Here is a 214590-nt window from a genome sequence, read left to right as displayed (position 1 = left end):
AACCTGGCCATTTGTTCAAGTCAATTTAAGGCATACAGTAAGCAACTTACAAAATTAGTCCACATAATTTGTAACAACTGTTTAGCTTGCTTGTATCACATCTTAAATTGAATGGGTGACAGGGTGGGGCTGGCCCATGACCCACTCTGATGCTTAGGATCCAGTGTCAGGGAGTGTCAGGATCCAGCATAGGGCAGCCCCAGGGTCTGGAACATAGCTGTTCCCTACTCATTTGGACTGAGGGCAAAACCAGTCCCTGGACAACGGGCCCCCTCTCAGCCCCTGAAGGCAGATGGGATGTGAAGTGAGCTTGACACTGGGAGCATTTGCCTGATCTCGGGTTAACTGCATCCCACACCTTTAAAAACTATAGGTGTCTTTACATGTTCTCGGGGGGGGGGGTACTGCCCAGCAAAATGTCCCCATGTTCCAGGACCTGTAAAACCCATGCATGCCCCACAGCTGGGACTGGGTTTGTAAAAATTGTGTGCGCTACCCAGCTAGGGCTTTGACAAGCAGCTGATTGTTGGCTAGGACCTGAACCAGACTGGGGCCAGTTCCAGGACCCAGTTCAGTTCTCAGCCCCAGTTGACAATTGGCTGATAGTGAGCACCCAACTTTCAGCTTACTGGTGCAGGGGGAGCCTGGGATCATGATCATGCAGGCTTCTCCTGCACTGGCAAGTAAAGCGAAATTGGGATCTAATCCCTAATCCCAAAATTGCATGTGTAGCATGGTAGGAAGCATGACTGTTGGGATTGCGAATCAGATCCTATCACACCTTTAAGTGAATGTCCATCAACAGTTTAAGTCACAAAACCAATTCTGACCAAACCCACTCTAGTGGCAACAAAAGTTAGGTGCCTAGAATGAGATATCCCAATTTTGGCCTGAAAAATTTCCTATGCATTTATACTTGACTTTTTGAGCATGCTCAGAAGGGATCCAGTTTGAGCAGCTGGGTGCTCTGTTTGGATCCAGATAGTACTGGGGAAGTGCCTAAAGTCCACACAAAGCACACTTACTCACAAATGTGCTCTGAAAATGCAGAACATTGGTAGTGCCCACATTTTCATTAGAGAACTTGCTCAGGAAGTAGGAGACAATTTCTAGGCACTTCACAACCTGAAGGACACACCTGTATCTCCCACTTTCTAGGAGAGTACCCTAACCATCAAGTTATAAAAGATTCTGGATGTGGACACCCTAGGTGGCCCAACTGAAGCTCAGTTGAAGCATGGTTCATGATGTATGCAGAGATTGAGTAAGAGAGATCATGATTCTGTAGCCTAGTGAGCAAGGCACTCTTCAGTGAGGCAGGGAAACCTATTTTCCTGTTCTTGCTGTTAAGAGTGCTCAAGTTTTGGCTTGTCTTTTTTTGCAGTTTCACCTCCAGGGCTATGCATATACCTATTAATATGTGTCCCCTACCCACGTCCTTGCCTGCTATACTGTTTCAAGTCTGGGAAATTTCTTGTGTGTATTTTTATTTTGTGTGCATGCTGTTTAATTTTTTAAGAAATTACAGATGATAACTAAACAAGAAACTCCAAAGAGAATACCGCTCCTCCTCCCCCACATTGTATCAAACTGAAATAGCAACAGCGTTTTTGTGGGCATTCTCTCTGTCAAATTATATGTAATAGAATGCTTAGCTCCTGCAAAATTAGGAAAAATATTTGGGACAGGGAGAAAGTGGAATTACCATTACATACCATTAAGCCTAAACATTTCTGCTTTGTAGCCTATGGATAAAATTTCAGCTGTGATACTGTCATCCATGATTTAACAGCAGCATAAAGGTGTTACATTCCCTAGAGGGTTCACTTGTTAAAATGTTTTCTCCTAAGCAAACTAAATTGCACGAAGAGTCTCAGAAAATCCATTCAGTGGTGTCAGTGCAGTAATTTGCGGAAATTTTTTTTTTGTTAAAGCAATGGAAGACAAATTATATTAATGCAAAACTCTATGTAATTTTGTTCATGGGGATGCAATGTATACCTCAATAATCTTCAATAATCACTTGTTTTTAGGGAATGCAGCACCATGTAGAACTATGCCTCTCAACTGCCATTGAAACCAGTGGGAATTGATTACCTAATCCTAAAGGATTAATCAGTTGTTTGGCTAATCAACATACTTGCTGTTTCCATGTAAGATCACTTACCTGTTGCAGCTGGATGGAGTGTGGCCACTCTGATAGATGCTATTGTTAAAATAGTCTGTCTTATGTCTTTGTATGTTTTGTCTTATGCCATAACTGCCTTCATGAGGGACTCAAAAGGATTGTGTAAGTTCCCTTTGAAGTTCACCTAAGTACAGAGGAGATCAAGACCTGTTTGCCATATCAGCCTTTGAAAAGAGTGCTGACCACTCATGTACAGGTGAATTTTACCATCTGTGGACGAAGTCTTTCAAATAAAGAGCTTAATATGTATATGCCAGGCATCAGATCCATACGTTATTAAAAAATCCTGATATCCTCAATACTGTTATGAAATTGTAACTTGCCCTTCATTCTATTTAAGCTAAAGTGTTTTTTGGTGTCTTCCCCTTTCCCTAATCTGACTCTAGATCAGACTCTAGGTCACATAAATAATTCCATTGTATGTTTCTAAAATAAAAGTCTTTCTTCAACAAAGGGTACTAGTGCCAAACCAATCTACTGTTCATGAGGTTGGAGATTATTTGATTCATGAAGAACCAGCTTATCCTAGTTTTCCCACATGCCTAAACATCCTTATAAATCAGCTAGAGTTTAAGGAATGCTGGCTTACAGTTTGTGCCCTACAGACTTTGTTTCCATTTATCTAATTTATTTTGGTTTCTATGGTAGTTTTATATATAGGTGCATCTCTTGTAGCTGAATTGAGCCCTTAAAACTTTCAGATTTAGAACGCTTCTCAAAATCTGAGGTCCTATTTTTAATTGACTGGGGCAAAAGTATGAATTCTAGACTGCTGTGGTGGTGGTTTCTTGCTTTGATTCCCCTATTAGGTATAATAGCAGGTCTTTCATGCTCTCAAATATCTCCTAATTTCTTTAAAGTAACAGTTCCTAGAGACACTGGATTATGGGAAAACCTCAGCTTTCATTTAAACAAAAAAAAGTTTCCCTCTGGTTATGGTGGAAGAAGCTTGAACCTTAATGGCTCAAAAATCAGATGTAAAAAGAGCCCAAGATTTTATTTATTATAAAACTAATTAAGTTTAAAATAATCTTGTGAGTGTTTTAGAGCTTAAGTCATGATAGGTGTGTGTACTTTATGTGCATGTCTGTAGCTGGCAAAACCGTATTGTTGAAGCATGGATATTTTGGGAGTGGTTCCAAGTTATGTATAATATTGAAAAGAAAAGGCAAGAAACTTCACAAAACGCATTAATTTTCTGGGAGGTAATGGAGAAACTCAGATGGAGGTATGGCATGCAGGGGTAGGGTAGGGATCAGTGGTGTGGGATCACCCCATTATTTGACCAGGCCACGGGAGCAGCAGCCAGGGACTTTTTTTAAGTCCCCAAAGCAGGCAAGAATCCCATTTGCTGCCTGCTCTCAGCACCTCCTCTGTTCCCTTCTGTCCTCAGTAGCATGTCCCCTTCCCTTCCCACTGGTGCTGCTGTCCCTGGCTGATTCAAGAGCTTGCAGGTGGCTAGGGAAGTGCTCCAGAGCAGCTCCTACTGCACTCCAGCTGGAAACAGTAGCAGCACAGGGGGTTCCTCTTCTCTGTCCAGTCCCCCCAGGTATTCCCTGTCAGCCCAACAGCAAACCACTGCCACCTCTGCTGTCCCCAGCTGCAGTAGCTCTGGAGACTGCCCCCCAACAACCCTCCCAATCCATTTCCCAGTGGAGGGGGGGCCTCCAAACCTGCTGCAGCCAACCTCAGCAGGGGGCAGCATCAGTGGCAGGCAGGTTGCCCAGCCCCATATTTGTTCCCAGGCTGGCAAGGAACACCCAGAGAGACCGGGCAGAGAAGAGAAACCTGCCTGCCACCATCACTGTTCCCATTGGATCCTCTCTGGAACACCTTCACCCCACACCTGGATTAGCTAAGGACAGCAGCAGCAAGGCAGGGGGGAATGGTAGGGGAGGGGTGGGTATGCTGAGACTGGGGGCAGGGGAGGGGACGACGACAGGATTTTTACCTGATTTGGGGACTTAAAAAAATTCCCCACTCTGCCCAACTCACGGAGGGGAGCTGGGAGTGGGGGTGCAGCCACCCGTTCAGAGCTGGTTGTTATTTCTGTATCCCACTTTACAAAATCCTGGATCTGCTTATGGTGATATGATTAGGGATAGGCCAGAAAGATAATTTTAGTAGCAGTGATTTGAATGGATCTGAGTCATAGGCAGTGCCTATATCATTAGAGAGGAAAAGATTGCAGTAGTCCAAGAAAGACTTAAGAACCCAAATCGGTTCCAGTCATGTGAATTCCAAAGAAAGATGAATTTTTAGGAATGTTGAAGGAAGCAGGCATGATCAGTCAGGACAACTGCCTGGATGCATAGGGCTCAGAGGTATGATGCAGGGGAGAGTTCCAAAACTGGGTTGCTTACATCAAGAATGCCTTGCTTTATATTCAAGTGAGCTTCATCCTGAATACTATCAGCTGCAATGTTCATGTCAAGTTCAGCATTCTTGGGCTGGTGGAGAGAAAGGGATGTAACACGCACCAATAGCTCAGTCATTTCCCAAAAGAAAGACCAAGTTTCAGGTGGAGTTTGTTTTAGCCTCTACAATAGCTACCTAGGTACAGGTTTTTCTCGCTTTATGTGGTACATGTGTTTCTGGAAAATGGTGCACAACTTGAATTTGCATAAAGGGAGCCCACTTTACAATGTAACAAATAGGGATACATTCCAAGACCTCAACTGTACTGACCCCCAGACCCATTTCTACCCCTTTTCCAAGACAATTTTGGTACTCACCAACAGTGAACAGTACACACAAGCACGCAGTGGTGGTGAATGTTACCATAATGGGGATGGCAACTACAGAAACACGTGTCACAGACAACGAGGGAGGAGCAGAGATCCATACAGGAGCCTATATTTTGGTGCATGTCACTCCCACAATGCGCTGCACAAAGCAGCTGACTGAGGGCTTCCATCACACTGATTACATAAGAGTGAATTTACCTTCCATATAACACATTTTTGGTTAAATAAAAGGGTCATTGCATAAGAGCGAATTTGCACATACAGAACCCACATAAAGTGAGGGAAACCTGTATTAACATTAGATACTAAAAATGTGGATGTAGTACAAACGCAAATATAAGCTGTTGTGATTACCAACCAAGGAAATCAACATGGATTTAATGAGAGAGAGACTTAAAATTTTATGAAACATGGTTGATAGTCTAAGAAGTGCAAAAGCACTTCACGTTTTCAAATATAACCAGAAAGGAAAAGTTTGAACACTAGGTAGCAGAGAGACATTATATGCTTCAGTTGGAGTACAGCATTGACAATGAGATTCAGTGCTTAGAAAAAGTTCTTTCAAATGTCAACTACTGAGAAATTAGATTGTAATTAATCCCTCCTTCAACTGGTTGAACCATACCTATACAATACTTAGCCTTCGCAAGAGAAGGCTGAGAGGGGATCTAGTGGCCATCTACAAATTTATCAGGGGGGGACAGCAAGGAATAGGAGATGTTCTATTTACCAGGGCACCCCTTGGAGTTACTAGAAACAATAGCCACAAACTGACAGAGAGCAGATTTAGATTAGACATCAGGAAGAACTTCCTTACTGTAAGGGTTACCAGAATCTGGAATGGGCTTCCAAGGGAGGTGGTGCTCTCCCCTACCTTGGAGGTCTTTAAGAGGAGAATGGACAAGCACCTGGCTGGGGTCACCTGACCCCAGCACTCTTTCCTGCCCAGGGCAGCAGGTGGACTTGATGATCTACTAAGGTCCCTTCTGACCCTAAACATCTATGAAATCTATTAAATCTATTTAAAGGTACAGGGATAAGCCATTCACCTCTATGGGTAATGATTTGATCCTATATTTGCATGTTTGCTAACCAGTGCAAACTCAGTGTATGGTTTCAAAGATGTTCAGTTTATACAATTATATAAAAACAAAGGGGATAGAAATGACTGAGACAACTATAGCGGTATCTCCCTGTTGAACACAGTCGAAAAAATGGTCACTCGCATCACACTCCCTAGGTTGAGTCTGTAGCTTACGGGTGGGCAAAATATGGCCCACAGGCCAGATCCGAGCCACCAACTGATTGTATCTGGCCTGTGGCTGCCCCAGTGCTCTGCATGGGGCCGAGCCCCCAGGGCAGCCTGTGCCGCGCTCCCACCAGATGGGTCCAGCCCTGGTCAGAACACACAATTTCCTGGTGGGGATGCTCCTGCAGTGCCCAGGTACTACTTAGCTCCCACCACCTCCAGAGGTTTCTCCTCTTCCTCCTCCAGGCACCACGTAAGGCCGGGAAGCGACAGCCAGACACAGGGAAGCTGCAGCTGGGCGACTTGTGCCCCAAGTGCATGGGGCTCCAGCTCCTGGCTGCCTTCCACTCACTCTGCCCACCCAGTGCAACGAGCAGCCACCTGCAAACAGGTGAGTGTGTGGAAGGCAGCCCTGCTGGGAAGCTGTGTATACTGGCTGGGGCCAGGATGGATGTGGGTAGGCCAGAGCAGGTGGATCTTGGCCCTATGCGGAGGGCTGCGGGGCAGCCATGGGCCAGATGCAGGGGAGCGAACTGCACCTGCACCACACTGCCTGTAAAAGGGGTACATCTTAGCCCCTGTGCATCTGACTAGACCTCTTATGTGTACACCATGATCCTGAAGATAGACAGTTTCCTATCCTACGTTCCGAGACTGCCCCACATCAGATTATTCCCTTCACACACGCCAAAAAACAAACTGTAGACAAGGCTCTTCCTTACAGTTTCATGGAGATAGGTAACATTCCCATTAGAGGGGAACAGCATGAACATTGTGGTAACAGATTTATCACTGGGCAACTTACACAGAGTAGCAGAATATGACTTAAAAACATATTTACTTTTACCTCTCCAATGTATGAGCACCAGATATAGCTTGATAAATTACACATTATTATTTGCAATTCTCTGGGCATCGTCCATCTCTGGGCATCGTCCATCTGAAGATTTCAAAGCACTTTATAAACATCAGTCATCACAATATCCATGCAAAACAGGCATTGGTACCCCTATTCTACTGTTATCATCAGATTAAAGTGGAAATGTGTCAGGTTGGACATCCAAAATATGAGACATTCAACTTCAGTGACAGTTTCTGAAAGCATTAGTTTAGTTTGGCAAAAGTTGCATAGAAAATTAATGGTAAAACAAGTAATGTGACATCTACTTAGTCCAAAAATTGCTGGATAGCTTTGCCCAAAACTAATTAGCTGAAGGTTGGAACTGGACTTTGGAAATCCTGAGCCAAAGGTCACCTGCAAAGAATGACTAGTAGTGCCATCTACTGGAGGCATAAAGAACCATTGGGTTTTTTTTGGATTGGATGTCAGAACAAAAAACCACAGGGTTATTAAAAACTAATGACTGAAGACACTAAAGATTAAAACCTATGACAGGAAGGTTAAAGACCCCACACGCAGAGAAAGAAATAGATGCAAAGTTCCCGAGAAACTTACAATTCTAAAGTAAAGGGTTCATGTAGGAGAGAGAAGGAGATCAGTGGAAATGTTTCTATGCAGTGAAACAAAAGGAAAATGGGGAATTGTGTTTGGGGGGGAAAAAAACAACACCACAAACATAAACTTCATCCGTGCACCTCTTTTTAACAGATAAGGTCCAATGGTAAGAAACTAAGTAGAAATAAATAGTAGAGTGGCTAGAGTGTTTTAAGTGTCTGAGCAGATCCCTGTGGTCTGCTCATAGTTGTCATCCATCAGTGTGTATCAGAAAGAAAATGAGAACTGATTTTTTTTTTATGTTCTAATAAGTAGGCAAGTTCAGCGGCTTCTGATTCCATTTGGCTTTTGGTCTGGTGTATTTGTTTGCAAGAAAGTAGAACCAATGCTAAGTAAAATCAGCTGAAATATTGTTAAGAGCCTTAACCATATAAGGACCTGTTACCAATCCAAAGGCTTGCTTTGCTGTTTTTTTTAAATAAGGAAGAATATGCTGATATCTCTTTCTTTGGCCCCCTCTACAGATAAATGCATGAGATCTAATGTGCAATTCACACAATTATGCCTCTTGCTATGCCACATGTGCACGGCAGGAGGCACAATCGTGGGATCTTAAATTAGATCCCACTGAACCTTATTGCAGGTGCAGAGGGAACCTGATCCCCATCTCCTCCTCAGGGCCGGAGTAACCCTTTAGTGGGTCCAAGGCAAGCAAACTCATGGGCTCCTGGCTGGTCGAGACCCCACTCCCTTCCTGGTGCTACTGCCCGTGGGGAGTGGGGCTCGGAGCTGCCACTGGGAAGCAGCTGCTGTGGGGGAGAGGCTTGCAGAGGGGAAGGGGAGGCAGGTGGGGCCATTCACGCCACTGCTGCAGAAGGAAGGACACAAGGCCCCCTGCAGCTCAGGGCCCTAGGCATGTGCCTAGTTTGCCTATGCATTAATCCGGTCCTGCTCCTCCTGCACCAGCAGGAAGCCAACTCCCATGGATGGGAGCCCCACACACGGCATCCCAGTTGAGGGGCTCCTCTCCATGGGAGGTTTCCCCACACTCTGGGGTAGGAGGATCACCCCTACGCCAACCCTCTGGCCCTGGGGGGTTTCCCTGCACTCTGGAGCCCTAGGGATTACAGCAGCCACGATCCCCAGCACTGGGGGGTTTCCCACACCCCAGAGCCCTAGGGATTGCAGCAGCTACAATCCCAACTGTTGGGGGGTTTCCTGCACCCCAGAGCCCTAGGGATTGCAGCAGCTACAATCCCAACTGTTGGGGGGTTTCCTGCACCTCAGAGCCCTAGGGATTGCAGCAGCTACAATCCCAATTGTTGGGGGGTTTCCTGCACCTCAGAGCCCTAGGGATTGCAGCAGCTACAATCCCAACTGTTGGGGGGTTTCCTGCACCTCAGAGCCCTAGGGATTGCAGCAGCTGAGGTCTCCAGCATTGTGGGGTTTCCCGCACCCCGGAAGCAGCCAAGATCCCCAGGCAGCACGCAGGGGGTTCTGCACCTCGCAGCCCTAAGGATCGTGGCTGCCACAGTCCCTAGGGCTCCGGAGTTTGATGCTGGGCCTGGCGCACCCCTCAGCTAACAGTGCTCCCACAGAGACACCCTGCTAGCCCTAAGAATTAAAGCTGGGGGAGATCCCGGGTGTTACGGTCAGACACTAACCAACTGATCAAGTTTACTTAATAGCTTCTTACTTTTACTTACTTCGTAGCAACTGCGGGTTCAGCCGTGGCCTGCGGCACCAGCCCCCCGCGCTCACGCAGCCGGGCGGGACGAACCCGCTTCCCCTGGCCCTGCCCGAGCCGTCCTGGGGGCGGCGCTGCTGCACCGGCCCGCTCCGCTCCGGGAAGGGACGAGCGCTGTGTGCTTCTGTGTGTCGATTTGCATAGCGGCCGCCCGGCTCGGATGTGACAGGCGGGCGCAGCCCCCTCCGGAGCCTCTGATTGGTGCCTCTCGCCGCAGGTCATTTGCATGGCCGGGGGAGCCGCGAGGCGGGAGTTGGCTGCGAGTTGCCTGCAGCGTCGCGGGCGGCCGGTGTCCCGCTCGGCTCTGCCCCGCCGCGCTCCGGGCAGCCCGGCTCCGCGCCCTCCGCCTCGCCCGTCCACCCGGCCGCTGCCCCGCGCTCGCCCTCGCCTGGCCGGGCATGGAGGCGGTGCCTCACGCCCCGCCCCGACATCCAGCCTGCCCCAGCTGAGCTTCCTCCTTGAAGGTGCCAGTGGCGGCAGGGACCTGCTCCTTCCCTCTCCTTCCCTCGTTGGTCTTGGCCGTGGCCGGGAGGATCACCGTTGTTTCCTATGGCTGGGACGTACAGCTCTACTCTGAAGACCCTGGAGGATCTCACCTTGGATTCTGGTTATGGGGCAGGGGATTCCTGCAGGTCCCTCAGCCTCTCTTCCTCCAAGTCCATCTCCCAAGCCCTCCCGTCGGCTCAGCACCGAGGCAACTGGTGGTGCTACTCCGGCTCCATGAACAGTAGGAATAACAGCTGGGATACCGTGAACACCGTCCTGCCCGAAGACCCCGAGGTGGCAGATCTCTTCGCCAAGTGTCCGAAGCTGCCGGATCTCGAGGAATACCCTTGGGCGGATGAAGACGTGGGGAAGATCCTCCGCAAGGGGAAGGGGGAAGGCAGCCCCAGGAGCTTTTCTCAGGAAGCAGTCAGGAGGCTGTCGCAGTTGCTGAGGAGGGCGCTGATCAGGGTGTCAAGGGAGGCCCAGCGCCTGAGCGTGATGCACTCCAAATGCACCAGGTTCGAGGTGCAAAGCGCCATCAAGCTCATCCAGAGCTGGTCGTTGTCCGAAAGTTGCGTCCTGGCGACCGTCAAGGCCCTTTCCCTCTACAGCATGAGCGCTGGAGACGGGCTGAGGAAAGGCAAGTCAGCCCGCTGCGGTCTCACCTTCTCTGTCGGGAGGTTTTTCAGGTGGATGGTGGACACTAGGATCTCGGTTAGGATCCATGAGTACGCCGCCATCTCCTTGACAGCCTGCATGGAGAACCTGGTGGAAGAGATCAAGGCCAGGGTGCTGGCAAGTCAGAGCCCAGACGGAGGAGGAGGAGGTGGTGAGATCTCGGCTGAAGTCCTAGAGATGGTCATCAACAATGATGCTGAGCTTTGGGGAGTACTGCAACCCTACGAGCATCTCATCTGTGGGAAAAATGCTAATGGTAAGGCCCAGTTATGGGTATGTTACCCTAAGGTTGGCTAAATGTGTTCTTTCCTTCAGAATAAATAGGTACCCCAGGCCCATTTCTTAGCTTGTGCTGTGGTGTAGCAGTTGATACCTGTGCAAAGCAGGTGTAAAACTCTGCCAAATCAGAATGGTGGACTATTACGGGCAGCACAGGTGTAAATTGTGACACGAGGTGTGAGGGCAGCGGACTACAAAGCTGTACGATATTAACAGATTTTAAAAAAATCAAATGTGAAACTGTAATTAAACTTCCTGCCAGCTGCCCTTTGAGAAAATTAACATTTCAGAGAAGGAGAGTGTGTGTGTATGCCTCCAAGTGCCCATAGGGGAAAGTTACATTAGCAAACTTTGAACTGTATTTTCATTTTAAAAAAAAATCCACATGCCACACACACAGCTCATTTTCATTTGAAGAAGAGCCTGCCAGTATCCTATAATGACTGATGTTGAGAGTTTTGTGGGGGTAGACTTAGTGATTTTAAGTAGGCTGTTCCTCACATAGTCTATTGAAGGAAAACAAATTTGAAGTGGATTTTCTAGCTAATAAAGAAGGCAACCCCCCCCCCCCCCCCCCCCCGAAACAATCAAATGTGTTATTTAGGCTCTGCTGCTGTGGAGGGCATGCTGTATAATGAGTAAATGTAAACTATAACAAACTGCACTTAACCCACCAAAATGAGGATTATAGGATAGTATTGGAATAATTGGAATAGCAGAGCATTAAGATGCTTACCTCTATAATCTGATTAAAAAAGGAGACAGTTTTTAAGCAGTTAAGCAAATAAGCAGCTAGCAGAGGAATCTCAGCATTTTCCCTCGAGACAGAGGTTTAAGATTTTGATAGCTCTGCGGGGAAGCTGCAGTGTTTCCATTTGTACCATAGGATGGCATACTTAAGAGCAACCAAAGTCTTCTAGAAAACTTTCAGTCATTTAGTTTAAAAAAAAAAAAAAAGAAGAATTGTTTACACTGCAAGGTTTTCTGTCATTTTTGCCTTACATGGGGGAAAAAAAGGTGAGGGTGGAGGGCCAAACCTGCCCTGCACTACACAGGTGCAGTAGGAAACAAGACTTATGCAGCTTCATGCCCATTACCCCATGCATTAGCAAATTGCCCATCAATGCATTTTCTTTGTACATCACCTGAGCTAGGCAGGAGATGCGAGCCAACATAGCTCCATGCCTTCTTCCCCTATAGGTGCCTCTATCAACTACCGGCAGGACTTTGTCTAATGTGTGGGAGAGGCATACAGCAAATACTCTGAAAACGTGGAATTGTCTGTAAAACATGATGGCTTTTTTGGAATGCTACTTTGGCACTGGCGAAATCCATTGCAGTAACTTGCATCAAGTGAATATGTGCACACACTTGCCTGTTTTTAAAACCCTTAACTCTTTGGTGAAGCAACTGCAGAGGTTTTAGGAAAGAGCCTAGCATATTTTGTTAGCTGCCAAAACAAAAACTGATAATCCTATGTGGATCATGAGGGGATTTGTAGTTACTCTTCCACTCCCTGTCCATGTTGTCTGGAGTGAAATATTTCATGTTGCGGTTCCACAGAGAAAAGCTTGTGCTCTAGCTGTCTATGATCTCTGCTCAGTACTTCTGTCATGCAGTTTCTGTGTTAGATAAAAAAGAGAGAGGGAAGCAGAAGGGAGTATTAATTCACACTATTGCTGATTTATAAAGTCCCTTTGCCTGAAGAGAAATCTGCTATTGGAAGACCAGCAATGAATGAATGAATGGAGCCTGGTGTTAGATGGAAACATAAACAGCTATGCAAGGAAATCGTTATAAATATTCAAAATGCCAAGTGGTCAGCTATGATAACACTCATGTACTTGAATACAAAGCAGTGATTGGCCATGGAAAAGGCTGATTTCTTTCTCCTTTTTGTTGCTTCTCTTGCTGATCACTCTTTAAACAACTATATTTATTTTTGTTATGCCTGAAGATTATAATGTGCTTTTGTGCGCATTTAATTCAATTTGACAGTGTGCTGTCTTAATACCTGACCTGAAATGTAAAAGTCAGGAAATCTTCTAAACTCCATCCCTTGCAGTTTCAGCACAAAGAGGTTTTGAGATAAATGGCTTAAAAAGATGTCTTCATCTGGGTAGATCAAGAGCTGAATGTTGGGTAGCGATACCATACTTTATTCAAATACCTCTCCGCATTCAAAGAATGCTTCTGTCCTCTTGGCTTTCCTTCTGTAACAAAAACATGTTAATGGAGAACTTCTGCAGACAAGGCTTGTTGAACATTTATCATGTATTATATCATGTTTTATATTTATTTGATATAATACATAATTCACGTTTCAGTCAGACTTTCCAATCTCCCAATGAAATCTTTGTTTATTATGCAGGAAGTTATATTGGATGATCCTAATAGTCCTTTTTGGCTTTATAATACAGTTTTACGTTTATGTCAGGATGTTTTCTAATTCCTCCTTGGAGTTTGAACGTTAAGCAAATCTCTAAGTCCCTGCAATTTCACAAGATACAATGGCCTGGTCATACATTCCTTATTCACATAAATCTCTCATTAAGAACACTGGGTACAGTCCAGCCTGTATTTTCCACAGAAATGAATCCAGAGTCTCAAAACTTTGTATTCTTTATTATGGAGAACACATTTCTAGTACCAACTTGCGTGCAGGGTGGAGGGTTTTGAAATCTGTGAATGCTTTAGAATGGCTTGCTACATATGTAAATACTTTGGGATAGAATTTTTGTGATAGGTTGTTGGTTGTAAATTGCTTTTTATTCACGTAACTACTCGCTGTCTCTCTGAATAGTATTTGGCTCAATGCAAAATGCTTGTAAAATGGTACCCTCTCTGTAGGGCTGCAAATGAATACAGTACTTGTCACACTATTAAAGATCATGTAATATTGTATACAAATTAAGAGGTAGCCAGATTCCCTGCTTTATGAATTTGGATAAAATAAACACTGGGAAAAATACATCTATAACTAATAGATCCCTTTGTTTTCAAGCAACTACAGTCAAATTTTCTTTCCCTAGGAGCAGCTTAGCCACTAAGCCATATTCTGCTTTTGGTCATGTTAGTATAAACTTGGAGAACATCCATTGAAAGCAAGAGGACTCCGTCATATTTACAATAATACCCCCCAAAAATTTGGCCCACTATGTTCAGCAGTCTGGAAGACTTCACTATAAAAGCACTGGTGTAGAAAAAGGGTCCTTTCAGGTAGCCAGTAATTCCCAATGGGGAAACATCAAGGAAGATAATCCATATGCTAAAGCAATTCACACCTATTGTGGTGTCAGTACAGGTTTAGTAAATTCCCTTTGTACACAAGGATGGTGAGGTTAGGGAGTAGTTATTCTGTCACAAAATTTACAGGGCACTTTCAGAATACATGCCTGGGAACAGAAATTCATAACTATAGTGGACAGTAAAAAATCTGGACTTAATATACACAGTGGTGTTATGTCTCGTTACAACCTTGCAAACACTGCTAATCATGTCCCTGTGCTTCCCAGGTAATAACTACCCCCATCTCAATGGTCTTGCTCTGCCACTAACTAGATTGCTTATTCTACTGAGCTTCTTTTGTCTTATAAGGGTCCCTGTTTTCATCTCTTCATTCATAGTTCACAGCCCCTCCTCCATCCCTCCAAGCAGACTGTTTATATTTACATTGCGTCTTTTCTGTAATATTTAGCTCAGCCTGCATCTGCTGCTCCTTCAGACCTGAGGAAGGGCACCAGATGCCCAAAGGTTTGTCTAATACCTCTCCCAACTATACAGTTAGTCCAATAAAAGATATCACAAAAAAGCCTTGCCTTTTGAACATTTCCTAGACCATTCTAACCTTGTGTCAATACAAGCGTCTGTAAGGCTCACCAGTGGAGGTATCTGCAGTTCAATGTGGCTAGTGGACAATTTTCAAAGATAAACTAAATATAAATGTAGAAGCTGGCTACAGAGAGACAAAAAGCATAGATGTAAATGATGAAATTAAATGATAAATATTTGAAAAAGCCATCAAGATGATAAAAGATCAAGAATGCTGTGCTTCGGTTTCTACTAATTGGATAAAGCCATCAGTCTTCTCTGTACAGTCTCTTAATTTAGCTGCAGTTTGCAGGATAGCTAATACATGCATCTCCTGTAGTCTGATTCTGGAATCCCTGCGCACTCATATTTCATACTGAAGCTTATGGGAAGTTTGTGCGTGCAAGATCATGGCCGCTTGTCAGGATCATGCTTAGTTAAAGCAGTGATTCTCAAACTTTTTAGACTCAAGGCAGCCCTCAGAAATTGCCAGCTCTTAGCTTTCACTTGTTTCTTGACTACCAAAAAAATAATAGAACAGTCTTTTGTTGGAAAGAACTCAGAAAGACCACAGCAGATCAGAATGGTTTTGACACTATATGACGCTATTTGAAATCCCTGGGTTTATTTTATGAAATGTGTCTAGGTTAAGTTTTTGCATGTCTAATAGTGCTGATATTTGCGTGATATGTCACATAACCCTTAAAAGGATCTTGTGATACTCCAGTGTGCAACTGTCCCTGGTTGAGAACTGTGGTAAAGAGATAAACCAGGGTGAACTCTTCAGTTATTTTCCACTTCTATTAGACTGGGATATGGGGACAAATTCTTGTTTTTCCAAAAAAACCCCAAAACTTATGCTAAGGCTGGTAATGTGCATGCTGAGCAAATTAGACCTTAATTTAAAATTGTTTCCAAAATTCTTGTACATATTAAGGGTCTGTTTTGATTTCTGGTTTCATATAATTTAAGTCTGAGGAAAATCAGACTCTAGGCTGCTTGGGGCTCAGTTTAACTTGGATATATGAAATTTGAGTGGGATTTGAACTCTTCGCTTCAAAGACAGTGTCAAAGCTGGCCAGTTAATCTAATCTCTCTAAAATCAGCATGTTTGCTGTATGAGGTCAGTATTCTTCAGGTGTGTCTAACTATGCAGCAAAGTCTCTGAGGTCAGTGGTTCTCAACCTTTTTTGTACCAGGACTCATTTGTAAACATCAGTGGTCAGCCCCAACCCCACAGTACATGGGGGTGGGCAGGGGAGGCCCCAAGCACTCCCTTGCAGGCTGCAAATCTGCCACCCTGCAAGAGAAAAGTACGGTTTCCCACATTTTTCTCTTTTAAAGGAGAATCTATTTTTAAAGTTTGTTTGTAACCCTTTCATATATTCTTGCGACCCACAGTTGAGAAAAACTGTCTTAGATGACATAATGGGAGCTATTCCTTTAAGGACTTAATTCCCAGATGGAGGCTGGGTGTGGCGGTATAAATTATGCATAACCAGTTAGAGCTGGCAAGATAAAGAAGATTGGCAAGCATCTTAAAACAGTGAGAAATCAGTAAACAATGCTAGGTTGTAACTTTTTTTTTAACTGCTATCATGTGGTTTGGAAAGATGTCATGAGTTTCAGCCAGAACTAAGTGCAGGGAATAGGAGCCTAGCTTGCCTATTTTAAATTTACACCGATATACTTTAAAATTTCACAATTTTAGAGGAGTTTTGGGGGCTTTTCTAACATTATATATTAGAGTGGTTTTATTTTGAATATACTTTAGGTGACTTACTAAGACAAAGAGAGAGATACTTAATTTGGAAACTGATTCATTTTTAGTGTGTGAATGCCACCTATTCTACTGTAAATTTCTTAATTAAAAATAAGAGTTTTAAAAGGCATAACAAAAAATTATGTTTCAGGACATAAAAGCAGTAGCTGTTGGAGATTAGAAGGAAACTTTCCATAATAACACCCACCAGGAGGACTTTTTGCACCTTACTTTGAAGTTTCTGGTACTGTTCATGGCTGGTAATGGGTATTAGACTATATGGATCTTCTAATGTGATTGTCAGTATTGCATTTCTTAGGCAGCTGTATTACAATTCTGGTGTAGATGAATTGGTTTATGCATTATTCATGCTGAGCTGTTTTAAAAAGTCCCAAAGGACTGCAAAAATGCTTTTAGTAGTACTACTTTGTAAAACACAACTGTCCTATACTTAACCATCTGGTTATTTTTAAGTAATTCTGAGACAACTAATGCACCTGCATGATGGACCAGGCAAACCCTAATATTCCACAGATTTTGGAGAGTTGGTAGTACTGCAGGTTCTATAGGACAGTATCACCCAAGCTTCTAGCCCTGCAGGCCAGATGAGTTGCACAGGGTTGGTCCATGGACTGGATTCCTGTGTAGGGTCAGTCCATGGACCTGATCCCATGTGCCCTAATTTGGCCACCTGCCATCCCAATTTGGCTACACACCATCCCCCCCTGGTTGGACTGTTTGCCAGTCTGATCCAACCACATGTTGCCCACCACCCTAATCCAGCCTTATGCTGGTCCAGCTGCATGCCATCTGCCTACTGAATCTAGCTGCAATTTTCCCGCTGCCTTGATCTGTCCCTTTGCTGCCAAAGATCAGGGCACTGGCCCAGTCTGGCTGTGTGCCCCCTGCCTACTTACAGGCATGATCTAATGTGCAGGACCACATTATCCAGCCCATGCGACTCCCCAAAGACCCAGAAATTTGGCAGCAGGGGAGCCATGGTAGCGTTAATTGCCACTCCCCTACTGCCAAATTCCCAGACCCATGGTTGAGCATCCGTGATGTAGGAAACTAAAACCTAAAAAATCACTACTAGCCTTGAGTGCTTCCGCATACACCCGTTGTGGGAGAGTTAGTTGAGGTGATGCTTTACATCATGGGTACATTCCTTTGAAGTACCAACTCATGAGCAACAAGGAATTAAGGTTCCAAAACAAGCTATTCTGGTTTCTCAACTTTTAAAAATTATAACCTTTCCTTACAAGATACTTTAGGAAGGCCAGAGTCAGTTTTAATGGAGTTAAACCAGAGATAAATTTGGTCTTCTCTGTTTTAGCACATGGTTAGCACATTAAATGCTGAAGCACAAAGCAAGAGAAGTCTGGAAATTCAAAGTCTACATCCTGTCGTTAACTTTAGTCCATTTTACTTGATATTTCTCCCCGCTTGCATATAAATTAAGAATGGCATAACAGCCTTCCTTTTAATTTCCTGGCGCTTGCTAGTCAAAGTTAGGTTTTTGAGTTTAATGTCAAATATTTTAAGATAAATTTTATACTTCAGTGGATAATCGTGGTACTCTGCTCAGATCCATTTGTAGCACCCATGCATTCAACAAAGAAATTACCTTGTAATGTGTGCTATTTATTCAAACTGCTTTCTGGTTATCTGAACCAAACAAATTGGAGGGTTCATACAGTGTCTCATTAATTTTAATAAGCTATTGGCTTCACAACGGCTCAAAAAGGCTGTCTGTTATCAAGAGATGTGTATTTTGGGGATAATAGCTGCAGTTTGCAGATCAGCAAATGTAATCAATAAGGTAAACAGAATGGAAAAGCATTAGGACTATTCTTACAGCTATACCATCAGTGGGCTGCTAATCAGTTTAAAAGGGAACTTGCTGTCCTCTCTGCTGCCTGGGGGCTGTCATCCTTGCACTCAGCCTGTACAATAGTCCTGGGCCACATGATTATAATTGCATACTGGCCATTCCTCATCTCTTCTTTGGCCTTCCCTCCCTTCAGATGTTTTCTAAGGCAGAGCGAGCACAGAGCCCAGTCTACAGTCTGTAAGATATTCAGATTCTTCCTGTACCCCAGCACAGGACTTGGGTGGTTTCACTGACCTAGGGATCTTGTCATGTCCATGTTATAGTAGGTAGGTTTTCCCCAGAGTGACACTTGCTGGCTTTTAGTTATGTATGTGCAACATTTGCATCCACTTGGACATTTGTAATATCTGCATATTCAAGTGTTAGAATTTATACCCACAACACCTGTTGAGACAAATATGCTAGGGCTCTGAATACCTACAGACCTCTTTTTTAAAGCATGCACCCAGATGTTTGCAACTTCAAAAGGTATGAGCCATGTGTATTTGCATAACATTGTACACCGTTGCTTACATGCAAGGGGAAGCAGGGTATAGGCCAGAGAAAACTTTGACCCTTAGATTTCCATTTCATTCTGTGAAACTGTCAGTGTGATGATGCTGGGCTGAAGTCATTAGTGTTAAAGTGGGTTTTATTGTCCTGGTGTAACAGGTTATCAAGGACTTCTCTGTTCAGTCACCCTAAAACAGAAAGGGAACTCCATAAATGTATACTAACGATACGTTTTGGCAGACAGTTTTTGTTAGAAGTAATCAGGATATAAGAGGGTTTGGCATATCCCTTTAAAGTAAAACAAATTGGTCCTGCACTAGAAGTAGCTCTTCAGGGAAAACCCTAAGAATAGTCAAGTTTTGGATGAAGTTTTATTGTTACTGTTAAGTTATCAATAAAGCCAAACTATGCAAGACAAGAAGTTAGAACTGTGTAGTTACTGTATGTACTGTTGACAACAGGATAGGAATTTAATCTGATTAAATCTAGCTAGTACTGTTTATTATGTGAAATACTGAGTGGCAAACCTAACAGGTTTCTGTATTTTCAGATGATATGGTAAACTTATTTTGTGCAAAATTGAACAGTGAGACATGACGCTGCTGCATTTTTTTCAAGACTGTGAAAATAACATGAAATGAGCCACTCTTTTTAACTATTCACATTCCAGGTCATGAAATGCTGTAGCAAAGCACATGTGTGTTTCTAATACTGGACTATATGAAGTAAAATAAAAGTCTCTCTGACATCTTTAATCCAGATGTTCTAGAACCTAAAAGGGTGTGAGCTGTCATCCAAAACCCCATGAAATGCTAATGAATTTGATTCATGGGTCAATTCTGATTTGTTTTCTTTTAATTCTATTTTTAACCACAGAAGCCCCCTATTAGCTGTCTCTTTAGTGCACAAAACAGCATGATGTTTTGGGCTTTCTGATATACCCATCTAATCCTACTGAATGTTAATAAATATTACAAGAAAATGTGTTTTATCATATTAATTTCAATTTTTTTCCATTTTAAGCTTTGTCCTCTAGTTACAGGAAAGATTAGCACTTGCCCTGTTCATAGATATATTGTTGGAAGTATAAATACAAAAGCCATGGTTCTCTCAGTTTCGTGACACTTCAGAAACAAATTGCAGCATATTTTACAAGGGACACTTGAATGGGTGTTCTTTTCTTTCGGGAGAGATGTTTTCAACATAGCACTCATTTAAAAACCAAATTCATATCAATTTGCTACTATCATCTTAAATTATTTTTAAGAAACTCCAAAGTATCTAATCTGTTGTGCTGTTTTTACTCTTCATATTTCACTTGGCTTTTGGCAATGAAAATAGATCAGTCTGTGTCATGTGTAAGTACTTTACTATGTATCAGTACACAGGCGTTTTAGTACTGTTTTAAAATAAATTAAAAAATCCCAATGTTTATTGAAATAAAAATGGTTATAATACTTTTTAATAGGTTCTGCAAAACTCCTTCCCTCCTTTTTATTAAACAAAGCCAGAGTTTTTGTAAGCGTTTCTGTTGTTCGGAAATACAGTTTCAGCTTTTAAATCACTTGGACATTATGCCCAAAGTCTAAATTTTGCACCCAAAGTTAGTTTGTATTGTTCCTTTAGGGTGCATACAGACATACAGGGAGGTTAGATCGCATTAAAAATGGCCACCTGATCTAACTTACGGCATGGACAGAAGTGACAATTTTCACCTGATCTGGTCTCAGAAAGCATCCTACAGTTGTGACCAAACAGAAGTGCATGGTTTCAGACCACTTTAAAAGGGCCTGATCCTGTGAAAATCTGAACTCTCATTGCATGACAATTCAGATGAAAATGCTTCAGAGCCGACCGTGTTCTGTAACTTGTGTCTGCATAGCTCCCAGCCTGTCACTGTTCTCCGAATGAGAGGTGGGGAAAGAAGCAGAGGGAGTTTGGTCTGGAAAAAATTTTCAGCTGGTGCTGGAGGGTGGGGCAGGTGGACTGGAAGCCCTCCCTGAGGTGGCGGGGGGACAAGCCAGTCTAACCACACCACCCTCCAGTGCTGACTGGGGAACCCAAGAATTATCTCTCTGCTCGCTTTCCCCCCTTCCATTCTGAAAATAACTGAGAGGGGGAGATAGTGTTGATCTGGGCTGAGAGGGGGAAGTGGCATTGCCATGAAGACCAGGTTGCAAACTCAAAGCAAGAAGCTGGAATCCCCAACTCCCAGACCCAACACTGACCCCACCCCCCCAGAAATGCACAAACCCCACCAACACCCTGTGGACCCCATCTGCCCCCCAATCCCTCCACTTGGCCCCCCCAATTCTCCCCACAGACCCTGCTTGCCCTCCCATGTAGAGGTCACCTGCTCGCTCACTCCCCCCCAATCCTGCCTCCCCCCCATCCCTCCTGTGAGTCCTGCTTGCTCCCTCATTTCCCCTGCAGACCTCACAAGCTCCCCCAATCCCTCCTGAAGACCCCTCTTGTCCCCTGCCGATCCCTTCTATCCGTCTTGCTGATCTTACATGACCCCCCCAACCCATGCTATAGGTTCTACCTGTTCCTCGAACCACCTGCGGACCCCTCCAGTCTGTCCCCCCCTCCCATCCTGACTTACCTTAGATCTGATAGCCATTTTTAACTCCATCTAATCTCTCCCTGACCTCCCCAAATGTCTGTACCCAGCCTTAAAGTGAGCTTTCCTAATGGACAGAAAGCAAGCGCAAGTATAAACATATTGGCCGAATCTTGCAATCTTTATTAGTGATCCTCACTTAGGATAAAATCCCAGTGAAATCCGTCAGAGTGTAACTAGCACACATAAAGACTTCAGGATTTAGCTATTAGGCCTGCAGAATTTAAAAAGAAAAAAGGTAGACAAAATCTTTATATAGCAAAGACAATAAAAGCCTTCTGGTATTTAAAAGTGGTCATCATGCACAGCTGCAACCATTTTTCTCCTGAGCCTGTTTGAAGATCAGGATTGTGTTACATTACACTTGTGCTGATTTTAGCTCCTCTCTCCTGGTGAATCTTGTCAATGGTAAGTTGTGCAGCACCCCTATGGCAATAAGGCTGTGCAGATTGTTTTTTATAAACAGAGCAAGGGAGGCACAGAAGATTTGTCCAAGACTGCCCTACAATCTATTTGCTTGTCTAAGAAGAGAACTCTTTCTCCTAGAGGTCAGAGCAGAAACACTCTTTGAAATCTCTTCTGTTGTAAGTAGTAAACAGAAGAACGTGCTGTGTGTTTGTACTAGCTGGAGGAAAAACAAAACAAACAGAGCTTTTCTTCTCCTCTTTCTGTTTAATGAGATGAATCTGAATGTTGTTTTCAACATCCGACTGTCTTAACACTTGACATCTGGCTAAACCTAAGCAGGACTGAGGCAGTGAGTAAAACCAGCTCAGTGGAGCTTTCATGCAAGCTCACTTTAAAAGTCAGTACTGCAAACTATCTCACCAGACTTCTGATGTCAATAGAACGAGCTAGAAAAATTGTAAAACATGCTGCACCCGTTTTAAAGCACTGATCAAAACAATGTGAGTGTCAAAACAATGATAACAACAAGAGGAAAGTTCATTAAGTTTTGTTGTTAGCAGTTCAGGCCTTTATCTAAGGGAAAGGAATAAAGGAGAGAGAAAGACTTGAGGTTGCTTGTTCATAGAAGTTAATGTCTGTACCTTTCACCTCTAGCAGTCTGAACTTGGGTTCTAACTTAGGTCACAAGTAAGAGTAGAGAGTTTCTAATCTAAATCTAGGCAGACAGGGTTCTCTGCGTAAATCCAATTATCTCTTAACTCAGAATTCATCTAATAAAAGACATTGGATTTACCCAAAGAACCTTGTCTTCCTATGTCCTTAGACCAACACGGCTACAACAGCCTACACCCCTGATCTAAATCTAGTCCCTAGTGAACTTCCATGAGGGTTAGGTGTGCTTGGCAAAGCCCTGATCAGGAAACCTAAGGCTGGAATAGCAGTGGCGGACAAGACAGGACAGGGTAGAGCAGAGGTATATGGCTGCCATGCCTAGCTGCAGAATGCTACTTTTTCTTCACTTTTGTGAAAGCTAAATTTTAGAGTAAGTATGGAAAAGTGGCTTATAATGAGGGGGGTTATACTGTAGTTACAAGCTTTTGTTTTGGTGAAGGCTAAGGTTCAACCTTTTAAAATTAAGGTATATTGAGTTTTAAAGTGTGAAATAGCTACTTATTAGAATATTTTTCTTGCCTGTTAAATATAATTTCCTTTCAGCCCTTTCAAACTGTGATCTTACTGTTCAAGGGTACAGTTACAATTCTGCTTTATGTCCTGGTTTTTGCTATTAGGCAGTCTGGCTTGGACTCTATGCTGATACTGTCTTAACAGACAAGTCTTCTCTAAATAGACAACCAGCAAAGACCATAAAATCTGTCCACTCCTCTAGTCATTGTAGAGGTTAATCAGATCATAGTATATTGACTGTTGTGACTGTACTGACACTTGTTGGTGCCTCTGTTTCCTCATTCATGCAATGGTGATGTAATAATACAAATTTCCAAAGGGGAATATAAGCCTTAAATTAATGAATGTTTGCAAAATGCTTTGAGGCGCTAGGATCAAAGAACCCATAGAAGGACAAAGTATATTCCTTATTGTCAATGGACAGTCTAAATGGTTATTAATTAGTTTCATGTGATGCTTTCTTCCCAAGCTAAGTACTGCACTGTTTTTTACACAGAGGGTTAGTGTTCCCATATATTGTGGTAATCTGATGGAGCAGGAACTCAGCATGATTATACAAATGGCACAAAACACTTTTTAGTCAGTGTATTCATTAGCGAATGAGAGAAATTAAATACCTTGAGTCCCAGCTTTGTTTGGCGTTGGGGAGTGCAGGGAGCAGGACAGTGATGTGTCTTGAGTGACCCAAAGGTAATAGAAATCTTACAGTCTTCCAGCACTCAAACAATAAGCTAGGGGAAATACATTTGGTCTTCACTGGCCAAAAGATGCAATAGAGCAAGCTGGAATAAAGAGATGCTCTTAGAGCACCTCCTAACCTCCGACATCTTTCAGTGGTCCATTAGATAGCTACAGCATCTCTACTGTAGTGATACCAGGTTGGTTTAGATAAGGAAGGCTAGCTCCTGGGATAGAGCCAGAAGATCGGGCTGAGCTAAATGCTTGGGATCAGATTCTCACTCTGTGAAAACTGACTTCTGCAGTGCTATATGCATTTATACCATCTCCAAATTGGATCCTTTAGTCATATTGCAGTGCAGGATCAAAGCAATTCAAAGGAAAGGTTCCTTGTAATATTTTAGGAGGAGGGAAAAGGAGGAATAATATAAACATTAGTGACCTTTTTCTCACTGTTTTCTCACTGTATATTACAGTCCATACTGGGCATTTTTGTCATCTTTCCTACCCTTTGCATTCCTACTTCTCTCTGCTGTCTCTGTACTGACCTGACTCTGAAGATAATGCATCTAGAATAAATCAGGATCCTGACTGCATGTTTAACTTGGGGCTTCTTAAATAAAATCTAACAAGCAGATGGTTATCTCCTGAAGTATTTGCTGGGCCCTTTACAGCTTTTGTTGGCTTTTGACTAATTCCAAGATGACAGCGGGTAGGATTCCTCTTACTTACATAGATTTTATAATTTGTGAATAAAACATTATACTCCTTCAACTGAAGGGGAAGAGTAGAACCTTACTTAAGGGTTAGAGCAGAGGCATCGGCTAGTTAGCTATTTATTTTTACAAGCCATTCTTGCATTTTAGAATCTCAATAACTTTTTATTAGGCATTCAAGGTGTTTCCTTTCAAATGGTGACTGCCTAATACTCCGGGCAGTCCAGGCTACCTGGACACCTTATGCGGTGGTTGCCTGAAATAAAAAGAGAATAGCTGATGGTCTAATCCAGTGATTTAAACTATCAAAAGAAGAACGATGTAGCTAAAAGTAGTTTAGAGACTGAAGCCCCTTGTTCTGCTCTTCTGTTTCCACAAACTAAGAGGCTAATCCTGAGAAGTGAGTAACTAGAACTCTTTTTCAAGTCAGCCTGGGTATTTCTCAGGCTTTAGCTTTATAACATTAGCTCATTCCTTTCCAAAGTACAAACAACAGTTAAGAGGTTTTCATTGCTATAGCATGAGTTGGTTCAGGTTTTTCCAGCTCTGGGTTGCCTGTCTGTAACTGTTGTCCTTTCTGTTTCAATCCTAATTCTCTATCTTATTTCACAAATTGCTTTTTACTCATTATACAGTTATAATTCTTGTAATAATAAAATTGTGTTCTGTGGGCACAGCTATACAAGATGCTGCTGTGATGTGGTTACTGTGCATTTATTTAGTACTTCTATAATCAAGTAGTAAATAAATGTGTGTTAAATAGAGTTACTGTGCAGTATTTACTGGCGAATGCCTTTTAAGTGATGCTTAGCCTGATATAATACTGCTCATTAGCGTAATAACACTGTTGGTGTTGTGACATGGTAATGTGCAGTATTATTGAGCTACTCTGCAGTTAGCATCTCGTGTGGATGTGACCTGTGTAGTGAGATCAACATGAAGTTTGGAGATGTGGAGGTTGTGAAGTTTTACGTAGCTGTAGGGTGACAGTCCTGAAGTTCTCTAGCTACGAACAGTGGCAATGCAGTCTTCCTAGGCACAATTTGTGTGCTTTACCTGTAAACCTGTAGGTGAGATGGTAACAATCAATGGGCAGTTCCTTTGACATTGCAAAACATTGTGCCAATCACTGTCCTCGATTTTTAATACCCGTACGTGTACATGAGGAATTAAAATAAGAAGGCTGATTTCTCATAATCCATTATTTCAACAGTCACTATTATCCTGTAGTGAAATTTTCAGAAGTAATTTGGGCACTTATAGGCACATACATCTCACTATCCTGAATGCGATCTCTTAGCCTGGACATTACCAGTACCTTGTGTTATATAGTCTGTTGTGCAATATATTAGTGCGGTGGTTATTTCATATATTGTACAGCCCTCCTAGAAAAAACTCCCAACTCTTCCTTTTACCATTATCATTATCACCTTTGAGCTGTCAGGCTATAACTCAATTTAGTTATGAGCAAAGAAAAATAAGTGGACTGTAAACAGGGCAGTTCAGACAGTGACCTGGAGAAAAGTTATTGTTACTCAGCACTTCAAATGCTACATGATACTGATTTACTTGTACATAGAAAAAACCCTTTCTTCTCTAGACTTCTAAGAAAGAGGTGAAAGAAGGAGCACACATGGCCCAACTGCTCATTTTATGCAACTGATGCTGGTATTCACAATATATGTATCACCACAGCAGATACTTTACGCCCTACTATACCATCCTTTTAGACCTAGCAAGTACTGTCAGGTAACTTGTGCCAAGTCATCTGTAAGACAACATGGATTGATTTACCGCTGTGTTCAGAGCAACAGCCAGAGTTACTAGATTACGGCCAAATCAAGGCTGCCTGGAACCACAATGCGTCATGTCATGATATAATCCTGTGATCCAAAAATTGACAGCTTGTTTGGTTGACAGGGCTTAAAGCTGTGAAATACTATAGCTAAATGTCAAAAATGGCAGGGTTATCATTTTTCTTCTGCTCATTGTTCCCCAAACAGAAGTGGTGGTATAGTTGGAGTCCTACCCAGACTCGGAGGCAAGAGAATACAGTAGGTCAGGGAAAATGACTTCACCTATAGTTAAATTTAACCTAAATACCATTATAATAGATATATGCTTGTGACATGTGCAAAGGTAGATTAAGGGATCATCTATGGATTAGACTCACTAGGGAACTGTTCTGTGGATCCCTAAAGCTTGTATCAAGAGATCCATGGCAAGTGATGGTATCTTAATGTAATGCAGGATAGCACTGTAGGCAGGACTCAAATAAGAGTACCACAATACTTCTGGAGGGTGGGAGTAGGGAAGGGTTTTGAGTAGTTGTCTAGTAGAGGACCTGCATGATTGTACTGGATCCTGACCCCATTTAATACCTCCTTTGTTCAACTGAGAGAGCATCATAGCATATACAAGTGTGTTGGTCTCTGCATGATTTAACTCAGCTTTTGCAATGCCTGAGCATTAAAATAGGTTCTTCTACAAGAGAGTTGTAAAGCACAAGACAGTAGACATTGTTACATATGCTGTATGCAGTCCTTCACCAAATAGTGTGTAACAGTATACTAATGTAAATGTTTTCAAAAGTTGTCTATCTCTTATATATAATATTGTGTGGCTAAAGAGAGATTTCCCATCATTCAGAGGGAAAAAACATATGTAATTCAATGCCTAGCAAAATAATAAGGTAAAGGACAATAGTAGTTTAATATCCAAATTTATATCCCCTCTGTGTATGGATATCATTTCTGATTATTTATGTACTGAATTTCTTCTTTTTGGTTTATATAGTAAAATGCTTGGGTGATGAATGCTTTAATAATTTTGTCCTCAACTTGTACTGTCAGTTTTGTTTAGTCTGGAGATCATAAAATCTCTATAGACTTGCACTGACATAGTTTTACTATGATCTGTTTCTTGAAGTATCATTCTTTTAAGCTTTTATACCATGTGTGTGACTTCCATGGATATTTTGCTTTGTGTGACTGGCTGATTTAAAGCAGGAAGCAAAAAAGCTGAATGTAATTTGTAGCCAATTAAAACTAAATAACTTTGTTGTTTTTATAAGTCACTTTCTTCCCCTTCAAAATACTAAGTGTTTTAAGGACGGCCTAAAAACACAGCATTTTTTAAGTGATGCCATGGGACTTCTCTCAGTACTGTGGCAACGTGCTTAGAAATTTTGGCTCTGAGTACGATGGATGGCATCAGAGTTCCTGTTTGAACTGCAAATGCCTGAGGGTGAAACTGGTTAAATTAGAAGGAACCAATGAAATTGGTTGCTCTGATCCTTAGTAAAAGCAAACTCAGTGTTTGATTGGGAATTGCAGCTGATCACAAGGCCTGATCCAAAACCTACAGAAGCCAATGAAAGTCTTTCCACTGACTTCAGTGGATACTGGATCCAGCTCCAGAATAGGAAATAGGATTGGGGGGGGTTGTACAGATTTGGCTGGCTTTGTCTATCTGTTATCTTGCCCTTCCTCTTCCCCCCTCTAAAGACATATGCATGTGCACCTCCAAATTCAGACTTGTTTCTGAAAATGAACCTGATCTCCCTTTGCTTTCCTATGGCAGCTTATCCACAGTGATGGAGATTCTGCACATCTTTTATTACAAGGTATCACAAGTGTAATCAGGTCTACAGTAAATATTTAAGTGTGTGATTCAAATGCATGACTCAAATGCATGCATAAAAATCTATCTGTTCAAATGCATAAGACGTGCTTTTTTGCATAGTCATTCGTTTGAGGAAAACCACATTTTAACAAGTCCAATTTCCACATTTCCTGCTCTATGTTGTAAAGAAGAAGTGTAGAGGAAGGAGACTTGGTTTGACTGCTGTTTTTATAAGTCCATCTCATACTGATACTCTGCTATGCAATAGGATACTGTCAGGTTAAAAATCCTATATCTTTCTGCTTTAGAATCACAAAAGACTTTCACTGGAGCTAAAGGAAAATCTTCCTTAGTAATTAACAGCATAGGGTGGTGATTCTCAACCAGGGTGTTGCAGCACCCTGAGATGTGTTGAGATCTTTTCAAAGATGCTGCTGGGTGCCACACATTTTAGTAGTGTTAGGCTTGCAAACATGATTCACAAAATAATTCCAGAGATTTTAAATAGAAGTCCATAGTGTTAAAAATGTTCTGACCCATTGTGGGGGGGGGGGGAGGGGAGGGTTCTCAGATCTTTGCAACAGAAGAACTGATATCTTATTTTTCTGTAGTCAAAGTGAAAACTAAGAGCTAGGGTTTTCTAAGAGGTGCCTTGAGTCTAATGAGGGTGAAAACCAGTAGTATATGACCTGCAATGCACACTAAGAGTAGGTCTGATTTAATGCATCTGAGAGCAGTTGTTCAAACTCTATACATTTCCTTCAGATTTTCTCATCTATTTGATCTCTGACCAGAAGAATAAAGTCTAATTTCTGGTAGTGAAAAAACATGATCCAGCAGTGTGCTGCAAACCCTGCACATTCTCAGAAAGTTGTTTTATGAAACTAGAATAATGCTTCCACCTTAATTATTTTGGATTTTGGGGTGTGTGAAGAGACAGTATTAAGGAAAGGGGCAGAAAAGCCAGTGACTGGCAGTCAGATGGCTCAGCCTCTGTAGAGAATAGTAGTTTAATGATGTATGAAAGCTGGAGCTTTCCAGTTTAGGTCTGTTTACCATTGCTCTGAAGGCAGAGCTTCTATCTCTGACTTTTTTTCATTGAGGAATGCAGCTGTGGCCAAGAGTCTTTTTATGGCCCGTGGTTTTATTGGAAAGGCTAAGAAATGGTTTTGCTAGTCAGAAAACTGAGCCAGAATCTACCCCGCCACAGTTGCATGGGACTTTAACTGAAATCATTAAAGCTCAAACCTACATGATCAAATGAGACAGATTTTCCTAGTATTCTTGTACAGTACTTAACATCATTTAGTGTGAAAGAGGCCTGGTTGATGATCACTCCATTGAAAAAACTGTTTCTTCTATTTTTGCAATGCCAGATGTGAAGGCTTTCAATAAGAATGCTTTAGGAAGATTCGTATTAATACTGGATTTCCCAGTGGAAAGAAATACTGGAGTTGTTTCTGGCACCTTTTGCCTGTGTATAATCTTGGGTCACATTTTTGTTGCTGACATGTGGAATTGTAGCTTTCGTCATAAGTTATTCTGCAGTGTGATGTATGTGTTGCACATCAATAAATGATATTTTTTTAAAAACTACATCCAGCAGGTGATATACTACTGAGACTACAAGTGATAAAACTTAAATTTCCTGGTTTTAATCACCAGCTCTAAATATCCCTCTTTCTCTTGTGTTCTTGTGTATTAGATATTTTTCTAACTACAAAAAGGTCAGAGCTCCCCTAAGGCAAGTGCAGTTTATAAATTAAGATAGATTGAATTTATTAGCAGGAGGGTAACTCTTGCCATTTAGCCAAGACTTAGATAATGCGTGTGTTATGGAAGAAGATACTAAATTGGCACAAGTTAGTTGGCCTAGCACCATCTGCAAAGCCTGCACTTCAATTTTCTGCTGTTGCCATGGGCTGCAGACTCAGACAGGAAATCATGGTAGGATGGGAAAGGGTCCAAGATATACACAACTAGTATAAGGTTTGCAGTTAAAAGAGAGCAAGAGAACAGGCTATCTGTTCTACTGAACAAGCAGTGCAAAGTAAAGCTGGCTTGTTTTTTTAGTCTCTTTATATTTTATATACCCATTTTTTAAAGCTTGAATTTTTTCCACATTAAGCAATATTTGTATAATTTCAAATGATCCATTTATATATCTGGGGCCTGATTCACCACTATAGTTCTCCAATTTTATGTTGGTATGGCTATTGAATCAGAGTGGCACTGGTGTAAAACAGGAGCAAATGTTATGAGGTATACCAAATATTCACATGGAGGAATTGGTCTCCTCTACCCATCCAAAGCATTGTGGTTGTCTTGGTTTGGTTTAGTATTTTCAAGATAAAAGTTTGGACCTGATAGGTCCTTGCATGGTATGCAGCAGACAACACAAAGCTCTTGTGCTTTAGCATGAGTGATCAGAGGCTGTGCATGGACACTCGAAAGTCAAGCCTTTTTAATGTCTTTTCATTCTTGCAAGTGTGCAGAGTAATATACAATATGAGAAGGGTAGACACTGGCTGTATCTGATGATGAACTGAGGACTTAAGTGCAATCTTCCTTAAGTTTTTGTGGCTTTACTTTTTAGCTTTCCAGCCGCGCAGCAACTGTGTTCCCAATACAGGATTAGATTTCTTTGCACACTTAGTCCATTTTATCATTGTTCAACTTGTCTGTTTAGCACTCAGCACCTGCACTGGGCAGAATTAATCCCACAAAACTGATTTACTTTATTTCACAAGGCAGCTCCTCTGAATGCACAGTGCTCCCTATTCATAGAGCCTTTGCTTCCAGGAAAAAAAAACAAAACCTACAGTGCTTCCTGAAAGCACAGCAGTCCTCAGTGCAAGTTCCTTGAAAATCTACAGCCAAGTATCCAAAATTTCCCATTCATAAAGAAGCACTTTTTTTTAAATCTTGCTTGAGAAATTATTACATGAAATATGGACTAACTTGTCAGCAGGGGAGGGGAGGGGATGCTGCTTGTGCTCAGCAGATGTAGCTTTGGAAATATATCAAGAGAAGCTTTCTTATGTGGGTAAGGTTTCCAGTTGGAGACTTTAACATTGTTCCATTAAATCTTTTAACTTGTGTTTCACAAATTCCTTGATACACTTGCAAATTAACAAGAAGCGTGCTATGCAAGCCAGGGTTTCCCAAACTCAGTTCCTCTTCTGTTCTTGACAAGAGGTTGTATGATGCTGAACTTCTGACCTCTTGTTATAGTAAGTTTGAGCCATTTATATTTTAGAGGTGAGCCTGGAAACCATAGGCCCACAGCTTTAACTTTAGCAACTTTGATGCAAATCCAAACTCTATAAACCAAACCTCTGGATGGAAACACCTGAGAAGATGATGAGGTTTCTGAATGGAGGCAGGGTATATAGTAAAGGCTACACTGTATTAACACTTTTTTTTTGTACTTGCCTTCAATTTTACAGACATTACCATCCTCTCCTATGGAATTCCGAATTAGTGGCTAGGAAGTGAGGGGGTTGTAATATATAAGGTGACCATTTTAGAGCCTTTTCCAAGATAATATTGACAGGTTTGCTGAGCACGAGGGGTCATCATTTTAATATTACTTTTGCTGTCAGTAGTGTTTCTTCTGCATTACTATATTGACCACTGGGACAGGAAGAAAAAAATAAACAGCTTCTTCAGTTACAATTTAATTTCTCAACATGGGGGAAAAAAGGACAGCTGGGAAGATTAGGGGAGGGGAGTTCAGGATGAGTGGTTGCTCCTCAAGGGATTGATCCTGAAAGCACAGGCAATGTCTATTCCATTTCAGAGGAAAGGGCACAGCAGCCCCCTTGGCTCTGCAGGGAACTTGTGGACCTCCTGTGTCTAAAAAGAAAGACCTATTAAGGAGGGGGAAGACTGAAATCACCTCAAAGAAGGAGTATTCTGCACTGGTCCAGACATGTAGGGAGCGAACCAGAAAAGCCAAGGCTGCGACCGAACTCCAAGTGGCTACACATATCAAAGACAATAAAAAATCCTTTTTTAGATATGTGGGGAGCCGGAAGAAAAGTAAGGGTGACATTGGACCCCTGCTAAACCAAATGGGACAACTGACGCCCAGGAAAAAACCAACCTGCTTAATGGGTATTTTGCATCAGTGTTTCACCAGCCCCAAGGGACCACCCTGCTCAATATGGTACGGGATGGCCAGGGTGAGGAAGAATTGTTACCCTACATCAATGTAGATTATGTATAGAACACCTTGAGAGGCTGGACACCTCCAAGTCAGCTGGCTTGGACAGTTTATACCCCAGGATACTTAAGGAGCTGGCAGGCATCATAGCTCAGCCACTGGTATGGATGTTCAAGAACTCGTGGTGCTCAGGTAAAGAGCCCAAAGATTGGAAGAAGGTCAGTGTGGTACCTATCTTCAAGAAAGGGAGGAAAGTAGATCTGGGGAACTACAGGCCTATCAGCCTGACCTCTATCCCGGGGAAGATCTTGGAAAAAATTAGCAAAGAAACCGTTCTTGACAAGCTGGCTGATGGCAATATCCTGAGGGATAATCAGCACGGGTTTGTTGCAGGTAGGTCTTGTCTGACCAATCTCATCTCCTTCTATGACCAGGTGACATATCACCTGAACAAGGGAGAAGAGATTGATGTCATATATCTTGATTTTAATAAAGCCTTTGATCTGGTCTTCTATGATCTCTTCATGAGAGCCACGCGCATGATCAGAGGGCAGGAGAACAGGCCCTATGATGAGAGGCTGAGAGCAATGGGACTCTTCCCCCTGGAAAAGCGCAGGCTCAGGGGGGACCTGTTAGCTGCCTATAGGTATATAAAGGTTGTACATCAGGATCTGGGGGAATGCCTGTTCACCAGAGCACGCCACGGGATGACAAGGTCTAATGGTCACAAACTCCTCCAAGACCGTTTCAGGCTAGACATAAGGAAAAACTTTTTTACTGTCCGAGCCCTCAAGGCCTGGAATAGGTTCCCTCCAGAGGTGGTGCCAAGTACCTACTCTGGGCTCTTTTAAGAAACTTTTGGACGCCTGTCTTGCTGGGATCCTTTGACCTTAGCTGAATTCTTGCCCCTGGGGCAGGGGACTGGACTTGATGATGTTCCGAGGTCCTTTCCAGCCCTAATGTCTATGAAATCTATGAATTAGAAAATAAAGAGTTTTGTCTAAAATCTATTTTAAATAAATGCATCACTACTCATGATATATGAAATTATTTGGATTTATTTAAAGCAATTCTGAAAAGACAAATAGGAGAGGATGGGAGGATCATAATTACGTGGTTCAGTTTGGTTTCCTTTTTTCACAGCAGTCAGTGTCTTGTAGATCTGTCACTGTAGGGTTTCTGAAAGAGGAGTACTCCGTTCAGATTTCTTGTCGAGAGAGAAACTGTACAATCTCCTTCATTGGAGGTTTTCAAGAGGAGGCTGTAGAAGTATGTGTTTGGGATAGTTTTGGAATAGCAAATCCTGCATCTGCATCAAGTATTGGACTAGATGACCCTTGAGGTCCCTTCCAGTTCTATGATGTGATGATTCTGATGGTCAGTAGATAAAATTGCTTTTCAAAGTTAGAATGAACCCTGAAAAAGGAATTTTCTGTCTTAAGTGTAACCACAGTTTTGAAAGATGGACTAAAATAGCATTTTAGCTTCTGCGGGCCATGCAGCACTGTTGTTTACTTTGATGTGAATGTGGAGTAATTCCACTATTGCCTTCATTGTGATTACTCTGATTTAAACAGTAAAACAGACTAGTGGTAGTTCAGATCTATATCTGGTGTAGTTCTTCAAACTAAAACTTCTCTGTGGTCCTTTTCACCATGCAATAAAAGTAGAAGTTGTAGCTCAGTGCCATTCAATTTTGTCAGTGATTCTTAAGTATAACAGACAGTTTGTTTTACTGCTTCCAAGCTGAATAGAATTGAAAATAATAACTACAAGTTAATATTGCTGAAGTCCTAAAATAGGTAGCCAGGTCGATATGTGGTCAGATATATGAATGGATGTTCTTGTAATCGAAGTGTGGAACAGCAAATGTTTACGCGATTTACTCTCTTAGTTATTGGCATTAGGGGGAACATGGCCATTCTCTTCAAATAACTAAGTAAATACTTTGCAAAGTTTCCAATGTGTCTAAAGAGAATAACATACAACTGTTGAATTAGATTCTTCACTTTAACAGTGTCCCCATGAAGGGGTACTTAAGTATTCATTTGGTGTCTTGGCCACAGAGAAAAAGTGAAATATTACTGTCAAAATTAGATGATAATGGTGGATTTAGTGTGGTGAAGCATTCTGGATTGACATTTCTGGTGACTGAAGGTCTTGGTCCACAATGCAGAATAAGTGAGAGGCAAAAAAATACTTGAAACAATTTTGCCCACATGAGCCTACAACACTGTGAGGGAGGGGACCCACGCCTAAGAATTAGAGCCATTTATTCTCTCTGTCCATTTTGAGTCCTTAACTACTCTTCTACTAGTAAGGACCAAATCCTGCTTGCTTTTTCTTATGTAAGTAGTTTGGCAGAAGCTAAAAGAACTACTCAGATTAATTAAGCAAGGACTCTTTGCTTATATGCCAAATAATGTCATATACACTGGCAGTTTCTGTAATTGGAATTTGCCAACTGGTCTTAAACTCATAATTTAGGCAGTCACACAAATGAACCTGGATATCATCCAGTGGCAGGTGTCCCATGGGCTAGTATTTTTCCTGATGACTGCCTCTTAGTTCTATAGCATAAGAGTGATATTGTAGCCTTCTATGGTCCAGAAATAATGTGAAAGGCAAGGATTTCTTAGAGTGATATCTTTCATTGGGCTGTACATAGTTGAGATAAAGTTAGGCAAGCTTTCAGATGCAAGACATTAGGAATAAGAATGTGTTGCTTTTGAAAGCTTGTCTAAATTTATCCCAACTACACAGTTGGGTCAATGAAAGATATCATCCTAGGAAATCCTTGCCTCAGTCTTAATTCCTTGAACTCTTTAAAAATATAGTATATTTCTCATCTTTATCTTTGAAAAATAAGTTGCATCATCAGTAATGAGGAAAACTAAGTTTGGAGGTTAAAATATTTCTGTTGGTTATCCTGGGCCAAATTCAACCCTGGGTAATTCCAGTGAGCTCAGTGAGGTGATGGATTGGATTTGGTCGCATGTCCAAATCCGAAAATGTCAGGGAAGTCCCAAAAGGAAGTTCTGATCTCAGTCACATGAGTGTAAATCATGAAATAACGCTATTAATTTATTCTGTTTTGTTGATTTTTGCTACATTTTCATTTCTCTCTCTCTCTCTCTCTCTTTTTAACATTGTTTCCCACTTAGTTCACTTGAATTGGTGCAACCATCCTTAAAAATGTGTATGATACAGATCATAAAACAATGGTTCACAATACTTCCCTATTAATCAGGTACGGAAGGGTATTTTTTACCTTGTTATCAGACACAGGAATAGCAACTTCATTGGAGAGTTTAAATGGGGGTATCTGGTTTGTCTTTTGTGGCTGCTGTCAAAGAGAGATGAACAAGTTTACATAAAGCAGCTCTTTTTTTTAGTAGTCAGCATAAGGTGTTAAAGAATGCATTAATCATATAATTTGACCTTCATCTTACAAAAATTTTAAGACCATTCATTTCAAATTACTTAAAATCTTTCCTATAACTTCTATGCAATGAAGAACATTGAGGATCTGTTAAATCTTTCTTGTAAATATTAAGTGCTGTTGGTTGAAAGTCAGTTTAAAGCGTGGGGGGGGGGGAACCCTCAAAAAGATTCATGTTGAGGAATTAGAACTTCTTCCATGCATTTTACAAGACTAACAAGGTCATATAAATATCTGCCCAAGCAAAAGACTGCTTTGAACTTTTTCAGTCATGCTGATTGATGCCATGTAAAATTCCCGTTTCATTCTTACTGATTGATCATCTACCCGTCATTCAGAAATCGCCTCTTCTTTAATGATTCCCTCAAGTAGCAAATGAAAAATATACAGTATGAGGCAAAAAAATCACCATCGTGTCTATCAAAGCATCTAGTCTTGTTTTTTCAGATTTTTAAGTTCCTTGCAGCAAATTGTCAGATGCATTCCCTATACAGTCCCAACCACATCGCAGTCACTTAATACCTTCTACTGCCTATTGCAGAGATTTCTATGTATAATGTGTGTTATTTTAAGTGTTGCCACAGCCATGAACATTTAAATTATTTTTTTGTTGGGGGAAGGAAGAGTGGGCATCCTGATTTAAAAAAAAAATAAAAAGAGGGTTTTTTTAAGGTTCTATGTAAGGAATATTACAATCAAATACAGGTATAACTTTACACACCATTTACCTAGAGGTTGAAGCTTTTACTTTGTTTATAAGGAAAGTACTGGACCAATGTTTCATTCCAGGGTATAGATACAGTCAAGCCTGTGGTCTCCTCCTGTTAGTCTCCCAGTACACAGTAGTCCACAAAACCAGTAGTTCTAAGTGGACATAATTATTAGTAAAAGTATGTGAGGGAAACCAAAATGAAATATCCTGGGGTGTGAATCACCTTTCTGCCTTTAGAGGGTATGTGCCTTGTACAGCCAACATACCTATCAGTAACTGTAGTCACTTAGTCTTGTATCATGATTTTTCTGTATCAACACTAATAATGAATTCTGTTTTGTTACCAGCTAAGGATTATGGGCCAGATTTATCTCATTTACCCCTAAAATGACCTGTGTTCACAGAAGAATTGGTGCTAGCTAGATTTGCACTAGTTTAACAGAGGTCAGAATCTCACCCCACTGTATTGTTCTGTCATAATTATTGTGCAGCCATTATTCTTTGGCCTCAACTGGCTTGAATGCTGGTAATCAGCCACTATTTGGAAACAACATTCATACTCAGCAAGCTTTAACACTGAAGGGATTAAACATTGCTTTTGTATTTGGATCTGCCCATAATGTTCAGGATTTCACTATACAGAAAGTTTATTTTGAGTTTTGTGCTTCTCTTTCCAAAGCTTGTCAAAAGGAAAGACAAATAGAGTTCTATGAGACTTAGGAGTACTGTGGAGTCCAGCGTGCTTGTTTTAGGTTTTCGAATGCCCTGAATACGTGGGTTAAATTCTGGTCTCTGTTCTACCCAGGGCTCCAGTGATGTCATTAAGGTTGTATGAATGTGAATGAAAGCAGAATTTGGTCAATGCTACTAACATGAGTTCCACTGTCTGCTCACTTCTATTTCAATTTATTCTGTGCCGCTTAAACTAACTTGCAAAGGCTGAATCGATTCAACCTGGGGTTTTTGACTGTCTGTACCTAGCCGTAGTGATGAAATCCTGCTGTTTGGCGATTCAATGTGCATGTACTCATATTATAATGTTGCCTAGAGACTGAGATCAGAGCTCTAATGTGTTGCAAATACATAGTAAAAGACCATCTTGATCTCCCAAAAACGGCAAGACAAAAGTATAAGAGGAGAAACTGATACACGGAAAGGGGAAGCAGCTTGTCCCAAGTCACATACTAATTCTGTGGCAGTCAAGAAGAGAACCTAGGCCTCCACAGTCTGTCCCTATGTTGCACTGCCTCCAGGGCACAGCAGTGTCACAACACTTACTAACATAGCTAAAACCCAAACTTTGAAAAAAACACATCCAGCATTTAGAAAGGGAGATACCCACCCTGGTTCATTGAGCCATATATTGTCAGGAGTAACCCCAGTGCATCTGTGGTATTGGTGACACCACAGGAACCACAAAAGGAAAGCTCTCTGGATTCTTTCCAATAGTTGGGTGCATCTGTACGTGCTAATGAAGTGTTCCTTTGGAAACAGGGAGTGAACTAAATGTTTGTACTAGTCTGGATTGTGGCTTTCTGCATAGTAAACAAATGTAGCAAAATACAGGATTCAAAATGTAGTTTCCCATCCCGCCAGAGCAAAGGGCTGAGACTTCAGCTGCTCTTGAGGGTGTTGTGAGAAACAGAATAATTACTAGAGGGTTGGTTTGTGCTGCCACAAGCAGTATTTCCCACACAGAAACTCTCTGACATTCTGCTGACTGTACAAAATGGTATCAATCACATTTAAAAATATATGCTGCATCTATCTCTGAAATCTAAGCACAGCTGAGCTACGGCTAAACACAACCACACATTTGTTCCTGCACACTTTTTAACTCTATCAGCTGAATTCCCTTCCAGTGGAATCTGTTGAATCTTACAACACTGGCATTCATGCAGCTATATTTAAAACGCTGTCAGCATTTTTATTACAAAGACACTTCTTACAACACAACAATCCTTTGAAATAGGCCATAAAGGCAACCTCTGGCTGAGATTGAGTCGCATCCCTTCAGTGAGTTTTATTTTTTTTACCAATCATAAGTAAAACTTGCTCAGTCATACCTTAGGGTGGAATCAGAGCAAAGTGCAGTCAGTTGGGTAGAACTTAGATGCCTAGGATCTGTTGTGATTTGGTTTTTGTCACTGTTTTCCTTTGCCTAAACCACATCTAGCTCAATCCAGCTCCCCCCAAACATGGGTGCAATGCCTGTCTTACTTTATTCGGACTTTCACCATGATCTACAAGGGCAGTATTGAGCTCTTAATTTTTCTGTGCACCTCAGTATTTCCACCTGTAAAAAATTATTTCTTCCCTACTTTACTGTTCTGGCTATGTGGGTTGGACTCGATGACCTCAAGAGGGCCCTTCCAGCTCTACCATCCTATGATATGCCATGCAGACTTTATGAATTAGCAGCTGAAGCACTTTGAGAGCCTCCTGTTTTACATAGCAAAATCAAATGGGATAAGTGGTGCTTGTAGTTCCAGAGGCCCTACATACCAGCATCACTTTCCTATTCCAAGCTGCCCTGACTCCTACTGGTCATTTAAACAGGGACTGATGTCATCATTGCCTCAAGTAACTCTTTGGAACACGCTCATGCTGATGCTGTATTGCCTGTAAAATATAAGGGATAATAAGGACTAGGTTGAGGGACAGTTAAGATAATGTATACAGAATTATATAACATTATATAATAATCTGGGAACTAACAAGATATAGCTAATCACCACTCTCCCAACTTTGCATTTCCCCCATTGTTTTTCTCTCATCCTTCTGGATTGTAAATTTTCTAAGCAAAGACTTATTCCCTATGAATATGTCTGTTGTTTGGTATACTTTTAGCTCTCCTGTAATTAAAATGAATGAGCTGTATTCAAGTGGCAGAAGATTAAAAAGAAAAAAAGAAACTAATTGGAGATTTATCCTTAAAGTTGCTGAGTGGCTTCTGCAAGTTGCTAACCTACCATCATGCCAAATGGTTGCACTGGGAACTGAGGGGCCAGAGAGAAGAGTGTAAAGATTTTTCCTTCAAAGACCCTTACAAACTATGCCAATATCAGCACAGATTATTCTGACTGATCCATTTTATTTAGAAGTGATTTATAGAAGTGATTTGTTTAGAAGTGATTTATACAGCTTTGTGTCCAGGAAAGTGACTCAGTCTCTAGTGTATTTTTTCCCATTTCAGTAGTGACCTATAACTCTCATGAGTCTTACCAAACTGAGTGCCGGTTAACATCAGGAGGAGACTTGCTCGCTACGTACCAATTTATGTCTATTTGTCTCTAATTGGAACAGCTCTCCGTGAAAACATTATCCAGAAATAACCTTGCTGAAAATATTCGCCCACAATCATAGCAAGTCATTGTAAATAGTACAGCCCTTTCCAGAAGTCAGAAAGCAATAATAAAATAATGACCCTGAAAATATATGACATATTATAGCATTATTCACTATGCCCAAGTGTTCTCTGATTTTTTTTTCCCCTGCTTTGAGTGGAAAGTTATTACTTTTAAAAATAGTATTTTATATAGCATGCATTAGTTATCCACTGGAACCTAAAATTCACAAAAATGGCTCCATGTGGAATGTTAAAAAGCTTGAAGGGTTAATCAGGCTTCAGTATTTAACATTAACCCAAGCAAGCCTAGTGGACTACTTAAACGCAAACATTATATATCCTGCATTATTCTATATCTGTTGCCAGCAGTCCTATAAGTTCAGGTAATTTCATGCATGTGGAGGTAGACTTTTTCCCTTCATCAGCTAAAATAACAATAAAGCTGAACTTAGTATATTTATTTAGTGAAACACAGGAACCCTGCCCTGGTGGTTTTAATCAGGCTCTCGCTATGTGGTAATTAGGGGTTCTCTCCTATGGTTCTGTTTTTACTTAAGCTTCAGAATGAGCAGCAAGTTAAGTTTCCAGAGATATGTGCAACTAATGCTGTCTCATTTACATACAGATTATCCAATGGGGACTCTTAAATGCACAGACTTGCATTACAGTAATGGAACCATTACACACTAAGCTTTTTCAGCACTTTTTTAAAGAAATAAAATTATTGAGTAATTTTTGGAGCAACTCTGTGTACGTGCATGTGCATACACAAAGAGGATGCAGAATCTGAAAGAGCCAGGATTGCTGTCCAGAATGTTACACTATGCTTATGTTAAGTTACAAAATCCATAGCTGGACCCAGGTTCAGATTCCAAATCCACACTGCCACAGAAACGCGCCATGACAGTATAACTGTAACCAAGGCAGGGGCATCTGTTGCAGTGTGGCTAAATGGTGCCATAATTTATTAGTTCTTATAGACAGTATACATTTTAACTATGCTATGATCTAGTTATCAATAAAATGTGTTGTGCATTAATCATCAGAACATCCTGCATGTAACTAACAAAGAAAAGGATCTAGTGATTTGTCCGAAGTCATACAGAAAACCTGTAGCAGAGCTACGAATAGAATGCAGATTTGTTGAATCACAATTTAGTTTCTAAAGCAAAAGCCCTTCCTCTTTCCCTAGTTGGAAATAACTATATGAATCAGTTCTTTGGGATGAAGAAAGGGGGTTGATCGGATTAGTCACTGGACATCATAAACATACACTTAGCGGTTGTGGGGGAAACTGGTGAGGTAACTAATCAGCTGAAAGAGTGATGGGGCTGTGTCAGGAAAGGGGCTGTCAGAAGAGTCTGACTTACAAGCAGGTTCCTCATTCATTCGTACTCTGTCCTAAAGTGTTTGGAGTTTATATTCTACAGTTTATTTTCTGTCTGTCTCTATAGATAGATTTGCATGGCATTGGCTTATGATAATCATAGCACAGGTGGGGGTATATGCAAGTAGAACAGATATAATTCCTTTAGAATTCACTAAAGTGGCTTTTAAGGACAATATATGGCATAAAAATAAGTAACGGTGCAGGCTGGTATAGAAGTGTTGTTAGTATGAGTTTTGGCTGTCCATGTTACTTATGAGCAAGAAAGTCACCAGCGATTTGAACAACTTATCCCAAAAGGGATTCCAGGAAAAATCTGTATATTGCATACTGGCACACAAGCTCTCTGCTATTTTATTATCATGCAAAATAACTGTGATTTAAGAGGTTCAGTTGCTTCTTTGCTTAGATGTGGCACATGAATGAGCAAGCTTTTTCCAGTTCTTTATAAACTCATTCCACAGGTGGAAGGCAAGGCAGGGTGGTATTTTATAGACTAACTAGTTCAGAGGGCATGAGCTTTCATAGGCTACTTCATCTGATAAAGCAGGCTGTAACCTATCTATGAAAGCTCATGCCTCTTTGAACAAGTTATTAGTCTAAAAGGTACCACCATGTCTTACCTTTTGCATGACTTCAGCTTCTCTCTACAAGTAGGAATAAGAAGAAACACCCTTCGTATTAACCAGGGCTGCTGGCAAGTTCCCTGTCAAAGGAGACCACTAATTTGTTTTTTCTGCAGTGGAATTAACACCAGGGAAGAATTGGGTCCTGTTTTTGATGTTGTTTTTGGGTTTTGTTTTGTTTTTTGTTTGGTTTTTTTTGGGGGGGAAGGGGGTGGTTATTCAGGGTATCACAAGTTTGCAACTGTCCTTAGATCAGAAATGACCTGTGGCTGTTAGCAGCAGCACTCTAAATTATTTTTTTGTACACAGAAGAAGGCCTGAAAGTGGTCATTGAAAGTGGAATAATGGTGCTCAAGAAAACACTATCATAATTGTACAGGCCTTTGAAACATAAAAAAAAAGTTCTCTTGTAGTGTTTGTTCTGGGAACAAATGTTCCTTTACACTCCAATTTTACTCTTTAGTGCTAGATAAAATACTTCATCTGAAACATTAACAACTTCCACTTTTAATTCTGCTGAGGAACATCTCTTTATTTACCAAAAGAGTTTGGCTTGGGCTGGAAGGTGAGCAGCCTGGGCAACTGAAGTTTGAGTTCACCTACACAATTATGTAAATTTAAGAAGGCTTTAAAATCCCACAGACAAGAACTGCAGCTATCAGGCATTCTTGTGACTTTCTATAGGGAGTCACAGTCTGATTTGATTGTTTTTTGGTTTTTTTTTAACTGTCAGGATAGCTGTAATCACTAGATTGTTCTCTCTGTAGAAATGCCCATGTGAAGATGAAAGTTTGCTACTGGCCTGAATTGGATGTTCTCTTTCTTATCTGAGAATCTGTTTAAATTCCAAGTTGTGCAGGGCTCTTCAGACTTTTCACTCACTTCTTCAATCTGGACTGGCTTTCCCATTCTTGTTTGCACATCATTCTGTCCTCTTTACAATTCAGCTGTTCTTGATCATAACAGCTCATGAATTCAGATAGTTGCTTGAGCAACAACTTTGAAAATGAGAGGTTTCGTGTTTACAGTTTTATTCTGAATAATGCAACCAAGACATCAGTGCTAAAATAGATTTTAAAGAGTTTTAAGAGGGAAAACATTGGACTGTATTGTAAGAGAGCTCTTTTCACTAGCACCTGTTAGAAGCATTTGAAGCTGACAAGTGGGTAAGCAAGCATAAAAAGGATCATGCAAACATAATTTTGTACAATGAATAAATCCATGGGGGGATGGTCTCTCTTAAAATAAGCTTTGTTCTGGCATGTGGAAAAGCTAATAAAGAGTTAGATGTAAATATTAATAAAGGAGCAAAGAAGAACCTTCTAGTATTCAGTAAATTATCCTGGCTTCCTCAGGATTGTACCCCCTCTCTGCCATCCATGTGAAGCACTGCACAAAAGCTTGAAGAAAGTAAGTCACAAATAAAGAGTGATGCCTAGGTCAGGGCTCTTCAACTGGTGGACTACAGGCCACATCTGGCTCATGAGCGGTTAACGTGCCACCTGCAAGCTCCTGCCTGGCTGCCAACTCCCCATTGTTCCTGCTGCTGCTGTGGCCATAGTCTCTAGGGCAAGGCAGCAGCGTGGGAAGGGACCCCATGAGGGGTCTTTATTGTGGGGGACAGGACATTCAGTTGCTCATGTGACAGAAGGAAGAGGAGGACTAGCCCCAGCTCTGCCAAATATGAAGCCTCCCAAAATTCACAGTCAGCTATTATTACTGATGTTGGCTAGCAAACAAATATTAGAGAACCTTCCACCCTTGTTGACTATTTCAGGTCCAGCCAGCTTGCTCATGTTGTCTTGATCCTAGGGAAAGAGTGTAGAGTGTGTGCCCTGCTGTAAGTATGACAAAACCCTACACAATATCTGGAAGTCCCAGACTCCCAAAAAGCTGCCTGTACACATGCTTAGGGCAGGGGTTAATTGGAGCGGTTCCCAGGGAGCTGCTGTAATTAAAACTCATGGTGTCATGTGTATTAAGCTCCTGTGCATTTAAAAATGGCCACAGGATGCTTTAACTAAAGCTCATTTGATGAGCTTTAGTTAAAGCACCCTAGCAGCCATTTTTAAACCTGAAGGGGCTTATACACGTGATGCTGCAGCAGAGCTAGAGAGATCTAATTAGAACGCATTAGAGCACATGTATAGGCACCCCCAGTCATTTCTAGTTCTGTGTGTTGGGGAAGGAGAGTTAGTATTTTGGAGTTTCTCCTTACCTTAGCCGTACCTCATTCATTTCAGTACCCCTGTTGCTGCATTGTTATTATACATAGTATACAGATATGCTTCCAGGAATGTAGATGACTTGAGCAAGGTTACATTTCAAGTCAGTGGGAAAATCACAAGTCCTAACTTCCAGACACTGATTGTAGTGCCTTTATAAGGTTTTCCTCTTAAAAGATCTGGAAGATAGCTAATAAGGAAAGATCGTATTTTGTCAGAAATAGTGAGTAAGGTAGAGTACCAACAGCAAGGGCAGATTTTCCTTGTAAACATCCTTCTTCTCTGAGATATTTAGACCTGGAATCCAATGTATACTCTTTTTATATCATATAAAGTATTCTGATTTCAGTATTGCCAATCCCTGGCATTCAGAAACAATGATGAGATTAACTTGAAAATCATCAGATAAGAATTAATTTTGGATTTGGTCTACTTATCTTTTGGCTTCTGTGCCTTAACTTCATGTTTTTAAGCTTCTAAATACAATGGTAAGAATTGCAAAAAGACATTTTTAAATCTTTTTAAAAATGGTGATTTTTATGTACTTATTTGTTTCCAGGATTATGGGGCTTTAGGAAAAATACCATATATTGTGCGATTTGTAATGAAATCACAAGAGTTGGCAACATTCCCTCATTTATAGTTTTGGGAGAGTCAACCCTAGCAGTAAAACAAATGCAACTAGCTAGTTTACTCAGTGGATTTCTATTCTGTTTGCTTCTGTGGAGCTCTATTACGGACAAATTTAGCACATGACTGGGAATATTTTAGGGATTATTTCTCACCACTGTCACCCACAGTTGAGCAACATTTCTGTGGTAGTATTATTACCAACCACTATGCATACTCATTACACAAAACATGTTCATTCAGCTCACTACATATCCCATCTAGCAGTGACCTATGCATAACCCATCCTGTGACAAATGATTTCTCACCCAATGGCAAATGGGCTTTTCTTACTTCTGTTTGATGGTAAACCAAGGTGGCTTCCTTATTGCAAATTATGGAAAATTCTTTTTTCTGTGTTTCTGATTCAGGGGCTATTCTTTATTTCTTTTAGGAATTGGTGGTTTGTATCACATTGCGATTTCACTGAATACTGTTCCTCCCAAGAAGCCCTCCACCCTTTTCTCATTCCTTGTTGCACAGCAAAGTAGAATGATGCCATGCTGCACCTTTCGGGAGGCCTCCACCCTTCACGCCCTTTCTGTTATACAGAATAATAAGATTTGAGCTACATTCGGTTTGCAAAGATCATTAAAGATTTGTGGGTGCATAATAAGAGGTGGGAATAATAAGACATAATAAGATATTCTGGGAATAAGATGACGCCCAGAGTTTCATTGTGCTGCTCATAACTTCACACCCTATCTGCAAAGTATTCCAGAAGGAACCCAACCCAGCAATGAGCTATAAGGATCATAATTATAACAACAATGCATTCACTGCAATTATAAGGCATCATCTGTCCATGGATATGACAGTGCTTTACAAATATTAATTAATGCCTAACAACACACCTGCAAGGCAGATAAATATTACTGCACCAAGTGAAGAGGGTGAAACCAAAGCACAAAGCAGTAAAGTAACCTTTTGAAGATTACTAGTACCTCAGGAACAGAATTGTAAGTAAAAACAAAATCCTTACTCTAGCTCTTTTGTAGCATTACTTAATTGGTGGCTGAGAATCCCCTAGTATCGTAGGGCACATCTACATGAGACGCTTCCTGCGCAGTAGCATGCCGGTCAAAAACCATGCTAATACGCTTACTGCACAGCGTTGTTAGGCTACTGTGCAATAAGCATCACAAAAAAAGTGTGCAGTGGCGCTACTGCACAGTAACTGTAGTTACTGTGCATTTAGTTAATACTTCATTAAGCAAGTACTAACTTAAGTGTGCAGTAACTACTGCACATTAATGAATGTGAAGATGAGCCCAGAGAATACTTGCTACTCTGGAGTTACAGTAGCTCTATACCACCTCCTTGCAAGGTTATTTCATGTAGAGGGCAGGAGAAAATATGGTCATAACATTCATACTCCAGCAATCTCTGACCATCATCATGGCTAGTAGGGGGCTATTACAAGCCAGCAGAACATAAAGCAGCTTTTAGGCTGTTACCAGTTACAGCTGGGATCAAAGCACCTTATAGCAGCCCTGGATATAGATCGGGGTGGGCAGAATACGGCCCATGGGCCGGATCTGGCCTGCCAAGCACTTTTTCCAGCCTGTAGCACCCACCAGCAAATTGTGCCCTGCCTAGCCCTTCCACCCACAAGGGTAGGCACCAATGATTGCACACACCCCAAACTTACTCTACTGCCTCACTCCCACCTTGTGCACGTAGGGGCCTGGCTGGCCAACGTGCAGCTTCCACACAGGGCTGCTGCTGCCACGGCTGCAGATCCCAGGGACCTGCTTTGCTTCCCCGGTCTCCTGCTGGCTCTCGACAGCAGGTAGGGAAGCAACGGGGGTAGGACTGCAGCTGGGCAGGAGCATGGGGCTGGTGGCAATGCAGAGCCCATGTCCAGGGTGGGCAGCAGCAGTGTGGAGCCCAGGTGGGCCATGTGTGGGTGTGAGGGAGGGTGGGGAGTGTGGGGACCTCCCCATACTCCCTCTCAATGGCATGCAGCCCCAGCAGGCGGTGGCAGCAGCAGCAGGCGGGGCACCCAAGGTGCAGGTCCAGCCAGTGCTGTACATCGCAGTGAAGAGTGCAGCCTTAATTGGGCTGTCTGTTGCTGGCACTCCCCGCCACACGCGTACAGCCCCTGCACTCGCACAGCAGGGAGGGAAACCTCATGTGCTGGAGTCGGCTGCCTTCCCCACTGGGGCTGCACAGCCCTGGAGAGAAGCCCTGGGCACTGGAGCTGGCTGCCTTCCCCTTCCGTCAGGGAAAGGCGCCTGGAGCTTCCCTCCCTTGCAGTGCAGCCCCAGCAGGGAAGGCAGCCAGGTCCAGCACGCCAGGCTTCCCTCCTGTGCTGTGCGAGTGCAGGGGCTGCATGTGCGTAGCGTGGAGCGCTGGCAATAGATGACCCAGCGCTTCTCACTGTGATATGCAGTGCTGGCTGGAGCTGTGGCCCTGAGTGCCCTCCTGCCTACTGTTGCACCATAGGGGAAGTGTGGGGAGAGGGGGCCTGTTTGCCATGGCAAAACACAGGCTTTCTCCTTTTAAAGGAGAAAAACACAGAAAACTGCAGGTTCCTCCTTGCAGGCTGGCAGAGTTCCAGGGGGTGTTTCACCTTGTTGGCATGTTTGGCATGGGGTTCCCAGTGGCAGCAGCACTGAGCCACCCCCGCCCCGCGCTGCCCTACCACACCGGGTGCTGCCCACTAATTTGCAGAGGCCTCTGGGGGAGGGCAGCAGGGCAGGGAGCCCAGAGCCTGCAGCAGGCAGTCTGCATCCTCCCCCCTCACATACTTCACTTGGCTTTGTTTAGGCTCTGATGCCCATGGCAGTGGGGAGGGTGCTCCACGCTCTGCTCTGGCTGCAGCAGTGGCTGGGTTGCATAGCCCTGAGAGCTGGGGACCCCCTCTAGCAGGGCAGGGGTGGGGCAGGGGCCTGTAGATCAGGAGTGAGGGGCACCAGTACAGCTGGAGGGGTGGGGGTACAGCACAGGTATTATACAGTCTGCATACCAGTACAGCTAGTATACATGTGCAGACCAGTATGGCTGCGGGTCAGGAGTTAGGGACACCAGGAGGGACACGAGGTTGCAGGTTGGGAGCGAGGGGCACCAGCTGGGGGCTGTGGTTTTGGAGTGAGGGGCAAAGGCAGGGCTTGGGGAGCTGTGGGTTGGGAGTGAAGGGCAGGGGCAGGGCACTGGCATATCAGAGCTGTTCAGCCCCACAAAGCAATGCTGGGTGGGGGACAGGTACAGCTGGACCAACGTCCCTTTGAGTGATGAGAGCAGGGGGAGCTCTGATTTTCCATAATAAAAAAACCCCAAAGCACTGGTAAGCTTCCAAATTGCTTTAAAACTGTAAATATATCAAGAAAACATTGTGTTCAGCTGATGGCAGACAAGGTTCTTTGGGTAAATCCAGTATCTTTTTTTCGAACAATTCAAATACTTGGAAAAATTTGTGTTCAACTGAAAAACAATTGTGTTTATAGTGGCATTTCATTGTAATCATGGAAAAGCATGGATTTGGGGGTTTTTTAATCAGAGAATTTGGGATTTTTTTTTAATATCAGAGACTTGGGATTTTTAAACCGAGAAAATCAGGATCCCTGTAAAGACTGTCCAGTTGTTGTACTGCACCCTTGAAATTCAGCTTTTCTTTTTAGTCCCATCCTGGAGGTGGGGCAGGGGGACATTTGTAAGTGAACCGTAATCTTGTTTTTCAAAGCCTGTTTAAGGAGCATAATTAACAAATGCTGACAGTTTTGAATATTTTCCTCCTGGCAGATTTACATGCTACTAAACTACTATATTACATTGTTCTACTAGTTTAACATTGTATGCGGCTCTACAAACATTTTATGCATGCATATTTACATATTATGTGGTGGTTGATTTGCATATCTTTTCATTTTCGATTGTAATATTTCGAGGCAATCTTCATTGTGCACAAGAGTGAGGTTAGTACTTTACTGAATGTGTAGGACAGTTCAAATGAGTATTCATGGGAGTTACTCTGCTCAGAGTCCTTGTCATGAGTTGTACAGGAGGACTTTCAGCATCAAGCAAGGGCAATGTCTGGATCAAGCAAGCCTTTAGTCCCAAGGATTTGTATGAATTGTTGGCAAAAATTCCACCCTTGTAACAAAAGCAAAATTTTCCTGACTTTCTGTTAAAATTTTCCCACAAAAAAAAAATCCTCCCAAGTTTTACTGCCCCAGTGGTGTACGCTGGAGCTGGTATCAAATGTGTATGGCTGGATCTGTTACCTACATTTTCTCCCCTCTGTGGAAAGCATATGAGAGAGCATAAAGACCTCACTGTTCTTGGTCTCTGTAAAAGTTTAGCTTTAAAAAAAAAGTGTCAATACATGGAGCTGAGTCTCTGCAGTGTTTATGGCTCCTCTTAGGATTGGAACAGTTTAGTATTTTGTTAAATTAGAACTATTTTAGTTGTCGTACATTGAGGTGAGGACAGACTCAGTCATTAATAGCTAAAACATGCATTTTATTATTATTATTTCAACCTAAATAAATGATTAAACTTGGCTGATTCTGGCTTTAAAAAAAACATCTAAAAGTACTGTCCTGCAGAACGGGGGCCCCTTCCAGACCATGGGTATGTGACAGACAATTGCTCTGCACCTCATTCAGATGACAGAAAGATTCTGGCTTTGTGAAATTAGCCAGATTTGATCTGAGTTCCAGCTTCAAATCTTGACCACCCTCTTGTTTTACTGTGAAACCTGCTCTAAGCAAGCACCCTTGAGACCAGTAAAAAAACAGTTGCCTAGTAAAGTTGGCTGTTTAACTAAAAGATCAAGCTACATGGCGCTGGAAACATTAAGGGCAAGGAAACAGGAGTGTAATATAAAAGATATTATAATATCTCATTGTGAAGAGAAGTAAAAGTGTCTGAAGTATAATTTTAAAAGTTTTAAACAAATAGATGGGAACTGCCATCCTTATAATCCCAGGAGACTGATGATGCAGGGCAAATTCAGTTCTTCTCCAGGTTGTATGAAGGGATATTCTGTTTGCTTGTTTAGCTATCTTAAATTCACAAAAATGTTAAAGACTAGAATTTACATTAAAAGCTCTGCAATTCTTTGAATTTTATTGTATTTTTTTGGAACCTGATTTTTTTTGTCTCCCTGTCTATTCTAATCTTCCTCTTGAGGATCCCCTGCGTGATGGGAAGTATGAGGCTTTGTGTATAGAAGTATGTGACTATGCTTACTAAGGACCAAACAGCTGTCATGATGGTGGGAGTTGGCCAAGGGGTACACACCACTTGCCATCTTGAGATAGATGCAGATCTTTTGAGCTTCACCTCTATAATTTAATTTAGCTTTGTAAGCAAATATGGCAGTTGGTCATACACAGTTGTCTTGGGCAAATGAGCTCTTGCAAAACAACCAGCAATGCACAGACCTGGATAAAAATAATCAGGTGTCTCTCTTTAGTTTCACATGCATTGTTGGAAATTCTTTATGAATAAGATGGGTTATTTGGGTTTTTCTAACTGCTAGCTCTGCAAACTCAGGCATGATTTTGAGTTCTTGCTTTCCTAGGCATCATCATCATGCCTACCATCATACATGTGGAACCTTATTTTCAAGCTGCCTTTGGACTGACACATGCAATTTAAGGACTGACAGTAGATTTGTTGAGGTGGAAGGAACCAATTGGATCTTGGTTAACTGCAGTCTTGTATGATGGCTGCATATGGAAAAGTAGACTCTCATTTTCTTAGGTCTGGCCTACATTTGAAACCTTTGTCAGAATAACTATTTTAGTCAGTGGTGTGATTTTTTTTTTTTTAATTTATTTGATACAATGCTAAATACCCTAGTGTGGATGTAATATTTTAGGGATAGGTGTGCTTTTACAGTTTTAGTTATAGGAATAAGCTATGCTGACATAAAACACTTTAATATAGGTATAACACAATTTACTGTCTGTTAGTATAGTTAAAGCAGCATAACTCTCTAATGAAGACAACCCCCTGATTTTGTTGGCTTCTGAAGTGTTATCAGGACTTAAAAACCAGGAACAAGTTAAATTTGTATCTATGCTCAACAAATACAACTCTAAAATCATTTGGCGCAACAAAGAGCACAGCTGTTAAATAGAGTCACCGTTTTCATCTAGTCGGTTTGGAAAACAGAAGCATGCTATTAAAAATGAATCTCAGAGTCAGAAAGCTGGCTAAAACATTTGCAAAAACCCATAAAAAAACTGCAACCATCAAATGGAAACTTATGTTGAAAGTAGTGAACAGTGTTTTAGTTCCTATACACTTGTAATTGCTTTTCCATAATGACGAAACGCTTATCAGAAGATAAAGAGAAACAAACTCATCTTTGCAGAGGGTTTGTCTACGCGGGGAGAATAATGCACAGTAAATTAGGGGGATACGTTTCTAGTACACTAGATATATTTTAGAAAGCATAAGCAGTGCTACTCTTAATACATGTTAAAAAAGTTAGCATGTAGAACTAATTTGTTTGAAATTCATACCCTGCTTCCCTGCGTACTAACTTCCCCATGTAGACAAGCCCTGAAGCTCTGTTGACTTCGGTGGATATATAACAGAAATAAATCTGACTCAGAAGTTTCTCAGGGAAGCCAAATTAAGTAAAATTCAAAACAAACCAGCCCACTACAGTTTTGATTGATTTATTCAATGGATTTCTAAAGGCACCTGTTGCCTCAGTAGACATTTTAATTACAACATTTGTAAAAACACATCAATTACACATGCTGCTGACACAATATATTGCCATAAATGCTAAAAAAGACTGCTACCATCAGTGCTGCCAGCAATGCTTAACAGACTACCCATTAGACGGGATTTGAAGAAACATTTGGGGACTGTTTTCTGACAGCTTAAATCCCAGGAAGTGGGTTTCCCTTTTGCTAAAAAATGGTGTGTTTTTTTTTTTTCCTGAAGAAGTAATTGTATTATGGCATTACAGTTGCCCCTCCCTTCCATGTATGCAGATGGTAGAACTTCGCCTTGTAAACCTGACACGTAATGACAGCATATTAGAATAGGGCAATAGCACAGTCATTAACAGCTTAAGGAAGCATTCACTAGTGGGAACACTGAGTGCCAGTGTGTGTTGCAGGTAGAGATCCTATCAAAGAAGAATCATTTACTGGTAATGAGCACTTCTCAAGTGGTAATTGAGACATTGTCCTTCTGTTATCATCGGATTTGTTTTCAAAATTAATTTATCTTCCAGACTTATTTTTAACGGGAGGGTAGTAAGAAGAAGGAGGATGGTTACCATCTGAGTAAACAGTATAGTCTCTTTACCTTGGAATACACCTTGGCCTATCTGACAGACCCTCTCTAGATGTGTGGGAGGACTTGTGTTTCCAAACCAGAAAGGGAGAAGCAGATAATAGGTGAGATTTCCATCAGAAGCATTTGCTTCCCTGAAAAATAAGATGATCATCTGAACACTGCTTTATTTGTAATTATCTGTAAGTAGTTCATGTGATTTTATGCCCTCTTCATGGTCTTCCTTCCATGAAAGCACTGCACACTTCCAGTTTCTCACATTGGATGACTTTAAAACACTTGTTGGACAGAGAATTTCCACACTGCAGGCTTACTTGGGGTCTTAACTGGGGTTTAGTCCAAAGTGTATGAGTGCCCTCACTCTAAACCTTTGTAGCAGTCTTATTGAGTCCAGACGAGCAGAGGCATGTGGTTTGTGGCACCACAAACTGCACACGGTGAATGTTAAAATGTGCGCCACGCTACAAATTTGCAGCACAGTGGCAACATTTGCTACCCCTGTCCCACTCCCTCCCTCACTGTGGGGACCTCAGTCTGCCCCCCCCCCCCCCCCCCCCCCCCCATACCTGCCTTATGTTCCTTCCTCCCCATAGATTTACCTGCAGGGGGCTGCTCTTTACACTGCCTAGCTGTATCCCCAGCCATGCACATGTGTGTGAGCACATGCACGTGGCACCCCCTGCCATCGTACTCCCAGCAGCCCCTTGCAGGCTGAAATGGTGCCTGCCTGCAAGGGGAAATGTGCCATTTCCCAATCCCTGCACAACACTGCGAATCCCGGACAAATGCTGTCCTGGAGTCATGCAGCCTGGGACCAGGACTTGATGTTCCCGTTCCAGGATAGTCCTGCCCAGCTAGGGATGGGTGGTCACCCTACATTTGCCCCAGGCAGGAAAGTGTGTCCCACAGCAAAGCACATGTGCAGGGGTGTGTGCACTGCGGCCCAAAGTAGTAGAACAGATTTGTGCTGCTACTATTTGTGCCACTGCTTGCCTGGTCACAGCCCAGGATTGTATGTCTGGGAGCCCAAAGCTGGGTAATCTCTGCTGTGAAGACATACCCTTAGGAATTAAGCTTCAAAACATGTTTGCGACATGGGAAAAATGAGGCACTCATTTTAGGTTAATGTGATGTATCTGAGGTCGCAAAGCAAATCTGTCATAGACCTTCAAACAAGCCAAGATCTGTTGCCCTCCTGCATGTGAACTTTAATTACAAACTTTATTTTCTGTCACATTGTTTGTGGCCCTCCTGGAACCACAATTGCAGGAAAACCAGAAAGTAGGTTTCTGGCAACTTCATCTCCTAAAACAACAGTAGAAACAAAACCAATGTTGTTATTTCTTCTGAGGGACTCTTTATTTAATTTTAATCTGCTCCTGCTACCACACTTCTATTTTGGCTGAACAATTCTTAGATCAAATGGAGAAGCTAGCTGTTTTACAAGACCTTCTAGATCATATTATGTGGTTTGCTTTTCTAAAGTAAGAAAGATTTCTCCCATAACAGCTCCTTGTTTGTTGCAGGGAAAAACTTGTCTCTTGTTTTTATGGCATTGGCAGGTCACAGAGGCCAGTGAAGAAAGTGAGAGGGTGCATACGATGGTGATGTATGATTTGTATTAAAGAGATTCTCTGACTGTTTATAAAGTGTAACATTGCAAGACTGGTAGCTCAACCAACGCTCATTGTTCACTTATACTTGGTATCACATTTTTAAAATGTATTTTCCTATTTACACTATTACTTATTACATTGTGGATTTGGGGCTGCTAGTTTTTAAGCTATGTTTACATATATTTACAGAATATTTACATCTAGAAGGAATTAGGGACAGGTTTTCTGATCCATCCTTGTATATGGTGATATCATTGTCATTAATACATCCATTTTTCCAGGATGGCTGTCTTGAGACAATGTTATATGTTTTAACCTGTGCTTGTAAAATGCTTTGCAGTCCTCAACTGAAAAGCACATTGTAAATGCAAAATTTTATTGTACCCACCATCAATTAAATGGGTTGCATTTTATGATATTGGGCAACCTGTTGGTGATTTCCTGCTGTTCCATTTCCATTCAAGATTCAAATACCAAACTATTTATTGGCTAAGCATTCTACAAGCAGTTCAGCTTTTGCTGCATCGCACATTTCAAAGGTTTAAAGAAGAGAAAATAAAAAATGTGCATACTGAACCTCATCCCACAGGCCACCAAAACACTTCTAAATTGGAACAACTTCATCTGTTCCTCTAGCATGGAACATGGCAGCTGTTTCACAGCAAAGGGAGGCAGTCCTGATTGGGGAAGATGATGAGAAAAGTTCTCTTTTTAGATGAATGGGTGGGAGGATTGTTGGTTGTAGCCATGTTGGTCAAAGGACGTAGGCAGACAAGGTTCTTTAGGTATTTCTGATATCTTTTATTAGACCAACTAAATAGTTGGAGAAAATGTTCTTTGCAAGCTTTCAGGTACAAATACCCTTCTTCAGGCACAAGGAGAGTTTGTTGTTTCTTCAAGTTTCTATCTAGGAGAGAAAACAAAGAAACAACAAACTCTCCATGTGCCTGAAGAAAGGGTGTTTGTACCCAAAAGCTTGCAAAGAAAACATTTTCCAACTATTTAGTTGGTCTAATAAAATATATCACATTTACGTAAAGAACCTTGTCTGTCTTTTTAGATGAAGCCATGTGAAGGATTTGTAGGTGGATTGAATGTAATTAACAACTTCATTTTTTAGCAGGATAGATGACTCTAACCTTGCAAAGATGTTGTGTCAGACCTTTAATGTCAACAGATGGTCAAGGCCTAGGTTTGAAACTTCATAAAAGAATCTTTTTCTCCATTATCTATTTCAGTCTCCCACAAGTGATTGGCTTTACAACGCTGTAAAGGAGTATAAGGTTTTAGAATTTATGTTTATTGTATATTAGTTCTATCTTATGTGAAGGTAACGTTCATTAGAGCACAAAGTAAGTTTACAGAACTAAACAGATATACTTTACATTTACTTGCCTATTCTATTCTCAGAGAGTAGGGATTTACAAGCCTAACTGCTCAAACCACAAAATGAGACCATACTGTTTGCTGCTTAGCTATTAAGCATTTTATCTGAGGGACAGAGAGTCAAAATCTAAACCATGAATTAAATGGGAAAAAATTCAGGGTTCTGTGGCTGTGACAATAGTAGTTTTAAGGAAAAGAAAAATTGATCATTCTCTAAAGTTTTGAATGGAAAATATCCTCATCGTATGCTATCAGGTTTTTGGTTTTTTTTCCCCAAGGAACATTCCTAACTGAATTTTTGTCCATCAGCTAGGGTCTAGTTTCTAAAAGACGCTGCTTGTGTGAATACACTAAAGCCCTTCTGTTTAATCTAGTGGCTATGTGGGAAGTAAGGCAGGTTTCAAAAAGCCCCCCAGAGTCAGACGATCATGTAAAAGCTTTATTGTTAACGGGTAGGCAAGTACTCCACCTCTGCCAGACTGTCAGGTGGTAATGATTAGCTTGGCTTTGCTACCACTTTAGGGTGTTGCTGTCATTGTGATGCTGTGAAAGAATTTGTCAGCACTATCCATGTTCAATGTATGTTCCCTCCCTCCCCCCCCATCACTTTTATTTACATCTTTTCTTATTTCTGTATAAAAAAAAGCAACTGAACAAACAGAACATACCCGCACATGACTAACAAAAGAGTTAACATCAGCTGGAATAATTTCAGACAGTGTAGGAAATATCTTGTCTCCTTTGAGGTATAAGTTGGGGGTAGATGTATCAAGATTTGGAAGATGTGGGACTAGTTTCTGCTTCACACTTAATTTGTGTAAATCCAGCACTACTTCATTGATATCATTATAAACTCCTGAAAGCAGCGGAGTTGCTCTAGACATCCACTTGGGTGCGGATTAACACATGGGCCTGCAGGGCCCCTGCCAGTCAGGGGCCTCCTAGAGTGCCAGTGGCATCCTAGCCGAGGCGGGCATTCGGGGCTGCCAGAGCGTGCCTTCTTTCCTCTGGCCGGGCCAGGAGCTAGGGGTGGGCATGGTGGCAGCTTCTCAGCACCATCTGCTGCCAGGAAGCCCCATGGGCATCCCTGCTTCCATTTCCTGATGTCTGCAGGCAGCCGCTGGCACCAGTTCCTCTGGGACAGTATGGGACAGCCCCACGCCAGCAGAGGGGCAGGCAGGCAGCTGGAGGTGGAGCTTGTACTCCCACCCCGAGCCGGCCCTAGCCCTAGTCTGTGCCACGGCGCTGGGGGTCTGCAGCGCCGTCTGTGCAACACGTGCTAGGCAGAGGGACCAGGGCTGCCTTCACTCCAGCGTTGCTTGTGCCCCTTGGCTCACCCAAGATGCACTGAGGAGGCTGGGCAGGCCCAGCCACAGCCCCCTGGCAGGTGTAGAGGGAACCTGTCCTTGCCTGGTGGGGGCCTCCAATTTTCTGTTTGCCCAGGGCCCAGTAAAATCTCTTACTCTGCCACTGCATCCACTACTGCAGTTATTTCTCAACCAGGGGGCTAGAACACTCTTGGGGTGCTGCAGGATCCTTTGAAGGGTACTGCAAGAAGTGTAAGGAGAAAAGCAAATACAGGTAGGCTCAGGCTCTCCCTGCCTGGCCACTCCCCCACCCACACTACCTGGCTTCCCCTGCAAGGAGTTAAGCATTGTAGTAAATCAGTTTTTGAAATCAGGTGCTGCTCATTTCACAAAAGTTATGGAGGAATGCCTTGAGTCTGATATGGGGTGCAATTAAGCTAAAAAGGTTTAGAATCATTGCACTACTGTAACAGGGAATAGAGTTTGAAAGAAATAGGGCTGTCCTGAGCAAGGCCCTGCTTGCTGTGTCAGAAATGTAATTAATTAAACTGTGAAAGATAAGAGATTCTGGCACAGATAAACCAGTTACCCGAATTCTAGATGGGACAGATCCAGAGGGGTGCAGGTGTGGTTGCATCCCCCTTTCAGATCACACTGTGGAAGTTGCAGCCAAGGACTTTAAATCTCCAAATTAGGTCAGAGTTAGTTTTCCCTTTTCCTTTCCTTCCATGCTCAGTAGCATGTCCCCTTCCTTCCCCTCTCATTCATTTCTTCCCCCACCCAGTACTATCACTGTCTCCAGCTGACTCAGTGGCAAAGGTAGCTCCAGAGTTGCTCTGCCTCCCTTCTTGCCAGCCTACATAGGGAGTCAGGTTGAGCCAAGGACAGTGGTAGTAGACTGGTTTCTCTTCCCTGCCATTAATAGCCATTACAGGCAGGCGGTCAGGGAGGCTACAGAAGCTTCTGTTACCCTACCGCAGTAGCTGTCAACCTTTTTAGGATCAAGGCACTCCTTGTTAGACTTGGAGAACCCCATGTTAGACTTAAAGCACCCCTCCATAAATTTTGTGAAATAAATTTTGTGAATTGAGCAGTACCCCATTTTAAAAAACAATTTATTTATTATAGTGCTTATCTCCTTGCAGAAGAGCCTGGCAAAGGAAGAAGAGTGGCTATAAGGGTAGGCTCAGGCCCTCCCTTCTCTGCTTAGCTCTTCTCCCCTTGCTTATCTCCTCACATTTCCTGCCCCAGCTTTTAAAGAATCTCAGGGCACCCCAGTTGAGAATCACTGCCCTATTGATAGGGTGTTGGCAAAAGATTAGGAGATTTGAGTTTGCTGGGATACTTTTGGCAAGTTACTTTGCCACCCTCTGTCAGTTTCCCCATCTAAAGAATGAGGCTAATGATACTAAACCCCACAGATAAAATGTGCTACAAAAGGTGCAGGTGTTACCTGAGTCTTGGAAATTGTATTATTTCTCTGAAAACGTTTGACAGGACAGCTCCATTGCGACTCTTGGCACATCAGTGAGATTTACTGGTGAAAAATGGATGCGAGAGAAGGCAAATATTAAACCCTCTCTGATACTGGTAATCCAAGCTAACAAGAGCAATACAAGCATTTCTCAGATTCTGCCCCCTTACCAGTAGCTGGTGCTGGTATTTCTTTTGTGAATGCCTGACTTCAAACATTCACATGTTCAAAATTACTATTATGATGCAATCCCCATCAAAACAGTAATTCAGTCAAGCTGCTAATGTGGCTAATGAGAGAACTTCATGAAGGTGCTTAAAAGAGCACTCTCACTGCAAATTTAGAGCAAGTAGTTGAACGTTAAGTCTAGCCTGCCTGACAACCTGCAAACCTATATATTTTGCAGAATCATGGAATTGTGTGATGAAAGAAAACCTGTTAAGCAGCAAAAAGGTGGGGGGGGGGGGAAGATATTAATGCTAACCTTTTGTAAATGGAAAAACCCAGTTCTTTAGCAGCATAGATTTAAAATCTCCCTTGGTGTAAATCAGGAAGAATTTCCTTGAAGTTTAATGGTGGCATACAAGTGTAAGGGCACTTTTCCCCCTTGAAAATTCATTCCAGTCATACTGAGGTGTGAGTTTGTAACACATGATAGCTATTCCTGAATTACTCCATGCATGGGCATGCGCATTCTGGAATACGAATATGGTAAGATGTGTTTCCTAAAAAAATAACTATTTTGGAATAACTCCTATGTTTAAATAAGCATTCTGTCAGAAGATAGATCTTTCCAATAGTCTTGGAAATACCAACTTTTTCTAATTATCTGCTCTTTGTTAACATGTATTGATAGGCTAAGGATTGAGAGAGAGAGAGACAGGAACTCTGTATAAACTTTTTTATAGGATGTCCACATTTCATAAGACAGCTGCGTTCTACTGAAATTTCATATGGATGGGATGGTTTGACAGTTGGGCAATATTGCCTAGAAGTGCTTTATGCTCTTGTGTAGCCTGGCTTTTAGTAAATGATTAATGAAAAGCTAATCCTTACCTGGCCGATTCTGGTTGTCACTTAGTTATAATGAAGATATATAGAAAAGTCCTTAATATGAACTTCAAGGGTAGAAACTTAATACAAGCTGTGCGGGCCGGGTGCAAACCCAGGCCCTTTGCCACGCTGCACGTGGGCTGTGGCCGGCAGCCCGGGCACGCCGGGTCGGAGAGGGCGGGCACCGAGCTAGAATTAGGCACAGACACTTAACGGTTGATTTTAAGATTGTTTACTTACACCGAGATGGTCACGGTGCAGCCTGGAAAACTTGCTTGAGTTGCGGTTACAAACAGAAAACACGAACAATCACGTGGAGTTTGCTAGGCTCCACGCAGACAGAACTCCGGATGTCCAGGACAAGCACGCCTCAAAATAGAAAACTCGTCGATATGTCTTATAGAAAGTTACCGCTCGAAGACGGGAAGAGGTGGGCGGTGGATCAGGCTGCCAAACTCCTCTGAATAACACACAGGGTATCTATGACCCTGCCGCGCACCCAGAGTCCCCACGAGATGGATGTGGAGTCCTCTTCGGCTTGGGCGGAAACTGCTCAAGACTCTTATACGGCTAGCAGGCCAATCGCTAGCCGCCACGTGGGAATAATTTAGCACTAGCGGGACACAAATTTTCATACAAAGAGCAGGAACTCTTTGCACCGTGCATTTCTGTGTTGCAAAGAAAATGCACCCTGCAAAGACAACTGCAAAGTGGCGGGAACTCCCTCCTTTGCACGCGGGTTCTCTGTGCAGCAAAACTCCACCGTGCAATGAAGCTGTAAACCCACGGGGATAATTCTAGTGCCGAAGCGCACACACACACACAAAAATCAGACCTTTGGGTCATGACACAAGCCTGGCATATCTTTGCTTCTATGCAGTACTTTTATGAGGTGTAAATCCATTTGAAAGCAAAAGGAATTTATAAACTTATCTCAGACTGCTCTACTCTTTGCAACTTTGCTGAGGGCCCATAATCCTGATCATTCCTGGCAGGAATTCCCAAAACTCCCACAGACTTTGGTAGGAGAAGGATCAGATCCAATTTGAGCAACCAAGATGAAAGACTTAAAATTGGAATAGCAAGGCCTGTGGAAATAAGCGAGAGAGAGAGGGAGGTCAGTGGAAACATTACCTTGCCCCAGTGAACAGCCACTGTTCACCGTGTTAAAATGGCATCTGGACACTTTCTGTAAAGGTTGATTCATCAAATGCCAGAGCTCTGGCTGGAAAAAAAGAAAATTAAAGGGAACATGGGGGGAAGCTACTGGAACTTGGTTTATGAGCCCCCATCATTCTCAATTACATTTGGCAATCAGCAGAATAAAATTAATGGTGCCAAATTATGCTTCCATGTGCTGTATGATATTGCCTAGTTTAACTATTTTAGCCATTTCAGTCCTGTAGATTAGGGAACAAGTTGATAGCAAAATAATGTACTCCTTTCATGTCTCTCATTTATATTAATGAGTTTTAGTCAACTAAGGCAAACTGATAACTAATGATTAATAGCTCAAGAACTTTCCTACTGGCATCAAAGGCTGTTTTTTGTCATTTTTTTTTTTTTTAACTCCTTGACAGGTTAAGACAGTTAACAATTAACTGTAGTCTTTATAATTGAAATCTAGATGTTAAATGCTTGATGCAAATTAACTTCATTTTAATCATGGCTTTGGCTTTTAGTGTTTCTCCCACTCCCAAAGGCTGAGTTTGGTTTGATGTTTTGAAAAAAAATTAGCTTTGAACCCACATGACAAGGGTGTGACTCGTTTCTTAATTCTGTTGGTATTCACAGTGTGTAAATAAATAAATAAATAAATAAATAAAGAGGGTCCAAACAAAGATTAATTATCACAGGAGCATAAATAGCTTCTAGGAAAAAAAGAATTAAAAAAGGTATTATTCTCCAAACTCAGAATGATCAGTAAAGACAACCTATTTCCAGACTCAGCAACCTGTTCTTTTTCTGTTAATTTGTGTTAAAAGGAGCCAAGCTTTAAACATGTTCTGCATGCGTGTCCAGTGGTGGAACTCTGGGTAGAAGTTGTAGACATTCAGGTTTGGAAATGGGAATCCTATTATTAAATTTGTTTAAGCAAGCAAGACAGAGAAAGTTGCATTTCTCCATAACAAGACAATCAAACCACCCTATGAAAAACCTCAAACTGTGTGTTGCATTTGGCCAACTCTTGATAAGTGAAATCACTGAATGTATATTTTGGGTCCAAATGTTTGATCATCAGGGATCTGAGTTTTTCATTTCTCGTGGAAAAATTCAGATTTCCTTGTTTAAAGGAGAAAAACCCAGGAAACTGCAGGTTTCTCCTTGCAGCCAGAAAAGTTCCAGCCTTGGAGCTGGGGAGAGTGGGGAGGAGAGTGATCAGAGGCAGGAGGCACCATGTGCACGCGCGCAGGTACACATAGACATGGTTGGCAATACAACCAGGCAGTGTGGGGTAGAGCGGTTCCCACAGCTCCCCACAGATAAGTCTGTGAAGGGAGAGCATATTTGACACAATGGAGGAAGAGGGGGACATAGTTGATGCATGGTGGGGGAGACAGTGGGCAGCGCAACTTGTGGGGAGATTGAGTTGATGATGGCGCAAACCAAGCCTACACAATGAAGGAGAGAGTGGGGTAGGGTTGGTTGGTAATTGGTGGCTTAAGCTGGAGCTGGAAGTGCTGCCCAGCCAGGGTGGTGCCCAGGGCAAGGGGCTAAGGCTGGGGCTGAAGTACATGGGAATGCATGGCCGTGGGTCCCAGCTGGGAAGTGGGAACGGAGCCACAGGTGGCTCATCCTGGGGTGGCTTTGGGGAGGGAGAAGTGGCTCCTTGTCACTGTAGGTACTTGCGGGGAGGCATCGGGCCCATAGGTGATGCATCAGGAGGGCATGGGGGGCAGGTGCCCCCCAGATTTCTGCACCCACAGTGGGACATGGGGCTGCAGCCTGGCTGGACCAGCACTGAGCAGAGGCTGCCTCCACAGCCCAGTGGGCAGGACCCAGCACAGAAAGGCAGAGTAGGGTAGAAAGGCTTTGTGTGGCCACTTCTAGGGGTGCTGTGCCACCATGGCTGCCAAGGTGAAGTGCTGCAGTGGTGGTATGGACTTGTGTCCCTCAGCTGCGGTGGTGGGCAAAGGACATCTCACCTTGGTAGCCATTGTGGAGCAGTGCTTCTGGTGGTGGTGGCAGCACCAAGCCTTCTCAACCTGCTGCACCCTCCTGTGCCTGGTCCTGCCCACTAGGCTGTGGAAGTGGCTCCTGGCCAGTGACAGTCCAGTCAGGCTGCAGCCCTGTGTCCTGCTGTGGGCAGAGAAATCTGGGGGGGGGGATATGTGCCTCCCCATACCCCTCCAATGGGTTGCCTATAGCTTTGCCTATGCCCACACACACCTCCCTCTCACCATACACTGAGGAGCTGGGGACTGAGGGTGGGGAGTAGTGGATCAGGAGTGAGGGGCACCAGCAGGGCTGCAGGTGTGGGGGGCTATGGGTTGGGAGTGAGGGCCAATGGCATGAGCAGAGACAGAGCACTGGCACATCAGGGCTACTCGGTGCTATAAAGCAGCATGAGGAACAGCCACAGCTGGACCCACGTCCTGGTGAGCAAAGGGGGCAGGGGGAGCTTTGATTTTTCATGATAAAAAGAGCCAAAATCAAACACCAAAATATATAGGTATTTAGTATTTATTTTATTATAATGATTGAGGTTTCCAAATTGCTTTAAAATGTAAATATATCAATAAAACATCGTGTTCAGTTGTTACCTTATATACATACACAGCAAGATCTTCAGCTAGATAGAGATATAGATAGGCTTTTCATTTTAATCATGGAAAAACATGGAGTTGAGGGCTTTTAAATCAGAGAACTTTGGATTTTTTTTAAATAAAAGAAAACCAGGATCCCTGTTGATCATGCAAAACCCTCAGTGGGAGCTTTACCATTGGCCTCAGTGAATGCAGGATCAGCCCCTAAATTACTGCAATAGGAATAGCAATGCAAATGAGTATGTTGTTAATATGGGCTGGACTATGCTACTGTATACCTACACTAAGCTTCTCAGCCCATCCAGTTTGAAGTAGAAGTTTCCCAGGATTGAACGGATGCCTACTCAGTTTAGCAGTCGTGTAATATCATGTACTAGTTATTGGACTTCTTACTAAATATTATGTTGAGCAGCTGAAGTCCTTGCTCTGACATATGGATAATCCAGGTCAGCTTCTGCTCTTCAAACAACTGCTTTTATTGTTTTCCAAGAGGAATATTGCTGCAGTTTCCTAAATAAGCAGTTCCTCCAAATAAGGAAACTCAATATATTAAGAAGTCTTGGCCTAGAGATCAGAGGGACTGTTCACAAATCAGCATTTCAGATTATACAGTAATGTCAACACTTCCGTCTTAGTGCCTCGCATTTGAATTTAAAGGGTGCCCTACAAACAGTTTCACATGTCTATATGTATAATAGTTCTGGTTAAATTTAAGAAAAATTAAATCATATACTCCTTTTCTCCTCCTTTCCTCAGGTTAAGTCTTCGTTTCTGTCTGTATGTTTTATAGTCACAAGATAGTCTAAACAATATCTGCTTGAATGCAATATACACATTTTAGTGGGGATTAAATGTGTATTTTAAATTTGGGCAGTTTTCTGCAGTAATGTCTTCCTTATATGGACAGCAATAAAGGTGAAGGCAATTCCAGAAGCAGACATGGGAGATGATTGTGTTAAAAGACACAGTCCATGTCTATGTGAGACTATGACTGCAGTAGCTCATCATGGGGCACAAACCATGATGGGACACTACAGGGCAGTAGTGTCAAGCTACTGTCCAGTCAGTGTCACCAGGAAGCAGTGCAGAGACACTACTGCATGGTAATGCCAGTTACTGTGCAGTCATTTAGTAACTGGGTATACAAGTACTAAATGATTGTGCAGTAACAGCTGTGCAGTCAGCGTCTTGTGTAGACGCAGCCACTGAAGTAGATTTAGGCCGTAAATCAGGATTAAAAAAAATGTTTCTATCATAGAAGTTTTGGATAATTGTCACAGCAGGGTCCTGCAGGAGGGCTGTAGTCTCCTCAAGGTCCCCTTCCTGTGCCAAGCTGGCCCACAGGGCACCCTCACTTCTCACCCACCACGTCTTTGATGGAGATAAAATGTATGGGAGGCTACCTTACGTCCTCTTGAACACAGGTTGCTGTAATATCTGCCCCGTGGACTCCTGGACCCCTTGTGGGTCCTGCTCTGCTATGGGTGCTTCAGGGGCACCCTAGCCTTATGGGCTATGCATGGCTCCAACCATCCCTTTACCATGCCCCAAGCCTCGCAGCTGGAATAGATGTTGTTCAGTCCAGGTCTACATCCTCTCTCTGGTGCTCAGGCTCCCCGCGGCCCTGTCTCTCTCCACACCCTCTCTCTGGGGCCCCTCAGTAATGCCACCCCCTTCTCTGGGGCTGGGGTCAGTGCACCCTGACTGCTGCACCCTCACTGGCACTGGGGTCCCCACACTGCTGTGGGTCCCCTATGAGGCCTCCTCCAACCCCTAGTAGCCTCACCCAAACCACCGGTGACAAACAGCGACACAAACGCAAGCCCTTCGGCTATAACTTAAACGAAAGCTGCTTGGCTATAACAACATTCAAGCCTACCGGGGATTCTTCGTCTCGCAGCCGTGTCAGATGCTGCTTCTGCATCAGGCTTCTTCTCTCTTCCAAAACAAAGAGCTCCTTCTTTCTTGGCTGCTGGCAGGGAACTGCCTCTGGCCTCGGCCCCTAAGGTTTATAAGGGAGCCAGGATCTGCCCCTTTCAGTCAGCTGACTGCTGGCAGGTGTGGGTCGCTTGCTGGCTCCAGTTGCCCCTGGTAACCAACAGCTGTGCTCTTCACTTACTGCTAGGGCTCTTTCCCTAGCAGTTTCCCCTCTTTAGGAGCAGGGTACCCAGGTACTCTGCGACAATAATAAAGCCTTGAAATATTCCCCAACAGAGTTGAGATCTGAACAAGGTTCTGCTATAGTTAAAGGGCCTTCAGCACAACATTCAGCTTGAGTTAGCAGGTTGGAAGGGAGGTGCTGAGGAAGTGCAGTGCCGTAGCAAGGGGGAGGCAAGTGGGGTGACCACCCTGGGTGCCAAAGTGAAGGGGTGTCAACAGGTGCTGCCCAGCCGGGAGGGGCGTGGGATGGAGCCGCAAGTGGCTTATTTGGAGGGGTGCGGAGACAGGGGGAAGGCGACTCCCGCTGCTGTGTGCAGTCCCAGGCAAGCATGGTGGTGGGGGGCATGTGCTCCCCGGATCTGTGTGCAGGGCAAGGGCAGGCTGCCACTGCGGGCTTTGCCCCACACACCAAACTTCCTTGCCGTGGTACTGAGGAAGGGGGGAGCCATTAGTTGAGCAGCTGCTGATTTGCTGGGACTCAGCAGGTCAGTTAATTCAAGTTCAAGGCACCACTGTTCAAGATATAGGTTTTTGTGTGTGGACAGAAGTTGAGTTAGAGCTTGAGTTATAGCTCAAATTGAAAATGTTAGCCATGAGAGGTCCTGAGGGAAGAAAGGTGAAACTGTCTTGAAAGCAAACACTGACCTGGCAAGTCTAGCATTCTTCTCTTAACTCACTGAAGTGCAGGAAATGAAACTGAACAACAACAAAAACAAATATGTAGGGAGAATGGTACAAAATAAATTTAAGATGTTTAGAATTCTTTCCATTTTTATAAACAGATGTTAATAGCAACAGAAAGGGTTTCTGGTACTGGGGAAAAGGAGGTTCATGTTCTTACTTATCTAATGATATGATAGCTTTTTCAGTGAGTGTTTTGGGGTCCAAAGGATAGACTGTTGGTACTAACAGACAATATAAAGCCTGGAACAAAGTTAACTTTGCTTAAAAGTTTTTACATTAGTTTTTTCTTTCAGCAAAACAAGAGGAATATTATCCTAAAATGTGTTTAAATATTTTAGAGCAGGGACTTTTATCTGTATTTCCAACCCTAAAATCATATTTCAGACTCCCTGGAGCTTGTTTTTTACATGTCGTGGTTTTTAAACCAATGACTTTTAGTGGGTATTTACCTCTGATTTTGTTTTTATTTGTTTGTATGTTGTAGAGGTTTTGCTTTCAAATTTCTTTCCCAGATTTTTTTTTTAATTTACTAATTAAAACAGAGACTCTCACTTAGTCCCAGGCCCAAGAGTCTTTGGTATAACAAAAGCATTGAGCTTAGTTGAATGATAACTTTGACCAAGTTGCTTTTTCTTCTTACAGAACCTAGAATAGGGATAGGCAATTATTTTGGGCAGAGCGCTGCTTACTGAGTTTTGGCAAGCCATTGAGGGCCACATGATAGGCAGCTCAGGGCAGATTAATATTAATTTTCTAAAATTTTGTGGGGCCCCATGGGCCAGATAGAATGACCTGTCGGGCCACATCAGCCCCAGGGCCGCATTTTGCCCACCCCTGACCTAGAGTAATAGAGCCCTGATTTTGCCTGGGGTCTTGGCAGTCCTGTAATGCAAACAGTAAATAATAAGAACACAACATACCTTTGGATGAGTCCTTTTTTTACCCAGTTAGAACATATGGCATAGGCTTCCCAAACCTTTACCATTGTATGGACTATATTTTACTCCAAAGGTTGTCTTGTAGACACCTTCCAGTTCCAACCTCCCAAGTCCCTCCCCTCTCCATTGCATGCATTTCCATATCAACTGCTGAAATTGCTTACATACAAAAAACAGTACTTGGTAAGTATTTAATGTATTTGCTGCCTTTAAGTGTGGTACAGCAGTGGAAATGAGGAGAAGGAAGCAGCATCCTGTGCTCAGCCACTTCTCTGTGGACCCCCATTAAGGACTTTGTGGGTCACAAACCACAACTGTAAAACTGTTGTTACAGAAGATTAAGAATCTCTGTGGTTCAGCCTGAGTTGATTAAAGTACTCAGATTGCTTAAAATAAAAGGGGGAAGAGGCAACCAGGTTCTGTAAATTTAAGACAATAATATAGTTGCTTTGTCAGCTGTATAATAAAATAATTTTTAATAGCACAGGAAGAGCCCTGTAAATGCTCAAAATGAGCGTAGCATCGCAAGTTGTGCTACTGAAACAGACTGTATTTGAATATCTTAATAACATCATTAGGATCTCGCTCACTCGTTGGCAATGCATAATAACCCTACAACCATGCACCAGCCTATCATGCTTCTGACCCACCCCATCCACCCCCTCCCTTTTTTTATAAAGAAAAAATAGAGCTTTCCCACAGCACAGGGCAGTTAACCATAGCTGTCCATCAGAGGGTGCAGATGAAATAATATAACATCTTTAAGGCCAACAAAAAAGATTGCTTCTGTCTACGTCAAGCAGAGCTGTCTGGGTATTAATTAAACTGGCTTTCTCAGTCTCTGGCTAATTACACCAGTGCCAAAGGTGGATAAGAACACTTTGTCCTCACAACTTCTTCACACTCTTCTAATGTACCTGAGCTAGAAGCTTTTTATAAGACCCCACCATGCTCTTATGGAAGTCAAGGTGACCTGGCTGGTGTCACTCCAGAGTAAATCGGAAGGAAATTTGTTGGAGTCCTGGTTTAAATTTATTGGCTTAAATTTAATCTGGTTTACAGGAAATCCACCTCATGTCACACAAGTCAAAATTATGCTGTTCTTTTGTTTTCCATTTCTTACTATACTTTCCTATTTTTCTCCTAGTATTATGCCTAAATAGAACTGGAAGGGAAAGTGTTATCTTATGAGAATTTTCTCGATTTTGAAAACTTTCCCCATCATGAATTAGATTAAAAGGTGAACTTTCACATTCCCCTGAATCCAATTTCTGAAAAGTTCAGATCAATTAAAATATTTTGTTTAAAAAAAATTCAAAACCTTTTCTTTCATTGTGGACCTTGTTTGTTTGTTTGTTTTTACTACTAATTAACTTAAATTTCAAGACACAGAGTTGATTTAACACCTGTAGAAGAACTTTTTTTCATTTTGGAAACATTTCATTTTTACAGTTGTGAAACTTTTTTTCTCATTCTTTTCCCAACACAGGAAATTCGTGGAATCCAACTCTTTCCCATGAACAGTTTCCATTTTGACTAATCAACATTTTCTGAAGAAAAACAATTTCTACAAATGCTACTATATAGATTTAAGTTCTTTTTTACAGAATTAAAATACAAATATTACTATAGTCTGATGGTGTCCTGTCAGCCAATTACTTGCCACTTCAGACCCAGAAAAGACTCTTCACATTTGTAAATTTGAGGTTACTGCTTGCAGAGTTCCATTGGTGAATTTAGTAATGTAATTATTGGATACAAATTTTTCCATCTGATAAACATGTAGTGCATGTCCCTTTTTCCCAGCTCAGGAATGTGCATGACTCCATTCCTTTCCCCAACGCAGTAACTATTAAATGTGCTGCACACACTAGGCTTAATCAGTCCAATGTGTGAGGTCAGTCACCAGCATGAAAGCTGGTCAGTTTGGAGTAAGAACATCAAAGGGTCTTCTGAGCTTGTATGGAAATGATATTATTGTTACCTTAATACACTGGGTTATCTAGATATTGTAAACACTAAAACTGTTTCCGTTGGGACCTGTGTGAGGTTGACTCAGATTTGAGGTTCATTAATATATAGTTATAATAAGAAATCCTTCTGAGCGCAGGAAGCACTGGATATATCAACAAAAGCTACATCTGATCTTCAGAATCAGTTTTCAGGGATTACCCTCATTGTAAATTGCTACTTTCTTTGTGCCCCTTTTAAAATGGATTTTGTTTTCTTGTGCTATGCAAAGGATGAAAACATTTTACTGGGAGAATTTTATGAGTTTTTCCACTTATGGCTGTTCATTGAGAGAACTTGGGCAATTTAAGGAAGGTAATTTTAGTCATTAGGTTTACTACTGTGCACTACATTGCATCAGGCTCTATTATGCTCCAGGACACCTAAAGTGTATCTGGATGTAATTGCCTAGTTTTTCTTCTTTTCCCACTTGCATCATCCTTTTTAGTGTCTTGTACTGGTCCTCCTTCCCTGTTGATGCTCATCCTTCAACCCAAATTCTTACTGCTAACAAGATTTTGCCACCCAATACTCAAGTACTGGCAACTCACACCCCATATACTACAATTACCAGCATTAGAGAGCAGGCTTTGGTACAATATAATTTCAAAACTTAATCTAAACTTTTCCTCTAACATCAGTGGAGTTATATTAGAGATAAATGTGGACCTTGTGTTCCTATGCCCTGCCATAAATGTGGACTTTTTTTTCCTATGCCCTGCCTCACAATTAGTAATTGTTGATGCGCTTTGTCTCTGTTGAAAGATTGTAGTTACTGAAAGACAGGTGTTTGCTTATCTTAGATGTGGTAAAGAGAGTATTTCCGTAGCTTTCATCCAGTGGCTAGGGACAGAAGTTGCACATAAACCAGCTGAAGTGATCAGAAACTGGTTTAAACCTGTAACAGAAAAGAAGCTCTCAGTACACATAAGCCAGTTTCAAAATGGCTGAAGCTGATTTAAGATAAACCTGATTGAATGCATTATCAAGGTCAACTGATTTGAGTCAAACCGGTTTATGAAACTTCTGTCCCAGACCCCTTCCTGGTTCAAATTAAATCACATTCCCCCAGCATCCCAGAATGCTTTGCAGCCCTGGGCTGGGTTAGGCTGTGCTGTCTGCCCTAGAGTAGGGCTGGCCCCACCCCTCTGCTCCCTATCTGGAGCAGTGAGGGCTGGCTGACAAGGGGGTGGGAGGAAACCCAGCTGGGGATGCAGCCCAGTTGGGGGGAGGGGGAAGAGGGGAGCCCTCCACTAGGCAAACTCCAGCTGGGGCCTGGGGTCAGGGAGGGGGGTTAAACACCCCTTCCCCTGCTCAAACTTACTGCTGGCTGCAGCTGTGGACTACAAATCCCAGAGGCATCTGGAAGCAGGAAGAAGAAGTGATAAGCAGCCCTGTGTAGTCCTGGTGCTGTGATTTTGGACTGCAAATCCCAGAGATGTTGGGGGCAGCAGGAAGAGGAACACACAGTCCATGCTGGTTACATGTCAGAGAGCTGTGCTCTAGTGTCCCCCAACTTCTGTCCTGAGCCACTGCTGGCATGTGGCTGCATTTCCTGAATCAGAGGTAAATGTCTGTTCACTTTTGTTTAAATTTCAATTTTTTGTACTTGCTGTGGGTTCCTTGTGTTGATCTCTGCTTGTGTAAGGAAGAGGTTCCCAACAACTGGGCCACAGCTTGGTACCAGACCGCAAAGGGTTGGCTGCTGTGTTGTGGCATGAGCCCCGCACTCAGCCCCTTGTCTGTCCACCCAGGCAAGTGACTTCTGCCGCCTGTGGTCATATGCAGCGTTAAAGCTGGGGAGCAGGACAACCCTGGGAGGGAGGCAGCCAGCTCCATGCACCCCATCCCGCTCCTGTGCCAGTCCACAGGATAAAAAAGATTGGGAGCCACTGGTGTAGGGTGTAGGAGAACACCCAAAGACACACCTTCTATTTGTATTGATAGTATAAACAGCACAGCTTTCTCTCTTTTTTTAATTCCATTTTTTTTACTGGCTTGATTCCTGCAGCCTTTGTTCCTGTCAGGAGCTCCCTTTGCTCCAGTGGGGCTGTTTACAAAAGTATAGCTTGCAGAATCAAACCCAAAGTCTCTCAGGTTTCACAGAGGTTAGTGTAACAGTTTATTGGCAGAAGCTATATTCAAGCTTTATGTTGGCAAGGGATACTGTAAGGAAGAGTGCAAGGGAGCAAGCATGTTAAACTACTTAAAAGCGTGGTCTCATTATAAATATTACTGGTATTAATCTTACCTTCTTTTTTGACATGCAGGCAGAACAGGGAAATGTGTTCTACTCATCACAGCAAAGAGCGTACTTGTGGGTTCAGTTAGTGCCTTTGCTAGCTAAACCAGCCCTCCTCATTACTTCTCAGTCAGACAGACTCTTATCACAGTGATGGATAAATCTTCACTTAAAATTTTAAAAAGACTGTGAGGAGGACTGATTCAAAACCCCATGCTGCTTTGTGCTGTAAGGAGCCAGCAAAAGATCAATGTTCTTTATTACTGTAACCACTAAACAGGGCTTTATCAAGTTACCCTGTGTTGTGGCTGTTTCTTACATTTGTCTTTATTAAATGTTCTCTCATTACTGCACTGAGGCCCCACACCTCCTAGGCCAAAGCACTTGCCCTAGCATATCATTAGCTGGGCGTACATTTGTGAACGGGTTCATCATGCTAGCACAGAAGTCACTATCAAACAAGAAATGACCATGCCCTGGAAACCAGAGGCTCCAGCATGTAACTCAACGTAAGCCATGAGAACCAGAATAATATTACTGTTTCTTACCAAATTCGCTGGACAAGTTCATGGCACCTGTGTGCCTTAGTTTCTCCACATTATGTTATTCCTTCCATTATTTTATAACTAGCATTGTGAATAAAAGTTTGCAAATTGTTTTGATGATCCCACTATAAAAGATGTCATACAAATGTGAAATCTTACTAGCTGAAGAGCAAGTGAAATAGAAAAGCCAGAATCCAATTTTATTTACACCAATATAAATGTAGAGAAACTTCAGTAAAATCAGTAGTGAAACATCAATGAGTGTGGAGACAATATGAAATTCAGATCATTACGATCTTTTATCTTTTGTTAGAAAATCATGGATGTTATTCACAGCTGTAATATGTTTCTGTCAGAGCATGAAAATCTTACATTATTTGTAAAACCTTGTTAATTACAGTATTGTGCCAAACTCTCATTTTCTTTGAACACCTACTGTCTTGTTTTTTGCCAGATTTTCTAATTTCACATTCTCATTTCTGCAGTAACTAGAACTTGAAATTGACAGTTTCTATTTCTCAAAATATAACCTATAGATTAAAAAATACATGATGCTGGAAAAATAAAATGTCTTGGAGAGAGGTGTGAAAGCTGTTACTGTCACAGAAGGTGCTCTCTCCTAAGAGTAGCTATGTTTCAGGTCTTTTATTTAAAGATGAACATTACAGTGTATGCTGCAGCCCTGACTTTACTGCAAAGGTGTTTCATTAACAAGCTGGGCCTTTAAGGTGATAGGAGAAAATTTGTCTTGACCCTTCACTGTAGCTTGGGAAAAGAAACAATGAAAGAAAAACAATCATATCTAAATAGTAGGGGTATAACTATAGAGATTTTGAGGGCTGATACAGATAACCGATTGTTAAAGAGGCATACTGGCTGATACCGATCCAATTTCTAATGCAGCTGTGTGCAGCTGGTAAGTCAGTTGTAGTGAAAGGGAAGGGATGGGGCACTGGGGGGGGCAGACCAATGCAAGGTGAGGGAGGGAGTGGGGCAGGGGAAGACTGCCCAGGCAGGGCATGGGATGGAGCCACGGCTCATTTGGGGCATGGGGGGAGAGGCTCCTGCCATTGCTTGTACTCTGGGAGGGCATGGGGGGTGGGGCGGGGCGAGGCGTGCCCCTGGATCTGCTCGGGGCTGGCGTGCTGCAGCTGCAGATTGGAGCTGGGGCTGGGCTCTTCTTGGTGAGGGCTGGGCTCAGGGCAGGGGGTGGCAGTGGTGCTGGCAGGGAGCTATAGGGGGCTATGGCAAAATTTGGGGTGGCTGCAGACCCCCCCACCCCCCCCCAGCATTGCTGCCGCCACCTGCCCCAAGCCCAGCCCAGCCCACCCCACCAAGAAGAGCCTGGCACAGCCCCAGCTCCAGCCCACAACTGCAGCCCACCTGCCCTGCCCCATGCAGATTTGGGGGCAGATACCACTCCCCCATCCCCCCGTGCCCTCCCAGGGTGCAAGCAGCAGCGGGAGCTGCATCTCCCCAGCTCCCCATAGGCAAGCTGTGGCTCCATCCCACGTCCCATCCTGCCCTGGCTGTGCAGTGTCTTCCCTGTCTCCCTCCCTCACCGCGGAGGGTGGTGATCTGCCCTCCCCTTCCACTACAACAGATTTACCAGCTGCATGCAGCTGTCTATGCTACCAGGCTCTGCTCCTCACCACCTATGTACTATGTTCCACTGCGGCTGCACGCACACATGGGCATTTATCAGCCAAATTATCAGCCACATTGGGCCAGTTTCCAATACAGCCAATTTTCTTTGTATCAGTGCCAATCTGATATTGGACCAATGTATCAATGCACCACTACTAAATAGCAAATGGCTGGGAGAAGTGCAGAATAGCATGCTGCAGTTGTATTTTCATTTCATGGCATCTGTATAATATAGACAGGTGATGTGGGGAGTATTTTGAAGTAGTTTTTCCCACCCCCTTTAAAATAGGCCTGTGCGAAGTGGCACTATAATTCGATTTGGTGATTTGAATCACTGTCCTGAATCAATTCAGAGATTCAACTGCTGCTGAGTCTCCAAATCACACAGGCCCCATCCTCTGCCTGCTCACCCAGCCCCACCAATGGCTGCCATGCCCACCCCAGCATTTTGAAAAAAAAAAAAGCCCCAACTCACCGGGTGCTGCCAGGCAGGGGGGCAATCCCCACTGCCCCTCCTGCACCACGCTGCATGAGGGCTCTGTACGAGACCCACAACCACCCCCCTGCTCTCCCAGTCTCTCCCATGGCTGCCCTGCCCACCCCAGCTCTGGCCCTTTAAGGGAACCCCCCCCAAGCCCCATACTCACTGGTTCCTGCCTGGTGGGGGGCAGTCCCCCTGCCCCCCCCTGCCCTGCACCATGTGGGGGTCTCTTCCATGAGCCCCCCAAGGCTCTTGCAGGAGCTGGTGAGTCCTGGGATATTTTTTGGGGGGGAGGTGGTTTCTTGAAGGGCTGGGAGCTGGGGTAGGTGGGGCAGCTATGTGGGGGCTGGGGGGGCGGGGGGGTCAGGGTTCGTGGCAGAGCCCCCCCATGCAGCGTCAGGCATTGGGGATTGTCCCTCTGCCCGGCAGCACCTGGTGAGTTTGGGGGTTTTTTGGTTTTTTGGTTTGTTTGTTTTTTAAAGCATCGGGAGCCGGAGCAGGCAGGGCAGCCATTTTGGGGGGGGGGGTTGGGGGCCAGTCAGAGGATGGGGCCTGGTGGGGGTCCCCCCATGTTCCTCACCCCCCTCCTCCAGCCCACCCGCCCCCTACTTACCAGCTCCAAATCCAGCTCCAGCTCCCTGCTGTAGTGGCCTGAATCATTGAAGCTCTGAATATTTTCCAAAGATTCGGAGAGCTTCGAATCGATTTGGACCTTTTTTATTGGTCCCCTGATTCGATTTGGAGATTTGGCCACCAAATCGGGCTGAATCTCTCTCCTCCAAATCGAATAAGCACCCGAAGCTTCGCACTTTAAAACGTCACACTTCGCACTTTAAAGCACCCGAAGCCCTACTTTAAAACACTGTTCCTTCATGTGTTTTTTCCCCAGTATGATTTAGGATTTCAGTGAAAGGGGCACCTCTGCATTTTTACTAGTGATGAAACCAAATCACAAAAATTGGATCTGGGTTCAGGGTTATTTTTTGCTATGTCCTATAGAGCTTGATATTAGCAGCACATAAAAGCAAAGTTTTCTCTCTTCTCTGCAAACATGTAGGAGGAACTTGCAGCAGCAGAACTGGTGTTGCTGTTTGTGGGGGGAGTTTTGAAGCAGGATATGCCCTAACAAGTATGCTTCAGCAGGACAAGTGTAGTTTAGACTTTTGTTTGTTCATACGTGTGTCCTGCTTATTAATAACAATCAGTATAAAATATACTCATTTAGGCTTAGTAGTAGTTGGGGCCAGCTTGTCAACGGATTTGGAGAGGGTATTCTAAATTGTGTATTAGTGACTTACAGTAAGGGAGCCTGCCACTTTATTCTTCCTTTGTATATTTTTACTGCTGTCTCCAGTCCCATTTCAAACAAATCAAATGCCAGGACTTTCATCTCTGTGGAAAAAGCTAATATTCAGTTTGATCTACAGTAAAATGGAGATACTTGCTGAAAAGAGTTCTCCAAGAATAAATAGTCCATGCAGCGATCAGTCAGTAAATTGCCTTTTTTTAATCTGTGTCTGAAATTGTTTCACATTAGCACTTAGCAAATATTATTGTTGTTTATATTCACAGAGATCCTGAAACTGAGTTTAGGATCTTAGTATGCTAGGTACTGTACAGGCATGTAAAAAGAGAGAAAGTCTGTGCCACAAAGATTATAATCTAAAAAGGCAGGCGATCAGTATGATAAACTTGTATTAATCCTTCTGAAACCATTGGGTAGCAGCAACATCAGCACATGCCAGCACTGTAGGAGTAATTTTGGATTGCACCGCAATTGAGTGTTCTGTCACCCCTGCTGGCAGGTTTCACATCCTCAGCAATTTTAAGTATTACTTGGTCAGTTATTTTTTCATTGGCATCTGACATTCTTTCTTCCAGTCATAATTACAATACTTCCATACTTGGTTATAGGGCCCAAAGTAGTGCTGAGGAGGGAATTATTTTAGAATAAAACATTGATTGTTCTGTAATACAGTTATTTATATCATCTGCCTCTTTCTTACATTAAATTATGTAGGAAAGACTGCTTGATTCAACAGTTTTAAGAGATGGCTTGTGGCACTAATTGTTCTCAAAGGCTTTTGGGAAGAATCTGATGTTGTGTACCTTGTAACAGACAAAAATACCTGTTTTTATCCTAAGTCCAGTAAAAAGCTGTCACCTCATGTGCTTTGCTGTTGAAAGTGTGCCGCTGACCACACGCAACAGCACAGCATGCTGAGCCTCTCTGCCACCTATGTTTTTCAAAAGGTATCCCTGTTACTTCCTTTCCATAGTGCATTGTGCACCAGCATTACTAGGAACCTGTCCACACATTCCTGCACTTAATGAAACAATAAAACAGAAAATAAGTCACAGTGTTACACAAAATATGTATAACAACTTTGTGGTTGGTTCCCTTCCTGCCTTAAATTGAATGTGTGGCCAGGCTGATCAGCTGATCAGTGCTCCCTGCCTCAGGAGCGCATCAGAGCCCTTGGCCCCTGAGGTTGGAAGTGCCAGTGAGCTGATCAGTGCTTCTAGGCTTGGGGCACATCAGAGCTGTGATGTGCCCCCAAGACTGGGAACGCTGATCAGCTGACTGGCACTCCCATCTAGGTGCACCAGGCATCCAGTTTGCTACTTGCTGGTGCAGGGGAGAGGCCAGAATCATGATCATGCCATATACCTGCCAAATACATGTAGCGGGAGGCTTGATTGGGATTGCAGATCACATCCCATTGTGCCTTTACTTAATGTCTGCCAGGGGCCTGTGAGAGTTTTTTTTTTATTTGGAAGTCGTTCTGTACACTCAGGGATTCTTCAGTGCTTTTGCGGTATGTGCTTAGCCCCTGCTTAGCCCAGCTGCAGTCCTATACAGGAACATGCAAAATCTGTATATGTACTCCTGGTAGTGTGTGACCCTCGCCTTTCTCACACCTACCTTCTCCATTCTCACCTCACTCTAATGTCTACTTTTTTCCCTTCCTTCTGCTCAGTTTCCTCATTCTCAATCTTTGGAGAATAACTCTTCTACTCTTATGAAGGGTCCCATGGCACCCTCTATGATATTGCCTCTCACTAACAGAAAGGCAGTCTGTGAACATTGATGTGAGGAAAGAAATTGTAAAGAAATGTCATGGTCATGCCCTGTGTGATAAAACATTAATCAAATAATTTGTAAAATTCAGCGTCTGGCTCAGTTTTTTTATATATATTTTTTTAAATAAAAAAATATGTATTTAAAGTAATTTAAAGAGTATGGATTTGGTGCAGTTGGCAAATACCACCTTTCTGTTGGGAAAAGATAAAGTCCAGGCTATGATTTTGATTGATTGCATTGTTTTATTTACAAGTGTAGAACTAGAACCAGTTTAGAAAATACTTACCATCCATGAGAGCTACCACAGTGCTGAATGTAGTGCTTCTGCTGTCTTTTGACAAGCTTTGAAACTTCCCTTGTAATCCTTTATCTTCCTGGCATACTCACCCCATTCCATATTGCAGGAGAGTTGGAATATTTCCTCTGGTGTCTGTCTCCCTACTGATGTCTTAACAAGGTATTTGCAAATCACCACTGGAACCACAATCATCAACTGTGTTGTTTACTTGCTTGATTGGAGAACAAATATCTCCCATTTGCAGATCAGCTGGGAGGCTCCAAGGCATCCTCTAGATTTACAAGCTGGTAGGAGGAATAACCCTTAAATCTACTGATCTTGGTGTCAACTCTATGGCATGATCCAGTATAGCAGAACAACCTGTATGGAGCCGTCTTTTTTTTATATTCTAGTGTACTTGACAATACCAGTGACTAGGCCGAGGATAGCTCACTAGATCTTTGTGTGAAGTAACAAGAAAGTTCAAGCTGTGTGTCTGTTTGCTTCATTGGAAATCAAAATAAACTCTTGATAACCAGGCCCCATGGTTCCCCCTGCCAAGGAGGTAGAGGGGAAGGACAAAGAGCAGCTCAGTAATACTTTATGAATATAATATATTTAGTGTACAAAGTAACAGGGTCTCTAAAGGAACAAGAGGGAAGAACAAAAGTTGGCTTAAGATCAGTCACTAACCAGTAAATATGTCATGGTTATTAAGGTACAATGCCCAGACTTATTTACTGTAAATATCCTACATTGGTCCAGCCAAGATACAAAACTTGATGCTTAATGTGAGAGACAGAAAATCAAACAGGTTATAAGGCGTCTAACACATTTTCTCAGTAGTGTAACAACAGGTGAATGTTAAGGGCACAGGCGCTGAATACTGCCCAAGTAGGAGAGGAGAGTGCCAGAATGGAGTTAGGGAGCATTACACTCCCTTCCCTTGGCTCTCCTCCCCTCACACCCTGAACTTTCCCTTCTGTGGCTTCAGCTTTGGAAGTGGGGAGGACAGAGCAGTAGCGACAGTGAGTGGTGCCCTGGCAAAGCACAATGCAGGAGCAGTAGCCAAAGGTTCGCTGTTATGTCATGGAGATGTTGCCCCCTAATTTTTTTTTGCTGCCAAAAATCAGTAATTATGTGGCCTCTTGACATGCGCTGGCAGGAAAAAAAAGAAAGAAGTGACATGTACCCCATCAGCAGCAAACTTCCAGCTGGTGCTCCTGCACTGTGCACTGCTACCACCCAAGGTACAGAACCAGCCAGTTATGCCACTGCTTTCTCTATCCAGATATCAGGCAGTTGTTTGGGTGGCTGTTCGGCCTAGCACCCACAACCTGCTGGAGTGCCTGAAGGGAACCTGAAGAGAGAGCTTTGAGTACAACCATGTTATGGGAGCATCCTGCTGTTGCCTTCCCTGTGCTCAGCTGCAACCAGGTGTGAACCTCCCCAGATCAATGGATCTTCTGCAGTTTCACTGTGTGGGGAATGCCAGGGTTTGAGGAGGATGCACATCAGTCAAGCTCCACTGCACATTTTCATAGAAGTTTGTGGGGACACCCGCATTTGGAGCCCTTTCAAAAGTGAAGTGTTTCCAAAGGGCAGCAGCTGTTATGTTCTGTTGCATGTAAACCAGCTGAAAATGATACAAATGTAGCAAAACCACTGCAACTTTAATACTTATGTTGTTAAAGTTGGGAAACCAGGAAAGGATGCTATGGGAAGGTTAATGCTTAGGAAACCAGGGAAGCAGTGGAGATCAGGCTGGTAGATGTGTATAAATCAGAGGTGCTCAACCCCCAATCTGTGGGCCAAATCCAACTCCCTGCTGTGTGTCATCAGACTTCTGGAGCTCCCCCTGGGTCTGAAAATTTGGCAAGGATGTGTGTGTGGGAGAGGGGGGGGGGTGGGCCGGGAAGAGGTAGTGGCACCGCTCCCCTACTGCCAAATTTTTGGACCAGATATCATGGCCCTACATGCTGGACCAGGCATGCAAGCAAGGTGGCACAGGGTCCTGCAGCCTGATCGTGGCATGGGAATGGCACAGGGCCTAATCACAGCATGTGGGCACTGAGCTGGTGCATGGGGTCCAGTCTGGCTTGGGGACCAACTCTGTACTACTCATCTGGCCAATGGGGCCAAAAGTTTGAACACCATTGGTATAGATCATTATCCTGACCATTGGTCACCACTAGTAAAGGTTCAGAATTTCTAGATTAGTGAGGGCAAACTTTTTGGCAAATATGCCACAAATTAGCCCTGCATACCCCCTGTCCCCCCCCCATACTATTCTAATCCCTCTCCTCTGCCCAGTCAGCAGCTCTGCTTTCTGCTCCCTACTCTGTGCTCCCTGCATGAACTCCTGCTCTTCTTTCTGCTTCTTGCCCTGTCAGCTGCTGTGCTGCCTGTCCTCTCCTGGATCGGTCAGGTGCCACACACAAAGGCTGCCCGTGCTACTTGTGGCTCTCAGGCTGCAGATTGGCCACCCCTGGTTTAGATCATTCAAGCTGCAGTACTGGCCCCAGAGCAGCTCCATAGTTTGGGACCAAGATTTCTTCCTCCTGTCCCCTACGGAGACCCCTAAAATGCCACCTGGTAGCTCAGTCTGTGACGAATAAGTTCCAAACAAATATTTGTAATCCATTCCAAACTGATCAGAGACAGATTGCTTTGTATTAGTTATAAGTGCATTTTGCCTGCCAGTCTAATCAGCATTTTGCTTGATATGACTATAACTGATAACCAAAGCTGGCTTGCACAGATCTGCTGTCTGATTGTTGACTAGTCTAGTCCAGTGCATATGTGTGTGTGTGTTGATGGGTGAGTGCTCATTCCAACCCAACATTGCCAAGGCCTAACGTCAACACCAAGGCCATCCGGAAGGAATCGTGGTGATAAGATAAAAAAAGAGATATGTTGCAATTGTAAAAAAAAGATACCATTATATGGGGAGAATCTTCAAAGGGATGATTTGAAGAGCATCATTTAAGAGTTTAAATTGCATGCGTCAGCTGAGTGCTCATGAACCAATTAATCTTTCTGACCTTCTGGAAAGTCTTGTGTCTTACAGAAATTGCTGTTTGAATATGTGGGAGCCTTTTAAGGAGATATTATTTAACTTATCCTGGAAAAAAGCATTTACTATTGATTTATTATTAATATATAGGCTGAGAGTATTAAAAGAAGCACTGCAGTCTTTAAAGAATAAGTTCCCAGTAGCTGTGGGATGGTTATAGTTTTTATAAATCTGATGGCCCACAAAGGGCCAGGTAATCCCCTGGATTCTCTGATGAGGTCACCACAGCACCCTTGGAAGTGTGTGGACCTCCCTTAGAAGAGTTAATTTTGTCTCAGTGTCTAAATATAAAGGAATAAAAGCATTTCAGCCTCTCTATTCTTTATCCTCCCCCTCCTTCCAGTGCCCACATTAATCTAATTTGACAGCCTGGTGTATAGGATTTGTCAAATACTGTAACCTTAAGCAACACAGATATTGAAGGCTGTGCTTTAAATTTATATAATCCAGATGTGAGTGCCAATAAAATGGCAAGATGAGATGAAATGTCTGGCTTTGGAGGGAAAATACCATTTGCCACTTATTTTTCCACATGGCAAAGAGTAAAGCAGAATTTCATAAATTACATTAGCTTTTGAAAACAGAATTTTTTTGTAGTATCCATGAAAGTAGGTAGTAGTAAGTTGCAGTCCTTTAATGCAACTGGTATTCATGACATGACACTTATTTAATAAAAGATTGTTTGTAGGATATTGAAGAGGTTTATATTTCTGAAGAGACTGTATGAGTCAGGGAATTGTAATAAGTTATGGAGCCTTTCACTGTTAGGTTCCTGATGTGGGTCTTCGGCTGTCTGGTAGAAAAGTCCTTCACATTAAGCAGCTGCTTGATGTTCAGGCTGGGAACCTGGCATGTTTTACAAACACTGGTCACGAATTCAAAAGAGCCCATTTCTGCAGAACTCATTTTGTTCAGTGCTCAGAAGAGTTTAGAAGATTTATAATGATAATTATCTTAAACCAAGATTCCAATTTACAGTTAATTCCCTTCACTCTCTTTGCTTTATTGACCTTTCTACCACAAAAGGGCAAGAGCACTGAGTAATAGTGGGTGACATTTTTAGTCTAATAGTTTGCTCGCTGATAAATACAATTTATGGACCACCAAAATGTTTTGCAGAATTATGCTGATCTAACTGAATTGTTGATCTAAAAAATGGAAAAAGAACAAACCCCCCAAAAACCCCATGAACAGTCAAAATGTTTAGATTTTTCTTTTTAAAACGTTGTATGTATGTATGTATTTTATTTATTTATTCTTAACATTTGTCTCAATTCAATATGAAGGGGGTAGAAAAATAAGCCAACATGTTTTGGTCAACCCAAAGCAATTTTTTCAACACTATGGTCAGATCAGAAAACCAAGGTATTTGCATTGCTTTAGCGATAGACACATGTTGCTATTACAGATTTGATGAATTTGTCTCAAATTTCAGTGGCAGAATAAGATGAAGAGGAGCTGACATTCCCTGGGATTGTGTAGAATGTCCACCTTTCGAGTTAGATTTATAGCTGTATTTTGTATATATTGAAACTGTATTCCAAACCACCATCTCCTACCCTGACTCTCAGAAAAACCACCTTGAATATTTGAAAGAAATGAGAGCCAGTTCCAAGCCATCACTGGGTTTTATTATACAAAACCAAAACCTTAATTAACCATGCGGTTTTTCAAATCCCAAGCCAATTCTTGGTTTTGATCATCTGTAATTGCTGATTCACTTAAGAAAGAAGCTAAAGGAAAAACCACAAAAGTAATATTGGGAAAACAGTGTAAGAAATCTGAATGTATCAAAATTGTTCTCTTCACTTGTAGGACCCCAAACTAGGTCAGTTATGCAACATGTGCTCCAGTGTCAGTATGGCACAATTAATAGTACCCCTGGCTCATGTATGAAGCAGAGATGTTATTAACTGAGACAGTGATAGAAGGAAACAAATGAAAAGGATGATCCATAGTTGAGGGCTTGGCCTGGGAGTTTAGAAACTGGGGTTCCATTCTGTACAATGCCACTGACTTCCTATGTGACCTTGGGCCAGGTCTGTTTGTCCCAAGTGCTGTGTGAACCATTTCTGAGTAGTCACTGGCTGCCCTAACAGCATCTAGTTCACTGAGAGAACTCGCTGCCCACTGAAAGGTCTCATTATTGAATGCCTTATGGTTTTAACATTATATGTCTAAGTATCTGTCTCTTTGAAACTATAGATGGTAAGCAGTTGTAAAGGTATATGCAACAGAAGCTCCATTTAAATTGCTATGTCCCCTTTAGTCAATCATATGATCTGGTCAATTTTGGTTTGTTTGATGCATGCATTAGCTGTGGTAATCCATTTGTGTTTGCCATTGATTCCATAAATCACGTGCAGGACAGAAGTAGAGAGAGTTACTTGAATGGATGGAAGAACCACTAAGTAGAAATAAGGGAACTCATAAAATGATTGCCCCATATAGCTGGGGGATGAACACTGGCCTCTGTACAGTACCAAGCAGAAAGACCAGCTAAACCTCAGCCATTTCCCCTGTTATGGTTAAAGCAATAGATGTGATACTGGGCTATTCCCAATGGGGAGATACTCCAGCTTCCAAAACCAGGAGCAGCTTCCTCCTGTCTTGCTTAACTGTGTCTGTGCATGTTTTCCTCCAAATTACAACATGGCTTTAATCTAAACAGACATCAGTTTTGCAGGCCAAGCACATCAAATACATATTGCAAGGATAACAGAATGAAAGAAATAAACACCGCTTACAAAGTGACCGTGTGATAGTTACAGAAAGTGGAGGAAGAACTGTACAGAAAAAGGACCCCCTAATGCAAGGCAGCTTATGGGAAAAAAGTGGTGCATGAATAGAAGTATTGTATTAAACTTAGTGAAACAGAGTCCCCAGAGAAAGGTTAGGTTCCAGGATAAATTAAATGCCCTTGAACAGCATTTTAGCCCTGTCCAGCTACAGACATGATGATTACCTGTTAAAAAATAAAAGTCGGAGTATTTACTGCCCCGTTCTAAATTGCCCAAGTTTAAAAATGTCTTGTTTTGTCTTGGTGGCAAGGGGACCATTGAGAAATTCTGTGAGAAATTGTGTTCTGGAGTCGCTTATCAGAAGTAGCACCTCTTGTTTTTCTTTCAACTTTTTTTTTTTTAATTAAGCACAGTGTTGGGGAGAAGCTGCTACCTATGAGCAGATACTGAAAAGTATATCTGTAACAGGGCCAGCATGAAGCAAGGCTCCCCTTCTCGTAGATGTTGCTTGTCTTTCTAGAAGGACCATTTCTTCTCATAAGCAGGGAGTTTGGTTTCCAGCCCTTTCGGTTGTTGGCTTCTCTGTAAGATTGTTCAGTAAACGAACCAGTTGGCAAAGAACAAACATGAGACAGAGACAAGCAATTAATGTCACATAGGCCACCAAAGAGTTGCCAGAGGATGAGAACTTTTGGTTGCTGTCCCCTGAGCTGGATTCAGAGTAGTGAGGTAGAGAAAAAAGGATCCAGATCCCGTACACTTCCCCGGAAACATCTTTTTTGCACGACCTGCCAGAGTCTTTGGCTTAATGCCCAAAGGCCACTTATTCAGCCAACCCAATTAGTGTTATTAAGACATAGTATATCTAATTAATGGAACAGCCCTGTTACTACTTGCTATCAACACCATTTCTCTTCAGCATAGTGTGACTGATAGAATGCAGGAAGCATGTTATAATGTACAAATGGTAATGACTGGATAAGGAAAGTGAAAATAGTCTGAGGATATGGATTGCCTGACTTCCAGCTGAAGTGTCTTTTGAAACAGCTTTGTCACGTTGTTCCTAATTTGAATGAGAACTAAGCCATAACTTTATTCCTGCCACGGGAAGAATTATAAGTCAGCAGTGCAGGTCGGGCAGCTGACAACATATTTCAACAATTTATTCTGATTTTAAGATTAAGGTTAATATTTCAATAGGATAATATTTCTGCAATATGTAGGTTTGCAAAGACTACAGCTCTTGACTACCCACCTCCAGACTGCACTCTTCTTTCCCCTCTCTCTCATACATACAGTCAGTCATGGTTTGGTGACATGTAGATAGACAGCATAGCAATATGAAGGTGTCATCTGCATTTACAGCAGGGGTGTAAACTTCCCCCAGGCCCTGGCCAGATCCATGGAGCCAGTGACAGTTGCAGCAAGGGTCCGCGGCAGGGGCAGCAGTAGAGATCTAGGGGTCTGATGGCAGTAGGGCCAAGCAACTACAGGGCAAGCAAGGACTGTATCTTCTTAGCCCTCATTTGCCTTCCTCACCTTCCAATCACCAACAGCCATGTCTGTCAGGGCCCAGGGGCCCAAAACTGTGCAGTAGGTCATGCTCCCTAGCTCCTCCCTCTCACTTCCAGTAGCCCAGTGAGCCAGACTGAATGGCACCACTGGCTGGTTTCAGTCCATAGGCCCTTTTCATGTTGTCCCTGAGTTACAGGGATGACCCAGGACTAGGATAGCAAAAAGGTTGTAGTTTTGGAATGAGGTAGTTGGTGGTAACACACCCACAGATCCAACTGTTTTTATTAGAAACTATGGGTGCACAGTACCTTAGAAATGGAAAAATCTCAAATCAGAAGACATTTCATTGCTTTACATATACAATAAGGACATTAAGTAATCTACTTTGCAAGAAACTGTGTAGCTTAAATGACTGTCAGTAATGTACTTCATGGTGAAAATTGAGGTGGGCTGACTTTCAAAGAATTGCTGGAAATACAGCCTCCTTCTCTTCTGGAAGGACCTGGTGGTCCTTCCAGAAGAGAGACAGAAGATGGCCGGTTAATGTAGCTAACAGAGCACCGCAACCTCCCTGTAGCTCTCTGAACACCTGCATGTATCGAAATCTGTTTGGCCCTAGCCATAGCCTTCACACCTGTGAAGCATTGCATGGAAATCTGTTCTAGTTGACAACATTAAACAGATGATCTAGTCTCCACTTTCATAAATACATTTGTCTGCTAGGCAAAAATGACTTGAACAGGCTAACAGGATTTCAGGCTTTGCCTGAGAGTCCCAGAACTGGAATGACAGTCAGTGGTAAGCCAGGTTTGAATTGCACTTTGCCTCTTGAGGGGGTCTGCAGAAAAAATGGGCTGCCCATCACAAATGCCGTAATAAAATTGGAGACCCCCCAGGTTATGATTTTCAAATCTTATGGGAGGGCTCAGCTCAGCCTGTAATTCAAACCCTGCTGGTAAGCAAGCTTGTGTAACGCGCTGTGGTTGAGCAGCGGACACTAATGCTAACTCTCATGAAAAAAATCACGAGACTCCCGATTTCCAAGGTAAATTAACTCTGACTCATGGTCTCCTGATAGATCAAATCTCAGGATTTTTTCTTTTGGCTCATGTATGGAGTGCCAAGCTGGTAAATCTGGTGGGGGGAGGGGGGGGCAGATCGAGGCCCCCATGGTGAGGGAGGAAGTGGGGCAGGGGCTGGGGTGAATGGGGCTCCAGAGCCAGGGGGGTCATGGGGGGCATGTGTCCCCTGGATTTGTGGGTGGGGGAGAGGCGGGTGGGCTGGGGCTCTGCCTTGCTGCCTTTGCCCTGGGAACCATGCATACACACTTAAAAAATAACATTTCATGATTTACATTCGAAATCTCTTGATTTTTAAGTTTGTCTTACGATTTTTGACACGGTGCGGTTGGCAATACTGAGTAGATGCAAGGAATGGTGGTGGACACTGCCAGTTAGGACTACAGTGTTGGGGCCCTGCTATATGATGCTTGCACCGTCTCCGGCTGCAATGTTTCCTGCCACAGAGTCTCAGATGTGCAACCAGTGGGCTGGCTGAATCAGCCTCTGATAAATTCAAGTGTTTTTCCTGGAGGAGACGACGGCAAGTGAGCATGTGGCTATCTAGTGTGCATGAGACAGCACAGGACCTGCACTCATGTGACTGGCAGGCTTCCTGTGTGTGGGGAACAGAGTTTTCCCAGACTTGCTGAAAATGATAGTGAGAAGGATCTTTTGGTTTAGCAAATAAAGGAGCAGTGTGTTGACTCTTGGTTAAATGAGGCAGACACTCTATATAGCAGATCCTGTCCAGATTTTCAAGCCTCATAGTTTCTTCAGACTTTTCTCCGAACACTTGAAGGCTCCTAACCACAGGGATAAAGTAGGCTCTTCCCATTTGATCTAGTAATGACTTTGTAAACATTTCTCACATGAGTGGAGTTGTTTTGCTTCACAACTGATATGCAAAGTGTTTGCAGTTCAGACTTGGCCTTAGCTTCAGTCAGAGTCTTTAGCTTGTTTTCTGTTTAACCTCAGCATCCGGAGCTTTGGACTTCACCTGCGAAAACTAAACTGGATGCACTGTTATTAGTCTGAGCTTCCAACTTGAGAGGTGTCTGGGTTTACCCTTACCTATGTGGCATAACTATGTTAACCCAAATAATTGCTGAAGTTTATTTCTGTGATTCTTTTTTTCGTTTTAGGAATCAAGGCAGAGAATCTGTCCCAAAATATTGATTGTAGCTCTTGGATTTATTTAAACACTTGTACAGTACCTATCACAATGGGACCCCAATCTCGTATTCAGTCCTGGGACTTACAGTACTTAAACAATAATATGTTTAATATCATCTGTATTGCTGGTATACTATGTCTGTATCTGTTTTGGTTATATGAACCATAGAAATAGAGATGGAGAAGACTCCATCTCCATTATGTCTCATCCAGTCCATCTTCCTGTCCATTCAGGATTGGTACTTACAATGTCTCATATAGATTCTAGGGGTTTTCCTTGTCAAAGTGGTGGGACTTTCACCATTTTCCTGGTGGGTTTAGGCTACAGTGTAACAGACCTCACAGACGGGTATTATTCATCCTGATGCTCAGTTTCTGAGTTTTCTTTTTGTTTCCTTTTATCTGTCTGCCAGTTACTCCACCCAGTTACACCCAGCTGAAGCATGCCACGCTAAGCAGATCTCCTACTTCAACATTTACACTTTTCTCAAATATAGTTCCCATAGTCTCATTGTTTAGTTTTTGACCAAAATGTATCATTTTACTCTGCAAATCAATTCTTCCAGCCTCTGTCCTTCTCTGGGATCTTGTAAAGTTGTTTACATTTTTCTGGGGATCTAGGTTGGGAAATCAACATTGTAGGTGTGCTCTCCCTGGGGCTATAGAGAAAATCTATAGAGATCCTAAATGCTAAACAAACAGGGGCACATTAAAGCATTCTGCAAATGTGAACCAATCCCTACAATATCCCTCTGAAACAGAAAAGTATTTTTAGCTCTATTTTATGCATTGGGAAGCTTAGTGTCCTGTGTAAGCCACAAACAGAGTCAGCAGGGATTCAAATTCAGAATTTTCCTTGCTGGCAATCATCACCAGGCTATTTTTTCCTTGCTTTTAAAAAAGAGTCTAAGACCAACATTTCCAAATTGGAGTGGATTAACTCCAGTTGTACAGTAATTCTCCTCTTATTGTAAGCTATTCTGTCCTCTAATTGTAAGCCTTTGTTGAGAATGGCAATGTATAAATCAATCAAACAATCCTAACCTAGCATGCTATTTGACCACTTTGCAATCCCACTTTTGATACAAGGTAAATCACTTGGCAACCCATGGAATTTCATTATTTCTGAATAAGTGTGAGTATTCAGAGAGCTTGTTTAATTCATTTTATCTTGTAATGTCTCCCCTCTGAAAGTCCAGATCCATGACCTTTAGCATCCTAGGCCATTCAAGCCTTAAGGCAATTGTCAATGTGAGATATGTCAAAGTATTCAATTGAAATACATGTGATGTCTCTCAGAAGTTTAGAAATCATGGGACAGAATTTCAATGTTTTCAGAAATGAATGTTCAAAGGTGCAGATTTGTTATGGGGTTGGAATATTAACCACAGATAGTGAAGTTAATAGTTGGTAGTTCTCTGTAGTTTGGTAAATCATTGATGTTTGATTTTAATTCATGCTTCATCTGTTTTGGAAGCGCTGTGGTAATGTTCATTTTGACAGGATTAAATCATGATGAATCTTTAGGGAGTGCTGCAGTGAGATTACTGTATGCTCAGCTGAAGAAGTAGCAGCTATAGAAAGGGGCCACATACTGAATAGAACATGCCTCTGCTTGATCTTTTTAAATGCATTTCTACATTTTTTCTCATGCTGCTTGTTCATTTCTAACACATCCTCACTTATACCCAGCTCCCTCATAAGTGCGTGAGCACTTATTTGATCATTTTTTCCCAAGAAGTTAAATATTGTTATGCAGGTTTAAAACCAATAAACTATCAAGGTTCTTTTGTATCGTTGTATTTAGTGGTAGTGACAACTGCAAACTCCTATATTCTTTTAAAAACTTTACAAACTACCTGACCGGGTATAAATGGCTGACTTAAGCAGGATCTGAAGGACCTAAAGAAGTAATGCCAACTCTCATGAAAAATCATGAGACTCCCAATTTCCAAGTCAAATTAACTCTGACTTATGATCTCCTGATAGAGAGATCAAATCTTGGGATTTTTTTCTTCTGGCACATGTAGAGAGTGCCAAGTCTGTGGAGGGGAAGGGCGGGGGGCAGGATGAGAGGAAAGGGGTTGGGGGGGGGGGGGCAGATCAAGGTTCCCATGGTGAGGGAAGGAGTGTGGCAAGGGCTGGGGTGAATGATCTGGGAGAGGCATGGGGGTCATGTGCCCCTCGGATTAGTGCACAGGGCAGAGGCAGGCTAGGGCTCTGTGCCCTGCCACCTTTGCCCCAGGTACCACAAACACATGCTTCAAAACTAGCTTATCATGATTTACATTCCAAATCTCTTGATTTTTAAGAGTTTGTGTCATGATTTTTGACACGGTGGGGTTAACAATACTGCTAAAGTTCTTTACAAACTATGGGCAGACTGCAGCTGGTCACCGCATGGATGTACAAGGGAGAATGAAGGTGCAAATAGTCAGGCAGGGGCGAGGCACAACTGCAGCCAGACAGTATGGGAACTTTTCCCTTCTAGGAGACATTAGTCACCTCAAAGGGGAAGAACAGACTTCAGCCTCTTCAGGTTTAGTGGGAAGGCTTTCAAGACTGCCAACCTCAGCCATTCAAAGAGCATGAATCAGGTCACAAAAAAATGAGATAGGCTTCAAAATCATCAGCTTTCTATAGTACTGAGGGTAAGGGTTCTTTGGGATTCGATTCTGGATTTTGACCCTTTAGGGTGCACGTATAACATGTTTTCAAGTTTGTCTCTGCAGCCAGGAGGGTTAGAATTAAATGTAGTACTCTGTTATAATGAAAGCTTCATCTTTCACAAGAGTGAATTCTCTCTCAATTTTCCTGATTCCAGTAGCAGCAATTTTAAGAAAAACAGCCAGTGTCTCAAACCTCGCAGTAGAATCATAAGAGTTGGCAGTCTTATATTTTCTACTATGCTCTGGAAAGCACTGCACTCCATTCAGCTGTTCTATACTTCTTGGAGCTACCATCATGCATTTCAGTTCCACCTGTGTCTTAGGCTATGAACAGACATTCAAGAAGGTTAGGCAGAGGTTAGAGCAAGTTAAAAATGGCCACTCAATTTAAGGTAAGTTAGGAAAAGGGGGGCTTGGGGAGTCAAGCAGGCTCGAGAGAGCGATCGGAGGGGTAGGTAGGGTCTGCAGAGGGGATTGGGAGATCAGGGGGGCAAGCGGGATTTGCACGAAGTATCAGGGGGCCAGCAGTGTCTGCTAGGGGATCGGGGGGGGGGAAGGGGGCTGGCAGGGTCCTCAGTGGGATCAGGAGTATATGCAGAGTCTATAGGAGGGATTAGGGGATCACAGAAAGCAGGCAGGGTCCACAGGGGATTGGTGGGGTCTAGGAGGTTTTGACAGGATGGGGGGGGGGGTTGTGGGCTACATAGGGTGGCTTGGGGGGATGGGGTGGCTCTCCCCCTACCCCCTTGGGAACAGGGGCTACTTTTAGCCCCCCAACTCCTCCACCGGCAAACAAGCAATTCCTCCTCCTCCCCCCAGCAAACCAACCTACTCCATCCCTCCTGCCTCTCCCCCCACCTGTGCTCTTGGCATCAGTGAGCACTGGTAAAAACCCCCACTGGTGCAGCTTGTGGGATGTGACTTCTGGTGGGCTCTGGGGGAGTGGTGGTGCTGGCTGGTCGATGAGGTTTGTCTATCTGGGGTTGGGGGGGAAGGGATAAGGGGGCTAAAACAGCCTAGTGCTGGTGGAGGGGGGGGGCGGGGGGGGGTTGGAAAAGTACATCTCCAGGGATGATGAAAAGGTAAGTGTTCCCTGCCTTGGTCAGATTAGCATACGTTATTGATAAATTACATTTTGATCTCACAGGAGTTACTCTGCACTTACACTGGTGTAACTGAGATCAGAATCTGTTTGCATGCATTTCTGATCGGTAGAGCCATTGAATTAGTGCAGAATAATGCCTCTTGTGAGAACCTGAACTTTAAAAGCTTTGAGTAACCCGGGAAGTCTGGAAGGTCTGTAAGAAAATCTACCATTGTTGTAACAAAGAATGACATTCCATTGTTTCAAAGTGATGATAAATTGTCTCATTGCTCATGTTGATTGAGCTTGTTACCTGTAGATTTTGTAAGAAACCTTGAGAAAAGCGGAATTTTGCCTTGGACTTCAACAGGGAGTAGCCACGCTCTGTTTTCTCAGCAAATCTTGATCATGGGACTTGTTACAATTACCTTTATAGCTCCTGCTAACATGGTTTTACAAGGAAGGTGTTCATCCATTGATTTTTCTAATCTTTAAGATTCAGAACTGAAATCTGTGCACACACTGAATCACAGTGACTGATATGTAAGAGGTAAATGATCTAAAGCTTTCCCAGGGATGACTTCCCTTCAGAAAACGAAGACATATAAACTTTAATGATAGGTGGCTTCCTTGTAGTCTCACAGCATCTTGGTTTTAAGTTTGTCACCCCTGCTGGGACACCCATGTTTTCTGAAAGGTGGAGCATTCAGTGTCCATACTGAAACATTCTTGTATTCTTCTAGGCACTTGGTTGCTTGCTACCTTTCATTTCTAAAATTAGCAGATAGGGGAAATTTGGAAGTTGTAATAGATATAGATATTAATAAAGTATTTTGGTTTCATGTCATGTGAAACATTTGAAAAATCTTAATTTGGATCTACCTGTATTTGAGCACTGCTGGGTGGACTGAAAGTTGGCAAAAATAAAGGGTAATTATAAGCATTAGTGGAGCAAATTCAGAAGAGGTGTCTAATGATGTAATGTAAGAAGGGGCGGAGTTAATTTTAGACCTTTATTATTGATCTAGAAGAGCGATTAAACACTATATTTAAATGTATAAGTGTTATTAAATTTAAATACGCTTATAACAGCAGTAAGGAAAGGAAAGAGAAATCATATAAAAGGATCTAAAAAGCTTAGGTGAGGGGAGAGAGGAAAGGATTCAGCTTGGAAAACTGAAAGCTAGTATCTGAGAAAAGGAAACCTCAAATTATTCTAGTCCAAGAGAAAAATATAGAAAGAGTTCACGTTAAAAAATAATCCACTGTGCAGGTTAGAGAGGACAACAAATTAAACATGAGTTTTTAGTGCAACAGAGATGCAGACATTTTTAATGTAATTGCTCTAAATGCAAGGCCATCATTACACCCACAAGGTAATGGTTCCTTCCTGTGCAGATCCTGATGTTATTATACGGCAGAATACTGAATGCAACTCTGGACCCAGAGATAGAAGAATTGGAGGGAGCCCAAAGAACCACAAAATGACCTGTGGGTGGTAGGATGGATTGATTTGCAAGGAAGTGTTAAGTACTAAATATATATAGTTTGGCTAAGATGTGCTAGTAGGGAGATGGAAGATTCTGTTGGTACAAATATTTAAAGGGTAGAACTCCAAAAAGAGGTTGGAAGGGTTGGAAGCATTTGGAAAAAAGACCTCAATAGCAAGGAAAAAATTCTGGCAATGAGATGCATTAGATCTGTGAATAATCTGCAAGAAGCTATGTGGGAGTCTCTGTCACTTAAAACTTAAAACAAGACTGGACAAACGATTTGAAAAAAGTGCTTCAGGAAACTGTTCTGCGAAAAACTAGTATGGCAATATAATGTGGAGGCCCACAAACTTTTTTTGTGTATTGGTCCACCTTGGTAGTGACACACAAACAATATTTCATGCTTTGCGAACTGGCACAGAAGTCCATCTTTTAGATCATGTTCTTTAGGACATACTTGCCCTGTGGACTTTTAAAATCTGGCTAACATGGTTCAGCTTTTAAGTCTTGAATGGCTGGGAACCTGCCTCAGTAACTGAAAGAGAAACTTTCCCCACCAGATAAAATACCAATCTTGAACTAAAGTACTTGAAAAAGGATGCTTCTGGGGGCTGGGTGTGCAGCAGGTGATTTGGTCTGAAATAATCAAGTATCAGCTGTTAAAGGCACACAGCAAACCAAACCAAATTTTCCAGATTTTCAAGCAAGAAGGAATGTTTTAACTGCTCCTGTCAGGATGATCTACCACTCCCAGGGCTCTCCTTTCACTCCCTTAGTCAAACAGGCCTTCTGGTGAGGAGTTCAATACTACTGTTCTCAACAAGGACTCAAGCCCCTCTACCCAACCATACCAACATTCATGCTGTCATTGTTAGAGCTCAGAGTAGCCTTCCCACTCCTGAAAGCTCATGGTTTAAGCTGTTTGCTGATTCTGGAAGATGTCATTGCATCAGGTCATATTCAGAAAGGTTTATTAATAAAAGCTGAAATCCTACAGAAACTGAAAGATCACCAGAGAAGTGCTGGTACAAGGTGTGATTGCATACTGGCTCAAACTCACCTCTGGTCACAGGTGTAAGTACAGGTTCTTGTTAGTACAGGTTTCAAATTAAAATATGAAAAGTGTGTGTGTGTGTGTGTGTGTGAGAGAGAGAGAGAGATCAGAATGGGATTTTTTTTCCTTTTTACTAGTCCTCTGTTGTATTCTGACCTTGATCACATTTTTACCCCTCTGCCAAGCTTTGAGCTTCAACAAACTATTCCTAACTACTAACATATGTCTGGGGGTGGGGGAAGGAGGTTCAGGAAGAATACTCCAAGGAGTACAGTAGCATTTCTGCATTCACTAAGTTAGTCATCAGCTATTTCAGTCTGAACCCAAAAAATAAAATGAATGGTGTGGAAAGGGATCATAAATCTGACAGCAAAGTTGTGCTGTTCATATAGTGCTTGAAAAGTCGACAGCCATGGCAGATCAGAAGTAACAATGCTTTGCCCTTCTCTGGTGCTTTCCTTTTGTGGATCTCAAAGAACATTATACATGTGTGGAAGTTGAGAAGTATTGTTATTCCCATGTTACAGATGAAGAAATAGGCATGGGGAGACAGACTGTAAAGTGCCCGGTCCCCAACAGTCCTGCTCCTTTCAGTGGGAGATGCTGGATGCTGAGCATACTTGAAAGTCTGGCAATTTCATTTGGAAGATGGAAGCTTGGGTTTAAGTGACCTGTTGGAGATCATGCAAGGGCTAAGTATAGACGGTCAAAAAGCCCGGGGCTGAATCAATTCAATCTTTGCAGGTTCAGCTGCATCATTCACTTTTGATTCCAGAAATGCAGCCACATGCCTGCAGTGGCCCGGGCCAGAAGCTGGGGGGCACTAGAGCACGCCCTCCCTGCTTGGCTGGAGCAGATAGCTTGGAGCAAGGCTAGCCCACCGACTCTGTGATGGGGTTTGTGGGGGGAGGTGCAAAGCATCCTGGGATGCTGGGAGACTATGAGTTAACTTGAATCTGGAGGGGATCTGCGACCGAAGTTCAATAAATCGATTTAACCTAAATCAGTTAAGTCTGATACTACATCCATCCAGGTTTATTTTAAACTGGTTTTGGCCGTTTTGAAAAGGGTTTATGTACACTAAACTTCTGTTGTGTTACAGATTTGAACTGGTTTCTGATCACTTGTATTGCTTTATGTGTAATTTCTGTCCCTAGCTAGGAAGCCTATGACTGAAAAAAGGCCAGATTTCAGATTTTCTGCCTCTTGGTGTGGTATATAACATCACCTTCACCTCTCTTCAATAACATAAGTAAAACTAGAAACTATGACAATGAGCAATCCGTATTGCTCTATTGTAGATGGAAGGTGGCGTGTTTTGAGACACCTTCATTGAGTGCTGTCCTGGCTAGTACTTGTATTATAATAGTGATTATATTATTCAGCTACAAACCACCTGTCTGCATTTCCATCTTTTGAGTGGTGGATAACCAGAGCTTTTTCTACAATGGTTACTAGGAAGTGCAAGCTACTCCCACTGGAATATTTATCCTGTCCAATTTTTCCCTCTTCTTTTAAATGTCAGAAAACACTCCCTTTTGGAAAAGGGTTATAACTACTGTTCTGTGTTTTATGGTCATTTGAGTTTTTAGTCTAATATGTTACTATGATTAATGTAGTTAGGCAGCATGCAGAGTGCCTTATGGGGTAGACAGAGTGCTTTGTACATTAAATGCTCTTAATCTGTGTGGATCTACTGTGTGGTACATGACAGGAGCGTGTAGAGTGACAGAGATAAGCATATCCCTTTTGTGTTGTATGGAGCCAGATACTTAGCATGTATATAAAACCATGTGGAAAGACAGCTCTTGTTCTGTGTGCCCTTTTCTCAGTCCTATCTTATATTAGACTAGTGCATGGACAGCACTGTAAAATGTGGTCCCTGAGAAATTATGGCTGTAAGGAGTACACAAATAGCTGCCACACCATTGCTTGGGATCAGCCGGCAATGGTGTTTAGGTTTCTGCCTGTCTTTGCCTCTATCACACGTCGCTTTGGTGTGAGCTTTATATCAACCTGAAGCTCTAGGTGGTTCTGACCTGAGCTCTTGGTTCAAGTCTATCTTGACATATTTTTTGTCTTTAATTTTATTTCTTATCCATAACTATGGAGGGGAAACTTAGATAATCAAAAAGGAGGGAGTCCCGTGAGGCATGTCTCTGGAAGCCTAGGGGGCTTAACTATTATGGCATTAGTAAATGAATAACTGAGTCACTGCAGAAGGAATGTTGACTGCATTGGACTTGCAGCAACAAGTCTTCCAACTATGGGAAAATAGAAACCCTTTCCTAGTTGAAGATGAAAACTCAGCAGTCATAACAATCAACTGATAGGAAGGTGTGAGGCAAAGTAAGCCAGAAGCCAGAATGGAATTTCAAAGCATTGCGGAATGAGCCCCTACATGCAGGGAAAAGCTCATGAAAAACTGAGACCAAGAAGACTTCCCCTGCCACACACATGCAAATGTGGTGCTGCTGCTGTAACGAAAGGTTCTTTCTTTGCTCCCCCATTCCACATTTGGTAAATGCTGATGCAGAGCAGGAACTTGCACGCTGACTCAAAGGCACCAGCATGTACTCTATGCTGCTTGATTTCACTACTGCTTTTGCAGCTCTAGCAGGATTTTACAAATGAGGTTTCAGACTTCCAAACACATCCACTTGCCTAAAGGGGATAATGAAATCCAGAACATAGCAATCAAAACATTCCTGATTCCAAACCAATCCCCTAAGTCATTTAACGCAAAAGCCACAGTTTAGGAGTGAGCTCAGTTCAAAATAAACCTGGAGTTTATTATCATTTGGGACTGTTTTAATCTCTTAACCCTTTTATTATTCCTCGCTGGGGCTCTCTGATACAAAGCTTGCTGTGTCTCCCTTTTTAGAGCAAAAGCACCTCGTCTTGGCAATTCTGGTACAGAATGACCAGCTGGGGTTAATATGCCAAAACCCATTGTACATTGTCTTAGGGGAAAAAGCTCATTTTAAGAGCAAGGTGTGATGATCAGGAACCCTTTTGATTCTTGGCTGTGTGAACTTGTGGCTTGGTTTATTCATCTATAAAATGAATGTGATCATCTGTAAAGAGCCTCCCATTTTCAGGTGACATTGAAATCATCATTTTCTTTGTTCACATGTATATATTGTTCAGTTGTAAAAGATATTTGGAATGGCAAACAGGTGCTATGCCAGATAAATCTGATTTGATATCAAGTGTCCACAATGTTCTCTCTTCAAAAAGTTGTAAGAGGATAAACTATAGAAAATAGATCTGGCAGAATTCTGTGACTAGGCTGTGTATTTATGACAGTGACAACAAATATAAAATAAAGAGTAAGAAAAATACTGTTAAAATTGGGCCATATTACAGATTTGAGCTGAGTAAATGGATTTCATAGATTTCATAGATTTCATAGACATTAGGGCTGGAAGGGACCTCGGAAGATCATCGAGTCCAGCCCCCCGCCCAAAGGGCAGGAAGTCAGCTGGGGTCATAGGATCCCAGCAAGATAAGCATCCAGTTTCATCTTGAAGGTGTTCAATGAAGGCGCTTGAACAACCTCCGGTGGCAGGCTGTTCCAGACCTTGGGGGCTCGGACAGTAAAGAAATTCTTCCTTATGTCCAGCCTGAAACGATCTTGTAGTAGTTTGTGACCATTCGACCTCGTCATCCCTTGGGACGCTCTGGTGAACAAACGTTCCCCCAGATACTGGTGGTCACCCCTGATAAACTTGTAGGTGGCCATCAGATCACCCCTGAGCCTGCGCTTTTCCAGGCTAAAGAGCCCCAGGGCTCTCAGCCAGTCATCGTAGGGTCTGCTTCCCTGACCTCTGATCATGCGCATGGCTCTTCTCTGGACTCTCTCAAGCTTCTCCACATCCTTTTTGAATTGTGGAGCCCAAAACTGGACGCAGTACTCCAGCTGCGGCCTCACTAAGGCTGAGTACAGGGGGAGAATGACGTCCCGGGATTTGCTTGAGAAGCATCTACAGATGCAAGCCAGCGTTTTGGTTGCTTTACTAGCCGCAGCATCGCATTGCAGGCTCATGTTCATCTTGTGGTCAATGATGACCCCCAAGTCTCTCTCTTCCATAGTGCTAACCAACATAGCACTGCCGAGCCTATAAGGATGCTGCAGGTTTTTTTTCCCAAGGTGGAGAACCTTGCATTTATCGGCATTGAACACCATCAGATTCTCGTCCGCCCACTTGCTGAGCCTGTCCAGGTCAGCCTGGATCATCCGCCTGTCTTCTGGTGTGGATGCTTTGCCCCAAAGTTTGGTGTCATCTGCGAACTTGGCCAGTCCGCTTCTGACTCCAGTGTCCACATCATTAATGAAGAGGTTGAACAGTATGGGTCCAAGGACAGAGCCCTGGGGGACCCCACTGGTCACAGGACACCACGATGAGTGACTTCCATCAATTACTACCCTCTGGGTCCAACCACGGAGCCAATTATCCAGCCAGTGGATCGTGGAGGACCCAAGGCGACAATTGGCCAGTTTCTCCAAGAGACGATCATGGGACACCAGATCGAAGGCTTTTTTGAAGTCAAGATATATGACATCAATCTCATCTCCCTTGTCCAGGTGATAGGACACCTGGTCGTAGAAGGAAATGAGATTGGTCAAGCAAGACCTACCCGCAACAAACCCGTGCTGGCTAATCCCTTAAGATGTTGGCGTCGGCCAGTCCATTAAGGATGGCCTCCTTAATAAACTTTTCTAAGATCTTCCCCGGGATAGAAGTCAGGCTGATGGGCCTATAGTTAGCCGGATCCACTTTCCTCCCTTTCTTGAAGATAGGCACCACATTGGCCTTCTTCCAGTCTTCGGGCACTACACCAGAGCGCCAAGAGTTTTCAAAGATCCGCGCTAGAGGCTGGGCTATGATGCTCGCCAGCTCCTTGAGTACCCTGGGGTGAAGATTGTTAGGGCCGGCTGACTTGAAGGTATCCAGCTTCTCAAGATGTTCCTTCACGAAGTCAGCATTAATGGAGGGCAGGGGATCACCCTCACCCGGACTTCTTGGCCCTGTAGCGGGCATGGGCGTCCCATGGGACTGATGAAAGACCGACGCAAAGTACCTATTTAATAGGTTGGCTTTTTCCTGGGCGTCAGTTGTCAGTTGCCCCATCTGGTTCAGCAGGGGTCCAACGTTGCCCCTGCTTTTCCTCCGGCTCCCCACATATCTGAAAAAGGACTTTTTATTGTCCTCGATGCTCAAAGCTAGCTGGAGTTCAGTTGCAGCCTTGGCTTTCCTGGTCAGCTCCCTACAGGACCGGACCAGTGCGGAATAATCCTGGATTGACTCATGTGGAATCAATGTCACCATTCTGACAGAGCTTTAAATCCTTTCCTTGGTTTATGATTTCATCCTGAACTCTATTAGTTGGTAATCTAACCTAGTCATTGTTATATTAATATCCTTCTAAGTAATTTTTTCCCTTATGAAATCACTAGAGGAGTGAAGGTACTTGTCTGCTCCCATCTGTAGAAAACGTGACCCAAAGTAAATGATTTTGTTTAATTTTGTGGATATTGTTCAGTTCTATCATTGTATACTTCATAATTCTTGTTTCACAAGTAACATTTCTTTCCCTCTGTGCATGAGGGCAACTTTTTCTCATCCAGGATAGGCACTTATTGGCATGACTGTCTAAACCCTACAAGCAGCATGAGCACACCAGAGGTAACAATAATATTCCTTACCCCATGACAGTTCTTTGTAAGTACTGTTATTGAGTACTTTCCATCTTTAGTGCCCTTTTATGTACATCAGCAAACCTTCATAGCAGGGTATTTAGGAAGGTAAGTATTCTTTCCATTTTATAGATGGGGAAACTAAGAATTGGGGAAGAAAGAAACTCACAGCTATAGAGGGAGTTGGCCCCGGAGCAAAGATCCAAGATTTCCTGCCTCCTAGTCCCATGTACAAGCTAATAAATAGACAATGCCTCCATAGGTACTGCTATAAAAGGAGGTGAGGGGCATATATGACCCCTCTCATTTAATTATTTAGATTGTTTTAGCCTATGCTGTATCTGTCATCACAGTTATAAGATCTTCCTGTCAGTATGAAAATATGGGATTCAAACTTGGCAACAGCTAAAGTACAAAATAAACTATTTTGCTTTTTAAGTCAAAAATATGTCAGAGAATGATTCAGGTTTCCCTATTGAAAGACAAGGGTGTAATTCAATCTTGGGGTGGTTCTGGCCTACAGTAGCTGTGAAAGCTCAAATGAAGGAGTCCACAGTGTCAGTATAGACCCTTGATAGAATTTCACACAGGTTTTCAATGGGGAACCATGTATTATTCACTTATGCGATACACTATATAGAAGGCAAGGTATTTGTGCTTCCATTCAGGTCAGTTTAGCTGCCCCCCAGAAAACCTGACATATAATAGAGGTTTTTTTTCTGTTGGTTACACTTGATCCTCTTTCCTCATTCCTCTTAACTCCTCTTAATTCCTGGCAGAAACGCTTCATTGAGCATCATTCGAGTCAGATGGTTAGTATTGTGCTGGTCTCTGCAAGCACCCAGGCTCCTAAACAGTTGCCTTTGAAGACATATGAATTGCTTGGCTAATAATATAAACAAGTCCTTCTTCAAACAAATTCCGTTTGGTTAAAACAAACATTCTAAAAAAAGATCCCAATTCAGTGTGTGATTTTGGCTTGAAGGACAGTCTGCATCTAAGAACATCTGTATCATGATTATTTCTGCTGTAAATACACATGGTTAAATTTTGATCTCACTTAAACTCCAGCAAAGCTTTCCTGTCTGTGAAGTTACCTAGGGTTTACTTTGAAAGCCTCCCACTTGGTCCTTTCTACTAATGTCATAGCCCTCACCCAGGCTCACAGTCTGTGAGATGAACAAAAGTTCACTGAGTAATGTACTTGGTTGCACCAAGCTCTTTTTCAGTTTTGATGGAAAAGTGAGGTGCAGATAACAAAGGTTATTGGAAGCAAAAGGCTGGTGGTTCAACCCACCGCACCTTATCTATAGAAATGTGGTGTTGGGCATTCTGTCATCTGGTGATAGACTTTTGTTTTCCAATGCGGTGAGGTAGGATGATTCCCTGGTTTGAAAAGAAAGAAAGGCACATATTCAGCATACCCTTATTTTGTCTGGCTGGTACTTGGTTGCAGAGCTGCATAGCAGACTAATACTGTTGGCTCTTAGAGATAAGAGATTCAGAGGCCATTGAAGCTTTAATGAGTAGTTCTGCTGATAATGCTGTGTACTCTGTAGCTTACTGATGTTTTTGGCAAGGCCTTTCATCTGCCGGAATGGTGTCTGGGCCTGATTCTTTTCTCACTTAAGCTGATGTAGCTAAACAGTATCTCCCCATTATACCAAACTGATATGAACAAGAGGTATATCAAGCCTTTTATTTCTGTGTTCCTGCAGAGTTGGGTGATCATCATCCCTGGTCTGTGGGCCAGATGCAGCCCTTTGCACCATGTCATACGGCCTGCATGGGTCCCCACAAGTTCGTGGGAAGCCCCACAGGCCATGGCCCTGTGTACTAGGTCAGGCATATAGGGTGGTGTGGGGCCCAATCCTTGCACGTGGGGCTGGATGAGGGCAGCACCAGGCCCCAGAGCCCAATCTGGCCTGTGTGCCCCCACCTCCCCCACCCCCCACGCCACTCATTTGACCCCATGAGTCCAAAGCCTTGAGCACCACTGGTATAGGGGATTCTTCCTCTATTAGTATTGCCGGCAACAATAGGGATAGATTCTGTTGCAGGAGCAGACAAGTCAAGTCTCCAGTCCAGCAGCCCCTTTAGTTGCTACTTGCTGAGCCATATAACTTGTCCTTTATGTGATTCCAGTCATAATAACAGAAGTGCTGTAGCAGAGTCCCTCAACATGATGCTTTTTATAGGCTGAAATAGATCATTCAGAGCTCAGCAGTTTAGTTAAAACACATGTTTTGATCTTGCAGTACAGAGTAGTCCAAATTCAAGGCTCAGTTCTGGATGCTGTTAAAATATGGGTCAGTTGCTTCCATGCTAGCAAGCTTGAAGATATGTTTTGAGGAATACCTAAGGCAGTAGATATTAGTGTGTAGAGGAGCAAAACTTTACTGTTCTTTGCTGAACCTTCTGGGGCTGGCCTGGAACTCATAGGCAACTATTTCTATTAGCGTTCTTGTTGGTACTATAGTAGCACCCAGAAGTCCTAATGAAAGTCAGGGCCCAATTGTGCAAGGCAATGCAGGTACATAAATGTATGTAGCCCTGCTGCAAGGAGTTTACAGTCTAAGACAGGGGTGGGCAAAATATGGCCTGCAGACTGGGTCTAGCACGCAGAGGGACTTTGTCCAGCCCGTGGCAGGTCCTTCGGTCCCGCCTGGCCCAGGCAGAATCTGGCCCGTGGTGCATCCTGCTGCCCGCTAGGCATGCAGTGGGGATGGGCCCAAATAATTGCCCACTCCTGATCTAAAACCAGTTCTGACAAGTGGAAGCAATGAACAAGTGCAGGAAGTGATCTGGGGAGCTAATCAGGAACAGGCAAAATGTCTGCTTTAGGAGGGCATGGGGAGGATACACAAGAGTATGAATTCCCATTCACTCCCTCCAGCACCCCCTGTCTGGTGTACCAGATGCATAGGCGGATTAACATATGGGCCATCTGGGCCCAGGTCCAGGGGCCCCTGGCTTGGTACAGATGAAATGGCGGCCGGCCTGGGTGTGCACAATGTGGTAGGCCATGGCTGCCAGGTACTGGGTGGGCGGTGCAACCATGGAAGAGCCCTAAGAGCAGCTGGAGCCACTGGCAGCAGGAAGCAGAGCCAGGCACGGTGCGTGGCTATGACCCGCCAGCAGCAGGGCAGCTCCAGAACAGCCAGGTCCCGGCCCAGCCTGTCTGTGATTCTGTGCATTGGCCAGGCACTGCTGCAGCTGGACTGAGCCATGGCAGGGCAAAGGGGCCACCTCCAGAGCTCAGTCTGTGCCACACATGCCTGGCAGGCAGCTCCACACCCTGGGTGCTGACTCCAGCACAGACCTGCGGGTTGGGGCGGCTGAAGCTCCTGCTCCAGACCTGGGGGGCAGCGGGTCCCGCTCTGGCCATGCACCAGCTGCGCTGCTGCAGACAGAGCCCGCAGTTACAGGACAGGGCAGGGGTTGGGGAGGGACAGTGCATTGGGCCCAGTGCCCTAGTGAATCTTAATCCTCTCCTGGCTAGATGCTGCCACGAGGAAAGTGGCCCATGTCTCAACCAAACATCTCTTTCAGATATACTCCTTTGTGATGTGCTCTCCCAGGGCTTGTACTGATGTAACACAAACACTGGGGTTGTGGCTGCCTTCTGCATAGGTTCCTCAGGACTTCCTGTAGGGGAGAGGCAGGATTCTGCTGTAATGAACATTAAAGAGTTGGAGAGAAGGGTTGGTTGGTTTTGGTTTGGTGATTTGTTTTTGAGGCGTCAGGAAACAGACAGGCCCCATAGGTCTCCCTTGTTCTGTAACACCTGGCTTGACTAAGACTGAGCTACCCCAGTGTTGACTACATTACACATCTTCTTGTCTGCTCTTATAATAGAGGCCAGAATCAGCCCTTTATAGTCTATCCAGTGAAGTAGTTAAAAATGACAAGAGCAGCCTTTTGAGGCTTGACATATTTTAGTTTGTAAGAAGAAATGATTTGGGGAAAGGTTTTTTAAGAAGTGCATCTCCCGCATGCATACACTATTGCAGGACAGCTGAAGAAAGCTTCAGGACAACAGCTTTGCTGGTTTCCTCTCTCAAAACCACAGACTGCGATAGTGTGATATTCCTTAAAACCTTCTCTCTCCTTCTCCTTCACATGCACACACAAACTCACAGCACAGAGTCCCTTTTCTTATAGACAGCACAATGAGAGTTATTCTATGGGACTCGCAAGGGATGCCACTGGAGAAAAATAAATGCTGTACAGCAAACTGGTTGCTAGTGAGTGGGATATGTTGGGTTGTTGTATCTGCTTTTTATTATACTTGCATTTTTCACTGAGTCTGCTTCAGCTGTGATTTATTTTCAACTGCTGCTGTTGCGTTTACAGTTCAAGCTGGGCACATTCCTTGCAATGTGTTAGCATTACTTCTTTTTCATTTCACTGTCACAGGATTTCTGTGAGGTTTATAGATTCATAGATTGTAAGGGGTTAGAAGAGACCTCGCCAGATCATCAGGTCCAGGCTCCCTGCACTAAGCAGGAAAGACAACTGGGGATAGGTGACCCCAGCAAGGTGCCTGTCCAGTCTCCTCTTGAAGATTTCCAGGATAGGTGACTACACCACCACTGGAGGGAGTTTATTCCACAGTCTGGACACCCTAACTGTGAAGAAGTTTTTCCTAGTGTTAAGCCTGAAATGGTCTTCCAGGAGTTAGCAGTCATTACTCCTGGTTTTCCCCAAGGGTGCCCTGGTGATTAGTTGTTCACCAAGCCCTTGACGTACTCCCCTGATATAGTGATAAGCTGCTACAAAGTCCCCTTCTCTTTTTCAGGCTGAAGAGGCCCAAGTCCCTCAGCCTTTCCTCTTATGGCTTGCCTTGCAAGTCTCTGATCATATGGGTGGCTCTTCTCTGGACCTTCTCAAGCATTTCCACGTCCTTGTTGAACTGCAGCGCCCAGAACTGGATGCAGTTCTCCAGCTGTGGTCTCACCAATGCTGAGTAAAGAGGAAGATTCACTTCCTTGGTTTTGCTTGGGATGCATCCGTTGGTGTATGCCAGAGTATTGACAGACCAGGCATGCCAACTCACTCATTTCTTTCTGAGTGCAAAGCACCAGCTGGCTAGGTTGCTCTCCTGAACAAGAATCCACCCTGAACCAGGGGTGATGGTGAGAGCAGTAGGCCACCAGGGATCCTCTCCCTTCAGCTCACAGAAGGTGCTGGGTTTGTTCAGTTCCCATTTGTTATACAGTCAGTTCTTCTCTGGGGGGTTCATTTGTTGCCATTGTTTTTCTGGACCTCAGAAGGCCTGGAGCTTGTGTTAAGTTAGATAAGGACATCCATTATCTGCATTTGTAGTTGAAGTAAGCCTGCAGAACTGGGTTCTTAATTTTGTTTCTGGGTGGACTGGATGCTTAGCCCTTGAGAAGGGGGACTAATCGCTCTGCCTCTTGTGTTCAACACACACAGAGCATGGGGCTCTAAAGGGAGCCAGGTTTAGTTTCCACATCTGGCAGCAGGGAATTAAGCTGGAGTAGGGAGAGTGAAGATGAGAAAATGTTTAAAAGCTGCACTACAGAGATTAAAGATAGCTGGGCTGGCCCTATGGAAATGTAATGCCTTGTTGCCTACAAACATGGTTCTTGTCTAATTCAAGTGTCACTTTTATCTGTCCCACCCTCCAGAGTCAGACACACACTGCCTCTGAATCTTCTCCTGTGTTCAACTGGCAGGTCTCCCCTAATGATGGGGACACTTGTTATGAATGGTCATTGGTCCTCTCCAGAGTAGGTCTGGTAAAATCCCTGCACCCTAGCAGACACTTACCTTCCCCAAGCAGAATGGGGGGTTTTGTTACTTTGGGTAGTGGTAGTTCATGCATCACCATGTAGAGTTTCCCAAGTGAAGAGAAGTTGCAAGAGAGGAAACACTGTCAGCACAAGGAACAGCACTGCCATCTTTGTCTGTGAGAATAGGGAGAACCTGGCAACAATTATGTGACAGCTTTCAGCCCAAAATGCCTCAACCCATACATGTATCAGTTTATCTAAGGACATATACCCACTCACCAGTGAAGTTTCCAAAAGCTTTCTACAACTGTTGAAATGCAGACAGCCTTGGGGTGGGAAATAGAAGCCAAATGACACACGCTGAACTGCCCGTCAACAAGAAGAAAGTGGATATTGGTTGAGGACACTAGAGCAAACCTCTGTCCTTCCACCCATGTGCTGCAAACAGGAGTGTGGCAAAGAAGATCACTTCTGAAAGGTCTGCACATAATAAATGGCATGGAACTGAGTTTGTCTTTCTAGGAAAAATGAAGATTGAATCTGCCTCGCTGCAGTGCAGACCCATGGTTCAGAGAATACAGGTACCATACTTGAACCCAAAGAGACCTGTTGTAGTGTATGGGAAATTCCTGTTTGGTGGAGCTTCGGCACAGATGTAGATCTGACCCTTGAAAAATTAGCAAATATTATGAACGATACCCAAGAGCATTTTTTTTTTTAATCAGATTTTCCGTGGAGGAGCTGTTTGGTGTGAAGTAAGAGAGGGCACTCCCTTGAGGGACTTAAGCTTTCTGTTGGGAAAGAGAGAAAATGAAAGAGAACAATGTGGAATTAGAATAGGACCCCTGGTGCCTTTCAGTTCTCACTGCTGTGCTTGTCTGCATTGTTTTTGCATCAACGTCACAGACTTTTCTAGTTCTCACTCTGTACTCAGCACAAGACCCGCAGCCCAACACTGTATGTATTGTCTGGGCAGGAACTTCTCTTTTCTGTTCCATATGATTCAGAGGCTGCAGTGATACCAGCTTATGTCATCTATATCCTGCTCTCACGCCCACAGTATCCTCTATGACTCTTCACTCTGCTTATATTTGTTTTGCTTCTTTTTGTAGTAAAAATGGGTGGCTGGAAGCCTCAGTTGTGGAAAGCAAGTGTGGTTAACAATGACAAGCTTTTTGGCTCCCTCCCTCCTTCCTTTCATGTACACACACAGACACAGAGCGTAGTCTTCTGTTTCCTTTCTAGCCAGCTCCAGCCCCAGTTACCAATGCAGTCATTTGCATTTGCACAGTGCTGTGAACGCTCTCTATTTCCCTGCTGGCTTCTTTCTAAACTGCACTGCAGGTTCTGCATGTGAGATGCCATCTCTGCTATCAGCACTGCCCAAGCAACTACAGAGGAGTTGAACAGACACTACAGTGCCAAGTGTGTGTTGCTAAGTTAGCAATATTAACCATAGCCGAGTCAGAGTCCAATAAATGAACTTGCATGGCCTCAATTGCCATAATGCCCATGGCCCCTTCAGTCTTCAGTGTTTCTATTGACCAAGTCCCCATTCTCTGCATGGTGGGGAAATGTTATTGTCTCCATTTCAGAGAAATGGGAATGAGACAGGAAAACTAAGTTACTTGTCCTAATTGAGAAATGTCATTGCTCCCATTTTAGAGAAATGGAAGTGTGACAGGGAAACTAAGTGATTTGCCCTAATTGAGACATGCTAGTGTCCCCATTTTAGAAATATGGAAATGGGATGGGGAAACTAAGTGACTTGCCCAATGTCTTAGAGCCTGTATCACAGCAGTGAAGTGAGCCTGGGTCAGAAGACTGATTGCTGGCAAGTCTCCTACCCTTTCATCCTCCTGGAGGTACTACTCTAAAATGTCTGTGGTGTCTCTTGCCACTTCTTTTCTGTCAAATGTCACAGCTGGTACCGTCAAGCAACAGTAGGATGTTGCAACCATGACTGGCATCATTAAATTGCCTAGCAATACTTGTCAGGCATTCTTGACTTCCTCCTCCATTGTGCAGCTGTGCCAGCAAGGAAACCTAGATTTGGTGTAGAGAGATTACAGAATCCCAATGAAAAGGGCTCAAGCACAGATGTGCTGGCCTTAAACTTGCCACTGCTCATGTTCATTTCTATTGAGTTTGTCTGAAGTTTGTTTTAATAAGAAAAGTCTGTATAGTTAGTTTGGCCATTTCCTTGTTTCTGTGGTTCCTTCCCCAGCAGTAGAGCAGAGAAGATGATTGTTAAAGACTATCAGACCCACACAAACTTACAAGAACTTGGAGCACATCTAACACTTTAATGTTTCTTCACTAAACAATTAAGCTTTAGGTTGGCATCTTCTCTTGAAATTACAATGAAATCCTTATTTTTGACGGGTTTTCTTTGCCTAATTCTTTTTTGGCAATACTTTGTTCTTTGGTACCAGCTGGATTCTTGTGCGTCTCTGTACAATGGTGAGGAAATATCAGGGGATAATCTCTTGCCCACAGTATTATTTCTCCTGAGGATGCAACAGGATCTCCAAGAGACCACTTCACTTCCTGTTTCATTTAGTGCTGCTCTGGATCCTCTAAACACCAAGGTCTGGATTGTAGTTAGAGTCAGACTTCTGGTTTCCCATAGATCAGTATAAAGTGGGAACCACTGCACTCAAATTGATGTAAAAAAAATATTTTTGCATTTAGAATTGATTCACGCAGAAGGTATCACCCAGCCGCCTAACACTGCTGGTCTCTGACAGCCTGGGGAAGTGGCAGGTTAAAAGGACAGCCCTGGAAATAAGGCTGAGTGAGAAGGAGACTGACGTTCCTGCTGCCTACCAGAGGAAGTTTGACATTTCTACTTAATGTTCACTTTGCTCTTGAATATTTGTCATGACAGGGAGACCAAGAGTTGTGCTAAACTGCAGAAGCTGGCAGAACAATTTAAAACTCCCTGTGACTGACTGCACAGTCTGATACTGAGGCAACTTTTTCATGTAGCAAGAGGTCTTCTGATTAGATTTTCTTTTCTCTTTTTATTTTGAAGCATTGCAAATATGGACATAGCCCAAAAAAAGCCGGGGGGTTGTGTCGTCGTCTTTTTCTTCACAGTAGCATAAACTGTGTTTGGTGCTTTTCTTTTGCAGATACCTGGACTAACTAGACTTTATACGTGGCAGGCAGTTGAAGCCAGTATGCTCTCAGTTGATCACAATGGTAGGCTGTGAAACAAATTAAAAGGAAAAAAGGTCATTTCAGACTAGGTTGTTTGCCATGATTTATATGCCTTGAAAAATTGTTCCGTTTGCATCTTGCAGGCTTACTCAGATGATGCCAAAAATGAAATGAACAAGGGCTGTTGGGTTTTTTATATTTTTATATTTTTAATAATAACTCTATGGCATCCAGCAGCAGATATTGCTTTCTAGTTGGACCAGAGAATTTGTGAATGTTGAAAAGAGATTAAAGAGACATTTAAAGGGAGCCAAGTGGTTGTGCCTTTTTAAAAGCGAAAAAAACCCAACCCAAAACCCATCATCCATTTCACAGCCTGGCGACGCGCCTGCCAAGCCTTAGTCATGGCTTTAGGTCTTGCAAGAAAAGAAGCTGAATCGACTAGTTCTGTGCCTTTAATGTAGGGTTAGAGAATTGCCTTAGATAAAAATCTAGTCACTTTTAGATGGGGGGAAAAAGTCTCTGGTTTTTACTTGAGAAACAATGTGTCTAGCTGTCACTGGATTTGGATAGGATTTAGAATCCTAATTCCAGACTCTCCCAGAGGGGATAGACACTCAGGTCCAAGGAGGTGCTGAGCCATAGGAGTCAGCAGGGGTTTAGGCACTCAGCACCTCTCAGAATCAGGCTCAGACCATGGAAAGGTGAAAGGAAGGAAATAGCTTTCTCTTAAAGTTGACTACTTCAGTGACAAGCAAATTAACCGAGAGGATGGTAATGAGCGGCACAGTATAATTTCACTAAGGATTGGTTCTATATCAGTGCTCATACTGGAGCACATCAGAGCTGCAGTATCTGAATAACTGTTGATAATCCAATCAGGGCATGGCTACAAAAGGCCTCTTCCTCCCACAGAAAATCAAAAATACAATCACATGTTTCCTGCTGGAAGCCACATGGGCTTGTTGCTCCTTGCAGCACTATGGTTAGAAAGCTTCTTTAGATCCTGTGTTCTCCCCTCTCCCGCAGAAACCAGCCCTCTATTTAGACATATTCCAGCTGGTCCTTCATCTACACATGTCCTTGCTTTCTGGTTATCCTTTTTGTTCCCTTTACCCTCACCCCGATTCATTTAATATTCAAAGGCAAAAATAAAAGCCAAGCAAAAGATCCTTGCTCAGAAGGCAGTTTTGATGTAGAAATAAGCTTTCAATGTAGTGCAGAGAACACATTCCCCCAACCTAAATGACTAGTTTACAACTTGCATGTGAAGATATAAATGAAAATGGTTATATTATTCCACATGCAATAGATGAGGAAGCGAGGCTTTCTCAAAGCCATGTTATGAGTGGGTGGCAGGACTGCGAATAAAATTCGGGGAACCTGATGCCCCTTTCCGTTTCAGTTGCAAGATCATACTTTCTTTAAATACTTGTGAGACTAGCCAGGCATTTCCAAATCTACCACTGGATAGGATATGGGTATCACAGATAATTACCCACATGTTAATTCTTTTTTAAGGGCCTCCAGCCTTGTTTGGTCTCCGAGTACCTCATGAAGCCAGCCTAAGTTTGGTTTCTAGAGTAGGGGTGAGCCCTAACTCTGTCCAACATTGTAAGGTCAACCTTTTGCCACCCCCCACCCCCCCCAGCTATCTGTAACCATACCCCAGAGAGCTACCTTCTAGTTCAGCTCCCAAAAGAGGGACTTTACCTTGCCAAAGGAGAAAGGAGTACACTCCAAGTTCCCAGCAACACAACTGTTCATCTTCCGTAAAAGCACTAACTGAGGTGAAGGCCACCCAGCAAGAAGACTGCCTCCTCTGTCCCTAGTGTAGCCTGCCCAACCCTGACAGCTGTTCTCTCTCCCCATTTCACACAACCTGAGTACTGCAAAGCAGCCTGGTTGTTCCCTTGCTTCAGACTCCCCAGCTTACAGGCTGACATCCTGATGCCTCCAGGGCATCTCCTTCACAGGTTGAGTACCAAGCTCACCTGAAGCATCAACACAGTTATTCAGTTCCTTTGTTGCTGAAGGTCCATCTTGTCTCCTGAATGTAGGCAGCTCTGGGACCTATCAAGGACTCTGGTAACCTTTCCTTCCCCATGCACCAAGGTAGTCAGGGAAACTTGAGGTGCACACAATCATTAGAACACATTTAAAACTGAAATATTATGCTAAAACCCATAGCTTGTCACAGTGAGCATGAAGCTATCTGAGCATCCTGCACTCAGTAACCACAATCAGTTATTCCAGTCACATACTGACAATGAGCGGAGTTCCCCACCGGTGTGACTTGTGAGATATAAAGAGATGTGCCTCCTCCCCAGCTACCATGCCCAGGCTTGTCTTTCATTTTCACTCAGGCTTTCAAGGGTCAGGAGAGTACTGATAGATTTTAGCCATCTCTTATAATTGTTTTAAAGCTGGGCATTCATTTAATAACCAGTTATGATAAAATTCTGAGCTGTGCACAAATAGAGGTTACACGCACGTCGGAAAATTAACTCTGCCATCATATTTTAGTGGTGTGCTCCATGGCAGATCTGACTTTTAAAAAGGGCTTACAGAGTTGTTCAAGGGCAATTTATTTTTGGTGCCTTTTCAGTTTTTATGTCTCCCTCTTCAGATGAACAGCAAGCCTGATGTGGTAGTATGTCCAGGAAGAACAAGATGCATGATTTCCAGCCCTCTTCCTTGTGTTGAATAAATACTTGCTTGCTGCTGCATCTGTTCGGTATTTTCACAGGAGTACTTTTACACAATGGAAGAAGGCGATAATCCTACTGCCCAAACTGAAATGTAACATCTTTTATGTCAGGCAGTGACCTGACACTGCTTCTTGGCCTCTTGGTTAAGATTGAGTGCCTTTCGGCACTCACTGAGATTGAGTGCCTTCCGGCTCGGATCAAGTGCATTTACCATTGGCTACATCCTCCATCAGATTCGTAGTGTGTGGCAAGTGTTATTGTTACTTCTTGGGATACTGAGGCTTCTGCCTTACCCACAGTCACATGGCGAGATGGCAGCAGAGCCAGAAATAAATTCCAGACCTTCTGTCTCTGTCCTGCACATTAACACTGAACTACACTTGCTCCTACAGGCACCTTGCAGCCTAGTAGAAGGAAACAAGATGAGACCTATCTTTACTGAGGTACAGTCCTATGATTTATAATGCTACTTCAAAAGTATTTCCCTTTTCTTTTTAGAGGATAGAGAGTTCTCTTCATGATAACTTTTAACTTCCCCTACTAGAAAACTCTCCCTGACTCTTTCTTACTCTTCCAGCAGGAGAGGGATTCATATAGTCCTATTCAGAAGTTAGTACTGTGCGGGCCGGGAGCGGTCCGAGGCCCTCGGGGGGGGGTTTTTGCGTGGTGGGCTGTGGCCAGCAGCCCGGACACGCCAGGTTGGGGAAGGCAGGCGGCACGCTAGAATTAGGCACGGATGCTTAGTGGTTGATTTAAGATTATTTTACTTACAACGAAGATGGTCACGGTGCAGGCAGGAAAACTTGCTTGAGTTGCAGTTACAAAACAAAACAAAACAAAACAAAGCTCGAACCTGCAGGGCACGAGAGTACGTCGCAGGGGGTTTTCGGTGATGGGAAGATGCAAAACACGAGAGTACGTCACAATGGGTTTTCGGCGACGGGAAGATAAACCTGCAGGACTCGAACCCGGACAGAGCTCTGGATACACTCACACGAAGTTTGCTAGGCTCCGTGGAACTTGCGCGCAGGGAAGGGTACGTCAAGGGATCGGGTGGCGACGGGGAGAGGTGAGAGGCTGATCAGACCCCTATAGCCTTCTTGAGATACACGCTGGGTCCGATAGGCTCCTCAGCACTTAGAGATCTTCACGAGACGTGAAGTTCTCCTCCTCCTGATAGTCGTGGAGTCCTCCAACTTGGGCAGAAACCGCTCAAGCCGCTTATACGGCTAGCAAGCCAATCGCTAGCCGCCACGTGGGAATAATTTAGAACTGGCCAATAGTGGGACACAAATTTGAATACGAATGGCGGGAACTCCTTGCAGCGTGCATTTCTCTTTTTGCAACTAAGAAATGCACCCTGCAAAGAAAGCTACAAGTGGCGGGAAATAATTTAGCAGTGCCGAAGTACACACAAACAAAAATCACATCCTTGGGTTGTGACAAGTACATCAGCACCTCTCCTCACTTATTTTAACATACCAACACTATCTAATAAACCTAACTTTGTAGCTATAATAGCACAAGAACTTGGTAGTAAGGGGACTAACCTTGGAGAATATGTGTGAACTGGAAAAATCGTCCAGCACACTGTACTGAAAAAGGGTTTGGATGTTGTTGTGGAAAAAATCTTTGAAGCCATCAGCCCAGTGCACACAGGCAGCTCAACAAAAGCAGCATTAACAGAGGGAGAGAACATGAGAGGTGACATGATTAATGCATAAGGCATTTGTTATACCACGTCTTTATTACTGTGGGTAGAAGCATGTGGTCACCGTCTCCCAGAAAGGATATGGAGAGGGTGAGCCTCGGGGAAGATGAAACAGAGGGCAACAAAAAATGGTGCCAGGTTTCAAGAAGCTAATCTATGCTGCTTTATATTGCATTTTCCATCCCACTACATTTCATAAACAATACTCCCATGGAGTCACTGAAATGCTAGAGTTCTGGAAAGGAATATAGCAACTATATAGCACAATGCATGTTGCACAGCATTGTTTGGTGTGGGGTCAATTTTAGCCAAGGAGCAACCACCTATGTGCCATAGGATTTTCAATATGCATACCAAGTAGAAAAAGGACATATGGATTCAAGGACTTAATAGGTGTAGATTCAGTTCCCATCTTTGCCACTGACTATCTAGGTGACCTTGGGTTAGTCACTTCCCTGCATGCATCTCAGCTGCTGCTTCTGTAAAATGGGGATAATAAGGCTCTTTCTTTGTAAAGCACTTGGAGATGTACTGATAAAACAGATGAAAAGAGGAAGTAGTTTAGTAGCTGATCATCTTTGGAAGGACAAGGAGTTGAATTTGAAATGGAGTTTCCATTGAGTGTTGATATTTTGGGCCTGTTAATTAGACCCGAAGCTCGGAGGAAAGTTTTGGAATATTTGTTTAATCAGAAAAAGAACACCTAAAAATTTGTTCAAATTTATGATAGAGATGGGAACAATTACAAGACAGTCTTCTGCATAGCTGGAGAGGAGGTATCCTGAAGCCTGAACATAAACACAGATCAGATTGCAGGTTTCACAAATGAACGGTTATATTTATAATAGGCCAGCACCCTTCTCTGACAGCTGTTGGGGACTATGTGAAAACTGGTTCCCAGTTTTGCAGCTTGGGTCCATATCTACTCAAGATGCATTTTCCTTCTCACTGTTGGAAACAAGAAGCCATCACTGAGATCTAAAGTACAATTATTTCTTGCTAACAGGTACAGTTAAAAAAAAGTGGAGGGGGGGAGATGAGAAATAACACTGATGCAACAAATATAAACAGGCTACTTGGATTATGCTTCTGAAGAGTGCAGTGAAAAATTAAGAAACACTTGCCTACTTTGTGGGTGACTTGTTCTTGTACCTTAAATGTTGGACTTCCTAGTTTGTTAGCTGCCATGTTTTAAATATATAATATTTCTTTTAAATGAAGTACTATATACAGCACAGGTGCAACTCAGCCCGTAGCAGGTAATGAAACCAAGCCCATTGGAGCCAAGCTTCTGTCTGTGAGTTGGGTACAATGCCCCTTATGTCAGCATCTGGCATCACCTCATTGGAATCAGCGGAAGCCCATTCTCCCACAGGGATTTAATTAGCAGCCCCTGTAGATCTAACTGAAACTTCTCTCATGCATCCCTGGGACTTGATTGGAAGTATTCCCTCTGCTGTTCCCTTTTTGGTCCCCATGCGGGCATGCTCTTTGGCAAGCACAGAGACTGTTTGACAGGAAGAAAACTTGCTAACAACCTGGAGAGCCTTTGCATTTTAGGGCAGCTTTCTAAGTGTCTGCCAGTTTCCTTAGCTCAAAACCAGCCTCAGACATTCAGTGCTTTCAGTCCAGCTTTGTGTCCTTGAAGTGTACCGAGTCCAAAAGGATTAGGAGATGATTTTTTTTTCTCTCTCCAGAATGTCAGATCTGGTGGGAGATTAATGGGAGATTACTGGAGCTGTTTAAGAGGATTCAGTGCTCTGGGAACTGAGTCTTCAGGAACTGAATCTCATTTCAGGGTTTCCTTTATTAAAGCACACCATGGTTGTGCAATGGAGGGGTTGGGCTTTATATTACAGAAGGCTGGAGATTTTCTTAACAAAGGAAGCATTTAATCTAAATTAGCATTTATACCTTAAAGATAATAAAGGCCTATGTTTAGTTCTTTCCCAATTCCACAAAAATACTGGTTCTCATTTGTACCCTGTCAGGGCACCAAACTGGCTCAAGTGTAACTGGAAGAAGAATTTAGCACCATCTTTAACCCCAGTTGCATAAGTTGCAATAATATCAGGCCCTTCCATAGTCTTTGTCCTAGCATCACAATGTACCATATTTTCTCACATAAAATGTACCCCAAAATAAAGTATGCACCTTGTTTTTGAAAGGCAAAATGGAGAAAAAGAAACCTTTCCTTCTAGCATGTAACTGAACACAGCAGTAGCTAGGAAGGCAAGCTTGGTCATTTTTCTGCTTCCTGCGAGTCCTTTGTAGGTTTTACTTTTGCTTTTGCCTGGTAAGTAGCAGAAATTGTTCTTACTGTATCTCTCTCATATAATGGACATGCCAGTTTCCAGCAGTTGTTTTTTGGGGGAAAGGTGTATGTTTTATGTGAGAAAAGATGGTATTTTAAGACCAACAATTAATTAAGAATTAAGTACATCTGTGGGATAAAAGTACATGAGGAATACATTTTCCATTGCTACTATGCAGCAGCCTGTGGGATGAACATAGCAGCTATCTGACAGCACACAGAAATACCACAAAGAAGTTTAGGGCAGAAAACGAAGAACCCTGAAAACTCCAGGGGTTTTAAGTGCTTTAAGTAGACAGAGAGAGTGCTGATCAGGACTTTCCATTAACATTTCTACTCTTAGAAAATAAGGGACACAGGAGCTTTTAAGAGCTATCCCACGCTGATATTAGCTTTCTGAAGGCAGATGAAATAAGACACTGCTTACGAAAGCTTATGCATCTTTGATTTAGTTTATCTGTAAGGTGCCAGTTCACCCTGCCTTCTGCCTGATTTCAGGTTAACACGGCTAACTCTGCCTCTCTTAGTTTTCCTTGTCATTTGAAAGATGTTGTCTCTAGTAGTGATGTATCCCAAACTGCTACATTAGGGAGTTAGTTCAATATGAAGCTGGAGTGGATAATGCCACCTACTGCGTTCGACCCTGCAGCTCGGAGCAATTGCCCCCTCCAAGCAGCATGGGATTGCGTCAAGGTATGAAAGGCGTTTGTCACGGGTCCCAGGTGCTGGTGTCACACGAGATTGCATTCAAACTCAGCTTTCATTCTGAAAAAAGGAAATGTCTAGGCCTCATGAATGGGGGGGCCAAGGGGGTGCAGGTTTTGGAATATCACTTGAGTGAAGCTGCTAGCTGTTTAACAAACTAGAGTCTTATTAATTAACATATTCTGATGGCAAAAAATTCATCTTCTTCCAACACTTGCAAACATGGGTAAAAAAGCTATGAGACAAACGTGTTGTTAAGGGAACTATGCTATGTTGTTATTGGATCCCCCAATACAGAAATTTCTGTGCCGAGAACTGGGCACAAATACCTGTAAATATTCTTTCCTGCTGAGAGTGATTGGTAAAGGTTTCAAAATGGTGGAGAAATATCCAAGCCTCTGTGGTCCTCTTCCAAAAAAGCAAAACACTGCACTGACATGTCCTTGCTTGTTTGCACTGCAGTAGTAGCCCGAGGCTTCAAATGAGATTAGGGCAAGGGTGAGCAAAATACAGCCTATGTTCCAGATTGAGCCTGCCAACTGTTTGGATCTGACCCATGCGTGGGCACCCACCAATTGATTGTATCTGTCCCAGCTGCCTGCATGGTGCTCCACATGGGGTCAAACCCCACCTGCTCCCACCTGGGGCAGCCCATGCCACATTTCCACCCACGTTGGCCCCACAGTCATCAGATAGCACTGCCCTGCCTGGCCTGTGCACCCAGCTTCCTGGTGGGGCTACTGTTGCAGTCACCTGGGTACTGCTCAGCTTCCCCAATCTCCAGGGGCGGCTCCTCCTCCTTCTGCCCCTGCTTTGCCGCTCCAGGAAGCAAGCAGTGTGGGGAAGCCCCGGGGACATATGCCAGGCAGCAGATGCCCAGCCAGGCAGGGGTGAAGCTGCAGCCAAGTGACTCCTGTCCCAGTGCACAGGGCTCCGGCTCCAGGTCATGGTTGCCTTCCACCCACTCCACCTGCCTGCCACAATGAGCAGTTGTACTGCAGCTGCACCCCACCCAGCTGAGCTCTGCTCCATGTGCCTCCTGCCTCTGGCCTCCTTCCCACCCTTTCCAGCTCCCAGGACCTAGCATGCAAGCAGCTCCCTACACACATATGTGCACACCCTTCCACACTCCCAGTACCCACCCCCACACCCCAAACCCTAAACCCACACCCCCACACGATATACAAGAGTAAGACTTTATTTTGAACAATTATGCAATTGCCTGTATATACACTATTAAAAAAACATAAATTGGGACAAAATTAGTTTTTGAAATAAAATACGTTACAGCAGATGTTTCATTTTTAGTATTTGATTTGTTTTTTATTTATAATTTGTTGAAATGACATCTGAAAGATTTTTATGTGCGTGGCCTTCGGCAGCTCATCAAAACTCGTTAAATGGCCCTCCAGCTGAAATAATTGCCTACCCCTGGAGCAGGGCTATATAATGTAGCCACTGTGCAAGCACTTAGTAAGATATGCTCCCTGCCTTGAAAGTATTACAGTCAAAGTAAATAAGACCATCAAAGAGTAAAGAAAAGGAAGTAACTTCCTCTCTTTTCTAGCGGGCAAGTTGGGGCACAGCTTTCTACCAGAGCTTGGAGGAGAACCCAGGCCTCCTGCAAGACCATGCTTCCTTCTCTCTTGTACCAGGGAACCTGCTAGTTTGAGAATGATACAACTGCAGTTCTCATGGTATCTGGGCTGATGTAATATTTTTGGCCACCATCAGGTGGATCATAACAAACTCTGTGGAAACTTTGCCAGGGCCTCCGTGTCCTGCCTTTTCTGTTTCTTTTCTTATAAACAACCTTTAGCACTTGGCAATTTCAGTTTGTTTCAGGAAGCCAAAAGTAAGGCACAATTTTTTCCTTTTGACCTCTCGAACCAGATCTTTTGATTCTTGTCTCAAAAGCAAAATAAAATAAAAGCTTAAATGAGCCCTGCTTAGATTAATTTCTCTGTATGAGTTGCCAGTTTCTGTATGGACATCAGCAGCTGTAGCCCAGCTGAGTTTCTTGCTATTACAGTGATAAGCCATGGAGGCAAATGTAAGCAGTAATCAGGTATTCAGCTTTCAGCTCCTTTTTAATGCTCTCGGGTCCTGCCAAAGCGTTAACCCTCATCTGTGTACCTGCCTGGAATGTATAATGTAGAGACACGTAGGAGAATGTATAATGTACAGACTGCCCTATACTGTAATGCATTTTAATGGTGACCTCTCCTGGGGCCTCCTCTTCAGAAAGGTGATTCTGTCTCCAGAACAGATTGTACAAGTGCCCAATTACATGTGGTGTGCATTGCTGTTACCTAGGGATAAATCCAGAACCACCAGTTTGTTTGCACAGTAGACCCCCATACAGCTGGAAGTGCAGCCAGAGGGGAAAAGATATGTTTTGTTACCTCAGCTTTTTAAGAAGCAAGATTGATGCTTGGGTTGCAGGGATAAACATAGGAAAATCATTGCTGTAGTTTGTGACAATATCAATAAACTGTAAGAATGCCTCTTGGGTTATGGAGATGAGAAAAGGAGGGCCTGGTGATACATCATTAGAACAGAAAACTAGAGATAAGCATTGCGGCTGGACGTCTGCCCTAATTTGGGATCCATTGGTCCGGCAAAACACAGCTATTGTGTCTGCTAGAAAATGGATGTGGATGTCCTTGGTGACATATGGCATTCCGCACATTTAATCAGGAATTAAATAGAGCTGCTGGTATTACGAAGGCAGATTCTGAGAGGTGTTCAACACCTGCAGCTCTCACTGAAGTCAGCAGACTAATCAACGTACAAGGTCTATTTTCAAATACAACTCCTGCTGCTCTGTCTGGGATAGATCTCTGTGATGTCATTTTTTATACAAGATTGCTCTCTAGCTAACAGGTAGCCTAGCCTGGAAAGGAAGGCAAGCCACCACCTGAGTTTTCATCCAGGTCTTTCTGCTGATTCCCATTGCATCCTTGTGTAACCAATAATAATTTATCCCCTTAGTTTTCCATCTATAAAAGGGGGTAATATCTACTAGGATGCTGTGGGAAGGAATGAGTTAATGTTTGTGAAATGAATTGAGGATACCAAATTTGATGAACTAATAATACAGCCAGTGGTTGTCAGGTGACTCCACAGGCTGAGCTTAACACCTGATACAAGTAGGAGTTTCTGTTAGACTAAATTTGACAGATTCACCAGGAAAGGGCCTGGACTCACTTTTGAAAGTAGAACATTTCTCTGTGGCTAGCCCAATGCTGACTTCTCTACGTGCTTGTGATGCATCATTGTTAGGTGCTGAAAGAAGTTTTGGCAGGTAACTGTTAGCTTGGATTGAGAACCTGAAGATTTATTAGTTCCAGTGAGGAAGTTTAGCTAGGAGGCACTCTGTGGGGTGAAAGAAACCTCTTATCTTCTGTACTCTTGGGCAAAATATAACAGCCATAGTTAGAACAGTATAAAGACATGTAACTCTCAAGGTGAAAGGTAGGAGATTGAGTATTTCCATGTGAGCAGAATAGCCAGCAAAATGCAAGCACTATAACTGCAGTCAAAGAGCAAAAATTCCTACTGGTTGCACTGAGCACAGATATGTACACATTAGTTGCTGTCAGTTTAGAGACCACATGACATTATTAGGTCAAAGGAAAGGTGCTAATCCATCACAGAAAATAGCTTTGCAATTGATTTAAATTCATTTGTCTTTGCTCTACACAACTGCTTTGTTCCTTATCCTTCTGCAAATCAGGCCAGCCTAATATATTGGCATCTCAATCATCATTTGGCTCCTGCTGAGATTGAGGGGCAGCAGCCAGGCCTGGAGGGCTGAAGCAGTAAATCAATGATTTATTAGAGAGAATGAGGGCAGAAGGAGTATGTGTGGCAGGGGGATGAAGAAAACTGATAGGAAGGGGAAAGTAGTGTCTTTTGTCCATATCTGCCCAAAAGGAATTGTAACAAAGTGCCCAACCTGTCCTGGCTTCAGGTTACAGTATATAAGAATGGGTTTCCTTCTTTGGCTGAGTTTCTCTAAGTCCCATTTCCTTCTGAGGAGGGTGGTGGTTTTGAAATGTATCCACAAGAACACATGGGGAAAGGTGCAGGCACTCAAACAAAACTGCTCTGCTTGGATAGTAAAAGTGCATGTCAAGTACCATCCAGTGAAGCATGCTGGAGTTGTCCTGGCTTTCCCAGTTCCTAGAACAGCACTTTGATTCATGCTGGGAGAGAAGCAGTAAGGGTTAAATGTAGGGAGTGCTATGAGTTTGGTGGAACCGTGACACGTTAGCAAAAGTCAGATATTTGGAAAATTATTTCCAAAATGATCTAAACAGAAATAGAAAGAACTCTCCTACTCCTGGCATCTCTCCTAATCTCCACCCACCTATAGACTGACCCTTTTTTCTTGGAACCTTTCTCTCTCCTCCAGACTATTTTTCCTTCCCCTTCCCTTTCTGCCTCTCTTCCAAATTCCCTGTGTCCTCTCTTTCTCCATGTTATAATTATAGTCTTTGTCCATTTAAGCAGGGTAATATCTCATTTCATATATTGGTCCCAAGTCCCAGCAATACCTAGGTATAGGAACAAAGAATGTCAAGCCATTTGAGGAGTGACCTTCACACAGTAAATCTGAGTGACCTTCAGATGGTCTGCATTTCTTCGGTGACTGGCTTTTCCATTTCTCCCAAACCTAAGATACAGTCTCTTAAGTTGTATATTTAGCAATACACAGAGCTGTTTGTGTCACCAGAATAAATCAAATGCAGACAAGCCACAGGATCCAGAAAGTGATCAGGTATTTGGTATGGACCTCACCTTTTCATAGTTGCAGTAGATCACAGATTGCTGCTTGATGCCTAACTTGTGAGTTATGTAGGGGATACACTGAGCACCACGGCCATCATCATGCCAGAGTGGATCATACTTAGAGCATCAGTGCTGATGCTTTTGAGGGGACCAATGAAAGGGTATGTGAGTGAGAATCTGACCCTCTTTTAATTTGTGAAGTAAACCAACTCTTTTGTAGTGTTTTAAAGAGAAAATTAATTGCTGAAATTGGATACTTCACAGAAAAATAGTGATATAAATACTCCTGGTAATAAAAAGCACTTCTTTTGACAACCAGGTTTTATCCCTCCTGTATCCTTAGAGATATTAGAAAGATTCAGCATTTTCTTAATTGGAAGGACCATTGCAGAAAGTATTACCAACCAAGTGCCCTCAGTGATCGTGTTGTGAGCACTACAGCGCCCTGGCATTCTAGTGAAGATTAGCGATTTCCCTCCTCTGACTAACCCCTGCTGAGAGCTAGTGGTGGCCCTAGTGCTTTGAATAGGTAGGCTATGAAGGTGTTCGCTCCTGGCTTAATGTGATCTTGGGTAAGTTGTCTGATTTCTGCGCAGCTGCTTCTTCCTCTCCAGGTGCATGGTAAGGACTGTTTGCAAGTGCCTCTAATTTCTTTTACTGAAAGATTCTTGCTGGTGTGCATACTATTAGAAACAAATAGCCACCCAAGACTTCCTTTTGGTGCACCCCCATATTGCTTCCCCACAGTCACGGGGATGGAACTCAAGTGCTTCAAGTCCAGAAGTCCAAGTCCCGTCTGACGCATTGTTTTAGCAGCGGAGGCCACTGATGGAATGAGACAGTTCTGAATCTGGCCAGTAGAGATCAATGGTCCAGATTCATTGCATTACTTTTGCTTGTTCTCCTGAATTTGGAACGCTTATCAGACACAAAGTGTTTTGCTCTCACTTTTCAAAACTCTTGTGGAGGTAGAATATAAGACCAAAGGGCAAGGTGAGTGTATATGTGTGTGTCTTTACATGTGTGAAAGCCATCCCCTCAGTGGATCAGTCTCCCTTTGAGAGCTGCATGTGCTACACTGTAGAATAGTGTAAACCTGTTCTGCCCTTGCTTTGAATATGCTTTTTCTTCTACCTGTGCTTTAAGCCAGTGTTTTTCATTGAGTTTTCAACATCTTTAGCTGAAGGAGGTCTCTACAAATAGCTGCGCTGTGAGTGACAAGAAGCGAATTCCTGGCAATGGCATGCATCTCTCATTAGGTCAGACTCTCTGGACGGCACTGGCTGGGAAGCACAGTCTAATTACACCACCCTCCACTAGGAAAGAATTATATAGTGAGCTTGTGCATTGGCAAAGTATATTTGAGGTAACTGAGTCCATAATGGGCTAGTGCACAAATACAGTGAATGAAGCCAAATGAATTTTTCCTCTTTTAAAAATTAACGAGATACTAATTGTCAAGTGTCTCCCGCAGTCAGCACATTAGAAACTTGGGACGTGGTAACGATTCCAAACTCCTCAGAAAACCATATCTGTCAGGTCTCAGGCTTGTTATCTATGTTGCTATTTATGCTTAAGCAAAAAAAAAGACATTTGTTTCTGTAATAAAAATTCATGCAGCATTTATTTTTTAGCAACAACTATTTAGAGAATTAAAACAATGCGGCTGAGCTATTCATCTCTGACCAATTTCCTAACCAAGTATTTAGCTCTTAATGTAAATGTCTATAAATAATACAGTGGCAACTAGCATCCTTTTAAAAAACACAATTCAAAGAGGCACTGTTGAAAAATGAATTGCAGCTTGAGGCAGTTATATTTAGGGCCCTAATGAAGGCTAAAGAAGGGTTGCCCTTTGGTGATCTAGCACATGTTATGCTTGTTGTACAAACTATAAATGGCTATGACCAACAGACTTGGGGATTTAAAAGCGTCTCTGTTTCAGATGATGCGGATGCCAGGTCAGCACCTCATTCTTAACAGAGATTTCTTGCTGGGCTTTAAAGAGACTGCCAAACTCCTGTCACCACTGATGGCTCTAGAGGGAAACTGCTCCATAATGAAATAACTCTAGGGTGCATTCCTGTTTATAAGACTGGGTGCGTCCCTACCACTTCCGGTACACCCTTGAGAGTGCCATTGAGAAGTACAGTCCCTCTTCCGTATGCACCCGCACCCACACCCAGAAATGTGATGCACATGGCTGGCTTCCCTGCTTCATTTCTGGGTTTGGTGTGTGCTGGGTGGGAGTAGGTAAGCAAAGCCATGCTTCTCCACAGAGATTCTGAGATGACTGTCCTGTGTCATGAGAATATTGTCTGGAATGAATGATAGGGTTATAAAGAGTGACCCGGAAGAGTATATAGAAACAGAGAAGGAGCCTAAAGTAAGCCCAGAAAAGCCAGAGAAAATTGGGCCCATCATGGACAGAGGGAGAAGATAATGGGAGATGGGCCCTGGTTACATAGAGGCAGTTGGAGCCGGGCTGAGGAGATGCGCAGCTGAGAGGCCAGATGCTAGGGCCAGTGTGAAAAAGGAATTTGCGTTGACTCTAGGGTTTTCAGGAGGCCTTTGCTGTAGTGCATTGCTGGCGAAGCTCTTTAAATCTTTGAAGGGAGGAAATGCATGAGTGCAAAGTATCACTGTTACAAGGATGGTTGTTGACATTGTGAGAAGAACTGGTCACCAAGTATTTCCCAATATTTATTTGAGAAAATTGGAGTCAAAAGACATATTGTCTCTTTTCCACTATACAATTGACACCGACCTTTAGCATTATCCAACTGGTTCTGGTGAGTGTAAATAACCCTGTCAAGTGCCTATAGATTGTATTTTGAAAAGCAGGGGTGTAGGTTGTAGCCTTGTCAAGTGCCCATGGATTGTATTTTGAAAAGCAAGCATTCTTTCCAGAGCAGGGAGTGTTAATGTTCATGTTTATCCCAAAACTTGAGCTCACAGAGGTCACTTGAGCCCCAGGCAAGTTCTGACTTAAGGATGGAGAGGTCTGTGATTCATGAGCTGGGCACACAGGTCACTGCTGGTTTTACCAGCTCACCTCTCCTGGCCACATTGCTTATTGTAGTTGTAGTGTCAACAGGGTGCATCAGAGGTCAGCTGGTTCTGTGAAACTGCAATGCACTCTGTCTCATTTATTTATCTTGTAAATGATGCCAGAGATGCACTTCCTTGAGTTTTGTGTTGGGTAGACGCACAGAGTAGCTCTCATAAGTGACTGGAAACCTGATTATTTTGTGTTTACATGCATGCCATGCCTATGACCATGTGGGCTGCAGCAGGTGAGTGGAGGTATTCATGTGAAAATGGCATTCTTGTATTGAATGACAGTCATAGATTGCCAAGCAGTATCAATTGTGCAGTCACAGTCCTTTGCCACTCGTGGCTAATGAAGATTATCATTATCTCATGTGGTAGCAGCCTGTCCTTTCAAAGCAGGAGGATCTCTGTCCTGTCATAGGTTTGATAAGATAGTATGCCTTTGAAAGTACATGGAGAGCGAGTCCTTACTAGCGGAACCTATAGAAGGTTAAAGCACATCATTCCTCCACCCAGCTACAGGTGGGGAGGTGGGTAGCATGCCTTTTAAACTTATAACATGGATCTTTCTGCAAGGCTTAATTTTTAAATTTGAGGCAGAAATCCACAAAGGATCCTTTAGATATATGGAAATGTTTTTTTCTCATGGTCTGAACATTTCCAAGTAGGTTGATACAATAATGGTTTTGATGTTGATTATTAATTTTTAATTCTAATATCTTGGTGGTAATCCTCATTCTAATCTAAACAGAAAATACGAATGAAGGTAGATTGTATCAGACTAAGGGCTCCTCTGTGTGAGGAAATTGAGTGAACTAGCTAATGAGACGCACACTGTTCTGAAGTATTCTGTATGTGGCACTGTGTTTTGGAATAAACATTATTTTATTCTGAAGTAATTACTCCACTTTGGAAGCACAGTAATTATTCTGAAATAAAAGTGACCACAAAGGGAACTATTCCAGGATAGAGGTACTGTGCATAGCTTGTTACACAATAATTATTCAAATCAATTTTCCCACGCAGACCTAAGTAAAATCACTGGGCATGACAGGGGATACAAATGTACAAACTTCACAGTGTCTGGCAAGAAACAGAACATGGGATGTAGGAATACAACTGAACACAAATCAAGAGTCAGAATGATGGCAGTTTACAAAGGGCTAACAGACCACATCTGGAGTGCTGGGTATGATTCAAAAAAGGATTCTATATTTCAGAAAGGAGAGTAGAAGTGAAGAATTGGAAATGGCAAAGAGGGGGGCAACAAAGACAGAAGGCAATGGTAGTCTGTTACCTGCAATCATGCCATATTCAAATTGTAATCCCACCAGTTAGGGTGGCCATTGGTACTGTTTTATACCAGGCCATCCTGTTTTTAAACCTTTTGTCCCTTGTCCATTTCCCAATGAGGGGCATATTGAAAAAAGTCCTGTTTTTCAGTTCATTTGTAGAAATACTCTTGATTGGCCAAAGGGGCCCACTTCTCACCAAGGGGATGTGTCAGTAGCCACCATACCACCAGCTACAGCTCACTAAACTGGTTTATGCTGCATGATCACTGCAAATAGGGACATTATGCTTTTCCTTCAGGGCCCCCTGATTTTGCGCCTCAGTGTGATGCTAAGGGGCATGGTGCTGCTGGAGTTGCCATGTTTCATGTAAGAAGTAAAGATTTTATAGAATGTTTGAAAGAGTAACTATTTGATTATTTTAATTGAATAAAATCTGTTTCACTTTCCTGCAGTTCACACTTGTTGCAGTTGAATGAAGCCTGTCTTTCCTTGTCTCAAGCTGTTATGTAGTGATGGTATACACTGTTATAAAGCTGCATTGTTTTATCCATTTCATGCATGACAGTAATAGAACATTTTGCAGAGCACTTCGGTTTTCTTTGGGGTAAAAAGTGCTATGCAAGTGAGCAATGTTATTGTTCTTAGTAGAAATGGGGCCCTAAGTAAATCACTGTTCATATGTACTGGAAAAAGTGATATTTAGAGGGTTACATGGTTGGGAGGAAGTTAGGTAACAGAAAGTGAATCAAAAAGGTGCTTCTGTCAACCACTGGTTTAGATGTAGGGAAGTTTCTCCTCGTAACAGATGTATGAGCTGAAACAGTTGGCCACTGCAAGTCAGTGGCAGAATTAAGAAGAGAATCCAGGCATCCTAACTCTTGGTCACCTGCTTTCCCAGTTAGATCATACTTTTGTTGGCAAATTAAGGTTTAGTTTCTTTTAAAATTTCTGCCACAGAACTTGTGGCAAAAGTATACTGTCCTTTATAAGGCTTCCCTTCATTTGTCCTTTTTGATATTTACAAATACACATCTAATACTTTCCAAGTAGCTGCAATGACTGCACTGGGAGGGATTTCCATTTCTTAGACTTCAGTAATATATTGAAGTCCCTCTAGTCTTTTTTCTAACGTGGTAGGGTGAAAGCTAAAACACGTTCTCAAAGGCCTCCAAAAAAAAAAGCATGGTTTTGCAAAGCCAGGTTAAAGCACCTGGTCATGCCATATATCAAGGTCTGGGTTAAGTAGGACAGTGATTCTCAATTAAGGTGCCATGGTAATGCTGGCAATGTTAGCCCTGTTAGATGGGCAAATATGATTCAAAAGATAAACCCAGAGATTTTAAATAGTAACCTATAAGGTTAAAAACATTCTGACCTGTTGTGATCTCTCTGAGTTCTTTGCAACAGAATTCTTCAATTATTTATCTGTAGTCATAAAGCAAGTGAAGACTAAGAGCTGGCATTTTCTGAGGGATACCTCAAGTCTGTCGAGGAGTGCTTCATGTCTAAAATAGGTTGAGAACCACTGCTGTAAAACAATGATTCCAGGTCAGTCAGTTTCATGTGGGGAGCAGAAAATGCACCTAGGGTTTTGAACTGGAAGACTCTGAGTACTAGTGACCTGAATCTAACTGAGCGTGAGCTTGGACAAAGTCACTTCTCATTATGCGTCTCTTTCCCCATCTGGAGATAATGCTGCCCATCTTCCTGTAAGGGCATTGATGCCCTCAGATAAAAGGCATTGTATGACTGCAAAGTATATTGATGGTGGTGATGATATGGGAACGTGCCTTGTTTCTACATCCCTTAAAATACCAGCCCAGGATATGATCTCATTAGATCATGTTAAATTAAGCAATCAGCATCAGATGACAGGAGACTACCAGGCTGGACAGGAGACTTCCAAAGAATGTCTAAGAAGCTTGTGGAAGTGAGACCAGTGACCCAATAAGCAAGAATCCTTTTGTCTGAGTCAGTACTGAACCCAAGCCCCGCTGTTGTGTTTTATCTGTTGTATCCATTGAATAAGATGTGATAAAGAGGCTCTATTTGCTGATCACGGTGTAGAATCCTTTCTTTCTTAGTAGAATTCCCTAGACCTTTAACCTCCCACCCACCTACCTCCAGCATTTTTAGTCTTCACTTCCACTTTTCCAGCTGTTATTTGATGCTGGTGCAGAACAGCAGTGAGGTTCCATCCCAGAGGTTCTTGCATCTCGGGGATGGGTGAGTAAACATTGTAAGAAATAAAAATCATGCATTGTGCTTTATGAAGGTGCAGTATTAATACCGGACACAATTAGTTCCCTCAGACTACTGAGCCCTTTAAGGCTCTGTGCTGACTGACAATGGCCTTCTAGTTTTCTTCTGCCCAGATGCACCCTGAATGTTAATATTAAGGATCACAAGGAGCAGAAGACTTTGTATACTAACTGGCTCATGTATTTATGAAATATGAGCTATTGCAGTGATCTCTGGGGCTCACCCTCCCCAGAGGTTCAATGGATTTTCGGGGTTCTTTGACCTGGAGCTTTGGGGCATCCTTGTGCTTTCAGGCACATAAAGCCTGTTGATATTTAGCTAACATAATGACCCAGTTGTTTTCTATAAGACAATACCAGTTCTTGATGATACCTTATTTAAGCCCTAACAAGCCATGGTTGCTGATATTTTGTGTTTTGATGTAAGCATCAAGTACAATGATCCTCTCATGAGACAAATTGCTCTGCCTAGGGCCAAATATAGTGCAGATGGACCAAATACAAGCTTCCCTACAGTGCCATGCCAAGTACTTCCAGTTGTGACCTTCAACACCCACTGCTATTCCAGTCTTGGCACCACCCTTTATCCAGCCATCCTATTCCTGGGTCTCCACACAGCTGTGCTTGTGCACCACAGGCCTGCAGTTGCAGCTCTGAGTTTCTTTAAAGGAGGTTACTCATTGCGCCAAGTTATGTGTGTGAGAGGCTTAGGGATTGTGGCTTGGTAGAGACAGGTATCCACAGACACTTAGTCCAAGAAAAACAAAGCTAATTTTAATATGTGGACACCATGGGGTGATCACACCTCTACCCAGAGATGTCCAAAACGGAACAAGTAGGACACTGGCTCCAACACAGAAAGCCTCCACTGAGCACTTGTAAAGGATGTGAGGACCACAACCTCTGTCTGTGCTGAAGCAACTGTCTCCCTTCTCCCCCAGCCCTTGCTTGTCTCTCTTTCCTCATTTGTTCTGAATTGCAGGTTGATTGTTCAATGTGAATGCTAATATATGTATCTGGTTTGGATTTCTCTTCCTGCTGACAAAGACATCCTGAATGATACCTCTGTCAGCCTTGTAATCCCATTATGCAACACTGTTGCTCATTTACCGTAAATTAGCTGTTATAAAACTGTTTTCCCATCACAAGCCTTTTGCCCAATTTCTGTGATCTTTGCAGAATGTTAAATAACTGTATCTGATCACAGAACCTGACAGGTTTATAGCTGTGTATGTTACAGGAGGAACACTGGTTTGGTTTCCTCTGGTGAATTCTGTCAGAATGGGCAGTGGACCCTGGCTGTGATCTTGTCAGATTTCATGAAATTGAGCAGAATTGAGCTTTCCTAATATTGGAATGGGCTCCCACCAAGTCAAAAATCAGAGGCTCCTGGAAATAGCATTGACTCAGCCAGTGATTTTTGCTATGAATCAGTACTGAAACGGCATTGTGACAAGGCATTACGGGGCACTGCACTGCTAGATGTGATGAGGAATAGAAATGAATGGCGGCCTCAAACACTTACAGTTCTTTAGAATTATGATACTTTGTGCAGAAAAGGAAGTCTGATCTGCCATCCTAAGCAAAGCCAGCTGTGGCTTGATCAGGTTTTCTCAGGTGAAACTCTGGGACCAGGGAAGTCGCAGTGAATTTTGCCATTGACTTCAGTAGAACCAGTCCTTGTTTCTAAAAGCTTGCCTTTGTAGACCATAAATCAGTTAATTGATAAGTGTCACTTCTGAGAGTGTTCCATATGGAAATGATCGTGAGCCAAATATTACAAAATGGTCTTGACACCCAAGACTGAAACCATGTTTCTTCCTTATTTCAGATCTTCCCAGTCCACTATACATTACTAATACTTTATTTATGGACATTTGCAATTCTGTACAGTATAGGCATTTTTAATGCTTTTTATTTCAGTGCATGTGTGCCTGCACTGTAGAAATTTTCTTATGGAATTTATCATGTTTAAAGATGGGTAAATGGCTAGCTATGGCCCTCAGCTTGTGGAGGGCACCCAGTGCTTTGAAAAGTTTGCCTTTCAGTTTTAATTTACTGAAATCACTCTTTGTTTCTTGTTATTGTCCTCATTTGTATAACAGTAATGCTCATTCATGAACACCATTGTGTTAAGCTGTATACCAGTGCCTCTCAGTCTTTTTAGACTCAAGCCACTCCTCGATGGACTTGAGGGACCCCTCAGAAAATGCCAGCTCTTAGCCTTCATTTGTTTTTTGATTGCAGAAAAATAAATAGAGCAATTCTTCTGTTGCAAAGAACTCAGAAAGACCACAACAGGCCAGCATGTTTTTGACACTGTGGAGTCCACTTCGAAATCTCTGGGTTTATCTTGTGAATCACATTTGTACACCCTGGTTGAGAATCACTGTTCTATACAAACACAGGACAAAGTTAGATTCTGCCCCAAAGAGTTTTTGTGTTCTGCCCAGAAGTAATATATGTACAATGAATGTCATTTCATTAGCTTTTTCTGAAAGCAAGTTAAAGAACAACAGCTCTTCTTCTCCATAGTTCCTGATGCATGACCTCTCCACTAATGATCTAAAGCTTAACATATCCAGAGCAGAGCAGGATTGCATGTTGTTCTTTAAAGTCCCACCTTTTTACCATCATGAAGTTAGTACCCTGTGCAGCTCCTACAAGGAATCCCAGAGGGCAAAATTCCATTGTTTTTCAGATCAGTCTCATTGGCTCTTTGCCACTTCTGAGAGGCTCCATCTTAACCTCCAGACATCATGTAACTGTTTGGAAGCCCTCAAAAAGCTGACAAGCTAATTGCCAGAAAGTTTTCTCCCAGTATGAAGGATTTAGATTAAAACAGCTGGTACTGAAGTGCACTATAAGGTGCTATGGAGGCCAGACAACACTGAAAATCTTGCCATAGAAAGAAGTGAATGGTGATGGCTTGTCCTTTGCCATGAATGTTACATGCAAACAACATGAAGAATGTCATAATGGAAGATCAAGATTCAGAGACATGGGAATTGAGCCCTCAAATCTTCAAACAAAATTTAGTCAAAACCTTTGAGTTTCACCCAGGCTTGTTGTCAAACATTATCAGCCCAGAATTATCACAGAAATCATAGAGAAGTAGGACAGGAAGGGGTCTCCAGGGGTCATCTAGTCCAGCCCCCTGCCTAAGGCAGGATTATCCCTATCCAAACCAAATTACTTGTGAAGTCCTCAAAATCAGTGGCATAACTGGGGCAGCCAACCTGGGTATTAACTGGGGAGGCCAGAAAAAACATCTGCTGCAGCAGCCACACAATGGCAACAACAGCACAGTGGCAAACAGAAGTCGCTTTTGCCCCAGGCACCTGGCCATGTTGTTACGCTTATGTTCAAACTTTCCAGAACTGGCTTGAGCCTTGTTTGTATTGGGTCCCTTTACATCAAGAGAAAATGACCTGCACATTTTCTATGACCCTGTTTGTGCAGTCAGTGAACCACTAGCCCTAACTCCCTGGACCACTGCAACACCTCTAGGAGTTAAAACAGATGAAAAAGTGAGCAATTCCCCCCTCCCTCCCCACCTCCTTTGGCCCAATGACTGCGGAAACATTTTCATTTGCTTTTAGAAAGCCTTGGATTGCAAACAACAATTTAAAAACCTTTAAACTGGCAGAATAATTTCATTTTGAAGAACTGCTTGCTGGGACTCCACCCAGCTGCTTTTTAAGAGTATAAGCACAAAGAGCCCAGGAGCAGGTTTCACTTATTAAGTGATGTAGAGTAAGCATCTCTTTTTATTTTTCTTAACTGTTATTTCAAAGGTTATGGAAATATAAAACAATGAATATTGGTCACCTTGCCTTGACCCCAAAACTCCAAAAGTGTCTTAAGTTAAGCTGCTGTTAGGGTGCTCATGCTCAGCTGTCTAAGCTAGGCATCTGCTGCAGTTGTTGTGCTGTTGGGACCTGTTCTGATCCACACTGAAATCAACAGAAATATTCCTGCTGATTTCAGTAGGAGTTGGATCAAGTTCTTAATTTCTTTAGGAATAAAAAGAATTATTTCAGTTGCCAGAACACCCGGACATTGCCAGGATCAGGCATGAGTCACACAAAAGAACCCATATAAAAATGTTTTAAGACAACAACATGTGCTACTGAATGGATCATTGTTGCATAGTAATTAAGGGCTGCTTTGTGTTGTTAGTTTGTGGGTGAAATGTGCCCTTGAAATTAATGCCAACTGCTGTTTTTATTTCCAGATTGCATATAGTAAGAAAGTGTCCGGGCATGAGTTAACCAAGTTGAATTATGTTTTTCTTTAGCCTTGATGAAAACCAATATAGCCACAAATTAAAGTGCATAAAACCAAATGCCAAATATAAACAGGCCCCAAGGAGTTAATAAGAACTAGTAACCTTTCATAATTATTTTGCCCCGTTACAGTATCTCATACCTGCAACCCACAAAGCACTTTTGCCATCATTGCTGAAGCTGTACAAGACTTCTTGAACATAGGGAAATGTTATAAGCTCCAGCTTATGGGTGTAGAAACTGAGGCACAAGTGGTGAAGGAACTTGCTGAAGGTCATTTGGTGAGTCAGTGGCAAAGCCAAATATAGAACTCTAAACTCCTGACTTCTTGTTTGAACATGAGGAAAGAAAATTGAATTAGCTCTCCGAGGTGAGTCAAGAGTTCACTATCTGGCCTGTTCATAATATCACATGGTTTTGCAAATGCATGTAGTGCTACCAAGTCAGAATTACCATCAGCATGTCCATTTTGAGTGCAATGTAGACACTACTTGGCTGTCTGTGGAAAGTTGTGAGAGGAGCAGCTGGCTGAGAGTCTGTTTTTCTGGTAGGTTACACCAGTTCAGAAAAGTATTCCATCATTTGATTGTGTCTGTGTTGTTGTTGCTGCAGGCCACTTCTAATATCAGCAGTAGCATATTGCAGTGCAGTTGGCTCTGTCCATCATAAAAACCTTGTTTAACTCTTTTCAATTGAAAGACAAAAGTTTGGGATCTGCTCCTGGTAGGACCAATGCCAATGTACTCAATTTGGCTACAGATCACTCTGTGCCTCAGTTCCTCATCAGCAAAGTTAGAGAAGATAATACTTTCCTTCTCATCATAGTGATGGGAACTATGAAGCAGAGCTCTCCATTAGCATAGTGAAGTAATTATTGGAAGGCCTTTTCATAATGAGTTTGGGGGCATATTTGTTCCGTGGCCTCTTGAAAAGCAATGTGCAAAAGTGCTTCTTCTCCCCATAGCCTCTACTCAACTTCTGTGAAAGTATGCAATGCACCTGAAGCATTGTGGGTGACAAATAAGGCCTATGGGCATATATGTACTCATTGTTTTTCTATGAGGAAGGTCATGACTGCTTACTTGTGTATCCCAAGCCATATGTTGCTAGAAGGAATTGCAAGAATGGAGTTACATTGGGTTGAATTTAGGCGTTGGTTTCTGCCACTCAGGTCACAGAGCATTTGAAAAGCTGGGAGAGTAGGGGCTGGAGAGTAAGATGTCCTAAAAGGAAGAACACTAAAGTATTTCACAAGATGGTTTCTTCAGTACCAGGCTAAAAAGTAGGATTTCTGGCTTGCAGGAAATTTGAGTGGAGGTTGTTTGTTTGTTTTGGTTGTTTTGGTTTTTTTTTATTTTGGTTCAAATCAAATGAAACCCAAAAATTCTGAGAATCGCAAGACAGTTTTGTTTCAAAAACACCCAACACCTGGTGTTCCGGCAACAACATATGTTCCTGAGACTTTGTAACTACCCAGTGAAATTGACATGTTAGCAACAGTGAAACTAGCAAGAATGTCAGTTTCATTGAGCAGCTTTCAGGGCTTGCATTGCCTTTCAGGCTCCTGTTTCATGGCAGGGAGCCTTAAAGTACAGACATTAACTGTCCAGAGCAGGGGTTCTTAACCCTAGGGGTTCTTAAAAAGATCATAAGGGGTGTGCAGAACTGATGTGGCCAGTACTATGGCCTATAAATGCCCCATGCATGCTCAGCCACAGCTGGGTCTCGCTGGTGAGGGAAGGGTGGGGGGGAGCAGATCAAGGCCCCTGCAGTGGGGGAGGGAGTGGGGCAGGAGCAGGGGCAGGGGCTTCCCAGCCAGGGTAGGGTGCAGAACTGAGCTGCGTCCCGCCCAGTGGGGGTGTTGTTCCAGGCTGTGCTTGGGGAGTGGGGCTAGAGGGGCTACCGTGAATTCTGGAGTGGTTGCAGACCCTCCTATAGCCCCTGCCCAGTGCTTCCACTACCTGCCCCGAGCACAGTCTGGCCTAGCCCCAGCCTGCAGCAGCAGCCCACCTCGTGCACAGATCCAGGGGCACATCCCCCCCATGCCCTCCCAGGGTGCATGCAGCGGCAGGACCTCCCTGCACCCCCCCCCCCCCCCGAGCTGCTCATGGCTCCATCCCACACTCCACCCTAGCTGTATAGTGCCTGCCCCTGGCCCAGCCCCACTCCCTCCCTCACTGTGGTGGCCTCGATCTGCCCTCCCCCCCTTCCCCTTAAAAACAAAAAATATGAAAAGGTACATGAGCTGAAACTTTGAGACAGAAGGGGTCCACTTGTTTAAAAAGGTTGAAAACCCCTGATCTAGAGCCATGGGCCCTGGCTCCCTGCACTGGGGCCACCGACCTTAGAAGTGTACAGTATTAAGGCATCAATCAGTCTGCCTGCTGGTGCTGCCGCAAAGCTATCAAACACAGAAGTGCAGAGTCCTCATGCCTGAAGCAAACTGCATGGCAGGGCTGACCTAGGGGCATGCTGGCAGAAATCCAGGGAGGGCTCCCTGGGATACTTCAGTCTCAGTGTATTTGCATTTTTGACAAAACTTTGGTTCATCAAAATGTTTCTGACCAGTTCTGCTCTCTAGTCCTGTCTTCAGCTGGATGGGTGGATGGCTGCTGGGTAATGGGCTATGTTAGTGACGCTATACCTGTCAGTAATGAAAAAGATATACATTGCTAAATAAACAAGAAAAACATTTTTAAATGTTACTGTTATGTAGGTGCTGTACTGAAAGCTACTGAGATCAATAGAAAACTCCCCATAGACACTTATGAGTTTTGGATTAAGCTCAAAAGGCTTATTTGCTCTCAAACACAAGGGATACCTCTCTCCCATTCAAGGAAGGAACTGGACCCTAAATATTGTGCCTTCTAATACTTCTAATACTACTATCCTTTTCGGGTGGACAGAAGCAACTTTTCCATGGCAGGAATACATCACCCTTTTTTCCATGTACTCACAGCATCTGCCCAACTATAGCCTGAAAAGCTTAGGAAACATCATTGATTTCCCTACCCAGCTTCAGTCATGCTGCAGATTTCTTATTTATTTTTAATTCTTTTTTTTAAGAGGACAGAATCAGTTGAAGCCAGTTTAGAGAGAAGTCTCCTCCAAATTTTTGTTGTTGTTGTTGCTCTGCCTGTTTTATTAATGTAACTGCCAGTTTCTGTTTCCACCTTTGCAGGGTTGTGTGCCTTCATTTGAATCTTTTGACAAATCAGCCCATTTTCATTCTTCCACCGCCATAAATTCAACCCATATGTTTTAAACCGTTCTTTCATAGACCTTAACTCAGAAAAAGGAAGTGATCTCAGGCTCTGTGTGCAGAACTACAGTTTTCAGCAAGCTCTTCCAGTCTGCATGTGTTGCTTCTATGAATTCTTAGTGCTTCGGCTTCCTAATTATTCAGATTACAGAAACCGTTGGCAGGGGTTTCTCTGTTAGCTAACAGTGATGTACAGTGCAGGACCACAGCAGGATAAATCATTCCCTTATCCTCAAAATGTCCAGGAAGTTCTTGATACAGGTTGTTGGCTTTGCCACAGAGCAGGATGTGAGCATGGTAAAGGAGATCAATTCTGAGTAAAATTTTGAAAGAAAACATCAAAACGAAGGCAAAGATCTCTCCTGGTGTGGTGCAGTTCAATTGGCAATTCCCTACTTGATGCGGAGGCACAGGACTGAAATGACAGGAGGTGGCTGCAGATGGGCAATGAAGCATTCTCCACACCTACAGCCAGAACAATTGAGGGCTCTGCAGGTCAGAAGTTAAATGCATTCTCAGAGGTGTGTGGGGGACTAAAGATTAAATTGCTTAGAGTGCCACAGCTCAAGGTTGAGCAGTATTGACAAGAGCTGTCTCCCAGGCCTAGAATAGCAAGAAATGCATCAGGACTGAGGTACGTTTGCTAGAGTTCTTTGATGGACCGAAGATTAGAACTGCAGGATTCTGGTGCAGTGGCTGTTTCCTGTGAACGCGTGGTCAGAAACTGCCTGCATTACATCGGGCTCTGGATGGTACTTCCACCCCTGCAATTCCATTAACTTCAAACTCACTCAGTTTGTCCCTGATTTCTTTAAGGCTAAAAGAAGCGATGCTGAGAGTAGATTGTAGGTCTGCAAGAAACTGCTTGCACATTATGGGTATGACACAGTTATTTTACAGCCGTGCTTAATTGTGCAAAAAAATGAAATGATTATTTCTAATTTTCTAGTTGGGTCATTTAAAGAAATTAATAAAAATGGTTTAGTAGGGAACTTATTTGCAAAGTCAGCTTCCAAACCCACAGGTGTAGATTTTACATCTCCAGGTGCTCACACATGTAACCACCCAACTCTCTGCATTCAGAACTGCATGCAGGTTCACAAGCCAGGTCATTTATGCAAAATATGCAGAGAATCTGTGGAAGCTGTTCACCTCTGATGGAATTGAAGACATGCTCCTCTCCCCTGAAAAGAAGCCATTGTATCTAAGGAGCTGATAAAAGTTCTGTACAGGCAGCCTGAGCTCACACAGCTTGTTACTACATACAGCATTTTAGAGACTTCTTTTGCATCCTAAAAGCTGCCATTGTAATTGTGTTTTAAGAGCAGTTTGTTTCCAGGCTGCAGCCAGTATCTGGGTTTCTCCTGAGAGCCCAGTTGCCCAGCTTCTGCCCTACCAGTGTTAATTGACAGCACTAATTGGTGTGGTTTGAACTGTTCAAAAGGCCTTTTGAGTACTCTAGCTGTGAAAGCAGCATTCAGATTCCCCATTGCCATTCCAAATGCAGAGGGTCCTGCTTTCCTACCATTTAGGTCCTCATCTGTAATGGGCTTGTTCTTTCCTCTCCCCAGGTGTACTGTCCCTGCCTGCCTACTTTAGCCCTTACAACGATGGCTCCATATGCAGTGATGGACGGGCTGATGCTTATGCCCAGCTGGAACTCCGGACTTTAGAACAGTCGCTCTTGGCGACCTGCGTTGGAAGCATCTCAGAACTGAGTGAGTTTCAGATGTAATTGTTCATTTAAATAAAATCTGAGGTCTGTTCGCATTGAAGTCAGTGGGCATCTTGCCATTACCTTCAGTGTGAGCAGTATCAGCCCTACACTGTATAAGACTTGATTGTTTCAGAATGCTATCCATGGAAAATCAGATTACTCCATTAGAATGTTTTATGCTTAATTTGCTTTGGAGATCCCTAAAATGTGCCCTTTCCAGCATTTTGCTACTTAATGGCTTCAGTGTTAGTGAAGGGTTTGCTGCATTTTCCCATCAAAGTACCTGAGATCCCCTTCATCATTCTACTCCTGGAAAACTGAATTGGAAGTCCTCAGCAACGTGGACAGTAAATCCCAAGCCAGCAATCCCCAGAGCACCTGTGTTACAATAAATTTGGTAAACTTATTTTTGTTAATAGAGCCTATCTTTTGGGTCTAAACTACTTGACAGTGCCCCTTTAAGGTAAACCCAAATGATTTGTGTTTCCCTGGTCTGTTTTTTCCCTCTGCAAAGTCTCCACTGCCATCAGTTTCCATCATCTGAATGCTAATGAATGTCAGTAGCTGGCCCAGAGCTTGTGGGTTTCACCATTTATTTTGCAATCTGCTTTAATTTGAGGTTTTTCAAATTCCTTTAACACACCTCTATTTATCCTGGAACACAAGAGAGCATTTGTAGCATGAGTCCATGATTGAATGCAGCTTCCTCTCTCTCCCTCTTCCCCAGTCCTTGCTTTGGCCAGCTTGGTCATTGCATCTAGTGAATGGCTCTCCTGATACAGTCACCTACTGATTATAAAAAATGTGGGATGTAGGTTGCCAAAAATATTGGGAGAGGGAGTGCAAGGGTTGAGGGAATGTTATTCTGCACTGAAAATTTGAATTCCAGACGCTTCTTTTTTATAATCATACGGGCTTCTGAGCTAACACTGATGCTACAAGATTCATGGGATTATTTTAAGAAGGTTGAGATCCCATGGAAAGATTCAGGAGCTACAGAAGTAAAAAAGCAGAGACATTAGGAAGTTTTTCCACTCTGGAGTCTGCCCTTAAAATAAATTTATTATGTGACAAACTAGTGACACAACCCCATGTTGCAAAGAGAAGTTTTAACACCCCATCGATCTGAATTGTTAATAACATTGTAATGCTCAGACATATAGTAGCCATGTATTTTTCCTGAGCTGTGTAAAATCAGTTCCTAAAGGGTTCGGCTACAGGTTGCCTAGTAAACTCAGTCTTCCTGATGTTAGACCTATGGGGATCAGCATCATCTTAAATATTGTAGGGAAGAGCTGGAGAGGGAGTTCACCATTTGTGTGGCTAAGTTCAAGGCGCCTTCTCAGGAACCAGCTTTGCAATGCTGGTGGCTGTTTCAGTCCCATCCTTTCCCAGAATTGTAACCATAGAACACAATGGACTAACATTTTCTGCGAGTGTTTTAGAGGTTTCTCCTAGGGAAAAATAGATGCTGTCTGTGTATAGTGTTCTGTAGCCCTGGTTCACCAGTGGTATGCCAGGAACACTACTGTAACAGGAGGGTTTGAGGGCTTTACTGTAAGACTACTAAATGCTTTGTGGTAAAAGCAGGGTAAATAGGATGTGCTTCAACCAAGGGGCCACAACAGAACTCTCAGGCGTTATATACTCTCAAAGGCTCACACTGCGACCACAGGGCTTCAGTAGCTCTGTGGTCTTTTGGGAATGCAGCCATGGAGACTTCTGCCCATTTTCAGGGGTCTGTGTTAGAACTTTCTCTATATAACAGCTGGGTAATAGAGGCTTCTTTCCCTTTCCCAGCCACATGTCATTGAGTTGCCAGTGTTTTGACACAGAGGAAGGTTGGCCAGGGTTCAGGATCCCAGAGGACTTGAGCAACTCAGAAAATGGGAGGTGCTTTCCCTTTGGATGGAGCCTTTCTCGAGAATGAAGGACACACCTCCAGCAGTGTCTGTGCAGATCAAACAAGATAAAGCCTGGCTTGTTAATAAAGGAGCTGGGTTTTGTCACCCTTTGGGAGGAATCTGCAGGGAGAGAAGAGTGCAGACGAGAGAAAAAGGACCTGACAAGAAGGGTCTTCCAGATAGAATACAGGCTCCCTCTGTCACCTCTCTTTCCCTGTGAGAAGACCCTGAAGAAAGAAATGGCTTTGGCTAACCTCAACACAGGGAAACATCCAGCCTCATAAGACAGAGAAATGGGAGACAGGAGCAAAACACCTGCATTGATGCTGCCTTGGTTTCTCCTTGCATAAACTAGGCCTGTGACCTAGTGCTAGCCAAGAATCTTGTTAGTCAAAATCTGTCAAGAAAAAATGGTACGTGTGACAGTAGGGAGAAGGATTAACATGAAACAGCATTTACATAGGAAGAAAATCCTTGTGAAGTCATTAGCTAGATACCAGCCGGCAGGCATAGTAACCTAGATAGTAGTTTAATTCTACCATTGTCTAACTAATAGCTAGGAAATTAAATTTCCACTGCAGTAATCTATAAGGTGTCAGATCTGAAGCCCACATTTTGACTTAGGGGAGGAAAAATAATAATTGCACACAAAGGAAGTTTCACTCACGAAGTTAGGTTTAACTGAGTGGATCCTGGAGGAGCCTTCAGAAATGCTATTCCTTTCTCCTCTCTTCTTTTGAGCAGGTGACTTGGTATCACGAGCAATGCACCACATGCAGTGTCTGAACACCCTCCGCCCTGGTATGAGCCCTGTTCGGCAAACCAGGCAGCAGCAACCCATCATCTGGTCTCCAGATGCCCTCCACACCCTCTACTATTTCCTACGCTGTCCTCAGATGGAGTCCATGGAGAACCCCAACCTGGATCCACCAAGAATGACCCTGAATAATGAACGGTAGGGAACTCTGTTAACAGCCCGGAAGCCAGCTAACAGAGCACCCTTTGCAAAAAAGCAGGGGCGGATTAAGATTCATTGGGGCCCTGGGTCCGAGGCTCCCCCCGCACAGCCTGCCTCCCCTCACCCTCCCCAATGCACCCTGTCGTGCAGCCAAGTACTTTGTCCCTGGCCAGTGCAGTGGGAGAAGCAGCCAGAGCTGGATGTGCTGCCCCTCAGGCCCGGGGGAGGAGCCACAGCTGCCCCCACTCATAGGTCCATGCTGGAGCTGGAGCCTGGGGCCAATCATGCAGGACCCCACACAGCATTACCCTGTGGCTGGGCAGCACCAGGCGTGCAGGACCACTGTCCTCTGGGTGCATGCAGTGTGGACCGAGCTCTGAGGGTGGTCCCTCACCCCGCTAAAGCTCAGTTTGGCTGCAGCAGCACCCAACAAATGCGCAGGATCACGGCTGGGCCAGGTTAGAACCTGCCTGTGCTGGGGCCACCCAACTCTGCTCCCTGCTGCCATCGGCTCTGGATGCTCCCAGAGCTCTTGCGGGGTTGTGCCCTGCATCCCGTACCCTGCCTGGTAACCAGTAGCCACAGCATGCTGCATCCTGCATGCCAGGCCTAGCCTGGCCCGGCCACCAGTTTTGTCCACCCTGAGCTGCCTCCCCTCCCCCTGTGCCTGCCCTCTAGGCATCTGGGGACCCAGGGCCCAAGCTAGCCCATTCGTTAATCTGTCTATGCAAAACAACCAGTGCATATGTGCAGTACAGTCAGTTTTGCAGTTCTGTCTGTCAGGCATCAGTTATTCCTGTGGCTTAGCCAGTTTATGTTGTTGGCCTTGCCAAGTTTACAAAATGTTGGAATTGGAGTTGGGAAGCAAGCTGCTTTCTCAGACAGTCTTTCCAAGCAAGGCATATACTATATATTGCCAGCGTGGCTTGTCTCAAGATGTTGCCAGGAGTGTATGTGGTTGCCTAAAGCAGTAAAGACCTTACCAAAGAAAACGCTACTTTCTCAATAACACCAATTAATGATCGTTGTCGTTCTTGGGAAGAGAAGTTCCATTTGCATTGGAAGGGATTTACACCCCCCCTTCTGGGGGCTAACTTCAGTTGCTGTTAGGTGTCTAGTACATGGGGAAATTTACACAAGGAGCCAGAAACCAACAAAAATGCAATGGGTTGCTCTTTCTCATGCCAAGAACTACCTGAGTCTCAGCAATAGTCCAGTTATTAGAACTGGAAATTTTCCAGCAGAATGTTTTTCCATTGGAAACCTCTCTGGTTTCCTGTGAGCTCATCCACCTCCTCAGTCTGCCCAGTGGGAAGCTGACAGTCTGGCAGTCCTGGGAGCCCAGCCTCCAAGCTCATGGCTTCTTGGCAGCCTGGGTGCTCAGGGCTTGTCCATCCTCTACTTCAGGAAGTTTGTCTTGCACTAGCAGGATCTCTTGGCTCTCAGGACTTTCTAGCATCTCAGTTCCAGTTCCATTTCAAAAACTATCCTGAAGTGGAAATGGGATTTTCTGACCAGCTCTCCCCATTTCATACATTAGGGTGGGGTGCAGGGGAAGTGCTACTGCTAGCCTGGCAGAATCCCAGTCAGATGGCTCTCGCTGTGCTTTTCCTAGAGGCCGTCTGGGGCTGGGAAGCATAAAGGGGCTGTGGGTGTTGCAGCATGACTCCCAGAGAAAATGGCCGCATCCTCAGAATGAAACCACAGGACCCATGGCAGGCAGTGGAGTCAGGGAAAGACAACACATGCCACAGCTTTGTAAATCCCATGGCCACTCCTTCAGCACCAATGTCCCCTGCTGACTGAGGAGTCATCTCTGCTGAGCAGTGGCAGATGTTCAGGGCCATGGAAGTCAGCTGCACAAAGCAGTCAGTGAGAGAATCTGGATAAACTCTCAGTGAAATGGGTTTTACTTACACACACAAACCAGGCCTGGAATGAGGATGATTAAGCCACTTGCAGAACTAGCTTTTCTTCCATGTGTCAAAGCCCATCCTGAATCTCAAGCATGGGCACTAGTGAAGGCCCAGAAGCAGAGAGGAAATTCTCTGGCTCTTTCTCCCCACTGTCTCTACATGCAGCCTTGCATGATCCAAAAGGGACAACTTGAATGCTAAGAACTTGGCAAATTGTGAATAACAGTGCTCCCTTCTGATGCCTTCCCTTACAATTTGCTTTAGCATTTCAATATCATGCTCTTACCTAAGGAAAATGGAACAAAGATGTTTGTGAACCTACAACTTTTCTTTTTTACTAAGTCAAATATAATATCCAGTGTCCTTCCTTCAAAGTCAATGTAAAATCATCTTAATAACTTCAGCATGAAACACATTCAGTTATACATTGTTCAAAAAAAGCCTCTCCCCTCCTCAAGCCACTCCTGGCTGGTGCCTCCCTCTCCCTCTCCCTCTCCTCTCCCTCTCCCTCTCCCTCTCCCTCTCCCTCTCCCTCTCCCTCTCCCTCTCCCTCTCTCTCTCTCTCTCTCCCCCCAGCCCTGACATAAAAAACATGGCACTTCTCTCCTCCCAGATGGCTGAGAACGTGATACTCCATTCACTCACTCCCATCGCTTCTTGAACTGGTGCTGCTGCCTGACCCAATTCTTGTTAGCCAGGCTGTCACTGGCACTGTTAGCCAGACCTCATTCCCAAAGACCAAAGGTGGTTTCAATGCCATTGGCCAGGTGCAGTTGTACCCACCAATTAGTTGGTAGATCCAGCCTGGAGGGAGTGCCTGGCAATTGATTCAATCCAGCCTGCAGCTGCCCCTGCAGTGCTCCACCTGAGGCTGAGCCCAGCCCAGAGCAGTCTGCACCATGGTCTAGCCTGTGCCTACTGGCCCAGCCCCGGGGGCCAGCGCACACAGCCTCCAGCAAGGCTGCTCCTAGTGTGGCTGCAGCTGCCTGGGTCTGCTCTGCACCCCTCACCTCCAGTGATAGCTCCTCCTGCTCTTGCTGCATTGCTCCAGGCCAAAAGGGAGCTAATGCAGCAGGCCAAAAGGGAGCTTCAGCCAGGCAGCTCCTACACCAGTGCATGGGGTTCTAGCTGTGGCTTCTGGCCACTCAGCCACCTGCAAGGGTGGCGGGTGCTTACCCGGCCTGCAACAAAATCAAAACTCCCTATGTTTTATGGTCAATTTTGGGGGGCCCCACGCCCAATTGTGTAGCTACATCTTCCTGTCACTTATCCTCAGTCTTTCCTGGTTGGTCATACCAACATTGTTGCATCATATATGGGGTTAGATTATAAACTCCTGAGTGCAGAAGTTACCTGTTATTTATTTATATTATGTATATCCTGCCCTTCCTAACAAAGGCTTAGGGCAGCTCACAGCAAGAGAAACAGACACTTAATAGGGCAACTAGATTAAATGAAACAGAATAAACCAACATAAAGCAGAAACCCGCCAAACAGCATCTCAGCCTAGTTTTGGTTCCTGTCCAAACAGAAAGGTCTTGTAGTGCTTCCAAAAGTTGTTTGGGCTTGGGCTCTGGTGGGGCTCAAGAGGGACAGAATTCCAGAGTTTAGGAGCAACTTCTCCCATGTGTTTTTGCCAAGTGGACTTTGTGTACTAATTGTGCTTGCAGGACTCTGCTCTCAGCTAGCCTTAGGGTCTGTGATGGGGCATAGGGGAGAAGCTGGTCCTTGAGATACGTATGACCCTGTGTCAGCGCTGTCCTTGTTCATCCCATCCCCCCTTGCCACTGACAGCCATATCCAAGGGGATCCTCAAATTCCCTGGCCCACCAACTAATTGGACCAGATGGAATGGGTTTGTTGGCCAGATTCAAACCATGGGCCATATGTTTGACACCTCTGGTATAACAGCAATAAGAGATAAGTTAGGGGTACATCAGGTTTCCTTAAAGCAACTTTCAGCTAGATCATGATGTAGATAGTTCCTATAAAACACAGGAAGAGATTCAGATGTATCATAGAATCATAGAAAAGTAGGGCTGGAAAGGACCTCAGGAGCTAATTTAGTCCTCTCCTGAGACCACTGACTTGGACACTGTCACTCCCTGCCCCAAGAAAGATGTTCACTGTGCAAGAGAGTAAAAGAGCTATTATGGGGTGTGATCTTGTCTGATTCAGGACACCTTCAGTTCTCCTTGTACTCAGTAGAGGAGCCACCAGACTCATTGCAGGCTTTCTTTCTTGCTGAACCAGGGGAGGGTGGGTAAGCAGTCTCTGCTCTGTTTTATTCCTTTGAATGCAGCTCAGCAGACAGGGAGGGCAGCAGAACAGCGTTTGATGTGGGTTAAACATGAATGCAGCCCCAGCCTCCCACATACATGCTTCTTCCCAGGATTTCAGGCCTGAGTGCTAGAAAAAGCCATGCCAAAGTGCCTTTGTAAGCCCAAGCTCTATTTTATGTTTAAGTTGATGTGAGATGCTATACCATCAGACTGAGGAAATATTTTCTGCCTGCAGTTATGACTGAGACTTAGATAGATAGGTAATTAAAAGTAATGTAACACAAAAAAAATAAAATTCTTGCCTTAAAACAAAAACATTGGCCTGAGAATAACAGGTTGAACAAACAGCTTCCAAGCTTGGATGGAACCTAGGAGCTATATCACACTACCAGATATATCAACCACAACACAGTCACCCTACCTTGAATCTGTTCCAACCTGTATTTGTATACGTCTTACCACACTGATCCATATCCACAATATTCAGCATGGCCGGTGGGGTAAATATTGGGGGGGGGGGGGGCTTTGTACACAAGATTCTGTTTATCTATTTCTAGCTAAGGGGAAAAGAAAGTTGAGGCTGAGTGAGTGCTTGTCAGGTGTCTTGTGATGGACGAGGGCATTGATTCACCTACTGTGACTTGGCAAAGCTGTGTTGGCACTCAGCTTGTGCTGTGAAAATCCCTGCAAGATTAGGTTTATGGGGTTTTTTTAGTGCTTTCCTCTGATGTCAAGGAATCTGGAATTCCCTTTCCACAAACCATCTCTGAGGGAGAATGTCATGTCAGGGCTGTCCTAACGGCACCAAAAAGACTGTCTCACACCTCAGATGTAGCTGAAATACACAGATGTAGCATCCTCTAGTAAATGCATCTTGCATGCTCAGGGTATGTGAATTTACAAAGAAAAAATGCGAAAGGGCAGCATAAGGGTAGAGGCACTTCTGAACAAAGGTGGCTGGTGAACATACAAACTGTGCACATCTTTGTCCATGATGCCTACTTCAGCTACCAAAGAGCTGAGATGGAAAGTGGTGGCAGTAACTGAAAGACTAGGGAGGTTAGAGCCATGCAGGAGCAAGAGCATGGGAGCTTCTCTCTGTAAATTGGCATGTTGAAGCTTGTTGGTTAGTGCTCAAGTTCTGTGTGGTCCGAAGTCCTGTCCAAAGGCAGAAGGCATTGGGAAAGCGGCAGTGAAGAGACTGAGTGTTAGAGAAAACACAGGAGGCCTCAGTGTCACTGGAATATTTTCCACACAGGTAACAGCTGTTTGCAACATAGCCAGCCATGGCCCACTTGGAACCCCATACCAGCCTTATTTACTGCCCAGGCAGTAGCCAGCTGTTTCATGGTGTGGGCAGGGACACCTGAGGAGGTATTTTGCAACCTATAAAATACCACGCCTATGCAATACTGGAGTTAACCCACAAGGCCAAGCCCTTAGATAGAAGTAAACTTCTTCACCTAGCAACAAATGCCTGTCTGCCTGAGGGGGTCAGAGCTGGGAAGCATCATTGCAGAACATATCTGTCTTAGTCACCGGGCACTGATATCTCTTGGGTTTTCCACAGATCACACAGCAGACAACATACTTTCAGCGTGAAAAGCAAGCAGAGGTGTGGCTGTCACTACACACTCCTGTCCTGGTTTTTTCCCATTGCTCACGTCGGTATGGCTCAGCAGGCAGTGTTCTGCATTTTCAAATCCCACTCTTGCAACCGGGTGTGTACAAGCACTGAGACTAGGGGGCACTGCTTTATGACTAGGGCCTTCTGACGTTAAGCCAGCTTCTTCTGCGTCTGCTGTACTAGCTTCCCAGGTGGGATTCAAGGAGCTGATTTTTTTCAAAGGAACACTCAATAGTTTTAGTAACTGGTCAAATCCCTGTCCCAGTACATGGAATAGATCTGATGGAGCAGCTCTCTCTCCTTCCATAAAGCTCAAAGTGCTCTCTACACATATGGGCCAGTGGAATTATCCCCAGTTATTTTTAAATTACATTTTAGTCCTGTCTCATACTGTGAGTAAAGCTGTATTGTGGGAGCTTTATGAACTGTCCAGATTGCATGCGTGCCATGTTTTACACGTTGTCTGGATTTGTTATCTTGTTTTTAATCCAGATGACAGTGAGCGTAAAACAGTTTTTGTCAGCAGAGGCTCAGAGACTTTACCTGTTTGAACCTTTTGGTGAAAGCCAGCATAAGTTTTATTCCAGAGCTGATGGAGAAGGTGCCATCCAACTAGCAATAAAAATTTAGGACTTGCCAACTTAATGGAAAATGACTGTATCCAAGCTGGAAAAGCTCTGAACACTGCAAAAAGCTGTCCACAAGTACACAGCAGCCTTGACTCATAGGAACAAGGGAGAATGTTTTCTGACCTCCAAGCACTTAGAAGTCTAAATTGCTCATGTCACAACTCACTGCTTTTATAGGGGATGCTTTTTGTAAAATGATCATAAAGCAGGTTTCAGTCAGACAAGTTGCTCCCATGTTGCACTTAAACTGCTCAAAAAGGCTGGTGCTCACTCTGCTGTCAGCTGGGCAGCTGCACTTTGTGTACAAGGTTCAAAAGTGACATAAGAATTTCTGACTTCAAATAGGATCCCTCCCATTACATCCAATCCAAGGCCTATGAATAACAGGGAAACGACACTTACCAAGAGGGCCACACTGAAAAAATGTGAAAATAATGTTGCCATTGTCTGTTGTCCCATAAAACACCTGGTGGTTTCCCAGGCAGAGAGGGAGACGGTGACTAGCCAGAACTGTCTTCTTTCTGTGGTTTCTGCTTTTGTGGAGTATTTCCAACAGAACCTGGTCTGAAAAAGGGCTTAGATGGGAAGAAGAAAAACATTGTAGCTGTTCTGAGTCGGATAGAAGAAAAACCTAGCCCATTAATGGTATAATTTCTTAAAAGATTAACCTTAAATTTGGGGGCGAGTCATCTGTGTTGTTACTAAATGCAGATTTGGACATTTATCTGAAGTAGAGTGTGACCTGAGCTTATGCCGGCTAGCACAGAAACCAGAGGTGAGCCTGAGATATGAAATCTTGATCTGGACTTGACCCTCAATTCAACCCCAGCAACAGTGGTGCTCAGATTTGCCATTCAGCCCAGGATGCTGAAATAGGTTGAAATACTGGTGATCAGAAGACTTTTGCACAATTCAGACTTATGGGTGGAGCAAACCCCATACCCTGATTTGATGTCCTGAAATTCAAATCCTGCTCTCCATCACAACGGAGTGAATCCAGAGTAACTCTACTGACTTTACACAGTGTCTGTGGAAACAGAATTTGACCCTAAGAATCATCCCACAGCAGCAATGGTAAGGGGGAAATCTTCCCCAGTGGATAGCATGGCGATTGCAGCCCTGGTTTGTGTCTCACATCTGAGAGCTTACGGCTTCATTTCAACCCCAGTGTGCCAGCCCTATGTAGTTTATGGTTCCTGGCTAAATACAGCAGTTAAAAAGCCCACGGCTGAATCAATTCAGTCTTTAAAGGTCAATCTAAAATGCAGAAATTAAATTAAGAACCAACTGGACAGACAGTCACTTCTAATTCCAGAAATGCAGCCACATACCTGCAGTGGCTCAAGCCAGAAGCCAGAGGGCCCTAGAGCATAGCCAGAATGGGCCGTGTTTGCTGGTTCTTCCTGCTGCCCTTGAGACCTCTGGGATTTGCAGTCCAGAATTACAGCAGCAGGACTCTGCAGGGTTGCTCATCGCTTCCTCTTTCTGTTTCCAGGTGCCTCTGGGGTTTGTGGTCTGCAGTTGCAGCCAGCAGTAAAATTTTAGCAGGACAGGGCAGGCCAGGGCAGCTCCATACTCGGGAGAAGGAAAGTTTTTAACCTCCTTCCCTGGCCCCAGACCCCATCTGGGGTTTGCTTGGTAGGGGAAGGCAGTCCCTGCCCCCCTCCCCCCACTCACCAACCCTTCTCTGCTGGAGCGGACAGCACAGCCCAGCCCACAGCAGGAAAGCACGTTTATTTAACTTGAACCAGAAAGGGGTCTAGGACAGAAGTTTCATAAACCAGTTTGACCCAAATCACTTAAGCCTGATACTACATTCAACCAGATTTATCTTAAACCAGTTTCAGGCATTTTGAAACTGGTTTATGTGCACTGAACTTCTGCTCTGTTACAAGTTTAAACCAGTTTCTGATGACTTAAACAGGTTTATGTGTAACTTCTGTCCCTAGCCCCTGAGTCTAAGAAGAGTTTTTGAGGTTTTTAAGCAGATTCTCTGGAGAGAGATCATCTGCATAGCACCTTTTGGCATGGTATAGACCCACCACTGAGATTCGCCAGTAACTCGCGGTAAGTACAGCCTTTTCAAGATTTCCACTCTTGTTTGCCTCATCAGGGATTTCATAGATTTCTAGGGTCGGAGGGGACCTGGTAGATCATTGGGTCTGACCCCCTGCTCCAGGCAGGATAGAGTGCTGGGGTTAAGTAACCCCAGCCAAATGCCTGTCTAATCTCTTCTTGAACACCTCCAAGGTAGGGGAAAGCACCACTTCCCTTGGCAGCCCATCCATATTTTGGCAACCCTTACCATAAAGAATTTCTTCCTTATGTCCAATCTAAATCTATTCTCCTTCAATTGGTGGCCAGTATTTCTGGTAACCCCTAGGGGCGCCCTGGTAAACAAGAGTGTCCCCTATTCCTTGCTGAGTTTCTAGGCAGCCACAAGATTGCCTCTCAGCCTTCTCTTGCAGAGGCTGAAGAGATTCAGGTTTCTCAGTCTGTCTTCATAGGGTCTTACCTGCAGGCCCTCAACCATACAAGTAGCCCTCCTCTGAACCCTCTCAAGGTTATCCACATCCCTCTTGAAGTGTGGCGCCCAAAACTGGATGCAGTACTCCACCTGCAGTCTCACCAATGTTGCATAGAGGGGAGTTATCACTTCCCTAGACCTGCTTGTGATACACCTGCTGATGCAAGAAAGAGTGTGGTTAGCCTTGTTTATTACCTCGTTGCACTGGCGACTCATGTTCATTTTTGTGTCGACCAGGACTCCGAGATCTCTTTCCACTGTTGTGGTACTCAGAATGGTACCTTTCCAGTCTACAGGTGTGTTGGAGATTCTTTCTACCCAGGTGCAGCACCTTGCATTTATCCTTGTTAAATTGCATCCTATATATGACAGTTGAACCAAAGAGATGCAAAACTTTGCTAAACTGTTTCAAAGCTCATTACTCTACTTTAGACAATGCCAGAAACATACTGATGGAAATAGAAGGATAAAACGCCCGTACACTATTCCCTGCCCCACTCTTCTCACCTACAGTCACTTCGGCTCCGTGTCCTTTCAAGATTGCAAGTCCGCTCTCCTCCACCCATCGTTTGGGATTTCTCTTCTGGAAATGGAAGTTTGTGTTCTGTTCGATCCAGCCTGCTTCCTTTGATTTGGAAAGTCAGAGAATCAAAAAAAAAGTTCCCCTTCTCCAACAGCTGATGAAGAAATTTACCCTTTCTTAAATGAAGTATCCAGGTTTATCATGTGATGACAGAAATGAGAGGAGAACCCCAGAGTCTTGACTAACTGCTGGGGAGTACTTCCCTAGCATGGCTGCTGTAGTGGCTTTCTGAGGCTACTGCATTAGCCAGTGTTTGCTTAGGATGCAGTTTCAACCCCCCTGAGAAACGTCACTAGCTTTCAAGCTAGTTGGGGCTTTTCAAGACAAATTTATTTTCCAGGTGAATACTTCCCACTTCTCAATAACCTATCGTCAGGCTTTTTTCCCCTCTGTAACAGCACTTCTACGTAGTGTGGGCTCATGAAGTTTAATTTTGTATAATAGCTGAGCCATGAGCTACCTCTTTGATTTCTCCTTGAAATGGCCCTTCTTATGTCTGAATTTTGTTTTACAGCTACATCGTGTTGCTCACTTTGCATCATCAAGAGCACAATTTGGTACATTCAGCTCAGTGGGCTGTGCTTTTTAAACAGCCTGCAATAAAATTGCTTTCTGGGATTTCTCAACTGACAGGACTTGAGACCTTTTTGTTCTCACTACGGCTGTCTCATCAAGTACCTGAAACACTTGCTATTGTTTCACTTTGGAACTGGCTTTATGGTTTATTGTCCCATACGTCACTCAGAAGATCAGTCTTCCTCTTTCTTATTGAGAAACAGTATCTTGTTTTATGCCTTATTTCTGATTTATGTCCAAAACTACTTTCAGCTAAGAGGTCACTGTAGCTGCATATTCTTCAGGCATATGGAACTACTTGGATACGCCCAATAAATATACAAAATTGTAACAGACACCTTCCGCATTTAAACTTCTGGCACTGATGCTTATTTAGAAATGCATACATTGACTCAAAGGGAGCTGATTGTGTTCACTGTAGAGGCTGAGGGATTCTTAGATAGGATTTTTTAAATTTGCAGTCCAGATTTCCTCATAAGTTTAGTTTGTTAAATGTACACGTAATTTATAGTGACCGTGACTCTGCATGTGTAATTAGCAAATCTCCTCTGGAAATTATTGCGATCAAGCCTATGTGTGATAGCATAACATAAATAGATAAAGAGAATTGCTTGAGGCCTGATTCAGCCACTTGTCTTAATAGCTCTGTACTGTGGGCCAGATGGCAGTATTCTTGCTCACATTAAACAGTTCCTAAAACCATTTGCAGTCTCCCTGAAATCAGCAGATCTATTTAAAGCATAAGGCATTATTCAGTGTTAGTAAGGGTATCTGTCTAGCCTTGTGAAAGCAGTTTCACTGATGTCTTCCAAAACTTACCTGTATAGCACTATACAGGTCAAGGCAAGAAAGGATGATGGAGCCATGCCTTTGATTTGACTCTGTAGTTGTGGTAATTGTTCAATAAGTTGGTTACAGAATTGTATGGAGATTTTTAACAGAGAGTTGAAGATCTTTATTACCTGGCAGGTAGGAGTCATTATCTTGTATGTTAAATCATTGGGTGAAGTACCTTCAACTTTGGGTATGCTGAGATGATACCTTGGCATATGTTGCTGAATTAATCCATAATTAATAAATGAATGAATGCATATTAATAATTCATTAGTAAATACTGAATTTATGCTATATTAGTCAGAAAAAAGCCCAGAAATAGGCATAAATGACAGCATTGCCTCATCAGTCCCATAGTAGTTGCCATGTTCTATTTGCCCCAGCACTTTAAGTTCCTGTTGTCCTCACTGTTGCTCACTCAAAGACTTAGGAACAAATGTTTAATGATCTTTTTCTTGTGCACTGAGTGCTGTAGCATCTGGGCACATGATGTGAAGAGGCAGCAAGTAATGTTAATTTAAACCAATATAAATCTGACCAATATTTATATCTTTCCTTCCTCTAATACTCCTGCCTGGGTTCTCCTGACGTTATTTATTGATACATTATTAAATCTCATAAATTTAAAAAACAACATTCTTTCCTTTTTAGTTCAAAGACTGTAAAACCAGAATGTGAGGAGTGATTTGGTAGGCAAAGAACCTGCCCAGCAACAAAGTGATTCCATCTGAAACACTAAGAATTAAATTGATCCCTACTATTGCTCCACTGAAACCACCAATGGATTTGACCCTGTGACTTTAAATTTGTTTTTTGTCCTTGGTACTGTTTTTGCAAACAAACACTTCCCACTGTTCTTGTTAAGTCTGTGTATCCCGCACCTGTGATAAGTTGGCATTTTGCCCGTATTTTTGGCTGCAAGCAATTTGTAATGCTGTTGAATAATTTCCAAACAAAATCATATTTTATGATTTCTGTATTGGATCAGGGTATATCTAGATGTACTGCACTTAAAATCTACACAAAATTATTAGGAAAAGCCTCCCATAGTCCACTAAATTAAATGGCCCTTGGTAGCCTGTACCTATCTCATAGGCTAGTAGGTACAGACATTCAAAAAGCCCAAGGAGTAGTTCTACGATCTAAGTGATGTAGTTTTCTGGAAGTAACATAATTTAGATCACTAGCAAACAGAACACGCATTTGCCCTTGGGGGTCACAAATCTTAGACCAGGTTCTACCATTTTTAAACCAGTCTATGCGTGCCAGACTTCTGTTATGGGTGTAGACTGGTTTTGTGTCCCAAACTTCTGTTCTGTTACAGGTATGGACCGGTTTCTGATCAGTCACTTATACTGGTAAAAGTGTAATGTCTGTACCTGGCCAAAGAGTCTGAATGCCTGCCCTAGCACAGTTCACTAGGGGGAAAAGCTCCCTAGAGGTGAACACAGTCAAACAAATCCTCAACCAAATAGCTATGCCTTTAGCCATGTTTTGAACAACAGTAAAGTCAGGCTCTGGTAGACTGTCCTGGAGCATTTGTACTGAGTTCAGTTTAGTAGATGTCATAGTCTACAACCTATGTCTAGACCCGGGTTCTCCTAGAGCACAGTTATGGACAGTCAGCAATCTCAGGAAGACAAGCCATTACAAAAGTTGCCTGGTCTCAAAGCATTTATGGCTGTAAAGGTTAAAACAAGCACCCTGAATTTAATCTCGAAGCAGCTGAGAAGTCAGTACAGTTCACAAAGCAAAAATGCATTGTGCTCATACTGACCTGACCAGGATAGCTGCCATATTCTGCACTACTTTGAATTCCCAAGTGCACCTCAAAGAGTGGCTTCAAGTAGAGCACACAGGAGCTGCCCAGGTCGGGGGGAGTAATGGCACCAGTGATTGTGGCAGGTTTCACAGCAGGCAATAAATACTGCAGCTTCTTAAGCTAAACACAGATGGAGTATAGTAGGGCTGTGCAAAATTTCGCCGGGTGTTTCATTTCAATGCATTCCGAGCTCAAAACAGCAAAATTGAAACGAAACAAAAGCCTTTAAAACAGCTTTGAAATTAAACAAGGGCACTCAAAACACTTCAAAAGTTTTGAAACGTTTCGAGTTTTGAAGCTGGGCTTGGCTTCAGCAGCAGTCCCAGCTGGCAGCAGCAGCCTCCTGTCATCCCACACAGATCCGGGGGCAGCGCCCCCTGGGAGAATACTGGCACAGCCCCCAGCCATCCTGGGGAGCACCAGCCCCTGGATCTATGCACTGGATGACAGCATGCTGTTGCTGTCGACTGGGGCCAGCGGCAGCACCAGTCTTCCAGGTGCTGGATGCAGGCTGCGCCCAGCACCATCCCAGGCAGCAAGAGCAGCCTCCTGTAATCTGGCACGCAGGTTGGGGGGCCCCTGCGCCCCCAGGAGGGCTGTGGGGCTCTGCCAACTCCTCCTAGGGGTGCGGGGGGGTCCCCGATCTTCCTGCTAGATCACAGGATGCTGCTCCTACCACCTGGGACCAGCAGCAGCACCAATCATCCCGGTGCTGGGTGTGGGCTGTGCCTAGCGCCGGTCCCAGGCAACATCAGCAGCCTTCTGTCATCCGGCATGCAGATCAGGGGCCCACAACCCTGGAAGGAGTCTGGCACAGCCCCACAGCCCTCCTGGAGGTGCTGGCCCCCCAGATCTGCCTGCCGGATGACAGGAAGCTGCTGCTGTCAGCAAGCGAGAGTTTTGCTTGTCAGCAACTTGAGGTGCAGTTTCCCAGAACCTCTGAACCTATCTCCTTGAAGCTTGGAGGGCTTCATGCCCTCAGAAGGGGTTACCATCCCTGCAAGGTTCATCCGAGTCAGGCTAGAAATGACAAAGTTATAGGCAGTTTCATGCTTCCCCATATAGCCTATGGGAGAAACGTCAAAACAGTTTCGACAAAACAAAACAGAACAGTGCTTTCTAAACTAAACGAAACTTGAAACGAAACACTGTTCCATCAAAACAGAAGTTGAAGCGGAATGGTGCTGTTTCACACAGCCCTAGAGTATAGCGCCTCGGCAAAGGAGTCTTGAAGGAGCCGGCGTCTAGCAACAGGAAAGAAGACCTAACTCCAGCCAGTTTCTCTGATGTCCACTCATTGCTAACCCACATGAGAAAGCCATATGACCACAGATCCTCCCATCTCATTTAAAGATCTTTGACAAGTTGTTGAGGAAAACATTTTATAGGTGAGCTCAAAACCTGATCTGGTCTCCTTTATCTTTATGCACTCTGTCACCAGCATGAGTCATATGAACAAAAGTTGAAAGATCAGGCTCTAGAGATTCTTGATTACATCAAAGCCCAAAATGCAGTAGGGTGCTCTGTTTTGAATAAACAGCTCCTACCAAAACAAGCATACCCATTGGATATCCTGGAGCTATCGCTACTGAGAGATATGCAAGAGCTGGGAATTTCTCCCCTGAGGGCCCAGAACTCTGTGAGTTCATTCTGGTGGGGCTATGCTACACCAAAGATTTGATTGCTTTTGCATCTAAATATCAATCCTGCCTGTCCATGATAATGAACAAGATGTAAGGATGAGGACAAAGGGATGTATTCATCCTACACTGAGCACACAGAGGGAGAAACACAAAACAGGTTGATCTTTAGAACTGTCTGTTTTCTCCTTGATAAAGAGTTCAAAGGCTGTGGTGGTGGGCACCATGGGAAGAAGGTAGTACATCAAGAAGTTGTATTGTACGATAAAATCCTCCCACCTGGACTTTACTCCGCCTCTCAAAAGATGATGTGTCACAGATTATTCTTGTTCCTGTAGCCAGGTTTGGTGAGTCTCAAACATTTCTATGGTAAAATACTAGTAGAAAACATTACATCCCATTGATTCAATATAGCAATTAGAATAGAGGTATGTGCTTGTAGAGTGGGGGATGAAGTGATAAAGGTGGATTTGAATAGAAATAAGTAGGGCAATGGTTCCAGGTACTTGAGAAGGAATGATAGGCAGACATGCCTGTTTTCTGAACAACCCATCTGGGAAATAATTTAGTCCCTGTCTTTTGAGGCTGATCCTAGCAAGGTTTCTTGGCTGCTCCCTGTGAGTTCTCTCCTGGCTAGCTGACTTCCCAGAGACACTGTTTTTCTTTTTTTCACTTCTCAGCAATAAACCTTCTCATTCTTGTACTCTTCCAATTCACATAGCAGTCACATTCCTCTCAGGCATTGTACAAGCATGAGAAGGAAGGTAAGAGGCTGACTCCACTGTTTAATGATTGCTTAGCAGAGAAGAGCCCTCGCCAGAGGCTGACTATCCCATATACCACCTCTCTAGTCCTCACAGCCTCCACCTGCGTGTGTGGGAACTGCAGTCCATTAGAAGTGTCTCCTGGCCTGGTGCCATTAGACAAGCTCAGGCAAGATGCATGCTCTGCCCTCAGCAGCTGGTTCCTGTTTAGCACACTGAGGATGAGCCCTGAGTGGGCCATCATCACAAGAAAAGCAAGCAGTCCTGTTCCTTGGGAGATCCCATTCCTTGGGAGATCTTTAATAGGGGGAACAGGTCAAGTTCTTTCTTCTCTGACCATCATACTGACCAGCCTCCCTCTCCAGTCAGTAGCTCTATACAAAAGGGAGAACAAAGTCTCACAACAGCTACCCCATTCGTGAAGGGGAGGGCTTAAAGGAGAGGGCATAAATTTATCTTTCCAGTTGGTTGGTTCCTGTATGGTAAAGATGGTCCTGGTGGGGCTTGTTTGGTTTACACAGTGAGATCGGGAACAGGGCCTATTAAGGAAAAGACAGAAGATAAACCATAAACTATGTTGAGTGCGGCTCGTATTCACCCTGCACTAATTGCTTACAAAGTGTTATTGACTCCTGCAGATTTATATCCAGTTACAGGATTTTGACCCAGCTCCTGGCAATCCTGCTCTGACCCAGAGGCATAACCCTTCATGGGATTTTCAGTCTGCCAATTCCCATGAATTTCAACAGGATTAAGGAATTACAGCATTAGGACCTTAAAACTTGCACCACTTATTAGCTCACAGATGTTGGCTCAAAACTTTGCCGTACATAGTGTCACTGGTTTCAGTGTGTCATGGGCCATAGTTTTGTTTTAATCACCTAGTATGAGAAAGATGATAGGGTAGAGTTGCAAGTACTTGTTGTATATACAAAATAACAGCATTCACAGAGTATTCTTTGGTGCAATCCTGCTTTCTTACTTGAATGGACATCTTACTGTCCCTAAAGCCCTCTAATCAAGTTCCAGGCCTCAAAGCAATGGAAAGACTTAAAGTGACCGCAGTGGATTTTGAATCAGGCCACCTACCTATAATACACTCTGTTAAGAGAAGAAACCGACTTTGGGCTTTCTTAGGAGGATGTGCTGAAGAGTGAGGAGGATGTACATATGCCACCAATTTGCGCTTCTTGCAACTGCGGATTCTAAACAGTTCCCAGTGTTAGGCTCCTTGCTTTTCAGCCTTTCAGTTTCCATCTGCTGAAATTAAACAGAATGCAGAAAAGAAATGAGGGTTTAGTGACTAAGGTGTGCATTTGGAATATATTCGTGAGATTGGCACAACTAGAAGTCTGTCACAAAACACTCCCTTTATTGCCCATTGTTTGTTCTGCAAGTGTGTCACAGAGGGAGAGGAAGAAATGTGAAGTTGCACTTTAAAATAGTAAAAAAATGCTTAAGGATCTATTTTAATGAGAAGACGTGATAGCCATTTAGGTAGCGAAACGAGATTTGGGAATCCTGCTTTGCTTTCTCAGCTTGTAAGTGTAGAAGTTTAGACTGGACATTAGGAAGAACTTCTTCACAGTTAGAGTGGCCAAGGTCTGGAACAGGCTCCCAAGGGAGGTGGTGCTCTCCCCTACCCTGGGGGTCTTCAAGAGGAGGTTAGATGAGTATCTAGCTGGGGTCATCTAGACCCAGCACTCTGTCCTGCTTATGCAGGGGGTCGGACTTGATGATCTATTGAGGTCCCTTCCGACTCTAACATCTATGAATCTATGAAGTTGCATGCTGTATAACCTGACTAGGGTTCCTCTGGACCCCAAGGTTCTCTTCTGGGCCATGCCACCAATTTTCTGGCATATCATTAACTTCTGTCTGTCCCAGTTTTCCCACAGGCACATATTATTAAAAGCAATCTCCTGGGACTTGCAAAGCATTATTAACTAATGTTAGTGAAAGGTTTGGAATGCCTAGGCTGAAAGGTCTTAGGCACATTAAACACAAAGAATTATGATGGCACCGAGCCGACAGGTTTATTTTTTATTTCAGCAATTGCTGCCCCCAATTGAAGCTAATATTATTTCCTATTGGAGTAAATTACAGACCTTAAATTGCAGAGCTTGTCTGTTTCCTGAGGAAAGACTTGGTTGGTACTTAAACAATGACTACTAAATAAAGGACTCTGTCCTGTGGCTTTGCTGACAAGAGCTCCACGGTAGTAGACAGGTTGCTTGAGTTTCCTCTGTTATTGTTTGCAACATCTTTGTAACAAAGAAGACAGCTAACTGCTGAACTCTTTGGAGGAGTAAATAGGACTTAATATATTTTATAACAATAGCAACAGCTACCTTTCCCTTTGACCCTGCAGAGTTTAGAAACTAAGCCCCTGCTAGGGATAATCCTAGATTTTTAAAGACTTTTTTTTTGATAGGTAGTCCTGGCAGTTGTTGGTCCCAGTTCCATAGCTGTGAATGCAGGCACTGTCCTGACCTGATGGTGGATTATTATACCCGTTTCCATCAAAAGCTCTTACAGCAAATGCTATTTGACTGTTTTTAAAAGAATATCTGCTCAGGGACACAAATCCTACTCAAGTGAGTTACATGGCTGAGCTGATTCAAATCTCTGATTTGGAGGATTTTCTGGGGCAAAACAGCACTCTGTTGATCACATACATGCAAGACTGACTGGTTTGCTGAAAGAGGAAGGAGACTGCACTGTGTTCTGCTCTCAGTGCCATTGGTGTAAAGCTGTACTAATGCCACTGAAACCAATTAAGTTATTCTAAAGTTAAGGTGATAAACTTTCTAGCAGGATGTGGCTCAGGGGTGACTCCAGATTTATTTCTTAGATGCTCCTCAGCTGCTTTAGGAAGCAGAATCAAGTGGTTGGACTGGGCTGGGAAGCAGAAGTGGGAGGTAAGAAAAGCAGGTTCTTACTCTGTTTTCCTGCAGTCATTTTGGGCAAATCCCTTAACTTCTCTGTGCCACAGATTCCTTAAGCAGGCCTAACCCTAATGAGTAAAGGCCAAGAGCAGTGCCAGATTTAGGCCTAAACTACTTAAGCTACAGCTTGGGGCCTCTAAATAAGAAAAAAAAAAACCTGACTCAATATCAAGTTTTATAATAATGAGTTGGTAAATAAAGGAGATAAAGGAGATATGGGAAAGTGACTCTTTAAATATGGACATTTTTGTTTTAATATGACAAAAATATACATACATTGGATTATTTTTATCATATGGGGCCCATTAAAATGAACATATTTTAGGGCCTCGGCATGTCATAATCTGGCACTGGCCCAGAGGAAGAAATGACCGTCAGGGAACGTCTGAACTACTCCCCAGTGCTCCTAGGAGTGCAGCTTCTGAGCGTGCCCCATTCCACAGGTGCCAAACCCAAAAATGAAGCAAGGAAGCTGCTTTCAGAGCACCAGTGCTCTCAACCACAGAGAAGACAGAGGTCTTGAGATCAGTGCCAGGAGGTGCACCTGAAGTACTTCCATGGCCTTATTTCTGGGTTTAACAGTTAGGAGAAGGTAGATGGGGTATGCTGAGTTGTGTAAACACATGCTTGGTTTCCACTCTGACTGCCAAGTTCAGCACTGTTCAGGGAGAGCTGTCCCTGGCTGGCCCCTTGAAGTGGGAGATCGAGGCTTCTCACCCTGGGCCCTTGTTGGTACAAGAAAAGATGCATTAGTTTAACCAAATCAATTAAAAACCCATCTTGTTCAACCAGGCCAGCTCCCTACCTAGAGGCACTTAAAATGGTTTCACTTTAATCCTTGCTTAAAACTGTTTTGCTTATGTTGGAAAATAACTGAGTTAAACTGGTTGTATATTTACGAAGGGGTTTGCACTGATTTCGAACAGATTTGGTAAAATCTGTGTGACACTGTTATTCTACCTGTGAGGTAGACCGGTGATTGTCAACTAGGTTGTTGCGAGATCCTTTTAAAGGAGCTGCAGGCTGTTGTGCAATATTAGCACCATTAGGTGTGCAGACACCTGTACATGATTCACAAGAGAAATTTCCAATAGGAGTCTGTAAACATTCTGACAGGTTGTGGTCTTTCTGAGTTCTTTGCAGCAAAAGAACTGCTCTATTATTTCTCTATAGTCGAAAAGCAAGTAAAAACTTAAGAGCTGGCATTTCCCAAGGGCTACCTTGAGTCTAACGAGGTTGACAACCACTGACATAGGAGGTGAGAACAAAGGTGAACTTACATCAGGCTGACTTTGTTTCTCATTTTCCACAAGGCAGAACCACTACAAGGCAGAAGGATTTTCCTCTCCTTTCTCATCTCCCTAATGGCATTACTCTCTATTTTGTCTCTGTGCCATAAAACACCCAGATATTAAGCAGAGCAGCTTACTCGTGCAATAGGTAATGCAGGGAAGGGTAGAGGAAATTATTTATTTGAAAACTAAAACAAGAGCTGTTTGTTTAAAAAAACCCAAGGAAGATGAATCATCCATGTTATGCCTGGCTTTAGCATTGGTGCATGCTTTGCTGCATGGCTCATTCATAATGGATTTGCTCACTGTTGCCTCACTGCTCTTAAATACTTGGTCATTTGGGAATGGAAACAAATTTTTGTTTCTTTATGTGCCAGTCAGCAGCAAACCAGTTAGCCAGAGGCTGGAAGACCTCTTACCATATTGGAGCAATGCACTTTCCTCTTAGAAGACTAAAAAAATTAAGCAGCTAGTGCTCTCCAGAGGTGAAAAAAGTCACAAAATATTTAAGGAAGCTCCATGCTCTTTCCTGTAGCACAGAGGGGTGTTCAGTTGGCCTATCTAATGAATTAAAGAATCAGGACTACAGAAAAAAAATCAGGAATGTGGGGCCCCACGAAGGACTGGGATTTTTTTTTACTTCTAGTCTGCACTGCTAGTGTTAGGCACAATTAAAACCTTGCTAATTTTCCATTCAGTTATTTGCAAACTCAGCATGAGATCTGCATGTCTGTAATGCAAAGTTCCAGATGCACAAAACCTTGTATAGCCACAAGGTAGCCTGGAGGAGGAACACATGAAATTATTGCTTATGCAGCTTGTGGAGGGTACAAATTCCCCATTTGTGTCAGCAATTGTGGTAACTATGTACCATTCTGTGTTCATGTCTGAAGATTAGGGCCTATCTGTCTCATCTCTGTGCTAGATTCACTCATTCATAAAAAGTCCCCAGTTGGTAGTGCTAACTGGTGAGACTGGATTGTTCATTTCCAAAAACATCTGTGCAAAGTGCAGGGAGTTATCTACTAAAAATATACTGTAACGCTCTTTGTGTGAATGAGTGAGTAATGTCCTCCAAGTGGTTGCCTACAAAGAGCCTAAGGGACAATCTATTATTAGCAGTTAAAGGAGTTCTTCTTTAATACAAGTGGTAAATGCCTGTGTTTAAGAAACTGAACGACCCAGACTGTCCAAGTGGAGTACAGTTTTCTAGAAGTTTGTGGCTGTTGTCTGTAGCATATTGATTGATTATGGCTGGAGCGCTGTAACTGGTGGCCTTGAACCTGGGGGAAAAGGCCATTTTAGATTATTCATCCAAAAGGCAAGAACATTATGATTTATAATTAGAGTTGGTAGCAAGTTAATATTATTTGATAGGTGCCAAAAACTTCACAGCAGTGCTGTGCAGGTCTCCTGCCTAAATTCTTCCTGATTCATTCAAACTGTTGTCTGCTGAAAAACTCCCACAACTGTGTGTGTTCATAAATTGAAGAGTAAATCTGGATTTTACATTTAGCATTGTTTCCTGTATATAGAAATTCTTATGGCATGTTAGCTAAAGGAGTGGGATGACACTACTTGCATGTCTAACATACAGTAAGGGACCATATACTTACAGAGGTTGAAACAGAAAGTAAAGACCGGAAATCTGTGGCTCTAATAATACCCAAATGCTGCCATCGGTACATTTAGTGCGTCTGAAATTGCAGTGTTTGAATGTCTACTTTTATGTCTGTATGTTAGATTCTTTCCAGGCCAGCAGCTTATCTATGACAGCCATTCAAAGACACAGGTGTGGGGCATTGCACAATCAGTTTAAAAGGATGAGATTTCTCCCTCCCTCAAAAATAGCAGAGAAGGGAGTTATAAACCCATCAGTACATTCACCAGCCTAGCTAGGAATGATTGCCAGCTGGGTGTGACAAGATAGCACAAGAAAGTTGTGTCCTATTTAAAGACAAAGCCCATCCTTATCGCTTCTAATACTTCTTAATCTCTTATTCAATAAATGGTAAATGGTACAATTTAAGTGTATGACCTCTAAAAATAGATGGCTTGAGTTAATTAACTAAGAAGGGAGGGTGTGCGCATCACTTCACTTCTCCCTAACATACAGGCGCCTCTAAATAAAATGGAAGAGCTAACTGCTTCAGAGAACATCAACTCTTTACAACAGTTTAAAATAGGAGCTTGGGGTAGTATGGAAGCCATTTAAAACTGCAGGTGGAATCTAATTATAAGGAATAGATTTGCATGAGCTGGTATTCATCTAGGACATTAGAGTTAGCAACTGTGGTCTCAAAAAAAGTGCATACTCACCAGCAATCAAACTCACCCTCTTCTTGTCATTAACAAAAGACTTCCTTTGTAAGATGTTGAATACTACTCAGGGGTATTGATTCAGCACTTATCACCTACTGAGTCACACCCTAACTGGGGTGGGGGGAGAGGGGGAGGGTCTCCCACTCAGTTAAAGGCCCTGTTGAATGCAGGTCACTTTGTGAAACCTCATGGGATCACAAGCCAATTTAGTATAGGGAGAGCCCTGGGTAGGGTGGGTAAATGATTGAATGCACATTTGCAATGAGTGTCTCAGCACAGTGCTCTAAAATCAGTTCTCTTCATTTTCAGGTATTAGTTTCTCACACCTTCTCACCAAATGAGTTTCTTGAGCTCTTCTTCTCAGCTAATTATTGAGAGGGGGGGAAAGACTAATTTTTCATTAAGAAAACATTGAAATCAATATCAATTGGGAATTGTGTTACACAATTGCACAAAGAGTGCACACACAGCAATACCACATTCTGCACAAAAGCAAAGTCAGTCAAACAATTTAAGAGGAAAGGTATTTTTATTGTACCATCTATGCTTCTGCTTATCAGCCTTTCCTCCCTACCAAAATGAAAATCTCAGCCTCTGATGGCCTAGTGCTCCACAGAACGTTGTCTTGTATTGGAAAATTTTCTTCTGAGATATTAATTATGTTCTAGCTGGTGCTGTAAGTGAACTGGAAATGATTTCCTATTTATTGCCAAAGCCATTTGCCTTCGTTAGGCTGCCTTTTGTTTAGCTGAACAACTTTTATTAGTAATTGAATGGTTTGAGATATTCCGGCACTGCAAACAAAGCTTGCATCTTACTGGTACTTTGTTCACACTGTTGAAATTCAGGGGCTGTCAGCAACTTTCATTAGATAGGGCAGCCCTCCATCCTCAGGGTTTTTTGTGACTAGGCCCGGAAAATTTGTTCTGGGATTGAACTTGGCAAATGGGTCCTTGGCTTCAGAAACAACATGTGTTTTAAAATATACAGTTGGCAAATTCTGAGTCATAACTAAAAGGCCTGTTATCTCTGTTGATTCCCCCTGGTGTTTATGGGATTTATGCACAGTGGTCCAATTGTGATGCAGAAAAAGGGTTAGGAAGGGAAGGTTATGACATCAGATAGCGAAGAACCATTCTGTCTCATGATGCATGCTGCCAGGATTTCTTGGAATTGGCTTGCAGATAGACCAGTCCTTCCATAGTCTTCTCCTGAAGCTCTTGGAACAGGCTATAGGAGTCAACATTATTTTTTCCTGCCCCAGAATGGATGCTAGCCCAGTTCCTTTGCATCTGGCTACCACATAGCATGTCACAGAAGCCTTTGTCTAACACAACCGTTTTGCACAAATGTGCATTTTCCTCCTAAGCCTATATTGCACCTGCAGCGTGTGACAGTAAATCCTCTCAGGGCGGGTTAGGAAGGTGAGGCCTCCAAGTGCTGTAGTGCTTCAAACAAGAGAAAAGAGTTGGAGGCATTCCTAATCTTTGTGCAAGCTTTCCCATAGCCCTTTAGACTATAGACTCATGAGACTGGGCTTTCTTCTGAGATTTCCAGGGTTTCCCATTTCCAACAGCTGCATTAAGTGGAAAATAAATGGAAGTAAGTGGGAGAACAGAAGGACACTTTTTCTTGGCAGTGTCATTTATCAAACCTGTTGATTTGATACATGGATAAAGGCTGAGGTCTGTTTGCCCACCCCTAGTTAAGTGGGTGTTCAAAGGAGAATAGAAAGGGCAAAGGGGATGAAGGTCAGCTTTCTCATTGGGGCACAGAGATGGTCATTGTCAGAAAACTTAAGGTATAGTACCTACTTAGACCCACTGCTGTGTACCTTTGAGCAAGACACTTAAGACAGCTTCAGCCATCTGGATTTCAAGCTGCAATAATAAAGTGCCACAGCAGCGGTGACTGGAAGGCATGGAGGCATTATGCATCCTCCCCAACACTGTTCAGGCTCTGCCAGCCTGGAGCAAGGCAGAGGGAGCTGCAACTTGATACACCTATTTTGTGGGTGTAGCCATTGCTTTCCACATTGCAACGATTGCAAAAAGGGGTGGGCTCTATGTAGACCCACGCAAGAAAGAAGAGATACCTTTGAACTCTTCTGGAAACCAGGTAATGGACCGTAGCCTTTCAAACCCCCACGGTCTTAATGCACAGAAATGTCTAGTGGGGGTGGGGATCACATACTCTGAGCCATTTACCTGCCTTTTTATAACAATCTGATTATGCACTGTCTCAGTCTAAGGTAAAAGGCCAAGTATTGTGGTTCTTTATAAGGAGGCCAGCAGTAGTGGGCTGCTTTGCTGGTTTGATAGCACAGTCAGAAGAGTAGGCAGATTGTTTTTCATAGTGTCCAACTGGAATCATAACAAATGCCAGAAACACAGTCTAGCCATGTCAGTAATGCTTGATTTTCACCAGTGAGCATTAGACATACAAATATATGCTAATTTGAGGTTAAGAATACAGATCAGGTTCAACCCTTCTGTCCAACATCACATCCTTTCTCTTCTTTCCCAGATTGGAAGCTGTACTGGACAACCTTAGCTTTTATAGAGGACTGTTGAGTAATCTTAGCTAGGTGGGAAAAGGAAATGAACTGTGTTTCCCCGCCTTCTGCTTCTACCAGTAGGGCGAGTTGAGATCTGAACTAGGAGCAGTTTATTAGCCCCAGTACCAATGTAGGAATCAAAGGGACCTGCAATGTGTCCACAGGAAAGAGTTGGGTAGAAACCAGCCATGCCTATACCTTAGATTAACATTAACATATGGTTAATGCTTATGCCTGACTCTTACAATCAACTGAATAGAGTTTCAGGTAGTTTTTCCATTATTTTCTGTTTAGAAAACTAGAGCTCATCAATCTCTCTCTCATGGAATTGAACTGTTACTGACTTGGTTTATAACAAGAAACACAGTGCATTCCAGAGCAGAAACTGTGCCTGCTTTCGGCCTGGAAACTGGGATCTTTTCCTGTTCCCTGTTAAGACACAGTTTATAAAAATGTAATTACATTAAATCATAAGTGGCTCGCATGCTCAAGCATTTTGTTCTCAAGACCTGTAGGTAGTTCCTCACAAACCCAGCAATTTCATCATGTTTTCTGGTGAACTTTGCTCAAATTTTAATTTCTTTGGCTTATGTTTTCTATGGAGTAGAACCTCACAGATCATGGACCTCATTTCCAGGGACAACTTTTTGACAAATTGTTGGGATGCCCAAAGGCAAGAGTAATTGACAACCTGTCTGCGCATGTCTGAATTCATAGGAAAGTTCAGAGCTGTGATTTTTTTTTTTTTTTTTTAGGTTGAAGATACTCAAGGAGCAACTTATTTGGGTTTTATATATGAGGAAGACACTGCAAGCCTGGTGATCTAGAGATCACCAAACATTTTCATTCCAGTATCTTCTGATATGCTTTTAATGAATTGCTTGGTTGACCTGTGCAACTCCACAAGATATTCAGGCAAAGAGCTTAGCAGTTAGACATCAATGTGAATAATAATAATATCCATGGAAAATTAAATTGCTTTCATCATTTAAGATACAAGCGAATCATAAAATCATAGGAAGTAAGCAGGAGATTCTGCTGTGGGCCAGATGTCCCTAACCTTCTCTTATGAATGGTCCACTGTATCTTCCCCTTGAACCTCTGTTACTAAGCACTATCAAAGACACAACACTGACACAGATGATCTTCTGGTTTGTCCCGGCATGGTAATTCCCTCTATTGTATAGATGGGCTAAAAATAGGACAGATTAGCATGCCCTATACCCCTTTAAAGGGCCACCTCACTCTTTGGTGACCTTGATCCCCATTAACTTGGCATGGAATGGGCCTTAACCATGAAGTGTGGGTCCAGATTTGAACTTTCCCAAAATATGGGATGGGTTTGGGTCAAGTCATATGGCCTGCATCCATTTCAAACAGCAATCCAAGATATTTTAAGTCTATACCCCATCTATCACCAAATGGGTATATTTTCTTTCTCTCTTGGAAGGTAATAGGGGAAAGGCAACTGTCCTTTCTCCTCTTTTCCCTGTCTTGCTGTCTGTTCAGTGCCAATGGAAACAGTGTCACTGTCCAGTACTTTGCCAAACACCACAAACTAAAGATCTGAGATTCTTGTCCACTTGCAATTCACATATAGTTCCCATAAATCACAGGTGGAAGAGTTAATGAGGCTTACCCTGACAGAGTGTGGATAATGACATTTGCATGTGTTTTGTGATGTACAATTCTGCATAGATTTAAAACAGCTACGTAAGAGTGAAAAGCTTTATTAAACTTTCCCATCTCTGCCCAGGGAGAATAACAGGACATACCAGATCCATGATGGGTTTTTACCAATATGTCTTATGATTCACTTTGCCTGGGCTGTTGATGAGGGGCGCTACTGAAATGGCCTTCTATCAGAGGAAGTTCACCTCCTAGTCTCTCTCTAGGCACTAGCCTCTTCCTCCTGCCCTTCATGTAGTCTTTGTCTCACTGTAGCACAACAGGAAACCAGGGGCCAGCAGAGGGAAAGGAGAGGAGGCAGTAGGCGAAATGTCTGCTCCTCACACTGACTTCTAATGTCCCTGTTTAGGTCTGTAGGGAGAGGATGAAGGTAGGAGGAAGATAGAGTAGAAATCCTTGGGAGATTCTAGTGGCTTCATCAGATGTTATAGGTGCTTCAGACCTCTCATGATTAGTCTCTAAGGGTTGGACGACACTAATCAAATAGAAGGAAATACTGAGAGTTTTCCCTGCTTCTAACATGTCTCCCTTCTCTGTATAAAACTAACCAATCTCTGCCAGAAGTGACATACCCCTAAGCCTCCAAAACACTTCTGAAGAGCTGGTTGTTTGACTAATTCCTTTGTAATGAACCAGTTTGCTTTAGATGCCAGGTAGTTTCAGAGCAGGTCCCTAAGGCAGGCGCCCCATGCCCCACACATGCACCCTAATTGAATCCTTGGCCATTATAATCAAAAGTATATTTTTCCAGGAACAGATCATAAGCATTTCCAGCAAGTGAACTGAATGTAAGATCCTCTGCCAAGTGCTGCTGCTTCCCTCACTGGTTATGTTTAAGAGAAAGACCTTTTGTTTTTAAAGGAGAAAAAAACAGATTCCCTTCTCTGTGAATACATATCTCCTACTCTGCCCCTATCCCATAGGAACATAAGAGTTTATCCCAGGATAAAGGAAAGGAGAAAATATGCCAGAGCCTCTTGTTATAATATTGGGAACATATCACTATACCAGATATTAGTCCAATTCTTCGTAAGATGCAAATGTGTGCCATGTCCATTTGCTTATTATTGCCCTATGCTTCCCTACCTCTCATGCTAGGTTACTCTGATTTTGAAGACAGCCCTATAAAAAGAAGCTGAATGAAGCAACGGTAGCATTCTTCTGCCTGGAAAGTAGTGACTACGTGTTCTTGGACAGGGCTGAGCCATCGTAATCCAGGGACAAAGAGTCAGAGCCTTTCCCAGGGTTGGATCACTTCATGTTCAGATTTTATGAGCTGCCAAATTTTTCTAAATGTCAAAAACTCCTGCAGAAAATGCATAGTGCACATACGGGACTTTGTTTCTTCAGTTTGAGACATCTTTTGGTTAATTTTCCATGAAGATATTTTTCCCCTCTTTGAAATGATCACTGTTTGCCTGAAGGCAAACAGCAGCTGAGGTGAAAAGCCAGGTAGAGCAATAATTCTGTTTATTTAGGGGGAAAAGCACTCAATACAACTCACGCCAATGCTGGCATTTCCTCCCACTGCATCGTCGCTGTCTTGGAGAGCTCAGATCAGGTAACAGCAGCTTGGATCTTTCCCTAGATATTTTCAGTGAGTAAAGTAACATAAACTGCTTCTGTGAGCATGCCCAAGAGGATCGTATGAACTATGAAGAAAGGAAATAGTTGTGTAAAATCTTAAGAATAAGGAAATCCTTTCTCAGGATAGAAATCCCATGGACAAGGAAAGGTTTTACAGCTAACCTATCCCAGAGGGGAGGGGATAGTGATCCACCTAACTAGATTGGGAAGATAGAGGGTAGGTGGTTAGGGCCAGGGCTAAAAGAACACCAGTGGCATACAGTTACTGTGGTGAAATAAACACTTAGTACATCATTTTGAGCAGAAAAGGCTACCAGGAGGGCTGTTTCAATAGAGGCTGTCATGTTTTGGGCAGTTTTATCCTCAGTTTCAAAGGCTTAATTTCATCAGGAGATGTGGATATTCAGAACCTTTGATAATCAGGTGGTTATCTCCAAATTCCTCTTACTCCTGACTCTGTTGGTCCAGGGTGCAAGTTGTGTGCAGTGGCTGAACACAGTGTTATTACTACAGAGTACCAAGGGACTTCAGGGCTCTATGAACTTGGTCCATAGAGCAACACTGGCTGTGCCTTAGATCGAATAAAACAACTAGGTAAGTGCGAGAACAGCAGCTAAAATTTTGGTAGCAGCAAGAAGAGAACAAACTTTACAACGGCTCATATCCAGTGTGAGACCTTTGCCGTGCTGTGTTGGACACAGGGTGACCTGCTTCTCACCAAGCTGGGAGATTTTAAAGCCTTTGAAAATTCAGCTCAAATCAGGGAACCTTTTATTTTTTTGCACCAAACCCTTCACATTCAGAACCTGCTAGCGTACACAGGCCATCTGTAATCTTGGCATCTACCAGCTTTTATAGCATGGAAATTTCTGCTTGGTGTGTTATTTCTGGTGTTGAGTCAATGGTATTTTACTGTTGTCTGAGCATTGCCTTAGGAAGTAGAGAGGCTATGTAATACACTTACCAGGGCCTATCGCATAGATTGGGGTCACCTCCTGGCAGCTCACCAAGGCTGAAATGGAGGGCTTACAGATGGTGTTGACCCTGAAGTTCTCCATCCAGCAGCAGCATCGATCAGCCTTCCACATAGCCTTGCCCACTGCTAGAAGACTACTTTCTGACTTTCCTTTGCACACAGAGATGATGGTGGATAATGATGCAAGGGATAGGATTTTTTTTTTTTAAATGTGAGGAGTTTTTTTTGGAAAAGAGATTGAAGTCCTCTGCAATAGAGCATTTAACTAAGCCCCAAACTAACACAGCCACTTCCAGGGAAGAGAGTCAGTAGGTGCAACACCCCTCAACCAGCCCTGTCAGTGCAAGTATTCTGTGTTCACTGACCTTCACATCACCCAAGAAAAGAATTCCACGTGTCCTGAGATTGGGCACTAGCTAAGTGGGCTGTGAAAATCTATCCAGATGTCAGGACAGCCTTCCTAGTGGTGAGATCCTACTGTGCTATCAGATAATTTTTCTGAAGGAAATCTCTGGAAGCCTAAAATTCAGTTCATTAAGATGATGGCAGGTTGGACAAAGTGCTTGAGAATGTACTGTTGTGAACATCCTTGCTCTGATTAAGCTGAAGAGACTGAATATGTGCTTGAATGGGTCCAGGAGTGTGTGGACACCTATCTGGGTGAGCCCAAGGGAATAAGTAGAGAGGGACAGTGGTACACTTCCTGTGTACTGACATCAGGGTGCCTCTGTGGAGGAGTGCACTTTACTATTGGCAAAATGGAAACAGACGGCACATTTTGTAGAGCAGAGTTATTTCCACTTGGACTGGATGTTCAAAGCCTTACACAGGGAGTTCCACTTGCAAATCCCATTATTTATAATGATTTCTAACAGGATTTGTGCTTCTTTCTTGTTCCCATCCTCCCCAGGCCTCTGTGCACCTCTTTGAAAATGCCTTTCATGGTCTCAGCTTTCATTAATATACCCAAATCATTTTATATCCCTCTATCATGTGTGGCTGTATGATCTGAGTCTCGTAAAGGAGGGGTTCCCTCTCTTCTCAGCCCTGCAGTTCAAATGTTCGAATGGGAAAGAGCTCTTTGAGAGCATGAATGAACTGAATTGGATTAAAAAATGGTGGTTTTAATTACAGTTGGCATTTCTGAGCCTAGTGCAGGGATGGCAGGCACTTTCAGGGGCAAACCAAACAAATCATCATTTGTCATGCTGGCCAGGTGAGAGCATGATGGCATATCAGAGCCCAAAAACCAGATAGCTCTTTGTGCTAAGGTAGGGCTGTATATCCCCAGGGCTGTTTTGCATCTTACTGTACCTGTTACAATTAAAGGGTTCCTTCTGCTGCCTGCAGGGTTACTTGCTTTGGGATAGTTTAAGATGTCTGAAGTGATCAGCATTACTATTTATTATTTCATACATTTCATAGACATTAGGGCTGGAAGTGACCTCATAAGATATCAGGTCCAGCCCCCTTCCCAAGGGGCAGGAAGTCAGCTAGGGTCAAAGGACCCCAGCAAGATAAACATCCAAATGTTTCTTGAAAGTGTCCAGAGTAGGTGCTTGCGCTACCTATGGGGGGAGTCTGTTCCAGGCCTTGGGGGCTTGGACAGTAAAGAAGTTTTTCCTTATGTTCAGCCTAAAACAGTCTTGCACGAGTTTGTGACTATTGGACCTTGTCATCCCCTGGGGTGCCCTGGTGAATAGGTGTTCCCCCAGATCCTGATGCCTACCCCTTAATGTACTTGTAGGCTGCCACCAAGTCATCCCTGAGCCTGCACTTCTTCAGGCTGAAGAGTCCCATAGCTTGCAGCCTCTCTTCATAAGGCCTGTTGTCTTGCCCTCTGATCATGCAAGTGGCTCTCCTTTGGACTGTTTCAAGCTTCTCCATGTCCTTCCTAAATTGTGGAGCCCAGAATTGGATGCAGTACTCCAGCTGCGGCCTCACCAAGGCTAAGTACGGTGGGAAGATGACATCCTGGGTCTTGCTCGAGATGCATCAGTAGGAGCAAGCTAGAGTTTTGTTCGCTTTGCCAGCTGTGGTATTGCACTGGTGGCTCATATTCGTCTTGTGCTCAATCATGACCCCTAAGTGTCTTTGGGTCATGGTGCTAGCAAGTGTAGTACTGCCGAGCCTATAAGTGTGATGTGGGTTTTTTACTCCCAAGGTGGAGTACCTTGCATTTCTCTGGATTGAATGCCATCAGGTTTCCATCCACCCACCTTGCAAGCCTATCAAGGTCAGCCTGGATCACCAGCCTATCCTCAAGTGTGGAGATTCTTCCCCAAAGTTTGGTGTCATCAGCAAATCGGTCCGGTTTTGGCCGGTCCAGTTTTGACACCAGTGTACAGATCGTTTATGAAGACATTAAAGAGTACAGGTCCAAGAACAGAGCCTTGGGGTACACCACTAGTGACTGGGTGCCATGTTGATTCAATTCCGTCAACTACCACTCTCTGGGTCCAACCTTGGAGCCAGTTCCCCAGCCATCGGACTGTGGAGTGGTCAAGGCTGCAGTTGCCCAATTTTTCCACGAGGACATCTTGGGACACCAGGTCAAAGGCTTTTTTTAAAGTCCAAATATATGACATCAACCTCTTCCCTCTTGTCCAGGTGATACATTACCTGGTCATAGAAGGAAATGAGATTAGTCAAGCAAAACCTACCCGCAACAAACCCATGCTGGCTAGCCCTCAGAATGTTGCCTTCTGTGAGCCTGTCAAGGATGGTTTCTTTGATAATTTTTTCCAAAATCTTCCCAGGGATTGAGGTCAAATTGATTTGCCTATAGTTTCCCAGGTCTTCTTTCCTCCCTTTCTTGAAGATGGGTACCACTTTGGCCCTCTTCCTATCTTCAGGTACTTCACCCAAGCACCACGAGTTCTCAAATATCCTTGCCAGCGGCTGCGCTATGATGTCTGCCAGTTCCTTTAGCACTCTTGGGTGCAACTTATTCAGACCAGATGATTTATGAGGGTTGAGCCTCTCAAGATGCTCCCTCACATGGTAAAGGCAGGCCCTATAAAGGGCCTGAACCTATTCAGCCTCCACAAGTGAAGGCTGACAGGGTATCTGGTGGCCGTTTACAAACTCACCAGGGGGGGGATCAGCGAGAATTGGGGGAGGCTCTGTTCTCCTGGGCACCACCCAGGTTTACTAGGAATAATGGCTACAAATTGTTATAGAGAAGGTTCAGGCTGGACATCAGGAGACATTGCTTTACAGTTAGGGCTGCCACGCTCTGGAATGGGCTCCCAAGTGAGGTGGTGCTCTCTCCTACCTTGGGGGTCTTCAAGAGGCTGGACAGATATTTGACTGGGGTGATATGACCCCAGCACCCATTCCTGCCCGGAGCAGGGAGTCAGACCTGATGATCTGTTTAAGTCCCTTCCTACCCTAAGTACTATGATACAAGATCCATGCCAGTGGTGGACATATATTATCGTTATCCTACATCATGTTCGGCAAGGTGGTCCCTTTGGGCTCGTGAAAAAACAACGCAAAGTAATCATTAAGCAGATTGGCTTTTTCCTGGGTGTCAGTAGTCAGCTGCCCCAGCTGGTTTAGCAGGGGTCCAATGTTGCCCTTGTTTTTCTTTTGTTTCCCCACATATCTGAAGACGGACTTTTTATTGTCTTTGATTCATGTAGCCAGATGGAGTTCAGTTGCAGCTTTGGCTTTTCTAATTCACTCCCTGCAGGTGCAGACCAGTGCAGTATACTCCTCCTTGATGATGTTTCCTGTCCTTCATCCATTATACACCTCTCTTTTTAGACATAGGAGGTCCATGAGTTCCCTGTTGAGCCAAGGGAGTTGTTGAGCCCTTTTACCACCTTTCCTACAGGTGGGGATGGACTCCCCTTGTGCTTCTAGAATCTATTCCTTAAGGAGCAACCACTCATCATGAACTCCTCCTCCCTGTGAAATCAGGGCCTCTCAGGGCCTCAAGAACAAGCCTCCTGAACTTATGAAAGTCAGCTTTCCTAAAGTCAAGGACTATAGATTTCATAGATTTCATAGACATTAGGGCTGGAAGGGACCTCGGAAGATCATCGAGTCCAGCCCCCTGCCCAAAGGGCAGGACGTCAGCTGGGGTCATAGGATCCCAGCAAGATAAGCATCCAGTTTCATCTTGAAGGTGTTCAATGAAGGCGCTTGAACAACCTCCGGCGGCAGGCTGTTCCAGACCTTGGGGGCTTGGACAGTAAAGAAATTCTTCCTTATGTCCAGCCTGAAACGATCTTGTAGTAGTTTGTGACCATTCGTCCTCGTCATCCCTTGGGGCGCTCTGGTGAACAAACGTTCCCCTAGATACTGGTGATCACCCCGATAAACTTGTAGGTGGCCATCAGATCACACCTGAGCCTGCGCTTTTCCAGGCTAAAGAGCCCCAGGGCTCTCAGCCTGTCATCGTAGGGTCTGCTTCCCTGACCCCTGATCATGCGCGTGGCTCTTCTCTGGACTCTCTCAAGCTTCTCCACATCCTTTTTGAATTGTGGAGCCCAAAACTGGACGCAGTACTCCAGCTGCGGCCTCACTAAGGCCGAGTACAGGGGGAGAATGACGTCCCGGGATTTGCTTGAGAAGCATCTATGGATGCAAGCCAGCGTTTTGGTCGCTTTACTAGCCGCAGCATCGCATTGCAGGCTCATGTTCATCTTGTGGTCAATGATGACCCCCAAGTCTCTTTCTTCCATAGTGCTAGCCAACATAGCACTGCCGAGCCTATAAGGATGCTGCGGGTTTTTTTTCCCAAAGTGGAGAACCTTGCATTTATCGGCGTTGAACACCATCAGATTCTCATCCGCCCACTTGCTGAGCCTGTCCAGGTCAGCCTGGATCACCCGCCTGTCTTCTGGCGTGGATGCTTTGCCCCAAAGTTTGGTGTCATCGGCGAACTTGGCCAGTCCGCTTCTGACTCCAGTGTCCACATCGTTAATGAAGATGTTGAACAGTATGGGTCCAAGGACAGAGCCCTGGGGGACCCCACTGGTCACAGGACACCACGATGAGTGACTTCCATCAATTACTACCCTCTGGGTCCGACCCCAGAGCCAATTTTCCAGCCAGTGGATCGTGGGGGACCCAAGGCGACAATTGGCCAGTTTCTCCAAGAGACGATCATGGGACACCAGATTGAAGGCTTTTTTGAAGTCAAGATATATGACATCAATCTCATCTCCCTTGTCCAGGTGATAGGTCACCTGGTCGTAGAAGGAAATGAGATTGGTCAAGCAAGACCTACCCGCAACAAACCCGTGCTGGCTATCCCTTAAGATGTTGGCGTCGGCCAGTCCATTAAGGATGGCCTCCTTAATAAACTTTTCTAAGATCTTCCCCGGGATAGAAGTCAGGCTGATGGGCCTATAGTTAGCCGGATCCACTTTCCTCCCTTTCTTGAAGATAGGCACCACATTGGCCTTCTTCCAGTCTTCGGGCACTACACCAGAGCGCCAAGAGTTTTCAAAGATCCGCGCTAGAGGCTGGGCTATGATGCTCGCCAGCTCCTTGAGTACCCTGGGGTGAAGCTTGTCAGGGCCGGCTGACTTGAAGGTATCCAGCTTCTCAAGATGTTCCTTCACAAAGTCAGCATTAATGGAGGGCAGGGGATCACCCTCACCTGGACTTCCCGGCCCTGTAGCAGGCACAGGCGTCCCATGGGGCTGATGAAAGACCGACGCAAAGTACCTATTTAATAGGTTGGCTTTTTCCTGGGCGTCAGTTGTCAGTTGCCCCATCTGGTTCAGCAGGGGTCCAACGTTGCCCCTGCTTTTCCTCCGGCTCCCCACATATCTGAAAAAAGACTTTTTATTGTCCTTGATGCAATATACTGCATTGCTGGCTGACTTGCCAGCTTTGCAACGGATAGTGAAGATCAACTCATGGTCACTGTCACCCAGCTTCCCTTCAATTCTTAGATCACTGATTAGATCACCCCCTTTGGCCAGTACCAGGTCCAGCAGCACCTTGCCTCTTGTCAGCCCATAAACTTCTTGGGACAGGTAGAACTCATCGATGCATGTAAGGAAGCTTTGTGACCAAACGGATCTGGCCGAGTGCTTATCCCATGAGATGTCCGGGTAGTTGAAGTATCCCATGATGACCATGCACTGAGAGCATGCAGCCTTGGCCAGTTCCCTGGCAAATTCTTGGTCAAGCACTTGTTACTGGTTTGGAGGTCTGTAGTAGACTCCTACCATTGTATCCTCTTCACTACGTTCCCCTCATATTCTAACCCAAAGGGTCTCCAGTTGTCCTCCTTGGGTGCCAGTCTCAGTTTGTAGGGACGTGTAGCTCTCCTTCACATAGAGAGCTACACCCCCACCCCTGTTTTTGGCACGATCTCTCTTGTACAGGGTATAGCCATTTGTACAGGTATTCCAGTCATAGGAGAAGTCCCACCAGGTCTCCATGATCCCTATGAGATTGTAGTCATTTCTGTTTAGCAGAAGGACCAGCTCCTCCTGTTTATTCCCCAAACTCCTAGCATTAGTGTACAGGCACGTAAGTGTGCCATTGGAGGCCCTAGGCTTCCCTGTACTCCTGGAGAAGCTTTGTTCCTGGGCTGGGGCATCCTAACCTGCTGGTTTTGCGGTTGATGCTTGGTGAGCTTGCTCCAATGGTTGTCCAGGTGCAAGGTCATCAAGCATCAACCGCAAAACCACCAGGTTAGGATGCCCCAGCCCAGGAACAAAGCTTCTCTAGGAGTACAGGGATCCCCCGGTGAGCTTAGTTTAAAGCCCAGTCAAGCAAGTCAGCCATTCTGGCTGAGAAAATAATAATTTATAAATTATTGTGGCTACCTAGGCATTACAATTCATTACCATCACTTTAAAAGACATGAACTGGTGCTACTGCACAGTAGCACCAATTACCATGTGTTAAGTTAGTACCTTTTATTACTGGTACTAAACTTAATGCACAGTAATTATGGTGCATTAATGCATGCGTAGATGTGCTCACACTGTGCTCTCCCAAAGTGACTTCAATTCTTCCCATTTTTCTTTTTCTCTTTTAAATCTAAAGTACTTGTGTTCTGTTTTCCTTTGAAAAAAGCTTACCCAAAGTGTTCAAATCAGCAGGTCCAGATGCTCTCCACCCTAGGGTGTTGAGGGAATTGGCAGGAGTTATCATGGGGCCCCTGGCACAGCTTTATGAGCACTTGTGGTGCTCTGGCCAGGTGCTGGATGACTGGAAGAAGGCCAGTGTGGTCCCCATTTTCAAAAAAGTGAGGAGGGAGGACCTGGGCAGCTATAGGCCCGTTAGTCTTACTTCGATCCCAGGGAAGCTCTTTGAGAAGATTATCAAGGAGCACATCTGTGGAGGGCCAGCAGCAGGGATGATGCTCAAGGGCAACCAGCATGGTTTCATTATGGGCAGGTCCTGTCAGACCAACCTGATTGCCTTCTACGATCAGGTCAGAAAAAATCATTGGATGCAGGTGTTGTGGTGGATGTAGTCTTTCTGGACTTTAGGAAGGCCTTTGACACCGTCTCCCACCCCATTCTCATTAAAAAGCTAGGTGACTGTGGCAGTGATGCCTACACAGTCAGTTGGGTCACAAATTGGCTGAGGGGGTCATACTCAGAGACTGGTGGTGGATGGGTCATATTTGACCTGGAAGGAAGTGGGCAGTGGAGTCCCCCAGGGCTCAGTCCTTGGGCCTGCACTATTCAATTTCTTTATTAGCGACTTGGACAACGGGGTGAAAAGCACCCTGTTTAAATTTGTAAACGACACCCAAGATTTGGGGTGAGGTGGGCATGCTAGGAGGGAAGGACAGATTACAACAAGACCTGGATAGGTTACAGGGGTGGGCAAATGAAAATAGGATGGGATTCAATACTGACAAGTGCAGGGTGCTGCACTTAGGCAGTAGGAACCAGCAGCATGCTTATAGGCTGGGGAACTTCCTTCTCAAAAGCACATTGGCAGAAAGAGATCTTGGAGTCATTATTGACCCCAAGATGAACATGGGCCTACAAGGCGAGGACATGGTCAGTAGGGCTAACCGTACCTTGTCATGCATCCAAAGATGCATCATGAGCAGGTCCAAGGAGGTGATCCTCCCCCTCTATGCGACACTGGTCAGGCCACAGCTGGAGTACTGCGTCCAGTTCTGGGTGCCGCACTTCAGGAGAGATGTGGACAGCATTGAGAGGTCTAAAGGAGGGCCACTCACATGATCCAGGGACAGCAGGCAGACCCTATGAAGAGAGGCTACGGGACCTTAACCTGTTCAGCCTTCGCAAGAGAAGGCTGAGGGGGGACCTGGTGGCCATCTATAAACTTACTAGGGGGGACCTTGTTCCCCCGAGCGCCTCCCGGAGTGACAAGGAATAATGGCCATAAGTTGTTAGAGAGTGGGTTTAGACTAGACATTAGAAGGCACTACTTCACAGTCAGGGCAGCTGGGATCTGGAACCAACTTCCAAGGGAAGTGATGCTGGCTCCTACCTTGGGGGTCTTTAAGAGGAGGCTTGACATTTACCTAGCTGCGGTCATTAGATCTACAAGGTCCCTTCTGACCCTACATTTATGAATCTATGAAAACATAGCTCTAGCATTACTATAGAAATCTAGAGACACCTGTGTCAAAATGTAGGCATGGGCTTCAAGTATGCAAGACTGAGTGAGAAGAATCACCGATATTGAAAGTACAATGCAAATGTCAAGGGAAGAACTGAATAAGCTTGGCTAATTGGGGTTTTAAATGATCATAGGTATTTTCAATGTCATTTTAATAAATCCAGGTGCTAGAGACACCAGAGGCAAGTGCTATATAAAACGCATACAAGGTGCTGGAAGTAGAACCCTTCAGCTCCAAGAACCCAGGCCACTACAACTTCCCCTATAGCTAATAGCAGCAGCAGGGAGGATAAAGTAGCCCGTTATCCTTTCTGTGAGCCAGGCTCCAGAAGGCAACATCCTTCACACAGTCACTCACAACATATTCCCATTTGAATAAAACAGTAGTTCAGGGTAGCAGAGTTGAGCTGTCAAAGCTAACATCCCACCTGCAGTTCCTTCTGCCTGTCAAACTATCGGTCAGTCTGGCTCAGCTAATCAGACTGAGCATGCCTCTGAAGGAGGAGTGTTGTCCTGGATTGTTTCCCAGCCTTTGTGTCCAGGAAACTATGAAGTATATTTTTCCCCTGCAGTACAAGATAACAAGCTGGTGTTAACTGTAACGGGTTTCTTCGCTCTTTGCACAGGCCCTTCATGCTTCTGCCCCCGCTGATGGAGTGGATGCGTGTGGCCATCACCTATGCTGAGCACCGGCGCAGTCTAACTGTGGACAGTGATGACATCAGGCAAACAGCCAGGCTGCTCTTACCGGGATTGGACTGCGAGCCGCGGCAGCTAAAGTACGTGGGCACATTATTACAATCAGTTATAACACTAGGGACACTTTGGCTTTCTGTAACACCTTCCATCCTAGGAGGACTTCAGAGTGCTTTATAAATATCATTGAGGCATTTGGGCTAAAGAAGATTTAGCTTGATTTTTACAGATGAGGCACAAAGAGACTGTGACTTTCCCTAGGTTACCCATGAAATCTATAGCAGACAGGCTTGGAATACAAGCATCCTGTCTCCTGGGCACAAGCACAAAGTTGTTCTTCATTTCTTAAGCTATCCTAGTGATGAGCCTTATAAATACCTTCTAAAGATACAGAGGCATCCCCTCGCAGGGACTTCCTGCAGATGTAACCAGGTTTGCTAGCACTCCCTGCTGCTTCACTCCTGTTCCTGTTCTGCTAGGTTCACTGATTCTGATACCGTGCAGCTGTTTTTTGGGTACCACAAGCCCTAGCTAGAAATTTTCATGTGAGCACAAGCTGACTAGTTCCTCCTCAGATTGACCCATTTAATTACCTATGAGTTTGCAATGGGCACATTAGTAGCCATAGATAATACGTAATATTTTAACATAGTCTGTAAGGAGTTGTTTCTTGTAGGGATTTTGTGTGTGAAGGAGGGAAGTACTGCAGTTGGGAGCGGGGGTGTGATGCTTTAAGTAACAACTAGGTTCTGTCCTGGACTCTTTCCACTGGTTTTCCCTGGGGTCTTGGAGAAATCATGGTTTCATGACTCAGTTTCCCCATTTTTAAATTAGAAGATATTTAGCAACCTTAAAATATAATGCAAACCTGGACTAAATATCTGGAAAAGGCTTTTTTTTTGTTCCCAGATGGACTGAACTGCAGAAGGGCAAATTATTGTCATTTTCTCCAGCAAGTTTCACGGATTTCCTTTCAATCTTTCTTCTGGATTGAGCGTAATGTTGAAAGCTCTGTCCAAGACCTCCCACTTCAAAGCCATTCTGTTTACTCTTAATCTCCACTGTTTTTTGTGATTTGGGGATTAGTACGTGGGACACAGATGGCTCCTTAATTTCTAGATTATATTTAACAAAAAGAGGAAAGCCTGTTTTCAGGTTCTATAAAGAATTCAGTTGAAATAAGTTAAAGGGAGATTCCTAGATAAAAACTTTGTGGAGATGAAGTTAAGACTGCAACTGTACACTAATAATTTAAGGTTAAAAGCCTTAACATTGTAATTATCAAACAAACCCATCATTAGCAACCCATGCAATTCAAAGAAGATTAAATATGAATTGAAGGAAGAGGACCTGGGGTTTCCACCACAGCAGGAATGTAATCCCTTTAGATTGTTTGTTAAGAAGGATGCTTCACAACTGAAGGAATGAGAAGGCATTTGATGGAATTTCCTATCCACACTGTTCTTACTACTGGGGAAAAGAAAAATCTGCAAGAAAAACTTGGCCCTCTTCCTTCTCACACCCTCTATGCTCCCCTGCCCTTTACCAAACTTGTCCTATGCAAGGACTTACATCTTTGCTTTCCTTTTTTCATGTCCCCATGACAAGATATTTTGTAGAATTCGCAGGTTTGGTAGAATCTGACAGGACTATGCCGTGAGTGCTTCTGCTATGGCAGGGATGGGCAAAATACAACTCATGGGCTGGATCCAGCCCACCAAGGGATTTTATTCAGCCCACTGGTGCAGGTGCAGGTGCAGGGGGCAGCCTGAGCTCTGGCACATAAAACCGGTCCCGCTGCCCCCGGGCACACAGCAGGACTGGGGCAATGCAGCAGCCAGACTCAGGTTCCTGGCAGCCCCAATAGCGGCAGCTCCTTCCAGTTGCTGGTGCTGCGAGACCTATCCCCGCAGCCAAGGCACCCTGGCCTATCCACCCCACAACCCCTGCCGGGGAGACCAGATGGAGTAGGCAGGCGAGGTCTCTATGGAGACTGGCCAGGACCCCTGCAGGCAAGGCATGCTTGGCTGGGTGGATGGGATGGGGCTGCAGGCGGGAAGCAGGGTGGGCAGGTGGGACTGTGTTAGGGACTGGGATTGTGGGGTGGGTTAAAGCCACTATCTGCTCCCCACACATCCCTGTGACAAGCGCCAGTTCCACAGGTAGGGGCTTGCAGGGAATGGGTTGCAGCTGTGCCTCAGACCCTGGCCACGCACTGCCACTGCCCCACGATCCCGGCCCCAATCCTGCCCCTGCTCTGTCTGATTAGCTGAGCCAGACTGACCGATAGTTTGACAGGCTCCCAGCCCACCCGCAGCACCAGCTCATCCACCCAGCTGAGCACACCCCGCTAACAGGGGTCTTAGGCCTCTCTCCATGAAGACCCTGCCCACTCACCTGCAAGCTCCATCCAGCACCCGCAGTGGTGGGTGTAGGTTGGACAGGCCAGGGCTGGATGGGATCAATTCTCTCTCCCCTAACCCAGCCCACCAAAATATATTAAATGGCCCTCCACCCCAAATAATTGCCCATCCCTGTGCTATAGCCTTGAATTTCTAAACTCTGGGCTATTAATCCTGCACCTTAGCAGCCATGCCACCCCAGCCCACAAGGGCTTAGGTGATGCACTATAAATCATTCTATATAACCAAGGCACCCTGTGTTTTAAAGCAAAGCACATAGTGTTTGCAGTACAAGACAGAACTCATGAAACATATGTGAGCTTCAGAAACTGCCCCAATCCCCCGTTGTAAAGCTTTATTCACAGAGGCCTAAAGATTTACTACGATGGGGTTTTCTCAAGCCAGACATATTGTCTCTGCTGCATGAAAGATTTAACAAAACAAAACAAAAAAAGAATTACAAAGAAAGAAATGTGCCTTTTATGCTGCTCCTTTCTCATTAAAAGGCAGCAATTGGACTTACTGGTTAGAGCAGGGACATTCAATCCCAACTTTCGCTCAGGAGCTACATATGCAGTCAGTGTTAACTGGACCAGCAGGCATTGGGGGAGTCCCTGTTCCCCCGAGCACTACCAGGAGTGACTAGAAATAATGGTCACAAGCTGGCAGAGGGTAGATTCAGACTAGACATTAGAAGGCACTACTTCACAGTCAGGGCGGCTAGGATCTGGAACCAACTTCCAAGAGAAGTGGTGCTGGCTCCTACCCTGGGGGTCTTTAAGAGGAGGTTAAACGAACACCTCTCTGGGGTTGTTTGACCCCAGTACTATTTCCTGCCATGGCAGGGGGTTGGACTTGATGATCTGCTCAAGTCCCTTCCGACCCTACCAACTATGAAACCATATATGGCCCTACATGAACTGTGGCAAACACTCCAGTTCAAAAAAACCTTTGCTACATTAGTTAACATTGAGAGAGAGAGAGCGCACAAATATTGCATATTCATTAGTACAGAAAACATGTACCCAATACATACTGTAAAAAAAAGCAGTGACGTTAAGCTGAAGAGCTGCAGTCTAACTATTGTTAGGTTAGAGCAAATGGCAGGGAGGGACCCATAACTCTTGGGTGCGGTTCCCAAATCTATCCTTAACTCTCTGTGAGCTGTAGCAAGTTACAACTGCTCTGTCACATTGCCTTATTTACAAAGGTAGATGACAGTCCCATTTCACAGTATCAGCTAGTGTTTGTTGAGATCCTTGGATGAAAGGCAGTTCCGAAGGGCAAAGTGTTGTTATGACTTTTGTCCTGAAGCTCAGACTTATTTATTTACCCCTGATAAAAAATCCTTAGACAAATAGCCCTTTACAGATCTCACTGTGTGTGACAGTGGTTAAACATTTTTGATCTAGTGCTCTCAAAGTATTATTTCAAACTGATCTATAAACATCTTCACTACTCTGCCTGACCCTACCTGCTAAGCATGGACATAAACAGAGAGAGATTGAGAAGGCCTGTGACTGTGAGTAGAGCTCTGCTAAAGATTTAAAGGGACACCATTCACTTAAATACTGCACCAAATACCTAAGATTACTGTAACTAGTGATCGTCAGCCAAGGTGGTGAGATCCTTTAAAGGGTGCCGTGGGGTGCTGCACAATATTAACACTGTTAGGTGTGCAAACACTTGCACATGATTCACAAGGTAAACCCAGGGATTTAAAATAGGAATCCAGAGGGTCAAAAACATTCTGACCTGTTGTGGGTTTTCTGAGTTCTTTGCAACAGAAAAAATTATCACCCATTTTTTTTCCATAGTCAAAAATGAATGAAAGGGAAGAGCTGGCATTTTCCAAGGGGTGCCTTAAGTTTCATGAGGGGTACCTAAAATCTAATGAGGGATGCCTTGATTTTATCAAGGGGTGTCTTGAGTATGAAAAAGGTTGAGAACCGCTGATCCAACTACTCTGTTGTCTCAGGCAGCTTTTGAAGGCATCCTGTCTTAAATCATAATAGTCTCCCTGTTTTGTTCCTATTTGATTCCTCATCGGCTTACCTCCTGCTTGTCGTCATGGAAGTCCGTGTTTGATAGTTGGCTGTGATGCTGCGCTGGCCTCCCAGTGAGATTGGCCACCAGACTGTAGGGACATTTTGCTAACTGGGCAAGTCTGCTGTGACATCTGGTCACCATTTGTCATCAACCTTACACAAGACCATTGTAAGGTCACAAGCATGAAAAGTGACTATACAAGTTGGATACCTTGAGTGAGCTCCATGCAGAGCCACCTAAGTAAAGTGATGAGTGTATTGTTTATCCAGCAGGCCACACCGAGTTTTCAGAGGAGGTTAATATGTTGGAAGAGTCTCATTTTTCAAAGGAACTTGGCAGCTGAGTACTGCACCAGCTGGGAGTTTGCACAAGAGCCCATGTTAAGCCAGTCTGCCAGTAAAAAAGGCAGCAAATTCTTCCTGAAATAACAAAGTGGGGGTGACTATGTCAAGGCCCAACTGAGATGGGAAATGCCTAAAACTTAACATTGCTTCTTTAGTGCAGGAGAGACACTTCCAGGTTCAGAATCCAGATGTCTCTCAAAAGACAAGTAGAGGATTTACAATAAGTTCTGAGCTCCTTCTAAATAAAATAGGACCATTTTGGCAGCCATCAAGAGAACAAGAATGAAAAGAAAGGAACCTCTTAAAAATACAGATCCCCTTGGTATGTTTTATTGAAGTGAACTAGGGAATATTGTATCACCTAAAAGTGGATATGGGCAATACATTATAATGGAGGCTAAAACATTTATGGGGATAAGATGATAAACACCCTGCATCATAGCCAAATTCTTCCTTGGGAATACAAGCTATGATCTTACATAGAACCATAATGATTTTCAGTCAAAGAGCTATAGTCATAATTTTATTTCTGCGTTGTTTCTGCCTCCTCTTTCTGTCTTCCTCTGAATGTGATTTCATAATAATCCTATACACTATAATTATATATCAAGTAAAAACACTTCTGGAAGAGTAAAATAGAAAATCCAAATAATGAAATGGAAAGCCATATTGAAATGCTGTAATATCACTAATTACTTATTTTAAATCTAAATACTTCAAAACCTATGGCTGCACCTTTTGGCCTTTGTCTTCTACAGGCCTGAATGCTGTTTTAGTTCCTTCCGAAGACTGGATGCTAAGGCTGCCACTGAAAAATTCCAGCAGGACCTGGGTTTCCGAATGTTAAACTGTGGAAGGACGGATCTCATTAACCAAGCTATAGTAGCTCTGGGACCTGATGGGGTTAACACAATGGATGATCAGGTATGGCAGAAGACCCAGCAAAGTTTCCTTTGCGTGAGCAGATTAGATAATGTTTTTCCTATGTAGCCAAACCAGTGAAGGGTATTGGGTATATTTTTTCTGTCAGAACCTTTTTTAAGTTCTGGCTTAGGCTTTAACTCTGAAAATATGTTTATCACAAGCAGCTTCTGTAATCTTTTGGGTGAATTGATATATATCACTTGGGATGCAATTTTCGTTCCCTTTATGACATGTTTCAGGCAGAAATGGAGGCATAATGACAGGAAGGCTAGATTTTGTCTTACACCTAAGTACTTGGAGTGTCAACATCCCTAAGTATTTTCTGTCAGTGACTTTCACTTAGAATCGTAGAAAAGTAGGGGTGGAAGGGACTTCAGATGGTCTTCTAGTTCAGTGGTTCTCAACCTTTTTTGTACCAGGACCCATTTGTAAACATCAGTGGCCAGTCCCGACCCAGTGCCCCTCAGTGTGTGGGGCAGGGGGTGAGTGTGTGGGGTAGGGGAGGCCCCAAGCAGCCCCTTGCAGGCTGCAACTCTGCCAGCCTGCAAGAGAAAAGCCACAGTTTCCCATGTTTTTCTTTAAAGGAGAATCCAGTTTTTAAAGTTTGTTAATCCATTTTTAAAGTTTGTTCACAACCCTTTCATATATTCTTGCCACCCACTTTTGGGTTGCGCCCCATGGATTGAGAAATACTGTTCTAGTTCAATCCCCTGCTCAAGGCAAGATCGTTTTTATCTAAACCATCCTATACAGCGCTTATCTAACCTGTTCTTAAAACTGTTTGTACAACCCTCTCACACAACTACCAGGCACAATGCCCCAAAGCATCAAGAACACCCTAACCTAACAAAGCAGGAGACTGAGGGCACTGCCCATGTCCTGTTGCTTCAGCACAAATCCAATCCAGGTCAGTGATGAATGACCAAAAGGCACTGTCATCTGATAGCTTTCAGGTGCTCTGTATGTTCTTAGTGGGATGCTCTCAGTTTAGTTCCCAGTGGTCTTGCAGGCGCATCACAGATAATGACCTTGTTGGAAGCTATAACAGGCAAAAAATGTCTCTGTCTTCTCAGATCTGGACAGCTGCATTTAGATCAGATAATTTGGGAAGACTTTTACTACTACAGCTCCAGTTGCCTCTGTCCCTTGTGTGGGCTTCCTTCTCCAGGGTATTTTCCCCTGCACGGAATTCCTTTGTAATTTTAAGAGTGATGTTGTAGGCATGATGGTCCAGAAATTATGAAAGAGGCGTGGAAGGACTTGTTGGGGTGACATCTTTTATTGGACCAACTATGTATTTGGGACAGCATTAGATGAGGTTTCAAATGCAAGGCATTCTTCATCAGGAGACTACCTCTATTTGTCAGGAGACCTGATGAAGAGTACCTTACATTCATAAGCTTGTCTAACTTTATTCCAAGTACATAGTTGGTCCAATAAAAGATATCACCCTAAGAAATCCTTGCTGCCTTAATTTTAAATAGTTCTTTCAGATGGCAATATAGCAGATGAGGTAGTGAGTAGGAGCTGCCACTGGTCAAAGACTGTAGGATAATTCATAGAATCAGAGAAGTTTTTTAATATATTGCAGAGTGTCTATAGGGATAGATATGATTATGGTATGGTGGACTAAATTATGATATTGATGCAGCTGCAAAAATACACTCCCATTCGTCTTTAAAAAATTGTGTACAAACAAGCATATCCATGCAAATTGGCTGGACAGAGCCAGTCTATTAGGTGTGCAATTATCTGATGCATATATGCAAATACAAAGGATCTTATGGGTAAAGTGGCAATAGGCTTACTCTTGTGGAACAGCCTGGAAGATGATGAATGCCCCTATTAAAGCTGTACAGATGGTTCCAGTATGTTTAGTTTCACAAGATCTGCCACTTGTTTTCTTCCTTACATTTTTGTGGTTGCAGGGCATGAAGCCTAGAGGACTTTTGTTCTTTCAAAGCAGATCTTTGATATTGTTGCCTGTGATATTTTGTTCAGTGACCTGCTGAAATTTGTATCCTCACACCAAAGAAATCATAGCCCAGTCCTACTGCTCTTGACTGAGGTTTTTTCTTTTTGCTTCAGCCAGCCAGAGGGCTGGGGGTTGTTTTTCAGTCAGGCTCCATGCTTTGAAAGGTTTTGCTGACAAGCCAAGGTTTAAGACTTTTTGCTATCACCTATTTACAGTCTTGTTATCAACCTCTTGATGTCATAATGTTGACAATCCTGTTTGAGGATGTCATTAAACAAGACTGATGCATGTATGTAACCCTGTGCTCGTGTTTACTTTGTGCACTCATTGGTCCCTGTTCTCCAGTCCAGCGTTCTGGTGTTTTCACTGGCCTCGGAGGACTGGAGGAGTTTACCTAAGGAAAAAGCACTGTTTTGGGATTAGTTACTTTCCCACCCCCCACTGGTGCTGAGGATTGCTGCTTCTGTTGCACTGCCAGCAAAAGGAGCAGGGGAGGGCAGGGCAGGGAATCAAAACCTTGGGTATACAAGTGGTTGGTGCCTCTTTTTTTATAATAGGAGATATGGAAAACTGGCTTAGCCTGGAAACAGAACCTAGATCTACTTGACAAAAGTGGAATGCTAACCACAGCCAACTGGCAAACCCAGTTGATCTGTTCCATTTAATTTCCTATAGCCAGGATTGATCTTTCTTAAAATGCTACACAAAGCCGGGTTCTGAGCCATGACAGGCAGGTGTGATAAGACACACCTGGGCACACAAGCTGGCAAAATTTTATGGTAAATCCTGCCAAACAGATGGAGCCCTTAAGACTTAAGTTAAGGCCCAGCTTCAGATCCAGGTTCATATTTTGATCAACCCCACAGTTTAAAGCTGTTTGGGATCTGAGCTGTTTCCTCAGAGCCATTTCTAGTTGCAGAAACAGTGCTCAGAACAAGTCTTCCAGGAGGTCAGGGCACAGCCCTGAGATGATTTCTGGTATCATTATGCATCACTCAGTGGTTTCAAGTGGTTTTGTGAAAAAACAGACAAAACTCAGTGGTTTCATCTGAGTCTTGTTTGGAGTTTTTGGTGATTGTCTAGACTTCAGATACAGAGTAAAACTTGCAGGATAGCAAACATAAATAGAAAGATTGGTTTGTGTGAATTGTCTAGTATTACAGCCTTGCATTTGGCAGTGTCTTGGAAGCGGGGAGAGGCCTAAACCTACTCTGCACTTTTACACTCTAAATCCACAAGTGAGTTCAACACTTCTGCAGGGGGCCTAAGCCAGAAACGAATCCCAGCTGCAAACATTCCCTGTGAAACACAGAAAACTCCAATCCAGATCAGAGAGCACTTAGACTCTTACGGCTCTCTATACATGTGCTCAAGGGCATGGGAAAGGGAGGGGCGCAATTTAATTAGTGTGGTTTCTGGACAGCCGCTCTAATTAAAATGTTTCACCGTCATGTGTGTTAAGCCTCTGTGCATTTAAAAATGGCCACAGGATGCTTTATCTAGCCCCAGCGATGCTGGAGCGTTATAATTCGAACACTTCATCGAGTCTGCTCCGTCGCATTCGAGCAGCCTGAGTTTCTCAGAAAAAAGCTCAGGCAGATCTAAAATCCCTATCTGGGGTACCAGTTTGAGATATGAATTAGGTCTGTTTCTAATGATGAGCCTAGAGTATCTACACTTAGTGGCAGAAATGCTACCCGTGAAAAATTCAAAGAACTGAAATCTTTCAAAAAAACAGTATGAAAAAGGGGAGCAAATCTGAGATGCGAGCACAAGGCAATTCATCATGGAAACATTTTGACTATTTTACTCCTGGGCTTGGCTATTCCTGGAGTGATCTTTTTATACTAGTATATAAAGCCCATCTCTCTCATAATTAATCTCTGACTATTCCCGGCTTACTGTTTAAACAGAGAGAAAATGTGGGAGACAGATTTATGGAGTAGGACTATCCTGTCACTGTTTGCGTTAACAAACAGCACTATAGCAGCATACTCAGCATTTGCCAAGTAAACTCATCTGTGTTTATTTGTATTAATTTCTGCTTTTTGAGCATCTGGCCATCAAGTATCCACAAACTATCAGGCAGTGAAAGACGCATACCAGTATGAGTCTTTTCTGTACCTCAGGACTGGGCCTATCTCTACATTAAGGCTCCAGGCTTGTGGACATTACAAAGATTAAGATTTTAAATGATTCTTTGAAAACTATTGCAAGTTCTTCTCATGTTTATTTGGTCTTATACTCTAACCAGCAAGTAAAACACTTTAACCCCACATCTTAGGGCAGTGATTCTCAGCCAGGGTCCTGGGGCACCCTGGGATGTGTCCAGATCTTTTGAAGGGTGCCCTGAGGTATGATGGGATAAATGAGGTGTTTGGCAATTTGCAGATAAGTCAAGCAGATAAATGCAGGCTTAGACTTTTCCCTGCCTGAATGATCCCCTATCCCCACTGCCAGGCTCCTCTGCAAGGAAATAAGCACTTTAATCTATAAATTAGTTTTTGAAAGTAGGTACCACTCAGTTCACCAAAGTGATGGAGAGGTCCATTGAGTCCAGTGAGGGACGCCTTGAGTCCAAAAAGATTGAGAACCACTGTATTAGGGCATATCACTTTCTCATTTCAGTGACTGGATTGTCCTTCAAGACACAGAAATCACACAAATATAGGTATGCTGCATGCATGCACACATATTGCAGGGACAAATTCATTCAAATAAAATCTAAACTCAAAGCATCAATGGCAAATGGAGTTCGTTCTGTTAGATGTAGAGATAAAAGCTAACTCTTTGTCTCCTTACTGAAGGGAATGACCCCACTAATGTATGCCTGTGCTGCTGGAGATGAAGCCATGGTCCAGATGCTGATAGATGCTGGAGCAAATTTGGACATACCAGTAAGTAAAAGCCAAACCCAAGAAAAATGCATGAGGCTCTGCGAGAGCGGTTATGAAATCTCTCCTAGCAACTGAAGACTTCTGCTTCCAGAGCTTGTACAACAGATTCAAAGAAAGGCTTTCTTTTCAGAAGCCATTGTTTCAAGGACTTGAGAGAAATAAAGCTTAAAGCCTCTTTGAGCACTCAAGGCCTTAAATATTGATTGACATTGGCAAAGGTAATGGGGATGGAGGGAGTAAAAGGGCCTCCCTTCTGAAAGAGCTGCCACTAAAGGAAACCAGTCGGCCCATTAGAGAAGCCCAGGGGATGGAATCCAATGATTAGTAGTGGCAGTGCTCTGTGAATGGTGTCAGCCTGTACTCCCAGGGGCTGTCATTTACCAGGGAAAGTTACAGGAGAAACTAATAATTATGGGACAGGGACAGGGATTGCAACAGTTCATAACTGCCCTTTATTTTTCCCCAGGTCCCCAGTAGCTCTCCCCGATATCCTTCAGTCCATCCTGACAGCCGGCACTGGACTGCGCTTACCTTTGCTGTACTACATGGACACATCTCTGTAGTTCAGGTAAGCAGAGGAGATTCATGGTTGTCAGGAATCTCCAAAAGTAGACAGTGAAAGACTGGGATGTGGCATAATACTCTGAGCATAGGACAGACCCACACTCTTGTGGCTTATAAAATTTGGTTTGGACACTGACAGTGGATTTGGACAAGACTTCTAAAACTAATAAATAGCTGTAAACTGAGAATGCAAATTACCTTCCTCACAGTGGGCTGTGTGGATCTGAGGATCTCTGGAAGGGCTTTGATAATTAAACATGTTACAAATTCTTATTTTTTTCACTTTAATATGAATTTCTTAAGCCAGTTTTTTTGTCTCAAAACTTTCTGAACTGGCCTCTAAGCATGGGGCTGGTGAATATTCTTACCAGAGAAGCGTTTGCAAGTGTATATATATCACTTAGTCAGGATGTTTCTTGAACATGTTAGATTTGAGCCCCTGTCCACTCCTCCCAGGGAACCTGCTCCTGGGAGAGGCAGAGGTCCCTCAGTCCTTATACAGTCCCTTCAAATTGCATGGTCAGACCCAAAATGACCAATTAGAGTAACTTTCAGTCACTCCTGTGCTCACTGGTCTATCAGGAGCTTCTGGCAAAGCCCTTCACACACTCCTTTCCAGCTGATGTGTTTAAAGAGGCATGCAGAATTGGGGTTTAGGGTTGCTGAATGGAGCCCTGAAATGTAGCCGCTTTCTCTCTCTCTAATTCAGAATAAGTTCAAAGCTGATAACAACAGCTTTTCAGTTGCTAGTGAAGCAGTAATTTCTATTCAGCTCTCAACGAAGATACAACTGCAAGCAAATGTGGGTTGCGTGCATTCATTTTTGATTTACAAATGCATGCAAATACTTATGCAAATTAGATCCCGCTCTCATGTTCTGGCAAGTTGCCAGCTCACACTTTGGTATTGCAAAGGTTGGGCAACCTTAATTTACACATGAGATAATAAACGTGATTCTCTCAGGAGACACTGCTGAGAATTACATCAACAGGGCCCCTTGGACTGAATCTCCTTCTCTTTTCCCCTGGGTTGTATTATGTTCCCCACAAGAAGAGCTTATTCACTTCAATGTTTTGGTTTTAGTGTTTAAACTTTTCATACTGAAGTCAAAACCTTCTTTTTAATGGTAACTAGTAAAAGGGTCATAGTTCCACTCTCCCTGAACTTGGTGAACCCAATTGAATTACCTCGCCCACTAAAATCCATAGCTAGGTGTTTACCAGGTTTATCTCACAACTCAAGAGAGAAATAGACTAATACATGGAAAAAGTCACCACCAGTATTTATGATGAAAAGCTAAATGTGACTTATCAGGCCCAGTCAGTGTGTGTCCAATCTGTGCCAATACTGAGCACTGTTACTCTAGCATAATGTGGATACTCCAAAGTGCATAGTATCAAGCAGAATAGAACCCAGATTCTTTGCTCAGTGGGAAGAGCTCTGTCGGCTGCCAGCAGTACAGACGCTAGGACGTCTATAGCTGGATGGTTCTTATTCTAACCTGTAGAGGAGTGCAGCTTGTCTCAGAAGTTGTTGCGTGTATGCATAGTCAGTTGGGTACCTCTCCTTGGTTGGAAAGACACCTGATGGTGCCTGTTTTGCAGCATTTATAAAAGAAGGATTCCTGCCAGTCTGACCTCACTCCATTTAATTGCCTGTTTGCACTTGATTAATATATTTTGGTACCTAAGGTATTCAAAAGGATATAGTCCCCTCTTTGGCATAGCCCGTTAGCACCAGCTTACTGCCAGAAAATCTGCTAAGTGCTTTCCCTAGGGTGGATAGGAGTGAACTCCCTAGGAAAAGGAAAGATGCAGTTGTGCACGCTCTGAAAGCCAGAAAGGCCCCTTATCCAGAATCCATGGGGTCTGAAGAGTTGGGAGGTACCTGTCTCGGGACTCTGGAGCTAATTCCCTTAGGCAACCTTCTCCAGCATGGAACTAAATGAGATGGACTTTCACTTTTCTCAGGGACTATGGGGCAGTTCTGATGACAGAAGTCTTTGGAGTCTGTAAATCAGATTAGTGAGAATGTGATCATCCCAGCTATAAAATAAATAGACTTTGGTCTCTGGGCTGTCAGTCTGGCACTTGTCAACACAACTTAATTCACTATCAATAAAGTACAGTTAAGCAATAGGAAGAAATAAATCCCTAAAGAGATGTTAGCTATTAAGTCTCTAGGTTTTAGTCACAGACTTAAATGACAAAGGGATGAATATGAGAAATGGGCTTGCCTTATGATAGCTACTTTAGCTATTGCTAAGCTCTCTTTGTGTCCTTTCCTCCTGTGCTATGCACCTAATGGGTTTTCTTTCCAGTACAGAGGCTCTTCTGTTGTGACTTTGTGAACTGCTTTGTTCTGAGGTACTGGTTTCTGCTGTGCCTTTTGCAGCTGCTGTTGGATGCTGGGGCTCATGTTGAGGGCTCTGCTGTTAATAGTGGAGAGGACAACTATGCCGAGACCCCACTTCAACTAGCTTCAGCTGCAGGTGAGTCATATACAACGCTTACACTCTCTCTCTCCTTGCCCCCTCCTCTGTCTGTCTCCTGAGCCCATGGCAGAAGCCTGGATATAGGCCATGTCAGGATCTAAACTGTGCACTGGTCTTCAATACAAAAAAAAAGGGCAAGTGGAGATTTTGGGTGGGTGTGGGACTCAATAGCTCATGGGGTGGCATAATAAAGGACAGCATATTTTCATGCCTAAATAACGTGTGGGCATTCAGCCCAGGTTAGCAGGGACCACGAGCTGTTACCATATGGAAGGAGCTGATGAATTTTTGGCTACTGGACAAATGACCACATATGCAGCTGGCACCAATTATCACCTCCTGGCATTGGCCTCAACAGGGAAGCCAAAGAAAAGGACTGAGATACCCTCTAATCTTTTAAAGGATTCACATAGTATTGTCATGAATCTTAACACAGCCACTTATCTTGGGTATGTTTCACCAACTCTAGATTCCCACTGATGAAAAAAAAATAGGGATAGAGCTAGCATTTATATTGATATTAATATATTTAAATTTTATATTAATAATTTATACTGGTATTAAGTTATGCCCGAATAAAATATCCCAGCAAAACTGTTTACAGCTGTTTCATTCAGGAGCATCCAGTCATAATAGAAGAACCAAAACAGTTGATGTGCAAGTCCTCTCTTTCTCTCTCAAAGCAGTTTTTCCCTCAGTTATATGAAGAAATTTCTTTTATCTTATTTGTTGTCAAAAGAATAGAATTCTGAAGATATTACCCATCCAGGTGCCATGCCACAGCTTTGTCTCAACTACAAGCAAGCTTATATTAGTTTCAGTATCATCATCATCACTTTCCACCACATATATTCTAACATTTGAGTTTTCTTTCTCCCTTTTGTGTCATAATTGGTGTATGGTAGAGCCTAACTACCATGGTGTGGATTCTCTGGCCTGCTCCACTTCTTTTGTGCCACCCCAGGGGTATAAACATGTAGTCTCCACGCAATACGTTGTAGCTGGCTCCCCAACACCATTCTCTCCAACCTCTGCTGAATGGGGCAGACAAAGGACATGGCCCATCAATGCATATTGCTCCAGCTGTATTTGGCTACAAGATGATTCCTGGGCTGAGGGCAGCCGCAAGGCTGCCTTTTGGCCACTCCTTTTAGCTGTACTCAGCAGGAGATAAACTCAGCTGAGAATCTGGCCCTATTGAAACCAGATGCATGTACATCTGCCAGTAACTAGTCTGATTTCAGGGTGATATATATAGTACATTAGGGAAATTTGATGGTTTTTAAAGTTTCAGTATGTACCAGTTATTTATATATACAGAATGGGAGAGGAGACTTGCCTCCTCAACTCCTGGGTTCTCTTCTCAAATCTATGTCTACCTAGTTGTGTGACACTGAACAGCTTCTTTCTGTATTAGTTTCTACCATGTGCAAGTAGGGATCTTTTACCTATCTCTTGGGGGCATTGTGAAGTCTAATTAATGTTTATGGAATGCTTTAAGATCCTCAGCAGGAGTTTGCTACAGGAGTATCCGACATGAACAGGGTGACAGCATTTGTATATTAGGCTTTTTAAAGAATTCTCCTCAAATGGAATTATCATCACCGTTTTTCTTGATTCCTTCCCTAGGGAACTATGAACTGGTCAGTTTGTTACTGAGCAGGGGTGCAGATCCCCTCTTGAGTATGCTGGAAGTCAATGGGATGTCCTCATCACTTCACGAAGACATGAACTGCTTTAGCCACTCGGCTGCCCATGGGCACAGGTAAACCTCTGTCCATGTTCAGCCTTGATTAAAAAACCTTATGTGTGATGCATTTTAAATATGTTTACTGTAAAAGTTCACTGAAGATGTGGTTGTTTTGTTTTGTTTTTACTGGAGAACAGTGCTGTTTAGCTACTCCCTCCCACCCTACCAAATCTGTAGCAAACTTTGCAACAGTTCTGTGACCAAAAATCCCAATCTGCTCTGGTCTAGGAAATGGTGTTAGCAACTTTCTGGCAAGAGCCACCTTTGAAATGCAATGGAGTGTCCTGGCACTGCTCTGATTCTAGTGTGCATGGTCCCTTCCTTTGTTTTTGAAGGGGTACAATACAAAGTATCTGAAAGACTGATCCTTCCTCAGGCACTGTTGGACTAGATGACCTCTTGCAGTACCTTCCAGCCCGACTTCTCTATGATTTCTATAATCCTTATGGTAAAATGAGGGATTTGTGCTTTCTGTGTGGTCCTTTTGCATTTGTAGAATTAGGGCCAGATTCTACTAGGCACCTAGCTGAATTTAGGCATCTAAGTGTGATCCTCCTGTTCCACCCTGAAAAACACTAACACGCCTGCTTTTATAACACACAATTATTTTCATTTTAAGACTGAGGGCCCTTTTACACCTTACACTGTGAACTGCACAAATGTTGATCAGTTTTAGTATTAGCTAGAGTCTGGAGCAGTCAGATGGTTAGGCCAGCAGGGGCCTGGAGGACTGAAAAGTAAGAATCCCTCCCTCCTCCCATGCCAGGCTTCCCTCCTGCTCCCCCATCCCTGGAGCTTCTCCCCTCCTGCCCCACCCCACTTAACTTGTGGCTGCCCTCACTGTCTGTCCCAGGGGAGCAGGCAGGGAAGGGTTAATCTGCCTGCCTGGCCATCATCGCCATTACCCTGCTGCTGCTGCTCTTCCCCTGGCTGAGCCCTACCTGCTACCCTGAGACAACCAGCATGGGCAGCCATAAGTACACAAGTAAGCAAGGGGTGCCAGGAGCAGTGAGTGGGGATCTAGGGTTCTGGGGAGGGGTGGGGTGGGGGCAGTGGGTCTGATCCGGCAGGAGAAAGGGGGAGCAGGCAGTGTTTACATTAAGGTGTAGCCTAGAGCATTGGTTCCCAACCTTTTTAGACTGTGGACCAGCAAACTGCGGACCAGCATATTGCAGACCGGAAGTAACCAGTGTACTGTGGACTGGCAGCCAACCTTTTTTTATACTCAGTATAAAAAAAGGGTTGGTTGTCGGTCTGCAGTATGCTGGTCACTTCCACCACATAACATATATGAGTATAAAAAACTTCCACCATGTATGCCGAGTATAAAGAAAGGGTTGGTTGCCAGTCTGCAGTATGCCAGTCACTTCCGGACTTCCGGTCTGGCAGCCAACCCACCTGTGGACTGGCAGCCAACCCTTTGCGGCCTCGTATCAGGCAGCAGCCCCGGGCCTACCTCTGGCCTACAGTGGCTACATCTTACTGTAACACAGGCTGAATACAGGGATCAGAGATGATCCAGCCCTGGAGTGGCAGATCTTTGAGCCACCAAAGGAGTCCTTAAAACCAGTTTCAGGTGTTAATGTGCGGGCAGTCCACAGGTTAAGAATTCCAGGAGTCACCCAAAATTACTGTATAACAAGGCCCTGAGTCACCAAGAATCAAAGAGCAGCAGAGAGACCCATCCACCTTCACTGTTTTTCAGGGCCCTGAGCAGGGTCAAATAGGGGCACGTGACACCACTTAAATCCACTTTGCCTACCAGGTGGAATAGGATCTGCCTCTTCTATTTTAGCCACAAAAGTCAGCAAATAAGATTTTTCTGCTTGTTTGCACTGCAGAGCCAGCACAGCTAAGCTTAGAGTGAGCTGGGTTTTGCTCTGGGTCATGCATCAATGGAATTGCTAATTAAGTTGGAACTGCAGGGCAAACTTCTGAGGAGAGCAGGTCAGATGGGTGTGTCTCGAGGCAGGATTGAATCACAAGGGGGCTTCAAAGGTAACCATCAGCCTGGGGAACCTTCTATTGCCTGTGATGTTTTGTAAGTCAGTGAAAAGTCAGTTTGGCATTTCCATCCCAGACTGAGCTTGGAGGGTTGTTACTTAGAAATAACATCTTATTACTTGTAAACTGATCTGCAGGCCCTTTCAGCCTTGTCTCCATTAGGGAAATTAGCATTGGTTTAACCACACTAATGTAGTTACAACAGTTCAAACCCCTAATATAGATGGGCTGCAACGATGGCCAGTGAAGCTTACACCCACGCAGCACAACACTGGTTACTTATGAAATTAAGTCACCCTGCATCAACCCTGCTTTACATTGGTGCCATATGTCTGCATTAAGCCTTAGCACCAAGGTAAGGCCTAACGTACCTCCGGAGGTACACATTCTCCTGCCCAATCAGGTACATTAGACCTCCCCCCAGAGCAAATTGTGTTAATACAAACATTACCCAAGAGACAGCAGATGTGGAACTTCACAGTGCTCTTCTCTACTGAGAAGCACTGCACTTGTCAATTTGTTTTGGGACTGGTTTTTATACCCTTCTTTCTGCAGTATCATCTGACTGTGCAAACAGAAAAGTTAAATGGCCCATTTCTGGATATTTGTGAGACAGGGTAATCCTAAAGCATGAAATTAAGCAGGATCTATTCAGGCAGAAAAAGTCAAACTTTGTTGTCTATGCACAGAGAGCACCAGCTAGTGGCAGTTCAGTGCAAGAGCTGACCGTTGGTACAATGACCTGGGATAGCACATCTCTGTCCTCCCTTGCTCCTCATGTTTATAGGGAGGTATTCCAAAGAGGATCCTGGTGGATGCTGTAAAGCCTAGCGCTGTTGTTGGGAGTGGGGGGGGGACTCAAATACCATAAGTCTCACACTATTTAATGGCACAAAGCCATATTCATGGTTTAGGTTTTCTGACAGAGGAACTGGACACAAACCAGTATGTTAGTGTTTGAAGACCCAGTCATTAGACACACCAAATCTGAGAGAGAACCAAATCTCTCTCTCAGGGAAAAGGGAGAGTTTGTTTCTGGAAATAAATGACTTACTAAGCCTTTTTTTTTTTTTTTTTTGGAGCCCAGATCGCCATGCCTCAGCCTGGCTTGTTAGTTGTTTGTTAAGGGTCAATACTACTGCTTCTTTCTGTGCAGAAATGTGCTCCGCAAACTCCTGACCCAGCCCCAGCAGCTGAAGGGAGATGTGCTCTCGCTGGAAGAAATTTTGGCAGAGGGCGTGGAAAGTGACACCTCCAGTCAAGGAAGCTCCAATGAGGGGCAGGTCAGACTCTGTAAGACCAGGATGAAGGCCCTGCAGGAGGCCATGTATTACAGTGCCGAACACGGCTACGTCGACATCACCATGGAGCTCAGGGCACTCGGTAAGGCAAGTTCTTTACCACAGGTTCAAAGAACCCCAAAGGTTAAGGAAGCCTAATAGCTTGTCTCACAGCCAGTACAGAGACCATGTATTAATTGGAAGACTGGTACCACCAGTTTCGGAGCTGCCACAAGTTTTAGGTTCAAAATAGCCTAATTTAAATAGAAAACCTCTTATTGGTCACTGACAGCCACGTTTTCACAAAGGCTCACTGATCTAGCAGGTCCCAGTTCCTGGCTGGCCATCTGGAGTTGCCAGGGGCCCAAGGATCAGAGCTGCTGAGCTTTCTGTTTGAAGTCCAGCGGTGTGCAGGTTGTCCAGACTCTCTGAAAACTCTGGCTCTGTTTGAAATGCCCCAGGTCAGGCTTTTAAAGATGGACCCGATCAAAGTCAATTGCATCCATTCCTCTGCCTTTAAGGTAGGAGAGTGATGACTTTGAAATGTGTTTTTTTAGCTTATCCGAACAAAAGAACTGTCTTACTGAATTAAAGGTCTTGCAGTGACGTTATTATATAGGATTGGCTCTTGAATATGCTGTAATGATACAGTTAAGTTTCAGAAGTTACTTTGATTTGATATTGTTGCTCTGAAAGCGGATAAAAACAAGGCATAAAAAGAATGGTAAAAAATACAGTTGGATTGATAAGAACCAGGAATTCCCAAGGTTTAATCTTCAGTTCTACACCAATTCTCTCTGTGGCCTTGGGTATTTCCTCAAGAGACTACTTTTTTTTTTAACTGTGTTTCCCCATCTTTAGAAATGTATCTGCCAGCCATGTGTATTATAGAGCTAAATTGGTTGCAGTATGTAAAAGGTGCAGCTGATAATGACTACCATTAGGGAAGGAAATATCCACTCGCAGATCTTTCAGCACTTAAATTACACTCTCTGTTTGGTGTTTGGCTACAGGAATCCCATGGAAGCTCCATGTATGGATTGAATCATTACGGACAACCTTTTACCAGTCTCGCTATTCAGTTGTGCAGACCCTCTTACGGGAGTTTGTCACTATTAAGGAAGAGGACTATAATGAAGAGTTGGTTAACGAAGGGCTGCAGCTCATGTTTGATATCCTCAAAACCAGCAAGGTAATCATTTTTCTTTTCTGAATATGAAGTTCAAATCGTTGGAGCCAAGAGTTTTGCAATTATTCTACTACTGTTTGCACAACTAGAACCAATGTAAATCTCTGTGAGAGCCCCTATGAATTATGGATGTAAAGAGAGCCCCGGCTGTGTTTACCCAAGCTTCTATAATACTGAATGACCACGGATCAAGACGACAGGGATTATATATACATGCTTCCTCTATAGCAAAGGCACTCATTTGAATGGAAATGGCAATCATGCTTTAAACCCCAATTTAGTGATTGGCTTTTAGGATTAAGTGGGGTCACTGTAAAGGAAAGGATTACCTGAAAATGCTGAGGAACACGGGCTCTTATCTGCTACCTTGGAATTTTATAAATACTACTGTTGTTCAATAACAGAGTGTCCTTCGGTTCCTTCTTTTAATGAAAAATTGGACTGCTGTTGCTCCTGTTTAAATCAATGGGTGCATGGCCAGGCCTATATCACTGCACTGAGCAGCTAAAATTTAATTCAAGTTTGAGCTTCAAAAGTCCAAGAAACAAACAGATGTGCTAGGAATTGTGTTTCCAGATGGTTAAATAGAGACTGTTGGCTTGATTGTACTGGAGTTAGGGGAGCTTGCTGGGTAAGGAGTGAAGGATCAAGTGATTAAATCTTTCTCCGTGGCAGATGTTTGCTAGAAACTGCAGCTGAGGTCAGTCAGTGAGGGTGAAATTCACCTTGTGCTTAGGTTCCCTTTTAGACAAAACATTCTCTACAATTAGTAAGGGCATCAAGGAAAGATTGTCTCATGCTGCAAGCAGCAATCCCGTGGGACCTGCTTATCCTGAAGCACTAATGGTATGTATTTTGTCTTCCTTGCAGAACGATTCGATCAACCAGCAGCTTGCCACCATCTTTGTCCACTGCTATGGGAGTGGTCCTATCCCCAGCATTCCTGAAATCCGAAAGACACTGCCGGCGCGGTTAGGTGAGATGATCATGACCTGTTTTTAGATTTTGTCCCTGGTGGTTTTTCTTTTTGACATCACACACTTTTTCTAATTCTTACCCCATCCCCCTCCTCTTTTTCCAACAGATCCCCACTTTCTAAACAATAAGGAAATGTCTGATGTAACGTTTCTAGTGGAAGGAAAACTGTTTTATGCACATAAAGTTCTACTGGTTACTGCTTCCAACAGGTAAGAGTCATTCTCCATGAACTATATGCACTCCCTGCAGCTGTGTTGCTCACAGATAAGTATGGATGGGTAACGGAGGGACCTGTCCTGTAGTCCCTTACTCACATGACCAGGCCTTAATCACCAGTAGCTGCAAGTGGGGCTGCCAGGATGAGTAGGGACTAACTTTGTGGATTAGGGTTTGCATGTTCAAGCCACAAGATTCTTAGTACCATATTCTTTGCAGCATTAGAGATTTTTCTCCCCAGCCCCAGTGCGGATTAGAGCAACCTGAGGAAGTGCAACTGGCTGACAACTTTCACCAAAGAACTGCCAGTTAGTTAAGCACTGCTGGATGGCTGTGGTGAGAATGCTATGAGCGTGGAGCTAGCATCAGTGCTATGCTCCTCCTCGGAGCTCCCTAGAAAATTTCAAAGGAATCGCAGCCAGAATGTGGCCCCTTTGCTGCAGTGCAAAGAGGAATAACAAATCTGTCCCCTTTGTACTCCATGCTTAGATTTTTACAAAATATTCTCCGATGTCCAATGGTTTTGTAAGTGAGTTGCTTTGATATACACTGCTGTAGTGTATAGGATCAAGGGGCCTGATTCACCTCCTTACTTGTTTTCAATAAGTCTAAATGCCATTGATTTTAAGTGGTGCTTCAGCAGTTTTAAACTGGAATAATACAGGCGAGGGTCAGACTGTGGCTTTCTAAGATTGAGCTGTCATAAATGTCCTCATCAGCTCTCTGGGGGAATACCTTTCTGTCTCGCAACCTCCTGGAGATCCACCACTTTGGAGCAGACTCGATTAATCGAGTCTGCGCCACACGTAAGCTGACGTGCAGTGTGCTGTGCCGCGTGCAGTTGTATAAGTGGTGAAATGCGTGTCAGAGCACAGAAAATGGCAGCGGTGCGCTTTTGAACTAAAGCACCTCCGAGGTGCTTTAGTTCAAAAGCACACCGCTGCCATTTTCTGCGTACTGACGCACGTTTCGCCACTTATGTGACTACTGGCATTGCAGCGCTGGGTGCTTTTCAAAGTGCCTGGCGCTGCAGCACTTGCACATGTAAAAAAGCCCTCAGATGTTGGAAATGCATTCATTGTTTTGAAAATATAAGGATAAATCAGATGGTTTTAATTCATATCCCTTTTTGCTTTACCTCCTGACAGCTGATCTAAACCACAGGGATGTGGAGCAATAAAAATGTATTAAAACAAATGTTTGCCTCCATTCTCTCAGGTTTAAGACCCTGATGACCAATAAAACAGAACAAGACATCCAAGGCAGTAAGACAGTGGAAATTAGTGATATGAAGTATAATATTTTCAAGGTATGTAGATTATAAACACCCTTTTTATTATTACTCTTTATCTCCTGCGGTGTTTACTGTCAAGTTAAGAATGTCAGTGTTCTAGCCAGAGATAAATGCTAATTACAGAGAAGGGTCTGATTCAAACATCTCTGCATATTCTGATCTGCATCCAAACTTTTCAGCTTGGACCTAGCTCTGAAAAGAGCACAATTAGATTGCTTTTATGCAGCTGATCTCCTCCACAGAGGAAGACAAACAAGGTCTTGTACTGAATGGAGTTTTGTAGTTCTGGAGGTTCCCAGGCGCAATTTTCATGCTGTGTTAAGCAAAAAAATAAGCCTGGTTAGAGCCGGAGAACTGCCAGGTTTCATATTAATTCAAATCAGACGATCAGAAATCTGTGAAGCTCCCTTTAAAGACTTAAAGTTGAGAATTCCACTTTTACTTCTGTTGACATTTCCATATTTAAGTGACCTAAGGGAGATTCATTCATGATGAAAAGAGGGTAGGTATATATATATATATTTTTTTTTAAAAGCAGGTCAGTGAAATCCAATAGTTAGGAGTTGTTCCAGCTTTCCAGATCTGCATTTCAGATGAAGAAGAAACGTGCAGAATAGGGAATATTTGAAAGCACGAAACAGCTAGTGAAATAGTTCTACAGACTTTCAAAGTGTTTAGGACTCATCTTGGCGCGTGCTCAGAATGCTTCTATACTCTGCTGATGACCATAATGTATCTGTGCATCCAATGGGAGTAATTTGATCACTTAAAATGTCTCTCCTCCTTTATCAGAACTGGGTTTCCTGTGTTTTGAATTCCTATTGAATAGCAATTTCAGTGTCTGCATCTAAACTCTGCAACTTGGGTCTGTCACTGAAGAAAATAAGTGTAATAAGTCTCTGTAACCAAGGAAAAACAAGGACTTTTTTCAGAGAAGTTTTATAGTTCTTGGATGTGATTTTCATGCTGTGGTGCCTGCAGGAAACCGGGGGGGGGGGGGGGGGGGTGCAAAGACAGGAGTTTTCCTCTCGGGAAGGGAGCAGTAGATTGAAACAAATACAGTGAAACCTATAAACAGTGACCACTCAAGGGAGAGAGACTCAAATTCTAAACAAAACAGGCTTTTCTAGTAAAGGGGGGGGGGGGGGGGGGGCAGAATTGTGGCCACTAACTTGGGGTGATTTGGGGGCTGATAAAATTGTTATTTTCACTGCATTTAAGAATGGCAGCACAGCTAACTAGCTACAGCACTGGACCTGTAGTCTTATTCCTGGCTCTGACACTGCTCTACTGAAGGATCTTGGTCAAGTCACTTTGCCTCTGTGAGCCTCAGGCTAATGAGAAGCAGTGAATTAAAAGCTAGGTATCAATAGAAAAAACAGTACTTGGAGCACTGGGATCCCTCATATCTTTACAGCATCTAGGAGTGTTTCCCAAGCTGGAGTGTGCAGCCAATTCCTAGAGGGTACACAAGAAGAACTAGGAAAGGGGAATTATAAATAGATGGAAAGGAAGAGAAAGGAGGAATAGCTCTTAACTCTCTGATTGCTAGGGAGGTTACAGTGTAGTTGTAGTGGGAAAACGTTAATTTCTTTTACAGCCGTTTCACACAGTTATAAAGGTGTGCACAACCCCAACCAAATTTGGGAACCACTGACTTAGAATAATGGGACTCCAAACACAATCTCCATTGAAGTGAAAAAAAATGAGTTACCTTTTTATGGGTAAGGAAAACAGTTTGAGGAGACAATGGTTTGATTCTGCAATGAGCAGTAGGGAGGGGTGCATGGCAGGAAGAGAGAGATGGGGTAACCTTATCTATCTGTTCTCAGCCATATGAATCCTTTTCCTTCCCAGCTCCTGGGGTTACCTGCTGGTGTGGGAAAGGAAACCATCAACATGTGACAGGCTTAGCGTGGCGCACATATACTCAGCTTGCCTGCAGACACTTTCACTGGCTCAGCTGACGGGTTGCTCTTTGTGTGGCCAGCCTGCAAGGCTTTACAAAAAACAGGACCCACGCAGTGTTTTAAACAGGGACATTCATGTTGCTCAGAGACACATGGTGAACCTTTGGCCTAAACTCCTTGACACAGCCCTTTCAAAGCCAGAGAAAGAAAACAGCGTTGGAAAGCAGCACACTTGGAGTGTTAGAAAATGCCAGAGCTGTTGCCAAGAGCCAGGGTGCCATGGGAAGTAGAAGCAAGGATTTCTGTTTGCTCAGCAAGGGGAGCATGGGTATTCAAAATCCTCTGTGTCCTGCGTGACAACAGCTTCATGCCTGGCCTTCTTCCTGTTTCAGATGCTGATGCAGTATTTATATTATGGAGGAACAGAATCCATGGAAATTCCCACAGCCGATATCTTAGAGGTGAGAATGTTTGCTTCCACTTTCTGCCAAATGCATTGGGGCACGACAAGGTTTGGAAGGGAAAATCCAGCAGGAACATATGAGCCCTTAGTGTAGGAAGCACACAAAGTCAATGTTGCTTGACAAGAAATTGCTAGGAGATAAGAGCAGCTACTGATATTTTTACACAGGTTCTCACTGATACAAAAACCAGTATGAAGTGGCTGCTTTAAGCCCAGACAACTGTGTTAAAAATCTCCAGTGAGCTCTCCACCATCCATCATTTTTCTTTAGGAGATCAAAAGCATATTAACCTTTCATGATTTTTTATGGTTTTCAAAAAGTTCTTTCATTTGGGTTAGGAAAATCAATCATAAGCATTACTTCTAAAGACTAAAGGGATACTCAGCACCTGTACGGTTCCCCAGCAAGCAATTAGTCTTCAAGGTGCTGTCAGGTTTATTGGCTGTGTTAGATCACCACCCCTCCACCCGCCAAATCATCCTGTGGTTGTGAGAGTTGAGGGGGATTTAGCTCATATGAACACAGACAGAAGCTCAGTATATGAACCCCTCCTGCTCTTAGAAAACAGGCCTCTTGGAATGTGTAACAGAACACAGGACATGAGGGAGAGATTTCCCTCTGGCATCCATATATTTTAAGCAAACTCAAGTGTTCAGACATAGAACAGATGCAGTTGCTGTGCTCTGCCAGTGAGGCTCAGTGCTGATACTTAGGATGATACAGAGACAGCGACAGGCCATGGATACGAGACAGACTGCTACCATAGTACCACTTCCAGCGCTGCTTCTGTGAAGTACAGCACAACTGCACTTAGACTGCTTACGTATTATACACAAACCATCAAATAGCAACATCATTTAATCAGTCATCACTTGGGCTGCATTAAAAACCAGCAGCCTAGCACAAAGACTCCATAGTGTGTCACCTAAATCATCCCAGCCAAGAGGAAGATGAAATCAGGTGACAGACTGTGGAGTAAGTGTCTCTCTTGCTTGATGCTTCAGGAGGAGCACAAACTTGAGAACAGAGGGAGGCTTTGCTTCCTTCAGTCAGTGCTGTACCTGTCGATCTCACAGGAAGACCTAACCCAGCGGTTCCCAATGTGTGGTATGCGTACCACCAGTGGTACGCAGACAACCTGTCAGTGGTACGAGTTAAACAGATTTATTACAATTACTTTATATGACAAAAATCTGCTAGTGGTACTTAAGGGTGAACTGGAAAAATTGCTGGTGGTACCTTAAGGTTGTATCATTTTTAATTGGTGGTGTGCAAGCTGTCAGTTTGGGAACCGCTGAAAGAGAAGTAGTTATAAGATGCTGTGAGGAAGAGGTCATTGGTTTCCTTTTGCCTTTGTCCTTGAGTAGCGTCTTTCTTGTCCCAATAGCTGTTGTCAGCTGCCAGCCTGTTTCAACTGGATGGCCTCCAAAGACACTGCGAGATCCTGTGCGCCCAGACCATCAGTATGGATAACTCTGTTAACATCTATAAATATGCAAAGGTAAAGGCCAGGCTATGTTTAAGCTACACTGACACTCATGGGAACTGAAATACTTCACCTGTTTTCTGCAGTCTGCTGTTGTGGGCATTAGTCTTGGAAGAAGATGCGCTAGGGACATAAGACATGCTGGGTGGGCCAACTCTACACTAAATTTGCCAACATGGTGAGATTCTGTATCAGGTTCCTATTTACAGAAGTTCAGGTGGTTCTAGTTTGAAAAAGACAATAAACTGTGATCTGTTGAGTTCATATTTAAAATAACAGATCTAACCTGCATTACCAGTAATAATATGGAAAAACAATCCAGCATTCTTGGAAGCCAGCAGATTAGACTGATAAGGGAAAAGTCCCTGAAACTTACAGCAGAACGAACTTTTAAACACTCAATGTTGTTTTTCTTCCCACTTGTTTCCCTTCTGCATTATATGCAGTGATACTGGGCTGATTTGTTCCATTCTGCTTTTTGTATTCCCTCTAGCCAAAAGGAAACAATTAAAAGGAAGGAAGACAGTGGTAGTGGTGGGACTTTAGGTCATTTTTCATAAAGATATTTCTATTGCTATTAAAGTTCCCCAAACTTTTGTGGGTCTTAGTTTCTTAATGTTGGCATCACATTCATTCCCCGGGTTAGAGCAGGCTCAGTTACAGCAATGCTGGCACAGAGGCAACAAGATAAGTTATTACTGGGACAATAAAAGAAGATTCTTCAGGAGCTGTAGAGCCAAAAGGAGCAACGTGACATATTCACAGGCATTTGATTAGAGTAGATTTTGCCCACTTTATTCACCCCCTTGTTCCAAGACTGAACCTCATATCATATGCAGTGTATTCCCACGGCCACTAATGCTATGTACCATCTGGTGAGTCTCATTGTTTTAACATGATGCAAAGCATGGATTCCACTTGCACAACAAAATGGGTACCTTGGACATTTCGCCAACCAGCTGCTCTTCTCCTTTAAGGGTTGCTGGACTGTGGCTCCACTAACAGCAGGAGATCAAAGGGTTAGAAATGAAAAGGTACTTTAACCCCTGACAAGTATCATATTAGGATGAGCTCCTCTTTCCGCTCACAGACACAGATGCTCATACAGAGCAGGAAAAGGGGTCACCAGCATAGACACCTTCTCCATCACCATTTATCAGCAACAATGTTAAAGCATGTCTTCCCTAGCTGTACAGACAGGCCCCATTCAAAGAAACAGTCAAGGAAATGACCCTGTAAGTAGCAATGGCAGAAGTTTGCTTGAATCTGCAGGACTTGGGGAGAAAGCTGATGAATCCTGTTGTGTGTTACAGATTCACAGTGCACCTGAACTGGCCTTGTTTTGTGAAGGCTTCTTCCTCAAACACATGAGCTCTCTGCTGGACCAGGACTCATTTAAACAGCTCATCTATGGCAGAAACAGCAAGGTGCAGGGGCTGGACCCTCTCCAGGACCTCCAGGCAACACTGGCCAGCCGACTGCATTCCATTTACATCACCTCCAGAGTGTGAGACAAGCAACCAGTGGCAGAAGCACCAGGTCAAACTGCACTGGCACGGGACCTTATGCAGCTGGGGCTTCCCTGTCTACCTTATGGAGCCAGCAGCATGTGCTGAAAGTCCCTTACAAGCAGATCCCCCAAGGGCAGCAATTTTCCCTGGGGAGCGTGTGTGTTAGGATGCTGTAACTATTCTAACCGAGAAGGAAGGGAAGTGGCTTTTCTCTGTGCTGCCCAGCATCAGAGCAACACTGGTACGGTGTGCACAGAAAATAGAGGTGGCAACTGAAGAACCTGGCCCGAAGAGTAGATCCATGTTGCCATTTTAACAAGCACAATGCAAAAGCTTCTTGGGCAATGGAGAACTTGGAAGTGTCATAACTAGGCCTAACACTGGGAGTGTTTCTAACATGCTAATCTAAGCTCATCTATTTGCGCACCACAAATGCCATCTTACTGATACATGTACATTTGTTATACTTGTAAAAGGCTATATATAGGGAGTCCTTTAATCCCATGGACCACTACTCATTCAGGTCACTGGACTGGACCTATACAAAGGCTGGTGCACACAGACTACTTAGTTATAGAAATCAACACCAGCTTTATATATGGCAAAAAAAAACCCTCTATCATAATATTCCCAGAGATGTTTGCACCTTAAGACGCATTCACTTTGTAAACCCCCAAGCTGAGTAGAGGTGAGAGAGACTAATATAGAACACTAAAATTACTCACTTATGGTAGCACCTAATGTGGAGAACCTAGCCAGGTTTCATTCTGTTTTAGCTGTGTTCAGCCAGCCCTTGCCAATAGGCATTATGATTTTGATCCGGTTTGACAGGAGAACCTGCCCCTACCCTGTAATGGTTTGCTAGAATTTCTATTGCTACATAAACCCACTTTTTGAAAACAGCCTGTGAATGTCACCTGTGAGATTGAGGACTGATGCCATGAAAGGAAATGTTTGTCTTCTTTTAATGCTGTACCAGGTGGTATAATAAAACGTATTGCAGCATTAAGAGGCCTAGTCCAATAATATGGGTAGTACTTAGAGCTCCTGGATGCTTTGTTCTCTCTTTCTGGTGGTAGAAAAACATGTCCACTCAGTAGTTCTGAGTTCTTATCCCAGCCCTGACTTTTAACTTGTGGCCTTAAGCGAGTCATGACCATGCTTCCATATCCCCACCTGCAGAATGGGGTTATTTCTTCCCCTCACATTACAGAGAGGACCATTTTTAGTGCACAGTGCCTGAACATGCTAACTTTTAGCTTTGCCTTCTACTTATAGGAAACATTTGGGCTACAGGACTTAAAGCTAGATGTCTCAACCCAAATGCCTAAAATGTACCCTATTTCCCTTGGCACAAATGAGAAGATTATTTTAGAACAGGCTCATTCTGAGCCTTTGTTTATCTGAATAATGGGGAGATACACATAAGAGACAGAGTGTTTTTGCAATTCAAAGTGTATTGTAAAGTTGCAGAAGGGATGCAGGGTGGAGGTGTAGGGATTTTTTGCAAGCAGACTTGGAAGCAAAGTTTGAGGAAGGCAAGTGATTTCCACTTATCCTACTATAACCATTATGTTAAAAAACAACAACAAAAAACAACAAAAACCCAAAAGAAAGAAAACACTACGCACAAACCCTTCAAACATTCCTTGCTGGTCTGTGTTGGCACATACTGAAAGCATTGGCTGAAATGCTTCCATTCATTACAGCCTGCAGGGGGGAAGGAAAAGCTTCCAATGTAGAGTCAGTGTTTCTTGGAAATTTGAACACTGAAATCCTAGATCCAGTGATGGGCAGCAGCTCAGCTTGGCCCCAGCCTCAGCTGAAAAGCAGAATCATGGAGGAGGGGAAAGGAAGGGCAGACTGCAGCATGTCTAGCTAATCAGTCAAAACCTGAGAACCCCACCTCCTTCCCCAAGGATTTCAAATCTCAGGCAGACTGCATGTGACAACAAAGGGCTTTGGTTAGTTAAGGATCAGTGATCTGATTGATGGACAAACTATTAATCAGAATTCGCCTGTGAGCACACTCTAGTTTTCTGTTTTAATATGTGTTTTCTGTTTTTACTTGCATACACATGCTTTGAAAAAGCACCAGCTTCAATAACCCTATTTATTCTCTGAAAGCCATAGAGGTGGTTCAAGAATTATCACTGGCCTGCTTGGAAAATACTGCAAAAGGATGTATCCTAGAAAATATTTTCAAAGAGCTGCTCCAGCTCTCTGTACAAAAGCATAGGTTCTGTTTTGTTGCTGTAATATTGCCTGCTCTTTTAACTGTACATTAATGTTGTCATTTATGTAAATGTACCAGGATTTTATTAACAACATAACTTTAACAGTTATGGCTTGTGTATTTATACAGCTGTTTTAGTAGGGGGTAATTCTATGCAGGGTTAGGTGCGTCTGAAGGAATATGCATGCATATTATGCATGCCTGAATGTTTGTAGAGGAAAAAACAGTATTTAACACTGGCTTTTTACCATGGGGTAAAATGGTATTGTGGAATCAGTACACTTAAAATCTTAAAACAGCCCTAGTTCTGAATGACTGCCTTGTCCACACCAGCAGTTTCTGAGTGTGTTACCATAAATTGATAAATTTAGATTATCCCTTCTTTAATGCTGTGACAGGGCACAGTCTCAAGGTCAGTCCAATCCTTGACCTGTCCTCCTGACTCACTTGCCATGCCTTAGTTGGAATTGAATAGTTGTTCCTAGGTGGCAGGCTGCCCATTTAATCACCTGATGCCAATGGTGTAATATATGGCTCCAAACCATCCCAACACCATGTCCCATTCCTCACAGATGGCATCCAAAGATGACTTCCAACTCCCTCACCCCCGTTGCTGGGCCACACACAGCCTCCAGCCCACAACTGGCCTCAGGTGTCCTCAGATGTACCCTGGCCTTTATGACCCCAAGTATGCAAGCAAAATACACCAGCTAGGCATCTCAGAGATTTCTTAGAACCATTGGGAAACAACTCAACTTGTTTGATCTTGAGCTTCTGGCTGCAGCCAAAGTCCAAGACTTCAGATAAAAGAACATCCACCTGCCCCTAAAGTAATAAATATAAGGGTGGAAAATTTATTTTTGGCACCACCAGGTGACCATCTAAAGCCCTGAAGATTACAATGCACCACAACAAGCATATTAAGAATTCAAGGAGAACAAGTAAGTAAAAGGAATCCAATGCAGAAAGGGGCTGTCCCAGCTACTCAGCTCAATCACCATTACTTGCACCCACAAAACCATAGCATTCCCTAACCTGAAGCATCCCTTCAAGACACAAACTCTCCTTAAATGCCCTGGGATGTTGCAAGCCTACGACCCCAATGCAACATTTTGATGCTTGACTAGCCCAAGACCACTTTTTCTAGCATCATCCTCCAACATCAAACCTTGCTCCCCATCGTTATCTAGAACTCAAAGTTTTTTTAGATCTAGCCTCAAATCCTTAACCTACTCAGTGCATTTCATCAGAGAAGATTCTACAGAGTCATGGGCCTATTCAACTGCTGGACATTTCTTCACTGCTATTTATTCGCTCCCTTTCTGCCATGGAGTCAAGTAGATCATTGGGATACCTGTGAAGTGTGTCAGGCTATGAATTCAGGGTCTATAGTATAAGTAGGTTTATGAGCAGTGGTGCCTTTGAGTATGTGCTCTTGCTTGGCACTCATGACACCACATCTGGAGTACTGTACACCACACCTGGAGTACAGTTCCCCCCCCCCCCCCGCTACAGAAAGGATGTAGACAAATTGGAGAGTCCAGTGGAGGGCAATGAAAATGGTTAGGAGGCTGGGGCACATGACTTCTGAGGAGAGGCTGAGAGAACTGGGTTTATTTCGTCTGGAGAAAAGAAGACTGAGGGGGAATTTAATAGCAGCCTTCAACTACATGAAGACGGTTATAAAGCAGATGGAGCTAGACTGTTTTCAGTGGTGACAGATGACAGAACAAGGAGCAATGGTCTCAAGTTGCAGCAAGGCAAGTTTACATTAGATACTAGGAAAAACTCTCCCACTGGGAGGGTAGTAAAGCACTGGAACAGGTTACCCAGAGACATTGTGGACTCCCCATCCTTGAAGGTTTTTAAGACCTGACTAGACAAAGCCTTGGCTGGGATGATCTAGTTGGGTCTGGTCCTGCTTTGAGCAGGGGGTTGGACTAGATGACCTCCTGAGATCCTTTCCAACCTCTATTTCCGTGGGTCAGTGGGATGCCTGGAAATCCATCAATCTAAATGCTGCCCTGCTCTTAGGAATTAAGGGAGCAAAAGTCGTAGATGAAAAGGGACAGATTCTCCTCAGGGCACTTCTTAAAAAGGAGACTGTTCCATTCTGTGCCAAGCAAGTGCTGTTCATAGATCCTGGCAGGAGACCTTGAGGGTACTGCTACATGACCTCACCACTCTGTGCCTGTTCTGTATATACCAGGGGCAGGCAATTATTTCAGGCAGAGGCCACTTACCCAGTTTTGGCAGGTTGTCGAGGGTCCCATGGGTAGCCCCGCCCCTTGACAGGTGCCTCGCCCGCTGGTCACCATCTTGGGACCAATGTCCCAAAGTCTTGGGACCAGCGTCCCAGGGCCAGCACCGGTGGGACCCAAAGCAGGGCACAGGCTGGCAAGGGTCCGTGGAGCTGGGCTGGGCTGCACCAGCAGGGAGAGGGGGGAGCTAACCCGGCTCCATAAAGCCCCTGCCAGCTGGGACCCCACACTCCTGCCACCCTGCTCTGGGCTCTGCCGGCAGAGACCCCGGGGCACGAGTGTAGACCCCGTGCTCCCACTAGCTCCCCGCCCGCTCACACCCAGTGCCCCCCAGCTCTGCGGTACAGGCGGGGGGCAGCGTACAGCCCTGACCCCCTGCTTGCCAGCAGGGAAGAAGCTGGTGCTGAGCATGGGGAAAAGCGGCTCCTCCCCCACCCCATGGCCAGCATTCCCTGCTGCAGCTGCTCACAGCCCAGCCCACGCAGGCTTGGAGCTCCAGCCACGGGGTGGGGAAGGAGCCGCTTCCGCCCCCCAGCTCCTTCCCTGCCCGGGATCCCCCCGCCCTTACCTGCGCTGGGCAGCCACATGCTTCTGGCTTGGGGGGGGGGGGGGGGGGGGGGGGGGGGGCACGCAGGTAGGCTCCCCTGTTGTTGGAGTCTGCCAGGCTTCCCCTGGGTCCTACTGCCCTTGGTTCCTGTCATTTTTGACAGGAACTAAGGGCAGAAAAATATTAATTTTCTACTTTTTTTTTCTTTTTTTAGGGGCCCCACAGGCCATATTTTGCCCACTCCTGGTATATACCAACCCACAAGATAGAGGCAACAGCCACATGTCACTCTCTGGCAAGAAGATACAGCAACAGAGATATACCCCTGGATTAGGATGAAACCTCAATAAGCAGACTTGCATCTAATTAGGAAGTGGAGCTCAAGCTCCCTTAACCATGAATACACTTGCTTAGTGCCAGGGGCTTGCAGTCAGTCAAGGACTGCCGTACAAATCATGCTGCTGTTCAGTACAGCAGGCAGAAATAGCTGATACTGTGGTGCAAATGGTCCGGTAATCCTTGAATTAACAAAACAGTACAGGCCCCTTACACAGGTAACAATGGTGTCTGTATTTGGAACGCATGGGATGCACAGCACGGGCACCTGTTATGCAATAACAAGCACAATAACGTAACACAGGAGCGTCACCCGCAGCAAAATGGAACAAGATGATGTGCTCTGCTCTGGATGTGTTAAAACAACTCTAGCTGGAGAGGCAAGTTTCTTCCACAATGTTTTATTGGACCAACTCCATCACTGGGAGAGATAATCAGACAAGCCTTCAGGCATCATTTTGGCTGGGACAGGTCTCCCTGCCAATAAATAACCACGGAAGTGGCCAGTTTAGAACCCCTTAGCTGGCAGGCTGGCCTTCTTTACAGACCACTCAGACCCCAATGCCCCAAGTAAATGCTAATTTCAAGTGCCAAGTTATGCTGAATGAGGTCACCCATACTCAGGCTCTGCAACCCAGCGAGGGAAAAGATTTAGCCTTTCTGAATGGTCACCTCACTGTAAGCTCAGCTCTACCTGGCCACAGGAGGCTGCTATCAGAGAGGTGGGTAGCTGCATTAGCCTGAAGTTGGGCACAGACTCACTACAATAGCCTACTTCCATCATATTATATGAATGGACTGGCCAACCCACTCAGGAGGTCATTATGTGTGTCTGCTTTTCTCAGCTTGTCCCCTTACTATTGCCATAAAGCCAGGTTTACAAGCCACATGCATCCTGGGGAAATACATTTTGGGCCCTAATGCCACACAGCTCTGATTCTGGGGAGTCATGGGGACTTCACTATTTATCAAACAACCTACATGAAGCAGCACAGAATGAACTCCCTGCAAGGCAGCTACAGCCAGAGCTGACTAGGATGACAATTACTTTACCCTCCTTTTCATATTTTACCCTTCTTTAGTTTCTCAGTTTCACTGACATTTCAGACTTCAAGGCCTTGGGGACCCATCTCTTGTAGGTGGAGAACAGGTCAAGTGAGCTCTATAACTTCACCCCCCACCTGCAGGGACACCAGTTACATTTCCTCCTCTCCACCTCAGCTCTTCTTCAGAGGTCAGATAGCTCCCTCCCTCAGCTGTCACAATAACTCAGAGATGTCCAAGAAAGCAGGCTGATTCCATTGACAACCAGGTCACATCAACCCACCACCTGCTGGGAGCACTGCACTCTTCCTACATGGTTTTGCCATTTTCCCTCCAATTAGCTAAGCCATTTGCTTGCTCACAGTAGGCAGACATGGTCACTGCTGTATGCAGGAGAGTGCATGGAGAGACACCTGTAAGACAGCAGCTCAGACAGAGCCATAGGAAGATGGACCATAAAGATTCAACACAGGATTAGAGACACTGTACAACAGCCCTCCAACCAACTCCGTTTAAGGAACTGACAGTATTGAATGGGAGGGGAGTGATCACTGCAGCTAATGGAGCAGCAATCCTAGCCAAGAGTCATGCTACCTGAACTGTCCTTCTGCAGAGACCAGCCTGCTCCTTTTGGGTTTACCTGGAGCTCTGTGTTGGTGAATGTGTGTACAAAAAGGAGTGTTGCTTCAGAGAAGGAACTTCACTTCATTTAAGAACAACACAGACAGATCCTGATTTACTGTCAGATCAGTAAGCCTGGAAATGAGCCTGGGCAGGGACTACACAAAGAAGCAAAGAGCAGGGCAGGGTACAATGGACACGTGCTGATAAAGAGAAAGCTGCAAGTCAAAGAGCAATAGGCTATAAGAGAACTCTGGGTCACGGGCAATTGACTTAGTGAAGCTGCCAGATAATGAACAGAAAGAAGCTTCTTAACAGATGTTGCACCATGAAGGAGGTCAGTGGCGAGAGATACTGTAATTAAGAAGTGCCGAAAGGCAGTAGTATTGCACAGCAGATATCAGATCGGTAAAAATTCCTGGTTCTAGTATTGTAGTATACACAATTGAACTCGATTCAGTGCAATGACACTAGCAGAGGGTACCTATGAACATCACGTACCCCTGCGTGCAGCCACAGACAACAACAGTGGCTAGCAGGATGACTCTATTTATAGTTGTAGAACTCTGAAGATTTTAAAATTAATTCCTATCAAATTGGGGAAGAGCTGGTATTCAACAGCTAGGAGTTCAATGAAACCTTGGCTCAGCCCAAGAGACACCTTAGACTGGCAGTAACATACATACCAATTTTCATTATGACGACTCTCAGTTCATAGACATAAAACACTGGTACATTAACTCTGCCTAGGAGTATTTGCACTTATCCCAACTTCACTCACAAAGAACAGCAGGATAAAGAGCTGTGGAAAAGAGGTTAGGTTGGCATCTACAGCTAGGAGGGCCAAGGTGACTTTTTAAAAATACTTTCTGGCCCGGCTACAGGAACAGCCGCACACTCCTGCTTGATTGTTGGATGAGGTTCAACACGCCGTATTTTAAACTGTAATTTTAGGCCAGCTTGACTGATGTAAAGTACAGATGGGAAAATGTGGTCCAGCCGGACTTGTGAAAAACTTCTGTCATTTTTTCTGGTATTTCAGGGTTTCATTTTCCAGTTCAAAGAACAACTGATGAACAGGAGGAAGAATCCAAAGGCAGTTAGCCATCATGAAGTATACACGGAGACACAGCATGGCTCAACTGTGAACATCTTCCCTCTCTGTAAAAGCAACAATATTCTACTTAAATAGGACCCTCTCTCAGGAGTGGAGGAAAGCGGTCACTTAACATCTCAAGATCATGAGCAATACATACTCAGGCAGCTCAAACAGTGCAACCTCCTTTTCAGAGGGACTACACTGTATCCAAGGCAAATTCAACAAAACAGGAATAATGATCTACAGCTGGAGAACAATAGATGAAGCTTAAGGAAAGCATCAAATGAAGAGCATTTGATCTGTTACCATTTGCTGGTTTAATCCTACCCACTCAGGATCAGGGAAAAAGATTGAAATCCACTTTTTATTTCTCCATAAAAACCTACATTTTCCGTATCTACATCACCCCTCCCAGTACACCGCAAAAAAGTGTTGCCCAGTTAATGACCTTTTCATTAGACAGTCACAGTAGGGTCTGAATTCGAGATTATTTGAAAACTAGGTAGGGGAGCTTGTCATTTTAAGTGTTATTCTGCAAGGCATTACTATGAAGCAATACACTGCCATGTGTTCGAAATATACAATTCAGAAAGCTCCATTTTCCCCTTTACTTCCAATGGATAATCTACTGCACTTTCCACCAGAGAATCTCAAAGTACCTTACAATCATTAATTAAGTGCAGCACTGTGTTGAGGCTCAGCTTTCTTCCTGCCTCTGCCAACAGACCAATCTGCAGAGAAATTAAGTGACCTGCCTTGAAATGCAAAGGACGACAAGGACAAAAGCAATGATAAACTGCCCATTCCTGTTTCCCTGAGAGGCCGTGTATAAGATCACAATTTCCCATTATATTGACAAGAGATGGGAGCCAGAGGTCTTGGTCAGGCTTAGGGCTAGGCTGTGATAGCTACCTCATAAACAGACCCCAGTCTGCATCATTCACATCTTAATGGAAATTTTAATAGAACAGTGTCAATCTGGTAAATAAATATCAACTTTCCTTAGTTGCCCCTTAGCCTCTTCCTGTTCTTCAGCCCTTAACATACATGTCTCTCTCTGCCACACAGCCGAAGGTGGTCCCAAAACGAGCCTTCTCTTAAATGTTCTAGCACTAAAACCAGAGCTAAACAACTCTTCTCAAACAGTGATTGTCACACGGCACCTTGCCTTAGGCAGGGATGTGCAATAGGAAAAGCCCCCTGCTGGCTTACTAGTCAGTAAGATGTAGGTGGGTAAACACCAACATCTGTGTGAATTAGTCCCAACAGTGTCCTGGGTCAAAGGGTTTATCCTGAAATAATTAACACTGCTTCCATCTATTTTCAGCTCTAAGTGCTGTAAAAGAAGCATCCATTCACCTGGACCTCAAGCATCTTTGGCTATGAAACTCAGTCTGACGGATCACAATGCTGGATTTATTTCACATGGAGCAGGCAAAAAAGGCAGGCACCAAAGATCCCACTCCGCATTTAACAGCAAGACAATTCCTTTCCCTCTAAGTGAATTCCCCTAGTCCTCCCAAAGTTTAAAGGATTAAATGTATCCATGGCAGGCCCTGCTGCCTGGAGTCAAATCTTCAGTCAGCCAAGACGGACACTAAAGAACAACATGGGCTTTCCTCTGCCGAGGGAGCACAGACGGAGCACAGAACATCCGCAGGAACAATTTTTCCATTTACTAGGGTCAGGGGTAGGTGAAATGTGAAATGGTCAGTCACAGCATGCCTGTGCAACCATGTCTGGTGAAGTAGTACTTTTGTTACACTTGGTCTGAGGGGCAAGCCCCAGTGGAAAGACTGAAAGCATACTGCAAGCCCAACCTCAAGTCTGTCCCTTACCTGGGCCATGCTGTTCTGTGGTCCTCTCACCTCCATGGCCTTAGCTTCCATTTTTTGCTGAGGAGGGGAGGTCAGCAAACCCAAGCCCACCCGCTCTTCTGGATTCCTTCCTGCTTCTCATCGCTCCCCTGGGCTGCTTCTGACCATCCCAGCTTGGCAAGTCTTCCTTTCCACACTGCTCTTTCCACAAGCCTCTTTGCCTGTACTTCTGGGACTCTCCAGAGCAGCCTACACAGCCTTTGTCTGCTTCTCCAGGTCTGCCTGGGCTGCAGGCTTCTCTCTAGGGCAGCTGTTTCTAATTGACCAGTGGGTCACAGCTGGGAGACAGGTAATGAGGACTTTCCTTAACTCTTCCCTGGCTGCTGCCATGTGGGATGCATACACCCCATGCACTCACAGGGGCAAACTTCCCTTATGCTTCAGTGGGCAAACTGACTTAAGGGAGGCATAAACTGTGTTCTACTAGTCCTTCTTTTCTGTTTAACTGGCTTCACACGTCAATACTGGAGAAGACAACAGCATATTCCTGGGTCAACAACTGTTCTTGGGGAAAATGAGTTCTGTTTTCAGAAGCAAGGGGGAAGGGTAGGTCTGGATCTACAAAGTCTGGGAAGCTCTCACCCATATAAAGCCTCATGCTTTCAGTGCACTCTACTTGTCCAAGTGTGCATGCCAGGAAGCAGGGGAAGGAAAGCTAGGATAACCAGGAAGCTATATCTAGACAAGGAATAGGGCATATAGGGAAGTGGGGAGCTGACTGTGCCACAGAGAATTGCTCCCAAGAGCCAAGATCTGCACACACAAGGCAGGCACAGAAGAAAGCAGCTCAATCACAGAAAACCTATAGCAGGACAGGAGCAAACCTGAGCAACAGAGAATCCTAAGCCACCATGAAGAGGAACAAGAATAACAATTGTCCTGCCACCTGGTGAGCATACCTGTGAGTCTTCTGGGACAGTTTCTGTGCTCTGGAGCAGCTGCTGAGAGGGAGGTGGCCAGTTACCCGTCATGGAG

At 43.7% G+C, this 214590-nt stretch overlaps 1 protein-coding gene across 1 annotated transcript; it reads left to right on the top strand.

Annotated features, from left to right (window-relative positions):
• Positions 1-9655: 9655 nt before the first annotated feature.
• ABTB2 (ankyrin repeat and BTB domain containing 2) lies at positions 9656-205939 on the top strand. The gene is made up of 17 exons (XM_006259971.4): positions 9656-10807; positions 135003-135149; positions 137797-138007; positions 175794-175946; positions 181417-181582; positions 186365-186454; positions 186921-187022; positions 189413-189509; positions 191142-191277; positions 194423-194649; positions 195560-195738; positions 196606-196711; positions 196820-196922; positions 198148-198238; positions 200526-200594; positions 201985-202098; positions 203397-205939. The coding sequence occupies exons 1-17, from the start codon at positions 9937-9939 to the stop codon at positions 203592-203594; spliced, it is 3060 nt and encodes a 1019-aa protein (XP_006260033.1). The 5' UTR covers positions 9656-9936; the 3' UTR covers positions 203595-205939.
• The last annotated feature ends 8651 nt before the right edge of the window (positions 205940-214590 follow it).

This window comes from Alligator mississippiensis, chromosome 2 (genome assembly GCF_030867095.1).
Source record: "Alligator mississippiensis isolate rAllMis1 chromosome 2, rAllMis1, whole genome shotgun sequence".
In the NCBI taxonomy this organism is placed as follows: Eukaryota; Metazoa; Chordata; order Crocodylia; family Alligatoridae; genus Alligator; species Alligator mississippiensis.
The sequence above is the reverse complement of the archived record's forward strand: the minus strand, read 5'-3'. Positions and strand labels throughout refer to the sequence as shown.

Excerpts from the sequence above, each read along its gene's own strand:
- ABTB2 (XM_006259971.4), top strand. The coding sequence starts at position 9,937 with ATGGCTGGGACGTACAGCTCTACTCTGAAGACCCTGGAGGATCTCACC. Across the intron at positions 135,150-137,796 it reads TGGAAGCATCTCAGAACTGA|GTGACTTGGTATCACGAGCA; the intron begins GTGAGTTTCAGA and ends TCTTTTGAGCAG. Across the intron at positions 189,510-191,141 it reads TCAACTAGCTTCAGCTGCAG|GGAACTATGAACTGGTCAGT; the intron begins GTGAGTCATATA and ends TTCCTTCCCTAG.